Consider the following 259,876-nt stretch of genomic DNA (forward strand, 5'->3'; position numbering starts at 1 on the left):
AAAATACTTACTAAATGAATTTAGGTTCCAAACAATGATGTATTCTGTTACACCCTGTTTTCCCCAAAATAAGACATCGCCTGATAATAATCCCAATGGGGCTTTTGAGCACATGGCAATAAGGCCAAACACTTATTTCAGGGTTCAAAAAAAATATAAGACAGGGTCTTATTTTCAGGGAAACACAGTATTTGTTGACCGCTCAATGGCAGAATCTTTTAATGAAATGCCAGATCCTGAACATGGGATTGTGCACAGAAGCAGCACAAGATGGCAGCATCCATCTGGAAAAGCATCCTGGAACACTTCCCATAATGATTTCTGTTCTGAAGAACTGGTGTGTTACAGGAAGACAGAGCAATTATATATATAAAAGATAATCAGATAGAGGAATTTCAGTGAGATTATCAGATGTTCTTTTTCCAACTCTGAAGTATGCCTATTTCTCACAAATTCATTGAATAGGATAATTCTTCCAAATGGAAATGGTGAGAATGCTTATTCTACCAGCCATTTCTATCAACAATTATATATCTTCCAGGAGCATATTTCTGTCATACGTAATGCTCAACAATGCCGTCTATTTACAACACTCTTGCAATTTCGTGGGGATCATCATTATTCATTTCCATTGGGAAGAATTGACTAAAGCACTTCCAATATTGTATGAAAAACTTTTTAAAAGTCAGCTAAACGTGACAGAAATGAATGAAGAATGTGGAACTTCATCAGAAGCATCAAATATGCTAAACATGCTGCTAAGTAAATTGCAACAAGTTGATGAGGGTGTTTCTATTATTCCATTTGCTTTCAAGAACTATGATTTCCATGATTTTCCATGCATATTTATGATAATGAGAACTGTGACTAATCTCTGTGAAATACAGTATTTTTTTTAAAAAAAAATAGAGATAGGACATCCATTTCTTAGAGTTTACTATTGTCTCTTCTTTGATGACATCCCCCCAGCCTAGTGTATCTGTTCTTCAGATAAAAGGGAAATGGAAGAATGATTTTGCAACTCTGACTTCCTCTATGGTTCACACGTATGCCATTCTATTCCATTTTATTTATTTACTTCTTTGTATGCTACTCAGCCCTGAAGTCCCTGGGGATTAAAGTCTTATGAAGAATTATAACTTAATCAAAGCTTTTTTTCCCCTTGACAATGTTATTCAGTTGGATTTCAGTGCTTTCTTCAGTAAATGGAATATTATGGGGAGCTAGGGGAAAAAGAACAATCAGAAATTATGCCGCTGTCACTCTTTGTATGTTTGCTTCTTCAAAGTTGAGTTGGATGAAGCCATGAACTAGTTCATGTTGTGTTGATTGCTTGCAACTAAAAAATGTTTTATGGTACCTTAAAGCTTAACAGATTTATACAACTGAAAGACCACAGCCTACTTCATCAGCCTACTTCATCAAATGCAAACCACAATAGATGGGTCCATGCATTGTGCTAAACCAGAAATGAACCACATTGCAGTCTTACATTGCAATTATTTTGTAAAATGTATACTGTATTCTCTTTCAGGATATACAACATTATACAAAATACAGGGGGGGAAAGCCAAGAGGGATGTTTATTTTAGTCAGTGAGCAGTTAAAAAAAGAAGTAAGAAATAGTAAACCAAAGAAATGCGTAAGTTAAAAAACAAAAAGAAGTATAACTAAAACTAGCATTTTACACTCAAACTGTTTGCTGTCTCTCTCCATTTCAAACCATTTTTGATTTTTTTTAGCAATTAATCAACATGATACAGCCACAGGTGTCTTCCCTTTCATCTCCATTCTTTATATAAAACTTTTGCAGTTTAATCCTCATTTATTTCCTTTATATAACCGAGCCACCTCAAGGTACTTCTTTCATACTGACCATTCCCTTCTGTATTCAATCCACATTCATTCAAATACTTGTTCTTTGTGTCCTTAGTAGACACCACATGTATTCCTAACATATGCAACTTCCGCTTCCATATAATGAAAATGGTGGAAACCTACTCTTAAGACGCGGTCGCTTTCATTTCTTTGAATAAACATTCCTTGCAGGAGATCATGGTCTACTTCTGCGCATGCTTTCATATCTTAAAAATTCTCAACTTTCCAACTTTACTAAACATTCTACAAAGATACTCAAATTATTTTTCTCTGCTTTACTTATTTCCCGTGTAACTTACAATCATTTATGCTATTTCCCCATCATGGTGGCATGATAGCTCAGCAGTTAAGACACTGGACGTGTTGGCTGGAAAGCCAGCAACCCAGGTTCGAGACCCGAGTGCCACGTGACAAGGTAAACTCCCATCCTCATCCCAGCTCCTGCCAACCTAGCAGACCAAAAGCATGCAAATGTGAGTAGATAAATAGGTACAATTTTGGTGGGAAGGTAACAGCACCCCATGACATCATGCTGACCACATGAGTGTGGAAATATCTTCAGACTGCTGGTTCAATGGCCTTGAAATGGAGATGAGCATCGTCCGTCTAGTCAGCAACAACTAGAGGATTGAAATCTGCAGGGATTCCTTTACCTTTTTTTTTTTACTCCCATCACATAGAATTTCCTTGCTCTACTAGCTCAGTTTTCAGATCCATATTCCTTGTTGCATAATGCACTCTGACATTCCCTGCAAATCAATCAGGTCCTCAGCCATCAATTCATCATAATCTGCATATAAGAGTATGCATACATTCATGTCCCCAACCAACACACCTCTAATATCACACAAGCATTTCATATACATTAATCCATCAATAAAATGAACAGCTAAGAGGACATCATTTATTCTTATCTTACTCTCTGTTCAATGTTGACCTATTTACTAAGCATCCTATTTATTTTGAAGCATGATTTACTTCTACAGTATACTACCATTATTGCATTGGAAGTTTCAGAAATACAAAAGATTACATAGAACACCATATCCCTTTTTCTAAAGCAACATACAAAGAAAAAATCATCACATTCATGCTTTCTTAATTGCTAGTCTGAAAAGCAAAAATATGATTTTACATCTGCCCGGCATAAAGTTGATTTACACTTTCCAAATTGCAGTCACTTGTCACTTTTTTTGGTATGACACTCAATAATCATTGGGACTAACACAATTTTTATGTCATAATCTTTCAGTTTAGATTTTCAGATCTTGATTCTTTGTGATCCTCTCCAATTCTTTGTCCTCTATTCCTGCTAGAATTGCCACATCAATTAGCCACACTTCCTTCTTTTCAACCATATTCAGATCTGGTGTGTGATGAACCATGATTTTATCAGTTTGTATTTAGAAATCCCACAATACTTTTTAACTTGCTTACTTCTGGTTACTTTTCAACTCTATGTTCCCACTTTTTCATTACTGGAACATGGTAATTTTTACAGATGTTTCAGTGAATAATTTTGGCGACTGTGTTATGCCATTGTTTATAACCAGTTTGTGCATTCTTCCTGTACAAGTTGAATATACGATCTAGCTTCTTTGCACAATCTGCACTTTTGAGATATTTTGAGGAGTTTTCATTTCCGGCCTTCACTGCATAAATTCAGATAGCTTATTTTTGAACAGCCAAAATCAAACCTTTAGGGTTTTTTTTAACCTGTTCTAGTTGTAAGCCATTGTCAGGTTTTATCTCTCTTTATATTTTTAGATTTATATGTATCCCTTTTCCATATGAATGTATGAATTTATGTGTTAGCTATGTACTCCTCATACAGGTAGTCCTCAACTTACGAACTATTTGTTTAGTGATTCTTCAATGTCACAAAGGACTGGAAAAAGTGATTTATGACCAGTTTTCACATTTATGACTATTGCAGCACCTCCCCATGGTCATGTTTATTTTTTCATGTCATGTGATCAGAATTAGGGCAGTTGACAACTGGCATGTATTTATGAGAGTTGCACTGTCCCTAGGTCTTTCCCCCCTTCTGAAAATATTCAAAAGCAATCTCAGTGGATAAGATTAGTTTCATTTTTGTCACCTAGGACAAAGTTGGGATTGTTGTGCTAGGATCAGGGGCAATAGAGGCAAGATAGGATCGACAACAGGAACAATTAATTTAGTGTTAAATTTGTGTTATGTTGTCTGAAGGATGGGTGGAGATCATTTAAACTCAGCGGTGGAGAAAGGTCCTATGAATGTTACAATGCCACGAATCTATAGGAAGCTTTTAGGGTGGTTTTTTTTGAAGAACAACTAACAGACGGAGATAATTGAGAGCACTTTTTGCCATTGGACTTGCAGATTTTAGTTTGTGCGCTAATAGGGTCCTGGAAAAAACAGAAGCAGTCAGTTAATTAATCAGTTCATCAATCTTCTGCACTTAAAGATTGGAGGGTGCTGTGCTAGCAATTAAAGAAAAAACAAGCAAGCAAACAAAAGCAATTAAAACTCAAGGTCAAAAGGCAGCCCAAGACTCTAATCACACAGGTATGCCAGAAAAGAGACAATCATCACATTTTATTCCTGTTTCTGGATTAGTAGCCAAAGCTTGTTTTCTGTTCAGAGTTTACGTTTGCTCCTTGTATTACATAATGGCTGTGTTCACACCCAACATCAAAGCAATGCTCTTTTACAAGGTCATGGTTTGCTTGAATAAGCCACAAGGATCTGGGCTTACATATCACACTAAATCAAGGATCTCAAACCCAAATGGCTACAAGGTCTGCACAAGAAAGGACCACAACATTGAACCTACCCCTCCACCCAGAAAAGTCTCTAGTGAACTAAAATGAATATTAGGACATGCCACCCACTCTTATCAAATTAAAAATCAATCTACTACGCAGCAGAGCCACAAGTGATATCCTACTTCCCCCCACCTCCCCAGAGGCTCCGTAACTCAAGAAAAGCTCCACTCTACTAAATATACAGGTAATCCTTCAGGTACGAACACAATTGAGCACAAAATGTCTGTTGCTCAGTGAAACATTGATGAAATGCATTTTGCCCAATTTTACGACCTTTCTTGCCAAGTTCTTAAGTTGTTCACTTAGTAACATGGTTGTTAAGTGAATCTGGCTTCCCCATTGACTTTGCTTGTCAGAAGGTTGCAAAAGGTGATCGAATGACCCCAGGACATTGCAACCGTCATAAATATGAGTCAGTTGGCTAAGCAGCTGAATTTTGATCACATGACCATGGGAATGTGGCAAAGTTCGTAAGTCTGAAATATGGTCATACGTCACTTTTTTCAATGCCGTTGTAATTTTGAACAGTCACTAAATGAACTGTGTAAGGACTGCCTATATTTGATTTTTACAAGTATACAACAAGTTCACCCTTGCTGCAGCTACATCCCCACTAACAAACTTTGGCCCTGGCCACAATAGCATCCTGATTCAAGGCTAGGAAGCAGCTGGCTCTTAGCCAAACCCAGTAATGGTTAACCTTTTTGCTGTTGCATGCCAAAAGTGGGGGCAGCGCGGGGGGGGGGGTTGCACATGCATGTGCCCACCCATAATGCAATGCCTCCTGCGCCCCATCCCTTGGCATGCATGCACAAACCCCCCAGGTTCCCCCTGCGCACATGTGTATGCAATCCCCTATGGCCCGTTTTGGGCCTAGTAGGCCCCCCTGAAGCCTGGACCAAAAATGGGCTGTGGGGGGTGGGCACGCCGCCCTCGCGCATGCAACCCGCCCCCACACCAGAGACCTGAAAATTAGCTGGCCGGTGGGAGGCACGCGCACATGCATGGTGGAGCTGAGCTGGGCGATGGTTTGCGTACCTGCAGAGAGGGCTCTGCATGCCACCTGTGGCACGCATGCCATAGGTTCGCCATCACAGGCCTAACACATGGTGATGGCCCATCCCTCCCCAAGAACTAATTTTTTTAATTTTATTTCTATTTTGTGTTTTTACCGTTTGTAAGCTGCCTAGAGTCACTGTGAACAAGTAGGTGGTTATATAAATATTCTAAAATAACTAAATACAAGTTCACAATTAAACAACTAAAGGAGAACATTCAAGATATTGCTTAAACCTTTATAAGTTCCCTTATTGTATGTTGTTTTGAGCTCCCCAGTAGTGGAAGGTCACAACTTCAAAAATTGAGGAACCCGCTTCATAGTACAAGGAGTAGATTTCTATATCTTTTTGCTGCTTAATAAAAACATCTTAATAAAAACTGGGAATGTTACAAAAATCTGGTACTCTTCATGAAGGCTTTTTCTTTCTCTTCACACAGAATTTCAGAAGAATAATGCTCCTATGATAGAAAAGCAATATTGCACAACTTTGGGGGGGAATGAAGAACCACACTTAAGACAGGACCAAGAATAGACCTAGCCTAAAAATAAGATATACATTTATCTAATTTTAGTTCAACTTAATTCTCTCTAATTGATTAATTGCAATGTGTGTGTATGTGTTTATCAAATTTAGAAACCACCCATCTCCTTCAGTGGTGGGTTTCAATTTTTTTTACTACCGGTTCTGTGGGTGTGGCTTGGTGGGTGTAGCTTGGTGGGCATGACAGGGGAAGGATACTGTAAAATCTCCATTCCCTCCCCAATCCAGGGGAAGGTTACTACAAAATCCCCATTTCCTCCCAATCAGCTGGGACTTGAGAGGCAGAGAATAGATGGGGGCAGGCTCAGTCAGAATTTTAATACCGGTTCTCCCAACTACTCAAAATTTCTGCTACCGGTTCTCCAGAACTGGTCAGAACCTGCTGAAACCAACCTCTGATCTCCCTTGCAGAGGGACTCCGGGCAGCGTACAAATAAAATATCAAGACATAACAAAATACATAAAATTTTAAAGAGGCAAAGATGGCTAAAATTCGACATTAAAATTTAATTAAAATGTGTGCGTGTTTGTATGTGAGGAAGGGCCTTTAGGGCACTAACTAGTCCCACAGCTGCACCCTCCTCTGTGAGCCGCAATCAAGAGACCAGAGCTGTGCTTTTAGACCTTTCTGAAAGGCCAGGAGAGTGGGGGCCTGCCTCACCTCTGGGAGGAGAATGAGGGGCAGTGACAGAGCAGAAGGGCAGTAGCAGAGTCAGGCCCTCTTTCTGGATCGCACCAGTTGGAATTCTGATGATTGAATGAGAATCATATTAAAATATGATTATTCCCCACACTGAGAGCATACGCACTAAGACAAATTCCTTGTGTGTCCAACCACACTTGGCCAATAAATTCTATTCTATTATATTCGCATCTATTCTCCACCTTCTGGCATATTAAAATGACAAACATTTGCAAGAACTCTTGAAGTTGGAATGGAGGCATACAATCCTCAGGCTACAGGGGAGCACCCTTGCTGATGGTCCAAGTACTTATATGCATTTCATTGAAGAAAAGATTCAAGGAACAACTGCTAGATTCCAGGCAACTGCAGCTTTTATAGGCATTGTTTAAAGGTAAAGGTTCCCCTCGCACATATGTGCTAGTCGTTCCCGATTCTAGAAGGTGGTGCTCATCTCCATTTCAAAGCCGAAGAGCCAGTGCTGTCCGAAGATGTCTCTGTGGTCATGTGGCCGGCATGATTAAACACCAAAAGTGCACGGAATGCTGTTACCTTCCCACCAAATGTAGTCCCTATTTTTCTACTTGCATTTTTTACCTGCTTTCAAACTGCTAGGTTGGCAGAAGCTGGGACAAGTAATGGGAGCTCACCCCATTACGCAGCACTAGGGATTCAAACCGCCGAACTGCTGACCTTTCGATCGACAATCTCAGTGTCTTAGCCACTGAGCCACTGCATCCCTTTAGGCATTGTTTACAAGCATCTTATTGAAAGCACAACCATTTGACTCTTTGAAGTTACAACACCACTGAAACAAGTGACTTATGACCATTTATAAGTCACTTATTCCTGGCAGCTGGCATGTAGTTATGATGGCTGAAGTATCCCGGGGTCATGTGATCACCTTTTGCGACCTTCTGACAAGCAAAGTCAATGAGGAAGCCAGATTCACTTAACAGCTGTGTTACTAACTTAGCAACTGCAGTGATTCACCGAACAACTGTGGCAAGCAAGATCATAAAACAGGACAGAACTCACTTAAAAACTGTCTTGCTTAACAATGGAAATTTTGGGCTCAATTGCATTTGTAAGTCAAGGACTATCTGTATCCGTTTGTACAAGCTTTTTGGTTCTTATGCAATAGTTCCATCACCTCAAAATTCTTCCTTGGGCAGGAGGAGGCATTTTCTCACTTTTTCTGCCCGCCGAAAGGCTAAAACTTTCTTCAACTTTCTTCGACTTTAAAGTTTGTTAAAATGCAGTTTTAATTACATTGCTTTTGCCTCGCATTGAAGGCATTGTTTGTAAAAACTCAATCTCCGCTACTGCTCCGTACTCCACATTTTTTGTTTTCGTGACATGATTTATTCTTCAGTAACGTATTTTGTGCCGTAGAAAAAGGGAGAGGGTGGGGAGGAAAGCACCCAAACTCTAGCCACTGTACACAAAAAAATGCACTTGTCTTATCACAAATGATTTTAAACATGCAAGCACCCCAATTTGCAGCTAGGAGGCCCACTTGAGGGATCAGTTAAAATTTACTCCTTTATACACATGCCAACTCTGACTTCAAAAAGACTTTATTCCCAAGGATAAACAACCCAATATTTGTGTAATATAATTAAGTGAAGGCATCTTTTAAATGTCATACCAGTTTGTGCCATGCTTTAAATTGTTATGCATCAACAGAATTTAACGAGATGGCCAAGGATCCGGCATCCTGCGTGAATGTGATAAGCCACAAATACTGTATAGCTCTTTAATAGATTGCCAAAATAAAGCATTTTGTATGCAAATTATTCATGGAATAGCAGAGCTAATACAGTGCCAAAATTACGCCCACTGGTCCCCTGCAATTAGCTGTTAAGTTGAAGCTTCTTCAAACTGCAGAATTTCTTTCAGGGCCTCCCAATACTTCAAAACCCTTTTTTTGTTGATGGAAAAGGCAAAATTTCATTTTCTTTGCCTGCTTGAGTTTTATAGCAGAAAAGTAACAATTGGCAACTCATCTGAACTGTTACACAGAAGCTCTAACTGAATTCAACACCAGAGTTTAGAATTAGAAGTATGGGTAGGGCTAAGAGGAACGGAAAAGGCCCACCTGCAAACGGAAGAAGGGAAGGAGAATTTTGCTCAGAATGCATATAATCCCTACATTTTCATGGCAAAATAAATAAATAAATAAATAAAGCAGATAAATTGAAATTACCAAATGTTAAAGATTGTTTTCTCCCCCTTAGTTTTTATTGGTTCCTTCGTTGTCTCTTTTCTACTTTTTTTTCTTGTCCAGGAAACATCCATCCATAGAACCAGCATACAAACCAATAAGGAAGCAGTCCATCCAAATCACCAATCAACAACAGAACTGACCATCCCTTTACCAATTGAATTTTGTGCCTCACAACAACCAGTCAGACGTCCCAAGACTAGAATCAGTCTTGTGATTCAACCAATGTTGTGACTCACTTAGTCTTGTGATTCAACCAGTCATGAGACCAATTGACCACCCAAGACCTATATCAGTGTTGGCAAACCTATGGCACACGTGCCGGAAGTGGCACGCGAAACCGTCCCGCGCTGAATGCGTGGCCTCGCCGGCTCCTTGGTGCATTCCTGCGCTCAAACGTGCGCTGGCCAGCTGGCCGTCGCACGTGCAGTGCCAGCAGACCCCAGAAGTGCGGCGCTCCATCGCACATGCGTGAGCCGGCACCCAGCCTTCCGGATTGGCGTCACGTGCTTCCGGGGTCACTGGCACCACGCGTGTGATAGCTAGCTGGCTGGTGCACGTTTGAGCGCATGAACACAACAGGAGCCGGCGAGGCCGCGCATTCAGCATGGGACAGTTTCACGTACCACTTCCGGCACGTGGGCCGGCACGCGAGAATGTGAAAAGTTCACCAACACTGACCTATATAAATGAATAAGACACTTCACCCAAAACCCCCACTGAAGTTGTTATCTAGTTTGGTAACGAAATGTCCAGGAGCCAAGTAGCAAGCTTGGAGCACAAATCTCTGCTAAACATCCATCTGCTGATAATTTGTACAGAAGCCTATTGTGTGCCAGGACATAGAGTGGAAAGAACCATGTAGGAAATGCTGCTGAATCAGAAGTGCAGGTATCACAAATGATATCTAAGTCGGGGATCCTCGGTCCATGGACCGGCATCGGCCATAGCATGCCAGAAACTGGGCTGCCCAAAAAAGTGAAGCCCCACCTACAGGATGCAGGCAGCATGCAAACCCCCACCCCCCTCTGATCCATAGAAAAACCTGTCTCCACAGAACTGGTCCCTGGTGCCCAAAAGTTTAGGGGGCGCTGATCTAAGTATACGGTCCCTAAGAACTGCTTTGCTCTCAAAGTTCATTTAAAATATGAACATCCACTTCAGAAAGTGGAGATTCCAGCTGCATGCTAGCTTTAATATCTGGGGCCTGTCACCCACAAATTTGTTGAATTTGGCTTTACCGACCTTGTGACTTCCTGATCTTTTGGATTACAACATCTATTCCTCCTGATTGGCAGTTGTAGCAGGGCTAATGAAGTTTTAGTCTAGGATCTGAAAGACTTGTTTAATCCTCCTCATAGCCTATTATAGTAGATTACCTCTTATGGTGATGAATTCCATATATTAATACTATTCCCTTCATTTAATCTGTATGTGAATACAGTAGATGTTGGGAACTGCTCAGTCAGCCTTTGGATCCAATGGCAGTACAAGCACTTCTGTCTTTCAAAGTTTAGCCTGGAATCCCAAATCTACTTTGGCATATGGCATTCATTTTCATAATTTTGTTTTAAAATATCCATGCATATATCCTTGACTTTCATAGAGGAAAGAAACATTTGCAGCTCTTGAGGTTTTGTCTATTAAATGCCTAACATTGTTTATAAAGCAAAGTACTTCACTGATTATTTAATAGTTTTAAAAGCATTAAAACAGAGTACCTAGAATCATCATTATGAACTTAAACATTCCTCTGTACAATACGTGTGGCTCAGGCTGTAAGAAGCCTGTTATTAAACACAGCTGCCTGCAATTACTGCAGGTTCTAGTCTCACCAGGCCCAAGGTTGACTCAGCCTTCCATCCTTTATAAGGTAGGTAAAATGAGGACCCAGATTGTTGGGGGGGCAATAAGTTGACTTTGTATATAAATATACAAATAGAATGAGACTATTGCCTTACACAATGTAAGCCGCCCTGAGTCTTCGGAGAAGGGCGGGATATATATATATATATATTATTTTATTTTTCACATTTATTTACCGCCCTATCTCCCTAGGGACTCAGGGCGGTTCACAGGCAAGTAAAAAGTACATATAAATACAGACTAAAATAACAATTAAAAAACTTATTCTACATAGCCGAATTATTAAAAACTATATAAATAATAAAACCCATTTAAAACCAGTAAATTTAAAATCTAATCCAGTCCTGCGCAGATGAATAAGTGTGTTTTAAGCTCGCGACAGAAGGTTCGGAGGTCCGGAAGTTGACGAAGTCCTGGAGGGAGTTTGTTCCAGAGGGTGGGGGCCCCCACAGAGAAGGCCCTTCCCCTGGGTGTCGCCAGACGGCACTGCCTAGCTGACGGCACCCTGAGGAGTCCCTCTCTGTGAGAGCGCACAGGTCGGTGAGAGGTATTCGGTAGCAGTAGGCGGTCCCGTAAATAGCCCAGCCCTATGCCATGGAGCGCTTTAAAGATTGTTACCAAAACCTTGAAGCGCACCCGGAAGGCCACAGGTAGCCAGTGCAGTCTGCGCAGGATAGGTGTCACACGGGAGCCACGAGGGGCTCCCTCTATCACCCGCGCAGCCGCATTCTGGACTAACTGAAGCCTCCGGATGCCCCTCAAGGGGAGCCCCATGTAGAGAGCATTGCAGTAATCCAGATGAGACGTCACGAGGGCGTGAGTGACCGTGCATAAGGCATCCCGGTCTAGAAAGGGGCGCAACTGGCGCACCAGGCGAACCTGGTGGAAAGCTCTCCTGGAGACGGCCGTCAAATGATCTTCAAAAGACAGCCGTTCATCCAGGAGGACGCCCAAGTTGCGCACCCTCTCCATCGGGGCCAATGACTCGCCCCCAACAGTCAGCCGTGGACTCAGCTGACTGTACCGGGATGCCGGCATCCACAGCCACTCTGTCTTGGAGGGATTGAGCTTGAGCCTGTTTCTCCCCATCCAGACCCGTACGGCTTCCAAACACCGGGACAGCACTTCGATAGCTTCGTTGGGGTGGCCCGGTGTGGAAAAGTACAGCTGGGTGTCATCCGCGTACAGCTGGTACCTCACACCGAAGCCCCTGATGATCTCACCCAGCGGCTTCATATAGATGTTGAACAGAAGGGGCGAGAGAATCGACCCCTGCGGCACCCCACACAAGTGAGGCGCCTCGGGGTCGACCTCTGCCCCCCATATATATTATATATATATGATAACGAACTGAAATTAGACTTCGAAAAGGACTGAGGGGCTGGATGGTGAGTACTGCAGATTGTGTTCATTTTGGGTTGTGTTAATGCTGACTATATTTTTCATTTACAATCTAATCATCAAAAGAGTATATTACATGTCAGAAGGTTGTGACAATGATTTAAGGAGACAGTGTCAAACTGCTTGGACTTAAATGGCCTTCCTAAACTAACCTGCGGAATTTACTACCAACTAAATAAAAAACATCAATTTTGATCACAACTATTTTATAAAATTTTGTGAAACATCATAAACCATTGTGTACACTCCAGTGAACTTTAAAAAAAATGTAATAATAACCTTCAGATTTGTTTTTTTTTTACTCGTCACTTTGTTAGTTTTTTTTTTTAGGCAAGAAACAAGCTAAGAACATTATTATTTTCTGACGTATTAAAGTCATTTCACACATGGCATTTGTCTGTCTGTCTGTCTAATCTCTCTTCCATCCATGTACAGGAAGAAATCATGTCTATTAATTTATGATGAAAATGACACTTATCAAAAGTCGATTCCCAATATAACACAGCTTTAAAGAATAGCATATTGAGGAGACAATCTAGATTATTCTAGCTCATGGAAGCAGAATTCTTTGCTGTTTATAGTAATCCAAATAGCCATAATTTCATTTGATTTGGCCCGGCTATCATTAAAAAGCTCATAGAACTAGTGGATTGAAGGTTGTGGTTGTAATATTATGTGTTCAATAATATATATATTTATACTTAAATATTAACAAATATACTTGTTATAAATCAGAAGCATTGAAAATAAGAGATGTCTTACCAGAGATAATACACCAAGTATTACAAAGTATCTTTCATATAATAAATCTCCAATCAAATAAAATATGAATTGCCTGAGAAAATAATTAAATAATAAGATGTAAAAGGTAATTGCTAGTGGCACTCATAGATCTGGTATATACATTTATAGATATCATTTGAGTTCTTTATATCTGACATGTATAAAGTGGCAGCTGAATTATTGGCTCCATGAGAAATGATTTCATCTGAACATTATGAGAAAGTCTTTTGTGTGATGTCCTGTCAATGATGATCCAACTCATTTACAAAATACATTGGCATCTGAAATTCATATCTTGAACTTGTGGTCATTGAATAAATCCCTTCCTTCCTTCCTTCCTTCCTTCCTTCCTTCCTTCCTTCCTTCCTTCCTTCCTTCCTTCCTTCCTTCCTTCCCTCCCTCCCTTCTTTCCTTCCTTCTTTCCTTCCTCCCTTCCTCCCTTCCTTCCGCAGAAAAGTATGACAATTGCTAGTGCTATCATAAATGGGCTGCAAAAATCTAGTTGATAGCTACAGGACAGCATCAAGGTACCAAAACCAGTGACTCTTGGTTGCCAGGTAATAGTTATCTGGATTTCTTCAGCCAGATATGACAGTCCCAGCACATGTATAGAATCAGAACATCACCAACATATTGTTACTTTTTTAATTGTCCAGCTTCATACATGTTTTATGAATTTATGAATTTTAATTGACACGTAATATTTTGCATCAGTTGGTGCCAACTGTTTAAAATTACATTTGTAGGTTTCCTTATAGAGCCATAACCTTGTCCAACTATATTTTCTACTAATTCTGCATGATTTTGATGAGCGTAGAATGGAAGGAACCTATGATGCAAATGACTATGAACATGAATGAAACTCAACCTGGAAGCATAGATATTTGCAGGATCCACCATTCTCATCCAGATGACAAAGGGAACATCATGCTGCAGGACATAGACTTGACCCCTTTCTACAAAATATCATTGGACCAGTAGTGGGATTCAGATCCCATTACTACCGGTTTGCTTGTGGGCGTGCTTCTGCTCATGTGAAGAGATGTCCGGGCGGGTGGGCAGAGCCTCCCACTGCTGCCGCTACCGGTTCACCTGATCTGGGCGAACCAGTAGCAACCCATACACCACTGCACTGGACCCATACAAAAGGGGCAAAGCTTTTTTTTTTTGTTTTTGTTTACATTTATACCCCGCCCTTCTCCGAAGACTCAGGGCGGCTTACAGTGTATAAGGCAATAGTCTCATTCTATTTGTATATTTTTACAAAGTCAACTTATTGCCCCCCAACAATCTGGGTCCTCATTTTACCTACCTTATAAAGGATGGAAGGCTGAGTCAACCTTGGGCCGGGCTCGAACCTGCAGTAATTGCAGGCTACTGTGTTCTTAATAACAGGCTTTACCAGTGTGAGCTAAAGCTTGTGTTACATCAGTGCAATGTGGCTTTTGTCATTTGTCCCCTGCTAATGCACTGCTGGTGGCAAAACACGCTTCTTTTTTCCTGTTCCCAGATATTTGTGAATGATGTTTTCATGTTGTCAGTTCTTCCAGAGAAAGGCTTTCTTAGTTCACACAGCTTTCTTTTTTGGGGAACCAAGATAATGTCATTTTCATTTGGAATCCATCCATGTGATCCCACCACTCCCACAAGTGGAGCAGCGTGCGGACAAGTGCTTCCCTGCCATTTGCATGGCCCGGTTCCAAATGGGCTGCAGCCTGGTGGTGGGGCCTGGCTTGGGGGTTGGAAATGCCTGCCTTAGGTATTAACTCTGGAATTGTCATTCACTTTTGTGAAGTGAGGGGCATCTGAATCACATTATTCTTGAATTATTCTCTATTTTTCATCTGATGTTTCACCTGGAACTCATAAATCTCTTTTTTGAAAGGCCAGTTCTTTAAGCTACAATATGCACAAACAAAGAACAACTTGATGTTTCTTTTCTGTCTTTTTGTAACTCTTTTTGAGAAGAAATATGATTCAGATCAGGGGTGAAATCTAAAAATTTTCCCTACCGGTCCTGTGGGCGTGGCTTAATTGGTGGGCGTGGCTTGGTGGTCAGATGACTGGGTGGGTGTGGCCAATAACAATAAATAATAAAAATAATAAATAAGGTATACAAAACAATAACAGATACCAAAAACCAACTTTCACATTTTACACACACACAACAGAACACAACAGAACACAACACAACTGACTCACACACAATGTAAAAGCAGCTGCACTTCACCCAAAATGGCCCCTGCAACAAGCAGGAACCTCACACTTTCACACTTTACACACATACAACACAACTGACTCACCCACACCCACACCCACACCCACACAATGCCACATACAGCTTTGTGAGATTTTGTGTGTTTGCGTAGTTAGAGTGAAACACTACAGAAACACACCAAATCTCAGAAAGCTGCACAAATATTTTATTTTATTATTTTTATTTATTTTTTTAGATAAGGGGTCTCCAACCTTAGTAACTTAGATTGTGGACTTCAACTCCCAGAGTTCCTCATTCAGCAAAGCAGGAAGTCAAAGCAAGCTTTTTTCCCCCTTCAGTAGCTGAAGAAAAACACATGCCGTCCCCGAAAGGAGCCGTAATTATAGGTAAGTGAGGAGGGGGAATTGGGTGGGCATGGGTGGGGGCTCTTGTAAGTGGGGGCTGTTAAAAAGTGAGTTTAAAAGCCTGTGAGGATCAGGAAACTCCTCTAGGATCTCCAGAGGAGGCTTTTAAAACCTCTGTTTTTTTTCCCTTCGGCTGAAGAGGGTTTTTTTAAAAAAACTTTTAAAGAGTTTTGATGATCTCTGCTCAGCCCTGTGATCATCAGAGGTTTTTTTTTTTTACTTTTCAAGGCAAGTTTCGGCTGAAGAAAAACTGCTTTAAAAAGTAAAAAAAAAAACCCCTTTGCTGATGGTGCGGCTCAGCAGGGGCAGGGGGCGGGGCCAGGGATTTTTGCTACTGGTCCTCCGAACCAGCAGCTGCCATCGCTACTGGATCGCGCGAGCCGGTCCAAACCGGAAGCATTTCACCCCTGATTCAGAAGCTTTGAGTACTGAAAACTATTGACCTGACTCAGTGGTGGGTTGCCCCCGGTTCGGACTGGTTCGCAAGAACCAGTAGTAAAACCGGTGGGAGGCTTCGCCCACTGACCTGGATGTCATCAGGAAGCTTCTGCGCATGCGCAAAAGCTTCTGCGCACGTGCAGAATCGTGCGCGCATGTGTGGCCCCATTACAAACCAGTAGTAAAGGTAAGTAGAACCCACCCCTGACCTGACTCCATTTTGGCTCCCTAGCACTCTATTATATGTGTGTGTGTGTGTGTTTGCGTGTGTGTGAGTAGGTATGGTGAATGAATTTTAAAATATTTATGTCATTTTAGCAGCCTGTTTATTTCATTGTTCTTTTTTTATTTAAACTAAAGCTGATTTTTTCCCCACAGTTCCAATTAAATGAAAAAGTGTTTTAGAAGAAATGAATAACATTTTTTAAAAAAATCTCTCAACTGATCAAATGGCATGATTAAATATAGTGTTTCTATTTGCCTGTCTGTGCATCCATGCGATTATCATAAACATGGGTAGAACATAGAGATGCAGACATTTGGGGGGGGAAAGTGCTACAGTAATTTAAGTGCAGAAAGTCAATAGTAATTCTGCGTGTTGCTTACAATGAAATAACAATGCTTGGACAGTGCTAAAAGTTGCAAGTTGGATAACACTGTAAATACAATGGAGCAAAACAGCAGAAGCTGAAAGAGGTTAGAATACACTATGGTTGCAGTTTAGTGAAATATTCAGAAACGATGCTTCTTGTGTGTGTCTATTCCCAAAAGAGATTACTTTGTGTTGTTCCAGGAGAACTCTGAATGTGCTCTGTAAACATGAGCTCGGAAGCAAAACATCCTCCCCCATTACACACACACACACACACACACACACACACAGAGAGAGAGAGAGAGAGAGAGAGAGAGATACACACAAAAAGACACACACACACACATCAAAAGCTACAGAAGTCCAAAAGAAAAACAAGGTCATCTTTCCTGTAATTTTCCCTTAAAGTCAGAAGCAAAATGGATGCCATTGTTTTCCAAATGGGTCTTTAAATAAAGTTTGATTGTGCTGTGGGCAGAAGAGTGGCCCAATTCTGACCTACCAAAAGCCTCTTAGCTACACCTGAGCTGCTATGGGGCCTTAGATTGATTTGGTCGGCCAACATCAAGCCCTGACAGCTTGTCCCTGACTTTGTGGAGGAGAAAATAAAAATGGTGGCCAATCTAAATCAATCTTTCGGCTGCTTCGTCGCTTTAAATACCAGTAGAGCAAACAAACACCCCTAAACAATATAGCAGGAGCCATATATCAATTACGCTAAATGCTCAAGCATTTTTACTTCCCAGCCTGCAACATCCACATGTAGTATCCTCTGCACTGTGCTGAGATGATAATGGTCCTGTATTGTTCTAAGACATCTGGCAGCTAGATAAGGCCTGCCTGCTCTCAGATGATAATGCAACTGGGCAGACTTAACATTGCGATTTGAAAATTTCTTGGGTCTCACAAAAATGTTCTATTAAGCCCACTGACCCCAATTGAATATTAATTAGCTAATTAACGGATTTATTGTTCCACGCAATTTCTAGAGAGGCATTTTTTTGGGTGTGCATTATTTTTCTCTAAATTATTTTTTACATTGTGTATAATTGAATCTTTGCAGCTGCCAACATCTTCTGCATCATTTGGCAAAAAAAAGAAAGACGGAAAGAAAAAAAAAACACCTCCCCCAAACAACAAAACCCTGGAAAAAAACTCCACAAAACAAGAAACAGAAAAATAAAACAAGCAAACACAAAGCAGAAAGAAGGATTGTGTGCACAAATGGGGATACACCACAAAGGTTTCCAAATCTTTTTAGTTTGGGGAAAAAGAGAGCAAATGCAAGGACAGTATAATTCTTTTAATTTGAGAAAGGTAAACTTTGCACTAACTGCAATCTCAACTTTCTCCCATACCCCCATTCTGATTCACTGTATGAGAAAAGAGTTATTTTGTTCTAAAATATACTAGGAAAAATAGAATCATCACTGATTTTTTTCATTTAAATGTTTCCTTTTTCTTTTAACTTTACTTCCCCCCCCCCCATATTTGCCAAATTCAGACCTGGGATATTTTTATTTATGATGATTGTAGTATTGGTAATATTTGTATGATCTGCAAAGGTGCTATTTTGTGATGATAATAATTAAAAGGAGTATAATATGAGGAAATTATAAAAGTGATTTTTGCAGAATGTAGAAAAACATAACATCCAATGCCCAATATGCTAAATTATTCCTGAAATTGGTATCAAAGGAGATAAAACCAGAAAGGCTAAATGTTTATCATTTGAGGTGTATTCCGGCTACAGGACATACAAGTAGTTAAGATATAAAAAGCAATAACTTGAATCCACCCCAGTGGTGAGATTCAGCCAATTCGCACCACTTCGGGAGAACCAGTTGTTAACTTTCTGAGCAGTTTGGTGAACCGGTTGTTGGAAGAAATCATTAGGGCAGAGAACCGGTTGTTAAATTATTTGAATCCCACCACTGCTCCACCTTCTCCAACAGTAGAGTCATTCAAGTTTGGGGTTCTACAATCTCCCAGGATTTGAAATGGACACCCAACGTTAGAGCCATTATTAAAAAGGCACAACAAAGAATGTTCTTTCTGCGTCAACTCAGAAAGGTCAGATTGCCCCAGGTGCTGTTGATACCGTTCTACAGGGGGATTATTGAGTCTGTCGTGTGTACTTCTATAACTGTCTGGTTTGGTAAAACAACCAAACAGGACCGGTACAGACTTCTACAGGTAATTAGGACTGCAGAAAGAACAATTACAACCAGCCTGCCTTCCATTGAGGACTTGTATATTGCATGGGTCAAAAGGAGGGTGACCCTCACATCACATGGACATAAACTATTTCAGCTTCTCCCCTTGGGTGCTGCTACAGGGCATTGCATGCCAAAATAACTAGACACAGAGACAGTTCCCCCCTTCCCTTATATAAGACATAAGACAGTGCTGCGGGAATTTGATGTCCATCAATTTGCTGAACATGTAACTCCCACGGCACTGTCTTATGTCTTATATTTACCCATGTAGTATGGCTGAATTACTATTAATTCTTCTCATCTTTTCTTCTACTGTCTCTTATTGGTATCATTTTTATGATTATTACTGTTGTGTCTTGTCCGCTCTCACCGCAGCCGGGGTCTGCTTATCTGCTCCCGAACACGGAGGAATGTATGCCTCCCAGCCCCAGTCCTGGCTCCATGCCCAGACAAGCTGCAGAGGAGGGGGCACCTCCTGGTCCCAGCCCTGGCTCCATGCCCAAGCAGGCTGCAGAGGAGGGAGCATCCCCCGGCCCCAGCCCTGGCTCCATGCCCAGGCAAACGGAGCAGCTAGACCCCTCCCCCTCCTCCACAGCATGTGAGCCTGAGGAAAGTTTACTTCCAACAGCTGATTGGAATGACCCTCGCATCAGAAGATTGGATAGGCGGAGGCAACAGAAGGAAGGGAGGGGCAGGCCTTAATGAGTGCTGAGTCATGGAGCCACACCCCATGGCCTATATAAAGGATCTGCTTTCTGGCAGTCTCTGAGTCAGGCAAAGTCTAAACATATCTTGCTGAAGTCACTTACTGGTCTCCTGCCTGCTCTGAGGACTTTGCTAGGACTTTGGGCAGAGCTGCAGAGGCAAGCCTGATTCGGATTTCCCTGACCCGGCCGTCAGCGGAGGAGTGGGACACGACAATTACCCTGTTTCCCCGAAAATAAGACATCCCCTGATAATAAGCCCAATTGGGCTTTTGAGCACATGCGCTAAAATAAGCCCCTCCAAAAATTTAGACCTGCCCGAAAATAAATCCTGCCTGAAAATATTTAAATGCCTGCCATTTCCTCTGGTTAGGGTTACGGAGAAAGAGCTGGAAATCAGGTAAGACAGCAAGAGGATCCCCATCTTGCTCTACAAAGCCCAAAATAATAAGACCTCCCTGAAAATAAGGCCAAGCGCTTATTTCAGGGTTCAAAAAAATATAAGGCAGGGTCTTATTTTCGGGGAAACATGGTATTACTCTGTTGTTTTGCATGTACACTGAGATCTTATGCATCAGAGACAAATTCCTTGTGTGTCCAATCATACTTAGCCAAATAAAGTGTTCTGTTCTATTCTGTTCTGTTCTGTTTTGTTCTGTTCTAGTCTAGTCTAGTCTAGTCTAGTCTAGTCTAGTCTAGTCTAGTCTAGTCTAGTCTAGTCTATGCCATGCCATGCCATGCCTCTGGCATGAGGCATCATTGACATTTCTCACTTTATAGGTAGTGATTTTGAAACTGGAGACAGAACATAGTTTTTGCACACAAAAAGGCTCCAGGTTTAGCTTGTATCTTCTTTTTCTGGATTGGGAAAGGCTCTGTAGTCCCCGGAGAGCTGACAGGTTTTCAAGACACTATAGGAAGCCCTTTATTCTTTGAACTTTGTTTCAATGCATAAATCCCAATGGCTGGTTTCAAACACTGGGTTAAGCCATCATGCAGTTTTGTTTAGATTTTGGCTTTGTCATTGTGTGAACCCATCCAGTGTATGTTTGAATCAAAATTCATAGCTTCACCCAGAATGCAGAAGGTGAATTGGCTGTATTAAAGTTGATCAAAGGCTTTCTGGTCAAGAGAAACTAGAGGCAATTAACAAGATGCTAAAAGTGGGCACAGGCATGGCTTAAAAATGCATAATTGTTTACAATTATTGATTGATTGATTTTTCCAGAGAGCTGGGTCATTGCATACCGTAGCCAAAATAAGATAAGCTGTGGCTGGTCATTTGTGTCTCAAGTGAAAACTCTGGGTTGATTTTTTTTCCTCAATGATCCATCAGTTTGTGTTGTGACCCAGGTTCCTGGACCCGGACTCCTGGACTCGGATGATTCAGAAAGTGAGGGAGAAGACCTGGCAAGCCCTGCTTCTCTTGAGCCCTTTCCCTCCCTGGCACCCACTCAAAGGGAGGAGGAGGGGCCGACAAGGCCTGATTCTCTCGAGCCTTCTTCTGATTTGGCAACGCCCCAAGAACAGTTTTGGAGTGATGCAAGACTGCGCAGGCATGACTGGCGCGTGCAGCAGAAGCAGCGTTGGGATAAAGCCAAGTCATAATTGTCATGCAGTGACATCTGCAGAGACTATAAATAGGAGGCGGGACTTCCTGGTTTTTTGTCTTGGACAAAGCAATGAATTTGCGCGGGCAAACTGTATCAATGGAGGGAAGAATATATTCGTGAGTAATTCTGGCCTTATCTGTAATTTCCTTGTTATCTCCAGAAACTTGGCAGGCCCGTGGGTAGACGTGGCCAGGACATTTATATATATGTAAATAAATCAGAAAAGGAGGCCTCTGACTGACTCTTTGCTGGGAGTATTGGGGGAAGGGAAACAGAACAGTTTGTTTTTTTGCTTGTCCATAGTATTCTCAGGAGCTTTTTCTAACACCAAAGTTCAAAGCTCATCCAACTTCTTCAAAATCCAACTGTCGTGTCCCACTCCTCCGCTGACGGCCGGGTCGGGGAAGTCCGTATCAAGCGTGCCTCTGCAGCTCTGCCAAAGTCCTGTCAGAGTTCTCAAGGCAGGCAGGAGACCAGGAAGTGACTTCAGCAATCCAAGTTAGACTTTGCCTGACTCAGAGAATGCCAGAAAGCAGATCCATTATATAGGCCATGGGGTGTGGCTCCATGACTCAGCACTTATCCAAGTCTGCCCCTCCCTTCCTTTTGGTGACGTCGCCTCTCCATTCTCCGAAGCGTGGGTCTATCCATTGCATCGTTTCATCTCCAGCTGTTGGTAATCTCAGCTCGTGGCTGGCTTCAGGCGCACATGCTATCGGAGGGAGGTTTGTTTGTTCGGCCTGTCCGGGCATGGTGCCAGGGCTGGGGGCTGGAGGCATGCCAGGACATTCTTCAGCACTATCAGCGTCTGGCAGGAGATAAGAGGGGACCAACTTTTGCTTCCATAGGTAATTCCATAGCTTGCACAATTCTAATCTTTGCCTATATAGATACATCATGGCATTTGAATGTCTTTTCCAAGATCATTCATTCATTCATTCATTCATTTGTCAAGTACATATAAGATAACAGATATAAGTATAAACATGATTATGAATACATGAAATGGATACAAATAAATGGGGACAGTAGGACAGGGATGATAGGCATGTTGGTACGCTTATGCACGCTCCTTACAGACCTTAGGAATGTGGTGAGGTCAACAATAGACAGTCTAAGGTTAAAGTTGTGGGGGTTTGGGGAAGTAACCATAGAGTCAGGTAGTGCATTCCAGGCGTTGACCACTCCGTTACTGAAGTCGTATTTCTGCAATTGAGTTTGGAGCGGTTTACCTTGAGTTTGTATCTATTGTGTGCTCGTGTATTGTTGCAGTTGAAGCTGAAGTAGTCATTAACAGGTAGGACGTTGTAGCAGATAATTTCATGTACTATCAACCAGATGTTAGTCTGCAGTATATTTATTGGCTACTTATACCTTTACTGTTAATCCTAAAAGGCAGAAGCCAGCACCAGGTCAGAAATCAGGAGACTGTGAGTTCTACCCCTACCTTTGCTATGAAGCCAGGTGGTTGTTCTTGGCTCACTGACACTTTTTCAACCCTAGTAAGCAGGCAATGGCAAATCACTTCTGAAAAATTTTGCTAAGTAGTCTAGGCTGTCACCTGGACTCAAAAACTGACTCAAAGAAATAAAAAATAAACTAAATTACAATTATTGCTTGTCATTAATTGAATTATTTAATAGTTCATTCCCTTCAACACATACTGAACCCAATCCCCACAAACTGCAGTTACTTTCTAAATTTAAAACAAATTAAAAACCACTTCTGAAAAACCTTGCCAAGAAAACTTCAAGGACTTGTTCAGGCTGTCTCCAAGAATCAGATACAATTGAATAAAAGGGGGGGGGGAAAGAGTACATAGCTGGCACAATTTAATCAATATTCACCACCATGTTCTGAATTCACAGTGTGGGATTAGGGGACCACCAATGAACATTAAAATGGTAAATTGGCATTTCGGCCAATAAAAAATATTTGAGGAAAAACAAAAAGAGACCACCTTTCACATGCATTTTACTGTGGTGCTTTGAGCCAGCCTATTAAGAATGACTACCAGATACTTTCCATGAGAACTTTTATAGTTGCTTATGAAGAGCCAGTTTGGTCTAATGGTTAAGGCACCAGGCTAGAAAACAGAAGTGGAAGCCAGCTTTGTGACTTTGGGCCAGTCATTCTCTGTCAGCCCGACTTACCTAATAGGGTTGTTGTCGTGGGGAAAATAGCAGGAGGAAGGTGTGTTGGATATGGTCATCGCCTTGTGTAATTTGTAAATATAATAAGGGCAGGAAATAAATAAATGAAGTCCAAATTGAAACATTTAACGTCATTTGTGAATAACAGGCCCTGGCTGTACATTGCATTCGGTGCAGAAAGTATTTTGAAGCAGGGATGAAGTTTTGCTTGTGTTCCTAGGAGCAACTTCATCCAATCATCGAAGGACAGAAGTAACCTTTTACTATAATATAATAGCTGGGATCATTTTATAAAGAAACAATTTGAATAGCTTTCTTTGGGAGGGGGAAAGAAAAGCTTTCTCTTGCTGGAAACTGGAAAACAAAATGTTTGATTGAGGTCATCTTGACATCCATTAGTGTGATAAATGAAGTTGAATTCAAGGTTGTTCTATTATCAAGGTTCATTTTCGTGTGTTCAATTCTGGATTCCCCCCTCCCTCCATTTTTTAAACAACATTCCCTCAGACTCAAGGCTGATTATGGTAATTACGCTTTCTACTCATAATAATACAAATGATTCGAAGAGTTATTCACAATGTTTCAATGTCAGCACTTAGATAAATGCCCATTCTTTCCTGAGGATTTTCTTTTTTTTCTTTTTTTAATGCAGGTTAGTTAGTAGCTACAATAACAGTCTAGCTGTCAAAAAATCCAAAATTTACATGGCCAGTAACTCTCTTTGCAATTGTTTGGCCAATCTGCATGGCAACTAGAACAACTGGGTTACTAGATAATTTATAACTACTCCCTAATATAAGAAGAACAATTATATTGTGTGCTGTATAAAAAGGCCATTATTTAGCTCAATTTTTTAAAAAATGTATTCTGAACAAAATGCCCATCCTTTCCAGGCCTATTTTCTTGTTGGTTTCTAATTAGATGTCCTAGGAATATGGGAGGTATAAATTTTCAAGAGAAAATATACTTATGGAATTTTAATTTGCTTCCTGTATACCTTGCTCATAAAACTTCTTAATCTCTTTCCAAAGGTGTTTAATCAAAAAGAGAATACAGCATAAGAACACAATCGCTTGATACCATTGGGGATGTATCCAGCATTGCAGAGGTGGGTTTAAGCAGGTTCTGACCTGTTCTGGAGAACCGGTAGCAGAAATTTTGAGTAGTTTGGAGAAATGGTAATAAAACTTCTTCTTTTTTTTGAGAATTTTTTACACACAAACAACAACATATAATGTATCTTTTCTGAACAAAATATCAGCCAGGTACATGTTTACATCCAGTTCAGTTTTTTCCAACACCTCTTATATGCTTTTATCAATATATTTTTCTCCCCCCTCCCCTTTTTTTATTTCCCTATTTACATTTTTCTTAAAAATTCTAATCTAACCTTCCATCTCCAGTTTTAATCTTTAGCCAAATCTATCCCTTCCCCCCTTTTTCTTTTCCCATTTATATTGAAACCCTATATTCCCATTTACTAATTTATTTCTTTTCAATCTCCATAGCATCAGCATCATTAATCTCTTTACATTTCAATGACAGTTTTAAAATTATTATTCATAATCTTATAAAGAAAATAAAAAAGCAGGCATTTCCATCATTTCAAAGAGTCTAATATTTATAAATTCCCATCTCCTTAATATTTCAACCTTTAATTTATTTCAATTCCCTTCTTTTTTTTTCCCTTAAAATTCCTTGCTCTCTTTGCTTGTCCTATATTTCTATCCAATCTCCTTTTTCCTCTTCCCCCATTTTTTGATTCTCTCTATTAATCCCTATGTAGTCCTTTGACTTTGTATTTTTCCCTTCCCTTCTTTCTTCTCTTGTTCCTTCCTTCTCACATTGTTCTTTTTCCCCCCCCTTCTTGTTTTCAGTATTTTTCCATTTACTTTCATCAGCTTCTTTGTGCTATTTCCCTTTTCATTTTCCCCTTTTCTGGAGATTCTTTTACCTCTCCCCTTAAACTGTTTTAAAGTTACATAATCACTTAATAGTTCATCATCAGCAGGGGTGAAATGCTACCGGATCAGACCGGATTGGGCGAGTAGGTAGCGGAGTTTGGTTCTGGTTCGCTGATCCGGTAGCAATCGCTGGCTGGCTACGCCCCCGAACCAGTCCACAGCCCGCAGTCCAGACTTCGCAAGCTGGATACCGGAACATCACTGCAGCAATGGTCTGACTGTAATCTCTAACCCTGACTTCCATAGTGGGAAGAGGATGAAAAGATTCCAGACAAGGATATTTTAGTGCATAAATTGAACTTAGCTTTCTGAATTGTTTTCAGTTCTGTCTCAGAACCTCATGTATAAAGAAAGAATTATAGTGACTAACTTCCTATGCTTTGATCAAGAATTTTAAAGCAGGTTTAATAAAACCACATAAATGATATTTCCCCCCTCTTGTTTTTGTTATTCAGACTTGTGTAAGGAGGGATTTTGAATGGTTTAGTGGTTTAATTGAATTGTTGAATAATCCCACAGCGAGTTGATCATGGTTAGTTGACCATGGTGAGTTGTCCTGTAACAAGTTGGCTTCAGGAAGATGGCCGAGGCGAATTGTCCCGTTCCATTGTATGAATGCTAGACTAGATGTAGGGATCTCTTATGTTCCTCTGTCATCAACAAATCATCTTTAGAGGCTGATCAGAAGCTCTCTGGCTTAGATCCTGGCTTATGCCTCAGATGAGGCGAGCTTTCCTTTTGATTATGAAACTTTGTCCCATAAAACCCTGAAAGAGTATAGGTTAGTCAGGGGCCAGGAATGAAAGCATCTGTTTGATATAAGAAATTGGGACTCCTTGTGGGTAAAAGTACACTGCTGATGTCTAAAGTCCTACTACTCAGTTGGAAAACTGTATGTCCAGTATGTCTGGTGGAGCATTGACTGAGGATTCACACTCTTCAGTCTTCGGTTCTAGATTCCTAGCTGCTGCAAATAGGAATTTACAAACTGTGCTGAGGTAAGGTTTGATTCTCACTTAGTGTAAACCCAGCTATTGCAGCTTAATGAATAAACCAGGATCAAATTATGGCTTGTATGTTGTGTAAATTAAGCTTCTCAGTCAGGTTGTTCAGCCATTAAACACAGCACTGTCTACTTGCATCAGGAAAAGGCCTCTCAAAACTCATGTAAGAAACAGATGTGTTTTATTTTTTTCACCCAGTCTTTGCCTTGAAATTAATGCCAGGACTTGCAATACATAAAACATGTCCTCATCCACTGAGTTACGGCACCCGTGCCATGCCAGGAGACTTACACTGGCATCACTGAAATGATTGCATCTGCCTAACACAGATTGCCTTGTGGTCTTGTAGCCAACCTATTTTCAGTCTGTGGCAGCGTGGCATCAATTAACTGGGTCCAAGAAACTGAGTAAAATGGGAAGAGGGAGAATCAAATTGAGCAAGAGCCTATGATTTTTATGTTCTTTCTGAAAACACCAGTTCATAGGTAGAACTGCCATAACTCACACACCCTTTCCTTTGTATGCTTTTACATAAACTTATAGATGGATGGTATCTGAGTGGCTGAGATATTGTAGCTCCTGACAAACAATGCAAACTTTGGCAGTTGCTATAAATATCCCACCCAAATACTTGTAACCACAAAATCTAAAGCATCCAAAGTAGCCAACAGTTTGTAAGAAGTTGACAGGTTGCTGCATTTTGAGACTACATGGCTAAGAAATGCACACCACAGCACCAGGACAGTCCTTTCCTTTCCTTTCCTTTCCTTTCCTTTCCTTTCCTTTCCTTTCCTTTCCTTTCCTTTCCTTTCCTTTCCTTTCCTTTCCTTTCCTTTCCTTTCCTTTCCTTTCCTTTCCCTTCTCTTCCTTTCATCACTGTCTACCTCCAACTTTGCCCCCTCTTTCCCTGACAGAGTATTAATGAAAGAGACATTGTCAGAAACAAATACAACCCTCGAATTCTTGTTCTTGTACCACACATCTATCTCTGATACATAACCAGTCTACCTCTCTGTTTTTTTAAAAAAAACAAAATATTGAAATTAGCAAGCTTACGGTCCTCATCAGAACTCTGCAGATGAATTATATTGAACTGCCTCAAAATTAACTGCAGCTTAGCAAAGGTTTGTTCAAAGACTTGATAAAAGATAGGAAAGGTGACATTTCACAGCATTAGTGATGAAGCCATAAATCAACCCTCCCCCCACCTTTTTTTTTGGGAAAGTCAACTATTTTGCATAATCTATTTATCCCCAATCCATTCTACCTCATTAGGAATTTGTGTTGTCCTCATCACCATGGTAGCCAAACATCCACAATACTGAAATCTTGCCCAAGCATTGCTCTTCAAAGAAGAAGTTAATCCATAAAAGGAATGGCTACTGTTAATTCAGACGATTAATAATGGTGATAAATGGGATATATTTAGCTGGAAACAACCGATTGGCAAAGTTTCTTCAAAGCAACAGTTTATTTGGAATTTTTAGTGACAGTCCCTTTTATTTGTGTTTCTTTTATACCTTGGAAATGCCTTTTATAACCAAAACATCTGAGAAATCTGTTCTCTCTTCTTTTTTTCTTTCATTTTCAGGAGACGAGGTGGTGCAGTGGTTAGAGTGCAGCACTGCCGTCTACTTCAGCTGACTGCTAGCTGCAGTTCGGCAGTTCAAATCTCACCGGCTCAAGGTTGACTCAGCTGTTCATCCTTCTGAGTTAGGTAAAATGAGGACCCAGATTGCTGGGGGCAATATGCTGACTCTGTAAACCACTTAGAGAGGGCTGTAAAGCACTATGAAGTGGTTTATAAGTCTAAGTGCTATTACTATTGCTATCTTGGATTGGTATTTATCAAGGACCGTAATCCACACAAGTAACCATGATGGTGCTTTTGTACTTTATGACACTGAGATTTGAAGCTGAGGATGCCCCTCTCCAGAGCCAGATCTTGAAATTTCCCCTCAGCTCAGGTTCCTGGGGAATAAGCCATGTTTTATGTTAGAAAAGAATGTGGTGTGCTAAGGACATAAAATAACATTCTTTTGGAATTAGTTTTATTGTTTGCCTCCTGAGGAAGTAAAATAAGGTTCTTGGATCTGTCCCTTCCATATTTCCATGTTAGGTCATTCCAAATAAACAAAGAAACTATCATTGGCTTTTTGCAAGTGTTGGCCAATGTCCCGGATTCTATTCTCAGCAAAACTTGTGGAAGCTTTTTATCAGCTCATTTGTTAAACCAGGTGCATCATTGCCTAGAGGACAAAAATCTACATTTGGTTCATTTGCCAGAATGTTGGGATGTGTTCTTTGAAGATAGTCTGGAAATTATAGATGGCCAAAGGATCCAGCTGCACAGATGGAACATGAGGCTCCTTGAGGTTGCTCATTATCTGATCTTGAAACAACTTCCTTGGTGGTTGGTTGCTTTCTACGCTCAACTGAACATACTCACAATTGTGTGCAAAGGTTTACATGATGTAGGACAAAGCTACTTACTGCTTTCTCACATACAGTCTGCCCTGCAGTGTTAGCTCATTTAACAGATTCTTCAGAGATGATTGACACAAACTAGTCCAGCTTTTTCTGTGGATGGGCCCATAAATTGGAATAAATTATCACTAATATAGAAGTAATTTTTCTCTTACTATAATTTAGCCTTTATTTTCTGGATCTTTTTTACTCAGTTGTAATACTGGCCCTATGCTATTGGATGCTCTGGTCCGAAGCTCGTTTGGGCTTTGTAGGAGAAAAGTAAAATTTTGACCCTGGTTTAGCAGCCAAGCAAAACCAAATATGAAAGAAAATATGGATTGTTTACTGTCCACTTAGTAAGTCATATGGATCCAACTGCTGTGTTTTGTAAAATATAGTTTAAGGCTTAACATTGGGGAATTCAGCCAATTGTAGCTTATTCAGTAAATCAGGGTTAAATAAACTACTGTTTGAACCATATGTAAACCAATCAAGAACATGAGAAAAGAATAACTCCATTAATCAATCTTCTAATAGGGTAATAATCTACCCTATTAGATAAGAGCATCAAGAGGGGCCCCTTTGAAGATGTTTCCATTGCCATAAGCTTATTTTTCTGGCTCACAGAAGAAGCCTAAATTTATATATAAAATTTATATAATTTATATAATAATATAAGAGCGGAGGTTACATTATCCTGTGCATGTCATACTTTTGACATTATCTCAGTTTGCTGTGGATGGACTATAAGCAAACAAAGAGACAATTCAATGAGAATCAACATTTTTTTCTCCAAATAAAGAGCTTACTAAAACATTTTTTAAAAAATCTGAGAAAGGAATAATTTTTTTAACCAGTATTTCTTTTCTTCTTTGGAAAGTGAATGATAAAAAAAAAATCCTCTTTGCCAAATAGCGTATCTCTGCCTAATATTTATATATAGAATTTTATTCATGTTTCCTGTAATTTCAATATTAACATCATGCTCCTTTCTCTTTTTCAACAACATAGGAGTATCATTATTCAAACGAAGTCTCTCCTTTTTTACAATCTCTCTCCTCTTTTCACCATTTCAAGCAATAGATTCATTATACTCTGCCTGTAATGTTAGAGTAATTTCCATGGCATCAGATTTTAATGATACAAACACTGAGTGGGTGGGTAAAAGGGGAAACGAGGAACAAAGCCTCTGTTCAAATAGGAATTGTTTGCTAATTAGCATTAACGGAAAGAAGAAATGCAGCACATTACACTTAGGCGGTAACCAGGAAGCTCGCTTCTTTCTTTCTTTCTTTCTTTCTTTCTTTCTTTCTTTCTTTCTTTCTTTCTTTCTTTCTTTCTTTCTCTCTCTCTCTCCCTTCCTTCCTTCCTTCTTTCTCTCTCTCTTTTTATCCTCCCTCCCTCCCTCCCTCTTTCTTTCTTTCTTCTTTCTCTTTCCTTCCTTCCTTCCTTCCTTCCTTCCTTCCTTCCTTCCTTCCTTCCTTCCTTCCTTCCTTCCTTCTGCTGTTATTTGTGCACGGTATTTGCCATTGGGGAGTTTTCCCATTTGCAGAACAGTGACAACAGGGAATATGCCAATTTGCCAAAATGGCCCTGTTTTCCCGATTATCTTACCTTGCTGCAGAAATTCCCAACTATCCTTCTTTCTGGATGGAAGGTTCTATTTCCAAAATAAATAAATAAATAAATAAAATATTCTGCTCCAATCTCTAGTCATTTAGATCCCAGATGAAAGATTATGTTTGAGGTTAGTGCCTTGCTTTGCAGCATGTCAGCTTCATATACGCTTAATTAAAAAGGTTTTATAAAAATACGTTAAAAGCCAGTGAGCATTGTGGGTCACCAGGGAGGTTTCCATGGATGCAATGGTGCCTAAGGGGGCAACTTTATAGGCCCCATGGATATTAACCAGCCACTGTGGTTTAGTATTATATGTGAACTAGGCCATTAAAGTTCAATAAACCATAATTAAAATACTATGGTTTAGCATTGGGTTCAAATAACTTTGTTGAATGGTAGCAGTTCAGCCCAAACCATTCCTGGATATTTTTCCTTTCCTTTTTTGAAGAAAAATGCTGCTTCTCAGCCTACCTACCTTAACAAGACAAATTAGTTTATGGAAAGGCTTTAGTATAATGGGAGTCCTGTATACACTCAGGAATCATGTTTTATGTTCTTAGATTGGTGTTGAACTGGTCTTGCTGGATTGTTCCTCTCAACAGTCCAGAACGGTCAGTTTCATTATTAGAAACAGGGAAGCAGTTGCCTCCAAAGGCAGATGCTGGAACTTAACAGCAAGGAGTTGAAGCAAAACTACATGGCCTACTCTATCTCCCGCACTCTCTAAACCAGGGTTTCTCAACCTTGGTGGCTGTAAGATGTGTGGACTTCAAGTCCCAGAATTCTCCTGCCAGTAGGCTGTTCCATCACAATTATAATGGAGGTTCAACTGGTGGTTCCAAAAAACTTTTCCGTATGGAATGGGTGGGACATACCTTGTTTTTCAAAACAGTACAATCATCTTGAGCTGGCTGTGCATAATATTACTATTATTTTAAAACCAGTGTTGTATTAGAAGCAAGTTTCCTTTGCCCAGGAGACTAGAATTATTGTGTTTCAAGTAAGGCTTTGAAATCTTTGTAGACTTTCTCTTGCTCCTCTACCTCCATATGAATGCCCAGGTAGAGTGCATTCTGCCCTAGATAGACATGATGCAATAGACCTCTTTCTTAGCAAGGGCTTACAGTGCTATGGAACTCTATGGAAAAGCTAAAATTGAGGTATAAAGAACTCAAGAGCTCAAGGGTTATCCCAGAAAGCGGTTTAGTGTTTTCTACAGAGGAGCTGGAATACATGAGTCCAGTCTCTTTCAAGAACCAGACTTCAGGAGAGAAGGAAAAGGAGTCATAATAATATTTATATAGCCATCGTTTATCTCTGAAATCCTTCCCTGCACCTTCAGCCTTTCCTGTGTGAGTCTGCCAATAGATGTTTTGTACAAGCAAGGAAGTGTTTTGCAGGAGTATGAAATTAGGGATACCTTGTCCCTTCCTCCCGCAAACCAAAGAAATATATCTCCTGTAATTGACTCCTGTTCAAGAACCTGATAATTGTACATTTGTTCATTTTATGTAGGGGGTAAGATTTACAGGATAAAGATGGCGGAGAAACCAGCGTGCAGATTAAAGCAACTGGCTACTGCCAGATTTATATTCCATTTGGGATGATAATGAGCTGGTTAATATAGAGGTACAAGGCAGTAATAAACCATCGACTTTTGCAGATCTCTCTGTGAATCTGAATCATTATGTGGTGACCAGGCAATCAATGATATGCAAGAACCTGTCCAGTTTTTTTTCCCTGCTCACCAACTCCTAGGTAAAACAAGCTCAGCAATCTTGCCTCTTTTTTTTTTTTTGACTGTCACAAGAGATTGTATGAGCAATAAAAGCAATAAATCTACTTTTGACTCTCAGGGAATGCATATATTGAATTGAGCTTTATTAATGGTTCATGGATCAGGTAATCTCACTCTTCAGAAATATTCTTTTCAAATAGATAACAGTTTCTCTGGCATATAGATTGTGCTAATTTTTATAGAAAAACAGAAACCCTTTCAATCAACTTTAAAAATATATCTCTCTCTCTGCGTATGTGCGGCTCATGATAGCATTCAGCATTTTTAAGGACTAAAGGATCATTTAAAATTAGTTAACCCAGATTGCACAGTTTGAAAGATACAATTAAAGTATGAACCCAGTGATTCCAATAATCTTAAAATTGCTCTGTCAGAAAGATTATTACACAAAATACCCCACTAAACAAATCAGTTACATTTGGCAGGTGTGCATACGGGTGCGGCTTTCAGCCCTGAAACAAAACAATGCTGCAGTCAAGTAGTACAAATAGCACTATCAAAATAAGCTGCTCAGACTTGAATAAGCTGCTTAATTTCCTCAATTTAGTCAATTTTAAACTCTGGAATCTTATTTCTTACAGATAGGAAAGAAAAGGAGAAATGCTTTGGGTGGGCCCAGAATGTTTATTGTAACAATGATGAAGGGAATGTGAAACACAGAGAAGATCTGAAAAATGTTTACAGAGAGAGGTGGGGGGAGAAGGGGAAGAGAAAGAGACACACACATACACACAGAGAAAGACACACACACAGAGGGAGGGAGGAGAGAGAGGGGGAGGAGAGAGGGGGAGGAGAGAGGGAGGGAGAGGGAAGGGAAAGAGAGAGACACACAGAGAGAGAGAGGAGGGAGGAGAGAGAGAGGGAGAGGGAGGGCAAAGAGAGACAGAGAGACAGACATACAGAGAGACAGAGAGAGGGGGAGAGAGGAGAGAGAGAGGGAGAGGGAGGGGGGAAAGACACACACATACACACACACACAAAGAGAGGGAGAGAGGGAGAGAGAGAGAGAAGGAAAAGGAGAAGGAGACTAAGTCCAAGGAAGGCAATTGTTCTAGACCATTGCTTCTCATCCTTAGCAAGCTTTATGAAATGTGGAGTCCAAACCAGCATGGGATTTTGAGAGTTGAAATCCATACACTTAAAATTATGGAGGTTGTAAAACACGGTTCTAGACCAATTAATATATTTAGAATCAGAGAATACATTGTAGGCCCTCTTGCAAAATGATCACCACGGTAGGTGTGATCAGTCATAAAACACGTTGTTAACAGAAATCAAATTTCCAAAGTTTCATCTGACTTTAATTGTTTCTAGTCTTCCAAGATTCTTTTGTCGTGACAACTTTTTTTCCAAAGAAACTTCCAAACCAAATTCTTTTTTTAAAGAATGCCTATGACATCTTCAAGATTGGTGCTATCTTTTATTTAAGAATGCCTATGACATGTTTACAAGACAATGTCTGAAAAAACCCCCACTGCTGTTAAAAGGTGCTTTGCAGAATGCCAGTTTCTTGTATGTTTTTTTTAATTAAAAGAAACTATGTAAAATTATATCGGGTGAATCAGGAAGCCTGGCAGGAATTTTCTGGACATATGAATTCTTCTTGTGCATCATGTTGGCTAAGCGGAGATCAAAGGAGAACTTAACCGGTTCCCCATAACCCCGGGCTAGTTAGATCAGAATTTCTTTTTGTTCCAAAGGGAAAAAAATAGAATGGTTGGATCACCTGGTAGAGAAGCTGATTTTGTCCAAATTTATTTATTTATTTATTTATAATTAAATTTCTATACCGCCCTTCTCCCGAAGGACTCAGGGCAGTGTACAGCCTTATTTAAAACACATAAAAGACACAATATAAATCACAAATTTAAAATGCATTTAAAACAAAATATTTAACAGGCCTAATTAACTAAAACGGTCATAGACCGATATAAAACCCTTAAAATTTGAAATTATAAATAAATCAATACATTAATAAATTAAATTTAAATTAAAAACACTTAGGCTAGTCCCGCCCGCTTGAATAATAGGGTCTTCAGTTCCCGCTTGAAGGTTCAGAGGTCAGGGAGTTGGCGTAGCCCCGGAGGTAACTCGTTCCATAGGGTCGGTGCTGCCACAGAGAAGGCTCTCCCCCGGTGGCCACCAACCGACACTGTTTGGCTGATGGCACCCAGAGCAAGCCCACTCTGTGGGAGCACACAGGTCATTGGGAGGCTATCGGTGGCAGAAGGATATCCTAACGTATTTGTTCTTTTTATTTTATTTTATTATTTATTCATTTTTATCTGTTGGATTTACAACCTAACAAATCACATTTCTTCCAGGATCTAAAGAATCTGGACCATTGTCAGGGATGCATTACAGTAGTGGGTTTCTACTGGTTCTACCCAGTTCAGGTGAACTGGTAGCGGCCGCAGCTCTGCCCACCCACCCGGATGTCATCACGGATGCTATGCGCATGCACTCACATTTGCCAACCGGTAGTAAAGGTAAGTGAAACCCACTACTGATGCATTAGTGCTGTTAATGCCCTGCCATTCCTATCCACACCAATAAGTTGGGCACAAAATCTCCAAGATCCCTTCTGGAATGATAATTGTTCTAAAGGATACCCCATATATTTTGAAGCTTTGCTGTATCACGGCTGATAATCTTGACAAATACTGAAATGGATGCACTAATGCTGTTGAGCATCACTTTGCCTACTTCTGCTGTTAATTCGAGCCAATCATTTCCTTATCCCATTACTTCTGTATTTTATTTTCCAACTGGCATTCCAAGTTGTATAACTTTTTAGTAAACTGAATTCTCAAAAGGTTTGTGTTTTTCTTTGGTTTAGTTCTTGATCCTTAGAAATAGTCATACAGTGGAAGATGGGAATGTGATAGTCTTCTTCAAGTTCATGAAAGGATATCACACAGAAGAATCATCACAGTAGAGATCATGGAAATATAGTTTTAAGCTGTAGTGGAATCATATGGGCAGAGCTGTCAAACTTCTGGCCCATCGGCCGGATGCGTCACACACTGGCCACACCCACATCCAGTTTAGTGAAGGGGGGAAAAGTCCTGACACGTCATGTGACATTGCCGTGACGACGGGAGTTTGACACCCCAATGTAGGGTTTCCACTGTATATCTTCAAAGAGATTAAGCACCTTTCTCCCTGAAATATTTAAATCTGAAATGAGCCTATTTCTGGCAGAATATTTAAAGTTGAAATCCAGTATTGAGCAGTGGTCGGGCACAATTTTTTTTTAAAGCAATGTTTTCCAACACTATAATTCTATAGGAAATCACATAAATGCTATTTCTGGATCTTGTAATTTCTCATGGAAATGAAACACTCATAACAATGGCAAAGTTTTAAAATCTAGTCCATGTATATTCTTCCAATTATTCTTGGAATTTAAAGCAGCTAGTGAGGAATAACTCTTGAATATTTGATGATGATGAAATGTTGACTAAACCTGCCTGGAGATATATAGTTATGTAGTTACAAGTATTTTCAAATTATAGCAGCCCTACCGACTTACTAAAGTTTGAGTTGCCTACTTTGAGTTGCCTACTTTGGGACATCCCATGATGGCCGTTCTTGTTTGAAATTATTTAAGCATTTCCAAAATCTCAGCTGATTGTTCCAATAGTCAGCTTTCCAATATGTACAGGTAGTCCTTGACTTACAACAGTTCATTTAATGACTGTTCAAAGTTACAATGGTACTGAAAACAATGACGTACGACTGTTTTTCACATTTATGACCATTGCAGCATCCCCAGAATCACATGATCAAAATTCGGACACTTGGCAACTGACTCGACAGTTGCAGGGTCTCGTATGATCACTTTTTGTGACCTTCTGAGAAGCAAAGTCAATGGGGAAATCAGATTCTCTTAACAACTGTGTGACTTACCGTATTTTTTGGAGTATAAGACACTCTGGACTATAAAACCACCTACCCTTTTTTGGGAGGAAAACAAAAAAAAAGCCCCACCTGATTAGCACAAGAAAAAAAAATCTGCCTCCCAGCAATTTACCTCCTTGCCCCAAGCAGCGGAGGCCCATGCAGCAATAGGTAATGGCAATCCCTGCAGCCTGAAACAGCTGAGGGTCGGGAGGCTGATCCAACCGACAATCAACTGCTTGTGCTAATCAGGCTGTGCTGAAGCTGAAATCGGCTGTTTGCAGTTTGCTGATTGCTGCAAGGAGGCAAATTGCTGGGAAGCAGAGGCCAAAGGGTGGGGGCCAGTGGGTGGGTGGGGCTACATTCGGAGTATAAAACCCACCCTAACTTTCACCCTCTTTTAGGGGGGGAAAGTGCAACTTATACTCCAAAACATACAGTATTCAACAACTGCAGTGATCCACTTAACAACTGTAACCTTTTTACAAGGTCATAAAATGAGGCAAAACTAAACAAACACCTCACTTAGCGACAGAAATTTTGGGCTCAGTTGTGGTCATAAGTTGAAGTCTACCTCTAACCATGTCCCATTCTCACACCGATATATCGCAGCTTAGTCTCTTTCTGACAGTAGAAGGTCTTTCTTCCTAGGAACTGAGCTATATGAGGATTTATATGATGATGGGGAAAAGATAAAATATTAGAAGAAACGTTTCTGAATGCTGAACAGAAATGAATGTCTGAAGGAATCTATCAATACTTTATGCCGAGGCAAGAGATACAAAGAAGACTTGTTTTTATCGAGAGCTCTCTTTCTTTCCAAGAAAACTGTTAGTGCAAAATCTCTCCAGAAGCTTCATTTTTTATTCATATATCCATATATATGAGCGCTGGTAATTTGAACTCCTCCAAACAATCACCTGTAAATTATCATCTTCTCAGCGGGCAATATATACCCACAAATCATCCCGGGGCAGTGAAATTATATTGTGAAATGGTATATTTATATCACCCAAGATGTGGGAAGAAATTTGCACAGTTTTATAAGAAAGAAAAGGTCTTATTAACATGTAGAGCTAATTGGATAATAAAAAGAGAAAAGTCCTTTAAAAGACCTGAGATGACTGGAGAGTTAATCTATTGAACTTTTGAGCAGAGGAATTTACGGGACTCCCTTCTCAGCCGTTCACAATGTGGATTTATGAACTGTATAGTGCTGCAACCCCCCCCCCCCAAAAAAAACCCCTCTCTTATTACCATTTATCTCACTTTCTCACCTTTTCTCTCTGAACTACGCATAACTTGAAACATTGCTGCATGGCTTAGACCAGCTTACCTGCACTAAAAACCATTCGTTTGGGAGATTTATTCGGAAACCTTTAGAAGAGAAGTAACAGGATGTCTTTTGCTTCACATTGTTTTCATTCTTTTGCCAAGTTGCCGTGAACTGAATCTCGCTCCCCTCCCCACCCACCCCCACCCCCACCCCCGCAAGGATTTTTGAACACCAGGGAAATAGTTTCTTTATTGTCCATGTCAGTTATATCATCAGATGACTGTACTTTGAAGAGCATCAAGTTTCCAACTCTTTTCAAAGGTAGACGCAAGTACATTACATGGCAGCCATCAAGCAGAGATGACATCAATCTTTTTCTGGGCCATCTTTTTTTTTTTTAAAAGAGTTTCTGATTCGCTACTCAAAGTGATGGAAGACCCATTGTGAAACCAACGCTGTTTGGAAACAGAGCAGGATTTACAATCACTTCCAAGTTGCAAATCCAATCTTTCCCCAAACTTTAGAGGAGACTGTAACCTTGTTCATCGTAAAGAGGATGAAGAGCACTTTCATATTTTCTGGCATTTATTAGTCTTTCTGTCTAGTTTATAACTGGAGTCCAAATAATATGCGGTAATGTTCACAGCTACATCTGTTTTACATTAAGAAATTAAAGAAAGTTGACCTTTCTTTCTAAATGACCTTTCATGGAGATGATTGCTTTCAATAGATAACTCATAGTTTGGAAATCAAAAGAGAATCATGCACGACCTATAATTATAATAATTCAAAGTGTTATGGAATCATCTTTCCCTCATCAATGGAATTTTATTACACAATTTATTTCTAATATTTTAATAGCAATGACTTAAATTTAGAACAACTAGTTTAGAGGAAAAAAAGAAGGCAAAATAATTTTCTTAGAGATGCGGTTGCTAATATTTTTAATATATTAACTGTTCGTGAGGCTGTGTCCTCCAGTTGTTACAACTAGTTTAACTGTGTATGAGGTTGCAGTGATTAAAATGACTCCACTGCTACTTAGAACCTCTTGACCTTTCATTCAGGGACATTTTCTTAACACAAGCCTGGGAAAATTTGTGTCAGTTTTGGAAGACAATTTTCTTTTTTGCTTCTTAACTGCCACATATTTTAGCTGGGGAAGTTAGGAGGGGGTTGTTGTTGGAGTGGTAGAAAGTTAGTCATAACAAATTCCGTATTCAAGGACTTTTACCTGTGTCTGATGGAGACTACCTGAAGATTGTATCCAGTTGAGTGTGAAGAGTTGATTGGACAATGTGATGAATTTGTGGATATGAGGCAGGGCTGTGAACTGTCAGCTGGGTGTGGAAAACCTGGAAGCTTTCAGATTCGGTTTTCCCAGATGTGCCAATATGATATCTTTAATAAATTGAAACTTTGAGAAACCTCAAACCTCAGAGCTTTATTTCGTTGGGGGTGTTGCTTGGAACCCTGACAATTTGTATATGTTCATTCAAACTAGGATTGTTTCCTAGTATGATTTGATTGTTTATTTGTACTTTATGACTATCATTAAGTGTTGTACCTTATGATTCTTGACAAATGTATCTTTTCTTTTATGTATACTGAGAGCATATGCACCAAAGACAAATTCCTTGGGTGTCCAATCACACTTGGCAAATAAAAAATTCTATCATTCTTTCTTTCTTTCTACCTACCTACCTATCTACCTACCTATCTATCTATCTATCTATCTATCTATCTATCTATCTATCTATCTATCTATCTATCTATCTATCTAATCTATCTATCTTTCCTTTTGGATTTTCTAACCAGCTGGAGATGTGCTATCAAATAGTTCTTTTGAGGTACTGGGTATCTTTATGGATATTTCCCTTCAATATAATTTAGTATATTAATGAATATACTGAAATATTTACTATTTCAGTCAATAGTAAAGATACACAAATAATAGCAATAATAGCCTTTGTTCTAGCCATCATAAAATAATCTTGACTTGATTGTCTTTTCAAAGATCCAGATGGAAAATCTCCACCAAGTTGTTGGCTAATGCATTGTGACAGCACAAGACTTTGTCATATATTCTGTAATGTTATAGTATGATTGTGTCACACCGATCTTATATTACTTTCTCTGACCATCATTTTTCTGGTGGCTGTTCCAAGTACTGCTATTAACTAGCGAAAGCTCCTCAAAGCTTGAGCAACCGTAACTGAATCACTTCTTCTATTATTCATTCTTGACTCCTCATAATAAGAGAGATAGCTCTGAGTGCTGAGGAGTGGTCATTTCAGTAATAGGTCCCTCATCACAAAATGTTTTCCCCAGAAGAGGGAACACCTGCCATCAATTTCTCCTCGCAACCTCCAAAATTAGTCAAAGTCTAGTTTGGTCTCCCAGTTTGGTTAACTGTATGTTTCTCTCAGATTCTTTAAAAATGTGCTGGGATGCCTCTATTGTTTCATAGTACGCTGTTGTATTATATGTTTCCTTAGGGTCGATGTTTACAGACTTGGGAGTTTATTTGTGGTCTTAATTATAGGTTGCCTTGAGAATTAATAATTGCAAACAACTAGTATAAAAAAATAGGCAACATTATCTTGGGTAGCATATTCATTCCAAACTGCCTGGAAACACAAAATATGATTAACTTGGGATCCTTTCATAAGACATGGAATCCTTGACCCTTGTGGGTCTTGCATTTTGAAAAGAAGATTCCTTGCAATTTAGTCTCAGGGCAAGGTCCTAGAAAGAAAACACCTGACTCTTTCAAAAAGTTGATGGGCTAAAAGTTGATGGGCACCATTAGGAACCTGCTTATGGTTGTTCTTGAAAACGGATTTGTAGACCTTGAACTCACCTCCAGAAGGATCACTGTCCATTATAAAGTAGGAACTAGGCCTCCTTTATGCTCTCTCTGTGTGCTTTTGAATAACGTTGCATTGCATCTGTATATGACATTCTCTCATTTCTTCTCTCTGGTTGGCTTCAGAGTAAGGAGATGCAGAGATGAACAGTCAGTGCAGGAAGTGAAATTTCTTCAATAAAAGTTATTTTGTTTTCCTCTCTTTCCCTGAATGGTTGGAAAACTTTATTAGTTTTGGTTCTCTGTAATCTTTTCTATTAAAGTAAGAGATGCCTTCTCCAAGGTTTGAAAGTTGTTATAAGTCTATCGTGCCCTTTAGGGTTTCATTGTGTGTGCTTGTGTGTGTTTGTGTGTGTGTATGAAAATTCTTATTGGTGCTGTATTATTAGACAAAACATCAACTGCTTCAGTTTAATTTCCCTTGACTGTCTGCCCCTTTCCACAAATAAATAAATAAAATCCAAGGATCAGCAGGTCAAGTTTACTGCTGATAACTTTCATTTTTATAAAACCTAGTCAACAAGAACCATAAGGGATCAACGGTTATGTGGCAAATCAAGTCAATGAAATTGGGTGCCTTCTCAAAACGAGAACTGAAGGAATGGCTGTCAGTTAACTGCTTGGAGTGAGAGACAAAATGAGAATCCCTATGGACCTGCTTCCATTTTTTTTTTTTGCAGCAATCATTTTGTAATTTATTAACCTTCAAGCTCAAGAAAGGCCAAACACTTTTGGACAAAATTTCCTCACCTGTTTTTATTTATATGCTTTGCTGCCTGAAAAACACGAACCCCAGCATTGTCCTGGATGTGCCTAAAAAAAAAAAAAAAAAAAAGGACGTGCAATTAAGTCTTTCCAAGTCAAGGGAATCCTGTTGAGTTAAAAGAATGTCGAATGTGAAATAGTAGACTGAATATCTATTATTTAATCTAGCTTCAGCTATTCATTCAGCCACGATGAAATTTAATTAAGAGAAAGGCTGTGTGTCCTAGTTCCACAGTCGTCATCCTCAGGGGACTGAAAGGTAATAAAACCCCATTATGTTTCCATTTCAGCCTTTCCCTCAAAATGCTGGGTTTAGATATACTTGAGCAAAAGAAGATGGGAGACAGCAGCCTTTATAGAGTTATTTCCCCCACACACCAAAGCTTATATGGAAAAAGGCTTTAAAAAAACCAAGAACGGGCAAAAAGGGGACTCAACACATTGGAAGTTGCAAACATGATAGATGTCACTTTGATGATCTTATGTGGGTATATATATATATATATATATATATATATATATATGTATGTATGTATGTATGTATGTATGTATGTATGTATGTATGTATGTATGTATATATATATATATATGTCTTTGGTTATTCGGGTTTTCTCCCGTGTAAAATTGGAAGTGTCTTGGCGACGTTTCGACGAAGTCTCATTCGTCATCTTCAGGCTGGTGTTTACAGCTTCGTGCTTCTAGGAGCAATGTGTGATCACGATCATGACATATATATATATGTCAAAAAGTCAAGATGGTGGCTGTGAGTTCATGATCAAAACCCAATTACATGTTTATATATTTTGCATTCACAGTGCGCTGTATGTACTGTAGGAAAGGGACAAGATTGGTTCCTGCATCTTTCAATCTAACAAATCACTTTTCTGGTGAGTAACGTTTGATTTGGGTGAGATGGGAGAAAGATGACAGCATTAAATATAAAACAAGAAATATCAGGAAATAAAAGACAGGCCTCTCTCAGGTCCTTCTCTCTCTTTGCTTCATGACCTTCTGTTAATGTTGAATAACTTTATGTAATTCGGGGATGTCAAACTCGTGGTCCATGGGCCTCTTGCGTCATGTGCTGGCCCCTCCCCCGTTCAGTTTAGCGAAGGGGAAAAAATCCCAATACATGATGTGATGCTGCAGTGAGGACGCGAGTTTGACATCCCTGATGTAATTCATCCCTAAGAAAAGATGAACTTAAGAGGCAAAAATAAAAATAAAAAAATCAGTTATCAGTTATTTAGGCATACATTAGCAATAGTGTGTCTTTTATCTAAAGTTGATGTTTCCCATTCTTGTTTTCTTCTTGTGCATGTGTCTTTTTCCTTCCAGAAATTTCTGCTATTGTCACAATCTGCTTTCCACCATTCTTTTCACAAACTAAAGCAGATATGCTGGATGTGCATTGTTTTTGAAAGTGCTGGTTTTTAGGAAGTTCTTCACTCCAAATAAATATTCCCTCAAATATTGTCATTTTACTGAACTATGCCTTAATCTAAACCCCAAAGTCCAGAACTCCATTTGATTCCAGATGTAGCAAAAACAAACAGGTGCCATAATGTACTAAAGAGGCAATGAAACACTAACAAATCAGCATTGTACTCAAGAAGGAAAATGTCCCATAGACACAGGAACATATCTGCATTAATTGATCTGGAATATTTATTATCCAGCAGATTCTCTGAGTGTATATGAATCAGTGAAGGCGGAAGTCAAAACTATACTCACAACTTCTAATATCTCCTTTATGCGCTCAAAATCCCATTTTGTGTCTGCCTTTGAACAGCCATAGATACCTGTTCTTTTTGGTTTTGCCACATGCAGATTCCATTTAATAAGCCCACAAAGATTAAGATGTATGTCCTCAAATCCTAACGAGACTTACATCTCGAACAACCTATAAAGGATTGTATTTAAAGTCCCAACCTGCCACTTGATTTGATCGTGTTGGTGACATTCAGTATAGACTTATTCATTTCAATCTGTAAACAGGCATTGAAACAGATAGGAAAACTTACTCTTTCATCAGAGGGAAGAATGCAAAGACTAGAAGCAAGATATTGTTCATTAAGTGGAAGCCCATTAGAGCTGATTTCTTCCTGTTTGAAAGCAGCAAGCAGGAAAGAGCCCTTGGGAAGCACCCTTTCTTTGCATCATTGTTTAGAGGAACCTGGAACAGTCTGAAACAACCTTATATAGAAGTCATTGTGGCTTCTGAACTTCAGAAAGAGCCATTCTGTTGGTGCCCCTCTCATGAAAACATGGCTCCATCAACTTTAATTCTCTTTCAGTTTGCTTGTGTTCTGTAGGCACACAACCCGTCATGGAAGCACATTTTTCATGCAGATTTCTGCTTCTTCAAAATGTATAATTCTGCTTCTGCATGAATATCTTTTGTCCCTTGTTCTTTGATGTCACATTCAGAACAGTCATAATGTAATATATAGAAAGTGCTTTGCATCCACTGACCTTTGTTAAATAATTCCTGTTAATATGCTAAATTAAAAATATCTGCATCTTTTGGAAGAGCAGCATATACAGTCTCTGTTTTGGAAATGTGTTTTATAATGCGGTCTGAATAACTAGCTGCTAAAACCAGCTTTCCCCCTCCTATTTTGTACAGCCAAGGGCTAACAGCCAGCCAACTTTATTGTCCTTGAAATGTCATGATTTTGAGCATGCACAGAATTCTTAACTGCCCAAATTACTGCAAAGCAATCCCTTTTATTATACAGCAACAATGTGATGCCTGGCTCAAAGATTTACCAGTTAAGAAGATTAAGTATTTTTGTTTTCCTGTTTTATTAAAGTGCCAAGTCTTGTATTTTCAGTTGGTGAAGGTTGGTGGGGTATTTCTGGCATCTTCTAAAGAATAAAATGTCTTGTGAAATATTCCCTCAAAGCAAAGAAGTTATCTTAGAGGAGCTCAGAGATTTGGGATTTTTTTCAATCGTCTCTCTCCTTTTGTCAGAAGCGGAGACCGCGTTTTCTTTAATAGGTTTCCAAATATTATTTCTTTGTACTGACAGCAGACCTATACTCACACAATCTTTCATAAGTAGAGGTTGTTCTGCTTTTGTGCCATTAATTAATTAATTAATACTCCCCCCCCAGTCTTTTGTGAACAGTTACTGATGAGTCCAAGTTGGACCTTATAAAGGCAGGTGGCAAATAGCCTTCTCCACAGAATTCTGCCAAGAAAGTTAAATTCTGATGTTGGGCATCCATTCTAATCATCAGGCCAGGCTGCTTCAGAAGCAAGCAAAATCCCAGTGCCCATTCATGGTGTATTGTTGTAAAGCGAAGGAGCAGAGAGAGATTACTAAATTGTCTAAATGCTTACAAAACATCCCCTAACAACTACCATTTTGAATAAATGACAACCCAGGAAAGGAAAAGGGTATGTTAGGAGTTTGGGGCAATTCTTTTCCCCCTTGTAGAGAGCTTAGTAATTTTGCAGGAAAGCACCATACAAATACATTCTGTGTGGGTATTCTAAATAAAACACTACACACCAGAACAACTAGACACAAGGACAGTTTTTTCACTCTGCTTAACAACTAATTCCTACAATACTGTCAAATAATTTACTAAGACTGTATTAATATTATTCTTCTCTTCCTTACTAGTATCTATCACTTCCCACTTATTACTATAAGCATGTTGTTTGTATCTTTCAATTTATATTGTTTTTATTTATTTCCTAGTTCGATTTGACAGCTTATTAGTAGCCTTGACTATCACTAAGTGTTGTATCTTTTTATTCTTGATGAATGTATTTTATTCTGCTTATGCACACTGAGAGCATATACACCAAAGACAAATTCCTTGTGTGTCCAATCCCACTTGGCCAATAAAAATTCTGTTCTATTCTATTCTATTTATTTCATGAAGATGTTTTTAATTGAAGGAGAAATCCAGATAAGATAGACTACATCCAGTGATGAAATCCAAATTATTTTACTACCAGTTCTGTGGTCGTGGCTTGGTGGGCATGGCAGGGGAAGGATACTGTAAAATCTCCATTCCCACCACACTCTGAGGCCAGCCAGAGGTGGTATTTGCCGGTTCTCCAAACTATTCAAAATTTCCGCTACTGGTTCTCCAGAACCTGTCAGAACTTGCTGGATTTCACTCCTGACTATATCCTACCATGTTTTATTCTGAGGTAATTTCAGTTTAGTCTTTTCTGATTCTTTGAGGTTCCATCTTCTGTGAGTGAATGATAGAATTTGCAGTGCTGATAATAATAATAATAATAATAATAATAATAATAATAATAATAATAATAATAATAATAATAATAATTTAATTTAATTTTTATACCGCCCTTCTCCCGCAGGACTCAGGGCGGTACACAGCCAGATAAAATCAACAATCAATGAATACAATACAAATAAAAACAGTGCTAAAAAACTTATTAAATTTGGTCCCTAAATTAAAATACATAAACCATAAAGCCCCATTTAAAATTACAAATACAAATACTAATTCTATGCCAGTCCTGCGCGGAAGAATAAATACGTCTTCAGCTTGCGGCGAAAGGTCCGGAGATCAGGAAGTTGACGAAGTCCTGGGGGAAGCTCGTTCCAGAGGGTAGGGGTCCCCACAGAGAAGGCCCTCCCCCTGGGGGTCGCCAGCCGACATTGTTTGGCTGACGTCACCCTGAGGAGGCCCTCCCTATGGGAGCGCACAGGTCGGTGGGAGGCAAACGGTGGCAGAAGGTGATCCCGTAGATAACCCGGTCCTAAGCCATGGAGCGCTTTAAAGGTGGTAACCAACACCTTTAAATGTGAGAAACTTTGCAGTCTGGCGGAGTAATCGTACAATTTAGTTCCAGTCTGTATTACTTACTTGTATTTATCAATCTGTTCTATTGTTCTATATTGGTGTCAAATTGTGATTTTGACAAAACTTAACATTTTCACTGTTTCTGTACATTTCTTTTTCATAAAACAGCTGATATGTAATTGAACTTCAAATACAAGCATTCACATTGATACATTATTTTACCAGCAAAGTACACCTTAGTTTTTGTGGGAGGGATGCAAAAACCAGGCTAATTCTATTTTCATCCACACAATGAAGAACAAGTTGATTTGCTTAAATAGAATAGAATAGAATAGTTGTTTTTTTTAAAATTGGCCTTGTGATTGGACACACAAGGAATTTGTCTTGGTGCATATGCTCTCAGTGTACATAAAAGAAAAGATACCTTCATCAGGGTACAACATTTACAACGCTTAATGATAGTCATAGGGTACAAATTTAACACTTAATGATACAACACTTAACAATAGTCATAGGCTACAAATAAGCAATCAGGAAACAATCAGTATCAGTATAAATTGTAAGGATACAAGCAACAAAGTTACAGTCATAAGTGGAAGGAGATGGGTGATGGGAACGATGAGAAGATTCCTAGTAGTGCAGATTTAGTGAATAGTTTGACAGTGTTGATGGAATTATTTAGCAGAGTGATAACGTTTGGGGAAAAACTGTTCTTGTGTCTAGTTGTTCTGGTGTGCAGTGCTCTGTAGCGTCGTTTTGAGGGTAGGAGTCGAAACAGTTTATGTCCAGGATGTGAGGGGTCTGTAAATACTTTCACAGCCCTCTTTTTTGACTCGTGCAGTACAGGTCCTCAGTGGAAGGCAGGTTGGTAGCCATTTTTTTTTTTGCAGTTCTCGCAAGGTTGAAGTGAAAGGAGAACCTGGGAGGCCACCCCTCTCCCCCCCAATCAAAATTTTTGAACAAGTCTAGTTATTTCAATCTTTGAGTGGAAATTTATCCTGGTACAAAAATGATAAATACAGTATATTGTATCAGTTGTTGACCTTTTAGGATGCTCTAAACCAGTCACTCTCCATAATTCTTTAAAACATTTGTGTTTTTTTTTCAAATAAATGGGTTAGACCATGAAATCCCAGAATGATCTTGTTTATAGTGGTGGATCATGTAGCTTGTAGCTTAGGTAAGGTTGAAGTGAGCTATAAATAAGTTAAGGATCTTGATGAAAAGGTGCTAGGTTGCACCCTGGAGACCTTCTCTGTACTTTAATTCACTATAGGTGCAAGAAATGATGACTTAATTCAAATTCCTCACTTCTCCCACTTCTTTGTGCTCCATCTCCAGAGAGAAGTTAGATTAGAAGTAGGAAGACTCAGGCTATAACCCCCTCTTAGGTACAGATGATCCCCACCCCACCCCCCGTATATCTTAGAGCCAGTTCTTCTGTCTAAGCCCAATGTACTTACAAGATTGTTCTTAGGGATGCTATGCATTTTAACATGCGAATGGGATAGTGGAAAACGTGATAGGGCACCTAGGAACATGAACTAAAAGACAGATCACATTCTTTTCAGTCATACAGGAAAACTCAGATTTAATTCCTGGAATCTCATAACACATAATAATAATAATAATAATAATAATAATAATAATAATAATAATAATAATAATAATAATAATAATAATAATATCATCATCATCATCATCATAATCATCATCATAATTATCATCATAATCATCATCATCATTTGGCGGTTCAAATCCCTAGTGCTGCCGTTTAACGGGGTGAGCTCCCGTTATTTGTCCCAGCTTCTGCCAACCTAGCAGTTTCGAAAGCACCTAAAAATGCAAGTAGAAAAAATAGGGACCACCTTTGGTGGGGAGGTAACAGCATTCTGTGCGCCTTTGGCCTTGAGTCATGATGGCCACATGACCACGGAGATGTCTTCGGACAGCACTGGCTCTTTGGCTTTGAAATGGAGATGAGCACCATCCCCTAGAGTCGGCAACGACTAGGGGAACCTTTACCTTTACCTTAATATGACATAAAATTATATGTCCAAGTACAAATGGAAATATTTGCTTGATGAAAGCCAGTTTCCTTTATTCTGAAACTGAAGCAGAAGTAATGGCATGTTTAAGGCATTGAGTAGAAGCAAAACTTACAGTGGAGTGGCAATTTGTAGTGTCATTCAGAAGGGAAAATTATAAATATACTGATTACATATAAGTAAAATGCAATTGGATATGGTGGCTTATGCTGAGTCTTATGCTGGCCAGGAATAAGTGGGTGAATTCAACGTAAAAACTATACTTTGAGGATTGTGGTCTTTGCTTGGCCTGAAAAAAAAAAGTGCACTCCATGGTTAGACCTGGCACTAACATCCTAGTATATCTGTTACTTTCCAGAACTTTTGGACAAACATTATTTAATTTACTATTTAAATGGTAATACAATTCACTAAAACTGTGATTCTACTGTAGCTGTGCATGTAAATAGTTCAAATTCAATCCCCAAATAAAGTTGGGTAGCTGTCTCTTAATCATAAAATGTTGTTATTTAATCTTTCTTAATTTTTTACTGTTTCATATTGTCCTTAAACTTTTTTATTATGCTCTAAGCCTCCCCCCTCCGTATAAGTTTAATATATACATAGAAGAGAATAGAAGAGAATTTTGAATAGAATTTTTTATTGGCCAAGTCTGATTGGATCCACAAGGAATTTGTCTTGGTGCATATGTTCTCAGTGTACATAAAAGAAAAGATATCTTCATCAAGGTACAACACTTACAACACTTAATGATAGTCATAGGCTACAATTAAGCAATCAGGAAACAATCAATTACAGTATAAATCGTAAGGATATAAGCAACAAAGTTACAGTCATAAGTGGAAGGAGATGGGTGATGGGAACGATGAGAAGATTAATAGTAGTGCAGACTTAGTGAATAGTTTGACAGTGTTGGAATTATTCGTTCAGCAGAGTGATGGCGTTTGGGAAAAAACATCTTGTGTCTAGTTGTTCTGTTGTGCAGTGCTCTATAGCGTCATTTTGAGGATAGGAGTTGAAACAATTTGTGTCCAGGATATGAGGGGTCTGTAAATATTTTGACAGCCCTCTTTTTGACTCGTGCAGTATACAGGTCCTCAATGGAAGGTAGGTTGGTAGTAATTGTTTTTTCTGCAGTTCTAATTATCCTCTGAAGTCTGTGTCTGTCTTGTTGGGTTGCAGAACCAAACCAGACAGTTATAGAGGTGCAGATGACAGACTCAATAATTCCTCTGTAGAACTGTATCAGCAGCTCCTTGGGCAATTTGAGCTTTCTGAGTTGGCACAGAAAGAAAATTCTTTGTTGTGCTTTTTTGATGATGTTTTTGACGTTAGCTGTCCATTTTAGATTTTGCAATATGGTAGAACCTTGAAAATTGAAGGTCTCTACTGTTGATACTGTGTTGTCTAGTATTGTAAGAGATGGAAGTATGGAAGGGTTTCTCCTAAGGTCTACCACCATTTCTACGGTTTTGAGTGTGTTCAGTTCTGGATTGTTCCAATTGCACCACGAGGCTAGTCGTTCAACCTCCCATCTGTATGCAGATTCATCATTGTCTCGAATGAGACCGATCTCTATTGTGTCATCTGCGAACTTCAGACGTTTAACAGATGGATCGTTTGAGATGCAGTCATTGGTATACAGAGAGAAGAGAAATAGGGAGTACACACATATGTATGTATGTATGTATGTATGTATGTATGTATCATCAGATACAATTGTACAGGTATCTGATGATACATACATACATACATACATACATACATACATACATACATACATTCCAAGTGGGGTCTTTTCAAGTCATTTCAGTCAATCTTGTTCTGACCGAGTTCTGTTCCAATGTGTTGCAGTGATTTAGATATTAAACTGTGACATGGGAGATTCATCCTCTAGTTCTTCTTTAGCCACAAAAGGTCCTTGGATAAGTCTCTTGGCCAGTTATTCTTTTTAGACCCGATTTACCTTGCAGGATTGTTCTTGATTTCATATTGAATTTACATAAAAGTGTATACCAAATTAAAATACTGCTATAAATACTGCTAATAATGGTCCAGTGAAATGACTCAGTATAAAGCATTTTTTATGTTCCCATCATTACACAGACATAAACTGTGCCTAATCTATCACTTATCTAATATAGAGATGCATTATTATTGTATAAGGATCCATCTGTCTCCGTATTAGCTTAAGTTAGCTTAAGTGACGTAAAGTTGAAAATATTCAGAAATATTGATATCTTCCAAGACCTTGCAAATTAAGACAGCAGTATTATATTGCAATATATAATATTTCCAATCTCTATATTGAGTATTTATATCTTGTCAAACTTGACTGCACACTCGTGCATCGGCCAATGGTCTTTGCAGAAAAAAACAACAACCTTCCCCTCCTTCAAATTAAGTTAGATATGAAAAAGAATTCAAACATAATAATCTTAATCATATGTTTTTAATGGTCTTCACACAATACTTCAGAATTTAAATCTGAAATCTAACATGTTGATTTTTAGGGAGTGGGAGGAGAGGAAGTCTGGTCTTAATATTCTTTGTAAAACCTATTCAGTTGAAAGAAAGAAACATAAGCATTAAATGGAACATTACCTAGGAAAATCTCATTGTGAAAGTAAAAATGAGAGTATAGAAAGAAGTCACTTGTAGCATCATGCAATTACTGATTCCTTCTACAATTTCATTGTGGGTATCTGTTAAAATATATTATGAAGCAAATTACCAAAGACACTGTAGTGTAGAACAATTACATTACAATGTGTGTTACAGAGGGAAGCCATTTCAGTACCAGTAGTACGGTAAAACCAAACCAATTTGATGACAAATGAAGTTGTAAGATTGTCAAAAATGAGAGAAACAAAAGAAATTAAATATAAAACACCTTCCTCCAACATCAATTAAATTTCAGTGTCTTAAGGATTTATGTCAGACCCTGAATGCTAATTTGGAGGGATGTATTTTGTTAAATAATATACTTGTTGAAAAGGAAGTAAGAAATCTGGTTATAATAGGACATCCATTGTTCTGTCAATGCTATATTTATTTATGTATTATAAAACTAATCAAACTTTAACCTACATCACAGGTAACTGGAGATGATGTCCCAATCATGTTGTCATTAATAGAATCAACAGCTTTGTCTTCTTATTAATACTGCTAGAAACTTTATTTACTCCACATTTACACTTCTCACAACCTTGGAGAGTTGCTTGCTTGTCACAATTTTGGCTCAATACTTCTCAAAGCATGACATGAACTTCCTTGGAGAGCCAAAGGAATTTGCTGGTTAAATCGGACACTTCTGAGGACTTGTTGATCCAAGAGATGAAACATCACCTCTCTCTGTCCTAGCAATTGTGCTGTCCTCCTACCCCGCTAAGATTCAGTAGATAATAATTTATATTTCCATCACTTATTTGTTTTGATATCTTATATTTTGTAAATTCCAACTTCCCCTTCTGAAAATGTTCTTCAGCTGAAGAAAAAAAAACATACAACCAAATGGAAGTAATCTAATTTAGGATGTTATATGGTCCTATTCTTCTTCTCGTTTTAATTCATTTAAATATTTTCTTGAACTAGATGGAACTAGACGGAAACAAATCTTCCCCATTGCCTTTTTAAAGAAAATTCACATGCTGGGAGTGAACCCCTGGAATCATTCATGTAATCTATGTGGGAGTTAGTTGCATATAATGATGACTCTTTTGGAGTCTGAATGAGTTTCCAGAACAATTTTGTGAAGATACTGAATAGCATGGAAGATGAGAAGGAATCTTGCACCATATAAGGGTCTTGTCCATGAAGAAATAAATGTTTGTAATTCCATCTTCTTCTTTTCAAAAGTATGTGGTGTTGTGTAGGAACACAACACCAGGGCCTCTGGTGGCTCAACGGACTAAGTCTGTCTGTTATTAACACAGCTGCTTGCAATTACTGCAAGTTCAAGTCCCACCAGGCCCAAGGTTGACTCAGCCTTCCATCCTTTATGAGGTAGGTAAAATGAGGACCCAGATTGTTGGGGGCAATTAAGTTGACTTTGTATATAATATACAATTATTGTATATAATATACAATGGATGAAGACTATTGCTTAACACATTGTAAGCCGCCCTGAGTCTTCGGAGAAGGGCGGGATATAAATTCAAAAAAAACACAACTATTTAGCAAACATGCTAAAAATGTTTGACATTTCACTGTTATATTATTATATTGTTCTCATATAATCAGTCCCCTTTGAGAACTCTGATTACGATGCAATTTGAAAGCACCATACGTGCATACATATTTATTCAGAGTCTACTTGCAGCCATGCTAAGAGGAATTTTTTCCTAAGGATGATAGAGCTACTTTTGTGTATAGGATTTGATTGGCATAAACATAGCCACAATCTCCTTTCACAAATAAAGCATCAACATTTGAAAATGTGTTTTGTTGTACACGCTTTCCCCCTTCATAGCTGCGTGGGCCACGAAGAAATGATTTCTAGATCAGAAGAACGAGGTTTGCAGTTATGAATCTCATTAGATCTAGAAGTAGCAAATTTCTATGAGTTTCAAGTATTTTCTGTTCTTTGCAAGTGAAATGAATACCTGATACCTATCAGGAGACATTTGATAGAAAGGTGGTAATATTGACTCGAAGACAAATTGGCATAGAAATACCGGATGCCTTTCTGTCCTACAATACTATAATCTATTGTGCCACATCAGTGCTGTGATTTTGCATTAAAGTCTATTTTGCCTGGATTTTTTTTTTTTTTGCAATGTAAAAAATAAAAAAAAAGGTTTGAAAAATTCAATTCCAGTATAAAACACTTGGCATTCCACATGTAGGATCTGTCATGTACTTATTGCATTGGCCAGGTAAGCTGCCAACAGGCAGTTTGGAAGGGTTCTTTTTTTTATTATTATTTTGCTTGTGGGTGGGGAGAAGATTAATTGTGTCAGAGAATGTGATTGCCCTTAACTTGCATTATGAAGACAAGATGCAATTGCCCTGGCTGGTTTAGTCCAGTTTGGTGCAGAAGGCACAGATGTATCATTCAGGATCCTATCCAGATAAACTTCATAAACTGCTATCCTCAGGATTAAACTGGATGCTTTTTGTTTGCTGTGGAGCCATTAAATCCAGTCAATGTCATAAAGTGTATGTGAGAAATGGTGAGTGGTCAACTGTCCAGGTGTGGAGCAGCTGAGTTGAGTCTGGAAATTGATGGTTTTGCTGCTCACCCGCCCATCCCTTTGCCAAAACTGCTGCATCACTGACTCATAGTATTATTGACTCATCCTCTATATCTTTGGAGAGCTGAAAAATGACTCGGGTTGTGTACTTTTTTTGCCTAGCTTAAAGAAGACACTTTGACTTTTCTGAAATACTGAATTGCTTGTCATCAGGATAGGCATGGTCTTTCTACAGATTCCTCCCATTCTGGACATAAACTGTTTTAACTTGTCCCCTCAAGATGCTGTTATAGGGCATTGCATGCCAAAACATTTAGATACAAAGATAGCTTCTTCCCCCAGGCCATTGCTCTGCTAAATACTTAACTCCTATAGCACTTTCTCCTGACCATGTATACATGCTGTTTTGCTTTTATTCTTGTTACCTTCTCATCTTTCGCAATTTCTTATCTTTCTTACCTCTCATCTTTCCTACTGCCTTCTCCTATGGTATATTATGATTTCTCAATTGTTGTTGTATCTTATGATTTGTGATAGTATCTTATCATTTATGATTTATAATTTATTACTTTGTTGTTTGTAGGCACACTGAAAACTTATGTACCGGATACAGATTCCTTGTGTCCAATCACACTTGGCCAATAAAGAATTCTATTCTATTCTATTCTATTCTATTCTATTCTATTCTATTCTATTCTATTCTATTCTATTCTATTCTACTCTACTCTACTCTACTCTACTCTACTCTACTCTACTCTACTCTACTCTACTCTACTCCACTCCACTCCACTCCACTCCACTCCACTCCACTCCACTCTATTCTGATGATATTATATAAACTTTTCTTACTTTGCTTTTGGCTTGTTGCTTTGATAGTTTTACAGGAGGAAGAAGCTTCCTTTAAAATAAATCTGTCTTCAGAGATAGTAAGCATAGCTAGGCAAATCTCCAGAAGTTAAATGGGGATTGGAAAAAAAAATCTGTCTCTTATGTACATGGGTGTAAAGACCTGTAAAGAATTAACTTTATATTTAATTTGCTGCAAAGTAGGAGAGTCCTTTTACATTACTGGTTATACATTACAGGACGATGAAGTTTTTTGTCATGCTTCTTAAAATTAAAAACAGGTTAGCAACCAACCCACTAACAAAATTCCCTACCTGCTTTTTATATTTGCTGCAAGAAACTCACTCCGCTACCATTTATATGCTACTAAAAAACATTACCTCACTTTGAGCTATATAATATTAATGATGAGGAAAGGACATCCCCCTGTTGCACTTGTGCTGGGATTTAAACAGGTTGTGTTACTGTTGCAAATTAATTTCAGGTCTCACATTTCTACCTTGCACGTAGAAAGATAATTTTTATTACACATTTTATTTTTATTTTGTTACAGGAAATTATCTAAATAGGAAACCCTTTGATAAAATCCAAAGGATAATTACTTAGATGTTTCCCTCTTCATACAAATAACATCATGTGAGATCTGTCAAAGGAGTAGCCAGCATATAGTTAGCAGATTAGACCTGTTCCAGAATGATTTTGGAACCAATAAGATATGGTGAAGCAGCATAGCTATGGTGGTTTTAACAACAGACTAGAAATATTTACTGAAGAGGCAAGGTCTGTCAAAATAATCAGGAACATCTATTCTCAGAGACAGGAGGCCTCCAGCTGCCAAGTGAAGGAACAACAAGATGTCCTTTTTGAGACATCACTCAAAAACAAGAAACTTTGATTTATAAACTAGTCAAACAAGAAAGATTTTATTCCAGTATAATGAGACAAGCTAACGGTCTCCAGTTGCTTGGTTTTCCTGGCGTATTCCAGGGGTGAAATCCAGCAGGTTCTGACAGTTCTGGAGAACCGGTATTGGAAATTTTGAGTAGTTCAGAGAGCCGGCAAACACCACCTCTTGTTGGCCCCAGAGTGGGGTGAAGATTTTGCAATATCCTTGCCCCAGGAATGGGGAGTGAACGGGGAGTTTGCAGTATCCTTCCCCTGGAGTGGGGTGGAAATGGAGATTTTGCAATATCCTTCGCCCAGGAATGGGGAGGGAATGGGAATTTTGCAGTATCTTTCCCCTGGAGTGGGGTGGGAGTGGAGATTTTGCAGTATCCTTCCCCTGGAACAGGGTGGGAATGGAGATTTTGCAGTACACTTCCCCTGCCACGCCTACCAAGCCATACCATGCCCACCAAGCCACGCCCACAGAACTGGTAGTAAAAAATTTTGAATTCCACCACTGGCATATTCATATCTGCTACTCAAAGAAGCACTCTCAGTATTTGATCAAACAGACCCAAGTCCCAAAAATGCTAATATGAATATAAACTGAGGACAAGCCCAACTCCATATTAGCACTAATGATGTCACCTAGTTTATGAAACATCTTGCAAGAAAAACAACTAGAAAGTACCAAGGACTCCTTATTTCAACCCTGAGGTACAAATATTCTACTTTATTGGTAAAATGCTTATGCCATGATAATGAAATTGTCAATCACTGCAGAAAGAAGAATGAGTGACTGCAAGAGGAGAAAAAAAGAAGATCCACTATTAGGACAATGGTTACATAAAGGAGGAGTGAGTTCAGGGCAGCAATATAAGTGAATCTTTCAGACAAGATTTCCTTAGGTTTTTTTTATTTATTTATTATATTTATCACAACAGTATATATAAGCATAAGCATGAAAATAACTATATAATATATAAGCATATATATAAGCATAAGTAGGTAATAACTATATTAATTGGATATAATGAAAGGAAACAATAGGACAGGAACAGTAGGCACGTTTGTGCTCTTATGCACACCCCTTATAGACCTCTTAGGAATGGGGTGAGGTCAACAGTAGAGAGTTTTTGGTTAAAGCTTTGGGGATTTTGAGAAGAGACCACAGAGTCAGGTAATGTGTTCCAAGCAATAATAACTCTGTTACAGAAGTCATATTTTCTGCAATCAAGATTGAAGCAGTTAACATTAAGTTTAAATCTATTGTTTGTTCTTGTATTGTTGTGATTGAAGCTGAAGTAGTCTTCAACAGGAAGGACATTGCAATAGACGATTCTATGAGTTAAACACAGGTCCTGTCGAAGGTGGCGGAGTTCTAAGTTTTCTAAACCCAAGATTTCATGTCTGGTGGCATAAGGTATTTTGTTGTTTTCAGAGGAGTGGAGAACTCTTCTTGTAAAATATTTCTGGACACGTTCAATTGTATTGATGTCTGAAATGAGGTATGGGTTCCAGACAGGCGAGCTGTATTCAAGAATTGGTCTAGCAAATGTTTTATAAGCTCTGGTTAGTAGTGTAGTGTTTCTGGAGAAGAAGCTACGTAAGATTAGGTTTACAACTCTTAAAGCCTTTTTTGCGATGTAGTTGCAGTGGGCTTTGGCACTTAGATCATTGGATATGAAAACTCCAAGGTCTTTAACAGGGTGGGGGTCATCTGTAAGGTAATGTCCATCGGTTTGTATTTAGTGTTTAGATTCTTTTTTCCAATGTGTACTGGTTGAGATTTGGAGTTGTCAAGTTTTTGACCATTCTGACACAAAGTCAAGGTCTTTTTGAAGGGTAGCTGTATTGTTGGTAGTGTTAAATAGTTTGACATCGTCAGCGAAAAGAACACAATTACTTTTAATATGGTCACAGAGATCATTAATGTATAATATGAAGAGTGTTGGTCCAAGAACACTGCCCTGGGGAACGCCGCTATTGACAGGAACAGGATTTGATAGGGCATTGCCAATTTTGACCACTTGTTGTCTGTTTGACAGGAACGCTGTTATCCAATTGTGGAGGGGTCCGGAGATGCCGGAGTTCTCACAAAGATAAAGGTAACAGCGGTGGGTGGGTGGGTTGATGGGTGGGAACATATTCAGATTTGCAAGATACTCTTACTAGAGCTGGGACCGGCTGGGAGGTGGTGGCAGCCGCCTTCAGAGGCTTCATGGGCTGTAAGAGCCAAGACACAGAGCCGGATATGCCCCCTGTGGCCCAGTGGCACCTTCCTGGGCATCGGCCTGCCTCTGAGCCCCCCTCCCTCCCCTTCAGGAAAGACCGGAGCTCTTGGGGGACAGTGCAACAGGCCATTCAGCGCTTCCTGCTGAGTGGCACAACGGATGCCCCCTCCAGCCCCCAGCCCCATCGCCAGAAATGGCTCCGGCCATAAGGAACTGAGCAGAAGCTGGAAAAGCTCCCAAGCAGGAGAATTTCTCAGTATCTGCCCCGTGTTGTTACCCTTGGGGAGGGAGTCACTTGGTTGTTTCTGCCCAGGTCCATCTGCAGCTTAGCTGGAGAATAAACTCCCCCGCTGCCTCCCTCTCCCCCTCCCCTGGTGCCCTTACCAGCAGGAGAGCCTCAAGGTGACCCAAGTAGGTTTCCTCACTGGCCAGGATGCCCGACAGGACCCACTTCCTCATCTCCAGACCCTTTTCCAGGTCTGGCTCGCTCTGGAGAAAGGAAGAGAGGGGTAGAGTACTGGTACTAGAGTACTAGAGTAAAAGTTGTACTGACTTACATGAACCTGGATTCTTGGTCTGATCTACCTTGAAAGATTGACTAATCTTTGAATGCTGATTTTAGTGATGTTATATTGTCATCAGACAGTTTTGTCTGCTTTTTGTTCTAATTACTGTTAGTGTTTTAGAACATTATGAGTTGTGATTTTCCAACTGAATCTGGAATTTGTCTGAAAGAAGGGTAGTTTAAAAATATTTTAGAAAGTTAGAGAGGGAGGGAAATAGAAAGGTGAACAATTGCTATTAATACAAGGAAAGCCCCTCTTAAGAGTTTTTTTTTAAAAAATATAGCTCTAATGTTAATTGAGTTTCGAAGATCTGTCCTGCACATTTCAAACGGTTTTGAACCAATTAGATGCCTCTAAAAATGGGAATTATTTAATATTTAAAAAGCTCTTTTGTTTCTCTTTTGGAAAGTTTACTGCTGATGCATTGGGCTCTATTTGACTGTACTGTACCCCTCCAATTTTTTAGAATAGAATAGAATAGAATATTTTATTGGCCAAGTGTGATTGGACACACAAGGAATTTGTCTTGGTGCATATGATCTCAGTGTACATAAAAGAAAAGATACCTTCATCAAGGTACAACACTTACAACATTTAATGATAGTAATAGGGTACAAATTTAAAACTTAATGATACAACACTTAATGATATAGGTTACAACTAAGCAATCAGGAAGCAATCAATATCAGTATAAATCGTAAGGATACAAGCAACAAAGGTACAGTCATAAGTGGAAGGAGATGGGTGATGGGAACGATGAGAAGTTTAATAGTAGTCCAGATTTAGTAAATAGTTTGACAGTATTGAGGGAATTATTTGTTTAGTAGAGTGGTGGTGTTCAGGAAAAAACTGTTCTTGTGTCTAGTTGTTCTGGTGTGCAATGCTCTATAGTGTCATTTTTTTGTGTTCTTGAAACAGATGGTAGCTATCTATTTTCTGAGACCCACAAAGCATCCACAGAATACAACAAAGATTGCCCAAGGATGATAATACTCCCACAGTCAGCTGCAGCTCTCAGTTCATGTGAATGGTTTGCTGGAAAGCATCTGGAATGGCAGAAGCAGCCATTCTTAATGTCCTTACTGTGAATGTGCAGATGGTTCATTCACTGTATACAGGATTTCCACCGCCAAATTTCATGCTGTTTTGTTTGCCTTGGACCAGCCACACTTAGTCACTTTAGAATTGCTTCTCTTCTAACATACTTTTCTCTTTTTCTAGGGCAGTCTTTAACAGCAGTATTATTTTAAAATAATCATTGCGTCCAGAAGCAAAATGTAAAGCAAAGATAGAAAGAAACTATCTAGGCTAAACCTCATGTGAGTTTTACATTTAAAGTGAAGCATTTTTTATGGAGATTCTTCTTCCTTTTTTTTTTTTAAATTTTACCAACTCAAATTGGGGGGGGGGAAGGGAAAGCACTTAGAGGAGATTGGATGAAAGGATTAAAGGAGGGAGACAAAGTGCTCAGCTGAGAATAGTGGGATCAGTGGTCAAAGTTTTAAGATGCTGTTGTGATGCCAACTGTTTCTGAAACAATGCTATTTATAAACAGTGAGGTTAATTCTTGCAGAACAACAGAGCAACTGTTCAAAACTCATTACTGTGCATTGCAAAATATTCTTTCTTTTCGATGTTGTTGCTGAATTCATAGGGAATACCTAGCTGCAGGATTGAGTGGCACATTTCTGTCCTTACTCTCACAGGGTGATTTTAAGTGGATCCATTATATCAGGTCTAACTCTTAAGCTCTATCCCATCACTACCCCACCCCTGTTGCCAGTGATTAATTTTTTTTTACTACCGGTTCTGTGGGTGTGGCTTGGTGGGCGTGGCATGGCTTGGTGGGTGTGGCTTGGTGGGTATGACAGGGGAAAGTTACTGCAAAATCCCCATTTCCTCCCGATCAGCTGGGACTTGGGAGGCAGAGAATAGATGGGGGCTGAGCCAGACAGAATTTTTACTACTGGTTTTCTGAACTATTCAAAATTTCTGCTACCGGTTCTCCAGAACTGGTCAGAACCTGCTGAAACACACCTCTGCCTGTTACCAGATGTTGTATCCTATATGTTCACAGGATGTGCTCTATCACTGAATGATGTCTCTTATTCAATAAACAAGATCTTTATACACACCTCAGTGCCTCAATCATCTTGATCACAAACTCAGATGTTTATTTAACTTTCCTCATTCTGGTACCTCCAGAATGTTGCTGTACAAGTCTTATCATCCTCAGTCAGTATAGTAATGCTAATACAAACTGTAGTTTAATACTCTATAACCAGAACGGTGGGGAAGGCAAATGCATTACACAAAGCTTCTTTAACAGAAGATATGTGGTTGAGGAATGTGTATCTCTCTAACTGGTATAGAGCTTCAATCTGCGTACACTCACAACCCCACTAGCCTGAGAAGCATGACATTCTTCCGAACTATCAGCGTCCAGCAGGAGATAAGAGGGGCCCGGCTGCGGCAGGGGGAGCGGGCGAGACACAACAATAAGTCTAAGTGCTATTGCTGTTTATTATATTTATCCCACCTGAATCCAAATGATTCTGGGCAGATCAAAATATACTATTTTGTTAGTTGCGAAGTCGTGTCCAACCCATCGCGACCCCATGGACAATGTTCCTCCAGGCCTTCCTGTCCTCTACCATCCTCTGGAGTCCATTTGAGCTCATGCCTACTGCTTCAGTGACTCCATCCAGCCACCTCGTTCTCTGTCGTCCCGTTCTTCTTTTGCCCTCAATCTTTCCCAGCATTAAGTTCTTCTCCAGTGAGTCCTTCCTTCTCATTAGGTGGCCAAAGTATTTCAGTTTCATCTTCAGGATCTGGCCTTCTAAAGAGCACTCAGGGTTGATCTCCTCTAGGACTGACTTGTTTGTTCGCCTTGCAGTCCAAGGGACTCGCAGGAGTCTTCTCCAGCACCAGAGTTCAAAGGCCTCAATTCTTTGGCACTCAGCCTTTCTTATGGTCCAACTTTCACAGTCTTACATTGCAACTGGGAAAACCCAGTTCATAACTAAAACATTATGAAACTACATAATAGTAAATAGCAGACAACAAAACCAAACTAGAACAAAGAAAAAGAAGAATATGACCACAAATCTAGCAAACCATCCCACCAGCATCACGCATCAGCAAATGGGGTCCCAACCACCCTCACTCAAGACCTGGGAGAACAGTCATGTCTGTCGGCCCTCTGGAGTACCAGCAGGGTGGGAGCCATTTGTATCTCATAGAGAACCTCCTTCCAGAGGGCAAGTACTGTTATAGGTAATAGGATAGGTGGTATGAACAGCTCTAGGATGCATTCAGCGCCACAGACCTTGAGCAACAGGGGTGAAATCTAGCAGGTTCTAATAGGTTCTGGAGAACCGGTAGCGGAAATTTTGAGCAGTTTGGAGAACCGGCAAAGACCACCTCTGGCTGGCCCCAGGAGTGGGGTGGGAATGGGGATTTTGCAGTGTCCTTTCCCTGGAGTGGGATGGGAATGGGGATTTTGTAGTATCCTTCCCCTGCCATGCCACCAAGCTATGCCCACCAAGCCATACCATGCCCACCAAGCCACGCCCGCAGAACCGGTAGTAAAAAAAAATTGGATTTCACCACTGTTGGGCAGGTATGGCTGTATAGGATTTCAGAGACTGTTTCTAAAGTAGTTTTTAATGGTTGAAGGAGGAAAAGTTAAATCCATGATTGGAGGATAAATATATAAATAATATTTACTTTTAATTCAATGTGATGAAAGACATCATGTTCAGATTTTGTTCTCCTCCATCTCCCACTGTTTGTGGTCTAGCTCCCCCCTGATCAAGCCTAGACCAAATGTGGTTCTAGACTAGAATGGGCTCTGATGTAGATGATAAAAGGGAAAATTTTGCACCATTTAGAATTAGAATTAGAATAGAATTTATTGGCCAAGTGTGATTGGACACACAAGGAATTTGTCTTGGTGCATATGCTCTCAGTGTACGTAAAAGAAAAGATACCTTCATCAAGGTACAACATTTACAACCCAATTGATGATCAATATATCAATATTGGGATTGCCAGCAACAAGTTATAGTCATACAGTCATAAGTGGGAAGAGATGGGTGATGGGAACTTTTGCACCATTTATATTAAGGACATGAGATGATCCCATTAATTGGAAGGCTACAGGCAGGAATATGTGGAGCACTGGTAGAGTTTCGGGAAAGAAGAGGTGAACTTATCAGGTATACATAGTTTCAAAGTCAAATGTTCCCAAGCATGCAAATTTTTCTAAAAAAGCAGACCCTACTTTTAGCAAGATTTTATAGTTTGCTCCTCATGTAATCAAGATGTAGTGATAGATCAGTTTGTGCTGAATACTGAACTGTCTAAAGGGGGAAAAAAATACACACCTTCCGTTTGATTATAAATGTGATATGCGTCAATTTTATCACCTTTTAAATTCATTGCCACTATATAACACCTGAAGCCCATCTGACTTCCTAGCACTTAGAATAAGCATTTTAGATGGGCTTTAGATAGCAAACTGCAAAGGAATTGTGTTTACAGCCTTTGCCAAGATAGAAGTTGAAAAGTGATATTCCTATTTACTAGCACAAAAGGGCCTAAAAGTCTGGTGTCATTTAATTGTGGGTGTACAAGATTTCTTCTCTAGGATGAATACAACAATAATGGTTTTTAATAGTGATTGACAACTGGGAGCCCAAGCCTGATTTTGGCTACCAAGACCTTCTACATCATAAATCTAAGAAAGTACCAGATCCCAAGGTCTTCTTTTTCCCCTCTCTGTAGTCAGGCTTTTATCCAATTTCGCTATTTACCTCTCCTATCAATAGAAACAGAGTTTGTCCACATTGGACAGAATGCTGCACAATTTGGGGGTTCTTCTGGACTCTCAGCTATGACCAGGAGGGCTTTGCACAGATCCATCTCATGTGCCAATTGTGGCTGTTCCTGAACCAGGAGGCCTTGCTCACAATCACTCATGCCCTGGTTGTTTTGGATTACTGCAATGGAAGCTACAACTGGTGTGGAATGTCAGTGGAATGCATGCCTAGTTCTGGGTGCTTCATGTTTTGCCAATATGAAAGAAACCTCCCGTTTCTTTCCAGGTGTAATTCAAGATGCTGATTAAAACCCTAAATGGTATGAGACCAGGCTACTTGCAGGACAACCTCTCCTTCAGGTATCTCTCCATTCCACCAAGTCAGATCCACTCCAGGTCTCCTCCCCCAGAGGCCCTCACCTTTCTTGCTTCTGAAAGGCTTAAAGAACTGGGACAGGAGCTGTATGGGACAATATTGCCTTGGGCTGCTATGAGTTTTTATAGAGCTTTATAGGTTTTTATTTTATTGTTTGAGGCAGGGGTGCTATTCAGCAGGTTCTGACAGGTTCTGGAGAACCGGTAGCGGAAATTTTGAGTAGTTCAGAGAACCGGCAAATACCACCTCCGGCTGGCCCCAGAGTAGGGTGGGAATGGAGATTTTGCAGTATCCTTCCCCTGCCATGCCCACCAAGCCACACTTCACCTAACAAGCCATGCCTACAGAACCGGTAGTAAAAAAAAATTGAATTCAACCACTGGTTTGAGGATTTCTGTTATGCCTACTTTGTATTGGCCAGGATTGTTCTTACAATAAAGGTGGCTACATACGAAGGAAGGAAGGAAGGAAGGAAGGAAGGAAGGAAGGAAGGAAGGAAGGAAGGAAGGAATTTCAAAATGATATTGATAGGAAAAGAAAAAAAAACCTGAAAAAAACCTGAATGAAAAATTACTAAAGTTAATAAAGGGCAAAGTGCTTCCATTAGGAAAAAGAAACCAACAGCACAAATATGGAATGGATGATGCTTACTCAGTAATAGCACACGTGTAAAAGGTTTTGGACTTGTAGCTGATCAGCTGTGACATTGCTGTTACAAAGTCAAATGCAATTTTAAGCTGCATCAATAGGAAATAATAGATCTAATATACTGAGCACATCCAGTTCTAGACACCACATTTTAAGAGAGATTTAGAGAAACTGGAGGAAGGAGAACAAAACAAATCAAGGAAATGGAAGGCAAACCACAGGAGGAGATTGTCAGTGGTGTCCATAACAAGGCAGGAGAATATTGAAAAGACGTGCGCCTCATGATATCATTATGCAAATGAAGCAATGTAGTGCTTGTTGATCCAAATTTGCATTATATGACTTTTGCTTCATGACACCTGTGTCATCATTTGCTCTTTGGTCTTCCCCAGACCTTCATCAACTTGCCGTGTTGACCTTTGTGATGGGATGACTGAGCTTAACAGAAATGTGATGGCGTATTTCAGGGGTAGTCAACCTTTTTATACCTACTGCCCACTTTTGTATCTCTGTTAGTAGTAAAAAATTTTAACCGCCCACCGGTTCCACAGTAATGGTGATTTATAAAGTGTATCGTCTGCGCATGCCTCTAGTGCATCATGGATTGGGTTTGGGGGGGGGGTGCGCCGGCTACCAGTTCTGCTTGTCTGTTACAGCTGGGTGGTGTGGGGGGAGATGCGCAAGCTATTCTGGGACGAGGCTCTTTTGTTTGCGGTCGCACTATAGCGCCATTTAGTTTCACTTACATAACGTGAACTAAACTTATGCGCGGGTGACACAAATAGTATATTTTCAGAAATTTAAATTGTCACGGGGAATTTTATGAAAACCTAATGAAAATGTTTTTAAATAATGCTATGAATTTTTTTAAAAAAGTCAATTAAATTAAAAAAAAGGAGAGTGCTTCAGTATCAGACACAACCCCTACCGCCCACCATGAAAGCTGGAACGCCCACTAGTGGGCAGTAGGGACCAGGTTGACTACCACTGGCATATTTCAAGTACCTGAAGATGTGTCACACACAAGAAACAGTCCTCTGTTGTCCCAGTGTGGTCTTACATGGCTAGAAGATGGATTACAATTTAATATTATGAAATGCTTCCTAATGATAAAGATAGGTTGACAATGGAACAGTGGTGGGTTCCAATTTTTTTTACTGCTGGTTCTGTGGGCGTGGCTTGGTGGGTGTGGCATGGCATGGCTTGGTGGGTGTGGCTTGGTGGGCATGGCAAGGGAAGGATACTTTAAAATCTCCATTCCCACCCCACTCCAGGGGAATTTACTGCAAAATCCCCATTTCCTCCCGATCAGCTGGGACTTGGGAGGCAGAGGATAGATGGGGGCAGGGCCAGAACTACTGGTTCTCCGAACTACTCAAAATTTCCACTACTGGTTCTCCAGAACTGGTCAGAACCTGCTGAAACCCACCTCTGCAATGGAACCATTTACGAAAGAATAGGAAAAACTCCTTTTGGCTGAATGTGTAAAAGCAGAAGTTACACATCCGTTTGTCAATCTTTAATTTGGATTCTTGCACTGAACGGGGATTAGACTACATTTCAGTGGGCTTTCCAACTTTATGATTTAATGTTTTATCACTGTATTGAGCCTCGGTGGCACAGTGGTTAGAGTGCAGTACTGCAGGCTCCTTCTGCTGACTGCCGGCTGCCGGCAGTTTGGCAGATTGAATCTCACCAGGCTCAAGGTTGACTCAGCCTTCCATCCTTCCGAGGTCGGTAAAATGAGGACCCAGATTGTTGGGGGCAATATACTGACTCTATAAACCGCTTAGAGAGGGCTGTAAAGCACTGTGAAGCAGTATATAAGTCTGAGTGCTATTGCTATTGCTATTGCCATTTATTTTAAGATCTGCTAATAACATTGAGTATGCATATGTGAATGACTACCCTAAAGCCAGCAGTCAATTTCCATAGCCATATCTAAGCTTGTATGTATACATAAAGAACTAGGAATATTAAAGCTAATATACAGTTCCTTTATGTTTCCCTGGATTTTCCTTATGAGCTGCTCTATCTCTTAAGTTTTGAATCCAGAAGCAACTGGAATCTATGTAATGTAAATATCTTTGTAATCAGATTTGCTTTCCTCAATTCTACAAGGTTAGTCCCTCAAATACCTCTAAGTGTGTATAACTGCATAGATTTGCTCTTGAATAGCTGGCCATATTGAAATGTGCTCAATAATTGAGTGGAGGTGATTGTGGCACATCTCTGCCATTATTATTACTCTGTAGATGTAGAAAAAAGGAACTGTTTGTGCCAGAACTGTTTGAAGGTTAATGGCATCATGCTAGGGATAGCTCTTTCAGAAATAAGCCAATACAAATGGAATAGAGTTTCTTTCACTCTCCCAAATGACCATTAAATGTGGAATGTTTTCCCAGATGAAGGTTCTATTTGGTTTCTGCCATCCTTCGCAATTTGCTCAGTTTTGCTGCTACTGCCTGATAAAGTGGGTCACCTACTCATTAACTTTCATCTTTAAATGAAGGTAACAAAATTAATTAAAAACTTAAAAAAATGTGTTGATGGTTTTCATTTTTAGAATATTTAGTCAATATGACTTCAATTAGGACTGGCTTAAATAGGGTTTTTAAATGTGGATTTTATTGGGGTTTATTTTTTATTTTGTATGGTATTTTAAATTTAGGCTATTTTGAATAAGTTTTTTAAAATGTGTTTTATTGTAATATATTGTATTATTTTATTTGCCTGTTCACCGCCCTTAGTCCTTCGGGAGAAGGGCGGTATAAAAATTAAATAATAATAATAATAATTATTATTAATTTACTTTTGTGAATGGTGTTCCCCAATTTCCTTTGAATTGTAGAATGAGTTTGGTATTGAAGAACCCCAATTAGTTTGAAAAGGGATGGTTATTTCCTGCAAAAATGAAATATTAAACCCATCAAACATCACTGCCACAAATGATGATCTAATTCTCACCAAAATGGTAGATCGACACATAGTTTGTTCTATGGAAAGTGGCTTGTATGATTCCTGTTGTTCCATGAATGAAATTTGGCTGGATTTGAAATGTGCATTAGCATCTAGTTTTCTGATATGCTGTTCCCTGAATTCTAAAGTGACGTAGCCTGGGCAGCCTTACCACATCATTGAAATCCAGGCCCATAATATGCATAGAAGCACAACTCTCAGCAGCCTTGACAAAACTGATAAAGTCTCTGGCAACCTATGGAACTAGGCTTTGAAATCAGTGTCTAGCTAGGAGTCAGTAGCTAGCTGACCTTGACTGAATTGGAAAAGCTAAAGTAATTGGGTCTGATTAGCACTCAGATGGAGGAACCACCTGGAATAGCAGGGCTGGCAAGTCCAAGAAGAAGACCATGACCAATCACTTCCATATGTGGAAAGGAAACTACATGAATGTCACTAGAAGTAGAAGTTAACTTTTGTTTTTGGATCTATAATTTTTAATGGAGTAATAAATTTTATTTCTGGGTATGCAAATGAAATAGATTCCTAGGCAACATGAATGAATGAATGAATGAAGCAACAAGTTGTGGGCTTTTGTGGGACAGGGGACAAGAGGGATAAATGTGGGGTTCACTATGCAGATGCTGTGACTTACATTTTCACATCAGATGCCAGGATGCAAGACTGTAAGGAGATGGGGGTATGTATGATAATACTATTGTAGCCATGTGATTATTTTAGCATCTTGTGGTTTGTTTGGTGAAGCCCACTGAAACAAGGTGATCCAAGAAAAAGGAACCATGGGTTTCAAGCAATATCAACCTTAGCAGCGTCTGTAGATTATGCTAGCCTATGAGCTGATACTGGGACTAATTGCTCCTACTCCAATTATCTCACTGGGAAGTCCAGTCCAAATTATACAGGCTGCCTAATATATCTTGAAATCTGGAAAAATGAAGTTTATTCAAAAGTGTCACATACCAACATTGATTTCTTTGTCCTTTTGAGCAACACCGACAACAAGATTGCTTTGGTTCAATGAAAGACTGTTGTTAAAAGGACTTGGAAAGATTTTTGCTTTCACCCAAATTGACTTCCAGGAAAGTGAATTTCCATTCCTTTCATCACAGAACTCTTGTGAATCCATGGGTTTGGCTTTGCTTCTGAACTGGTTTGTTGTTTTACCTTAACATCTGTGGTCTTCTGAGGCTATGTTCACGATGCAGGGTTCTCATACCTATATTTAATAGAAAGAGAAAGCTTATATATGGGTTTTGATGAGAACAGAATTTTATTACATAGAACTAACTCTGGCCAGCAGGATCAGGTCAGGTTGTATGGCTATCCAGGGTCTAGCCATTTAAACTCAGTTCAGGTATGGCTCATTGGCATTAGATGTCAGCAATCTTTCTACCATGTAAATTCAGTGCAAAGATCTAAAAATGGACTGAAATTTCATTTAGGTGAAATTCTCTCTCTCCCTCTCCCTCCCTCCCTCCCTCTCTCTCACCCCACTCTGTTTCTGTCTCTCTCTCTGTCTCCCTCCCTCCCTCCCTCCCTCCCTCTCTTTCTGTCTCCCCGCTCTCTCTGTCTCTGTCTCTGTCTGTCTGTCTGTCTCTCTCTCTCTCTCTCTCTCTCTCTCTCTCTCTCTCTCACACACACACACACACACACACACATACACGCAGAGTATCTATGCTTAGAAACTTCAGTGAACCAGGATGGTGAGGATTTGGTATAAAAATATCAGCAAAGCACTCTTGTATTTCCATTTCAGATATTCATTTGGAAAGTATAAAGCTCATAATAAACAATTATCTCTGTGTATGTGTGTAGCTCTTGGAGGCAAGGTCTGTACAGCGATGCCCCCAAAACTATTTAGCACTGAATGATAGTAAACAAAATATTTGCATATGTTTTTGAGTCAAAGAGATGTTGAGACTGAATAAGCAGACAGCCTCATACACCAACTGTGCTTATCAGTAAAGTGGTCCACTCCATAGTCCATCAAAGCAATTTATCTTGAGACTCCTCTGAGGCTGATGATGATGAAAGTGAAAAAATATTGAGAGCTACAGTATGAAAAACAGAAAATGAACAAATCGGAACCAGCTGCTTATAAAAAACAGCTTTGGAGCAGAACAATTTTACTGCATTAAAACATTAGATATTATATTTAGATTATAAGTTGGCTCCCAAGTTTCAGTAAGTTTTCATTATGTAATTTTTAAAATGTTTTATTGGTGCATTGGCCCTATGAATGATGCATTTTAGTATTTCAGTGTTTTGTGATTATAAATACAGTTCGTGATAATGGAAACTGAATGTATTTCTTATGTTTAGATCATGGATGTCCAACCTTTGGCTTGTCTGGGCTGCACTGAGTGAAGAATTGTCTTGGGCCATGTATAAAATATATAATAGTGTGTGTGTGTGTTTGCATGTATCAAACTACTTTTTTTGGATTGTGGGCCCTCCCATTATTAGCTGTCCAGAGCCTTATACGGTCCATGGGCCACAGGTTGAAAACACCTGGTATAGATATTACATGCAAAATTTCCAAACATTACATTGCAAAACCTAGACCAACCATGTAGTTCCCCTAGATTTTCACTGCCCAGGTATGATGTGCTTAAGTTGTATCAATGTCTATGTCTCAAAAACACCAAATGAAGACCATGATGACTTGTGAAAGGACAGGTGATGAATTCCTTGTTTATTCAAAAACATTCAACTGAAAGGCTGAAGGGATTTATGTTTAAAGTGCTAATATATACTATCCTGCTTAGAACCCTGCCAGGACTGTCTTGAAATTTCACAATACACACAGGGTGTAATTTGTGTGTAGTGCCATCTGTGGATTAACTTCATAGTCAGCCCCTGATATCATCCTAAATGTATTTAAAACTAATTCCATGCACAAACCAGCCTCCCAACATTTTAAAAGTATTTCAAGAAAACTCTCATGCTTAATATAAGCATTTTAACTCAGCTCTGAGACTGTTCTACACTCTGACTGACGCCTAAAATTGTTCTTAGTGTAATGTATTTGAATCTTAGGAGGGAAAATTGGGTGGGAAAATGCACGTTGCTGATTGGCTGGTGCCGCAGCCAGAATACTATTTAAAGAGGGGGTTTGCCTGTTGGTTTGTGCTGGGACCACAATAAACCAAAGAGCTGTTGTCACTTGTATCGTCTCCTGCCTCTTCATTGCCCGAACTTAACATTGGCGACGAGGATGGGATTTTGAAGGCATTTGAGACTAGGAAAAGAGCTGAAGGAGCATCAAAAATTCAAACCCAGCCAGTATCAAGGGCGGATACATAGCAATGTCTAGCTATACGCCGCCAGCGCCATTCAACCCAACCAAGGAGAAATGAGGGTCGTACATGGCTCGTTTCAAGTGTTTCCTCGAAGCGAACGAACTGCAAGGAGTATCAGATAATCGGAAGCGTGCTTACTTCCTGAGCCACTGTGGACCAGAAGTCTTCGACACGCCGAATCGCTGTCGGAACCAACGCCGGTACAGTCGGTGCTATGACAAACGTTACAGACAACACTATGAGCGCACTACGCACCGGTACCATCCAGGTTCGTACAACGGTTCGAGCTGAGGCAAAGAGTTCAGTGAGAGGGCGAATCGATAAGCGTGTACATGGCCACATTGAGGAAAGCCGCAAACCACTGTGAGTATAGAGACTTGGAGGACTCATTATTAGAACAACTCATTTGTGGGGTCAGGGACATCCGACTACAGAGGCGGCTGCTGTTGAAAAGCAACCTAACCCTGTCGATAGCCCTGGATGAGGCCAGGGCGCACGAGATGTCCACCAAAGCGGCGGAAACCTTACAAAAGCCGAACGCGCCAAGTGCCACGGCGAAAGCAACGCCAGTCCACAGCGAAGAAATCCAGGCCGAATCGGACGGTGAAGAAGAGGAAGAGGTTTTCCACACCGGGCGGCTGGAGAGAGGCGACCGGGACGAGTGCGTGAGTTGTGGAGGCCAACACCAATGACAGAATTGCAGGTTCAAGGACGCAATTTGTCGGCGGTGTGAAAAGAAAGGACACATAGCTCAGGCCTGCCGAACCTCCCAACCTTCCCACCCAAAATTCAAACCGGCCAATCAACAGGGTGCTGGATCCGCGAAGCGGCCAGGGATTGGCCAGTTCAAAAAGGGCGCGAAATTGAATCAGACCATTGTGAGAGTGGGCCATGCAGTGACACGACTAGAAAATAAAATATTCACCAAGACATACATTGAAGGGGTTCAGTGTAAAATGGAGGTGGACACCGGCTCATCAATTACGATTATGTCTTGGGAGACAATTGCAAGGGACCTGCCAGATGTCGCGAAACGCCAACTGCAACCTCAGAAGCTGAGAGTGCAAGACTACCAGGGAAACCGAATCCCTGTTCGAGGAGTCACGACCGTCTGAGTGAGATATGGACGATTCAAGAAAAGCCTGCTGATCACCATAGTAGATGGAAAACTTCCCAGCTTGCTAGGTCTGGACTGGTTCAGAGCCTTGGGAATGGAAGTGATCCGGATTCACAGATGCGGAGTCAACTTGAAGGACGAATTATTGAAAGAATTCGAGGATGTTTTCCAAGACTGCCTGGGCAAGTACATGGGGACCCCTATTTCATTCAATTTGGACCCCCAGGTGGCTCCCATTAGATTAAAAGCTAGGAGGGTGCCATTCGCCCTCAAACCCAAGATTGACAGGGAACTAGATAAATTAGTAAGCCAGGGAATACTAGTCCCCGTCGACCATGCAAAATGGGAGACACCAATTGTGACCCTAATCAAATCGGACAGATCAGTCCGAATTTGCGCTGACTATAAGGCAACGCTTAACAAAGCATTGCAAAAGAGTGCTTACCCCGTTCCAGTAGTGCAACATTTGTTGCACTCGTTAGGACAGGGTCGGGTTTTTGCCAAACTCGATCTGGCTCAAGCCTACCAACAATTACCAGTTGACAGCGAAACAGCCGAAGCACAGACAATAGTCACACATTGGGGCGCTTTTAAATGCACTCGACTTCAGTTCGGAGTTAGTGTAGCCCCCGGGTTATTCCAAAACCTGATGGAATGACTCCTACATGATCTACTGGCAGTAGTTCCATATTTCGATGATGTACTGGTATCAGCAGAAAACTTGGAAGACTTAGGGGTCAAATTGAGGAAGGTTTTGGGCATTTTCAGGTCTGCGGGGCTTAAGGTTAAACTCAACAAATGCCAGATAGCAGTTGAATCTATAGAATTCTTGGGTTACCGGATAGATAAGGAAGGCATCCACCCAACTGAGAGCAAAGTGCGAGCCATAAAAAAGGCCCCAACCCCAAAAAACAAAATAGAATTACCAGCATTTTTGGGGCTTGTAAACTTCTATGCGGTATTTTTAAAAAATAAGGCTACGATAGCTGAACCGCTACATAAACTGCTAGCGAAAAAATCTGTTTGGTCTTGGGGCAGGGTTGAGGCTAAAGCATTCGAGGGCGTTAAGAATCTCTTATCCAGCGATAGCCTTTTAATTCAGTACAATGGGACGCTGCCATTAGTACTAGTTTGTGATGCATCACCCTACGGGGTAGGGGCTGTCCTCAGCCACAGGTTACCAAACGGTTCAGAAGCCCCTATTGCATATTTTTCCCGCACGATGTCCGCAGCGGAAAGGAACTATAGCCAACTAGACCGGGAAGCCCTGGCCATAGTTTCTGGAGTTAAAAAATTTCACGAGTACCTATTTGGGCGACATTTTGAAATAATCACAGACCATAGACCTTTATTGGGACTCTTGGCGGGGGACCGTCCAACACCGGTTGCATTATCACCCAGGCTGACCCGGTGGACTATTTTCCTGACGGCATACTCGTACAAACTGTCTCACCGACTGGGCAAGGACTTGGGACATGTGGACGCATTAAGTAGATGCCCGTTGCCTGAGACTATCGAAGACCTGACCCCAGGGACGCCCGTCTTGTTAATTGACTCTTTGGACTCTGGCCCAGTCACATCTACGGAAGTGACTAGGGCTTCTTACAAAGACATTGTCATAAGAACTGTGATCGGTTGGGTGCAGAGGGGATCGTTTCAATGAGTTTACCAAAAAACGTTCGGAACTGTCGGTACAAGGGGGTTGTCTGTTATGGGGGGATAGAGTTGTTATTCCGGAAAAATTACGAGGGCATGTGTTGGAACTATTGCATGTGGGCCACCCGGGGATTGTAAGGATGAAAAGCCTAGCGAGAAGTTGTGGTGGCCACAAATGGATAAAGACATTAGCGACCGGGTAGGGAAATGCCAAGCATGTCAAGAATCAAGGCCACTACCCCCAACAGCCCCCATAAGGGATTGGGAGAAACCCCAGGGTCCTTGGTCCAGGATCCATATAGATTTTGCCGGGCCGTTCCATGGGCAGACCTTCTTAATTGTGGTAGATGCCTACTCGAAGTGGTTAGAAATTCTACTCATGAAAACTACAACAGCGGAAGCTGTAATCACAGTATTGAGGCATCTATTTGTGACACACGGGTTGCCCGACACTCTAGTATCCGATAATGGCCCACAATTCACGGCCACCCAGTTTGAGGGATACTTGGCAGAAGAGGGCATCCGGCATGTCCTCTCGGCGCCTTTCCACCCGGCGACGAACGGTCTTGCAGAACGTTTCGTACGCAGTACCAAGGAAGCGCTATCTAGACTTAGCCTAGGAGATTGGCAATCAAAAATCGATACCTTCCTGGCAGTCCAACATAGAACTCCCTATGTGACCACTGGCCGCAGCCCATCGGAGTTATTAATGGGTAGAAGACTCCGGTGCCCCCTAGATCGGTTAAACCCAACATACTCCCCTGATGGGTACCAAAACACAAAGGGAAAAACCAGAACAATGTCAACAGGTGACCCGGTATGGGCACATAACTATAGCGAGGGCCCAGCGTGGCTACAGGGAACAATTGCAGGAGTGACGGGGCCAAAGTCATACATAGTAGACATGGGAGATGGCCGAGTGTGGAGACGCCACATAGATCAATTACGAAAAAGATTACAAAACAATCCAGAAACCAAACAGCCAGACCCTGACTACCCAATACTTGAACCAACAGCTAACTCAACCCCGAAGCGATCGGAGGACTTATCTGAGCCTGAAGAAGTCCAGCGACGCCAACCGGCTCCTCCGGAGGACAGCAGGGACAACTCTGCCAATAATCCAGGGCCAGACGGCCCAGAGGAGGAGCTGGGAGGAACAAACAGTCCCTCCGACCAGCTCGACTCACTCCCAGGGAATGAATTGCGCAGGTCAGAAAGAGTCAGGAGACGCCCTGTCTACCTGCGTGACTACGTGGAAAAATAACATGCAAAAATTATGTAAATATGTTCCAATGTGTTCTGGGAGGGAAGGAATGTAATGTATTTGAATCTTAGGAGGGAAAATTGGACGGAAAAATGCACATTGCTGATTGGCTGGTGCCACAGCCAGAATACTATTTAAAGAGGGGTTTTGCCTGTTGGTTTTTGCTGGGACCACAATAAACCAAAGAGCTGTTGTCACTTGTATTGTCTCCTGCCTTTTCATTGCCCGAACTTAACACTTAGGTTCTTTCATAATACTATATATGCTGTATTTTGCTATTTCTTTTTATGTGGCCAGAGTTCCTTGATCTATTCCTTGACTAATCTTCACTTAGTTTCCGTAAAGAGATGTGTGTCTTCTGTTACACAGGGAAGAAATTTCTCTGTTGGTTCCAATTGAATCTATAATCCAAATTCCATAACTGATGTCACCAACCCGTAAACCTCTTTCTTGTAATTTTAGAATTCTGGAGGAAGTCAGCTCTTATGGACTAGTTCCTAATTTTTGTGCTTATAGTTACAGTGATCAAACAAGGAATGAAGCACATTTAAGAAATGGTTGTCTAAGTGCCAACCCCGCCATTTCTTGGATTTGTTCATACAGTCACATCTACTTTTCAATAATAACTTAGCAGTATGTTAAGCATATTTTGAAAGTCCCATTTAAAGAGGATTATGCTAAAACTGGCATTAGATACAAAAGTTCTATTTCTAAGTCTTTGAAAGCTAAATGGCAGATAAAGGTCCCTCACTGCTTTATGATGCATTCATTCACAGATAAGCATTCTATGTACAGTGTATTCAGTTCTCAGAAGTCATCTCCATCACATCATGGATGAATAAATATGGAAGTACTTATGTGTTCTCAATATTTAAATTGCAATGCCAACAAAATAAATTAAGTTCTGGTGATGTCAATTTGACTAGCACTGATTAAGTCATTATTCATGTAATATAAAAAGAGCGGTATCTTTTTTTCGGTGCAGTTTCTACTGATTCTGCTAGTGAACACTGGACATCATTTGTAGGGCTGTGTAAAAGTTAAAGGGTAGTAAATCTGACTTGAAGACAATTTAATCAGATTAACTTTCTGAATTTGATTCATGAATATATATCAAATAATTCCATTGTATCATATTTCTTCAATCATTAAATTGATTTGAAAAAGCAAATTTGGGGGGGGGGATGGATTTAAAAAAAAATAAATCAATTAAATAAATTTCCCTGAATTGATTCAAGTAGTTGAATCAGGTCAAAATGACAATTCAAATGGAATCCCTGACTTGAAACTGATTGGCGTAATCTGCACATTCTTGATGCTTAATATGGGCTTGCTTTTCAAGTCTGAAAAGAAACAAGGATATTCAGTAGTGAATGAGAATACCACACAATATCTGAAATATTTATTTATTTATTTATTTATTTATTTATTTATTTATTTATTTATTTATTTATTTATTTATTTTGTCACAACAGTATATATAAGCATGACCATGAAAATAACTATATAATATATAAGCATATATATAAGCATAAGTATGTAATAACTATATTAATTGGATATAATGAAAGGAAACAATAGGACAGGAATGGTAGGCACGTTTGTGCTCTTATGCACGCCCCTTACAGACCTCTTAGGAATGGGGTGAGGTCAAGAGTAGACAGTTTTTGGTTAAAGTTTTGGGGATTTTGAGAAGAGACCACAGAGTCAGGTAGTATGTTCCAAGCATTAACAACTCTGTTACAGAAGTCATATTTTCTGCAATCAAGATTGAAGCGGTTAACATTAAGTTTAAATCTATTGTTTGTTCTTGTATTGTTGTGATTGAAGCTGAAGTAGTCTTCAACAGGAAGGACATTGCAATGGATGATTCTATGAGTTGAACACAGGTCCTGTCGAAGGCGGCGGAGTTCTAAGTTTTCTAAACCCAAGATTTCAAGTCTGGTGGCATAAGGTATTTTGTTGTATTCAGAGGAGTGGAGTATTGATTTTCTTTTTGATTAAAAAAAAGAAAGAAAAATAACAAAGTTTTCACACCATGAATCTAGTATGGTCAGCAACATAATAGCAAACTGGAGATGTATTGTTGCCTTATCTAAACCACAGTCAACATTTGAGAATCCTTGTTGAGCTTTTCTACATGCATGAAACTTCTCCATCCATTCCGTGCCTTCCTCTTACCTCCTACAGTTTTAAGAACAGAGAGCAGGATGAAATGTGGTGAGATTTGTGTGTATGTGTGTGTTTCAATCTCTATGAAGTTTTTCACATGTTGTCACTGGTATCCCTCTTTGTTTTCCCTTCCCAATCTTACAAGAGTTTGCTAGCGAAAAAGGCAGATACTTCTTTTGGCAGTAGATAAATCTCAGCCAGCCCTAATGCACATGTTGATGAGGAGCGTGGAAGTAGTATATAAATGCGTCGGGAATCTGTTTCGGTACTAGACATGCTTGATATTGTGCCCATATGTCTGCTTATTTCCATACTAAAGACATTTACTGTATACATTGGCCACCAGGGAAAAGGGCTGTCTACTATTCAGCAGTATTACTGGAAGAGCAGTATTGTATTTGTATTCGGTGGAGTCTTCCGTTTCCAGTAGATGCACAGATCTTCATTCTGTAGCCCGCATCCCTGAAAGAGTTCCTCAGACTATCTTTCACCACCCGGCCAATTAGTGAATCCTTCTCTGCAATACGTAACTTGCTACAGTCGGAGCAAAGAGACTGCGGATCGCTCTCAGCAAAGTGAGTGATCATTAACAGCACCGAGGCTGGATAAAGCTTACAAATGAACAGCTCTAAGTGGAGCTGCAAATGCAGCAGCTTTTTGTAATTCAAATGAAGCTAATAGCATGGGAACAAATTGCGGTTCATATAGATTAACTTCTTCGGAAAGATATAAATTGAGGACAGTTACGATTGCCTGGAGCTGGGCTGACCAATGAAGGGAATGCTTTGAAATTCGAGATATTCCAGGAGGTGGGACTAAGGGAATAGAAAAGCAGGCAGAACGATTTCTTCATTATTCAGGACAAGTCACCCAGCTTTGGTTTCCCGCAATTTCTCTAAATTAAGAAATGGCCAAACACCATCAATTATAACTATATCATCATTTTCCAAACCATCTCAGAGAGAAACTGCCTTTGGTCTGGCAGAGCTCTGCATTTGTTTTTCACAAAGAGGTGAGCAGATTGATGTATTCCTCTCTTTCATAGGCAACCAGTAATAGGATCCCTGTGGATTCTACCTTCCCAAACAAGAATGCCTAATTAGGGTCTCTTAATAGTGACAAAAGAAACAGATCCAGAACAGGTTTCCAACTTACCAAAGAGCTACAGGGTAGACAAAGAATCTGCAAAAATCCCAGTAAGCAGATAAGGGAAACAGCACATACTTTACATCCAATAGGATTTGATAAAATCCAGGGATTTTGGCAGATAGTCCCGAGAAAGAATTCTGGCTGAAACCTGATTACAGAGATCCATAACTGATCAGTGAACATATGATTGAATGGAATAATGCAATTTTTTATATTCAAACAAAAGATACTGTGAATGTGGCTTTTATGGGCCCTCCCAATCAAAACCAATTTCTATATGTTAAAGGTAAAGGTTCCCCTCGCATATATGTGCTAGCCATTCCCGACTATAGGGGGCGGTGCTCATCTCCGTTTCAAAGCTGAAGAGCCAGTGCTGTCCGAAGATGTCTCCGTGGTCATGTGACCTGCATGAGTAAACACCAAAGGCGCACGGAACACTGTTACCTTCCCACCAAAGGTGGTCCCTATTTTTCTATTTGCATTTTTTACGTGCTTTCAAACTGCCACATTGGCAGAAGCTGGGACAAGTAATGGGAGCTCACCCCGTTACACAGCACTAGGGATTCGAACCGCTGAACTGCCGACCTTTCAATCGACAAGCTCAGTGTCTTATCCACTGAGCCACTGCATTCTTTCTTCTATATATTAGGGCAGCTGAAAATCAGCTTGGTTCTTCATTATGGCCCTTCTACTGGTAGGGATGGAAAGAGACATTTCTTCAGATAGTTACTTGGTATTTAAACTGGGATGTCTACCAAGATGTTTCTGCATTTTATTAGGAAAGGATTGAGGTCTTCATAAAATAAAATTCCCACTTTTTTCCCTCAGAGCTGAATGTAGCATTTGAAGGACTCCTTACCTAATTTATCCCAGTAACAAACCTGTAAAGAAGGTTTGGATAAGAAAAACCGATTGGCTTGAAGTCATCCAATGGACTTCTGTAGCTAGCATAGATCCTGTTCCTAATTCACCTCACTAATTATACTGCATTGCCTGTGTTTTCAACTATATATTAGTTGTGTTTCAATACATTTAATAGAAGTAATGAAAATTGCATTATTTTGTATAACAACGTTTTGTTGCCTTTTGGGCATATTTGGTGAAAAAGCAAAATGTACACAGTACATTCAATATATTAAAACACAACTAGACCTTCAAATTTGCATTATGATCATTTCAAGAGTGTTTTTTTTTTTTTGTTTAAATCAGTTGCCGAAGTTGGATATCTTTCAGAGCTTCACGAAGTCTAGAAATCCTCTTTCACTTTCTCTGGAATACTTCATCCTCCAGTCCTTTGACCACTTGAATCTGCCCTGAGAAAGTTAGCCAGGTAGGGCTTTCCTTCGTTGGTTTTGCCTGCTGTTAGCAACATCTATAAATTGACTCTAAAGGAAGATTCATTAAAGCTCAAGCAGAAACCCCCATGGCAGGTTTCATTTGTTCTGAATGCAGGATCTGATTCAAAAGCTGAAAGACTACATTACATGCTAGTGGTCACTAAACTGATTAAGAGCTGGTTTATCTTTAGCACTAAAATGGGCTATCTGCTAATACTAAATACCATTTACCCAGCTCTGATTTGCCCGAATGAATATTTATGCCGAGTGATGAGTACAGCACTATCAAATAGGTTTCTGTTCTCTGTCTTCAGAGCTGCAGCGATTATTCAACCACATTATTCTGGGATTCAATTCTTGTTTCTATTAAGCAAATCTGCAGTGTTCACACAAAAATTCACGATTGCATTTTTATTCTGGATTCCTTTTTTTGGGAAAAAGATGTCATTATTTTGTACCTAAGAACGAGCAGGCAGCTTTAGTTGGTACTTTCTCATATATTTATGACCGTGTTTATATAAAGCCTGTTCTGATTTTTTAAATGTAAAATTCTGGGTGTTTTGTTGTAGCTTCTATAAAAACAGATCATAATTCTTTATGATCTCTCTCTCTCTCTCTCTCTCTCTCTCCCCCCTATGAAATTAAAAAAATCTTAAGCATTAAAATGATGTTTTAAAAAACCATTAGCACCAGTACAATAGAACTGAATTTGGTTCCAAATTGAAAGAGGCAAAGCACAATAGAATGGAAATGGCATTTGCATAGGAGCTTGCGTGGTACAGATGTTAACAAATGATTGCCTGGACTGTAAGAGAGCTAGAACATAGCTCCGAACTCCAAATGTTTAACTGTTCATGTGTGTGCTCCAAATCTTCTCTCTTTACTGCTGATGCTTGGGGTTGGAGTTGGGAAAAGAATCTAATAAAACAGTCTAGAGACAATATAAAAATTGCTTGGTGGCTTAAATCTATGATGTTTAGATTTTGGATATCCTATTGCTGGCATGACTTGGGATTAGCACCACTTGAGCAGCTGTTTCCAAGTCAAGAAGAAGATATAGAAGCCCAGACAAATACTAGGATTCCCCATCAGATTTTAACTGGCTCATGAATTTGTATGGCGAAGCAGAAGGCTCACACCTTTTTTCTGGGTAGCTGTCAGCTCCAGTGTGCTGGCCGGCCCAGAGCTGCCATTCGGTGGGGAACTGCCATCTTGAAGCCTCCGGCCAGCCGCCAGCCCAGATGGCTGTGCCAGAAGGGGAGTAAAACAAGGAGTAACAAACCAGGTTTGAGTTTGGAGTCTTTCCTTCTTTTTTTGGAACCTGACAGTAGCTCCATATAGGAAACAAATGCTGATTTCATGAATAACCGGTTCACACAATTCCTTAAAAAAAAAAAGCAATTGGGAACCAGGGAGAAAGTCATTACAGGACATTGGATTGGCAGTGTTACTATTACGGCCTTCAACATGGTCTTCTGTTGCTATCTCCCTTCTTGACTCGCCCAGCAGGGGTGAAATGCTCCCGGTTTGGACTGGATTGCCTGATCCGGTAGCAATGGTGGCAGGTGGTTCGGAGAACCGGTAGCAAAAATCCCTGCCCCCCCTCCCCGCCATGCCCAGCTGAGTCGCATGATCATCAGAGGTTTTTGTTTTTGTTTTTACTTTTAAAAGCATTTTTGCTTTGGCTGAAAAATGCTTTTAAAAGTAAAAAAAAAAGCGTCTGATGATCACGCGGCCAGCTGGGATCGCCAGAGGAGGCTTTTAAAAGCATTTTTTCTACAACCTCTTCAGCTGAAGAGGTTGTAAAAAATGCTTTTAAAAGCCTCTGATGATCCCAGCTGAGCCGCGCGATCATCAGAGGCTTTTTTTTTTTACTTTTGAAAGAATTTTTTTCGGCCGAAGAAAAAATGCTTTTAAAAGTAAAAAAAAAGTTGACCATGCCCACCCAGTCACATTACCCCTTCCCCCCACCAAGCCACAACCACAGAACCGGTAATAACAAATTTTACATTTCACCCATCCCCCAGGGTTAAAGCAGTGCCAACCCTTTCAGAATTTAGAAGGCCACTACAATCTGTTGTTCTGGATGTTTGGGAAGGAATAAAGTGGTTATTCTGCTCCTTCTGTAGGTAGAATCGAATAACAGAGCTGGAAGGGACCTTGGAAGTTTTATTTTCATTTTCTTTTGTTAATATCAGAGAGTGTTTCCTTACTGCAGTGGGATAAATTATTACTAATGCTGGCATTATGTGCTGTTTCAAAGCTTATGATGAAGCATATACTGCTTAAAGATTGAAGTGGTTTATTTGCCTGAGTAACAAAGAGAAGAAAATATAACCATTTAGAAATCAAAAATTCTGAACCCACAAAGGTATTCTGCATTCCACATCTGAATGAAGAAGACTATTCTTCTACTCTGAACTTTGCTTCTAATTGTTCCAAGGTTTTTGTTTTTTTTACATCAGCGGTATAATTTAAAAGGCAGTGTGTGTAATCATTGTTGCTCTTGTTAATCAGTTGCAAGTCACCAATTTTTGCAAGTTTGCTGAAAATTGCCTGAAGTCTTCCAGTTGTTCTGCCTCTACTGTCTGCCAGCTCTTATTCTAGATGGATAATTTAGGGTGAGCTGTGAGTGATTGCCGTCTTTCCATATAAACAAAAAAGAGTTTTAGGATGGCCAGGAAACATTCATAATTTTTAATTCACACCTGTAATAAAATTGCATTACATTTTTCATAAAATAAATGTTCCAGTTTATATACAGAAAAACAGACTGTACAGAGCTTTCCCCCAATTTCCCCCCTCCCAACTCACAAACATACAGGCAAATGCAGTGCTCAGCTAAGCAGGCACAACTGTACATCTAAAATTGTAACTGCTGTGTTATTTATGCGTGCGTGTGTGCGTGTGTGTGTGTGTGTGTGTGTGAAGAAATACTACAATGTAGATCGTCCTTTGGGGACCAAGGATTAAAAAAATATTGCAGGCAAGCTGAGAGGCGCCCTTCACTGCTAGATGTGGCTGAACGTCCATTCCACAGTGTTTCAGCCAAAGTGGATTTGCTATTGAACTTGGGGCTCAAAGCTTCCGTTCAGTTGCCCCTCCTCATAGTCCATCTGACACAAGATCATATTGTTCTTCAGGAAAAACTTGTCCCCCACGCAAAATCTAAAACACAATAAATAAACAAACCATTAGAAACTACTTTGATAAATCCCAGAGCAGAGGAATGAAAACATTCTGTGTATTTGCACAATGTTTGCTTCTCATTCCTCATGTGAAGAAAGAGAGAGCAAGAAAGAGAGCATTTACGTACATCGTGTGCACTTCCTTCTCCTAATTTTTTTTTTTGCTTAATGACAGATTCAAATGATTCTATTTCACCTTCAGTGGTTCAATTATTTTTTTTAATCATTTAAGAAGTCTGTAAAACATAACCCACATTTGATCTACCATTAAGCTGACTGAGGCAGTCTGGCTCAGTGGGAAAAAGTGTCAGTTATTTAATTAATTGATAAATATTTATCTCCACAGAAGTGCACGCTTGTTTGCACTGCACCATTTAGCATTTCTACCTTAGGCATCAAAGGGCCCTGCTTCTCGAGAAATAATAATCAGAGAAAGAACATTTACCCTGGAATTTTCACATCTCAAAGTCAGCTTTGTTTAATTTATTTTCCTCAAAAATGTCAGTGTTTTGGATCCTTTTGTCAAAGGATTTTGACAAAATATCTTGAACTTCCAATTTAAAACTATCTCACAAAATCATCTTAGTTCCAGCCTGAAATCCAATTAAGAGAAGGCAGCATGAGTTCTGCCAAAGAACAGGACCATGGACAGTTCATTATGGATCAGGAAAGATTCTTACTACAAAAGATTAAGGAGTCACCCAGACATTCAAGGAAAAGTGTGATATCCGCCAAGCTCAATTCCACTCAATTTCTTATTTTCCCAATGATAACTTCAATTCTGTCCTGCACTCACCTTAATTTGGGAGTTCATGAGAGAGAAAACATCATGTAAACTTTGTATTTACATATGTATTTATCAAAAGAAAGTATTCCTGTATTTCTTTTTATCAGTTGTACTGATCTGTCATTAGTTAATTTCCCTTTAACACTGTACATACTATTTATAGATAAATCTGTGCAATGTGAATACACACGTATTGGTGTATTCCAATACGTGAAAAGACCAGAGAGGTGCAGATTAGGTACATTCAGATCAGGTAGCAACTGGTCCTGCTGGCAGAGTTGATTTAGCTGGTTTTGTCTCATTTGAAAAACCTGCTGGTGCCTAAAAATGGATGAACACCTCTTAGAAGAGTTATTTTGCAATGTTGGGAGTTCAAAAGTTAGGAAATCAAAACAGGTAGGGCGATTTTCTTCAATTATGCAAAGCAAAGGCTACGCTGACATTTCTTTTCTCATGAGAGTCATTTTACAGGGTGGTATCTTCCGAAATGATTTAGAAATAGAATAACAGAGTTGGAAAGGACCTTGGAGGTCTTCTAGTCCAACTCCCTGCTTAGGCAGGAAACTCTACATCACTTCAGACAAATGGTTATCTGACATCTTCTTAAAAACTTCCAGTGTTGGAGCATTTACAACTTCTGGAGGCAAGTTGTTCCACTGATTAATTGTTCTAACCATCAGGAAATTTCTCCTTAGTTCCAAGTTGCTTCTCTCCTTGATTAGTTTCCACCCATTGGTTCTTGTTCTATCCTCAGGTGCTTTGGAGAATAGCTTGACTCCCACTTCTTTGTGGCAGCCCCTGAGATATTGGAACACCACTATCATGTCTCCCCTAGCCCTTCTTTTCATTAAACTAGACATACAATTCCTGCTGTAGTTCCTGCAACCATTCTTCATATGTTTTAGCCTCCAGTCCCCTAATCTTCTTTGTTGCTCTTCTCTGCACTCTTTCTAGAGTCTCAACATCTGTTTTACATCGTGGCAACAAAAACTGAATCCAAGTGTGGCTTTACCAAGGCATTATAAAGTGGTATTAACCTTTATAAACCTGATTCCTGCCCCTTGCATTGTCTGAGTAGTATTCTGCAATCGCACACTTGGAAAAGGACATGTATGGCACGGAGTTCAAATCTATGCTCATTGAAGGAATCCAAATTAACATTTTATATTTCTTCATAACACCCCTCAGATATCTTTTATCATGGCTAAGCAGAGTCAGATTTTTTTAAAAAAATTATACTTCTAAATCTCATTTATCTGTCTCACGATCACCTCATTGCTTTGTGTTGTTTATATTTCAGCTTCTCCAAATCTTTCCTAAAACAAAGTTCCCAAAACTGTGCCCAGCTTTTGGGAACTTGATATGGCATGACAAATACAAAATAAAATGCAAAATTTGTTTCCTACTATTTGAACGCTACACTTCTACTTATGCATATGCTCTTTTTAGCAGCTCTAATTCAGAGTTGCTCATATTCATCTCTTTATTCTTTATTCTTAATTGTTTACTCTTTTATACTACTGCAGTATCATGCCTGATATTTCCTCATTCTATTTCTGTACATTTGATTTCTTTCTTTTTAAGTGAAGAACTTTGGGGCTGTCTCTATTGAAATTCTATTCTTTTAGTTTTACCCCAATTCATTAACCTATCAAGCATATTTTGAATTTTATTTTTGTTTTTCTATAGTATCATTTGGTTTATGCTGTGATCTGCCATGTGCAAATCTAATAAAGCCCTGATTAATAGACAATGACATGCTCTCTCAGTAAATAAATAAGAACCTGTAAATCTATCTTACGTCATCAAGTTTTGCTAGTGGTAGAACTGTTGTTTAAAACTAAAAATTCTTCCCAATACCCCATCCAATTTGACCTAAAAAGCATGATATAGTATTACTGAGGCACTGTGAGATATTTTGTTCAAAGCTTCTGCTGTCTTGGCTCACTCCTTCTTTAAATTTTAATCTATGTCTACATAAATTCTTATGAATAGAGGCTGTTTCACATTATATATTCATTGAACGCTGCACAAACATAAGCACCCTGTCTTGGTTGCCTTCTCTAATTACTTCCTCTGACATCCAGATGTCCATTTAAATGAATGATGGGTTGGAATTAGAGTCCTCTACACTGACTTCCTCCATTCTGGCACTTCTAGATGCATTGAAATGGCAGCTTCTAAATCTGGAAGGCACCAGATGAGGGAAGAATGCTGGATATATTGTCTCTCAATACTTTAAATAAAGACATGGGGCGGCTGTGTGTGTGGATGGATTAAAAGGGCCAGTCTTGCTCATCCCATCCCCAAATTTGGTGCATCTCAAGCTAATGATTATATATTTGAGATGATACTCAGAAAGGGGATGGCTAGGTGTGCATTCCATGGGACCTGAACCTTAATTGTTTACTCTTTTAATTTTTTTCCAGCATAAGAAGGGTGATGGATGAATGAGTGAATGCATGGATGATACCAAAACTATAGTTATTTAAGGAGCTGCTAATGAGTCATGCAATGGCATTTAAGTATCCCATAAATATAAGGGCAAATTTTAGAAGCCCAAACAATGTGTGTGTGTATGTGTGTATACACACACAAACACACACACACACACACACACATCCCAAAGTATATAGACAAATTTAGCAACATAGTACTACTTCTGCTTTATATCTCATTATGCATGAGGGATGCGGTGGCTCAGGGGCTAGGATGTTGAGCTTGTCGATCGAAAGGTTGGCAGCTCAGCGGTTCGAATCCCTAGTGCTGCCGTGTAATGGGATGAGCTCCCGTTACTTGTCCCAGCTTCTGCCAATCTAGCAGTTTCGAAAGCACGTAAAAATGTAAGTAGAAAAAATAAGGACCACCTTTGGTGGGAAGGTAACAGCATTCCGTGCGCCTTTGGCATTGATTCATGCCGGCCACATGACCACGGAGACATCTTTGGACAGCGCTGGCTCTTCGGCTTTGAAACGGAGATGAACACAGCCCCCTCGAGTCGGCAATGACTAGCATGTATGTGCGAGGGGAACCTTTACCTTTACCTTTATGCATGATTTGAATGCCTACGTTTGTCAGCGGACACGAACCCTCTGCCATCAAGCCATACATGTCATTCAAACTAGGTTATTTGTCCTAAACTCAAAAGACAATGGGCCAGGACTCTCTTAACATCGCTGACCTTTTCTTTCAAAATGTATTTCAAATGTTACTGGATCTAAATGGAATTCAGATAAATTAGTTGAGTAATATGATCTTCCATTCAGTTTATGCAAAAGTGCCACACATTTATTGCTTACCCAATAGCCTGGTCCTTCCACAACTCTTGTGACTCACTGGGTTTATGTCCTTTTGTTAGCAATGAAGTCCATTTTTGCTACTTTATATGTAATTTTGAAAGATACACGGGCCTTTCTTTGGAACTGTGTCAGCCTTTGACAAAAGTGTAAAATGTTTGATACACAATGTAAACTGAATGGAAGATCATATTATTCAATTAATTTTATTTGAATTTCATTTAGATCCAGTAACATTTGAAATGTAATTGGGGGAGGAGGGAAAGTCACCAATGTCAAGGTAGTCCTGGCCCATTGTATTTTGAATTTAGGACAAATAATACTTTGTGGAGAAAAAATGTGTGTCTATAGAGAGGGAGTTAGGGATCCTAATTCCCTTCAAAATAGCTCAAACTGTGCAAGAATACATAATGCATGTCAACTGTATGGATTGAATGCCTACATTTTTGCGGGTTAATAGATAAGTAATGCATTTCTTCTCAGTAAGAGATCAGGAACAACCATATAACCATGAGGAAATATGTTTGCTGGCAGCAGGAAACAGTAACCAAAGAATCTGAGACCTAACAAAATGCTTTAGAAAATGCATTACATTTCCCTATCCAATCTAGTTTGCACATGGAAAGGGATTATATGTTATTTCCATCTAAAAAATATTGATAAGGATTAAATGTTCCTATACTAGCAAGTATATGAACTATTTATAAAATAACTACAGGAAACCTATTTTCTTTTCTCTCTTAATCCCAGTTTATATATTCTGCTGCTAACTGGAAGCTACAGTCCCCACAATTTTGAGTTGACTAAAGAACCGTTATAAAGAAAATAGGAGATATGGTTTCTTTTCACCTGAATTTTTACTGTTACACAATTTTCTAAATGGAGAAATGGGAAAAATACTGACAGTAACAGGTTTTTGTTTATTTGTTTTTTAAAAAAACAATTACACTTGTCAATGATGCATTATTTAGAATGAAGGAGAGTAAAGATTCAAGGAAAGAGATAGGAAGGGTAGAAATATTAATTCCAAGGCCAAGAAAATATCTGTTGGCTTGGAAAGGCAAGAAGAAAAAGCACAGAATTTAAACTCTGAAATAGTGACCTAGTATAGAAACTTTGCTTATATATTGCAGTAAGAAAACCTTCCTTGTTATATGGCTTCATTATTATACACAATTATGTATTATTAATGTTTTGTGCCCTTGGGACAGGTTTTTTCCCCCCCTCCTGCTGTTGACTAGTCTCTGTTGTTTTCTTGGAAAGATTTTTTGGAAATATTTTGCTCTTGCCTGTTTCCTAGGGCTGAGAGAGAATGACTGTCCCAAGGTTACCCAGTTGGCTTTGTGCCTAAGGCATGGCTAGAACTCATGGGCTTCCAGTTTCGAGCCTGGTGCTCTAAGTACTACACCAAACTCTCCCTCTTTATGCACAATACAAATATTAATTTAGACAAGTTGTGTCTCTCACTTTCTTCAGGGTAAATCAATATTTGGCTAAAGGGATACATGTTGAAAGCACTAAAATGTGATGGAATGTGCAACTGGGAGAGCTTTGGAAACACAGGGCTTTCCCACAGATTAAGATTAAGATTTCTACCCAGATAAGAGACGTCACAGTCCCAAGCTGTGTGTGTATGTGAGTGTGGGGACGAGAAAGTGAAGGCTGGTCACATCCTAGAATCTCTCAGGGTATATTTGGCAGATTAAAAGCCTATATAGCTTTAGTTGGGCAAGATTCCATCCATTAGGTGTAAGCAAATAAAGGATTGGACCCAGTGGTGGAATTCAGTTTTTTTTTACTACTGGTTCTGTGGGTGTGGCTGGATGGGCATGACAGGGGAAGGATACTGCAAAATCTCCATTCCCACCCCACTCCAGGGGAAGGATACTACAAAATCCCCCTCCCCACTCCTGGGAAAAGGATATTGCAAAATCTCCATTCCCACCCCACTCGGGGCCTTTGGTGGCTCAACAGACTAATGCAGTCTGTTATTAACAGCAGCTGCTTGCAATTACTGCAGGTTCAAGCCCCACCAGGCCCAAGGTTGACTCAGCCTTTCATCCTTTATAAGGTAGGTAAAATGAGGACCCAGATTGTTGGGGGCAATAAGTTGACTTTGTATATAATATACAAATGGATGAAGACTATTGCTTGACATAGTGTAAGCTGCCCTGAGTCTTCGGAGAAGGGTGGGATATAAATGCAAATAATAATAATAATAATAAAAAAAACTCTGGGGCCAGCCAGAGGTGGTATTTGCTAGTTCTCTGAACTACTCAAAATTTCCACTGCCGGTTCTCCAGATTGTCAGAATCTGCTGAATAGCACCCCTGATTGGACCTGACTGGACTTTGCTATGTTGTCTCAAGGCTTAGGCCCGATACAAAATGTACAACTGCACTTGATGTGAAAACTGACAAAAGAATTCCTAAAGTTGAGGCAATCTATCAAGTTGCCCCTTCTCCATTGCTAAGAGCAGTGGGGAAATAACAGCCTGTTCTTTGTCTGTCAACTAATAGCTCCTAAGCAATAAAAGTGGATAGGCTCCCCAAAACTCCACAGGTTCCAGCTGATCAACATTGCTCTCAGAAACAATTGGAAAGATTAAGAGCATCTTATGCTACTGTTCCGATGCACCTGCTGTCCTTTACACCAAATTGGCAGAATAGGCCTATTATGTAACATGTGAAGGTCACACAAGGCAATAAAAAATATTGCAGAAAAAAGCACAAACATCACAGAATAAGCAAGGAAACCTGCCCCACCAACTTGTAACATGAAGAATTATCAAGATATCATGATTCTGCCATATATCCTCTAGCTATGCTCTTGATGAGGGTTGGATTTACATTGGAGAGACCTCCACAATAATGATATAACTCCAGTTTAAATCTGCACCTTGAAATTTAACTTGCAAGGCTTCCCCAAGCATTCTGCTGGTAGAGAAAGGTTTCCCTTTCTGATTGAAAAATAGACATATGCTGACTCACTACTTATTTTTGCTTTAAACCAAGACCCTCTGAAGGAGTAGTAATGCAAAATGAAGATCAAAGTTTTGCTACTGACACAAAGGCAGTGTGCATGACACCTGCCTCTAGCCAAATCAGCTGGCTAGAGGCTTTAGAGTAGCAGATTTGTCAAGCTTTGTAATGCATTATGAAGAAATCTTTTATGTATTAGTAATGACATTTTGGATAGTTGCAAGGTACAGTTTTCACATGGATTCAAGGCCATGTTGCACATTATTGAAAACAAACCTACGTTTGCCACCAAATGTAAATAACCTGTCCAAGCCAGTGGTGAAATCCAATTTTTTTAACTACTGGTTCTGTGGGTGTGGCTTGGTGGGCGTGGCAGGGGAAGGATACTGCAAATCCCCATTCCCTCCCCACTCCTGGGGGAAGGATATTGCAAAATCTCCATTCCCACCCCACTCTGGGGCCAGCCAGAGGTGGTATTTGCCAGTTCTCTGAACTAGTCAAAATTTCCGCTACTGGTTCTCCGAATTGCTCAAAATTTCTGTTACTGGTTCTCCAGAACCTGTCAGAACCTGCTGGATTTCACCCCTGGTCCAAGCTCTGATATTTTTCCTGAGCAATATAAAGATTGTAAAACATTGATATATTAGATTTCTAAGGACAAAGAGCTGTGGTGGCACAGTGGTTAGAATGCAGTATTGCAGGCTAATTCTGCCAACTTCCAGCAGTTGAATTCTCACTGGCTCAAGGTTGACTCAGCCTTCCATCTTTCTGAGTTGGTAAAATGAGGAACTAGATTGTTGGGGGCAATATTCTGACTCTGTAAACCATTTAGAGAAACTGCAAAGCACTGTGAAGAAGTATATAAGTCTAAGTACTATTACTATTGCTATTGCTATTTTGATTAAGTCATGAAACACCAAACTTGAATAAAATTTCCTACTTGAATAAAAATAAACTCATGGTCATTTATTCCCTACCTCAGAACAGTTGGGTTACACTGAGAAGTGTTTTATAATTATAGATGGCAATCCATGGGCTGATTAAGAGTAATAATCTCACTTTCAACCATGTTTAAAGTATTTTCTAGGCATTTTAAAATAGGAATTAAAGAAAACTAAAATCACATTTGAACTCTATTACCAAAGAAGAGCCAAATAACCTCAATGACTTTCAGTGCTAGAAAAGCAACCAAATTCCTACTGTAGTCAAAACTAAAAACTTGTGATGTGCTTAAAGGTGTCTTGTTGTCAAAATTAAACAACATGAATGAATGAATGATCTTCTTGAAACCATTTATTATAGAATGGCTCTTTGAATTCTGCTCCTTAATTGGAGCCTCCAAAAATATACTTAACATATATTTGAAAATATGTAATAGGCTTTGTTTTATCAAAGCTCATGATGCTACTCTGCACATTGTTAAAGCATGAGGTCTTCGTGATGAACAGCAACACAGATTAAGCCATACCCAGAAGACCAGATCCACCTCTTCGGTGCATCTCCTCCATCCACTCGTTCCTCTAATGATATTACATTATGGCTATCATCATCCTTAGCAAGCAAGGCCATGCTCGTAGCAGGGAATCTGGGCAATCACAGTTCATCACATTAAGCTAAGAGAAATTGCTGAATAGAAGGAAAGTTAGTCAGCTCTGCAGCATGAATATGAGACGAGAGACTGGATGGGAGCACAGGAGAGGAGTAAAAAGTAGAGCTTCATTTCACAGAACAGACCATTACTCAGTCTGAGCTTGGTTTGTGGAGACAACTCAACTGCTGGCATTCAGCAAGTCTGAACTTCATCAGCTGTGGAGGGAGGAATATAGCTGAGAGGTAGAGCACAGACAGCGTTTTATAAACAAAAAGTCCAGTTGAAGAACTGAACATCAGAGGAAAAGAAAGGTCTCCACTTGAGTTCCAAAAGAGCTACCAACTCACAGTGCTGGGCTAGATGAACAATTAATCTGACCGGATAGCCACTGTGAAGATAAAACATTCATAAATATTATTGCCATCATCATTATCACCATTATTATTATCCTCCACCATCCCTGGAATGGATCTCATAGCAAGAAGTTTTCCTTGGCCATCGTTGGAGTTGCTTTACTTACATGGTACTTAACAAGCAAACAATCCAAAGCCAGGTATCTTTAAGAACTCCTAAAACAGGATTAAATTACAACATGCAGAGACCTGTAACTAAACATACATTTTACATGTCGCCCAGTGGTGGGTTGCCCCCGGTTTGGACCGATTCGCAAGACCGGTAGTAAAACCAGCGGGAGGCTCCGCCCACTGACTCAGATGTCATCAGGAAGCTTCTGCGCATGCATGGCCCCATTGCGAACCAGTAGAAAAGGTAAGTAGAACCCACCCCTGATGTCGCCCACTAGCAGAGAAGGAAGAAGAAAGCTATCCACTGGGTTTAACCCTCCGGGACAGATGCTCAGGGAGCAGAAGGGGGACAGAAGTGGCAAAAATAATGTATTTTCCCTTTAACAAACAACAGCATAACTCTAGCTGGAGTTATGTTCATGGGCACTTACAATCTAAGCCCATATGTTTCAATGAGTAACACTTCATGTGTATTTAAAAAAAAAACACCAGCAGGTAAATTGCCTTTAAGATTCTTTTAAATGCTACCTATAAATCTTGAAATGAGGTTGAGCATTTAAAAGAAAAAAAAAAGGGAGGGGGAGAGAGAGCAGAGCCCAAATCCAGTTCTCCTTTAACAAATTGCAAAAGAATTATTGCCAGGAAATATTTTAGAAGTAACAGTTAACGCTGACAGTAACACTAACAGCGAACTGCAGCAGATAATTAATGGAAACAGAGTGCTGAAGTAGTTTTGAATTTGTGCGTGCGCATGTGTTTTTTAAAAAGCAGTGTGCTAACAGCTCAGACAAGTATCTGAAATGGGTTTAATTTCTGACTGCACATCTGTGTGACATATTAGAGGAAACAAACCATTCAAAAAAGCACCTTTGGACAGAGGTGGGTGAATGGTGAAATGTCAAAGTCTAAAGATTTAAAAATTTGTAAATTAACTTTAGCTCTGGGTAAAGAGTAATTGAGTTTGGTTTTTTTCACCGTTCCTCCTTCCAGATACAAGAAACATTTATAATGTAAATGTAAACATATTTTTAGCTAATGCTATATAACACGTATATACTGAAAATGTCAGTTCATTGTTTTTCCATTTCGGAAAATCAAATTCTAGAGATAAATCCAGCTATTGTTCATTTAGTATATGAAGATTCCTTTTGTACTTGAATTCAGGAGACTACTGTTCAAACCTATACAACGTGCAAGTGAAATGAAATATCATTATAATTTGAAAAATGGTAAAAATAAATAAATATCTGGCTTTATTTTGTTCCGCTTGGTATCTACTCTATTCAACATACCCAGAGACAATTTTGTCTTTATTGCCAGTTCTTAGAAACTTGAGATCTCATAGGCAAAGTGCAAGGACAAGGAGAGAAGAAAAATATTTTCTCCTATACACCCAACAACTATCATTGAGTCATTTTTTTCCAGATGACAAAGGCACTACAAATATATTTAAAATCAAATTTACTAAGACCATAAAATATTTCTAGAATTTTCCAAGAAAGGTACTTATTGTACCAACTCCCTTCCCCCCCCCTCCAAAAAAACCCAAAAAATACCAACCCAACACCCTCTGTTCGAACCCACTAGATGTCACTATAGCCTTAACAGAATAGCCTATCAAATTGGACAACTTGATTGATTGTACCTGCCTCTTTCAAACAGAAAGGCAGCCTACTCTAAACAAATAATGCCAGCTTTGTGCTTATTACAAACCCTTCAATAAAGCCACCCAAAATGACAGCATATTCTCACTCATGCTGTAACTTCTGATGGTCAGAAGAAATGACTCTGATAACATTAAAAAGCTAAATCACTCCACAAGAGGGGGCCAGAAGAGACAGAAACAGAAGATCCATGGCTTCTTAATGGCAGATATGTAATTCTAATGTGCCTTTTGATCATATACTACTGTCTGTGGATTTAGCAGTAAACATCTTTCCTAGAACGCTTACATAATAGAGTTATCTAAACAAGAAGAAAAGAGTTCTCGTTGGCTCCAGACTTGATGTATCCCACAGATATTAGGACTGTCCATGTCTAAAAGGTAAAGGTAAAGGTTCCCCTCGCACATACGTGCTAGTCATTGCCGACTCTAGGGGGCGGTGCTCATTTCCGTTTCAAAGGCGAAGAGCCAGCGCTGTCCGAAGACATCTCCTTGATTATGTGGCCGGCATGACTCAATGTCAAAGGCGCACGGAATGCTGTTACCTTCCCACCATAGGGGGTCCCTATTTTTTCTACTTGCATTTTTACGTGCTTTCAAAACTGCTAGGTTGGCAGAAGCTGGGACAAGTAACGGGAGCTCACCCTGTTACACGGCAGCACTAGGGATTCGAACCGCTGAGCTGCTGACCTTTCGATCGACAAGATCAACGTCCTAGCCCCTGAGCCACCGCGTCCCTTTTTGTTTACAGATGTCCGTGTTTACAGATCATTTCCAAATTTTTAAATTTCCATGTAATACAAAACATCCCAGTTGGGTGGAGGGATGAGTATAAGCGGTAACTTGGACAGAGGAGTTGTCTTAGCCAATGTGACAGGGAGGCATAGGACCAGCAATATGCACCTATTTCTAATGATTACACAAAGACCGTTCAGTTGTCTAATGTGCAAAGTAGTCAAGACGTTTAATTATTTAGTCTGCTCACAACTTGTTTTAATTTATTAAATTCTACTTCTCCTGCTGTAAGCAAGCAACAGCGCTCCAAAACACTGGCCATGTTTGAGATGCTATAAGCATAAACTTGATTATCTGGATTTAAATAGTAATTTAAATAAACAACTCCTCAGAATTATGGTATTTCAACAGAAGATTTCGGGAATCCCAAAAGGATGACATACTCCTGTTGGATTTCCCTGAAGTGCTAATTGAGAAGCTGACTGCATGTTGTCCTCCATTAATGATGATAACTGGGATTGGGAACTCTGTTGCTAAGCAACACATTTGCAAAGGTCATGTGACCATGCCAACTTAATGATGGCAGCACTGGAAGTTCCAGTTGTGGTCATTAGGCAAATCCCACAGGTTCATTAGGCACGATATGTGAGTGCCATTTGTGATTGGCTTCCCAATGGACTTTGACACTTGCAGGGAAGGTTCCAAATAGTGATAATGTGACCGCGGGTTTCTGCATGCAACCATCAACTATGAGCTAGTTGCAAAGCACCTGAATTATGACCATGTGACTACAGGGCCATTACAGTGGCTGCAACTTCAAGGATTGGCCACAAGTCTCTTTCTTCAGTCCATAACTTGAATGGTAAAGATTAAATGGTCGTTAACTAAGGACTATTTGTAATCCCTTATTCATCTTGATTCTAGGCTGAAAAGCACCCAAAATTGTAATGTTTACTCTTAGGTGAGCTGTTTCAGATTAATTATAACTTTTGCCTTTTTGTTTTGTTATTGTTATTGTTAATCCTTCCCAAGGCTATTTTTATTTTTATTGATTAAATTTATCTGCCCACATTTCACTGACCAGCGACTTTGGGTCTTTTTAAGGCAGGATGATCAGAACCATATTTAATATTCATGTATGGTTACACCACAGATTTGTGTAATGATATGACATTATTAGAAGTTTCCTCTTCCTTGCCCCCTTTCTTGTTCTGCCTATCCCACATGTATAATTTGCCTTTTGGAATTTTATATTATAATTACTTAGTGCTCCGTTGTTTCTTCAGGAGGTTGAGATGCGGAAGGATAAAAAAAAAAAGTCAAGATAGTGGCTGTGACTGCCTGCCCTTTTGAAAGGGCTTGCAATACTCACCCATGTACAAAAGGACAAAACTTCAATTACATTTTTGCAATCCCCATCTTCACATTCTTTACTCTCCCCTGCAGATGTCCCTATAGATGTTCCTTATTTGGGAGGCTCACACAGCGTCAAATGCTACGGGCACTCATTAATATCTACAGCAAAGTCTTGTTGCCTTCTATACAAGCTAGAATTCTGCTAGTTCTGGGTCCAGACTCCTATGGAAGACATCCTTTTATACGAATGGTTTACTGTGGCAGGCTGTTGTGGCTCCAGCCCACCCACCCCGGGCCTGGCCCCCTGCCAGAGAGTGACTCAGAGAGTGAGGGGGAAGGGCCATCAGGGCTCCCCTCTGCAGGGCCGGCCTCTCTGGCTCAGCTCCAGGAGGCAGAGGGAGGCCAGGTGGAGGAAGTAATGAGGCCTCTGTCTCCTGTATCTCCCCCCGCCCAGGCAATGCTTCCAGACCCAGCTGTGGACAATCAGTCCTTGTTAGATCCCAGGTTTCATAGACAAGAGAGGCGGGAACAACAGAAAAAGGGGTGGAGCAGGCCTAGAAAGTGCTGAGTCATGGAGCCACACCCCAAAAGGTATAAAAGCAGGAGGGGCTGCTCTACTACTTCGTGATGGACAAATCAAACTGACTGGAGAAAACTTGAGCTGAACTATTTGACTGAGCATTTGGCTTGGATTGCTGTTTGTTCCTGACTTCCTGGTTGACACGCCGGCATCAAGGAAGATAAAAGAAAACCTTGGCAGACGCTCGCTGGTTTGCTGCCAGAGCTGATAGCTGCCGTAGACTAAATTGCTGGCTAATTGAGTCATTTCACGTGCCTCCCGGACTGAGGTGGGGAGACAGAACACAGGCTCTGGCATTTAATGCACAGGAGGACCCAACAGTTAATCTTCTTAAATGCTATTGGTGAGAAGGGGTGGAACAACCCAGAAGGCTCACAAGTTGAGGGTTCCAGATGAGAAATGCATAAAGGAGGGTTGTTGTCATCCTTTAGGATTAGAATAGAATGTATTTTTTTAAATTTATTATTATTTTTTTTTGGCCAGATGTGATTGGGCCCCCAAGGAATTTTTCTTGGTGCATATACTCTCAGTGTACATAAAAGAAAAGATACCTTCATCAAGATTAACTCTGAGGTCATCTCCCTTTTGCTTTGTTCCAGAAAGATGGCCTATCTCTACATTTTATCAATTTGTTCTAATCTAGGTGGGGATTTATCCATTTTATTTACCACTAGCTGGACGCCAGTGCTTCACTACGAAACTATGTGATCAGGCGTGATAAACTGACACTTAAAGCCTGAAACTTAATGTAGAATGTGTAACTCCGTAACATCAGAGCGTGTTAATATAAGGCAACTGGCAGTTTGAACAGAGGGGGAGGGGGAGTAGAATGTCCCAGTCCGCAGGCCAGATGAGTCATGCACTGACCACGCCCAGTTTAGCGAAGGGGTAGCATCAGAACGTGTTAATATAAGGCAACTGGCAGTTGGGACAGAGTTCTTTTCAGGTTGGGAGGGGGAGTAAAATATCTAGCTCCTTAGCATCAGACCATGTTAATAAAATACTGTATATGGAATACTAATGATCTGATGGTCATTTCGAAAAATTCTTTCTTAGTGAGCACCTAGAAGCCAAATGGAACATACATGGCAAATTTCAAGTTTGTAGGCTTTACGGTTCTGGACATTTCGTGATTACGGCATGAGTGGTTATCGCTTTTATATATAGAGAGATTCCAATATCCCTTCAAACTTTTTGGCTGAATGGCCAATAGTATGCCATGTGCCCCAATTTCCCTTTGAAAGCAAATATACATGAAAATGCCAGAATCTTAATCAAGTCATTCTTGCCGGCTTTTCCACAGAGCGCAGTTTAAAAACTGCTCTCCCATCTTTTTTTTTTTTTTTTGCTCTTAAATGATCCTTGAGGAAAATGCATCAATGAAAAAGGGAAAATATGGTGTAAGGCAATTCAGAGTTCTAGGAAATCCGCATATGCAATGTATAGCTTCAAATTTAATTAACACAATTTATAGCTACTCCCCATAGATGGAAAGTACATGCCCAGGTGACCATTTGATCTCCTATAATCTCTTGTCTTAGGGTTAAGTGTTGACAGACAATTCCAAGGTTCTCGAGAGTTGGACTGTGCAGTCCTTTCAATAAAATACACATTCAAAGAGAGGATTGTCCAGTGTTCAATCTGAAATGTGCAACTCCTTCCTTTGAAACAGGCCTGCTTCACCCAACAACTTTCCTTACTGCATAAATAGCTCCCAACTTTCCATTTCTGTGTCCACATATTCAGATCCCTCAACTATAACTGCCTCTACCCAAGAAAGAAATGTCTGATTTAAAAAAAAATGTCCTCCAAATTGCCTTGAAAATTATAATTAGGGATATATTCTCTGAAGTGTCAAAATCCAAATGATCCCTGGATGAGGATAAAGATCTCTCTTTGCTACCATCTAGTTGTTATCTGGAGTTTTGAACTCTACTATAAGGAAGGCCATAGGGAGTGGTTTTACAAAAAGTATGAAGCAAGAAGCTCAAGAGTTGGTACTTCTTTTATTTCTTCTTTCAGTTGCCTCGAAACTCAACTATATTTTTCTTAGTGAAATGTTTGGAAATTAAGAGCACCATGCCCCAAATTAGTTTTATTTTCAACTCTATTTACCAATCAAAGACGCAAAAGTCATTTTTGATTTTATATATACATAAAGATGAAAAAATGTAGATTTTCTTTTTTCTTCCCCCATTGTGTTAAACCTTTGAGTAGAGGGCTGCCATTCTGACAGTACAATTCTGCATTTCTCTTCAAAGATACCTTGCAGTCTTTATCTGGCCCTCAATCCACTATGCATTTATACAAATTAGGTTTGGTCCTGTTTCCAAACATTGTTTTGGACTGTGGCCCCTGGTATGACCTTCAAAGGCCAACAATCATGCTTGCCAGGAAGGAAGTTCGCAACTCTGGTCTACAGAAATAATATCTTCCTCAGGGGTGAAATCTAAAAATTTTCCCTACCGGTTCTGTGGGCGTGGCTATGGCTTGGTGGTCAGATGACTGGGTGGGCGTGGCCAATAACAATAATAATAAAAATAATAAATAAGGTATACAAAACAATAAGAGGTACCAAAAACCAACTTTCACACTTTACACACATACAATACAACACAACTGACTCACACACAATGTAAAAGCAGCTGCACTTCACCCAAAATGGCCCCTGCAACAAGCAGGAACCTCACACTTTCACACTTTACACACATACAACACAACTGACTCACCCACACTCACACCCACCCACCCACACACACAATGCCACATACAGCTTTGTGAGATTTTGTGTGTTTGCGTAGTTAGAGTGAAACACTACAGAAACACACCAAATCTCAGAAAGCTGCACAAATATTTTATTTTATTATTTTTATTTATTTTTTTAGATAAGGGGTCTCCAACCTTAGTAACTTAGATTGTGGACTTCAACTCCCAGAGTTCCTCATTCAGCAAAGCAGGAAGTCAAAGCAAGCTGTAATCAGTAGCTAAAGAAAAACGCATGCTGTGCCCGAAAGGAGCCGTAATTATAGGTAAGTGAGGAGGGGGAATTGGGTGGGCATGAGTGGGGGCTCTTGTAAGTGGGGGTTGTTAAAAAGTGAGTTTAAAAGCCTGTGAGGATCAGGAAACTCCTCTGGGATCGCCAGAGGAGGCTTTTAAAACCTCTTTTTTTTCCCCCTTCGGCTGAAGAGGATTTTTTAAAAAAAAACAACTGTTAAAGGGTTTTGATGATCTCTGCTCAGCCCCGCGATCATCAGAAGGTTTTTTTTTTACTTTTCAAGGCATGTTTCAGCTGAAGAAAAACTTCTTTAAAAAGTAAAAAAAAAAAAATATCTCTGCTGATGGTGCGGCTCAGCAGAGGCAGGGGGGGCGGGGACAGGGATTTTTGCTACCGGTCCTCCAAACCAGCAGCTGTCATCGCTACCGGATCACGCAATCCGGTCCAAACCGGGAACATTTCACCCCTGATCTTCCTCCTCTTTAGACTGTGAGTGCCAGGAAATTCTACCCAGGCTGGAAAAAAAACAGATGAAACATAATTTCAATCTCAGTGTGTAGTCAGGTTTAAGATCCTTTATTAGGGATTGCCTTGTGTTGATTAGCATGGTGAAATATACTTATTTTTCCTCTTCTTATTGCCTTCACAGATAGTTGGCTGGGGAACTATATTTTGGAGAACCTGATCTCTTCTGGACAAAGGGAGGGCAGGGGAATCTCTGCAGAATTGCTGTTGTAAGTAATATTTGAGGAATTTGTCGAACAAATTTGCTTGGGTTGTGGCTGGGGCATGATCTCGTTCAGTTTTCTGGGGAAATTTTGATTCTATCAGTTCTGAGGAAGTGAATAGGTCCCTAGGACTTTGATTATTGCTACCTGTATTTCAAATGTCCCTCCTCGTTAGTTAGAAAGTTAGGCACTCCTGGGAAGTACTGGTAGCTGGATCCAGATGATGGTGAATATTTCTTTTGAGAGGGGATCGGGGTGAAATTCAGCTGGTTCTATCCAGGGAGGGCGAATTGGTAGCGCTGGCAGGGGAGGCTCTGCCCATCCCACACGGATGTAATGATGTCGGGTTTTGGTAACATTTTAAGCCTCTGCGCACATGGAGACAACATGGCATGGCAGACGCAATGCAGCAGATGCGGCGCATGCACATTTGCGAACCGGTAGGAAAGGTCAGTGAATTTCACCCCTGGAGGGGATGATTTTGTTCATCCTTACACTCTACACTGAGATTCTATATGGATTTTATATGGTTCCAGGTGTGATTCAAGATGCTTGTTGTCACCTTTATAGGACTGCATAACACAGGGACCACCTCTCTTCGATAGTGTCTACCCATTCCATCAAACCTGACACAGTGGGCATGCTTGGGTCTCTTTACAACAATGCCACTTAGTAGGATCCAGAGATTTGCCTCTTCTCTCATAGCACCTATCTATGGAATAGCCTCCTTGCTGATGGCTCTTTGGCTCTGCTGGCCTTCCAGAAGTCCTTAAGACCCTGGCTGAAGAGCAGAGTATTAGTGGAGCTTGGTATGTGATTTCTGCTCTGTGAGATGGTTTTGTGAAAAACCTTGGTTATTGATTTATTTATAGATTTATATTGCCTTATGATTTTCATCCACATGCTTGGCCAGCCCCGAGTTACTTGTTTAAGCATGGGCATGTACATTTTCTATATAAACATTAACAGAAATACTTCTGAATTTTTGAGTCTGAAAGCTGAGCAAAGGATTTTGATATGGGTTGGGCTCTGGCAACTATTTGACACGTGAGGTTCTATGATTCCTACACTATATTTAGATGCAGTGTTTTTATAGATATAAGAGGTACAGAAGTCAAAATATCGCTATTTTTCAGTCTACACATTAGGCTCTGAAATCTTCTGCTACTAGTATCTGTACAAAACAGAGAAACCAAGCAGATACATGAAAATATGTGAGGCACCAGCACCAATATTATGGTGATAGAACCTTATCAGAATATCTACTTCATTTTGTCCACAATATCTGCCATTTAGACGCATATTATATGTTCTGTGGTGAGCAGACATTACTGGGGGCAGCCCGCAGGTTGATGGGTGAAGGTTCCCTTCTGAAGGTTTGTCAGGCCTTATTTCGAAAAGGGCATGTCCTTTGCTTCTTCTGGATCTCACATCTGTGCCTGCCCAGTTGTGTGACTTCAGGAACTCTGATTTTAAAAGTATTTCTGCCAATGATCTTTCTATCAATGGATGTTCAGTAGACCGGCGAGAAGTTTGGCTTTGAAGCTGCTCATTCAGTTGCCTCGGCTCGACTCAATACCGCCTGCTGGCCTATTTCACAGCAACCCCAATTTTGACGATGGTGGTGGTGGTGGGGGAGTCCCTTCAACAGTCCAGCCTACCATCAATTCCACACATGAGTCAGAGAGCTGCAGGAAAAAGGGCTCCAGCATTCAATTAGCAGGTAAAATCATTTTGCCCAGCAGTAACAATCTGAGAGCCTGGGAGAAGGTGATGGAGATCAAACGGTGAAACAGACTTTACTGTTTCACAGAAAAGAAAATAACTTGCATGGAGAAAAAAAACCCCACCAATCCATGTAAACCCCCCATGTTCTCACCTCTGGTTGCAAAGCTGGCAGGCAAAGCAGTCCAAATGGTAAACGTTATCTCGGGCCCTCATCACCATCTCAAAGGCAGGGATCAGCTTACTGCAGGCAGCACAATTCCCAGTGGTCCCAAAGAGCCTGCCAAGGAAGCACAATCATTAGAAGCCAGTTTAATTAAATGGTGGAAGGACTAATTAAGTGTAATTAGTAGTATCAAATACTGTATTGCACCAATCAAGAGAAGTTGCCGTCCCCATTTCTCTGACCAGCCAGCATGTGGGAAACGGGGGCTGATCCTGCATGGGGAGAGAACTTCTCAGTCCTTTGAAGTTTTGGAGCTGCCAGCTAATTGACTGTCTAATGAAGAAATCCATTCCACATGCAGACAAAGTGCTATTTTGAGGCTCACAATGCTTCCATCAAAAACAATACCATCTTTTCAATGCAAATTAACAGTGTCTTAGCAGTACATTTTTAGAGGAGTCTAGCAGCCCCTCTGTTTTCTAATTTGCTATTCCTTCATTTTCTACTGATTAGTTAGTGCTCTGGAGAAAATATGCAAGGTTCATCTTGGGGTATATGTATGACTCCTTCAAATCACTTTCCATACATGTTGATTAGATTAGATTAGATTAACAGAGTTGGAAGGGACCTTGTAGGTCATCTAGTCCAACCTCCTGCCCAAGCAGGAGACCCTAAATCACTTCTGACAAATGGCAGTCCAATCTCTTCTTTATTTATTTATTTATTTATTATTTAAACTTATATACCGCCCTATCTCCCAAAGGACTCAGGGCGGTTTACAGGCATATAAAAACATCAATATACAAATTAAAATAATCATTAAAAGACTTATTCTAATGCCAATAATTAATAATACCAATTATTAAAAATAGAAATATAAATATTAAAATCAATTTAAAACCCCTCTAAATTTAAAAATCTAAGCCAGTCCTGCACAGATGAATAAATGAGTCTTGAGCTCATGACGGAAGGTTCAAGATCTGGAAGTTGACGGAGTCCTGGGGAGTTCGTTCCAGAGGGTGGGAGCCCCACAGAGAAGGCCCTTCCTGGGCGCCGCCAGACGACACTGCCTAGCTGACGGCACCCTGAGGAGTCCCTCTGTGAGAGCGCACGGGTCGGTGAGAGGTATCTGGTCGCAGTAGGCGGTCCCAGATAACCCGGCCCTATGCCATGGAGCGCTTTAAAGGTGGTCACCAAAACCTTGAAGCGCACCCGGAAGGCCACAGGTAGCCAGTGCAGCCTGCGCAGGATGGGTGTTATACGGGAGCCACGAGGGGCTCCATCTATCACCCGCGCAGCCGCATTCTGGACTAACTGTAGCCTCCGGATGCCCTTCAAGGAAGCCCCATGTAGAGAGCGCAGTAATCCAGGCGAGACGTCACGAGGCGTGAGTGACCGTGCATAGGGCCTCCCGGTCCAGAAAGGCGCAACTGGCGCACCAGGCGAACCTGGTAGAACGCTCTCCTGGAGACGGCCGTCAAATGATCTTCTAGAGACAGCCGTTCATCCAGGAGGACGCCTAAGTTGCGCACCCTCTCCATCGGGGCCAATGACTCGCCACCGATGGTCAGCCGCGGATTTAGCTGACTGTACCGGGATGCCGCATCCACAGCCACTCTGTCTTGGAGGGATTGAGCTTGAGCCTGTTTCTCCCCATCCAGACCCGTACGGCCTCCAGACACCGGGACAGCACTTCGATAGCTTCGTTGGGGTGGTCCAGTGTGGAAAAGTACAGCTGGGTGTCATCCGCATACAGCTGGTACCTCACACGAACCCACTGATGATCTCACCCAGCGGCTTCATGTAGATGTTGAACAGAAGGCGAGAGGATCGATCCCCGCGGCACCCCACAAGTGAGGCGCCCGGGCCGACCTCTGCCCCTGTCAACACCGACTGCGACCGGTCGGAGAGATAGGAGGAGAACCACCGTAAACGGTGCCTCCCACTCCCAATCCCTCCAACCGCGCAGCAGGATACCATGGTCGATGGTATCAAAAGCCGCTGAGAGGTCTAATAGGACCAGGGCAGAGGAACAACCTCATCCCTGGCCCTCCAGAGATCATCCACCAACGCGACCAAAGCCGTCTCCGTGCTGTAACCGGGCCGGAAACCGGACTGGAACGGGTCTAGATAGACAGTTTCATCCAGGTGCAAGGAAACTGATATGCCACCATACTCTCTACAACCTTCGCCGCGAAGGTTGAGACCGACGATAATTACCTAAAACAGCCGGGTCCAGGAAGGCTTCTTGAGGAGGGCCTCACCACCGCCTCTTTCAAGGCGGCCGGAAAGACACCTCCACCAAGGAAGCGCCAGAATCACCTGAGCCAGCCTCGTGTCACCTCCTGCGTGGCCAGCACCAACCAGGAGGCACGGGTCCAGTAAACACGTGGTGGCATTCAGCCTCCCAACAACCTGTCCATGTCCTCGGAGCGACAGGGTCAAACTCATCCCATAAAATGTCACCAAGACCACCCTCAGCCGCCTCACCAGATCACCGCAATCTTGGTCCAAACCATCCCGAAGCTGAACGATTTTATCGTATAGATAACCGTTAAACTCTCAGCACGCCCCTGCATCGGGTCATCCCGCCCCTGGTGTAGGAGGGAGCGGTCACCCAAACAGGGCGGCTGGGCGGTTATCTGCCGATGCAATGAGGGAGGAGGCGTAGCTACGCCTCGCTTCCCTCAATGCCACTAGGTAAGCCCTAGTATAGGACTTCACTAGTGTCCGATCAGCTTCTGAACGGCTGGACCTCCAGGAACTCTCTAGGCGTCTTCTCCGGCGCTTCATCCCTCTCAGCTCCTCGGAGAACCAAGGAGCCGGTTGGGACCTGCGCCGGGTCAGAGGCCGCAAAGGCACGACACGGTCTAAGGCCCCCGCCGCGGCCCGTTCCCAGGCCGCAACAAGTTCCTCAGCCTCCAGCGATAAAGCTTCCACAACTTCGGAAGGTAAACTGTTCCATTGGTTAATTGTTCTCACTGTCAGAAAATTTCTCCTTATTTCTAGGTTGAATTTCTCCTTGGTCAATTTCCATCCATTATTCCTTGTCTGGCCTTCAGGTGCCTTGGAAAATAGCTTGACCCCTTCCTCTCTGTGGCAGCCCCTCAAATATTGGAACACTGCTATCATGTTTCCCCTGGTCCTTCTCTTCACTAAACTAGCCATGCCCAGTTCCTGTAATGGTTCTTCATGTTTTAGTCTCCAGTCCCCTAATCATTTTGGTTGCTCTTCTCATCCAGTAAAGCTGGTTGAGGAATCCTGGGAGTTGAAGTCCACAAGTCTTAAAATTGCCAAGGTTGGAGACCCCTGGTTAAACTGTTCCGCAGACACTAGAGTTCCATAAGAACTTGATTGGTTCCACAAGGAACTAAGGGCAAAAGATCAGAAAACTTCATTCAGATGCAGATGATTTTCTCTCAAGATAGCTTTTCCTCTTGATCATTCTAACAATGATCTTCTATCACAGTTTTCACTGCAGAGCCTTATAAAATTTGAAAACTTCTGCTCTACTGCATCTTAATGCAGACATTCCTTACCTCCAGTTAAAAGAAGCATAAATAATTAGATCCATTAAAATTTCTGCAGCTGTCAATCAAGGTAGCCAATATTGACCACGTAGTAAGATTAATTTTAAGTTTTACATCAACAATGCAGTGCATTCATATGACACATTGCTTTACTGAAAAGATAATGGACAGATTGGGGCCAAGATAATTATTTGAACTTAGTTTCTAGTGCAGTTAATCAGAATTTATGTTTTCCTTTCATGGTATATCAGTTGGATCTAAGTATAACTAACTTAGATCTAATCCAGTATGAACCAATGTATTATTTTCACAAGTGTGTGAAAGCAGTAGTTTGCTACTGTGGGCCACATACATATAATCTCTTCTCCATCCATTACAATTCTAACCTTTTTGAGAGCTTGCTGTTACTTTTACAGCAAGGTATGGAGTCAGAATTATTCTAAACACAATTTGATGATGCAGTAAAGATTGCAATAATTACCCTGTGACAAGATTAGACTAAGCTGTTCATTCAAAGTACCCAGCAAACAAAGTTAGCTGGCAGCAAGTAGGGTTTTCATGCCATGCATCTTTTATTTTTTTAAAAAAATCTACTATACTTTATCAGAAACACTGCCCAGTTTAAATCATGTTTAGAAAAAAAGAGCTCTAGAGAGGAGAAGTCAGATCTTGAAGTTGCCTTTGAATGGGCACAGTCTTCTTCATTAGAGAGAGAGAGATGTTGGACTATCTAAATCAGAGGACTTCAAACTTGGCAGCTTTAAAACTTGTGGACTTCATCTCCCAGAATTCTCCAGCCAGCTATGGTGGCTGGAGAACTCTGGGAGTTGAAGTCCACAAGTCTTAAAGCTGCCAAGTTTGAAGACCTCTGATCTAAATTATAGTAATTATAATACAAATAATATTGTATTACAAATTATAATAACAAATGATTATAGTAATTATTATACAAATATAATACAGTATAATCTCAGACTTGAAGTCATGATATAGGATTTTCCTTTCTTCTCTCAGGCAAGCCCTCAGGACTGCCATCTCCGGCGTCTGGAACAAATTTTAAGACTGGATAGGAAGCTACCAAGTAGAGGGGGGATCCATTCTTTGGTGAGAAGAATTACCCCCACCCCCAAATGTGAAGAAGGTATACAGATCTTACCCTTTTTATCATTGTGTTCTATTTTCTCTTTTGTAGTGCCTTTGCTTTTGAGTTGATGCTTATCTGACCCTTTTTGTAAACCAGGATATTTTTAAGAACTTCTAAAAATGTCAAATTGTTTGCCAGGTACACTTATACATTGCTATCTTCTGATTGGTAAAGTATCTCTGAAATACTTGACATTTCTTTCTGCCCTTGTGAAAATGAATGCAACCGATTGTGAAAACAAACAGAGGGATCTTAAGGCTGCGATCTTAAACCCACTAAACTGGAAAAGAAATCTCTTCATCTGTATCAATTAAATATCCCTGACTCTAGATTGAATATCAACAGATATCTAAGTATTCTTGGACAGACAGAGAATTAGATCTAAAGACCTATAGGCTCCTTTGAATTAAATCCTGGTGACATCAAGGATATCCATCTTATTTTCTTTCCCACCAAATAGAAATGGTTTCTCTTACCTCTTACTTCCAGGACCTCCAAGTCTAGCCTAGGCCCCTGATATTCTAATTGTTGTCATCCAAGTACTAACCAGGCCTGATCCTACTTATCTTCCAAGTCCAGACCAGATTATCCTATTGAAACCACCAACTGAGATCTAATTCTGATAGAAACCTCTGTTGGCGTAAGTTGGTTGAAATTGTTCTACATATTCTTACAAGAATGATTTTTACTGAGGTGTGTCCCAAACTATATTTTCCTGACACAGGAAACTATGTGCAAAGCATACAAGTGCCATTTCACACCATATTTTCTCATCTGTATGGCATGGGCAACTCGGCATGGCCAATTCACCATGGCCAACTCAGCGCAGTCAACTTGCTGTGATTAGCTCATTTGCCGATCTACTACGACTGCGAGGTTCCCCCGCCTCGCAGGAATGGCCCTCCAAGCTATCGAGGGCTTACCTTAACGAAGGGTCTTGGGACCCAGAGAGGTGGCATGCGGCTAAGAAGAATTTGTGGGGTTTTTTAAATAGTTTTTTAAATAAGGGTTTTTTAAGGGGTGGGAGGGATTCGACGGGTGGGGGGGAGGACCCGTCGGGGAGGGATCCAGCCCTGTGCTAGTTCGACATTACGCCATCTTGTCTGAAGGCAGGGGAGGACGTTCCAGGTTTAGAGGGCTGTTCGATCTGTACGGTAAGTGGGAGAGGCAGATATGGCGGGGAGGGCCGTGTCGAGTTATGGGGGCACGTGCTCGAAGTTTGAGAGCGATCACGTGCTCGGCCCTCAGTCCTACCTGCCTCGGTGGCCATGATCTCAGAGTTGGACCTTCGCTGATGTTATGTAATGCCCGGTCCGTGGTTAATAAGGCCCCTGATTTGTGACCTTATTCAGGGAGGTCCATGGACCTCATGGGCATTACGGAGACCTGGTTGGGCCCTGAGGGGGTCCCCTTGTTGAGATGTGCCTCCAGGCTTCCGAGCATTTCATCAGCCGAGAGTCCAAGGTAGGGGTGGGGGTGGCGGTTGTTATTAAGGAAGATCTAGAGCCGAGGAGACCACTGTTCCTCAGATTGCTGGCTGCGAATCCTCTGTGTGCGCTGGGGCTATAGGAATCAGTTGGGCTTGGTGATCGCGTACCTGGCTCCTTGCTGCGTGACCACAGCCCTGCCCGAGCTGTTGAGGTACTGGCTGCCGTGGCGGTTGAGACCCCCAAACTTATAGTTATGGGGGATTTCAACTTGCCATCGGCTGGCCTGTCATCAACGGCAGCTCGGGAGTTCCAGGCTTCCATGACGGCCTTGGACCTGATTCGAGTAAATGATGGCCCTACGCACACAGGGGGAGGCATGCTAGATATGATTTTTATCTCTGGACAGTGGTTAAATGATCTAGTATTAGATGATTTAGTAACAGAACCAATGTCATGGTCGGATCATTTTCTCCTTCGCCTAGACTTCCGAACCGCTATTCACCATCGCAGGGAGACGGAACCTATACGGTGGTTCCGCCCCAGGCGCCTGATGGACCCTGAGAGGTTCCAGACGGAGCTTGGGCCATTCCTGAGGATCTGGCCCACGGCACGACTGAGGAACTGGTCGTGGCCTGGGAGCAGGCCGCGCCGGGCCCTGGACCGTGTCGCGCCTTTGCGGCCTCTGACCCGGCGAGATCTCGTCCGCCCTTGGTTCTCCGAGGGGCTGAGGGAGATGAAACGCCGGAGAAGACGCCTAGAGAGCACCTGGAGGTCCAGTCGCCCGGTTGATCGGACACTAGTTAGGACCTATACTAGGACCTACCTAGTGGCAATGAGGGAAGCGAGGCGCCACGCCTACCCTCATTGCGCCGGCAGATAACCGCCCGGCCGCCCCAGCTGGGTGACCCGCCTCCTACATCAGGAGGTGCGGGATGACCCTTGCAGGACGAGCCGAGGAGTTTAGTGGTTATCTATACGATAAAATCGCTCAGCTGAGGGACGGTCTGGACCGAATTTGGGATGATCCAAGCGAGGGAGAGGAGGCACGCCTTGTTGAGCACATTTGGGATGAGTTTGACCCTGTGGCTCCCGAGGACGTGGACAGGTTGTTGGGGAGGCTTCACGGCACGACATGTTTACTGGACCCGTGCCCTTCCTGGCTGGTACTGGCCACACAGGCGGTGACACGAGGCTGGCTCCAGAGGATTATCAACGCTTTGTTGGATGGGGTTTTCCTGCCGCCTTGAAAGAGGCGGTGGTGAGACCCTCCTTAAGAAGCCCTCTTTGGACCCAGCTATTTTGGCTAATTATCGTCAGTCTCCAACCTTCGCTTTGTTGCGAAGGTTGTAGAGAGTGCCGTGGCGCGACAGCTGCCCCAACACCTGGATGAAGATGTCTATCTAGACCTGCTCCAGTCCGCTTCCGACCCGGATACAGCACGGAGACAGCTTTGGTCGCATTGGTGGATGATCTCTGGAGGGCCAGGGACAAGGGATATTCCTCTGCCCTGGTCCTATTAGACCTCTCAGCGGCGCTCGATACCATCGATCATGGTATCCTGCTGCGCCGGTTGGAGGATTGGGAGTGGAGGCACCGATATCGGTGGTTCTCCTCCTATCTCTCCGACCGGTCGCAGACGGTGTTGACAGGGGGCAGAGGTCGACCGCGAGGGGCCTCACTTGTGGGGTCCTCAGGGTCGATTCTCTCGCCTGCTGTTCAACATCTACATGAAGCCGCTGGGTGAGATCATCAGTGGTTTCGGGTGAGATACCAGCAGTACGCTGATGACACTCAGCTGTACTTTTCCACCCCGGACCACCCCAATGAAGCTGTTGAAGTGCTGTCCCGTGTTTGGAGGCTGTACGGGTCTGGATGGGGAGAAACAGGCTCAAGCTTAATCCTCCAAGACGGAGTGGCTGTGGATGCCGGCACCCGATTCAGTCAGCTGCAGCCGCTGGCTGTTGGTGGCAGTTACTGGCCCCAAAGGATAGGGTGCGCAACTTGGGTGTCCTTCTGATGATCGGCTGTCGTTTGACGATCATTTGACGGCCGCTCCAGGAGGGCCTTCCACCAGGTTCGCCTGGTTCGGCAGTTGCGCCTTCCTTGATCGGGATGCCTTATGCACGGTCACTCATGCGCTCGTTACCTCTCGCTTGGATTACTGTAATGCTCTCTACATGGGGCTCCCCTGAAGTGCGCCGGAGGCTTCAGTTAGTCCAGAATGCAGCTGCGCTGGTGATAGAGGAGCTACACGAGCTCCCATGTAACACCGCCTCCTGCGCAGACTGCACTGGCTGCCTGTGGCCTTCCGGTGCACTTTAAGGTGTTGGTTACGACCTTTAAAGCGCCCATGGCTTAGGACCTGGGTACTTACGGGACCGCCTGCTGTTACCATCGCCTCCCACCGACCCGCACGCTCCCACAGAGAGGGACTTCTCAGGGTGCCGTCCGCCAAACAATGTCGGCTGGCGGCCCCAGGAAGGGCCTTCTCTGTGGGGCTCCCACTCTGGAGCAGGCTTCCCGGGCTTCGCCAAATTCCTGACCTTCGGACATTTCGTCGCGAACTCAAGACTCACCTTTTTATCCGCGCGGGGCTGGCTTAAATTGGGATTTTAAATTTTAAATTTATTAATTTTAAATGGGGTTTTAGTAGAGTAAATTTTAATTATTGGGCTAATTTAAATAAGTTTTTTAAATTGGATTTTAAATTTGTATATTGTATTGTTGGTTTTTATTATGCCTGTACACCGCCCTGAGTCCTTCGGGAGAAGGGCGGTATAAAAATTAAATAAAATAAATAAATAAAATAAATAAATAAGTGAATTTTGTCCCATTTTACAATCTTTCTCGCCACAAGTGAATCATATCAAGTGAATCACTGCACTTGATAAATTAGTAACATGGTTGTTAAGTGGATCTGGCTTCCCCATTGACTTTGCTTGTCAGAAGGCCTCAAAGAGTGATCACATGACCCCAAGATACCACAACCATCATAAATATGAACCTGTTCCCAAGCATCCACATTTTGATCACATGACCATGGGGATGCTACAATAGTTGTAAGTATGAAAAATAGTCAGAAGTTACTTTTTTCAGTGCCATTGTAACTTTGAACCATCATTAGATGAACTGTTGTAATTTGAGGACTGCCTGTACTAGGTGAGATGGCTTAGTACTGATTCCAATTTATGATTGGGGAGCCAACGAAGCTCTGAAAATATGACATGTGTCATGTGCAGGCCATGCCCACCCCCAGCTCTGCAAAGGCAAAAATGTCACAATGCGTTGCAATATGTTACGCGACGCGATCGAGTTTGAAACCCATGATCAAGCTTATAGCCCTGGGATTTCTTTGGTGATCTTCCCTCCAAATAATAAGCAGATGCAACCCTGATTTCAAGGTCAGCCAATTGCTACCACCTGTCAGATTGTGTGAGAGAAGTCAGACTTGGTTTTACTTATCTCCTTCTACCCAGCGACAATTTATATTTGGAGGAAAATGTCACATCTCCAAATATCACTCTAAATCATGAAAAACAAAATCTAGAACATTTTGAGTGAGCTGATCTCAGTTGTACAAAAATTGTTTATCTTCCAATTATGAGTCAGTGAATATCTCCCTTGTATTTTTATTAATACAGATGGTGTAACATTATTATTAGGATAATCTTAATGTTTGGTTCTTGATTAAGCACATGCTTATAAAAATCTCCTCTTTTCTTCTATTGTTTAAGTGTAATTCACTCCTTTATCTTAAAATGGAACATTTTTGTATCGTATAAATTACATTATTGATATACTACTATGGAAACAAAGGAAGAAAGCACACATGGCATTTATCTTGTCAGTTGCAAAATTTGTACTTTTTTTCATGTAGCTGTCCTGCTCAATAAGACATTGTTGAGGGACAAATCATCTTAAAAGGTATTAAAAAAAGTTTGCCAACGTGCCATCACTCTATTTCCTGGCAAACTTGAAAAAGAGTTTCATGTTCAAAATCAAAATGTTACCCTTTTGATCTTTAGAGCATCCATGTCAGTTAGATTACCATTAAAAACTGCTGCCCTGTATCCAAATGGGAAAATTAGAAGCAAGCTAATCCCAGATTTGTTCAGACTGCAGTGCCGCGCCGTGTGTGAACATTAAAAAAAAAATCCATTATTCATTAGCATCACAGTTGTGTGGAGCTCAATCTAGATTAAACAAAATAAAGAGACCCCAGACAGCACCATCTGCATTGTTAAGCAGGCATTTTTCGTCACCCTGTGAATTAGCGGCTTTTCTAAATGGAAATGAGAAGTTTGGACAGATGTTCACTTAACTATTTAAACAGTTCATCTTAAGAAACATGAAAATGTATTTGATCCTGGATTCACCTGCCTCCTTCCAGGGGCTTTGGAGGTGGGGAGAGAGACAGCATTAAACAGCTTTGAGTGTTTGTGTAAGATTTAAGCCTTCTATTCTGTCCAGCTGAAATCATGTTACTTTTTTTCTTGTTTGTAACAAACGGAGCTCCAAGCTAGTCGGAGTCAGCTAATCTTGGCCTTCGGTTTGAACACAGCTTTCCACCTTTTCACATATAAACATTTGACAGTTGTTCTTGCACTACTAAGTTCAATGCCTCTTTTCAAAGGAAGCCATAAATGGTCCAGTTCCTGGTATTTAAGGAAGCAGCAACAATATGCAAAGAGAACTGGAGCTGTCAGCTAGAGGACTTTTGACTTCTTTGTGTCCCCCCCCCAACAATTCTGATCAGCTAAATGCCTATTAACTAAACTAGATAGAATAATTCCTCTGGAAGAAGTGGATTGTGTTCTTTGTTAAATATTCTTGATCCCTCCATCTTTATAGATAATAAATTAAGGACCATACGTGCCTTCTCCTCACAGAGTCTGTATTCACACGGTGCATTCAACCACGTTATATTTTAACCACAATGGGTGGCTAAGCCATACATCATGGTTTTTAATCCAAACTGGCTAAGGTCAGACAAAGCAACCGCATTATAGTTTAGCGTGACTTGATCTTCAGTCATGCTATCTAATGGGAGTTCATGGAAGAAAATTTGGCCTCCTTTTTTAATTTTCCTGTAAGCCGTTGCAACCTAAGAAAAGCCATCCTGGAAATATCTCTAGGCTACAGTAGGGCTACTAAAAGGAAGAAAACTCAGGAAGGTATCTTTCAGTAGAGTTTGATGATTAGCTTTCTCCTGGGATTATCCAAACCATGATTAATTATCTTAGAAGATGAGATAAAATTAGATTTTGTGCTCCAAATGTCCATGATGAAGCTCTTGGATAAAAAATAAATAAATCATACGTTTGCACATTCTGGCCAAGATATTTTAGTAACACGAATGCTAGAAATAAAATGGGAGAAAAATGGGTTAAAATAGGCATTTAAAGGCATGCATAATGAATTTTCATGTTTTAAAAAACCCATTAATGAGTAAAGAGAGCAGAAAAGATTAATGAATTTGGTGTGCACAATGGACTTAGACTGAAAACAAACTTAGCTCTACCAATGGCTATGATTATTTGACTGGAACTCCATTTAATAGAAGTGTTCTTTCCACAGAATTCTAATAGACTTTCAGAATAAGGCTGTCTGCAGGTGGAGGGTCAAAAAAGAAAATGGTCGCCATGCCATGACAGTGCAACCAAACCTCTGCTCGTCTGTGGAGATTCTCAACCAACAGGATCATGGTTGTCCCAAAGGTTGTTTTCAAAAGAGGACTTTCTTGTTTTCCCCCCCTTGTAAACATTCTGCTTCTCATCCAAGAACTGAAGAAACATCTTGGATGAAAAGTGAAACGTTTTCAAGAGGGAAAAAAAAGTCCAGTTGCCTTTTAAAATGCACCTCTGGGCTCAACCTCTGCTTGATTTTATGTGAGCTGCATATATACAGAGCTCCAATTGCACTGTTGTAGCTAGCATCCTGACTCTTTTTGCCCATACCTTACGGACACCACTATTTCAGAGTATATGCAAAAAAGGAGTAACCATCATTCATATACTCTATGACTCTCTATAGGGAATTAGTGGACCACAGCTGGAGCCAGAGCGTTATAGTAGTTTCATCTCAGATGAAAAGAGGCAGATAGAGACTTGCTAGCCTTGAATCCTTCCTCTGCTTCTGCTTTTTAGATTTCCCTGCTGTGCTTTAACATTTAGTCTATGGAACTATCTAGAACAGAGACCTCTTTATATTTTTAAAATTGATTGAGGACTCCAAAGAACTTTAGTTTATATCAGTGGTGGGTTTCAAATTTTTTTACTATCGGTTCGGTGGGTGTGGCTTGGCTTGGTGGACATGGAAGGGGAAGGATACCCTAAAATCTCCATTCCCTCCCCAATCCAGGAAAAGGATACTTCAAAATCCCCGGGAGGCAAAGAATAGATGGGGGGGGGCAGTGAGAATTTTTACTACTGGTTCTCCAAACTACTCAAAATTCCCGTTACCGGTTCTCCAAAACTGATCAGAACCTGTTGAAACCCACCTCTGGTTTATATGAGTTATATCTATTGTATTTACCAAATTAAATTAAAGCTAAAAAAAACCCTAAATAAAACTAAATAAAAACTAAAAAAAAATCAGTGTGTGGATGCCCCTGAAAGGAACTTGGGGGCACCTACAGGACTCCATACTACACTTTTTTTTTGGAGAACCATTGATCTAAAAGATAGACATCTCTTTACAACTTTATGGTGTTAAAAATACCCATAAACCCAAATTAAAAGAACTCACTCTGTGGCAAGGTACAGCTTCTACCACCAAATATTTCTACCTCTGATTCACCGTCAGCCAGGTCCCTTCCTGTAAAGATTTCTAATGGACTATTGGTAAAGAAAAGCTTGGAACTTTTTTTAAAAAAAATATTAAAATGCTATTAAATTTATGCCATTCCCAAATCAAACTAGAGGAGGGAACAGAGGGAAGAAATCCTTAATTTCCGTGAGTCATATTTCAATAGGACATTCATCTTGTCGTTTTTAGGGCCAAAACATTTTCCTTCAAACTACCATCAAATCCTCAATTTTTAGTGTGGTCCCAATAGGAAGGAAATGAGTTGGAGATACGACTGGCTTTTATCAGCATTTTAAAAAGTTTTTTTGTTTTGTAAAATAAAAGTTGGCAAGCAGCGATTTTTTAAGTACAGATTTATTTTCTCTTATGTAACACGAAGGCCTAGCCAGCTTGTAAATAAGCTTAGGCTATGCAGATTTAAAATTTAACACAATTAAACTTTTACCCTGTGGTAGTAATTACGCTTAATGGCTCTTACCCTGAACTTAACCATGTCTATTGTCGACAGCCAATCTGAAAGCAGGAGTTTAGCCAAGGACAATTTTCTGTAGTTTATAGGCACACTAAAATCCTGCAAGACCAGAATCTCATTGGCTGCTGATGTCATTGTGTATAGTAGAAATTAAAGCTAATTGGCATAAGGACTGGCAGTGAATACGAATGAATTGATGGGAGAAAATGGAATAAAAGCAAGCACACTTAGTGGCGTGTGACTGTCGAAGGCAGCTTCTCATTTAAAGACTTCTTTGTTGGTAATTATAGCCGCCATCTTCTGTTCAGTGTCTTTTGCAGGCCAGGGGTACTTTCCAATAGCAGGCATGCATCTTTGTTCAACGTTTTATACTTTGTCTAAAATGATAGGCCTGTGAGAGCATTTAAAGGAGCTGCTCCTTTATTCCAAAGAAGATGGGTTTCTTACTGAGGACAAGCAAATTTTCAAACTCTGATCAACAGGAAAGCTGCCTTGCCTTTCTTCTCAGTTTCTTACTTCTATGCAAATTCCCCTTGAGATTATTAAGGGGTAAGGGGGAGAAGCATGGGCAGGGCCAAAGAATCAAGATGGCATTGCAGCCACCAAATTTAATCTCCAACCCTTCTGTCTGTATGCTGCATGTGGAATCTATATGAAGAAGAGGTGGGGCTTTCAATATTGTACATGGTTGCAGCTTGATTTTTTTTGATCCCCTCTGTGGACTCCCTCTGTTTCCCATTTTTCTTTAATTGAACAGTTTTTAAATTGAATACATGCATACCTCCAACCTTGCTCTATATAAATAATTCTCTCTTTCTCTCACACATCTACAAGACATATGATGAAATAATAAAAGAATATAATATTTAAAAAACCTAGGCGTTTGAATTCTCATGGATAGTACAGCTTTCTAGTGTACTATTAAGTAGTTGTAAATAGTTAGCTATGCTGTACATATTATATCACATGAAAGATTAAGAACCACTAATAAACCTGAACTAAACACGAATCTCAAGAATCTTATTTAAGATAGTATAAATCACTGAATAAATGCAGTCCATCCAATTCATATTATTAAGAATCTGTTGGAGTTGGTCAGCATCCAAACTGAATGAATAAATAAGTGACTTTTAAATAACTCACTAAATCAAAGTATACATTCTATGCATCGATAACACTAAATTTGGGGTTATCCACGTATTAGATTATGGCTAAAGAATGTTCTCCAGTTTGAGCTGCAACCTGCGTCAGATTTACTTTTTAAATTATGCAGTTATTCTGAACGTTAAAGTGTATTTCTACCAGTTGGTTAGCTGCTTTCCATTAAGGGATCAAATGAGCTTTCAGGTCAGAACTCCTTACCAGGAAATTATTTTTCAATGGAAAATAATGTTTACTGTGGCTGTCATGTATAGGTATATAATTGCAACTGGAATAGCTGTCAGTAGCTCATAAATCTCTGAACTTCTTCCAATGACGGCTGGGAGTTTGTATACATGAATCATGGGAATTGATGTTGGGATCTATGTGAAGATGATCCTTGCAAAACAAGGCAGGGATAATGGTCACAAGAAATAGATACCCCCCAAAAGGAATTTATTTGTTTGTTTGTTTGTTTGTTTATTTATTTGTCAAACACAACAATATATATAAGCATGAAATAACCATACGAATTGGATACAACCAAAGGGAACATTAGGACAGGAACGGTAGGCACGCTGGTGCTCTTATGCACGCCCCTTACAGACCTCTTAGGAATGGGGTGAGGTCAACAGTAGATAGTCTGGTTAAAGCTTTGAGGATTTTGGGAAGAGACCACAGAGTCAGGTAGTGCATTCCAGGCATTAACAACTCTGTTACTGAAGTCATAACAACTCTGTTACTGAAATGAGTACCTAGCAATAGCAGACTTATATACCGCTTCACAGTGCTTTACAGCCCTCTCTATGCCGTTCACAGAGTTAACATATTGCCCCCAACAATCTGGGTTCTCATTTTATCCACCTCAGAAGGATGGAAGGCTGAGTCAACTTTGAGCCTGGTGAGATTCGATCTGTCAAACTGCCGGCAGCCGGTGATCAGCAGAAGTGATCAGTAGCACTCTAACCACTGCGCCACCGTGGCTCTGCGACATGTACCTCAATGTGCAGACAATGCAATTTATTAGATCTAACTCAAGCACTAAGTGGGATACTTTGCATAATGATTTCACCACACATGCTATTTGCACTTCAACAGGGCATTTGTAGGAAGCAATTTTTGGAATATCACCGATTCCAGTTCTCACCTTTCAATTTCTATCAAATCCAAAGCTGCATTGTAAGAAGAGACCACATGCTCTGCTTTATTCCATAGCATCCTTCCACTTGAAAGTTTTCCACTGAGCTAAGAACCATAGTAGAGAAATCCTGACCCTGGAAAATTGCTGCCAGTTATACCACTGGATACCTGATTCAATTCAAATATTCATTATCATGGTCACTGAGCAGCCTTACAAAAATTAATAATTATAAACAGAGACATATTAACACAACAGGCAAGGTAACAGGAGATAAGCGACAAGTCGATTTGCCTTCTCAAACTTCTAATAACCTGCTACAGCCAAATATAGAACTGCCAGCTAAACAGTATGTGGGAGAGAGTGAGAAAAGAAATGAAATGGGTGTGTGTGTGTAGGGAGGGGGGAATCATTTGGCAAATTCTGCTTGCTGTCATGGAGAATTTGGCTACAGTGACAATCTTAGAGACTCCGTTGGAGAAAAGATGCTGTACATAAAATTCATCCAAACAATTTTTTAAAAAAATAAGAGGCATTTTAAACTGTTGCATAAGCTTTTATATGAAGCACCATGTAATAAAACTTTTGATAATCCCCAGAAGGATATAACACTAGTTTTCTTAAACTAACTTTTGAGATTTGCTGAGAGTAAAAGAGAAGGGCAATGCAAGTTCTGTGATGTATAGGTTAGTGGTTTCCTAACTCAGCATAGGGGAATGTCTATGGAGATGCTCAGTCATCCAGGTCATGGTTGTCCCAAAGGTGCTTTTTTCAAGAGGCAACTGGATTTTCTGGTTTTTCTTTGAAGACGTTTCACTTCTCAACCCTAAAAGGATGCAAATGACCAGCTGTCTGCAAGGAGTATAAATCCTTCCATTCCCCACCGGTCAGAGCTGAAGAAGCTTCTTGGATGAAAAGCGAAATGTCTTCAAAGAAAAACCAGAAAGTCCAGTTGCCTCCTGGAAAAAGCACCTTTGGGTCAGCATAGGGGAGAAATTTGCAATATTCAAAATGAGATTTCATATGCTCCAATCTTAATCGGAGCATTTGAGACCATCTTATCCATTTTTATACTTGAAAATCAGCAGCATAATCATTTTTCATCAACTCTCCATATGGAAGAAATCTGATAGTTTTCCATCATGGTTAGCAAGATTAATCCTTATGGGTGAAAAATTATCTTTGTCCCACCCTTGATTTGCATGTATTAATAGAAGCAAATCCGATTTGGTAAACAATGAGCCCCCCTCCCAAAGATTCTTCAGTTATGTACACTAAATAGCCTCTTACATAGTAACATTCATGCAGAGGCTTCCATTTAGAAGCTGGATTAGTACCCTTGACCTTAAATAATTTTATGATGAAAAACAATAATTTTTTTTTCTCTTCTGAAATTAATACCCTTACTTATTTGGGAATTCTGAAAAGTGTAAGATATATGGCTGCTCAGTAGTATAATCATCAATTCTCTAAGCCCATTCTTGATATTCCATGAGTGGTCATGATCTACGTCTTGTCACAGTTAATCTTCACTGACTGAGTACTCTTTTCAGAGGAAGACCAATGCTCTTAAGCACTCTTCTTATCTCTGTTAGTAATGTGGATTCTTCTCCTCTTGGTAGACTCCTTGGTTGGAGAGCTATTTAAACAGAGGCTGGATGACTATCTGTTGAGGATGGTCTAGTAGTGGATTTCTGCACTGGTTTCCAAGATGGCTTTCACTTTTCACATTCAATTACTGTAAGAATTGGAGAGAGGAACCATATCCACCTTCAATAGGATGATTCCACCCCCCTAAAAAAAAGGAAGAAAAAATAAGCCTCCCACATGCCTTGGAAGATGGCATTCAGCTAGAAAGGGCTCAGGATTGAACTGTACTATAACTAGTTTCCAAGATAATGTATTTGTTGCCTGCCATTATTAAGTTCTGTCAAGTAGCTTGAACTATTCCCTTATTACAATTTTTTTATTGGTAGAATTTAAACATCTCTTTTTATAGATGTGTTCCCTTTTGTTCAAGGATCATCGAGTCAGCATATGGCAGCCAATGCCCTTGTTATGTTGGCACATTTGTGATCAATCCATCATTTTGGTCCATAGAAACAGAATGACTTTGCTTATTTGGTCATGTTAATAATTGCTACATAATCTAAATCAGGCCTTCGTATCAGAATACAGAATAACAGAGTTGGAAGGGACTTTGTAGGTCTTCTAGTCCAACCCCTGCAGAATGAAAGGTAAAAGGCAAAAATTACAATAATGGGTTTTAAAAAATCTTTAATAATTAAATAGAATTGTTATATTGTCCCGCAGAGAGTTGTCCCATGGTGAGTTGGCTGTGGTGAGTTTTCCTGCAGAATGTTGGCCATGACAAATTGGCCATGGCAAGTTGACCATTGTGAGTTGGCCATGGCAAGTTGATCATGGTGAGGTGGCCATGGCAAATTGGCCATGGTAAGTTGGCTGCAGTGAATTGACCGTGGCAAGTTGTCCCATTCCATTTGTGGAAGGCCAAGAGATTTGAGGCTCATCTTAAGTCTGAGGGTAAGATGTTCCATAAAGCAGGGAGAGCTGCTCTGTGGAACATCTATGTCCTGTATGATTTTTGAAAAATGTTTGTAATCATCCAAAGTATATATTATAATAAAGAGAGTACTGTCATCTTTCTGTTACAGATTTAATTCAGTTATGTCAGAAAATAAAAGACATAGTGCTCATTCTGTAATAATACAACCAGAAATTCTAAAGAACTCAATATTTTCATATCCCCCTCCCTTTTCCTTATGTGGTGCCTTGATGTAGGACTAGCCCTGCATGGAGATTCTTCTAGACCTTGGTCTGTGTGGAAGAACCTGAAAGGCAGCTCTTACAATGGCAGTTTCAGCCCTCCCAGAGAGCAGGAAAGGGAGAGCATGGTAGAGAACCACAGAAATGATCTTGGAAAAGGAATGTTTAGCACAACATGATTTAAACACAGCACAAAAGGGAACATTAGAAAGAAGCTTTACTTGGCTTTGCCTTAACTCCCTTTGATATAAGAGGGGAGGAAGAAAAATGCTGGCAGGCTTTCGAGATTGTGTTGCAATTGCCATTATTAAAAAATACAGTTCCAGTCATTCTTGCAGTATCTGTTTCCTGGATGGCCTACTTCAAATGGCTGACAGGTATCCCTATTTGTTTCCCAAATTGTCTATTTCCAGTCATGGTCGACTGGGTGGAATTAATTCAAATCCCATGCAGGTGTTGAGTCTGTTTATGAGGTAAATCTAAATCTGTGGGATAAGTAATGGGTCAACTTTTTAATGCTTCCAACCATATAACAGCTCCCAACCAATTCCCAGCTAATCCCAAAAAAGCTAAACAGAGTTGGACTTCATAGATACTTGGAAAGGGCCCATCAGAAAATACCAGAGCTAAAGGCTGGATTGGGAAGTTTAAAAAATAGCACCCCAGAAGAAGGAAATGCATTCTACTACCATACAGTTATCTATCTATCTATCTATCTATCTATCTATCTATCTATCTATCTATCTATCTATCTATCTATCTATACATACACATATACATATATTGTTGTTGTTGTTAGTTGTGAAGTCTTGTGAAGTCTGACCCATTGCGACCCCATGGACAACATTACTCCAGGCCTTCCTGTCCTCTACCATCCTCTGGAGTCCATTTAAGCTCATGCCTACTGCTTCAGTGACTCCATCCAGCCACCTCATTCTCTGTCGATATACATATATATACATATATATGTGTGTATGTATATGTATGTGTGTACACACACACACACACACAACCTATACACACACACATACATACATACACACACACATGTGTGTTTGTGTGTGTTTATGAATATGTATATGTGTGTTTATCCTAACCAGGAGCCAATCTTAATTCAAGGGAGACTTTATTCTTTTTAAAAATAAATATAACATTATAACACCTGGTCTCCCACCTACCCCCCTCCCGCATTCCACTGAACCAGTTAACGTTTGGTGGGAATATAGCCTAAACACCCAATCAATGGAAACCTGGCACAATTATCATGAAATGAAGAAAAAGCACACGCACTGTCCATATAATGTAAACTTGTTTGCTTCAAAATGCAAATAGGAGGAGCATATTTTTGAAGTAGTTTTAAAAGTGTATGTAGAAATCCCCCCCCCAAACAAAATAAAATCAAAACTCTTAAAATGTGAGATTTATCTAGTTTAACTGCAGGGAGATTTTAATATATTTAATATAGGAATAATGTTAAAATGTCTCCCTTCTTTGGCATATTCTAGGCATGATACTTAGAACGCAATAAAGGATCCTGAATACATCCATATTCTTTTTTTAAAGGGTAGAATGTGAGGTGACCAAAATGCAAAATGAAAGAAATGTATTAATAATTTTAGACAAATGCCTTAATATTTCAAGACAATAGAGTTTTGGATAAATGGGGATCAAATTTAGCATCTAATTATGGAGTACGGAAGAAAATGTTACTCTGGGCGTGCTCTTTCCTCTACACTCCAGAGTTTTATTTCTGTTTCTTTTGAATAACTGAAGAATATACACATTTCCAAGAGGGATTAAATAAATTTGTATAAAATATGAACGTTTCATTTCAATCCAAAAATTTGCTTTTCTTGCCAGAGTAGTTTTGGTGCCCGATTCCAGACATCTGCGGATGCGACTGCTCCAACTAACATTAAAACACAACTTGAATTTTGCAGATGCTATGCAAAAGCACATGAGCAGAGCAGAGGTCTCTTTGGAAGGTTTCACAATTATCAGTAGCAAAACAGCCAATATGAAAATGCCAGAGGCAGGTTAAAACATCAAACGGCTGAAAGATATAATCCACACAAGCTTTTCACTTAAACAGAAGGCTTTAGGAAATAATTAAAAAAAAGTCAACTAACAAGCCAAGTGCAATCTATTTTTGCCTTCAGATCGTAGAAATCCTCTGAATAGTTAGCCTCAGTTAAGGTATCATATTTTAGGATATGATGTAGATAAAAGCAAGAGCAAGAGCACTTAGACTTATATACCCCTTCACAGTGCTTTACAGCCCTCTTTAAGCCATTTACAGAGTCAGCCTATTGCCCTCAACAATCTGGGTCCCCATTTTACCCACCTTGGAAGGATGGAAGGCTGAGTCAACCTTGAGTCGGTGAGACTCGAACTGCCGCCAGGCGGTGATCAGCAGAAATAGCCTCCAGTACTGCACTCTAACCACTACACCACCACAGCTCTTAATGTGCTACAACTTTTCTATCTGAAGTATTAAGCAAAAACCAGTGCATTCTAATGGGATGACTATTATACTTGGGCAAAACAGAATCACTCTTGATTTCTGTTCAGCGTGTTCAAAAAGAGTGAAGATAAAATAGGAAGGAAGGCATTTGTGTGTACATCAGACCGTGCTAGCAACATCCTGCTCAAGCTCCTATATTATTGCTGTTATGTCACTGCAATCCTGACATGGCAAAGCTATATTTGATCCAAGCCTTGCTTATATTGCACGATTCTAGTACTATTGATAATGTCAGAAACCCATAAAGTAGGTGGCTGGGTAGGAGAAAATATTTATTCCATCCAGATTTTAGAAGTGGTCTTAGTTGCAACTTTGTGGTTGTACAAAGTAAAAACTGAGATTAAATTATATGGTATCCTAGAAAGTATTCAACAGAACATAGGCCCTCAAGATCTTATCAAGTCCTTGAAAATTAACAGAGAAAAGGCCATATTGATGTAGGAGATGACCGGACTGAGTGTGAGGGGTCAAATGTGTCATTAATCTCGAGTCCCTTTGTGCCCACAAGAGATGTAAGTCCAGGTCATCTTGAATTCCATTGACCGTTAGTAGTTCAGATTCTTGTAGAGAGCATAAGCTTATAATAAACCTTTATATTTATTTGAACTGTCTGGACTTTCTGATTTTCCCTGCACTTGACAATCCAGCTTTATGGAAATATGTCTGGTCTTGGGGACTGTGATTCTAGAAATGAACTCTCTGCTTCGTTTTCATCTTCAAGAACTCTGACATTTGGGACATATTTGCTTCCTTTGCAGATCTAAGGACTTCAACTAGTCATACCTCCAGTTTATGTGTGAAAGATGAAAAGGATGGTGATATAGGGAGAAGGAACTGGTTTCATGCTTCATTACTGACTTAGACCTTTTCTCTATCCAGTAAGTAACCCAGAATAGTATTTTTCCTGTGTGCAATTAATTACTGATAGTTTGATCCCTGATTCTTGCCACATTCACTCTGATCAACTTGTGTCCTTACTTTCTTCCAATTCCAAATGTGATCAAGCTGTGTCCTAAGTTTGCGTTTTTCTTAAAAACATCCTCTTAATCTTCATTGAAAAAGCAGTGTCATGCGTATATTAAAATTTTATTTCATTTTCTGTGTTATCATCAATATAAAATTTTAAAAAATGTGAATTTTGAACAAAGGTCATATGGCACCTATCACTTTGTAGTTTTTTTATTTGATTCTACTATTAGCCATACTTCTTTTTTTAATTATTAGGTATTGTTAGAGTTATGGATCCTAAGAAGTATTAATATGTGTATATATAATTTTAATATATTTTAATATTAATGTGTGTGTGTGTGGTGTGTGTGTGTATATGTATGTGTGTGTGTGTGTGTGTGGTGTGTGTGTGTAAGGCCAGTCTTCTCCTGTTTGGTGCTTCTCTCCAGGTGTGTTATTTTGCAATACTCATCTTTCTCTGCCATCATGGCCCGCATTATGGATTAAGGCAGCACTTTTCAAATCATAATGTGTATAGCCTGAGGACAGCTGTGAGCAAGGCAAAAGGAAAGAGATATTTTGCAATCATTTTTGGATGACTGGACCAATAAATATTAATTGACATACAGTAGACTGAAAGTTCTACAAGAGTCTGGATGATGGAGAAGATTTGCCAAGGGGAGAACAATGAAAGGTACTATATAGCTAAAAAGATTCTTAGCCAAGAGATACACGGACGTTGTAGATTTCAAATGTGAACATCAGTCCAAACTTGAAAAATGTTATACCTATTTACACATTTTCAGTTTCATCATTTGTAAACATGGTTTGAGGCAGGAACACAGCCATGATCCTAATTTTGACATGTTTCTGGACTAACCCTGCTCTCTGTCTATTTAATAGACAGTATGTAAGGTGTGCAGCTTTTTCAAATGCTTGCAATATAAACTTTTTGAGGTCAAGAAACAAGAATGCCCTTTATTGTTGTAGAGTTGAATAACCAAATATTGAAAGCATGTGTCATGCCCCTGTTGGAGCCTGAATCTGCAGAGGATTAGCCAGAGCTAGAGCCGATGGAGATTGAGAGGGCAGCTTCATTGGCTTCTGAGGAATGTGAGGAGGGCAGGCTGAGGCACTCCAGGGCCCCTCAGGATTGGGACAGCTTGTCAGCAGGGAGGACCAGGGACAGGATGACCAAGAGAGGGCAAGCAGTGGACATGAGGAGTGACAGAGCTCAGGCAATGAGGTGCTACGATCATTATCCAGAAGTATATTGTAGGCAATTCCTGGGTGTATTGCGTCACTTTGGCACTTGTGAGCCCCACACTTCTGACCACTGCTGAAAGGAGCCACTATAGGTCAGTACATTTGTTCAGAAAGCTTTCCTCATCCTGTGAACATGAGGGATTTAAAGGGAGTGGTAGAATAGCAGAAGTGTCCCATTCCTGCTTAAAGCATAAGAGTACAAACATGCCTACTGTTCCTGTCCTATTGTTTCCTTTCGTTATATCCAATTAATATAGTTATTACATACTTATACTTATATATATGCTTTTATATTGTATAGTTATTTCATGCTTATGCTTATATATACTGTGTGACAAAATAAATAAATAAATAAAAATAAATAAATATGATCTACACAGAAGATCATAAAGCTAACAGAATAAGGAAAAAGTAGCAATTTGTTTTTACATTAAACAGCAATGCATTTGCCACTGACATGCAAACTTCTGTGGTCACAGGGGCCTGGCATGTTTATGTCCTGCATTTGTTTTTGCTTAAATTTAAAACAGCCTAAGTGTAACTTAAAATACTGTGAAAAGTGGTCATATTGGCAGTTTGGGAAATGTGAATTTCACTGCCATTTCTATGAACATGTTATTGTTGCTTTTTATCATGAAGCTGATATTTTCTCTTTAGAAGTTCCGTGAACTTGCCGAGGCTCTTTTCTGCAGCAATTGCATAAACGTTAATGATTTGTTGAACTCCTCCCCTCTCTATCATCTGCCCTAAAGAAATCTCTCAGCTGGACCTGAACCCAGACACTACAGTCATTTAATTAATCATTCCGACAGATGTTTTACAAATGTTGGCACCTACTTTTGATGATGTAGAGTCGATACATAGAACCGTGGTTGAGAACCGTTTAATTTCATTCACCAAGCTTCCTTAGAAATGGTAGTTGAAAGAAGAGCTATTACTGAACGTACTTCCTTTGCAGATTGAAATGATACACTTCAAGAATCAAGGTCTTACTTTGAACAGAAAGTAATCAAAGTGGACGTAGGGGCTACTGTAAATACTTTTCACCCATAGGAAATGTGAAACTCTCTACAAATTGAAATAGAATGTTGACAGATCTATTAAAGTCAGATGAAGAAAGAAGAAACTATGCAACCATTGAGGGTAAGATAGATAGAATAGGTGCTATTTAACTGAACCATGATACAACATCTGTAGTTGGGGCAATGGCATGTGTTCCTCAAGGCATCTGGCCAATAACTACAGTTGCTCTTTCCATGAAACACAGAATCTATGAAAATGAATGATTATTTGTAGCAACTGACTTATCTAGCATTGTCCAAAAGTGACCTACCATAAGTTGTTGGGTTGCCAATGCAACACAACCGCTGAAAGTATGATGGTTGTTTAGAAGATGTAAATTATGCCATTTGGCACCAAAGAGCATTTTTTTCTACTAAGAAAGGATTTAGAAAAAGCTATTGGGGAACTATCTACGTGGTCACCAGGAGTCAAAATAACTTGGTTGGTCAATCAGCTGGGTAGCTATACCTTGACAATATACCTTGACATGAGGAATGTTGGCCCTGTCAGATGGAAAGGAAATGAAACCACCTGAAATCATATCTGAATTCAGTATCTTCACTGAACATCTATGTCAATGATGGCAAACTTGTGCTGGCCTGCGTGCCGAAAGTGACACGTGAAACCATCCCACGAGGTATTCCTGGCTCTGCTGGCCTTCATGCGCGTGGGAGCGCCGATACCCGTAAGAGCGGCTGTCCATCATGCATGCGCAAACTGGCACCCGAACACCCGGATACTGGCATGGAAGCACGCCTGCTGAACAGCTGGTCATCGCACATGCGCGTGACGTCAGCATGGAAGATCGGGTGCCGGCCTGTGCATGTGTGATGGAACACTGCTCTTCCGGGTTCTGCCACTCCTGCATGCGCGATGGCCAGCTGACTGGTGCGTGTGTGATCACAGGAATGCAGAATAGGAGCCAGTAAGGCCACACATTCTTCATGGGATGGTTTTGCGTGCCATTTCCAGCACGCGTGCCATAGGTTCACCGACACTGACCTATGTGATGTCAGGTCCAGATATTGGTTTAAGATCAGGGACAGCAAGGCTGTAGCCCATTTGCAGCTCTGGAAGCTCCCTAGGTGATTTGGGGCCAGTCACTCCCTTTCAACCCAACTCGTAAGTCTATTGTGAAGAAGAAAAAACATGTCTATTGACTTGAGTTCCTCAATGAAAGAGGAGATATAGATTTAACAATAGTAATCTAAATTCAATGAATAAGCAAACTCATCATCTTAAAACAGGATAGGAGAAAAGCAACTTCCCAAGGATGCCAGAAAAAGATCTGTCCCAAAAGTGCTTTTTCCAAAAGGCAACTGGACTTCCTTGGAAAAAGAGGCTGGGAGAATCCTACCTGAAAACTTCAATTCATCTGTCAGACATATGATAAACTGCATATTTATAAAGGAATACTGCAGGTAACTATACATAGAAAATTCCTGAAAGATTCCTAACTCCCACAAAAAATTCCGAGGTGGCACAACAGTTAGGAGGGACACTTCCTCTATTTTGTCTTGGCTACACTGATTATCCTGCACCTTCATTAAACCTTGATCCAACCTCACCATAAATATAGTATACAACAAGTGTTCTCATCAGCATCAACAACTGTTGTATCAAATGTTTTCTTCGTGCAGATAACTCAGGTTAGCATCCCTGAGTACCAAATGACCATCGTCACCACCATTTGTTTCACAACATTCTGTCTCAAGCTGCTTGATATTTTGTAAGTGTTACACCACATTTGCAGTCTTCACATCGATAACAGTTTTATGCTAACATCTTGTAACTTAAAATCAGTATATGTGCCTGCTTGTGTGAATCTTTTACAGTTTGAGAAAACAGACTTGGATTTCATAGGGGACTCTTTCATTCTCATACTGAGTGAGGCAAATAAAATGATGCTCTAGTAATGTGACAGTGAAATATTAAAGCAGGCATGCACATGACCTTTGAGTGGTACAGGAAAGAGCCCCTTCCAATATAATTGAGGGCAGGGGCATCATGAAAGGGCAAAAAAGTCAAGATAGCGGCTACAGCTGTTTGCTCAAACCATGTGTGATGCACATTAAAAACAAGTGGGTCATCAGTTGAGCAGTTGCTGTGTGATCCTGCCTTTTTTTGGTCTTTCTGAGAATGCCCCTGTGTGGGATGAAAAACAAAGATTAAGTTTAATTTGCTTTAACTTATTTTAAAATATTGAATGGTTATCATATATTTTAATAATATCATCTTCTGCAATATGAAAGAAATATCTTTTGCTGGCGACTGCCGGAGTTTATGATGACTACTTCCTATTGCAGGGGTCCCCAAACTTGGCAGCTTTCAGACTTGTGGACTTCAACTCCCAGAATTCTCCAGACAGCATAGCGAGAATTCTGAGAGTTGGAGTCCACAAGTCTTAAAGCTGCCAAGTTTGAAGACTTCTGTCCTATTGTAAGGGGAGGATGCATGGAACTCTGAAACAATGGATGTGGAACTCATCCGCCCCCTTCAAAAACCAGAGCTTTCCCTCTGGTTTTCTTAACTGCCCTGTCATTGCTGTCAGCTCCCTAAACAAGGAACATGAAACATAAAATCAAGTTGAAGTGTGAAAAATCTATGCAGGTGGGTGGGAGAAACGATGAGTGAAGTGGGATTTTACTTGCTGAAAAAGCATCTAAGTACTCAAATAAAAATTTTGGTGGCATTCATGATAACTGTTTACATCCTTAAGGTCAAGAACCATTTCAAAAGCATTTATTGGGGGGGGGCAGTGCCTGTGCCAATTTATGCTAATGTAGCAGATCTGAAAGGCTGGCTTTTGATGGCCCCTGTAAGAAATAGCAAAAAAAATATTCATAACATTCATAAAGGCACTAGACAGAGTCCAGAAAATGTTTCTTGTGACTAGTGGAATGGGACTAGGTTGTGATTAACATTTGATGTCAGAGAGTCTCAACTGTGACAAACATTGCTGGATTAGGCAACCATAGCTAATAATCAACTAACCATTATTCCATTTAATAGCTAAAACGCTTTGCAAATGATGCACCAATGAAGGGAAAGGAATTGTGAATATTCTGGGTAACAATGGAGTCAGAACTTACGCATCTCTCACTTTTTAGAAAATCTAAAATTTTTCCCTACCGGTTCTGTGGGCGTGGCTTAATTGGTGGGAGTGGCTTGGTGGCTTGGAAACATACCGGTCTACCAGGCTTGCTTTAGTCTAGCAGAGCCATACCGGTCTACTTGCCATTTTTGGAAGCACACCGATCTACCTTCTTTAAAAATAGAGGCACCGGTCTACTAGCCACCTACAGCGCTGATCAGCTGTAGTGCGGCCCTTTGAAGCGCCATGGCAGTCATTTAAAGCTGTCTGCAGCTATATCACCACCGAGAGCTTCAGGGACAGAGAAGAGGAACAGCAAGGCATGGGCGGTGGGGGGGGTAGGGATTTTTGCTACCGGTTCTCCGAACTACCTGCCCCCATCGCTACTGGATCGCATGATCCGATCCAAACCGGCAGCATTTACCCCTGCTCTCACCCAAGGGTGTCTTGGGGCATCCTCCTCATAAAGAACGTATCAAGGAAAGTTTGCTCTTCCTTATTACTCCTTTGTAATAGTTAAATCTGAGAACCAGCATAATTTAAGATGGCTGTGTGACACTTTGAAGAAATACTTTGCTTTGCACAAAGATCTAATGAAACAGTGCAATCCGTGACATTTCTGTGGAAGAAGTTAGGCCTGGGGGGCATAAAACGGACATCTAAAATATCAAGCAGTAGACCAGGAAGTGGGGATGTATGTCTCTTGAGAAAAAGTGGATACTGGAAGGATGAGATTTTTTTCTTCTTCTTCCAGTCCAAGGAGAAGGATCAGAAATGGTGGCAATGTGTTTCTCTACCATGCTGTGATGCAGAAGATAAGGCTTGGGGGATTTTTTAATATTATGTTTAAAATGAAATGAAAAGTCAGAGCTGAAGAAGCTTCTTGAGAGGGATCTTAGAGTCCTACTGGACAATCATTTAAATATGAGCCAGTTGTGTGCTGCAGCTGCCAAAAAAGCCAACACAGTTCTAGGCTGCATAAACAGAGGGATAGAATCAAGATCATAATGCCTTGGTAAGGCCACACTTGGAATACTGCATTCATTTTTGGTCGCCATGATGTAAAAAAGATTGTTGAGACTCTAGAAAAGAGTGCAGAGAAGAGCAACAAAGATGATTAGGGGGACTGGAGGCTAAAACATATGAAGAACAGTTGCTGAATTGGGTATGTCTAGTTTAATGAAAAGAAGGACTAGGGTGACATGATAGCAGTGTTCCAATATCTCAGAGGCTGCGACAAAGAAGATTGTTCTATTCTCCAAAGCACCGAAGGGCAGGACAAGAAGCAATGGGTAGAAACTAAACTAGGAGAGAAGCAACCTAGAACTAAGGAGACATTTCCTGACCATTAGAACAATTAAACAGTAGAACAACTTGCCTCCAGAAGTTGTAAATGCTCCCACACTGGAAGTTTTAAAGAAGAGATTGGACTACCATTTGTCTGAAATGGTATAGGGGTTTCCTGCCTAAGCAGGGGGTTGGACTAGAAGACCTCCAAGGTCCTTTCCAACTCTGTTTTTCTATTTTTATTTCTATTTTTGTACACTGTCCCTGTCCCTATTCCTGGACAATCCCAAAGGTGCTTTTTAAAGAGGCAACTAGATTTTCGGGTTTTTCTTTGAAGATGTTTCGCTTCTCATCCATGAAACATCTTCAGCTCTGGCTGGATGATGGAGAATGGAAAGATTTATACTCCTTACAGACTGCTAGGCATTTGCGTTCTTTTAGCAAGTTGTTGAGGCCACCTGGTGGTTTATCTATGTCGTCAGGGTCCCCTGACTAGTGCAAATGGGGTGTGAAGCCTTATTGGAACTGTTGAATACTTCCATTCCTTACTATCCAGTCAGAGCTGAAGAAGCTTCTTGTATGAGAAGTGAAACATCTTTAAATAAAAACCAGAAAGTCCAGTTGCCTCTTGAAAAAAGCACCTTTGGGACAACCATGATCTGCCTGACTGAGAATCTCCCTAGAAATGAAAAACAATTTAATATGTCAAAGCTGTGCTATTAACAGCCTCATCCTGTATTGACAGCTGAATTGGTAAAACCAATATTCCAAGGAAAGAATGTCCAGGTAATGAAACAAAGGAACTGCTGTTTTGATAATCTAGAACAGGGATCTCCAACCTTGGTCCCTTTAAGACTTGTGGACTTCAACTCCCATTGTTCCTCAGCCAGCTTTGTTGGCCGAGGGACTCTGGGAGTTGAAGTCCACAAGTCTTAAAGGGACCAAGGTTGGAGACCCCTGATCTAGAACACTTGCCTCCTCCCAGGTCCCCACATTGAAAAACAGCTAATAAGAGAGTGACATGCTTGTGCACCATCCAAATAGACAGGGTGATTTGACTTCTGGTGAGGTCATGGTAAGTTAGAAATCTCTGAAGGAGTGAGGACAGCATTGTTACCAAAATTAGCAACCAAAACACAGATCCTGGCCAGTGAAATATCTCTGGAGGAAGAAGAGATCATGGGATTGCCTACATATACTCTGGATGACTGCTATTCATGAATAGGCTACAGAAATCATTTTGAAGTTGGCTGGTGAGTGGAGCAACTGGAAATCAAGGGCTACCAACTACACCACATTCATAATGTAGACTTTATGGACATAAAGCTCAGCCAGGCATAATTTCTTAATCACCTCTCAAGTTATCTTGCTATTTTTTCAAATATTAAGAACCGTCAGAATGGCAAGTTTGAGGCTTTCATTGGGAAAGTTTTCTTCAATCCTCAACAAAATAAGTTTTCAAGTACAAGTTTAAGGATTTAGCAGTTCTAGGGAATAAACAGCAAAAGGGTGATTTGAATGTTGTTTTTGGAAAGTTATAAATGGATTAAAGGTTTAGATGGGCTTGAAATGGGATTTTGAAATTAATTGAAAGAATCTTTCCTGTGGGAAATAGCTGATGTTTTGAAAAGTGGGGGAATGATAGAATGGGATTTTGAAAATTGGACACTAGAGGGAGCCAGAACAAAGTAAAGATTATAATTAAAAGAAAGAACACCTATTTGACCTGTTAACACAAAATGGAGCAAAGTATTTTTGGATATACTGAGGATATTTAAGAACAATGGACCTAGAAGATAATTTTAAGAATGTCTTTCATCATAAATAGACTGTGTGAGTATGTCATGGAAGAGAAACAAGTTAACTGCATAAGATGAAAATAGATTTAAAAAATGACTGGATACAAGAATGATCCAAAAATAAGATGAATTATTGGATATACAAAGAAAAACAGCTGATGTTTTAATAATTAAAAGGGACATACAATAAAAACTAGGACAGTGGCTTGAATATTTTGCCTATACTGGATTTACAAAGAAAACCTGTTAAACTGTTTTGGTGAGATTTGGTGAGATTTGGTGAGATGAGACAAGGGGGGGAAAAGAAATAAAGTTTTAGGACTTTATTTGAAGGCTTTAAAGACTAGGTTTGTTAAAAGTAAAGGGAAGTAATATAAAGTTGGAATAACTGATCAACTTTGAAATGTATTTTTATTTATTAGCTTTAATTTTGTACCCAGATCATTTAAACCTTCTTGCTGTTATGTTTGTTATATGGGTGACAAAAGTTCCAGGGTAAAAATTTAATAAATAAATAAATAGCTAAACATTAAACAGGCAATTCCTCAAGCAGCATATTTCAGGCAGTGAGAACCTAAACAGGAATGCAATAATTAACAAGAGCCGGCATGCCTTTATCACTCTCAAGCCATGCCAGGGTAATCTGTCTCTCTGGCTCTCTCCCTTTCTTTCCCTCTCTCTCCCTCTCCCTCCCTCCTTCCCTCTCTCTCTCTTTCCCTCCCTCCCTCCCTCCCTCTCTCTGACAGATTTGTTGTTTAAATCAGGATTTGGTTAGATGTTGGTTTAAGTAATTACTGTGTTATCTGTGAGTTGTGTTAGTGCAGGATTTTATTTTGGGACACAGCATTTTTATAGTGGAGAAGAATGTGTGGGTGAAAGTTAGAAGCCTGAGAAAAGTGAAAGGGAGCATTCCATGTAACTGTGAAGAGAATGGCTTGAGACTGTTGAGTGGGGGAGTGACGTTAGAGAAGCTTTGGACTGGCAGACCTAGAGAACATCAAACTGAAAGGAACTCCAGATCAGCTGGAAAACTGAAGCAGACCGTCTATCCTTAGAAGGTGATAAACTTGGCAGTAGGCACCATGGATAACTGCAAAATGATGAAAAGAACCATCATAGCTGCCATTAAGACCTGAGATGGAAGGCAGTGGTTGAGAATGTGTTGTGTTGTGTTGTGTTGTGTTGTGTTGTGTTGTGCTGTGCTGTGCTGTAGTGTAATGTAGTGTAGTGTAGTGTAGTGTAGTGTACTGGAATACCCGACACTGCTTCTGGACCACTTGTCCTTGCTTTAAATGTTAAGAGGAATAATGCACATTCTGTAAACCACAGACACCAGCTAGAGTGGCTGTTAAATTTACTGTCTGCCTAGCTGATCTTGAACCCCTGGGTCATTTCAATGCTGATACTTGAGTTTTCATAGCTTCTGGTTTTATGTGACTTTCATCTCTATGTTCTGAAGGAGAGTCCACTGTAGTTAATAAGTTCATGGCCTCCATGGGTTTGTACAAATCAGATAGCCCAACACAGAGGTACATACCTGATCTGGTTTTACTGCGGTATTGACATCCCTCCTTTGGCATGGTCAGATTACTTTCTGATCAAACTGAGGAACTCAGATCGAGTTTAATTAAGCCGGTATCCTGCTTGAGGAGTCAAAGCACATAAGTGGAAGACTAAAAGTGGACACGACTGAGCATTAATAATGTCTATGGAGATTCTCAGTCATCCAAGCCATGGTTGTCCCAAAGGTGCTTTTCCAAGAGGCAACTGGACTTTCTGAGTTTTTTTTTTAAAGATGTTTAGCTTCTCATCCAAGAAGCTCCAGTTGTCTCTTGTCTCTTGAAAAAGCACCTTTGGAATAACAGCAACATTAGTTCAAACATATATGGGCAGCGTAGTTTCAATTCCTCGCCACATTTATTGTGTCTCGTTGTTTGTCCCTGTTCAGAATCGTTCAGACCTTTCTAAAGAAGGATGGCTGGGATAAAATGTTTAATATTAAACTTTTAAAGAGGCAGTGGTGTGCCCTCTTTCTGGATGCAGTTCATAGCCAGTCTCCCCCACTTCTGAACTTAGGAAATAGTCATTCTGGTAGACAAATTTCACCGGGGCAAAAATGCAGCAAGTGTACTCCTCTTCATCCTAATAAACCTCTTAACAGCATTTGATATATCATCATTAAAAGATACCATTTTGGATTTGTCGTTGGTGCAGGTCATGCAGATGGTACAAAATGTGACAGACAAACTACTTCTAAACTACTAATAGATCAGATCTACTATTTGATAAGAACAATAAAACTATACTCACTACATTAATTATCAGTAAGCTTCAGGGTTCAATTTTGTTGCTGTGAAGTCATGTCTGACCCATCGCAACCCCATGGACAACGTTCCTCCACGCCTTCCTGTCCTCCACCATCCTCTGGAGTCCATTTAAGCTCATGCCTACTGCTTCAGTGACTCCATCCAGCCACCTCGTTCTCTGTCATCCCATTCTTCTTTTGCTCTCAATCTTTCCCAGCATTAGGCTCTTCTCCAGTGAGTCCTTCCTTCTCATTAGGTGGCCAAAGTATTTCAGTTTCATCTTCAGGATCTGGCCTTCCAAAGAGCAGTCAGGGTTGATCTCCTCTAGGACTGACTTGTTTGTTCGCCTTGCAGTCCAAGGGACGCTCAGGAGTCTTCTCCAGCACCAGAGTTCAAAGGCCTCAATTCTTTGGCGATCAGCCTTTCTTATGGTCCAACTTTCAAAGCTATACATTGCAACTGGGAAAACCATAGCCTTGACTATACACACTTTTGTTGGCAGGGTGATGTCTCTGTTTTTTATCACCTGAATGTAGGAAGGCAGTGGGAAGAGCTACAGCAAGGGCAACAGTCAGGTAACAGAATAGAATAGAATAGAATAGAATTTTTTTATTGGCCAAGTGTGATTGGACACACAACAGGCCGCCTTAGCTTGCAAAAGTAATTTGGCAAATGTCCCAGAAGGGATCTTCCCTCATTTCATGCATTATAAAATGATAAGGAACAAATATACTTTTAGACTTGCAAGATTCTGTTAATGTAACTAATAAAATCTAATTTCATTCCTTTCTGTCTGGACTACCTTGTAAGGCTGACACCTATTAAAGGGATCAGAGGGTGAGGGCTTAATTTAGCAGACTGTCATCCTCCAGTTTCCATACGCAGTCAATCACCTGAGACTGTTCAACTAGCCATCAGCTGGAGCAGGTGAGAGAGGAGTGAACTCATCAGGATCTGACCATCCTGGAAGAAGATGGAGCCCAAGGACATTCTAAGAAACCTGGAGAGCCAAGCAGCCACCAACAGTTCCCCACTTATAACTGCATCCTGAGAGCCGAGGTGGCGCAGTGGATAGAGTACAGTACTGCAGGCTACTTCAGCTGACAGCTAGCTACAGTTTGGCAGTTTAAATCTTTTTTATATATATTTTGTCACAACAGTATACACAAGCATCAACATAAATCAACAAAATATCATATAAGTATATATATGAGCAAAAGTATCTAATAATTGTATTAATTTGATATAATGAAAGGAAACATTAGGACAAGAATGGTAGGCACTTTTGTGCTCTTATGCACGCCCCTTATAGTCCTCTTAGGAATGGGGTGAGGTCAATGGTAGACAGTTTTTGGTTAAAGCTTTTGGGAGTTTGAGAAGAGACCACAGAGTCAGGCAGTGTGTTCCAAGCATTAACAACTCTGTTACAGTTATATTTTCTGCAATCAAGATTGAAGTGGTTAACATTAAGTTTGAATCTATTGTTTGCTCTTGTATTATTGCGATTGAAGCTGAAGTAGTCTTTAACAGGAAGGACATTGCAATAGATGATTTTGTGTGTTAAACACAGGTCATGTCGGAGTCGGCGGAGTTCTAAATTTTCTAATCCCAGGATTTCAAGTCTGGTGGTGTAAGGTATTTTGTTGTTTTCAGAGGAGCGGAGAACTCTTCTTGTAAAATATTGTAAAATCTCACTGGCTCAAGGTTGACTCAGCCTTCCATCCTTCTGAGGTGGGTAAAATGAGGACCCAGATTGTTGGGGGCAATATGCTGACTCTGTAAACGGCTTAGAGAGGGCTGTAAAAGCGCTATGAATATAAGTAAGTGTTATTGCTATTGCATCAACGTTAGATTCATATTCCTGTGTCTTTGATCTATGCTTATATCCTTAACCTTGGCTCTTCAACCCTGACTGGTTAACCAACTTCTTGGTGACTGGACTACTGTATGCTTCTATCTCGGAACCCAGGTTCTATTGTGGACTGAGGTTTCTATTTATTTAGCTTTCAGACAAGTCCTTGTTTCTGCAATGCGTGCGCATTCTCTCAAGCTAGCTCTCTTCTTGCCTTGTGTGTGACTGGTTGTTACTCAGTAGATGAACATGTGTACATTATGATGTAGCTGTTAAAAAGGCAAATACTACTTTGAGATGTATTAGCGGGACACAGAGTTTAGATTACAGAACAAAATATCCTATTCTAGTCTAGCTTGTCAGGGCTTGTTGGAACAATGGCTACAGCTATGGGTACCATCTGCAAAGGATATTGATAAACTAAAATAAGTTCAGAAGACTGCCACCAAGATGATGAAGAAACTAGAAATCATGTCCTGTGAGGAAAAAACAATTGCTACCAACCTGCCTTCCATTGAAGACTTGAATACTGCACGAGTCAAAAAGAGGGCTGTGAAAATATTTACAGACCCCTCACATTCTGGACATAAATTGTTTCAACTCCTACCCTCAAAACAACGCTATTGAGCACTGCACACCAGAACAACTAGACACAAGAACAGTTTTTTCCCAAATGTCATCACTCTGCTAAACAAATAATTCCCTCAACACTCTCAAACTATTTAATAAGTCTGCACTACTATTAATCTTGTAATCGTTCTTATTACCCATCTCCTTCCACTAATGACTGTATGACTGTAACTTTTTTGCTTATATCCTTATGATTTATATTGACTGTTTCCTAATATGATTTGATTGCTTATTTGTGCCCTATGACTTATCATTAAGTGTTGTACCTTATGATTCTTGACAAATGTATCTTTCATGTACACTGAGAGCATATGCACCAAAGACAAATTCCTTGTGTGTCCAATCAAACTTGTCCAATAAAATTCTATTCTATTCTATTCTATTCTATTCTATTCTGTTCTGTTCTGTTCTATTCTATTCTATTCTATTCTATTCTATTCTATTCTATTCTATTCTATTCTATTCTATTCTATTCTATTCTATTCTATTCTTAAAGAAACTTAATAGAGTTGGTTTCCAGAAAAGAAGACCAAGAAAAGATACGATGAAATCTTCAAATATCTGAAGGCTGTCAAAAACAAGAGAGAGTAAATATAAATGTTGATGCCCCAGAAAGTGGACCAGAACCGATGGATTGGAAATATAGCAAAGAAAATTTGGGTTGGATATCAGGCAGAATTTCCTGAGGGCAAGAGCTGTCAAGGGGATGGTTGCCTCATAAAATGGTGTGTTCCCCTTCACTGGATGTCTTCAGAGTCTGAGTAGCCAGCTGTTGAAAATGCTTTGGCAGATTCTACACTGAGAAAAGATTGTTTTATGAACTCTGAGGTCACTTCCAACTATGTAGTGGTGAAATGGATTTTATGGTGCTATTTTAAAAGGTCATTTTATTATCTGGCAAATCTACTCTGTTCCCCCTAATGCTTTCACAATTTAATTTTACGTAATTCTAATCAACAAGGCTGAAAAGAATTCCATTATAAATTCCACCGGTAGCCAGCAGATCCATCTGTCCATCTGCATTACTGTCAGCAGATCCATGGTAGGAAAATCTGATAGGAAAAAGAGCTTCTACTTCTCAAAGTACACGTAGCCATCAGACGTGCACAGATCTTTTTGAAGCAATAAAGGACAAGACTTTTATCAACTTTCTAATTTTTAAAAAATATTACAAATCTCATCAGATCCTGGGTCAATCTGATTTATTCTTCAATGGATTGAAATAATAAATACATATAAAATTGTCACCCTAAGCAGATTGTTAAATGTTCCCTGATCTGTTATCATCTTACTGAGTTCAGTGCGACTTATTCTAAGTAAAAATGTTTAGGAACACAATCTTCGTATATACCATCAAACTGTATGGATATTTTATACATGTTTTTCCTTATTATTTGCAATTATTGTTTGCATTTCTATCCTGTTTGTCTTAATGTAGAAGGAAATTCAGTATTATTTCATGGCTGAGTTATGGCATTTCCACTGAGGTGTACCTTGATGTACTTTTTTATTATAACATTTATATATTTGTTTACTGAATCAGTTGAATTATTTTTGCTGAAATGAAATAGAAATTCTACTAATGAATCAAAGGAGGGGAAATTGCTATGTTCTACTGGCATCCCCCACATGCACATATACATAATCCCAGTAAATGGATAAATTTTCCAAAGCTCTATTAACAAAGCCATTTTTACCGATTTCACAATATTAATTTAAATAAGAGCTTCGGGAAGCCATTGAAGATAGCATTTCTAGGAAAATGCAAGCTACAGTTTAATTAAGAAAGGGATATATTGATTGCTATATAAAAGAGACATTTCTGCACAGAACATGTGCATAATTCAATCTTGTTTCAAGATGTTGAGTTTTGTATTATACTGAAAATAATTTTGTTAACAAACCAATTATTTCAGGAAGACTGCTTCAAGAGCTGATGCTATTGCTCTTTTGCAGAAAAATCTTTTTGATTACATCCTATAAAGAAATAACAAACCTTGACTCTCGCCCACATAGGGACAGATTAATTACATATTGGCAAGTCTGCACAACACGTACATTAGGTTAAAATGGGGCTAGGTAGATTGTGGTTCAGGGTATTGTACAAATCCGGCTATTATCATATCATATAGTTGAACCAGGCCATCCTCTTGAGCAGTGGTGGGTTCTACTTACCTTTACTACTGGTTCGCATGTGCAGATCACTTTTGATGATGTTCAGGTCAGTGGGAAGAGCCTCCTGCCAGTTTTACAACCGGTTCTATAGAACTGATCCAAACTGGAGGCAACCCACCATTGATCTTAAGCCATAATATGGTGAATTTCGAGGGGATGATGGTGAAGAAGCAGAGGTACAGCATATTAGGTCAACAAAGAAATTGTGTTTTATTAAGCCAGCTTTAGGATTTAGGAGTTGTGCAAAGGCCCTTTTTGTCCATTCACGAGATGAATATCCAAATAATTTCTCCCCATGGCCCTATCTGTCCTTTCCATTTCAGCAGGCATTCTGGGACTTGGCAAAAGCTAACAAGCTACATACCTTCAATCATTTACGTACCTTCCAGCTTGGCTTTGAGAAGATTAAGAACCCACACTGGACATCCTTTTGCTAACCTCCAAGTGGAAGTCTTATTCATACAGCTATATCTACTTTATGCAGCCAGAGCAAGGAAGCTAAGCTGAGTAAGATAATCATAGCCCAACCATATGCACACATGTACATTTACCTCAGGTAATCTCTGCGGCAGAGAATGAGATTGGCTTTTGTGTAAAGTGTTGATCCAACCTCTCCCAGGCGGCAGTCGCAGCAGGCACACTTTAAGCAATCCTCATGCCAGTACTTATCCAAGGCCTTCAGAAGGTAGCGGTCCTTGATCTTACGATTACAGCCGGCGCAGCCCTTCTGCTTTCCTTTTGGTTGCACCGATAACATTGGCACACCTAGGAATCAGAAAAAAGAGAGGGCCTATCAAATGAGGACGTTGCTGGGAAATTCTCCAAGCTGAAATTGGTGTCCTAAGCCAGGGGTCTCCAATCTTGATCCCTTTAAGACTTGTGGACTTCAACTCCCAGAGTCCCTCAGCCAGCAAAGCTGGCTGAGGAACTCTGGGAGTTGAAGTCCACAAGTCTTAAAGGGACCAAGGTTGGAGACCCCTGTCCTAAGCGGTCTTTCTAGGCAGTTTTGTTTAACTTTGGCTTTGTTTGCAAAGTGAGCAGAGAACCTGATCCTGGCAGCATGATCAATATTAGTTACAAAGGCATTCATATTTTCCCATCATAAAAAACTGGCTTATTACATCCAGATATTAAGGAATCTGTCTGTGCTACTAAACAAAGGAATTCTTATAGTACTTCCTATGAAACATTGTTGTCTTATTTTTATTTTATTTATTGTATTTATTTATTTTGTCAAGCATATATAAGATAACAGATATAAGTATAAACATGATTATGAATAGATGAAATGGATAGGAATAAAAGGGGACATTAGGACAGGGACGGTAGTGCGCTTATGCACACCCCTTACAAAGTGGTGAAATCCAAATTTTTTTACTACCGGTTCTGTGGGCGTGGCATGTCGGGCATGGTATTGCTTGGTGGGTGTGGTTTGGTGGGCGTGGCAGGGGAAGGATACTGCAAAATCTCCATTCCCACCCCACTCCAGGGGAAGGATATTGCAAAATCCCCATTCCCTCCCCACTCCTGGGGCCAGCCAGAGGTGGTATTTTCTGGTTCTCTGAACTACTCAAAATTTCCGCTACCAGTTCACCGAACTGCTCAAAATTTCCACAACCAGTTCTCCAGAACCTGTCAGAACCTGCTGGATTTCACCCCTGCCCTTACAGACCTCTTTGGAATGGGATAGGCTCAGCAGTAGACAATCTAAGGTTAAAGTTGTGAGGGTTTGGGGAAATAACCACAGAGTCAGGTAGTGCATTCCAGGCATTGACGACTCTGTTGCTGAAGTCGTATTTTCTGCAATTGAGTTTGGAGCGGTTTACCTTGAATTTGTATCTATTGTGTGCTCGTGTATGTTGCGGTTGAAGCTGAAGTAGTCATTGACAGGTAGGACATTGTATCAGATAATTTTATGTACTATGCTTAGGTCAGACCGAAGGCAGCATAGTTCTAACTTGTAACTTTTTTTGTAACTTGGTAATTTTGTAACTTGGTAATAATTCCATCTCTTCCTACTTATCAAAAATGTTATTTTACACACACACATACACACACAGATAGAGAGGCTTTGTATATACTAGATCCTGGTGTATGCTGATTGGACTGATCAGTTTACAGAGTCTGCAAATTGTGCCTGCAATGATTCTTCCTGATTGAAAACGATGGAAATACAAGTTCATAGTAGTCAAGAAAAAGCTAAAGTATTGGAGCAGCAAATGGCCACATTTCAGCTGAGGAGAATTTATTAGTTGAAAGAAAGTTAGTTCAGCAACAGAAACTGACAGCGAAAGCAACTTTCCATAAGAAAGACAATAAAACAGTGGAGTAAGGCCAGTGGGTAAGAGTGACAAGTTGAAAGACCAGACATAGAAGATAATTCTGGCATGCTAAAATTCAGAAACAATCTTCATGACCTTGTGAAAAGGAGATGGAAGATAGAACATGGAGGACAGGACAATGCTTCCTTAAATGGCAGAGAGGGAAAGCTAAAACATGGAAAAATAGGACAATGGTTTTCTAAAGAGCAGAGACAATGAAAATTTGCCCTGTAAGAAGACAATGAGAGTAGTTAATGATTCAGTGTTGTGAAGAATTGAAGCAAATATATGCCAACCATGGGTCTTCATGGGTCTCTGAAGTCTCTTTCCAAGAGCTACCAAGTCCATGGAGAATTGTCCTTTTCTACTAATATATAGGAGGTCACCAATACTGCAAAATAACAGTTACAACTATTTATCAGTTTGAAAATTTTAGAAAGAACCACAAGATACTCAGGTAATAATTCCCATTCATCCTTCCAAACTCTGGAACAGAACTGGAAAGAGAAAGAATAATGCAAGACAGCAACTCTTGACAAAAAATGATACTGATGGGATATATTTGGTTTCTGAGACCATGGGTTGTCTAGATCAGGGGTCTCCAACCTTCACAACTTTAAGCCTGGAGGACTTCAACTCCCAGAATTCTGGGAGTTGAAGTCCACCAGGCTTAAAGTGGCCAAGGTTGGGGACCCCTGATCTAGATGGATTGCACCTCATAAGAACTGGTAGGGATGTGCTTGATCAATGTATAGCAAGCTTGAGTAGAAAGTCCAGCAGAAGATGGAAACCAAAACTTAAAGTCTGAAATGAGGACTTAAGACAAAAACTACTGCACTGTAGAAATTGAGACCACTGATGAAATTAGGTCTCTTTAAACCGCTCAGTGAAACATGAGAAAGAACCTTGGTTCGTAAAGCTCACAGCCTTCATTTTTTATACACTAATACTCAAGAGTATGGGAAATGAGATTAGATTGACCTCTTAATACAGAAAAGGACATATGATTTAATAGTATAATGGAGACCTGATAGGATGACTCCCATGGCTGGAAATGAAGGATACAATTCATTTAAAAATGAGTGAAAGCAATAGAACAGAAGAAGGAAGAGTGTTGTATGCAAAAGTTTCTACTCGGAAATCCAAATGAATGAACTTGGTTGCAGGGAGGGTTAAATATGTGAAGGAACAAATGAAATTTATTTATTTATTTATAATTTAATTTCTATACCGCCCTTCTCCCGAAGGACTCAGGGCGGTTTACAGCCATATTTAAAAACACAAAATATAAACATCAAGTTTAAAACAGAATTAAGAACAAATATTTAATAGGCCGAATCAAGACTAAAACGGTCATAGACCAACTTAAAACCCATTTAAAATTTCAATTTAAAATTACGCTTAGGCCAATCCCACTCGATGAAATAATAAAGTCTTAAGTTCACGTTTGAAGGTCCAGAGGTCAGGGAGTTTGCGCAACCCCGGAGGCAGCTCATTCCAAAGGGCCGGTGCCGCCACAGAGAAGGCTCTCCCCCTGGGGGCCGCCAACCGACATTGTTTGGTCGACGGCACCCTGAGAAGGCCCACCCTGTGGGAGCACACAGGTCGTTGGGAGGCTATCAGTGGCAGAAGGCAGTCTCATAAATAGCCCAGTCCTAAGCCATGGAGTGCTTTAAAGGTGATAACCAGCACCTTGAATTGCACCCAGAAGGCTACCGGCAGCCAGTGCAGGCCGCGCACTGCCATTATTGGTGTCATCCAGCCAAAAGGATGTGGACGACGTCTTTCAAAAGCAAACTGCAGATCTGTGAAGGAGGCATAAAATCATAATGGTGAGATATTTTAATTACCCTTACATCTGTTGGGAGACAAACTCTACCTAGCATGGGTTTTTCGAAAAAAATTCCAGACAACTTTCTTCTCTAAAAGATGGAGGATGGCACAAGAGGATGAACTCCCCTTGATTTGTTTGTTTATTTTTTATTTTATTTATTTACTTGTCAAGAATGTATTAGGTAATAAATATAAATATGGATTGGATACATAAAATAGATACAAATAGAGGAAACATTAGGACAGGCACGGTAGGTACGCTGGTGCTCTTATGCGTGCCCCTTAAATTAAATTCATATTAAAATTATATTAAATTTATAGGGAGACTCCAAGCACACCCAAACTGCACTCTTAAACAGTTCCTCTCTCTATTCATACTGACCTGACTGTATGACTCTGTGGCTATTCTCGCTGTTAGGAAAATTCTATCAGAACCAGTGGTGAGAACTGGTTCTCTGCCCTAATGATTTCTTCCAACAACCAGTTTGCCAAACTGCTCAGAAAGTTAACAACTGGTTCTCCTGGAGTGGTGCGAACTGGCTGAATCCACCACTGATCAGGACCAAAATGTTCTGGCCATAACTTAAAAGGCATTTGGTCTGAATATCCATAATTGGTATAACATATATTGGTCTGTTATCCATAATTGGATAACAGCGTTCCTGTCAAACAGACAACAAGTGGTCAAAATAGGCAGTGCCCTATCAAATCCTGCTCCTGTCAATAGCGGTGTCCCCCAAGGCAGCGTTCTAGGACCAACACTCTTCATATTATACATTAACGATCTCTGTGACCATATTATAAGTAATTGTGTTCTCTTCACCGATGATGTTAAACTATTTAACACTACCAACAATATGGCTACCCTTCAAAAAGACCTTGACTTTGTGTCAGAATGGTCAAAAATTTGGCAACTCCAAATCTCAACCAGCAAATGCTCTGTCTTACACATTGAAAAAAAGAATCAGAACACTAAATACAAGCTCGATGGACATTACCTTGAAGATGACCCTCATCCCGTTAAAGACCTTGGAGTTTTCATGTCAAATGATTTAAGTGCCAAAGCCCACTGCAACTACATTGCAAAAAAAGGCTTTAAGAATTGTAAACTTAATCTTGCGCAGCTTCTTCTCCAGAAATATTACACTGCTAACCAGACCGTACAAAACATTTGCAAGACCAATTCTGGAATACAGCTCGCCTGTCTGGAACCCACACCTTATTTCTGACATTAATACAATTGAGTGTGTCCAGAAATATTTTACAAGAAGAGTTCTCCACTCCTCTGAATATAACAAAATACCTTATGCCACCAGACTTGAAATCCTGGGTTTAGAAAATTTAGAACTCCGCCGCCTTCGGCATGACCTGAGTTTAACTCATAGAATAATCTGTTCCAATGTCCTTCCTGCTGAAGACTACTTCAGCTACAATCGCAACAATACATGAGCACACAACAGATTTAAGCTTAATGTGAACCGCTCCAATCTTGATTGCAGAAAATATGACTTCAGAAACACAGTTGTTAATGCCTGGAATGCACTACCTGACTCTGTGGTCTCTTCCCAAAATCCCCAAAGCTTTAACCAAAGACTATCTTCTATTGACCACACCCTATTCCTAAGAGGTCTGTAAGGGGCGTGCATAAGAGCACCAGCGTGCCTACCGTTCCTGTCCTAATGTTCCACTCAATCGTATCCAACTCGTATAATTATTTCATGCTTATATATATGCTTATATGTCGTATAGTTATTTCATGCTTATGCTTATATATACTGTTGTGACAAAATAAAGAAATAAAAAATAAAATAAATAGAAGGCTATCCTCCCACTGGACAATTCACCTACTTCAATGTCTTTTCAACTTTCCATTCCAAGAAATTACTGCCAATCTCTTTCCTTCCTGTGGGTAGATCCTACTGGACATGCATATGTTTGTGAGTGTGTATGCAGGTAGATGTGGATATAAAGATGCAGAAATATATTATAAGTACATACACACCAAGCTGAATTGAATGTACATGTGCAAAATCAAAACACACATACCTGCAAATACAGCAACCAACTTTAATATAAAACTTCATTCCTGCCCTGCTGTTCTCTAATGTCTCCTAAAGCTACCTTCATCAGCAATGTACAATATTGCAGCGATTGTAAGTTTCCAAGAGCTATGCTTCATAAATTGGGTGGCAATATAAATCTAATAAATTAATACATAAATAAAATTTGCCTTGAGATCCAAGAGTTATAATTAATATTATTTTTCCATGTCTTACCTACCTTTTCTAATTGTTAATTTTTTTCATGAGAGATGGAGGTGAAAGTATTCTACCTCAAATGACTGGAAAAAATGATAAAATAGTCTACCACTGGATTTACTTAGAGATAATTAACAAACGAGAATGAACAATGGACCAAGAATGAATTTATGTACACATTAAGGCATCCCACTTGCACAGAGACATACATATAATCAAATGTGTATGCCACATGACTTCCAGTGACTCTGCTTGCTATTTTTTGCAATTATTTTAAGCTTTTAATCAGATTTATTAGGCTGCTTTTTCTGTTATGTGTTCACAGCCAAATCAGCAATGACTTTGGTTTACTTAGAGTGTAAATTGAAGTTTGCACTGCAAAAGCACCTCAGTAAAGGCAGACAAAATGGGAAAGTTATTTCCCAATAAGCAGGCACAGAAACGCAGATAAATTTTCCTTTCTCTATCCCCAGTCACTCAACAGCTTCTTCTTAGACAATCTATTTCCCAGGATTTTTTTTCCTGTGGGTTTTTGGGCAAAGAGATAGAGATATCAGTAAAAGCCTAAGAAGTCTAAAAGTTTAATAGGTAGGAGACCTTGAACTAGCTGAATGTCCAGAAGGATAGCTGAGGAAATGAAAGTGGGATCGCTCCAAAATCTGAATTTTCATTCTGTCTTGGGCCAGTTTGTGAATGAGGTGAAATGGTAGATTATAAGTCCACAGAACCTTTCATTGGAGTGTCATCAATGATCTGAATGGAATGTCTACAGCTGCATTAAAAGGGTTTCATAACATTTGTCTCAAATTCCATTGCAGGTGCTCATTTGCCATTAAGTCCAAGGGTTTGGGGTAAGTAGCGTCATATTCTTCAAGATTTATTTGAAGACCTCTTCAGCATCCTAGCAGCCAGCTCTAAAAGATAAATCTACTTGCTGCTGGGAATCAAGGAAGAAATTACTTGGATTTCTCCTCAATCGTCACTGGTTTTCCTTCTGCACTTTTAAAAAGGGAAAGAGTAAACGGGGACTTTCTTTGAGAGGCACATCAGTCTATACGTGGTCCGAATCTTCCATGAGAATCCCATACAATAAATTAATGAGAAAACATATGACTCAAACTTTCATCAAATGATCACACTACAGATGCTGTATTAGTGCTTTTGGGTGAATATCTAGAGTAGGAATTATTTGTTTTGTACTTGAATGGCTCAGGATGGGAGATATGCTAAATTTGTGCAAATTATTTTAAAATCCCATAATGATTCTTCCTCCAGTTTCACCTTTTTCCCTTTCAGTCATGACTGATTCTTGGACAAGTCCCTGGATTTTTCTTGGCAAGATTGTTTCAGCGATGGTTTGCCATTTTCTCTTTTCTAGGTTTGAGAGTTAAGTTAACAGTAACAGGGTGGAAGGGACCTTGGATGTCACCTAGTCCAGCTCCCTGCTCAGGCAGGAGAACTGTACTAGGGATACAAACCACCAGACCTTTCTGATCGACAAGCTCAGTGTCTTAGCCACTGAGCCACCTAGTCAGAGAGTGGTCCCAGGCTGCCCAGTTGACTTCATGTTCAAGACAGAATTAGAACTCTGGGGGAAGTGAATGCCCACCCTTGGGGAAGGGGAGTGAAATCTTATCCAGAGTATTAGCTATAAATGATTCACAACTGGTTTTTTTTAAGTATGTTTGATTGGAGCTTTAAAGAAATTTTAGACAGTAATGCTAAATGTTGACATTTTAGCCTCAGTCCTACACCTCTTAACTTGGAGATGTCTAAGGAAACATCAGGATGTTAACAAATTACCCTTTGCAAAAAAGCTGGTTAGTCTATGGGTATGAAGCTTATGAACCAAAGTAATACTAAACTGACTTGATAGAATATAGAGCTTCAAACTTTCCATGGAGGAAGCAATACATGCTATCTAGTTTTGCCTACATGCTGCAAACAGATGACCCAGCATAAATGCCAATCATTCCAGTTGTATTTTTGTCTGAGAATACCTGTCTCTTGATCTTTCATATCTTTCAGGAGATTGATGTTCCCATGGCTTAAACTTTAAAAAAGAATGTTACTTTGAAAGGTTGCATATTCATATGTGATTACTGCACTTTGGAAAGGTCTTAACAAAACTGTTCAGGGAATTTTGCTTTATGAGACAGGATGGGGATTGAAATGGCAATATCAATCTCCAAGGAAATCAGCAGACTTATAAAAACACACACACAATGAAGCAGGAAGGACCATCTTGGGTGCCCCAATCCTGAACAGCCATAGGTTTTGGTGATTGTAGAAAGGATAGGTGGAAAGTAGAAGGTAGGAAAGCACATTAAAATTGCTGTTAGGAAAACCCTAAAGCTGAGTGGAGTCAAAAATGTTTTGAAGTCTTGGACTTCAAAAAAAACAACAACGGTGTGTGTGTGTTAATGTATGAATGTTGAGTGTAATCTTTTGGCAGGAGAAGCTACTGGAAGAAAGGATGAAAGTTTCTAAGAAGGAAATATTAAAACAAAACTGCAAACGATTCATTTCGGGGGGGAAATGTAGACAAACTATTGTGACTATGCCAAAAAATAGTAAATATCTAAAAACAAAAAAGAAGGTAAATGGGAAATAGAAAAAAGAACCAGGAAAGACAAATAAAAAGTATAGAAACATAGCTTGGCACTGTACAACTGGTGTTAGGCAAGCAAAGATTCAGAATGTACAATTCTCTGAAAATATTTTTTAAAGTACATTTAGAACAAAAGGGAAAATGGAAAATAGTATACCATCTGCCCAGTGAAGAAGGCAAAATGCTCACAGTTAAGCAGATCTATTCAACTCCTAGCCTGGTTCAATCTCCTCCAACAAAAAGTCTGGGATCCACTCAAAAACTGCAAAGAGGCAGGGTGGAAGCCTGAGACTGAGAGAAAATGGGCTGTGGGTATTTATTTCCCTTGAATGAGTTTAAATCTTCAGAGTTAAATAAGTTAAATCCTAGAACACTGCAGAAATGGAGAATTCATCTGACCAGATCCTTATGAATTATTCTTGAGAAATCCTGGAGATTACAGGTGGATCTGCATCTGCCCCATCTTCAGAAAAAGAAGGGAAGAAGATCCAGCTAGCTACAAAGCAGTCATTCTAGAGCAGATAATAAAGAGATCCATCTGTAAGCCCTTGGAAAATAATGCAGTAATCACTAGAGGTCAGCAGTATTTATTGAGAACAAATCTTGCTTCACTAACCTTATCTCATTTTTGGATTGGGTAAACTTCCTTAACAGATTGCAAAATTGGCTTCTTTCAAGACTGTTGCCTTGGCACTAGTTCTTGGTTACAATTTCTCTCAGCTGAAACAGACATACTTTTACATAAAAATTTGGACAAAACCTGAGATAGGAAAGCATCCCTAAAAGTTCTCGTAGAATGTAGTGAACATGGAAAACCACAAGTCTCTGATGTTTAAAACTTAAAGGTTTTAGTAGAAATATCTGACTCGGCTTTAGAGTTTAACTACATTATTTCTATGATTTTTTCCTACTGTTTAAACCTTACCTTTTAAAATGTAGTCATGAAAATAAATAGTTCTATGGACTGCATACGTAGGAATAAATATATTTTCACCCCTCCTTTCTTCAAGAACCCACCAGGTATATGGCAATATATCACTATTTTCATATACCGTATAAAGTCACTTGATTTGGTTTTATACTTGGCACCAATTAATAAGGAACATTTAATTAATTAAGGAAGAATAAGAGGCAGAAATGTTTTATTTCATTCCCGTCACCCATCTCCTTCCACTTATGACTGTAACTTTGTTGCTTGTATCCTTACAATTTATACTGATATTGATTGTTTCCTGATTGTTTAATTGTAGCCTATGACTATCATTAAGTGTTGTATCATTAAGTGTTAAATTTGTACCCTATGACTATCATTAAGTGTTGTACCTTGATGAAGGTATCTTTTCTTTTATGTACACTGAGAGCATAGGCACCAAGACAAATTCCTTGTATGTCCAATCACACTTGGCCAATAAAAAATTCTATTCTATTCTATTCTATTCTATTCTATTCTATTCTAATTCATTCAATGCTTTATTTGATAAAGCATTTTGGTGCTTCCAATACAAAAACAGCAACATTTAAATGATATATAGAACCATTAGGGAAAAGTGATCATAAAATGCTGGAGTTTGGGCGTTGAGGCAAACTGGAGGAAATTAGATATTTTAGATTTCATAAAACTCAGATCAATGACCCATAGGGTACCTTGATAGGAATGGGGAAGGAATGGGGAAAAGCATCTAAAGAATGAGATGCTGAAAGCACCACTGCAAGTATCTCTGATGAAGAGAGGAGGAAAGGAGAATATCAAAAGAAATCATTGTGACTACATAAACATCTTAGGAAGAATATGGGGATGCTGTAGAGCAGCATACCTTGCATTTAGAAGAGCATTGGACTAAATACCCAATTACATGCTGATTTACAATCTATTTAATTTGCTCTATGGCATGACAATTAAATGGGATGTGTAGCTGGTTTGAAAATCATATTCTTTATATTCATTGAAAGTACCTCATCAGATTGGGGACAGGTATCACACTGGGTGTCATAAGGATCATTGCTGGACCCTTTTACCTCATATCATTTTTATTAATGATTTTCATGAAGAGATGAAGAGAATGCATATCAGATTCCCAAATAATTCAAAACTGGATGGGATAGCTAATCTCCTGCCATATGTAAATAAAGTTCAAAACTGTCTTGGTAGATTAGAGAAATTGGCTGACAGTAACAAATGAGGGTTAACAGTGACAAATGAGTCATCTTCAGTCAGAAAGCAAAAATTCAATGGAAAACTCTTTTGCAAGTAAAAACACATTACTTTCAGACTAAAGTAGATACTACACATGTGCACCCTCCCTCCCAAAATTATTAACAGATCTTTAACCACAGTGACTTGACTTAATGTTGCTATAGCAAGTGACATTTTCAGCTTTCCTTAAAAGCAACAGTGACCTGAGGGTAGCAAATGTTCAACACATAAAACCCACCACTCTTACAGTAATAATTGCTTTGTCAGAACTGCAAGGGAACAACAACAGCACTTAAGACACTTCAAGACAAACAGGGAGGTATTGATCTATCCCTTATCAAAATAGTCTTTGTACTATAGAGACAGGTTAAACAACATTATAAAAACCTGGAGGCTTAAACAACACTCCTCACGGAATCTGCCAGAGACTCAAGAACTACTTTTAGTGTTAATGACAGCTACTTTGGGATCTCTTGAAGGAAGAAAAAAAGTGAACTAAACCCAAACTCACACTAGCAACTAAAGATGAAATCCTGTCCTCAAAAAAATGGACACAATCAAGAGTGCCACTCCATATACATCAGCAATTCAAGATAATGGGATATCATAACATAACATAACATAACATAACGTAACGTAACGTAACGTAACGTAACGTAACGTAACGTAACGTAACGTAACGTAACGTAACATAGCATAGCATAGCATAGCACAGCACAGCACAGCACAGCACAGCACAGCACAGCACAGCATAGCATAAAAGTTTCCCTCTTGAAAATTGGTTGTGTTGATTACAATTAACTCTCCACCTAATGGATGATCAGTATAATGTGCATAAACTACAGCAGCATCAAAAACAGAACAATTCTGTTGACTTAAAAAAAAATTCTGTTCTTATCTCTGAGATTAGCAAAGAGAAAATTTAAGATTTTTTTTCTTAAAAAAAATATCCTGAAATAGTATAGTACTCACAGTCTGAGAGAAGATCAAAAGTTGAAGGCAATCTAGATTTCATAAGGAACAAGTTGCATTACTGAGGTGCTGCTCTACAAAAAGGATCACCCTTATGGACTCAGCCATCTAACCTCTAAATGACGGACATGGTTTTTGAACTAGAAAATGGACTTTGAAATGTCTTTATTTGTGTTCTAACAAATTCCCGACTTTGCATGCAGCAGTTTTGGTGGTAATGAAATGTAACCTTGTGACCAATACTAACATTTACGGCCTTTGCAGTTTTGTAAAGCAAATGAAAGTTGCAATACGATTATAAACATGGTCGACATTTCTCTTAGTGATCGCTTCATCTAATAACAGAGTTGCTGAACCCAACTGTGGTCACTAAAAGGGGAAAAAATTCTTTATCTAACCTCACATTCTCTATTGACATTGCATTTCACTGCTGCACTTCCCATTTTATTGTTGCTCTCATGAAAAGATGCTTTGTGATGGAACCCACTCAGTAGAGCATCTAAGTGAGTAACATGCTACTTATATTGCTTATAAATTCCAGCAGTTTCAAGTACACAGAAATATTATTATATTATTACTTTATACACTTGGGTTTCCAAGCAAGTAAGGTAGGAATTTTATAAACAAGAACCATCAGAAACTGGATTTTGGCTCTGAAACAAACTGTAAACTGATGGACATAGTTTAGGATAGAGATTATAAGACTTAGCTAATATTTTTTGCATTAGCTCTGATTTCTGAATGCTTTTAGAAGACAAATCCACATATAGTACATAATAATAATAATGCAAATGAGATAAGAAAGCATGGATCACAGAAGCCAAATCTCCCAGAGTGATTCGTTTCACTTCTATTGTATATTTCTTCCCCTCTAAGATTATCTCTAGTCTGGTGTTTGATTCTGTGAAACTGACCAGACTGAATTACATTTGATTTGCTCCAAGACCATCAACTACACAATATGGGGAGCTAAAACCAGCTTTCCCACAACTGAAGTCATTATTCTGTTCTTCCATCTTACTGTCTTTGTCTGCTTATGGATGACTTTGTCCTTGTATATTTAGGTGTTATCTCAAATAAATTAGTTTAAAAATCCCACTGAAATCAATAGGAGTTATTTTCAATTAAAATTACTTGGAAAGGACTCAAGAGTCCATTTGCATTGCAGCATTTACTGTGATATTGAATTATTTTAGTTGGCCTAATAGAACAAGAGCCTATTTTCTATAGAGGATGGTCTTCAATTACACATCCTGTTGGGTGTCTTCCAACTCTAAAACGTTCACTTGATAACAACTGTGAAGTAGAAAGTGCTGATAGAATGCTTGGGATTAAATTTAAAATAAACATCCATTGTTGGATAAAAGAAGGGAGTGAGAGAGTTCAAAGTTTGTCTGTTGGCACCAGCAATGCCCATATAAAGGGATAACTACCATCTTCCTGGTCAGAGATGAATCCAAAGTCAGGGAAAAGACTTTGATCAGACCAATTCAAATTCAGTCCAGCAGTTATGCACAGCTAGCCTAGACCTGAATATTCACTAGCTTTGTTTCTGTATCAGGGTGATATTATCCAAAATGGAAGGGCAAACCTTTCATTGCTGCTCCATAGTTATATTCAGATGTTATCATCTAGAACTACTACAGTAAGAAATCATTGTTTCCTCCAATGACATCCAAAGCTCTAAAGGAGGAGCAAGAAAATATTTAGCATGTCTCTGCTGCATGAGTTTCCTTTTTGAGCTACACTTCTATCCCATCCTTCTTCCAGGCAACTCCATGCAATGTGTAGTGCATGCTTCGATAATTCAGAAAAAATGCTTCAGGATTTGTACTAGAGTGGGAACAGAGCCTCCCTGTTATTCCTTAAAGCACTCTGAGTTTTTTTAGGCTTCCTTGCAAATTTACCTTTTTCAAATTTTTCAAGCCTTTGAGACTGCACAGAAATATAAATACACCCAAGTTGCAAATAAATAGGGGAGAGGTCCTCTACTCGCATATTTAAAGCACATCTTCTGAAATATTTTGGAAGTCCACACAGGGCCCCCCAGTTCATGAGGTCTTTCTATATACCAACTTTTATCATCTTTCATTAAGGTAAAGGTAAAGGTTCCCCTCACATGTACGTGCTAGTCGTTGCCGACTCTAGGGGGCGGTGCTCATCTCCGTTTCAAAGCCAAAGAGCCAGTGCTGTCCGAAGATGTCTCCGTGGTCATGTGGCCGGCATGACTCAACGCCAAAGGCGCATGGAATGCTGTTACCTTCCCACCAAAGGTGGTCCCTATTTTTTCTACTTGCATTTTTACATGCTTTCGAAACTGCTAGGTTGGCAGAAGCTGAGACAAGTAACGGGAGCTCACCCCATTACACGGCAGCCCTAGGGATTCGAACCGCTGAGCTGCCGACCTTTCAATCAACAAGCTCAACGCCCTAGCCCCTGAGCCACCGCGTCCCCTTTTCATTAAGGTAGTTAGATAAAAAGAAAATTGGTTGGAGATTGGAACCCTCTTCAACCCAGTCCATTCTAACCATTACAACATTGCCCTGGCAAATGTGGTACCAGGCTAAGAAACCCGCATCATTTCTTGAGCTTTTAGCTAAAATCACAGATTCATATATTTTTCAGTTTAGATTGGATTTTCTGAGTTGATTTGCCATTCATTGCTTTTCTCAAAATAGACCCTCTTTAGAGGAATGCATATTTTGATCCATTTTCTACCTGGGGAAGGAAAAATAAAGTTAGAACTTGCATGATGAAGTGTTTAATTTTTCTACCACGGACTTATTCTCCTGTAGAAATGATTCCTCCATTCTATCTGAAAATACCTTTATGGGATTATTATTTTTTTGCCATTCCTGTGAAATCAGCATTTTTGTACTTTGTTCCAGTCTCAAATGAAATCTAATTTTAAAATGGCCACAAATTTAATGTAAAAGGACCCCCCCCTCTCTTTTTTTTACAAAAGTAGTTCCTGCAGTAGAAATGCTTCCTATAATTAGCAAGGTCTGGAAAGGAAAAGAGAAAATAGTCACCATAATGGCAATTCAGCATCCACCTACATATATCCTAATAGAAGTTACAAATTCTGTCTTGAGAGGCTGATGGAGTTCTTAAGGCAGAATGATCCCAAATGATCCTTGAAAAGAGGAAAAAGAGGTCTCTCCTCCCAAAAAATAAAATGGCTTTTTAAAAACCTGACATGGTTATACTAAAGAAAAAGATAGATAGTGAGATGTAGTAACTGATAGGAAGAGGAATCCGAAGAGCCTCACCAGGACTCGGAAGTAGAAAAGGTATCCTCCAATTCCATTTCCACCTTTTCTGAGATATAGTTGTCTTGGGCACCGTAGGTTCATATTTTATATGTTTTCGTATTAAAACCTTCTTAATTGAGACTAGAAGAACACAAGCAATCAAAATCAACACAGCATCATAATTAAATCTGAAGAGGATCATCTGCAAAAATTAGAAGTTGCCATGGAAAATTCTTGGCAAGTTACTTGAAGAAGGGAATTCCATTTTTGTGCCAGGTTTCTCTTTAGGAAGCCTGGCTATCAGTGTCAGCAATCTGCCTCCTGCAAATAATGGAATGCAGAAATGTCATCACCTCCAGATCATAGGGACAATGGCAGGTTATATCAGAAACCGAGCAATATGAGAACCAGAGCAATTTCCCCCAAACTGTGGATTGAACTATCAGACTCCTTGCCAAGAGCAATGCTACCTGGGGAATTCTGGAACCTGAAACCCAGATATCTGGAAACCACACAGGCATAGGAGTCTAGTACAAATGGCGATGATGACAAATTTGTAACATGCATTGCAATTTCATGATACAAACGTTGGGCTTCTCTATAGGAGATTTGGCATTAGATGCAAGTATGTAAGTCACCTACTTCATTATCTACTTCTGTGTTTGCCATGCAATGCAGGTTGAAATAGATGGATCCAAAAAATGCAGACATATAGAAATGGAGTGGTTTTGATCCCTTTCCCCTCTCTTTCTCTTCCTCCAACATACATCTGCCTTCACATTAGATCAGGAGTGGGGAACAGTGGACCTTTTATGACTTGTGAACTTCAACTCCCAGAATTTCTGAGTCAGCCAAAGTCATTGACTCAGGAATTCTGGGAGTTGAAGTTCACAAGTCATAAAAGGGTCATTTTTCCCCATCTCTGATGTAATGTGAAGGCAGATGCATGTTGGAGGGGAGAATGGGGAGGAGGAAGAGGTTCCCCACCCTTGTATTACATGGACCATTCCCAAGTAGAGCCACATTGGTGAAAGATGATGGAGGTTTTTGGGGTGAAAGATATAAAGGCCTATAGTAGGAAATGGACAATTTTCAATAGCATAGATTTGAGTAAAGGTAGTAATAGATTTTCCCATCCTGGTTTAATTGTGACTTTTAGATGAAGTGCGACTGCTACAAAGTTAAGGCATTACTTTTCGTGTTCTTCTTTTCCCACTCAAAAGTAATAAAGACATTAATCTATAAAGACGACCGTTTTTTTTTGGATACAAAGCAATTATGAATTTGAACAATCTAAAGAATAGCTTTAAGAATTTGAGAATGGGCCATAGCCAAGTTTCCTGTCTCAGCTACACTGGAAGGACAAAAACAATTTGGATTCTTTATCATTTATTTTAGAGGCACAATAGACTTCAGAGAGGCTTATGAGACAGGTAAAAGAGGAACGTTTTCTGTTTCTTCTAGTTATTCGTAGAAAAGGATCTTTTTGCAGTTATCTTTGCAAGATTAAAAACACGCACACGCACTCACTTTTGGTCAGTTTTCAGCAGGGGGTTTTCTAATGAAAAAACGCTCCTGCTTCAGACATCATACGATGTTCAAAGCCGCTATTCCCACTCAGATAATAACGAGCAGGGTCAACCCGTGGCAGTCAGGTTCAGTTTTTTGAAATTACATTTTGGTCTGGAAGGCTTTCCTCCCTGGCACCCTAACCAATCTGGATCTGGAACAAATAGAAGCGCAGAAAAATTGAGGCTGTAATTAGCCGACCAGTTGATATGGGAAGGGAGGTGTGGAGCAAATTTCAGCCCTGCCAGAATTAAATCGATCACCATGGATTTGTGCTGAAAATAATGAACAAAGACAGCTGCAATGGCATTGTAACTCCATAGTCCTAGCATTTTGGTAAGATGACTTAAAAAAAAACAACCCAAAAAATACAGAGTTGGTAAAATCAGTACTTAACTCTTTTCCAGGGCTGTTTTTAGTGCCATAAAATTTTAACAGGGAAAGCACTTTGGTGTTGGAAATGCGAGTGCAAACTGCCAGCCATACGCAACAAAAGGCAGTCATTACTACATCTAAGTATAGTGGGATGTACCAGACTCATTCCTACATGAAATGGCTTTTACGTTAAGATGCTTTTAACATTTAAAGTGCCCTGAGCAAGAAGCAGGAGGAAAGTATTCTGCATGGAAATACAAAGGTCCTAATCTCCTTTCATTTTCAGCAATACCTGGGCTTCATTGTTACCTGTGTAAACTAGATACATAGTGATGGTCAGTTTGGTGGGATCTGCCTTGCTTTCTCCCAAAACCTGGCACTCAACCAACTCTAGACACTGACAATTGGAGACTATCCACTGAGAAAAAAAGGAACATGCTAACTGGGCAGTAATGGCCCTTCCATGTGTCTGCCCTTCATCTCCCGCCATTGCTGGCAATCTAATGAATTTTTCACAGAAAAAGTAAAGGAGATTTCTCTATTTTTGGTTCCCATTGAGTTTCTAAACAGGTCGTTATTGTATAGGATAAGTCCAGCATCCAAAGAAGACCAACTGGAAACCTTTAAATTCCAGTCCTTCCACAACAGGTTTCTTTTAGTTATTGGTGAAGAACCACTAGGGCTAATCTAATACAATTGAATGCCTTGAAGCCTTGCAAACATTTTGATGGTTATCAATGATGTAACCTTAAAATGATGGGTAATTTTTGCAAACCCTTTTCCTTTAAAGAGGCCTGCGGCTCTCAAGAATGGGGCTGATGCGGGCAGGACAATTTTTGTTGTTCATCAATGAGCCATTAAACTGTGTTTGGTTACAGACTGTATTTAAAAACATGGAAATTTTTGATGCCTAATTTTTTTAATGAAAAGTCCAAAGGTTAATTGGTCCAAAGAGTAACATAGGAATGCTAAGTAATAAAATGCACAGCCAGGTTTCTCTGCTTTTTCCTATGCTTTTGTAGAAGCAGCAACAGAGATGAGCACACAGCTAAAATAGCTGCACTCCCTTTGTTCTCCAGGACATGGCCCATTTATGTAGCTTAAAACAAGGAGGGGGAAAGAAGAGTTCTTCCCATTAAAGCAACAGTTTATTCCTTTTTATATCAGGTAAGCAGGGAGTCTGTAAAGTTCGGGAAATAGCATTCCTCGTTGTTGTGCTTAAGATGCAAAAGAAACCTAACAAAGAAAGAAAAAGGATGGCCAAGAGGGAAAGAGGAAGATCCTCCCACATCTCATAAGGAATCTGTCCAAAAGCTTCAGTTTGCCAGTTATGACAGCTAATTAGTGAGTCTATTCAAAATTGTTGCTTTAAATAAAAGAACTAATTATACACAAAGGTCAGTCCCCACTCTTCTTATGAAGCACACATAATTGGCTTACTTCCCCAATACACTGTGCGTGTTTTACACAATGCTTTGGGGCAGATGGTTTGAACACTTTTGGCTGAAACTTCCTTTGAAACACTTGCACACAAAATAGTCATTGGAACCTGAAGAACATTTTTATTATTATTATTCAGATCATTTTCAGGATATTTCCTCCTCCTCCCTAAATCAGGGAGCAAATGATTATCCACTGAGAGAGAAGGAATCATTACTTCTTAGACTTTCTATAGCACTGCCGTTGTATGTTGCCCCAAAGCTTGTGTCTTCTAAGTAACTCTACAGAATATCATCTAGAACTATCCCCTTTAATAGCAAAAATATGCTAAAGATCTCATGGCATGCAGCTAGCAGTACTGCTGAAACTGTAAAAGTTGGGCTACACAAATTTCAAAATTCCCAATAATTAGGTACTTGAAATTCTAGTGCAGTGGAATTCTTTCTGGTCAAGTACACATCCAGTTTTGGTGCTTGAGTTTTTGGATTTTAAATCTCCTATGAAACCTGAAATCTCAACTTTCAGCACTATGGAGGACAATCGTCTCATGCATGGATCTTAAGTCCAAATTTTACAACAAAACTTGGGAATCATGGAAAAAGGGAAATGCTTAAAAGGGAGAAGAGAAGAGAAGAATAAAATGGAATGGAGGATAGGATAGGATAAGATAAGATATGGTAGGGTAGGATAGGGTAGGGTAGGGTAGGGTAGGATTCATGTTTTTCAATGCTCTACACCAGAGTTTAAAGCTGCATAATATCTGAAAGAACAGAAATAAACAACTGGCTTTCAGAGACGGCATTCCCACCCCCAGTTCCATTCAAAACTAATCTCCAATATACTAAACACTTAATGCAATTCAAAAGAACACTTAATTTTTATACGCTTATTACAGACCGCCATAGAAATAGTTTTCAACATCTTAGCTTTGAGCCTACATACACATATTTTGCTAAATTGTGGGACCTGGTTTTTGGTGTTTTTTTTGCCACCAGTTGAATAAAGCCACAATTGACTAGATTTACAAACAATGCTAGATAAAGCTAAAATTGTGGTTATTACAATTTACAAAACAGTCTTAATTTTAAGAAAAAAAAGCAAGCAAAATGCTGAACAGTTTAAGGTGTATCTAAAACTTAGTGTAAGTGATTGTGGGTTTGAGGCTGGAGACAGGATAGAGACAGCATGGGATGGAAAAGCCCATGCTTTAGAAAGTTTTAATTCTAGCATTTATAGCTGTACTACCTCATTCCAGTAAAAGAATGGCATCCAGGAGACTGGCAAAATTAAATGAGTGGCTAAGCAATCTTATTAACTTTGGTCAACATGGTAAACAAATCACATTTCAAAGTTGTCTCCAATTTTGCAAAATGTCAGGCCACCCTCGCTGCCCGAACAGAAGGCAGGCAATTACAGAAAATGCTATTTTTGCCTATCCTTAAGCAACATTATTGCAATCTTCCTGTGTTTGGGGAATTTTTTAATGAACATCTTTTTCTTGTACAGAAACTTACCGAACAGTAAATAATCAAAGTTTGTGATTTTTAGGCTATCTATCAATCAGGCTGTAGAACAGATCTTATGAATCACACTGGACTCGAGCAGGCATGTGGCTTGACACTAATGTCAAGGAAGATGCATAATTGTGTATGGCATCAATGTTATTGTGAACATCCACTCAGGAGATCAGTATTACCTTCAAGGTTTAGCTCACTATAAGCATGCTAAAGGCTTAGCTCAAGGTCTGTCTCTATTGCTGCCTATTACAAAAGCTTCCGGTCACTAAGCAATGAAAAACTCCAGTTTGTGACTAGTAGCATGTGATGGTAAAGTGACAGATGGACTGACTCACATTCAGCATGAGAACCCTCATATGAAAGAATTATTACTAACTTCAGTGTCCTATTAATTGCTATGATGGGGTCATTTTCCCCTTTACCAAACAAGGTCATGCAAACTGTTATTTGAATTACTTATACAACTAAGTAGGCCAAATAAATAAAATCCAATTATCTAAAATCTAAATAAAATGTAATCAACCTAAATAAAATAATCTCCACTTGTAATGCATAAAGACAGGTGAGGCTATATTATAGCTAGGCTTGTTGCAATATAGTTTATTTGGTTTACGCCAGCTTGTTGGGCAAACCCAACTGTGATTTACTCAATAAACCATGATAAAATAGACTCTGCTTAGCATGAAGTGAAGTGATTTTGCTAAATCTGATATTGGGTACATTTATATTATGTGATTTTATCTTTAGACTAACTCACTATTTGAATAATAAATCTATTAGATAATGTACAGAACTAAATTTTTGTCAGTTATGGCATCCTTCTCAACAAGATCCTTTCTTCAGTCATCCAGAAAGTTAATACATAGTTCTTTAGATGAAATTGTTTCTGTAAGCTAGCTGGTAAAATAGGCATCTCTTTAAAAAACAAGAAGCTTTTCACAACTGATAATTACTTTGGCTTTAGACAACTAATGTCAATATTCTTTATAGGAGTTTGAGCATCAGTTGAAACTCTTTGTTGGGAGTTATAAACTTCCAAACTCATTGTTATTATTTTATAAGAGACTACCAATATTTTTCATTGTCTTTTTCCTTTATAATGTTTGTACTTTTGATCTTTCAGATTCTTTTGGATAATCTTCAGCTGACCCTAAAGGGGCTTGCCTCCACTTTTTTCTGTCTTACTTTCCAGGTTCTGGGTTTTATTTTCATCTTTAATACATGTAACAATATTCTGAAGTGAAAAGAGATCTGTCACTGCAAGATGGTCATTTTTTTAATCTTTCCAGCCTATGCCATATACAGACACAAACATAGAGTATCCGTTTGTTCCTTAAAGGAATTTCAATATCCACTGCCAAACGGCCATTTGATATTCTCTTTCTGTACCTAGATTGAGACAGTTGCTCACAGGAGTTCTATTGCAACATACGACAACTTTCCACTGTAAAGCTTTTACAGACGAAGAGCCATTTTGTAAGACGTTTAGACCCCAGAATAATTAAGGTACACAAATGAGGCGAGTATTCTTCTCTTAGTTCTATGTAAGACAATGGAATCTACATTCCTTCAACTTCTCCTTATGTCACTACCAAAAATTGGCACATCTGAGGAACTGTCTTCACTCAATGGGATCAACCCAACCCACTTGTTATGGCAGAAGAAGTCTACTGTGGATCCCATCAGCCAAGGGATTTCTGCCTAGGCCCCTGCCCTTGGAACATCTTGTGATTTTGGTGGTTGGGGCAATAACCCTGAAGGCATGAATCTGCTCTGTCCCAAACCCATAATTTTGCAGATTGCTCTTAATCCTCTGAATTTAAATCTTTTTATATATTAATAATTGATTTTTTTTATTTATATGCTTTTATTGCATTGTAAGATGTCCAGAATTGCTTTGAGCTGCGAGATGAGTGGCATATAAATTTAATAAATAAATATTTTCTTCAAATCAATATTTTAAAAATCAGTACGTGGCTTCCAATGTCATCAGTGGCAAGATAGGTGTGGATACAAGTGCAAGGCAGATTTAGATACAAAAAGCTCATGATATTTTGAACAGATTTGCCCTGTTCCATGGTTTTCCACATTATCATCATTTCACTGCTTTGTATTTGCAGGATGGAAGAGAGACTTACAAGGATCAGGAAATCTTTTTAGCCAGCTCTTCAACCTTTGTCCACGAGCATGTTAAAATTTGTCCCTGGGAATTTCACTTACACTTTCTCTGCATCAGAGAAGGCAAATGACATTTTTAAGACTGTGCTAATGATTCTATTCCTGAAACTAACAATTGCTATTGACTTTCTAGAGGTCATGAAATGTAGACTTCCAGCGATTCAAAATATACAGTTACCTTCCAAACCTATAGCCTTTTTGTCTCTTTCCAAATAATAATAAAACTAAAGGATAGTCTATTAAAGAGTTGGAAGATATATATATATATATTTTACAGAAGTCTTTTCCTCAACAATAATAATGCCCCCCTCCAAGTTCTTTGCAGGAATAACTGCAGACCATTTACATGCTGAGCTGTCAGACCATGCACTTTCCATTCAAGAGATAACATCCCTTTTCATAAGTCCATTTGCGATCCATTTTAGTGTTATCTAAAAATCAAATCTACACAGTAATCCTTTTAATGTACTCTTGACTTTTAAAAAAACAGCTTTATGTTCCTTCAGGAAATGTTTTAAGCCATTACTTGGTAATTACTATTCACCCATGAAAAACACTGATCTTTTACAATATATAATCAGTCTGCAGACTAAAATAAAATAAAATAATAAAATAAAATAGGCTAGAATTTTGACAAACAAAGCAGGAGAGGGGGAAAAAAATCCCAAAGGTTATGGGAGTGAAATCATTTTCCATCCAGTAGTTTTAAATTTTTATTATTATTATTTTTTTAAATAGCAAAAGTGGTATGTTTCAGCACTATGTAAGTAAACAGTGTCTCCTTGCCTAGAAGCGAGGAGAACTTGATGGAGCAAATACAATGGTAATCATTTTGTTTCTACAATCAAAATATGCTAAGAAAAACAGTGACAAATTCTTCACTTTAGAGACATGAAGTGAATTATTCCCAAACATTGTTCTGAAATATACCACAGCCATACTATAAATGCAAGAATGACTGACAAAGTGAAAAAACCAACAACAGTTGGACAATTCTCTTTTTCAGTACTAGAACCTTTATAATTTCAGAGCTCAGCAGACCTAATAGAAATCCTATCTTGTTAAAGTTCAGGTAGATATCATTAACAATGTGTAAGTTTTCAAGTTCACAGAACTGGTCATCAAGCAAGATAAGAAAAAACAGGGGATGAGAAAGTCCAAAAATTTAGGCCAAATGCTTTGGGTGAGAAATCCACACTACAAAACTCATTTTTATGCTAGTTTGGCTAATTCTACTAAAAATATGAAAGGCACTGAGGTATACTGGTTAAGGCATACCCAGGCCTGCCTTAGGCCCAAAGACCTTGGACCAGTCACTTTCTCTCAGCCCTAGGAAAGAGGCAAACCACTTCTGCAAAACCTTGCCAGGAAAACTGCACGGACTTGTCGAGATAGTCTCCAAGAATCAGACATGATTGAAGGGAAGAAAACAAAAAGAGATTAGTCATTTGAATTCTTTTTCCTCAATAGACCAATACAGATACATTTGCTTTCTAAATAAGTTATATGGCCATTGATTTACTTCACAAGAAACTATTCATAAACTCTGTATTATTCTTCCTTCAGTAAACGAAGATTTACTGTACTACACTGTTGCTACTGACTATATAGATTCTGTTCCAAGGCTGAAAAGCAATGGTGAATGTCCGTTTCTCCCTTATTTTAATGCCATGGTGCTAGATTGAAAGCACAAATTTAACTAAGATGTAAGTATCAGAAGAAGAGTTTATATAGATGCTTAATGCAGATCAAGCTAAAATGCACTGGGACTTTAGAATTCAAATAGACAAGCAACCTACCACATACAGACCCCAGGATTAGCAATTGCTGATCCGAAAGACAAAAAAAATTGGGTAGTGGATGTTGCTGTACCTGGAGACATTATAACAGAAGAGAAAGAACTGAAGGAAATCACAAAATACAAAGACCTGCAGATAGGATTGAACAACTGTGGTGAAAGAAAACAAAAGATAGTATCAATAGTAATAGGTGCCATGGGTTCAATCACAGAACAACTGAAGCATCATTACAATACTATTGGAATTGACAAAAATCACCATCAATCAATTGCAAAAGGCAACTTTACTTGGAACAGATTACATTGTATAATGATACCTTTAACACCAACAACATCTGCCTATCCCAAGTCCTTGGGAAGGACTCAATAGATAAAATGCCAAATCCAGTAAAAATATGTGGCTGACTGTGTAAAGAACCATAATAATAATGTTGCTTGTGGATAGGAGCACTCCATCAAAAACAAGACCATAGGACTAAATGGTCCTTCGGGTCCTGAGTCCTTCGGGAGAAGGGCGGTATATAAATTAAATAAATAAATAAATAAAATAAATAAATAAATCCGAATTGCAAAAATCGAAATAATGGCTAGATGGCAGCAAAGAAAAGTGGAAAATTCTTTTTGCTGCCACTTGGTGGCCTGTCTTCAGCCCGGTTCTAGTAGCTGTACCCAAAGATATTCACTTTATTGGAATTTAAGCTCTTGACCCAGATCCCACAACCATAACTATCACATAGTTTGCTGTGTGCTTGTGATAGCCAGTTGGATCTGGTGTTTAAAGCACCAGGCTAGAAATCAGGAAAATATGAGTTCTAGTCCCAACTTAGACATGAAAATTGGCTGGGTGACCTTTGGGTTAGTCACTGTCTCTCAGCCACAACCACCTGACACTGTTTTGGGGAAATAGGAGAAGGAAGGAATATAAGGCATGTTTGCTGCCTTGAGTTATTTATAAAGATAATAAAAGTGGGATCAATACATAAACAAAATATTAACCATGATTTGGTCTAAAAAGGAGTGGGCTTTCTATCTCATATAACACTGAAAACCAAGAGATGTAAGGATGCCAACTATCTTCTCTCAGCTCTCCTCAAGCCAGTATCTTCCAGACATATTGGACTACAATTCCCAGAAACACACACACACACCCCAAACAAAATCTGACACATCTATGTGGTACCAGGTAGGGGGAGATGGAATTAGAAACTGAGAATTGGCCGATGAATTATTGATCTACGATTGCATGCCTGATTCATCCAAATCTCTGAAGCAGTTCCATAGTAAATGCTTCAAAGGCAGCTTGTCCCCAAAATTTTCCATCAGAAAGCAAGTCGGCTTTTCCCCTCCACTGCCAAGAATAGGAAAAAAAATGGCTATCAAAGTGTATGCTTAAGTGCTAGCCCTGAGGGCTCTCCCCCCATTAAACACAGTCCTCAGACAAAATGCTTTAAGCAACTTATTCAGCCTATCCTGAAGTCAAAGACGAAAACAGAGCAACATATCATCATTAAAGCAGGTTTTGGCACATTTGGTTCTGAAAAGCCCATTAACTTAGAGACCTTTGAAACTTCTAGTTACTTAATGTGTGCCTCAAAGGAATGAGAAAAGACTGTGTTTGCAAGAGCAGCCTTAAGCACAGGAAGGAACCCATAGCTTGGGGGACGGTTCATTATAACTTAATAATGAGAGCCTTCCCTGAGTTAGCTGTCCAAGCATCACTACAACATTTCACCTCCAAAGAAGAATTTCCTTAATGCTTCCATTGAAGTAACTCATCTCTCTGCAGACTGTGGTCAGTCTGGGTGGGGATTCTGGGAGATGCAATTCTTCCACCTGTTCCCTCCTTCCTTCAATGATACTTGGCGTTCCGCTACAAAGCATTTCTCCTTTTTAACAGATTAACAGAATTGGAAGGGACCTTATAGGTCATCTAGTCCAATCCTCTGCTCAAGCAGGAGACCCTACCCATTTCTGACAAATGGCAGTCCAATCTTTCCTCATGCCACTGGGTGAGTTTTCTGCTCATCTTGTGGCCTGAATGGATCGAAGCCTCTCTCTCTTTTTATTTTGCAGACAAATTAACTGACTTAAATAACTGCATTTAACATTTAGTATTTTTTAAATGTAAACTTCAGCCATTGGGATCAGTGCAGGCCTGGAATGGGATTTTACATTTTTCTTTTGATTTAAGATGATCAAAGGCCTGGAGACTAAAACATTTGAAGAATGGCTGCAGAATTTGGGTTTGGCTAGTCTAAAGAAAAGAAAAATTGGGGTGACATGATAGCAATATTCCAGTGTTCGAGAGGCTGCCACAAAGAAGAAGTCAAATTATTCTTCAAAGCACCAGAGGGCAGGCTAAGAAATGATGGTTGGAAACTAATCAAAGAGAGAAACAACTTGGAATTAAGGAGAAAATTCCTAACAGTGTGGACAAATAACCAGTGGAACAGCTTGCCTTTAGAAATCGTGGACACTCCAATACTGGAGGTTTTAACAGTCCCTTGTCTGAAATATATAAGTTCTCCAGCTTGAGCAGGGGGTTGGACTACAAGACCTCCAAGATACGATCCCATCCTATTCCATCCCATCCCATCCCATCCTATCCTAGATTTTAATTGTTCTTTGTAGGTAGGTTTAAAAAAGGACATGTGCCTGGTCCCTAAATTTGTGGATTTCTACAGAGCTAGATGACGTTTTTCAATTTCTACATGAAATATTGGTGGAGATGATCCAGAAATAGGTTGCAATGGACACACTTCTTTTTTGAGAGAGACTGCTGAGTTGCTTGAAGGTGAACAAATGGTAATGAAAACTGGACAAAATGGAATTGCTACTGGCTTAGGAGCCTTAATAGTTCGGAGATAATGAACCTCCCTAATCTGGATGGAATTGCACTTTTCTTAAATGATCTAATTTATACTTCTGAAGGTTTTTTTTAGCAGATGCTCATGTATCTAATAACCTTTTTAAAAAAAAAAAAACACTCATGTAAAAGTTATAGCCCGGAATGTTTTAATTCTGCTTTGACATGTACCAGCTGATTCTATTTTTGTATATACTCAGATTTCACTATGATTCTACATGCATTAATTACTATCTGTTCTGAAAATGGCAGCCATGGTAGGTCATTCACAAATCTCGCCCATTTCACCCAAAGGCAAAATAGCCAGTTATGTGATTACTCTCTAAGATGAGGTAAGAGGTCTGGCAGGAATCAAAGGAGATCTCCATGGTTGTTGTCCACCTTTGTTTCTATTTTAAATGAGGAAAGAATAAAACTAAATATATAACTTCTGATTATTTGCTTTCACAAATAAATGGCCAAATATCATTGCAAAAAAAGTGCAAACAGTAGGCTAAGGAGAAAGACCAAACGTGCGATTGTATTGCAGAAACTAAAACTTGTTTTTTGAATTGCCTGGGTGAAAACGGAAAATTTATCAGACCTGGAAAGCTATGAAAGAACTTGATAGTTCTTCGCAAAAATAAATAAATAAATACAGCAATGGAAAGCTTCTGACTCCACCTGTACAGAATATACAATCTAGCTGTTTAAGGTGAGCCTCTTTGTGTATCATGTGTTTTGGCTTCCACATCTGGCCTGCAAAACTTCAGATGCACCCACCTGGATATCTGCAGATCAAATATTATAGTCCTACATTTTGCATGACTTTAGATTGTCCCTGTTGATTTTACAGAACACTACTTATGCTACCTTGGTGCCACTTGGGCTCCATAAGAATTGATGTATGAAGAACTAAGCATACCATTCAGCATGTAAGGCTAAAGTAGATGAGTGAATAGCATGTGGTTATGTGTGGTGGGTTTTTTTTTTTTTTTTGCAAGTGCCTTCAAGTCTTTCTTGTCTCCTGCCAAACTACCTGGACAAGCCCCTGCGGTTTTCTTGGCAAGGTTTCTTCAGAAGTGGTTTGCCACTGCCTTCTCCCTAGGGCTGAAAGGGAGAGACTGGCCCAATGGTGGGATTCAAATAATTTAACAACTGGTTCTCTGCCCTAATGATCAGCTGGGTAGGTCATGTGACTGTGTGGGCGTGACCAACTCAAGGTGACTCACGTCGATGGGCGCTTCGCCTTAGCTGTTACAATGTAATAAGGGTTAACCAGAGAGGCAGTTTCTGTAAGCAGGGCAATAAAGATGAGGCTAGAAACACCACCAGAATGTTTCCTTCCTGCCTTCCTTACAGGATTAGCCCTGTAAAGTGGGAAAAAAACAAAATAAGATTTCTTCCAACAACGGGCTCTCTGTACTGCTTAGAAAATTGACAACCGGTTCTCCCAAATAGGTGCAAACTGGCTGAATCCCACCACTGGACTGGCCCAAGGTCACCCAGCTGGCTTGATGCTTACGGCAGCATTAGAAACCCTAAAAGCACTATTCCAAACTGGCTCTCGCTGTGTTATGACTATTCAGTAACAAATCCCACTGAGTTCAATGAAGCTTACTCTATTGCCAATGAGTATCTTAAGGAAGGGTAAATCTGTCAGTGGCTATTAGTTAAATCAGACCTCATTAATCCTCCTTGATTAGAGAAAAATCTATTGCTAAATAGAGGGTTTATCCAAAAAGAACGACACACCCTGAAAGCAAACTTTCCATGGTATGCATCTGTATATAGTTGGAGGTAAAATACGTTATTGGAAGGAGCCTAATCTTGCCAGGCAAATATCTCTATATATCCATTTCTCCTTTAGTCTTGCCTCATGCCTTTTAAATAATTACTGATTCTTCAAAAGGCCTATCCCCTTATTCCATGGCTGGTAACTTCTTTTAGCATTTCTTGGATTCTTGACTGCTAAAGGAACCTGGATTTACTGAACTAATAAAATAAGGCATTCGCAGCACCTTGCAATCTTTTTAAAACAGTCCGATTCTCTTGGCAAGCCTCAATTTTATTGCCTCGGGTAACTGTGTGCCAAGGCACTGAACCAGAAAGCTGGAGTTGAGCAGGACTTAGAGACACTTTGCTAACATCAGGGTTATTTTAAATTAGGATACTTCAAAATCAATTTCAGATTCAAAGTTTTAAATGCAGTCACTCTCCAGAACACTGAAAATGAACTTGAAGTAAGTGGATATTTCAAGACTAATTTGCTGCAGTTTTTGGTGAGGCTCAAAACTTTTTCTCAAAAAGAAAAGCAGCATCTTGGATTTCCTGGTACTCCAAGGCCTTGTCCAAGCAGGAGAAATTAAACCGCAACTTCTGCAGTAAATTTCTGGCTTCCTCATACAATGTTAGAATTACAGTTCAGATACTTTGGGAAAAACATGGTTTGAATTTTTCATTCTAGGGTACCTTTGGAGCAGTGGTGGGTTTCAAAATTTTTTACTACTGGTTCTGTGGGTGTGGCTTGGTGGGCGTGGCAGGGGAAGGATACTGTAAAATCTCCATTCCCTCCCCACTCCAGGGGAAGGATATTGTAACATCTCCATTCCCTCCTCACTCCAGGGGGAGATTACTGCAAAATACCCATTTCCTCCCAATCAGCTGGGACTTGGGAGGCAGGGAATAGATGGGGGCGAGGCCAGTCAGAATTTTTACTACCGGTTCTCCAAACTACTCAAAATTTCCGCTGGTAGAATTTTTACTATCGGTTCTCCAGAAATGGTCAGAACCTGCTGAAATGGTGTTTTGGAGCCACCATGTTATTTCACCTTTTGCTCAGTAATCAGTTACCATCCTGCTATTGGAAAGGATTAAGGATTCTGATGGCTCAACTTGGAGGATGATCGCAAGACTTAAAATAACTGCATGGCAGCTATAAGAAATACTAGCATAGAGGTAGGTTTTAGATCAGGCAGTAGTTGCACGCATCGGCACAAGACAGGATACAATCTACCGTCATTCTACCCAGTATTCTTCTGGGGTGAAACTAAAGAACAAATAATGTGAAACCCTGACTAGTTTCAGAGCAGGTGTCCTGGATGAGCTTCACAGTACTTTGCCCTCTCTGTATTCTTAAGCTAGATGCACCACCCGGCAACTGTTATTTAATGAACAAATCCCCAACGTAGGAGCAGCCTGTCATGAGTTTCAGGTCAGAATTAACTACACCTTGAGAAAGGGAGAGGGCATGTTTATACACCTGAGCTTACTGCCAAGGTGATATCAGTTGGGTGATTCAGAAAATACTGCAAGGTAGATATAGGGTGGGTGCAAACGATTCATAGCTCCTGTTGACCTGCTAAAATTGATGCCTAGACTAACCACAACCATATCTGCTTCAATCTTATGGCTGTGAGTCAGCCATAAGTCAAGTCTGCCTGGACTTTAAACTATTTTTAATCAATGAATTCCTCACAATCCTCTGTAGTTCCATGGAAGGCTTCACAAGGGGCAGAGGCTGGGGTCAGACATGGAAATCATTCCTGATGTACATGCATTCAACCAGATGATCTAAATATCTACAAGAAATATCTAAAAGATGTCAGGTGCGAAGAATCAAGATCACACATAAGCTCCAGTTCAGAAGATTTATTGCTCAAGCCTACACAGAAGAATCTGATCAACTAATGGTCGGCATACAATTGGCACTGGATAAGAATTAATAGTATTCAAGAGGAATTCAATTTTGAGTGTTTGTGGACATGTAATGATTCTAGGCTAAGTTGTCTCTTGACTCCACCCCTAGGCTCTGCCTGCATTTCTATGTGTATTCATTTATAGTTGAATGGAACTACAGCTTCCCCCACTCAGCCTGGAGGATGAATTCAAGTAAGAGCAAAGGCAGCTTTTATTCAGAACCTCAGCTGAATGTGTGGGAATCATGGAAAGACCAGGAAACACACTATATTCCTTATCCCTTTGAAGAGGGTCTTAGAATGTAAAGGTAAATATTGCTGACCCTAGTGTATGTACACTAAGTGTACATATGAAGAACAATGAAATATTTCTCCCTAGACTACTCAACACTACTCAAGATGTGAACAAGTTGAAGCCTTGTTCAAGGATCTCAAACTATCAGAAGAAGCAACATTTCCTCACTTCTCTTATTTTCTCCCATTCCATGAAATCTAAATCTATTAGACTTGCTTCCAAAATTCCAGAAATTATGGAATATAAGAATAAGTAAGGATGTAACATGTTCTAGAAATGCAGAAAGGAGTAGAAGAAATCTTGGCCATCCAAATTGCTAGCTGATATAGTCTACCCAACTGGTTTATTAATTTCCTGATCTTTTTCACCCCTTTGGTTTCTGTCTGACTTATTGTAATGGGTTTCACATTCGTTTGTTTGTTTGTTTTTTACTGTAAATACATTTTAACTAAATAATTAAAGCTGTTCAATTAATACCTAGGACAAATGGAGAGGTAATCCTTAGAGTGCTTGTGAGATGATTACATAGTGCAATGCATTTCAGATACCGTATCTGAAGGGCACAGAAATGTTTCCATATTTTCTGTTTATGTACAGTTTGTTTATCTGTAGTTTTAACTTATGAATTGTGTACAGACAGAAATAAGAGATTTTTCTGTACTTTTGATAAAGGGTATCGGGTCCAAAATGCAAGATTAACTGCATCATAGGCAATTTGATGATTATCTCCCATTTGTCTACTTATTTGGGTCTGCAGGATCCAATCAGGGTCAGTCACTGGGACCAGAGGTTTTGTCCCCTGAGCTTTCGGACTCATGCTGGAGCCCATCTTCAGATAACTTCTCTGTATAATTAGGGTATTGATGGCTGGCTATTAGGTTGTTTGTTTGTGCTGCCCAGCCCTTGTGCCCTAAGTACTTGATAAGCTGGGAGTAAATCAGCACTTTCATTGATTGACAAAGGGCCCATTTTCCAGGCTTCAATTACTTCCCTGGCTGTTTTTGTGCCTGCTCATCCAACAATCTTAGTAGCTACAAAATTGAATGTATGTCCTTGTTCATTACAATGTGAGGCTACCAATGAGTTTGGGTCTCCTCGTCTGACTGGTCACTTATGTTCTTGCTATCTGGTGATTAGCTTCCTTCCATCTGTCCTACATAATCACAGGGACAATCAATGCAAGGGATCTGGTAAATTACATTGGAACATTGGAAATATCTCCCACCTCCAACCGATCTTTACAGTGCATAATTTGTCCTGGTATAGTAAGATACCACTTCTAGGTGGTGTGTGATGCAGGTATCTGTGCATACCTGCTAGCTCTAAGTTAGAGCTTAGTCATTGTGGGCCTCTGTCCTCTGCTAATCTTTGATCCATACAAACTATCTAAAGCTTAATGGAACTTTTTGCACAGAATAAAACCCACATTTTATTTATATAATTCTAAAATTGAAACAAAGCCTTCCTTTTAACAAAATTTTCCCCCTAAAGAAAATTGTGAAATACTTGGATAACTTTACACGAATGTATATGAATAGACAGATGTACAGTGTATATGTTGTTATATATGATTATGCACAGAGACTTTCTTTAAACAGGAAAGGAAATTTGCAAGACATATATGTGAGTGCAGTGGGTCAAAGTTCAATCCAAGAGCAATTAAGATGGCTAATGCTCAGCAACTTGACACAGGTTTGCTTTGTATTCTGAACTAGCAAGAAGCATCTCAAGAGATTGTAATTAAAACCTGTCAGGCTCAAATTAAGTTGTTTAGAAAGACTCAAGAAAGCTTTTAAAGCACTAAGCGCCTCCGTTAATATGGAAAAAGTCAGGAGATAGGCAGAGATTAGATGGTTTAAAGTTCTGTGGGCACACATTTTAAGAAGGCAAAATGTGGCAATTAGAAGGAGGACATCAATCAAGAGACTTTAGCTTATAAAGAAATAAAGTGAATGGACCTGAAAATCACAACAACAATCTAGAGGTGGTTATTTCCTGTCTGAATTTCATTTTTCAAAAACAAACCTATTTAGTATTTATGAATTGATTCAGTATCAGTTATAATCACAAAGAAGATGCACTCCTTGTTTCATAAAAAGCAAAAACAAATGAGAACACTAAAAGATTCTGGCAAAATCTAATGTCACAACTATTGTTATCTGCTTCTCAATTGCTCCAACAGCAATCCATTCATATACAGCAGCCCCTCCAACTTGCTGCCTTTCAATTACATCTTCCAGCATTCATATTGGTTTAGGATTCTAGGAACTGTAGTCCCAACACATCAGATGGTCACCAGGTTAGGAATCTATGCAGAAGTGGAATTCAACTGGTTCGGACCAGTTCGGGTGAACCGACAATCAGTTGGCCCCCACCACCCACCCCTGCTCTATCCTGTCTTTTATTTCCTGCTTTACAGGTCATCTCAATCGCATGGCATAGCTGATTTCCTCCCCCCTCGCTATTCTACTTACCATTGCTGACTTGGAAGGTAAGCAGCTGAGCTTCTAAATGCTCCATTTTCAGTGCTGTGTGCAAGCGCCTTAGGCACACAAACGCGTAAAGCATGCACTCATCGAACCGGTTGTTAAACCAGCAGCATTCCACCACTGAATCTATGCCCTAGAATAGTCTACCCTCTGAAACTTTCTGAAACGTTTAGTTTCAACAGCAGATGCTCTGAGAAGTTTCAGGGAAAAAGAATTGATTTAAAAATTTTACTTACAAAAATGTGAAAAATAGTGCTATAAAGGAGTGGTTTGAACCTGTTTGTACATCCTGCATAAAGAAAGAGAATTCCTGTTCAGAGTCACAACACCCTAGAGCAGGGGTCTCCAACCTTGGTCCCATTAAGACTTGTGGACTTCAACTCCCAGAGTCCCTCAGCCAGCAAAGCTGGCTAAGGAACTCTGGGAGTTGAAGTCCACAAGTCTTAAAGGGACCAAGGTTGGAGACCCCTGCCCTAGAGCACATCATCTCTTGGTTTAGACCAGGAGACAGCAAAGAAAATTTCTGGGACAGTCGGATTCCATGTTTTCCTTTTTTAATACAAACATTTGCGAAGAACTAATGAACCTGGAAGAAATGACCTTGCTCTTTACTGAACAAAAAAGGGAATTATCCACAAAATGTCAAATGGCATCATGAACTAATCAGGCAATATATTAACCCACACAAAAAAAGATCAGCTACAGTTATTTTGAGAGATTTTGAGAAAAGTTCATGGATTATAAGTATCTGGAAGCCAGATCTGAAAGAACAAAATGATCTCAAGGGAAGAGAAGGTTGCATAGTCCATGTTATTACTTTTGAATTAGGTTGAATTATTTTTTTTACTCCACCCTCCCCTCCCTGCACTTTATTAAAGTGAACTTAGTGCTGAGAGAATAGGTTTTAATGGATTCCAAAGAAGGAAAGCAGAAATAGACTTAACCAAATCCAACCTTGGCATTTTTTGGGGGGATAGGAGGAGGGAGAAGGTCAATTCAAGTTCAAATGGAGAAGATCACACACAAACTGTTGTACAAATGTTACACCAAGCCAAGCCATAGAAACCTGGATACACATGCACTGCCCAAAGAAAATAAACCACATTGTGGGTTAGGGTTATATGCAGTGGTGAAATTCAATTTTTTTTACTACCAGTTCTGTGGGGATGGCTTGGGGGGCTTGGCTTGGTGGGCATGGCAGGGGAAGGATACTGCAAAATCTCCATTCCCACCTCATTCTGGGCCCAGCCAGAGGTGGTATTTTCCGGTTCTCCGAACTACTCAAAATTTCTGCTACCAGTTCTCCAGAACCTGTTAGAACCTGCTGGATTTCACCCCTGGTTACATGTCAGCATCTAAGTAAGGGGGCAGCTATTACCTCAGCCTGAAATGTTAAGCAGCATTAGGTTTAGTACTTGTATCAGAGACTGGCAGGAAATATCAGGATATGGACTAGATGTAAAAACATCCTTGAGAAAGTCAACCACAACTATTACACCATGAAAATAGTGTGGTTCCACTATTTGGACACACATCACGAGGCACATCTCTTTTGGATGCACACTTCATGATGCACATAGAAAATGGGTATAGCTTGTGCGGTGACAAAAATGTTGGATCCTGAATATGTTTCTGGGCAATTAGTTCCCAAGATAAATCCCCCAAATGGGGGAAATATTTGAGGAAATGGTTTCCAAGGAAAATCCAAACAAAACCACATACCTTACATTTTATCAGTTCACCAATTCATCCAAAGGAAGAAGAAGGCGGGCACTAAAAACAAATGAACCAACAAAAGATGGGAAAATACCTTGAGTGCCAGAATGGAACATTTTAGTGCATAGAAGCTCAATGTACTTCAGAAAAACTTTTTTTTTCAAGTCCCTGGGTTTACTAGTCAAAAAATTGATAAAGCTTCAATAAAATACTGTATTTCTTCTGAGTGCATATTTCCCCTTTTTAAACCAGTTAATCCAAGTATTTTTAATTAGAAAAGTACCTACTTTTGTTAAGAACAATTTTATGATTAAGCTAAAGTGCCCAGTGTTGTGTTCAGAAATTATTCAAACACAACTAATCATCATTCTGTACTCTATAATGACTGCAATGGAACAAGAAAAGGACACGAGGCAGTAGACCAATACAACAAACTTCTCTAGAAATCCAGAATGTGAATGTGGTATGAAAATTTCCAAATGAACAGTTTAGGGCATATTTGTGTGTACCTGAAAGGAACAAAAGGAAAGATGAAAACAGTCCTGTGGAACTGATAACAATATTTCCAATTTGGGGGTAAAGGATATTTGTAATAACTGACAGAAGATTCTTCTTTTTCTTTCTTCAAAATGCTATTTGCTACTCCTACTGAAATTTTTGAACCTTTTGCCCCTTGGTGTTTCTCTCTTCCCTCTTCTCTTGATATCTGTTTTTTGCTTTCTTTATATTAGAAATAAAGTAACCACAGTAATTGGTTCATGAGGTTTTTACACTTGTGTAAAAAAAAAAAGACTAATTCAAATATTGGCAAGTTATTCATACTAGTAACCCACTGTTAAAATTCACTTTTAATTTTATCTTTCTGATACTATATAAGTCTTCTGACTATCTTTCTTCTTCCCCTAGGCATAGTGGCCCTAATTGGTAGACTCCTTGATAAATTCCCAACATTGAATATCTCTAAATAAAATATATGTATTTTTGACACTGATTCATTTTATATCTAGAAATAACAATTAGTAAGGCATGTGGAAATGAATTAATATTCCACTTTCCAAACTGCATCTGCAATAGTAGAGTGAGTATAATCAAGCATTATTGGACACTGTCAGAGATGAAGGCAAATATACGTGTCCCAGGATAGTGTTCCAGGATCTTATCTGAGTTGGCCTTTGCCCCAGTATCCCAGATTGGATACTGTCAGAGATGTCCAGTATGACTAAAACATATGAAGAACAGTTACAGGAACTGGGCATGACTAGTCTAGTGAAGAGAAGGACCAGGGGAGACATGATAGCAGTGTTCCAAGATCTGAGGGGCTGCCATAGAGAGGAAGGGGTCAAGCTATTTTCCAAAGCACCTGAAGGCCAGAAAAGGAATAATGGATGGAAACTGGCCAAGATTCAACCTAGAAATGAGGAGGAACTTTCTGACAGCTTCACACTTGAGACTTTCAAGGAAAGATCAGACTGCCATTTGTCAGAAATGGTGTAGGGTTTCCTGTTTGAGTGGGGGTTGGACTAAATGACCTATAAGGTCCTTTCCAACTCTGTTAATCTGTTATAATGCACAAAACCATATTTTCTATTGCTTTAACAAGGAGGTGGGACTTCTCTGCCATGGCACTTGCCTATGGAACATTTCTCCCCACTGAGGTGAGATTAGCCCAATCTAGATTAATGTCCCTGAAATCCCTCAAGACTTGACTGTATCATCAGGGGATTGGTGAAACCTTGAGATGGCTTCATGGTTAGCAATCACCTTTCTCTTGTATTTTAAGTATATTTTATCTCATAACTGTTTTTAATATATTTATTGTTTCAATTGTAACAGAGTCACCATCCCAAAATAAATCCTTCACGGGTTATAGAACATAAAAAACATGTTCTTTAACTGCCCTACAGAAAATAATGTAGCATTTGCCCAAGGCACCACTGGGGAACCCCTACAGTTTTCACCACATATTGTTCGTATCCATGTCTCTGCAAAGACACAGTGAGACAAAGTGATAGTGGATTAAAAATAACAAAAAGCTGCTTCTAAAAAATGAGGCACACGAACATGCTTTCCAGCTGTTTGCCCAAAACAGAAAGTTATGAAACATAATCTGCATGCTTGCTTCCATGGAATGGAACTATCAAGGTAAGGTTACACTTTAGCTACGTATGTCCAGACATATTAAGTCTTCCAAGAAAAGCCCCCAAGAACACATAGCTAAATAAAGCCAGTAATTTATGCTTATAGTCCAATGGGTTATAGAGTAAGCAAAAGAGTTCAAAACTTCTGGATCCTCAACATAAATAGGAACAGAGTATACTTTTTAAGGAAAAACACCAGAACCAAGCAGTTTTACAATTAGTGTAATTAGTTGGGGGACCGGTGTCAGCAACCTTCTCATGCACCCAGAATAAATCTGCAGATTTGGGGGATGTTGCAAGGAGGAGCAGAAAAAACAAAAAAACAAAAATTTAAATGGAATGGTCCAAATCTCATGAGCTCTTGAGAAATCTGGCCATCTCACAAGAGACAGAGAGAAGAAGTGAAGGGGAGAAAGAGAGAGAGGGTGGGGTGAAATTTATGGGAGTCATCCATGAGAATCATTATTATTCTGACCCAACGATCCACAGCATGGAAGATTATCCATAGAGCACACTTGCCAGAAATCTGCCAATTAAAATTTTCTGTGATACAAATAATTCCATGAAAAGTTGAAAACATCCCAAAGAATGTATCTATTATTCTAAACCACTGAAGTAAATACTTTAAATTGCAGCCAGTAGGGAAGCAAGAAACAAGCTTTAACTTGAAGAAAAGTAGTCCTACCCTTTAGGCTACTGGAAAGATCAAGATCATGGATTTGATCATCATGGATTTGAGAAGAACATTTATACCTGCCTTCTCTCATTGTAAAAGAACCTTGTACAATTCAGAAATGCAAAGCAGATCTCAAGAAAGGACAGATGTTCCTGGGGTCATGTTGAGCTTGGTGATGTTTAGAAATTCGGAGGGGTAACACAGTTGCCACATGCCTCCAAAACTCAGCACAAGATAACAGGCAAAACTCATAGGATGAAAAGTTATTATTTTCCTATCACATTTTGTTGAAGGCAAGCTTGGCTACCTACTAATATATACAGTACCCCTGGAATTGATTCCTATTCTGTAAGGTGTGCTCCCGGCATCTATATGTTAAATCCTATCTTGGAAAGTCTTGTTAAAAACAGTCATTTCAAATCAAAAAGATGAGACAGTAGGATGAGAAGGCAGTCTTCCTACCCAATAAAAGTAACATTGCAGCCACACGGAAAATTAGTCTCTTGAGGCTCAGTCCATGAGTAATTTTTCTTTTCTTCCTGTCCATCATCATGCACAAGCAATATAGCTCTGAACAGAAGGAGCCCAATGCAAGTCTGAAGGCCACTGGGGTAAAAATGTCACTTGGAAAGGTCTAAAGATTAATCCAATATATGAAGAAAAAAAAATACTGAAGAATTTCATATCCCAAGATAACAATAGGACGAGAGATGAACACATTTATTAAAAAATATATAGATTTAATACTTAACTCTAGCTTAAAAAATAATTGAAAGAAACCAAGCTGTTGGAGATAATGGTACAAAGCCTATAGACGCGTAAAAGGAAGGGCCAGTCCCATATAATTCCTGAATCACAAAATGAAGGATGAAAACTAACACAGAAAGATCACCTTTTTCATTATGAATCTCTTCACTTGCTGAGGTCCTCTGGCAAGTCCTAAACTTAACAATGACTGAGATGCAGGCTCTTAAGCGGGTCGTTTTAGTGACTGTACTTAAGCTGCAGCTCTCGTCAAAGGAAGAGCCATCTTACTTTCCCTTTAATAACATTCCAGAAGTTGTCAAAAACTTTTCTTTTTCAGGTAGGGCATACCTTAATCCCATCCTCCTGTTTGAATCAGTCCCTTTTTTAAAAATTATATATATATTTTTGCATTACATTATATTGTCAATAGGGCGGATGTTTTCAATTGCTAATTTATTGACCATCTTGCAAGCTGCCTGGAACTCCTTGGAGATAGGGCAGGGTACACATGTTTTTCAAATAAATAAACAAACATGAAATAAAATGGTTGTAACAACTAATCAATAAGCAAAAACCTCAAGAGGACAATAAAACATGGTTAAGTAAAGATCCTCTTGATTAAATTTACCTGTGTCACTCAATCAAAAAGCTCAATGGTGGGGAGAATAATATCATGGTATCAAAAAATGAGGCTGAAAAACCTATGTAAAATCCACAAAGGTGAAAAAACAAGTATTCAATAACTGATCGAGACATTATTTTGGCCAAAATGTAAAGCAATCCAAATAAGCCAGTTCTGAAATAAACAGGACCTGTCAGGGTTGTTGTTCTTTAACCATTTATTCATTCATCCACTTTGCTATCAAGCTCCCTAGATCTAGTGATTCACCCACTCTCCTTATCCTGGTTCTGAATCAGACAGCTTATGGTTTGTAGAATGCCCATCCTCACAATGGAACCTCCATCACAGGGCCAGCCTGACATGAATCTGGCAAGAAATTGGTGTTTTCCACTGGTAAAATGGAAAAGCTCTCCTCTAGGCAAAACTCTACAGTGGGGGAGAGTGACCTGCAGAGTTCCAATTGTCCCATTGCCTCCATCTCTCTTTGGCCTCAGTGGCTGTTTCTCCTACTACTGCTGAAGAGACCAGAGATTCCTCAGCAATTGGCTTTCTTCTAAGATCAGAGGAGTACTGACCTCAGGGAAAACCTTCCATGATCTGACTATTCTTAGTGGCATTTCCCCTTCCCCTTGTGAAGTATTCCCCCAATTCACCACAGCCCCTTGTAACAATTGGTAACGCTTCCCATACGTGCTGGATACTGCTGATGTTTCAAGGGGTGGAGTGGAGCAGTGACAGGCAATAAGGAAGGAAAGGAATCCCCTCCTTCTTCTTTGTCCCATCAACAGGAGCCACTGCAAACCGTTATTCTTTTGCTGGCCTTGGTTTGGACTTGCAGGTGTCTTAAGAGAAAGGGCTATTTGAGGGCAACAGTTTCTCAAGTCACATAGTTTTCTCTCATATCAAGTGCAAGAGGAAAGCACTTTGCCAGGATGGTGAATAAGAGCCTGAAGTTTCCTCTATTTATGACAGCAACCATGATGATTTTACAACACTATAAATCACTCTGTGTCTGGGTGTCTGTGCATGTCCATATGCCTGTCTGTGGCTGAGGTAAATTTCTTTTTTTATATATATAATTTTTTTAATTTTTTTTTCTTATACACATGTTGTAAATGTACATTCCCTTGTTTATAGATAAGGGAAGCATACATATTTTCTCTGAAGAAAGCACAAAGATAAAACATTTTAATTACATTTGGAGTTGCTCTTCTACCCTTTCTTTCCCTTCATTTCACAACAAACCTTCTTCTCCTCTTTTCCTTCCCTCTCTCCTCACCTTTCCTACCTTCTTCCTCCTCCTTCCTCCTTCCTCCTTCCTCCTTCCCCTTCCTCTCCCCCCTCCTCTTCTCTTTCCCTCCTTTCTCACCTTCTCACCTTCTCACCTTCTCCCCTACTCTTATCTCTATCCTATCTTCCTCTCCTTCCCCTTCCCTCCATCCCTCTATCTCCTTCACCTTCTCTATCTTACCCTCTATTCCTCTCTTCTTTCTTTCTTCTTTGTTGTGTAATATTTCCCTTGTTTGGTAACTGAGCAACTCCAATTTTCTAGTATTATATACTTTCTTTTCAGTTTCTTTTCTATTTTACCCAATCTATCATTTCATAATTGTACATTTATATTTATAGTCTTCTTTTCTTCTCCCTCCATCCCCCTTTTCCATTTACTCTGGCGATATCTGGATTTCTATTTCTTATTCGTTGTTTCCCTCATTTAATTTTCCATTATTAACATTGTTTATCTTATCTATCATCTTTTGTTCATATTTATTTTCTAACCATACATAGAAACTTTTCCATGTCTTGAAAGGCTGAAGTAAATTTCTGTTGCTCTGACACAAGGCAATAGACAAGGAAAATACAGACTCAGATTTGTAAGTGATAAATTATAAGGTAAAAGAACCCATCCTTTCACTGAAAGTCCTCTTTGTGTAGTCAACTGAAACAAGCAACAAGTTGTGGAGAAGACATCTACAACCATTATAAGACAGCGACAATAACTCAAGGAGTTATTGAGCACTAGTGACATGGAATGCATTCTGAGAACATCACAATGGATGGAGGTAGAGACTCGAGATATCCTTTCTGGATCTTTCTGCCTGAGACAAATGCACAGCAGAGAGAAAAACCAGAAACACAGATTTTTCCATCAGAGCATCTCTGTGGACCACAGGGCATTTATAGATAACAAGACAAAATTCATTTTCCAGTGATTGAGAATCTCCCTCCCCCCGCCTGATGGCTCCATTTCACTGCCTGGGTTTCTATCCTGCAAGGAAAAAAATATAACTCATCAATGCTCAGCCCAAGGTGCCCATTTGGTTGAGAAGATGGGTAGAGGAAGTTCAAAAGCCTCTCGTGCTTTGTTCAGCTGTGTGGTGTGCGCCATATTCAGACTGAAAAATACCAAGATGGACAGCTGCTTGCATATGGAGGCTTTGTTGCCATGGAGCGGTACTGTACAAGAGTACTTTTTATTATTTGTCCTTTCTCTCATGTCCCAAAGTCCCAGCTATATGAATAAAGTGATCTTTTGTGGAAAACTCTCCCAAGTAAGCCCTCCGCTTTCGTGGTGGGATGCAAGTCAGTCTTTGTTAAACACTCAGAGAGCAATAAGACAACTCACAAAATATCTGGCCTCCCTTCTCCTCACCTTGCTTGCAGATAAAACTGTGCTTAATAACTTTAGTTATTTACCAAATCATTCTCTACCCCTTCCATCTCAACGTCTTTAATGGAATATTTTAAAAAGGAGAAAAAAATACTGCTACTTCATAAAATATTTTTGGCTCTGTTAACCAAAGGATAACAAAATTTTACCTAGTTTACTGGAATAAACCCAAAACTTGATTTTTTTATATACAACAAAAAATAATGAATTTTTGACTCGGGAGATATTCTTCCTAAGGAATTCTACTGTGATTTTTCCATTCCACTGTCCTAATATCAATGAGACTAAACAGAGAGCATGTTTGATAATGTGTAATGCATAATATCATATTAGACTGTCACTGGGAAAGAACTGAACCTAAATATTAAACACAGCTTCATTTTTTAAAACCTTAAAGAGCTTCTATAATGCATTTGTGTTATATGTAGATCCATCCTATCCTGTTTAAAAAGATAGCGTCTTTCTTCTTGGCCAAAGCTGAGATTCCATTTTATTTTATTTTTTGTCAGAGGCTGATGCAGTGCAAATAAGTTTGACTTGATAGGGGTATTTGCCTAAAACGCTTTCACAGGATGATGTAGAACAGTGCTGGCCAAATTGTCAATGAGAGTAGCAAGAGGCAATACCTAGCAAGAAATGCATCATCAGTTTTAAAACCATTGGCTGCTGAGTCAGTTTGGTGTAATAGTTAAGGCATTAGGTTAGAAACTGGGAGGTTATGATTCCTAATCTTGCCTTAGGCTGGATGATTTTTTTGGCCCACTTAACTCACTGTCAGCCCTAGGAAGGACACAATGGTAAACTACTTCTGAAAAAAAAAACCTGTAGGAATTCATCCAGGCAAATCACCAGAAGTCAAAAACTGACTCAAATGATGATCCAACCGAGATGACAGAGACATGTCTTGTTGAGGTTATTTGGGATGAGTTTGATTCTGTGGCTCTCGAGGACGTGGACAGGTTGCTGGGGAGGTTGCATGCAACTACATGTTTACTGGACCCGTGTCCTTCCTGGTTAGTGCTGGCTGCTTAGGAAGTGACACGAGGCTGGCTCCAGGGGATTATAAATGCTTCTTTGGTGGAAGGGGTTTTCCCTGCCGCCTTGAAAGAGGCGGTGGTGAGACCCCTCCTCAAGAAGCCTTCCCTGGACCCAGCTATTTTGGGAAATTATCGTCCAGTCTCCAACCTTCGCTTTGTGGCGAAGGTTGTAGAGAGTGTGGTTGCATGGCAGCTCCCCCGGCACCTGGAGAAAACTGTCTATTTAGACCCGTTCCAGTCCGGCTTCCGACCCGGTTATAGCACGGAGACGGCTTTGGTCGCGTTGGTGGATGACCTCTGGAGGGCCAGGGACAGGGGTTGCTCCTCTGCCTTGGTCCTATTAGATCTCTCAGCGGCTTTTGATACCATCGACCATGGTATCCTACTGCGCCAGTTGGAGGGATTGGGAGTGGGGGGCACCGTTTATCTCCTCCTATCTCTCTGACCGGTCGCAGACGGTGTTGACAGGGGGGCAGAGGTCGTCCTCTAGGCGCCTCATTTGTGGGGTGCCTCAGGGGTCGATTCTCTCGCCTACCCTGTTCAACATCTATATGAAGCTGCTGGGTGAGGTCATCAGTGGTTTCGGGGTGAGTTATCATCTGTACACTGATGATACTCAGCTGTACTTTTCCAACCCGGACCACCCCAACGAAGCGGTTGAAGTGCTGTCCCGGTGCCTGGAAGCTGTACGGGTCTGGATGGGGAGAAACAGACTCAAGCTCAATCCCTCCAAGATGGAGTGGCTGTGGATGCCGGCACCCCGGTACAGTCAGCTGCAGCCGCAGCTGACTGTTGGGGGCGAGTTAGTGGCCCCAAAGGAGGTGGTTCGCAACTTGGGCGTCCTCCTGGATGGACAGCTGTCCTTTGATAAACATCTGGCGGCCGTCTCCAGGAGGGCCTTTTACCAAGTTTGCTTGGTCCGCCAGTTGCGTCCCTTCCTTGATCGGGATGCCTTATGCACGGTCACTCACGCTCTGGTTACATCTAGGTTGGATTACTGCAATGCTCTCTACATGGGGCTGCCCTTGAGGTGCACCTGGAGGCTACAGTTAGTCCAGAATGCGGCTGCGCGAGTAGTAACAGGAGCCGCTCATGGCTCCCACGTAACACCACTACTCCGTAGCCTGCACTGGCTTCCTGTGGTTTTTCGGGTGCGCTTCAAGATTTTGGTTACCACCTTCAAAGCGCTCCATGGCTTAGGACCCGGGTACTTACGAGACCGCCTGCTGTTACCCTATGCCTCCCACCGACCCGTACGCTCTCACAGAGAGGGTCTCCTCAGGGTGCCGTCCACCAAACAGGGTCGGCTGGGGCCCCCCAGGAGTAGGGCCTTCTCTGTGGGGGCATCGACGCTCTGGAACGAACTTCCCCCTGGCTTACGTCAAGTGCCTGATCTTCGGACCTTCTGTCGTGAGCTAAAAACACACTTATTCATTCAAGCGGGACTGGCATAATAGTGTTAAATTTTAATTCAGGGTTTTATTAATATTTCTAAAATTTTAAAACTAAATTTTTTAATTATCAGCCTTTTTGTAATTTGCTATGTTTTAAATGTTTTAATTGTATATATTTCGTGTTTTATCTTTGGTTGTACACCGCTCTGAGTCCTTCGGGAGAAGGGCGGTATAAAAATTTAATAAAATAAATAAATAAATAAATAAATAAATGCACATGTGTGCATACATACAGTCTGATAAGAAAGGCAGCACTTTGTATCTCACCACACTAGGAAAGTGAGGGCCAAATAGGACTGAAACACAGACTGTCAGTGTAGGAACTCTTAATGGACACCTTCTTTATTTTAAAATTTAACATGGACCAGAAGCAAGATGAGAGACCTTCAAAAAAAGAGAACCAGCCACTGGAAAACATGAACATTGTCATGTAGAGGAGAAAAGGCTTTAGAATTATGGAAAGTTCTGAGGCACAAACTTCTGATTCATCTACCATTCACACAGCTCCTTCCTTCACCTTCTCAAGCACAGTGAAAGTTCTTCATACTAAAGATGCCACTTTTGTGCGAAGTTGCACATGCATTCATCCTTGGCAAAGCATTCTGGAAAGCTATTTGGGAAGCAGTGTTTCACTCTAAGATCTTTCTCTACTAGAACCTGAAATGACACAGCTCAGAATTCCCCCAAACAAACTGGTGTGCCAAGTCTTCACTTCATTTCTGTTTTTAAAAAAAGAAAGAAAGAAAAAAGGAAGAAATGAAAAGCCTTGGGCAATTAGGTTATGCATGGATGTTATGCATTTCCAGTGGGGGAAATGCGTAAATGTCCATTTTAAGCATTAAGAAAAACTGTGCGGTTTGTTTGTTTTTTTGTTCCAGTGAGGTTGAAGGGGAAAAATGAGAGGAAGGCAAAGCCCTCAGAAATTACTACTTCGAAGTGCTGTCAGTGTTCAGAGGTAGTGACTCTTTGTAAGATGATGGAAGAGACAAAGTGTGAGTTATGGGGCACAGTCTTGTAGGAGGCTCTGTGAGCCAGATGAAAAAGCCTGATGGCATGGGTACAATCAAGGGGTTCTGTATCCCTGCTCTCTTTTATAATGTAAATCTCTCATGTCATTAGATTTTTGGAACACCTCAAGCTTTTATGCTCTCCACTGGATCAAACTCATTGGAAGTACAATTTGCATTTCCACAAATTACTGTGACTTAACCATTGAGATATGTAGATCTTTAATTTCATGATGGCGATTGCCGAGAATAGTGCTATTTACCATCATGGCAATCACTGTAGCCATACACTAGTCACATAAAACAACAGTTCAATCAAACAGCATCATTTGTGCTTGGCTAAGAAGACAGCCAAATGGGCAGCCTTATCATCTCTAAACAAGATCCCATGTGATCAATTGTGTGCTGTGCTTAGATTCAAGCTAGAACATCTGTTGTCAAATGTTGGTTATTTTTCACCTGCAAGATATTTTTTTTTCACGTAAAGTTATTGTAAAAGAAATAGATTCATATAGGATTTATTCTCAGCTGCTATGTATTTAAATTTTTATATTATTGTAAATGTTTACATTTTCTTTCAAATTTCATTCATTGCCCAGAGTCATTTTTTGAAAAGGGGAACCATTCAAATTGAATTAATAGTATTAAGGGAATGATTTGGATTTCCATTTGTTATGCTTATATCACCAATCACTTTCTTTTTTGGTGTTCATTACTTGGAAAAAAAGTAAAGTTTCTGAGTTTTGAGTTTCCCTTCATTTACAATTGTTCATGGATGCCGCTCTTAACAATCAGATTTTGACAGGGTGCTATGTAAGATATGCTTGTTATGGATAGGCATTGCTTATAGAACCAAAATTACTTAAGTTGCAACAGAACAGCAAACTCCACCCTCTGCGGCTGTCCCCCTTCTCATTTTGCAGTGATCTTCCTAGCATGGTCAACTTCCTGTCCACCTTCTGTAGCCATCCACCTCTTCCTTTTGCAGCATGCCGAATACCAAACAAACTACGAGTACTGGGACAACATTTTCACATCAAAATGTGTCACATATCAAATTCACCGAGTTTTGAAGCAGTTGAATACCAAGATACCACGGTACTATACCAAGATACACTGTATTGTTCTGTATTGTTTCTGCATGTTAAACAAAAGAAAAATAGACAAAACAAAATAAACAACAAAACGGTTTTTTGGTTATTTGGTTTCTAACTTCTCCTTTTTTATGCCTCTACTAATTTGTGATGTTTATAAATATTTAGTCCAACTGTCTTTATATTTTCTACCCAGCATAACATATTGTATGTATGGCAACCATTCCTGTTTAAATTTGGTTAAATTTCTGTTGTGATTATATATTGTTAATTCTGCCATATCCTCCAAGTTTAAGTTCTCAATGAGAAGTCAGAATTCTATTCTTTTTCCAGTGTTAGAAAAATTTATTCCCACTGCTGTGAGCATGTATCTTAGTAAATTATGACAGTTCTTGTTGGTATTTTCTGGGATTGTACCTAGTAAGAAAAAATATGATTCAATTTCAAATTTAATTTCCAAATATTTCTGCATTGTATTATGTACCTCTTTCTAGTAATTTTGAGGGTTTTTACATGTTTACCACATGTGGTAAAATAGACTTTCTGTTTTATGGCATTTCCAACATTTATTCCTCTATGATTTATCTTTCTTGGAGACTGTTAATGGAATTGTGGTGTCTTTTATAAAAAAAAGTTCACACAATTATATATATCTGAATCTTTGGTTCCATAGCAACTAATTATATTCTAGACATGTTCTTCAGAAGACGAAACTACTTTTTCTTGATTATTTTTAAATGGGGTTATCAAAATGCAGCTTAAAGTATCTCAACCACAGCAGAACTTTGATAAAATTTAGTGATGATCACAGTCTACATATCAGGAAGCAGTAATACATCTTTATAATATTCTCCTATGGATTATTAGGAACACCTAATGTAGTGGAACACAGTGCAATACTATCTCTATTTTGGAAAAAAGAAGAAGCTTGCACATACAGTTCTTTGAACATTCCCATCAAATCTAACAGGACACAATTCTAACTGGACCACTTACCACCATGGTACTATATCTTCACCACCCACCCCACTAAAAAGGCTAATTAAAGAGGCTAAAAAGGGTTACAAGCATCACAGGTTTGCAAGGCAGCAGCCCACTAATGGAAAAGGAGCATCTCCCCTAGGCATTACCAGAAAGAAATCTAGAAAACAAGAAGATGTTTTGAAAATAGAGTGAGAAAAAAGTAGACTGCGCTAAAAGGAAGAATCTCAAAGATATGAGGTTTTCAACTTTATTAATTTTTTAATGGTGAAGGAGAAACAAATACAGTGCCAAGTAAGGGAATCAATGGTGAGCTAAGCAAATTAAAAACTGTGAAGGACAATCAGTTGTATATGAAAAGTGTTGTCTTTTTGGACTAAAGACAAGTTTAAAAATGGAAATAGAGCTACTCCTTGTTTGTTAATTAGGGTTACAATATGAATAATGTTTTACAAAGCTTTAGTGGTTTGGCTAGATTCTTGGAGGCTAATGACCTCTTCCCTTCGCTTAATAAAAAGCAAGAGAGATGTGCGTCTAGCTTTGATTCAGAATACAGATAGTCCTCGACTTACAACCACAATTGAGTCCAAAATTTAAGACATTTGTTAAGTGAGTTTTGCTCCATTTTATGACCTTTCTTGCCCAGTGTTAAGTAAATCACTGCAGTTGATAAGTTAGTAACAGGGTTGCTAAATTAATCTGGCTTTCCCGTTGACTTTGTCAGATGGTCGCAAAAAAGGTCACATGACTTTAGGAAAAAGCAACTGTCATAAATAGGAATCAGTTGCCAAGTGTCTGAATTTTGATTACACGACTATGGGGATGCTGCCAAGATCATAACTGTGAAAAATTATCATAAGACACATTTTTCAGGGCTGCTGTAACTTTGAATGCTCACTAAACGAACTTTTAAATAGAGGACTACCTGTAAACATTGCTGTGGCTGTTACAAAATTGGGAAATCCTACAGGAGCCGTGGTGGCACAATGGTTCAAATGCAGTACTGCAAGCTAGTTCTGCTGACTCCTGGCTGCTGGCACTTCAGCAGTTCAGTTCTGACCAATTCAGGGTTGACTCAGTCTTCCATCCTGAGATCAGTAAAATAAGAACCCAGAATGTTGGGGGTAATAGGCTGACTCTATAAAGCACTTAGAGAGGGCTGTAAAGTGGTATATAAGTCTAAGTACTATTGCTATTGCTATCTTCAAACTAAAACGTGACTGATCCTGACCCACAGAAGGTATAAGTTGCTTTGGTGAGGTAGCTGGACATAGAGGCAAGTTACTCTTCCTCGACACAGCAAAGCACTTGATGGGGATGACTCACTTGCCCCCCTCCCCCTCCCCGTAAAAGTTTGGTCACTCTGGAGCCCCACCCTGAAAGGGAACAGCTGAGGTCCCTGTGTTCTGGTCCACCAGCAGCCTGTGGACCTAGCAGCGGAGTTGGACAGTAAGGAGGCTGGGGAGGACAATGGGCCAGTCAGGGGAAGGCCCAGACGAGGGCTCTGCATCGAAGGCAGAGATGGGGCCAAGGCCATCCAGGAGCGATGCGCGGATTCCGGAGCCTCCAGAGGCAGACAGCAGAGAGGCAGAGGAACAGGAGGAGCCTGTTCCTAGTGCATGCATGCAAAGAGCTGCCAGAAGGCAAGAGCAGCTGAAGAAAAAAGGACAACTCAGGAGTAAGGCCAGAAGATGATTAACCACTCCCATAAGGCTTAAAAGACCAGCTGTTGGATTCTTTGTAGGAAAGCAATGTTGATTTCCGTGCTTCTTGTCAGTGTCTCTTGAACTTTGTGGGGGTTTTGCCAAGAAAAGCCTTTGGCAAGTTGCCAAAGACATCAAAGGCTGGTGATAAGGCCAGTGGACTGGTTATTAAGAATTTTGTTTTGGACAAAGCTGAGAATGAATTAATTTTCAGCCATTTTAATAAAATAAGTTTGTCGAGGACTGAATTGTGTTTAATAATCACTACTTGGGCCTTGGTCACAACACAGCAACTTTACGACATGTGGACTCAATTCCCAGAATTCCTCAGCCAGCATGTGCTGGCTGAGGAATTCTGGGGGTTGAAGTCCACACGTCGTAAAGTTGCCAAGGTTGGAGACCCCTGCAATAAATGTTCTCTCTTACTATTACTATTAACATTACTATTTCCCTACACATTCACACACTTTTAGTTGCTGCAATATTACTAGAGAACCATTTTGGTCAATATTAATTTACCTTAGAAGTTACATCATTTTCTGATCTGTGGGGGGAAGTGTTCTTCCACCACTCCCTCCCTGCCAATATACAACTTCTTCACTTTTAAGTGATGGAAACTCAATTTGCATCATAATTACAACCAAGACTGCGTAGTGTTACATTTAGTTAAAGCAGTAAACTACTATAATAAAAATGCACCTGGGGAATATTTAGAGAAAGCACTAATGATTTCTTCCCTTGTGGTTAATAAATTCACTTCCAGATCAATTTGTTCATGATAGAAACTTGAGAACATAAACAGTTACACAGACACATTAGAGTGTGTCTTTTTCAGTATAAATGATTTATTACAATGATTAGCAGCACATAAACAATTTTAAAAAACAACTCTAATTAATTTTTTGGAAGAAAAGGACAACTCAGGAGTAAGGCCAGAAGATGATTAACCACTCCCATAAGGCTTAAAAGACCAGCTGTTGGATTCTTTGTAGGAAAGCAATGTTGATTTCCGTGCTTCTTGTCAGTGTCTCTTGAACTTTGTGGGGGTTTTGCCAAGAAAAGCCTTTGGCAAGTTGCCAAAGACATCAAAGGCTGGTGATAAGGCCAACGGACTGGTTATTAAGAATTTTGTTTTGGACAAAGCTGAGAATGAATTAATTCTCAGCCATTTTAATAAAATAAGTTTGTCGAGGACTGAATTGTGTTTAATAATCACTACTTGGGCCTTGGTCACAACACCCTGATGCAATAAATCAGGGGTCTCCAACCTTGGCAACTTTACGACGTGTGGACTCAACTCCCAGAATTCCTCAGCCAGCATGTGCTGGCTGAGGAATTCTGGGGGTTGAAGTCCACACGTCGTAAAGTTGCCAAGGTTGGAGACCCCTGCAATAAATGTTCTCTCTTACACACACATTACTATTTCCCTACACATTCACACACTTTTAGTTGCTGCAATATTACTAGAGAACCATTTTGGTCAATATTAATTTACCTTAGAAGTTACATCATTTTCTGATCTGGGGGGGGAAGTGTTCTTCCACCACTCCCTCCCTGCCAATATACAACTTCTTCACTTTTAAGTGATGGAAACTCAATTTGCATCATAATTACAACCAAGACTGCGTAGTGTTACATTTAGTTAAAGCAGTAAACTACTATAATAAAAATGCACCTGGGGAATATTTAGAGAAAGCACTAATGATTTCTTCCCTTGTGGTTAATAAATTCACTTCCAGATCAATTTGTTCATGATAGAAACTTGAGAACATAAACAGTTACACAGACACATTAGAGTGTGTCTTTTTCAGTATAAATGATTTATTACAATGATTAGCAGCACATAAACAATTTTAAAAAACAACTCTAATTAATTTTTTGGAAGAAAAGGAGAGGAATAAAAACCTTCCTAACTCTCTCTTTGCATTATGTTTTACTTTTCTAAGTGTGTACTTTTTAATTAAATCCAAATGTCACAATAAATTTTAAAATGTTTTATTACCACTCTGCCTAACTAAGCTATCCATGCAAAAACCCTTTCTATTAAGCCAGATGTAGGCTTGAAAGTGGCTGGGGAGGAAAAAGGGGGAAAGGAAAAGAAATGATCCATTTCAGTATTTGACAAGAGACTTGAAACAGGGCTTAAATACCACAAGATTTTTGGCAAGCATTTTCCGTTTTACCAGGGAAGCTGGTCAGCTAATTGATGCTTAATATCACTTCCAAGTTTGAAAGCATCAGACTCCATTAAATTGTCCCTTTTGGGGTTGAAGATGTCAAAGGGAAAAAAAAGGAAAGACACTGGAAGAAGTACATTTTTTTCTTTAGCCTGGAGTTTTATCTTAAATGTTTTAGAATTCTTAATTGCAAAAAAGTAGTTTATAGCACACATTAAATTTGATGTTTTGGATAAAAGGTCTCATGTTTCAGTAGTGGCTGGATGTTGATGTTTATAGAAGCATCAAAAAGATTAACTTACATACTCTTCTTTTACATGTCCATTATTACATTCAAATAATTCACATAGTTCACTTAGCCAGAGATCTGAAGAGCTGGAAACCCCATTACTAGAGAAACATCAGGTCATTGTTTCAGATACAATCATGAGCATGTAAGGAATATTTCCCAATGATTGAATGAAAGCAGTAAGTTCTAGGGCAGATGGAGAAGTTTTTAGGCCCCATTTGACCTGAAGACTGAAAGTTTAGGCTAGAAAATAATCCCCAACTCATTCAATCCCAACTGATTGGTAAAGTGAAAGAGTGATTGCCCTAAACAAGCAAGTCAACTTTTAATAGATGATATCTTCGGGCTGGGAAGTGGCTCAACAGGCTAATGCAGTCTGTTATTAACACATAGCTGCCTGCAATTACAATTACTGCAGGCTCGAGTCCCACCAGGCCCAAGGTTGACTCAGCCTTCCATCCTTTATAAGGTAGGTAAAATGAGGACCCAGATTGTTGGGGGGGGGCAATACAAGTTGACTTTGTATATAATATACAAATGGATGAGACTATTGCCTTACACAATGTAAGCCGCCCTGAGTCTTCGGAGAAGGGCGGGATATAAATTCAAATTTAAAAAAATCATAACTTCCTATTTGTATGAAGACCAAAAAAAAACCCGATTAGGAATTTTTTTAGTAACCGTTTTTCATTACCTTCAGGACAACATAAGAGGTCTTCTCCATGACTTTCTAACATAGTTCATCTATATTACGAACTATTTTAGGAACTGTCCACTAAAGTTAGACAGTTGGTTCCTCACAACTTTAGACCTTCCTCTACTTCACCTTAATTCTATGTTTCTTAAAATAGTTTTTCATGATGTTAAGAATGGGATGCATTATTTTCAAGCAATGCTTATAAGGCGTAACATTATCAAACACCATTTTGACTTCATGATGCAAGCTTCAGATATCACAAGAAATGGTAATTAAATAAACTAGACAGTCTTCCGTTAAGGTGTATTTGAGAGAGGGAGAGGAGCGGTAGGATTTTGATTACTACATCATTTAATTATGCTAAAGAAATTACTTTCTCTTTTTTTGTAAAAGAAAAAAATGTTGACACCCATATGCAAGGAGTTTGGCTTTTGAAATTACATATTGTTTTTTTATGACACAATCATCTTTTAAGCAGTTTTAGGTTCCTGGGTTTGTCACACTTCATTTAATTTCAAGAGTAAGATATCTATTAAGAAATCCTTTCCTCTGGTAGCGGTGGAGGAGGGGGGTATTGTTCTAGGTGCTTTCCAATATACATACATGCATGCATGCATACATACATACATACATACATACATACATACACAGTGGATATGAATGAGCTGGCTCTTTATCAATCAGAAGTAGAGCCTGACTAATATTACTCAGAGTGGTCAGGGGTTAATGCAGCATTTTAAAACGAGCTGTTTGCTATATGATTAATATGTTTTCCTCTTTATTATTTATTGCACTTGTATATAAAATAAAGGAGAGAGAATATTATACCGACTATACAGTACATAAGCCAACTTTAATAGTCTAACTTTAAAAGAAAAAAAAAACACATGCATTTCTAATTTTTTTTTTATTTGATCATTGAAGCTTAGTAGAGAAAACTCTCATACTGGCCCATAATTGCCTCTACATATTAATATAACTGAAATCCAAAAATCAGAAAGTGGAGGAAAATCAAATGATGATTCAAGCTAGAACTAAATTTCAGATAGAATGGTATAAAGTGAGATTTTTGCTCTGCTATGTCTGTTTCTTTCACATATATGTACAAAAATGGTTTGAATATTGGTAATAGCTATATATTTTTTTCTAAAAGCATATTTTTGGACCAAAAATGCCTTGAGATGCTATGCGTTCTTGGTCTTTTGGATCTGCCAGGACAGCTACGGAGTATGAATATATGAACCACAATGAACCACAACTAGACTCCTGATGTGGAAAAGAGGAGCTGATCCACTAAATATCTAGAAGATATTTCTAGTCACCCTACTTCTTCTTTTCTCCCTAAGCAAATCTTTTCAGTCTTCCTTTGCTGAAGGCAAGAGGTGTTTTTTTTTTCAGAGCACAACATTAAAATAAAAGAAGGAAAAGGCCAACTTCGGAACATATATGTACCGAGCAGAGGTCATTTGCCAAAAATACCACCTGCTAGCATCTATACTGTTTGACTAAAAAAGCCTATTGAAAATTGCAAAGGACATACTCTAAAGCATTTCTAACAGAGATTATTTAATGATGGAGGGAGGCAGAAATGCTCTGTATGCAAGCGACTTCTTTCAGATGGAATTCTCTTCTGTGGGAATTTTATTTGGGGGGGGGACTCCTTCCTCCATCTTCCAAAAATCAAGCAATTAAAACTTTGTTCCTTCTTTGTTTGTTTTCAAACTACTTTTATGGACTTCCATAGAATACCTCTGATAAAGTACAGTGGACAAAACTAGCTTCTGAAGAGTAAAAGACGGATGGTTCCTCTGTTTGCCATTTGGAAATATCCGCTCTTCCACTTACTGATAGAAATTCAATGTTGAAATGCTCAGCTCATTTCAATGAACTCCGAACTAGGTCAGAAGCTACTTTGGAGCTCTTTAATTTCCAAAACATTACTTGAATGGCATTTTCTGCTCTACACTCACACGTAGACTTTTCCCCTCTAGTCCTTTGTTGATGGACCTGAGGGGAAAAAAGGGATCCATTCCTTCCTTGAAATCATAAAGAAGAGAACTTGAACGCAGGACTTCTAATAGAATAATGCCTTGATACAAAGTTATGGTAAATAAGACTTCATCCTTATCAACATACATTTAAAAAGGTATTCTAGAAAAGGGGCAAAAAAGCTCAACCCAAACAGGTATATAAAGGTGCATAAAATCACACATGGCATAGATCAGGGGTCTCCAACCTTGGCAACTTCAAGACTTGTGGACTTCTACTCCCAGAGTTCCTCAGCCACCAAAGCAAAGCTGGCTGAGGAACTCTGGGAGTTGAAGTCCACAAGTCTTAAAGTTGCCAAGGTTGGACACCACTGGCATAGATGATCTAGAGAATAGAATAGAATAGAATTTTATTGGCCAAGTGTGATTGGACACACAAGGAATTTGTCTTGGTGCATATGCTCTCAGTGTACATAAAAGAAAAGATACGTTCATCAAGGTACAACATTTACAACACAATTGATGATCAATATATCAATATAAATCATAAGGATTGCCAGCAACAAGTTATAGTCATACAGTCATAAGTGGAAAGAGAGCTGATCCACTAAATATCTAGAAGATATTTCTAGTCACCCTACTTCTTCTTTTCTCCCTAAGCAAATCTTTTCAGTCTTCCTTTGCTGAAGGCAAGAGGTTTTTTTTTTTTCAGAGCACAACATTAAAATAAAAGAAGGAAAAGGCCAACTTCGGAACATATATGTATCGAGCAGAGGTCATTTGCCAAAAATACCACCTGCTAGCATCTATACTGTTTGACTAAAAAAGCCTATTGAAAATTGCAAAGGACATACTCTAAAGCATTTCTAACAGAGATTATTTAATGATGGAGTGAGGCAGAAATGCTCTGTATGCAAGCGACTTCTTTCAGATGGAATTCTCTTCTGTGGGAATTTTATTTGGGGGGGGGACTCCTTCCTCCATCTTCCAAAAATCAAGCAATTAAAACTTTGTTCCTTCTTTGTTTGTTTTCAAACTACTTTTATGGACTTTCATAGAATACCTCTGATAAAGTACAGTGGACAAAACTAGCTTCTGAAGAGTAAAAGACGGATGGTTCCTCTGTTTGCCATTTGGAAATATCCGCTCTTCCACTTACTGATAGAAATTCAATGTTGAAATGCTCAGCTCATTTCAATGAACTCCGAACTAGGTCAGAAGCTACTTTGGAGCTCTTTAATTTCCAAAACATTACTTGAATGGCATTTTCTGCTCCACACTCACGTAGACTTTTCCCTCTAGTCCTTTGTTGATGGACCTGAGGGGAAAAAAGGGATCCATTCCTTCCTTGAAATCATAAAGAAGAGAACTTGAACGCAGGACTTCTAATAGAATAATGCCTTGATACAAAGTTATGGTAAATAAGACTTCATCCTTATCAACATACATTTAAAAAGGTATTCTAGAAAAGGGGCAAAAAAGCTCAACCCAAACAGGTATATAAAGGTGCATAAAATCACACATGGCATAGATCAGGGGTCTCCAACCTTGGCAACTTCAAGACTTGTGGACTTCTACTCCCAGAGTTCCTCAGCCACCAAAGCAAAGCTGGCTGAGGAACTCTGGGAGTTGAAGTCCACAAGTCTTAAAGTTGCCAAGGTTGGACACCACTGGCATAGATGATCTAGAGAGAAAACTACATGTGGATTGGAACTAAAAACAGGAAACTGGGGCCTACGAGAGAACTATTTTCTCACACCGAGGATAATTAAGCTTGAAATTTGTTGCTTGCAATCATGATAATGGCAGCCAATTTGAATAATTTTTAAAAAGGGTTGGATGGGTTTAACACATTCAGTTGTCCCTTTGTGACTAGAATCTTGAATTCAGAGGACCTATGGCTAAGTGCAGCAGCAATATTCTGCTCCTATGGCCATTTTGATGCCTCCTTCCTCCCACATCTTCATCCATGCAGAATATTAGAGCCATGTATCTTCCCAGGAATTTTGCTGTCTTTTGGCATGGTTGGGAGCAGCAATTCTTATACTTTTATTATACTTTTTAGCCTTGGAATTGTATGGGAAAGGGGAGGAGATATTTTTGTCCTTTGTTTTCCTAAGAAGTCCATCATACATGCCTTTCTTCAAAAAGTATTCTGTACTTATCAAGCACCACACATTGATCAATCATCCAATCTGAACTTTTCACTATTTCCATCTTTCATAGCCACTTATCTCATAGCATCACTGCTCACTATAAAAGAGAGAGAGAGACAGAGGGAGGGAGGGAGGGAGAGAGAGAGAGCGCTATCTATCTATGTTGAAATACTTAGGGCAAGGATGTTGATGCAATACTGGAATGTATCATAGAACCTATCATTCTATGAAGAACTTTGGTTTTCATAGAGAGATTAACTTTATATAAATGGAAACTTACCTTCTTCATGACTAAGGAAGGAATTAGATATAAATGTCTTTATATTCTATAAATGAAAATAAATAATATATGATCAATATGGGCTAAATGTCATGATAGATTAAAGGATTTAATTAATCTTATATTGATATGAATTTTATACTTTATGGATTACAATTTTTATTAATAGATTTTATGTTAGCTTATTTTAATCAATGGATATAGCTTTCCTTACATTGTAGAATTACTAGAGTATTTAATAAAAACTAAAAAGGGGGAAATCTATAGTTCAGCTGTATGAACATCTGGAGAACATTGCTAAAATAAGTATGCATATTTTGCAAGAACTTTGAAATAAAACATTGGAGTACATATATTAACAAATCAACAGCTAGTGTTTTAAAATGTCAAACCTTTCTTACAATCTTAAAATGAGATTCATTTGTCAAAAATACTTTTCATCTTTACTGAACAATCCCCTGAATGTTCAAAGAAGATGGGTTGTTCAATTGTTTTGTTGGGAATGTTATAAATTTAAAGCAATGTTAACAGCTATCATTTGGGTTTTTCTTTACTCATGCCTTAGATTTCTTTCTCTTCCTCTTACTATTTCTTGGTTTTTTCGGGCACACTGGGTTTGATTGCTTAACTTGCAATCATATTTGTGGTAAATGTGTGTGGAAGAGCATTCAATGGCCCTCCCATAAATATTTCCCATAAATATGTATAAGAAAACAATTGGCATCATGTTTGAATAGCAATAAGAATAAAAAAAATCAGTGTTTTTTAATCCCATTCTCAATATCAAATCAATAGTATTTTGCCAGACTATGCAAGAGAATATGACAATTCAACAAGGGCCGTAATAGCTCAGGCTGTTAGAAGCCTGTTATTAGAACACAGCAGCCTGCAATTACTGCAGGTTCAAGCCCGGCCCGAGGTTGACTCAGCCTTCCATCCTTTATAAGGTAGGTAAAATGAGGACCCAGATTGTTGGGGGGGCAATAAGTTGACTTTGTAAATATACAAATAGAATGAGACTATTGCCTTATACACTGTAAGCCGCCCTGAGTCTTCGGAGAAGGGTGGGATATAAATGTAAATAAAAATAAATAATTTTTTTTTTCAATTTTAGTACAAGTCAGAAAAATCAAATTTTTAAGAACACTAATGAAGAAGGAATCACAAGTTTTCCATGCAACAACATGAGTGAAGAAAAGATGCTGAAAAACCAGGCAGGAAGTAAAGAAACACAAGGGGAAAACTTGAAAGCTAAAAACAGATAAACAAAGAAGAAATGGTGTGGAACATATGTCAAAAGGAAGATTAGAAAGTAAGGGCACATGTCAAAGAAGAAGCAAGATGTAGTTGTGTTCTCTTGTTACTTATAAACCATTCACATTGTTGAGCTGAAAGAAAGGCCAAGGGGTGTCACATTGCTGGGGGGAAAAATAGTGTATAAGAGGAACAAAGAATATTACCTTAATCAAGCCTAACTTAGTACATAGATGTTGATGTTTTGTCTATCTACTACCCTTCCCAACCCAACTGGGAGCTCCTACTCCTCACAGATCATCTGCATATAAGTACTGAAGATTCTTATTGAGTTCTGGAGAGCTACATGTCCTGTCTGCAGATTGCTCTCTTGTGAAAGTTAAGATGTACTTCTTAGCTCAAACTATCCAACAGATGTGTCTTTTAATCATAATTGAATGAATTGTCATAGACAGATTGAAGAGATACTCTAAAATAGAGTGTGAAAGTTTCAGCAAAAGAACTGATCAAGCAGCATTATTTTATAGAAGGTCACACTTCAGAAAAAAATGTTCTTCCAAATAAGAACTGTAAGAAATTGTGCTGCAAACTTTTCCCTAATCTTGCTATATCTTGGATTCGACTAAAATTGTAACCAATACAAACATCTTTAAATCTTAATTAATATCTCCAAATAATTCTTAATCAAATAATAAATACAAACAATTTTAGATAAACAAAAAGCTCCTTCTCCTCAACTTAAATAATTTCATGAAACAATCCTAAATAGAATAGGGATAGAAAGTGAAGTGGAAAATTCCTGATGCTTACAAGCCACAGTGTCAGCTGAGATATATGTATTTTTTCTTTAATTACCTTCCCATTCCTATTGTAAAAGCAGCTACTCCAATTTCTGTCATTGCAGACAAGGGATGGCATCTGCCTAATTCTAACTCCTTCATAGAGGTCATCTAAAAAGTTTAAGAATGATATAAAACAACATATTATTATTGGTTGCACAGTCAGCCACATATTTATACTGGATTTGGCATTTTTATCTACATATCAAATCCTTTCCATGAACCTGAGATAGATGTTTATAGGGTAGCACTGCGCTTTTAATCTGTCGTGAACCACCTAGAGCTTTGGTCATGCTATAAAAATGGAATTTCTTAATATTAACAAATATATACAGAGTAAATGAAACAGCTGCCACTGATGAGGGGTATAGCATTTGAGGTGGTCAAAAATACTATTTTTAACCATTATAGATTGAGCACTGTAAACATTAATCAATAAATATGAATAAATTGATTTATATTTAATCAACCAGGTTGACACAAAGTTACTTCCCCAAATCTGTTTCACATTGTTTGACTTAGGACAGATAATACTTTTAACCTAGTTTAACCTAGAGTAGGTAAAGGTAGTTAAGTCATTTAATACCTGGAAGAATGCATTCAAATATAGATATAATGTTGCTACCGTGTCAATGAACACCGTGTGATTCAAATTGTAATTCCAACTTATGGTGATTTAGCAAACCTTTTTTTAATTCGTGGCATCTATTCTGTATACTATAATACAGATTATGAGGTTCTGTCCTATTTTCATAATGTCTGTTATTCAAGAATTATTCCCTTCAATTCAACACTTTTAAGAAAAATACCCAAACTTTAGAAATGAGACAACTTTTCAAATGAGAATGGTTCTAATATTCAGTTACTGCAACCTGTTGCAACAATTAAAAAAATGAGAGACAGGATGATTCTTGTCTTAAACTCAGGGAAACTGTGAGCAGCCAAAGAGTTCAGAAAGTAAGAAAAAAAAGTAGACTAGGATCTGAGAATTGTAGCAGTTGGCTGAAACAAATACTCCAGATATTTTTCAATCATCTCACTTTGAAAAGTAGGTAATTAAGAGCAAATAAATTCTCTTTTTGGGCCAGGTTAAGCTTTCAGTAGTTCAGCATGCTGTCTCGATTTATGCGTGGCCTTCTGTTCCGGTACTTCACAGCAGCTGTGATAGAAGATCATTAGACCAATGGTCAAATGCATATGTTTTGAATGTAGTAGAGCTTGGTCTAATTCTTATCCAACCCATATGTAATAAACTGACTTGATTTAGAGAAACTTAATGTTTAGCTTCTCACCCTACTCCTTTTATTGGAGGGGGAGTTATATGGAAACCAAATAATTTCCATATAACTCCATGATTTAAGTAGTTTTCTATGTTTTTATATGCAACGTTTGAATAATTGTTGATGGATTTATCCCCTGTGGAACTTAGGACTCTGAATATTATTGAAAAATTAATTTAAAAGTATGAAAAGACATGTTAAATATTACTACATAGATTCTTAACAATTTAAAAAAACCCTGATTGATTTCTAAAATGTTGCAAGGGTTTATGAACTCTGGGGAAAAAAAAAAAACCCCCGCAACCTAAGTTCCCAAACTCCATTCTGAAAACTTTATAGTGTACTCCACAAGTACTTTGGAAGAAAAAAAAGTAAACACTGAGGGAATTTATGAAGTTCAGCATGTTGCATGCTAAATTAGATAAACCATATAGACTGTTTCATCTAGTTTAAACCTCAATGCTCATTATGCCATAGCATAGTCACTAATAGCTATTAAATAAAGATTATTGTTAAAACTGTTGACTTCAATCTGGATGTTTAGCTTCTTATTGGAAGAGTGAGTGGCCCTAAACCAAATAGTTTCCATATAACTTCATTCCAAATCCGAAAAAGTATAATCAAGCCTCTGAACATGACGTACTTGTCATTTTCAGAAACCAATTGGTTAAGTACTGATTCCATAATTTAAGACAACAGCATAAGTACTGTGGTACTTCAGCTAGCTAACAACAGTCAAAAGGATCGTATTAAGCTTGAAAGCAAAACATCAGTAGCTATACTTCAACAATCAACAACTCTCTAAACAAGAGCTAGGGAAGCTCTATAATTTCCCATCATTATCTATATTGGTTAAAATGCTTGGAGTTGTGCTTTTATAATAGTTAGATGGTTACACTTTAAACTGATGTCATCTTCGTAATGGTCAGTTTGAATATGTGTGTGTGTTTGTGTGTGTGTGTGTGTGAGAGAGAGAGAGACAAAGAGAGAGAGAGAGAGACAAAGAGAGAGAGACCGACCGACCAACCGACCTTAGGTTGACTTGCTATGAATGACATGAAAAACAGCAATCCGGTAATATTATGTATGAGGATCATTCAAATGAGAACCATTCATAGATAAATAGATAGATAGCATTTCTTTCTGCCTTAATGATTTGAGGCACTGTTCTAGATTCCGTTTGCCAACCATGCATATTTGCCGTGAAAGGTGACATAGCGCAAGCTTCCAGAACTCTCATTAGGTTCCAGAATAATAGTTGTTTAGGCATTCAAGGTATGCTGTTCCTTCTGTTTTTTGTCTTCAGAAATCAAACAAAGCAAAAAAATATAGAGTGAAATGATTTCACGATTAAAATATCTTCAGGCTGTAAGGCGATGTATTGGGTTTTCACACTAAATGGATTTTTGAGTTTTAAAATAGGAGGGGACTAAATAATATAGCTAGAATAATAGCTTTCAGATTGAAGCTTAGGGCTATGAGACACAGATTTCTTAACCACACACACACTGGCGTTTAAACTGTGACCATCTGACATCAAATAGAGGATCCTCAGCTTAAATGATCTGTAAAATATGTTTAATGTTTGTTATTCTTGGATTTTCACATTAAACATCTGGACAGTAGCTGCATTTAAAAAATACAAAACAAAAACGATGTGGCCTTCCTACTGCAGCCATGTATCAAATGAAAAACTAGACTTTTCAGATTCTGGCAGAGCATTCACACATATAACCACATTGAATTCAAGTGTTATTTTCTTTCTGAAATAATTTTTGGGCTGTTCTCTCTGTAAAGATGCAAAAGAATTAATATGATATACATTTGTATAAATATATATAAATGAAGATATTTCCATCTTGGCCAATATTTTCACATTCAACTAGTTCTTTTTTTAAAAAAAAATCTCAGAACTTCAGATAAAATAAAATGTAATAAGTTATAACGCAACACATAGATAATTTTATATCTTAATTATTAAAACTTGCTTATTAATAATTGCTTACCAGGTTTTTAAAGCAACTCTTGACAAGACTGAGACATCATTAGTCAGTATTAAAATGTTAGAGGTGTATGTTCTCTGTTAATTTAATCATGTTACTCAACAACCACTGAAGACAGTCATAAAGTTCCCCTTGAATTATTAAGCATAAAACACTAGATTGTAATATTTTGCTAAACCAAAGTACAGACACAGACAAAGATGTCATTTCAATATTTGAAACCAGCAAGTTTAATTTTAAAAAAGAGCAAACCAATAAGCTCAGAAAATAGCACTCTGTGAGAGGAAAATTACACTGCTAGAGAAAAAAAAGCAGAAGGACTTAAGAAATTTATAAAAGTAATCTCCAAGTGGAAATTAGAAATCAACCCCTAGAAACAGAGTAACACAAAAGAAATATTACTGTCCACTTTCTAAATCAATATAACACTGCTACACGACAGAATTACCATGGTAACTCAAGTAAAAAGAATAAAGCAATTCTTATTATTTCAAAATAAAATCACAGCCTGAAGCCCAGCTTTTATTATAGCTGCTGATAGATCGCTGGCTTGTATTTATCTGAAATATTGCTTTTCAATCAGCTATTTTATGAATGTACATATTTCGCTGAGCAGCCCACTTAAGGAGTGCACTTTGAAAAAATGTCTCCAGAAGACTAACCAAAGAGTCATGTGTGTACCTGCATCTATCTATGAATCTCATATATATATATTTTAATAAGAATGTGAAGGGGGAAAATATGTGAAGTTTAGAAATTTACTTTAAAAAGGAGCAAGCCAGACCCATCTTTCTTATGTGGAAAGTCACATAGCTGCACTCTTAGTTCAGGATGACAATCAGATGTACTTGGAGTCATTTGCATCTTTACATCCTGTCTCAAATCCCCTCCCAAAATATTGTTCAACTGAATGTTTAATATCACACACACAAATACGCAGACACACATAGCATGGGGAATTCTGTTAAAATTGTAGCCTCTGTATTTTCATTTCATTATAAAATTTGTCTGTGTTTCATTATTTGCCACAATGAAGAAATTTAACACATTTAGATGAGATCAAATTTAACTTATATCTAATTATTTGTTTGGAGCAATGTCCTCAGCAAGCCTCAAAAAAATTAACAGTATTTAGCCTGAAAAAAGGAAGCAATCTTGATATAAATAATACTGATTAAAGATTAATCTCGAGATTCACATTTGATCAATTAAAAGTTTTTATTTGTTGAGTAATTAAGCATGTGTTAGAAATTTTTAAATATGTAATTGGTGACCTTGAGTTCTCCCAGTCATTTCAAAAGCTGCCAAATTATTACCGTATGTCCTTACTCTTTTACTACATGTCTTCTGAACATTTGGGCACTAACTCTGCACATAAAAGATGGCAGACTAGCAAAGAACTTCCTTCATACAGGTTCATAATATTCCAGCTTTGTTCTCACATTTAATAATTCTGAGAACACTGAAATATCTCATGATATGGCTGCTTTGTGACAATCATTTGGCCTTGGAGAAATGATCACATAAAGTGATTTGTCATATCACAGTGGAAAACGTAAAAGGTCCGTTCAGTGCCTTTCATGTTTTGGTCATGATGGATCAGCCACCAATTTTAGCATTTCTCATTCTCATTACAAGTGGAAAAGAAACTATTTCCTCAATCTTTAGATCCAAGGCACTTCGTGGTATAAAACTTTTATTCTGCAGTGTAGATTCAACTCGGTCCTCAACAATAGAACACCTTTGGTTTTCTATCATTCTTAAATTTGATTATGCTTAATACTGCAAATTGGCTATTACAAGATTATTCAAATTTGTCCTCCTTTTGAGAGGAACCATCATAAAGGAAAGGAGTAGTTAAAATCTGTTGTTCTATTTGGTGGTTGACAAATATTTTATTTATTTATTTGTATCCTGCTTTTATTATTTTTATAAACAATTCAAGGTGACGAACATATCCAACTCATCTTCCTCCTCCTATGAGGTGTGTTGGACTGAGAGTGTGTGACTGGCCCAAAATCATCCAGGTGGAATTTATGGTCTCCGGATTTCTAGCCTGTTGCCTTAACCACTATACCAAATCAGCTCTTATACTGTATCAATGTCCACATATACCAAGAGGTGGTGTTGAAATTTTCCTAACAAGAGATTAGAATAAGAATTTAACTAAATATAGATAGACCACTATTAGTCAGAACAGTATTAAACTGTATTTTTCAAGGATGATTTTAAGAGTGCAGATAATGGTACTTCTAAATTAACATAGGCTACTAAAGAAGAACCAGTGTTGCATTGACCTTCAAACTAATGGAGTTCAATCACATTTTTTAAGTTTGGTTGCTTCTTTGAACCAAGAATTTATACCTTATTTCTGCTCTACACAACATAACCACAAAACAAAAGCAAAATATTACATGTGAGACCCAAAAATTTGTTTTATTCATGCTTTTCTTTTGCACACCCTAGAGTCTATCATATTAAAAACAAAACCTATCTCAAGGCATCTTAATAGTTGGTTTGGTAGGGTAAACGATTATTTCACAGAACAAATCTGACATTTTGGGAATACACTGTATGTTGTATATTAGTCCAAATGAAACACTTGCTATGTACAAAAGAGAGAGGGGGGATTTCTCTTTCTGACATGACTCCAGTAATCCTACTATGTAATGTGAGAAATCAGGACACATTTAGTGCAAGAACATTATAGGCATTTCACCTAGAGCTCTCACAGGATAGAGAGAATATAAATTAAATAAATAAATAGATCTACCCAAAATTATCTTCCTCTTATCCCATATAATATACACAGATAACCCCATTCATACATCCTCTTTTGGCAACTATTAATATTCACCCACCTTGAGTTATTTATAAAAATAATAAAAGTGGGATGCAAATAAATAAATCTCTGAAATCTACTCCAACTGGCTGCACAAATCCATGCAACCATCATTCTGCCAAATGCTGCCTGTATTTTACCCTATTTTATCAAATTAATTATAAAAGAAAAAGTATACAAGCATGCAACGGTACAATGCAACTTCAAAATAAATGATGGTAATAAAAGGAAGAAAAAAGACGACAAGATGAATGTCATCAGGATTGTGTGAATTGTCCCGGCAGTATCTACAACAAATGGTTTTTCTTTTCTTTTTTAAGCCAACAGACATGATTCTCGTAAAGGTTGGCTTCATGCAAGACAAAACAACAGTAGAAGAAACCTTACAAATCCAAAAGCCAAAAAAGTCAATGGTCTTGTCGCCTTTGTTGCAATTTGCAAGCCTGACATGCAGGCTTTACAAAGAGGATAACATGATAAAATTTAAAAAAGGTTTAGTTTAAGTATAGGCAATACTTCAGCCCTTTTGCTCAGCATGGCATTAGTTCTCTCCAACACTGAAAAATCTTGTCATCTGGGCTTAAGAGTTGAAGCAGGAAATCCACATGAATATTTTACAATACAGATGTTACAGCTGTTCAAGTTTCAACCATTCCATTCTGCCTTCCATCACCCTCGCATTGTATTTCTTTCAACAGCCAATCAGTAATCTGTAGTCCGTACATGTGTTTAATCTTCATTGGATAATTTTCAAGGTTCACTTCATCCCTTAAAGTTTTTTTGTGTTTGTTTTTTTAATGAAAGGCTCTTAATGACTCTTTCCAAGATAAGAGTCCTTGATCCACCTCAGCCAAGTGAAGTGAGGAGGTGACCAAACAAAGGTAGGACTTCTCAGTGGCTGGGCACCATTTACAACCTTCAAATTTCTAGGTTCTATCATATCGCAAGATCTAAAATGGACAGCTAACATCAAAAACATCATTAAAAAAAGGACAACAAAGAATGTTCTTTCTGCGCCAACTCAGTAAGCTCAAACTGCCCAAGGAGCTGCTGCTTCAGTTCTACAGAGGAATTATTGAGTCTGTCATTTGCACCTCTATAACTGTCTGGTTCGGTTCTGCAACCCAACAAGAAAAACACACACTTCAGAGGATAATTAAAACTGCAGAAAAAATAATTGCTACCAACCTGCCTTCCATTGAGGACCTGTATACTGCACGAATCAAGAAGAGGGCCGTGAAAATATTTACAGACCCCTCGCATCCTGGACATAAACTGTTTCAACTCCTACCCTCAAAACGACGCTATAGAGCACTGCACACCCGAATAACTAGACACAAGAACAGTTTTTCCCCGAAGGCCATCACTTTGCTAAACAAATAATTCCATCAACACTGTCAGACTATTTACTGAATCTGCACTACTATTAATCGTCTCATAGTTCCCATCACCAATCTCTTTCCACTTATGACTGTATGACTATAACTTGTTGCTGGCAATCCTTATGATTTATATTGATATATTGACCATCAATTGTGTTGTAAATGTTGTACCTTGATGAACGTATCTTTTCTTATATCCATATACTGAGAGCATATGCACCAAGACAAATTCCTTGTGTGTCCAATCACACTTGGCCAATAAAAAAAAATTTCTATTCTATTCTATTCTATTCAATATGTATGCCCTCCAGAAGGATGTCAGCAGAAGGCCCACTGTGGGGTCTCTCTGGAACTGCCAGCTTATTTCTCTTTTCTCGAGCATTTTACAGTCCGATATTTTAAACATATAATATGAAGAGTATGGTTTTCATATCTAAGTTTTAGCCTTTTGTTATTTCCTGCACTACATAAAATTCCTATCATTGTTTTCAAGTGCAGATTTGAATTCTTTTACTTAACTCTGTTATCTGCAGAGAGACTCCTAGTGGCTGGGGGGATGGCAAGCATAATAACAACTTTTCAGCCAACGCACTGCAGCAACTAGTGTTGTTTGGCTCAATACGCTACAGCACTCATATCATATATATATCTCATATCATATAGGGATATATATATATATATATTTGTTTTCTGAGGTTTTCACGGGTGTTTGTATATAGGTCTTTGGTTGTTCGGGTTTTCTCCCGTGTAAAATTGGAAGTGTCTTGGCGACGTTTCGACGAAGTCTCATTCGTCATCTTCAGGCTTCAACCGTGCTTCTGGGAGCAATGTGTGATCGCAGCTGTTTCTTCCTTTTAACTGCTAGTGGGGTTTGAACTGATTGGGTGGGAGCTTGGCTGTGCTCTGATTGGATGGGGTTTTCTGTGCTCTGATTGGCTGGGGTGTGTCCTGTGTTGGTGGGGGCTTGGTTGTGCTCAGTCTAGTCTGTGCTGCAGGGGATTTGAGCTGGTGAGCTGCATAGCTGTTGTTTGGCTTTGTGGTCGTGCTACATCTTCATAGTGGGTGTCAGTCTGCTGCATGAATGGATTGGAGGGTTTGAAATGGCTAATGTTGCAGCTGCGGTCTGGCTTCTGGTCCTTGGTCGTGCTTCATGATCAGTGTGGGTTTGGGTCTGCTTTCTGGGTGGATGTGCGGTGGTGACATCCTGTGTGGACCTTGTGAGTGTGGGTCTGGTGTCATTCCTCGTGTTAGGGACTCGTTTGTCAATAAGGCGGGTTTCCAAATGGCTGGTAGGCGGAGGTGTCATCTCGTTTGTTCATGCTGTGTGGGCGTTTTCTATCTCAATGGCTTCTCTGATTATTCTGTTGTTAAAGTGTTCAGTTTTGGCGATAGTTCTGGTCTTTTAAAGTCAATATCATGTCCTGTGACTTTAAAGTGTTGGACCAGGAAGAAGTTGGTTCCTCTTTTTGAATGAGTTCTTGTGTTCTTCAATCGTGCACTTATTCTTCTGTTGGTTTGTCCAATGTATGTGGTGGGGCAGGCGGTGCATGGGATTTCATATACTCCTTGATTTTCTAACTCAATTTTGTCTTTGGGGTTTCTTAGGATGGTGGATATTTTTCTGTTTGTGCAGAATGCTGTCTTGATGTTGTGTTTGTGGAGGATCTTGCTGATTCTGTCTGTGGTGCCTTTTATATATGGGAGGAGGGCTGTGCCGTTTTCTTGTTCTCTGTCTTGGATTTTAGTGGGGGGTTCTTTTTGGATTAGCTTGGTAATCTTATTTCTTTGGAATCCATTGGATGTTAGTACGTTAGTGAGAGTGTCTAGTTCGGGTTTTAGGTGTTGTTCATCAGCTAAGCATTTTGTTCTGGAGATCTCCAGAATCCCAGCATTGCTCCCAGAAGCACGAAGCTGAAGCCTGAAGATGACGAATGAGACTTCGTCGAAACGTCGCCAAGACACTTCCAATTTTACACGGGAGAAAACCCGAACAACCAAAGACCTATATACAAACACCCGTGAAAACCTCAGAAAACAAATATATATATATATATATTTAAATATATATATATATATATATATATATATATATATATATATATATATATATATATATATATATATATATATATATATATATATATATATATTTCTTGAAAAAGCCTACCTTAGAGAAAATGAATAATCCTTGGTCTGTAGCTTACCTTTCTCCTTGATTACGTGTGTGTGTGTGTATGTGTGTGTGTGTGTGTATGTATGTATGTGTGTGCTGATGGATACTGAGATAAAAAAGAAAGGCACAATCATTCATGTACTCTTCCTCCCAGAACAAAATAGAATAATTAAAACAGGTTCACCACTGCAGTAAGGACTGTAATCTTAGTTTCTATTTAAATCGCCTTCTCTAAACTTGGGTCTCAGGCAAGCAAATTAATTCTAGGGGAAAGGTAAAGAAGAATAAAATAGGTGGCTGGAAGAAAGAACCTACTCCATCTAACTCACTGAGATGAAGTCTGGGCAAAATATATATATATATATATATATATATATATATATGATAGACTCCAACTTTAAATGGAAAAAGGAATAGAGCAAGTGAAGTATTACCACACACAGGGGTGGTTAAAGTCTTTATTCAAGCCTTTTCCCCCAGGAGACCCTGCAAATCTTGAAATATGGAGATTTGCATTTACATGCATTAGAAGCATTAATGTGACATTTCTTTTTAGGGAAGAGGGGGAAAGAAAGAGAAAAGCCTGGCTCCCTCTCCCCACATCCCCTTTGTTGCTGTACATGACAAAATAGCAAGTGAATGTTTGCTTTGATCCCAGCGCATAAAGGGTGAAGCTTTTAGGCAAGGAGCGGCAGGTGATCTCAGCTCTTCTACAAGTCCTAATGCTCCTAAAAGCCACTCTTCCAGTTTCTGTAATTGGGCATCAGTAGTTAATGTAGTATTGACTGCATTACATGCTCCTGTGCATCCTCTCTCTCACTAATGCCAATTGCATCACCTTGTACATTTACCATATTGCTTAGCCAATAGCTGTTAAAAGCAACTCAAATCATGAATCATATAGGAAACTTTCAGCAAGACACGACATCCAAAGGAGACAATTTACAGTTGAGTTAATCTGGGTACATTAGCGAGACATGGATTCAGGAAGACAGACCAATTTATGTTACTTTAGTTTTACCCTTTATTGCTTTGTATAGTCAAATGAATGGAAGGGCACAGCGTAAAAAAGAAGTGGGGGGGAAGGAGAGAAAAGGCAGAAAGGATTCTTTTTCAAAAAGGGTCTCTAGGCTGCACAAATAAGCCAAAAGGTGTAAAGTTGATGCCAAGGTCTCCTGCAAGATTCATTTCCAGAGATGTGTATTTATGAAAAGCTTTTTTCGCCATAGAAGTTGATTTTAAAAAAAAGGTTAAAAAATTAGATTCCTCTTAAGAACGGTCAACTATAAATATATTATGTAATTAAATCAAAGGCTAGTGATTAAGCAAGATCTTTTCTTAGGTGAGTTTTGGCAGCCATCTCTCTGCTCGTTCAAAGCCCTTCAACCCATATATACATCAAAATACATAATTCAGACTATCAGTTCCCCTACAAAATTAAGGAAGCAAAGCAAAATACCTGTTGTTGTCCTTAAAAATAGGCAACCTGGTTGAACTTTCTGCTTATTTGAAGACCAGAAAACTACAGCCAAGAACAATAAGCATTGAGAAGAACCCATTTTTTACTTCAGCAATAACTCATGGTAACTAATAACAACCAGAGCAACTATTAGAACCCAAATGTTCTGGAAGACCTACCGGCAAATGTAATTTCACTTCCTCATCTGTTCACTATTTCTTACCTAAAGGCTTAACTGGTGATGGTGGGTGGATCTGAAAAATTACTTGCTGTTTTAAGTGTCTCCATGGTGTCTCCATGGTGCTCCAAAGCTGGTTAGGACTATGGGGCTTTTTCCTATCATCAGTAAATCTGCCAGATCAGAAAAGCAATGGGTTTAGAAAAGACCAACCAATACACCTTGGCTAAGATATCTTTGCCTCTAAGACCCAACTCTGAGATTAGTTTGGCCTGTTCCCATTGACGTTTTGCAAAGCCTTTGTGTTTAAGCCCAGGGCCCTAGGGATAGGTTAGAGCCAGTTTCCTGGTTGACTAGGTAATAGATTAGATCATGCCCAGCTGCAGTATGCTTTTATTTTTGTTTTCAATTGCACTTTTAAACCACTTGGAGTCACATAAAAGTAGGACGGACAGCTGCCTAAGTCAAGCAAATAAGTAAACTCTGCCCATTGACATTTAATAATAATAATAATAATAATCTGAATTTAATAGATCCATTTTGATATAGTGGTTAAGTCACCAGGCTATGAACCAGGAAACTGTGAGTCCTTGTCCCACTATAGGCACCAAACCAGATCTTGGGCAAGAGACACTGTCAGCCCTAAGAAGGAAGCAATGAAAACTGCTTATAAAATAAATCTTGCCAAGAAAATTGCAAGAACTTATCAAGAGAGTTGCCAGGTGTCAACACTGACTTGAAGGCACCTAAAAAATCTGAATTTGGCCTCTCAAAGATGTGGTCAGATTTCCAATACAATAACGTAAATAAATTGAAACAATATAGAAATAACTAATTGCTAAGTTTTATAGGTCATTCCAAGGAATGGTGCATCCGTACAATGGAAACAAGAATTCTGACCAGCACTTTTTCCAATAAGAGGACAGCTTGACACTAGACTCCTGCCCGGAGTTCATGATATAGTGGCAGAATATTTCTTGGTGTATTCAATTCCGTTATTTAGATTGAATACCATTAGTTAAAAATTAACAAGTGAAACATTTGGGCTGCAGTCTGGAATCCACTCGCAGACAATCCCAATAGCTTTAATTGTTAAGCGACTCCAAGATTATGGTTTATTGGACATGCAAGGCTTAGAGGAGTTACCCAGAAGGTGCTTCTCTCACAATCATGACAATAGAAAGCAAATGGGCCCTTAAAAATAATCCACAATGCTGGTGCTTCAGCTCTGCGAAAGGGCCATTTAATAAGATCCCAATTTGTCTTTAGAAATATCTTGGAACTCCCTTGAAATGACTGAATGCAGGACTATGGCCTAAACAAAATTGATCAATTTAAACAGCTGTGGTAGAGCTGCAACCATTGGCACCGTCATTAACAATTTAAAGCATGGCTGCCTTTATCTTCCTTCCCAGTTACACACTCATTATACTTGCTTTTATTTATTAGAAATCAAGTCTGCTACAATATGTTTCCTTTTTTTTTAATCCAAATTGAACCTAGCTTTTCAAGATCACCATCCTTGATTGTTTCGTGAAAAAGGGCACAGCAGTTGTTCTTGCATATTTGTGATTCAGTTCTCTTTTCTAAGCATATAGTGAAATTTTTTTTATTGATATAATACAACATTAAACACGAGTCCATCAAGTGACTTCCTTTTTAGGATTTGATCTTTCAATACCGTGCAGAGGTTTTGGGTCTTTAAAAAAATACTGTATATCTTAGAATAATTGACTAGATCTTTATTTGACACTACATTAACCCACTTGCATATAAGATATTCACAAGCCATAATGGGAGAGGGACAGCAGGCAAGGAAGAATATTAACATTAACCACTAAAAATCTTAAGAGATATTTGCAAATTGGAACATCAAATGGTAAGTAAGGCTATGCATATATTCACATTTCAGCAAGCTGTTCTCAGGATATCTGGCCAAAATACATTTACATGCTTTACATATTGAACTATTTTTATTAGCAATTGCACCGATTAACCCCAAATTTTAAATGTACTTGGAACTAAGAGCAGTTTCTTTCATTTACATCCTTTGTTCAATTTATACGCCATCTGATCAAGTATCCCACTTGAAGCAGTCTTCAAAATCGATTATCAGCTGAATGCATTAGCTTTGATACCTACAAATCTCGCTTTCCTATACAATATTTTAAACTGTTATTTAAGTGTATAATATAATATTAAGTTTTAGATCTGGACTGAAGATCCCAACTTCAGAATCCCACTCTGGAAGAAAAGTTTACGAGTAGAATTAAAAAAGTTATGTCTTCTTAAGCAAAGTTGCTTTACAGGGTTGGTGGGAGGCCAAAAAACTTCCTGACTTCTTCAAGAGAAAACCAGACAACAAAATCATGAAGAAACGAGTATCCCAAGCCTGATCTTATTTATGTGGCAAAGTATCAACTGGATGTTATAAAAAACAGTCCAGGAGTGATCACATTTACAAAGCATTGCTACCTCTGAACCTGAGACGTGAAGAACTAAAATGCTTCCCAAATGAAATCAATTAATCCTCCAACCGTGATAAATTCCTTAACCATTTGAGAGACAGATATTTCAGACTCTCTGACCCTTTATCACCAGACCTAATGGACTACTTTATTAATAATGTACTGCTCTTAAAAGGAACATTTTTTTGAAGATTGTGTCGTTCCAGTGTTTTGCAAGAGCTGCTACAGTGGAGAGATTGATATTTTATCATCTCTCATGAGTACAGCATGAAAATTGAATGTCAGTCTGTAGAAAGATAAAATCTGTATTCCCATGTATTGGGGATTCTTCTCAATAAGTAATGCAATCTTTATATATATATATATATATGTCTTTGGTTGTTCGGGTTTTCTCCCGTGTAAAATTGGAAGTGTCTTGGCGACGTTTCGACGACGTCTCATTCGTCATCTTCAGGCTTCAGCTTCGTGCTTCTGGGAGCTCCCAGAAGCACGAAGCTGAAGCCTGAAGATGACGAATGAGACTTCGTCGAAACGTCGCCAAGACACTTCCAATTTTACACGGGAGAAAACCCGAACAACCAAAGACCTATATACAAACACCCGTGAAAACCTCAGAAAACATATATATATATATAAAATATACTTCCCAGTTAGTTCCATCAGGTTTCAGTAACCCTTTTTCCCAACAAATACATGTCCAAACTGGGTAGTTTTTATACAGACGCACGCAAAACAGCAAAATATTAAGAAGGAATACGGATGTTTATTTCCCAGAAAAGGTCTAGGCATTGATTGTATTTGCCAACATTGCCATACATAAGGTTTCTGCCATTCTGAAACAGCAATTCCTCTCAAATTCCTGCTAATATCAATTAAATCTAACCACAGTCAATTACAGCCTCAAAGTTACCATCTTAAAGTAAAGAGAAGCTGTCTTCCAAGTATCTTTGTAACAGCAGCTTTTTGTATGTGTCAAGCACATTTCAAGCTTTGTGTATCCTAAATTATCATAGAAGTATTCCCATATTTAAAGAAGGTGGGAAATGAGAAATACTAACTTGCTTAAGTATACAGATACTAAATATGGATTTTGGGATCCAAATTCTGGAGAATAAATAATGAACTAATCAATGGAAAGAGGAGAATTTTTGCAGTCACAAAATATCCCATCATAGTTGTAAGGATGCCTTACTTCCTTTTTTAAAAAAAAAAAAGATGGATAAAATGGATTGCCAAAAGTAGCAATTGGATTTGATATCAATCATATCCTTTAGGTATGAATTTGTTTATTACATGTTTTTTTATTTACAAACTTTCTGTTCACCAAGAGAGAAACAATTCCCAGAACTTTAGTCTAACGAAATAGCTTTTTATGGGAACCATTAAGACAGATATGTTCTTAATTATAAAGAACCAATATATGTTCAGATATTGAATCTCCATCATCTTTATTCTTTCAGCTTAACAAGTTTTTAACCAAGAATGTGACAGCTAATATCAATTTGATATGCTGTTTTTCCAAATGTCACAATGCTTGTCTAAGCGCTACCTATGAAGATTTTTATTGAATTTTCATCGTGTTTTGCTAGATCTTCCAACTATCTGTTCCTATTTACCTTTACTATATTTCAACTGCTATCATCAATAATCAATCTAGTTAATAAACTTTCCAATAAAGTACCTTTATTCTTCCTCCTGGACTGTATAGTTTTCTAGAACAGCTGCATTATACAGTCCCTTGGCAGCAATAGCTTCCTCATTCAATTTATATTTTGCCACATGTAATTAAAGATTAGTTTTCATCTGTTATCTCATGGAAGCATGTCCATTTCAAAGCAAGGGGGTTTATCATGGGAAGATTGAAAGCACTGCAAAATATATAATTATTTGTTCAATCTTTTTATTGTATGCATGCTATGCTACACGTGCATTTTTAAGATGGGGAGTACTTAAAATGACATTTTAGAACAATTCCCTTGTTCATCTTCATGCCTTCACCATTAAGATGATAGGTTCTACCTCTTTGTCCTACCTCGCCTCTTGTCTATTAAGTGCTTTCTTAAATAAGCTAATGGTGTCTCCCATCAAGTGGATTATACCTTCTTGATCAATTTACCAACAAAATTTTGACTTGTGATATTATTACAGAAATCTATGCAACACTGAGTGCCTAAAGCTCTTTAAAAGATTCAGATTGTCCCCACCACTGTAATGGAATTATCTTTCTTCTCTTCAGAATCTGTAGTATAAATAAACTTTGATAATTAATCTGTTACATATATTCAAAATCTTTTTCAAAAAGCTTTAATTTCTGTAACCACCTTTCTTTTTTACATAATTACCTCTGCTTCTCTATTTTTCAGTGTTCCCATTGTATAGCACTCTTTCTCTCAAAATAATGTTGAAATAAATGCAAGAAAGAATCCAATTTCCCCCTAAACCACTTCCATTTTCTTGCAGAATTGTATGTACCATTTATGCATGATAGTTGTACTCATTTTTATGTGAATACATTCGACTGGGTTGAATAAATAAATGTTGAATAGACATTACAACAACTCATTTTTATTTAAGAAGTACAGTACTTTTACCAGGATGCCCAAATAACATGTTTTTTTTTCTAAATTCTCAAAATGAAATAAATCAGAAGCATCAACATGATAACAATACACAGGTTGAGAATTCTGCTGAATGAACTTTAAAATGTAATATAAGATTTGTGTACTCAGCATGTACTGATATTTTGCACATAGTTTTTATTTTAATTAGTTATATTTCAGCTGTAGATATTCTCCATAACTTTCAAAATTGAGTCCCTATTTTTTACTAGTTAAATTTTGATATACCGTATACTCATTTTTCAGTATTACTTATCAGGATGATCATTTGTACTTTGTTTTCATTTTGATCTACTACATTTGATCTACTAGCTTCATTTGTGATCTACTAGCTGATTTCCTCCTTTCTATATGCTTCCATTTAAGCCTGAATCAGCCAAATTTAAGATTTCATTCCACGAATTTTAGTATCTACTTCCCCCCCTCACTCATTATTCAGCACTAAATACAATAGAGATTATCTACTTACTGTACATCTTGCCAATGCAGGTAATTTACTAGAAATGGTTTTCCCAACCAGAATGCCCATGTTTGTTATTCTAACCTCTCTCTCTGTCTCACCAGATCTGCTTAAAAAATGAAAGTTTGTCAATTGTTAATATGCTGGGGATGGGGATGGAAAAAAAGAGATTCATTTATTCAGACTTTTCCTGTTTGCTGAAAATGTTTAATATAAACTCATTTCCCTAAATCTCTCCATGCAGTCCATTTTGTTTCGCTTTATGTAATAAATCTAGCAGACAATTCCTATTGATTTCTGTGAATTCTACATGAACATAACAACTCTCTCTTTGATCTTTCCATGAAGCATCTTCTTACTTTAGCACCAAGCTCTGCCTCAAATGTGCAACACTTTCAACTAAGTGTGAACTAAAAAGGACAAGTAACCACTAGCATCAAATGTTTCTTTTCCTTTGAGTTCTGAAGGGGGTCAAAAAAGCGGAAGCCAGCAGTTAGTGTATGCCAACAAAATAAGTGAGGGCACCCTGCCATATATTTTTTATCCATTCTGTACGTACACTATTTCTGGTCATAAACAAGCTTTCTTGTAAAGTTCTCGAGGAAACTTTCTTCCCACTTTAGGATAGCAAAGAGCACAATGCCGCCCAGTGTTAATAACCATCAGTTCAAGACTCAGCTAAGGCACAACTTTACAATTACTTTGTGCAATGATTTTTTTTAATTTGTTTGCCACCCTTTCTAAATAGCTTTTTTGCCACAAACTATTTGATTCAGCAACCTTAAAATTCCTCTGAGAATTATGGCCGCTGTTATGTTATTATCCATTAGAGCCCCTCATCTAATGTAACCTCCAGGCAAAAGGATGTGGAGGGTTTCAGTAGCACTTTGAAAACCTGCAACACCTTTTTGACAAAATGTGATTTTAAAAAAATGTACACCATTTTATTCTTCAGCATGCTTAGTGTGAGACACTATTTGCAAAGCCGTTAGATACAGCTCCAACCTGAACTGTGCCAAAGTCTTTTTTGTCCCCAAACAATTCTTTGCCACTTTTATATATAGCCTAATAATCTACTGATGACTCAGAAGAGGCTACTAGAATAGTTAATTCTGCACAATTTATTTTTTAATCTCTGGTACTTGATTGGAATATTTTTTAAAAAAACCCCGAATATTTGGATGTGGTGTAGAACCAGAGTTAATTCAGAATTCTACATTGTAACTTTCACTCACCTATTGGATTATCTGTCCAAATTAAGGTCTTTTGAAATAATAACATTACTAGAGACCTTAAACATTTTAAAATAGAGTCAGAATGGTAAACTAAGGTAGATTCAATGCAAACTGTGCTATAAGGTCACAAAACCTAATGCAACATTCTGTTTCAGTTTGTTGCAGGCAAACTGGGCTGTTGTTATAATGTTTAGTAAATTATATTTTTAACTTACCCAATAGCAGATTTTTATGGATTACATATTGACACCTGCATATAAAATTTAAAAATCTCTGCCACCTTTGAACAAACATGGAAGAATACATTTTTGGGTGGAATATCTGGGTATTATTCTAGCTAAGCGGCACCCTATGTTAACTAAGCATTTTGGAAAAAGATATTAACTAAAACATCTGATTGGTGTTGTGAGCAATATATTATTTTAGTTACACACAGCTTAAACAATACAGAAAGAGTCTGATAGCACCTTTCCTGACTAACGATTATTATTAAAAGGCGTTTTCATGAACTGCAGCCTACCTCAAGAGATGTAAATTTTTAACAAAATTTATTGGTCAGAAAAGATGGTATCTGACTCCTCCTTATTTTGGCTACCATAAGCAAACTGTGTTCTGCTCCTACAGTATCTCAAATATCTCAATCTCAACCACATAAAAAGTTCCACTGAGCACTTTCTTGAACAGCAGATTTTTTTAAAAAACAGTATTCTAAGTAAGCTGGAAGGGAGAAGAGAACAATGTTGATTTTCACCCTGAACACCTCAGAATTTCTCATACTTTTTCCCTTGGTCCACTTCTCTCCCTCACCCTCAAAGCCTTGCCTAAACTAGGCATTTTGGCTTATGCATTCCAGCTATGATTTTTTTTAAAAACAGGAAAGACAACATGTTTAAATGGCATCACTATGTATAGACCTGGCACCTGACTACAGTGCACAGTATGTCCCACCAGCCATGGATTTTGAGAAAGAAAAAGGGATGAGGGGGAGGGGAGGTACTTTTGAAGTCCCATGTTATAGTACAAAAGTTTCACTTGGTGACCCACTCTGTACATATTTTTGTATTTTAGCCTGAAACTTGACAGATGTTCTGCTTTCTCTAAACCCTTCACTTTCCTCTAGCAGCTGAAGAAGAAACAGTATACAAAACTTGAGTAGCAAGTCACTGTGTTTTTCCTAGACACCCCCCCCCCCATCTCTAGTTGTGTGTGGGGAGGAACTGTCAATCTATTTCATCAGCAACGCTAATCTTCCAACCTTCCCTCTGTTAAGTCTACATACGCTCATTCTTGATACCCAGTCTGAATTTATTCTCTACAAATAAATCTGAAAATATTTTTAGATTTCTGTTGTTGTTGTTTTCAAACAGCAGAAACTTCCCAAACTTACATCATTCACTAAAGGAGAGAGAGAGAGAGAGAGAGAGAAGAGAAAAGCAATAAGTCCATCAAGCATCTTCCCTCCCTCCAGCGATCATACCGACACTTTATTTTCAAGAAGCATTTAACAAGTAACGCCGTTCATTGTCGTGGTGTTTATAACTACGAATAAAGAGAGAGAAAGACGAGTGTGGCAGAATGGCTGGACACTCTGTTCTCTCCTCTGGCATTGGGAAAGGAAAGGACGATCTGTTTTTTTAACCCTACCTTTGGCGGCGGCGGCGGCAATAGCAAGGGGGGGGGGATCCTGTTACTAAGGAAATCCCCCTCCCGCCCCCGCTTTTAGAATTAAGCCGTTCCTAACTTACGGGCTCCCCACCGCTAGAATCTAAAGTAAAACGGCTGGTTTGCTTTGCCTTGCCTCACCCCAAAAAGCAGACGTGGAAACCCTGGTGTTACATCCAACAGAGAAACAAAAATGAATGGAAGGGGAGAAAACCGCTGCACCCTTCAGGTCCTTTCCACCAACGGCACCGAAGTGGAGGCGCCGAAGCAGCGCTCCCGGAATCTCAGCTCACCTACCGTCCTCCTTGTCCAGCACCATCATCTCAGGATTCCCAGGAAGCCTGGGTGCAGATGCGCCGTCTCCAATAGCCTCCGCTCAGGGGAGAAAAGATTGGGACTAGTAGCCTGCGTGGGAGCCTAGAGCAGACACTGGGGCTCAGCTGATTGTCCTTTAGCAGCGAGAGCGCTCTAATTATCCAGTTGTCCAGCTTTTAACCTAGATTGCACTCGCTTAGAATTACCTTCAGAAATGAAGCACTTTGCAGATACAAAAGCAGTCTCACCTACTTTTGTACCTCGGAATTGCAAGGAACTAAAACTGCAATTTAGGAGAAAGAGAGAGGTGTGGAGGTGGGGGGGAACAGGGAGGGAAGATCAGAGCGGTTTCTTTGGTTCCCACCTTCTAAATGGCTCAATTTGCACAGTATAATCTGTTTTAATGTAATTGCATTTGATAGCCCATAACCTTGGCTGTTGCAGCTATACAGCTTTTCAGCCTGACAAAGTGTTTTCCCCCAGAATTTAAGCTGAATCTCAATCTAAAATTACACTCAAAGCGAGGGGAGGAGGGGAGAAAGGAAATATCGGAGCGCGGCTTGCTACGGCTGCCTCTGCCTCTCCATTTGTGTGAGCGTTGCACCTTTGCTTCTGAATAAATGCCCTCCTCTCCCAGGGACCCCCCGCTTATTCTTCTGCCAGGTTTTAATGGAGAATGGAGAGCTTTTCCAGCTCAGCAGCGCCATCTGCTGATCCGGTTTCGCTATGACTAGAAGCCGGTCGCCCCCCCCCCTCCAAATAGAGAATTTATGATTAACTTTAGTCTTTTTAGGTCGGCTCTCCTTTCCTTACATTGGACTTACCAGCAATTTTATTGACTGCATCTTGAACAGTTCACAGTTCACAGTTCACTGTTAGGACAAGAGAAACACACAGGCACACAAAGAGAGACGCAACTGAATATTTGCAAGTTTCAATCTGCATTATGCATATTGTTTTATAAGCATTTTCTCTCCATCTCGGACTTTTAAACAGCTGCCAACGTTCACCAAATCACTGCTGCCAAATAAACTTTTTTACATCAGGCAAAGATCCATGTGTGATTTGAGTCTCATCCTTTTTTCCCAAAAGTTGACCAAACTTGAACGAGGCTCAGATTGGTTTAGAATAGAAAATAATTTTCTGAACTTATATATATATATAAATATATATAAAACGGGCTTAGGTTACAGAAATTAATTTCAGCCAAACAAAACTCCAGGAACAACAGCAATAAGAAAGTCAAAAGGAAAATCACTGTGAAAAGATGTTATTGCCTTAGCTATAGAGGTGAATCTTTTATTGTGTGTTTACTGTACAGTCACAACCTGACTCATTTCTATTTCTTTCACCTTTCTAAAATATACTCCAGTCCTGATATTTTGACAGTGCAGTATATATGAAAAGCATTTTCACACATGCTTGCTTTAATCAAATGCTTGACCTTTTGGATGAAGAGATAATAAGGCAGACTGAGATTCAGGATACTCAGAACTTTTGTTGCAATATCCCTTGATATTAAGAGGCTGGGGGTATCTCTTCTGTAATTGAATTACTCCACCAGTCCAAGCTATGTCAGCTAGTCCTGCAGAGGACATCAATGTTGAGAGTGAAATACTTGCTTGTCCACAAAAATTTATATAGATAGAGAGATAGAGAGCGAGCGGGAGAGAGATTTGGATTTCTATTTCCAAAATTAAGGATTACACTTACAGATTGAGATAATTAAATACTCAGAACAAGTTTCTGCTGCTTGCTTAATCCAGGAAAACACCTCGTCCCAGTTTTCAGCATACTTTTTTCTCTACTTTACAACGGATACAAGACTAGTCTTTCAAAAGCATGATAGCAAGCTCAAGTCGGATACGCTTAATACCTATTTTAATTAGATTCCTTATCCTTAACTCAAATGGCTTTGCCTTCCTCTTTCATTTTTGAACGCTTAATCCTAACAGTCCTTGAACATATTTGATGTCAAATGTATCACTTTGCATAGAGAAAGGTTTCATTCAATACTTAAAAACAGGCATTCTCATTTGATCACTGCTATTTGCAAAAGGAGAATTGTGATATGCAGGGAGCAGGATTTTAATACTGTGATCCCTAAAGGATCTTATTTTGGAAGACTTCATCAAAGCTGCTATCATTAATTGTGAACTGGGGTCTTGGATAACCACATTTTAGAGTATCACATCCTCTAAACAAACATTTACGGCAACTATTTTAACTGGTTTCAGTCTCCTAAGTACAGTTCAAGAAATTATTAACGCAAACACAATACATTTCTAATACAATGTTAAACTTCAATTGCCATCAAATAATAAGAATTTGCTGAAAATAAGACCCAACACACTTATTTTAGTTGGATAATTTAAAAGATATTTTAGTTTTTAATATTTCGTTGAAGCAAAGCTTGATGTTTTCTAAGTTTCTCCCATTAGTTTAAAGACTACTAGAAAGAGCAGTACAACTATATTATCCATATAATATTTATATTTACATTTGGGGATATATGAAATTATCTTCCCCATTAATGTACAATTGCATCAGCAGAAGTTATTCCTGACATAACTAAGAACTGCGTAAAACTGCACTTTCCAAAAGTTCCACTGATTTTAAAGGCGAAGGTAATGCATGCTTAACATCTTCATGCATGTAATCAGCAGCAATCAAAAATGTGCTATTTTGATAGGGTGGCGACTCAAATTATTAACCAAAGTACTTGAGTTAAACCAAGCTTTAACATGGATTACTACTATGCTGTTCAGAAGTGAAGGGTGGAACAAGGAGTCAGTCTTTTTTTTTTTTTATAAATACAGCCAAAGCTCCAACATGAGGTGTCAGGATCTCAGCTTTGGATTTGGCTTGCTCTTTATGCTAGTCAAGAGGAATACAATTCAAAGTCTATCTGAGTTTCTCTACACTTTCAATTCTTAGGATTTGCTTACCCTTTATCTACATGTATCATTAGAACTCTAACATCACCTCCTATTTTGTCAGTCTCCTTACACTGGATGAATTTGGGCAGAGAAAAAGCAATGCTCCCTCACCGATGTAGCTCAACTCTGTTGTTGAACATGTCAAATCAGAGAAGTTGAATTTCTCTCTGCTTCACTTTTCATATAGTTACAACAATTCTCCTGGCCTATCCTGTACCCTTTGGCTTTAATCTGGATGCTAACACATAAGCTTTTACTTGAACTAGAAGAAAGAGTTGCCAAGACTAAATGGTAAAGTATCCCATGCGTATCAGGTTTGCCGGTAATGGTAAGCAGACTTTTATTCATTCATTAGATTTATATTCTGCTTTTCTGTAGGCGCTCAAGTGAACGTAATAGGTGTTCTCCTATTTTTCCCTGTCCTGTGAGTTTAGGCTAAAAGAGTCAGAGCTTCTGAGGGTGGACTAGAACCTGGTTCTTCCCAATGTAGAGTCCAACACTTTAATGACTATGCCACACTGATTCTACCTTTCTACAAGTCAGAAATATAACTGGGCTATGATAACAAAATAAACTTTTCTAGGAAATTAAGATTCTACAAGTATTATTTGTTTGCCTGCCTGTCTGTCTGCCTGCTTGTTTGTTTGTTTGTTTCGTTAATCTATCATATTTGTAAGGCTACCCAGATCCATTGGTGATTCCAATATTTTACTGTAGAAAAATATTCAAGATTTCCTAAGGCAGATTGTCCAAGAAAACTGTAGTCAAATGACCATTTGTGAGGAATGACATTCATACCAATATCAGGAGAACCAACTTTTATTGCAGAATCATTTGAACCCCTTTCTGGTTCTCAAATGCATGGGGCATAACAACATATAGGTAGTCCTCATTTGTTCAGCGACTGTTCAAAATTATGGTGATGGTGCTGAATGGTGGCTATGACTGGTCTTCAGAGGTCCAGTCATCTCAGCACTCCTACAGTCAGAGTTACAACCTGGGCACTTGGCAACCCATTCATACTTATGACTGGTTGCAGGGCCTTGCAATCACATGATTGCCATTTACAACTTTCTCCACCAACTTCCCGAAATAATGGGGCGAAACATTTTCCCCGCCCAATGCACCTACCTACAGGCTCTCTCTACCCATGCAGCAATGGTCACTCATTTTCTCCTGAAAACCCTCCCTGTCCCATGCACCGTTGTGTATCCTAACAGCACCTCCTGTACCCTCTCATCCTCTCATGCACCCAACCTATACTGAGCCTCTTTCTTGTGCATCCCCTCACAGAGTCCTCACCCACCTGCCAGCTTTGGATTTACAACTTCCTGATGGCTTCCCCACTGACTTTGGTTGTGGGAAGCCAGCAGGAAGTTGCCTCTCCTAAGAACCATAGGATTCAATCAATGACAGCAAGTCAGTGGAACTGCAGGGATTGCCATTGCTGTCATACTTTACAACTGCACTGGAAATTCTGGTCCCAACTGTCATCATAAATTGAGGACTACCTGTAATTAATGTATCAGGAGGTAGAAGGAAACTCCTAAAAGAACTTTGAGAGGCCATATATGTTCAATGACCACAGAACACTGGCTGCCGAAAGGAAACTTAAGAGAAGGGAAGAGAACATTAAAGGAAAGCACAAGTGAACTTAAATTGGAAAGGCTCAGGATCAAGTCCCCGCTTTGCTATGAAGCTCAGTGGATGATTTTGGGCTGGCGGCCAGCCTATCAGGTGGAATTCCTGTTAAGGAGATAAAATGTGGCAGGACACATGTTATCAGTGCTGCCTTGAGCTACTAAAGAAAAGGTAGGTATCCTTGCAATAATTAGCAGGTGACAATTTTATATTTTGCAACACCATAATTTGTTAAAATCATTATTTACCAAAATCTCTTCACTATCCTTTAGACCTGTATTTCAACAATCAATAAAAATGTTTATATTTCTTATTCTGGAAATAGATAGCCACGCCTTTATTTCCAGTGCCTCTAATTTAGTAACACCCAGTGCTGGATCAGGTAGAAAGAGTTGAGAGTGAAGAGGAGGCAGCGCAAAGGTAAAAATGGGAAAGCATCCCTACTGCTGCCCTTCATTTAAAACAGGCACAAATTCCGTCTTGCCAGAATAACTTCCTTACAAACAATTTTAAAAAATTTCCTAGGTACCACTTCAGTTTGTTACGGTAATCTCCATATCCTTCTCATCAGGGGTTTTCCCTTAACATTTTTTTTCTTTGTGAAGTGCATCCCATTCTAATTTCCTCTTTTCCTTCGCCACTATCACCATTATTTCCTTTTATACAGCCATTCGTGAGAGCTCCTGGAATGAGGGCTATTGAGAACTGTCTGGATAATCAATGTTTCTAGTTTCACTTCCTTACACCACCATCTTTCTAGCCCCTGAGCTCCTTATGTTTAATGAGTATGTCTGCAGTACTTGAAAGAACCCAAATACCCCTATTAGGAAACTCTTTAGAGCTCAGCCTTTCCTCGTTGCTCACCTGCTTCCCTTACTACCTCCATGGAGGCAATATCCTGCTGTTTGACCCGTCAATCAGATTTAAACAGATATAAGCTGGTAGGAACCTTTGGCAAAAAAGAAAGAAAAGTAAAACTTAAGACTTGAGGACAGAACATTACCTAGTTTATTATTGAACAGAGTAAAGTGAGAGAAACTTTTCCCCCCCATCTAGTCCAATAAATTTTGTAACATCTTTAACACTACCACAATAATTCGGTGCAGTTCCCACATCAAAATCAAAGCAGATGGAAAGGCAAGTCAAACCCCAGAGGAGCAAAGCAGTAATGAATTAACCTTACTTAATTATACTGACATTACTTAACCTCTTACATCTTTGTCTTTGGGGGAACATACAAAGGGGAGACTTTTTAAAAATTCATACTGGAGTTACTCTGGGGATCCCAGACTTTGTCTTCAATAAGATTATATAGACATCATTCCTGATGGTGGAGGCCAAAGTTCTGATGACACAAAGCTGGGGAGCATATTTCCATTACTAGGGTTTTCAAATCCAACATTTAATTTGTTTTGAAACTGAAAGAGGGGAGAGAACATAGCAACAAATGTACCAGGTTTGTGTCAGCTGAGCTTTTCTCCATAAATGAAAATTCTTTGGGAGAATATATATATATATATAAAAACCATGGAAGCTAACTGATGAAAAGCTACTCAAGTTTCTTGGCTGTAGTAACACATACTATCAAAACCAGTTTTGTTTGAAGCTGTGCTTTATCACAGTTATGTACAGCCAAACAAAACTGAATTAGTATCCTGTTTCCTAAATATAAAGATCAAATCTATAGATCACTATATTTGAGCCTTGCTCAAAGCTGCATATTTTAAATATAAAACACCACTATGTGTGAACATGAAAAAGGAGACCAATGTGCTTTTTTAATGAGTCCTGAAGAGTTCTCACTGCAAATGTAATAATGTGCAAATTAACGAATGGATGAGTGAAAAAGTCCACTAGCTACCTGCACTGAAGAAAAATATTCACTGTGTTGCAGGAGAAGCATGGAAACAGATAACTCTGTTCCTGCATTCCTTCCATGTACCAAAACAAAACAGAACATTTATGGAGTCCAAAAGCCCTTTTACATACTATATAACAACCTTTACAAGTTTGCTACGAAGCAACTGAGAGCCAATTCAGTTCTCTGAGAAACAAATATATACATATACATACATATACATATACACACATATGTATGTATGTATGTATGTATGTTTTATCCGTGTTTTCAAACACCTGTTGTGCTTTGCAGTTTAGGGGTGTGTGTGTGTGTTGTCGGGAGGATATCTCAGCTGTTCCCTGTCACGGAACAAAACAAAGAGACACCCAACACAGATTGTCATCAGATGCCTTGAGACAGCATTCTGAAAACTTGGGAGCCCTTCAGACACTTCCTTTTCTATTCATAAACCTGATAATTCCAAAGACACAGTCAAAATACACTTTCTACCAGGGCTCATTCAACTAGGTAACTCACTCAGCTAGTTTTGAGCACTTATTTCAAGTCCTCCCAAGGGCAACCCTCAAAACAAAAACTGTTTTGGACCTCATTAACTACAGGTTCAGAAAACTGCTGGGTATCCCTGGGAGGAAAGCAGGCAGGCAGGAATCGCGGAGAACCCAGATCCCGTCCCACAGCCCACCCTACCGATTTTAGTTGCCGAAGGGGGTTTTCAATTAAAACCTTCACTTTCTCAGTCTCCAACAAAGGCTGCCTCTTGCCTCCAAAGCCATTACCCCAGATTGCCAGAGCCGGGAAGACTGACAGCTGAAACGATCGTTTAAGTGGATCCCGCCGTTCTTAAGTTATCTTTCCCACTCTAACCGCCGCCGCCACCCCCGCCCTCCGCAGTTCTTCCAGAAGCCCGATCTTATTCCTCCGCGCCTTCTGAAGGCTGCTCTCGGCGGAGCTCCCTCCCCAAGCCCATTTCCTTCCCTCCCCAGTAATTGCCCTTTTAATTAGCTCAGTCTTTTAACCCTCGCCTAAAGTCCTGCCTCTACGCCATCCAAACCCCCCACCCCAGTGAGACCCGGTCTCAGTTTCGAGCAAGTCTTGATAATTTACGGTTCTTTAAAACTTACAGGCAGCTCTTGTCTCCCCCCACCGAGTCCTTTACCCCACTCCCTTCATTTACACATCCAGGGAGGACAGCACCTTCTCCCTCATTCCGGCAGAAGAACTTCCTTTTTTGAGGGGGGTGGGGGAGTAAATCCTTTTCCCTTCGGACAGCCAAGCTGTCTTTTGTGAAGGAGTTTTTAGTCAAGCTGGCAGCTCTTGTGTGTCCGATCACACTTGGCCAGTAAAAAATTCTATCTATCCTATCTATCTATCTACCTACCTACCTATTTATTTTTCCCTCCCTCAATAATAACGCTATTGCTATAATAGCCTTGTCTCCCTCTTTGCTTGGAAGAAATTGGTGGTGGGGAGAGGAGGGAGACCACAGAGGGGAAAATACATGCACACACTCCCGGAAGAGAGAAGAGGCTGGCGGGGACCGAACCGGACAACCCCGGAGCAGAGCGATCTTAAACAAGAAAGTCGTCAAAGCGGGTCCGCGCGCGCATTCACACGGACATTTTGGGTCCGGCAGGCAAGAGGGCGGCGGGAGTCGCGAGTAAATAAGCCGGTCCTTGGGAAGCTTTGTTGACTTCCGGAGCCGTCCCTTGCAGAGCGAGCGGAGCGGCGCATGTGCCCGTCTCCGCAGAGCAGGCAGGGATCGCGCTCGGTCTCGCCGCTCACCACCCGGCTGGAGGGGGGCTCTTTCCTTTGCGGCTGCCCGACAGAGAGGACGCGCCGGCCGGTGTGTCGGCCAGTCGGCCGCCCGAGCATCGCGGCAGCCCGGCCCTTTTTTTTTTCCTATACCCCCCTCCCACCTCCCCGCCGCCGCATCGCGACCCGCCACCTACCGTCCTCCTTGTCCAGCACCATTGTGGCGGGGATCGGCTGCCTCCGCCGCTCCGTCGCTGGCTCGCCCTCCAAGCCGCCGGTTGCTGATTCCTTCGCTCCGTTTGGAAAGGAAGGCTCGGAGCGCGGTGGAGGGGGGTGGGGGTGGGATGGGGGGACGGGGGACGGGAGGGTTGACGAAGTGGGCCTCGGTTACCGCCGCCTGGCTTCTCCTCCCGGTTCTCTGTCTTCTTAGCTTCCCCCCCGCCCGCCCCCTCTCGCACAGGCAGCCCTCCACCTCCGGCCGAGCCGGTTACACTTGCCCGACTTTTAACCTAGATCGCGCTCAGTTCGAATTACCCGAGGAGGCAAATCCGGACGGGGAGTTGGCTTGGCCGGCGTCTTTCCACCCCCCCTCCCCGGACACCCCTTTCCCCTAAAGCGGCAGAGACAGCAGCGACCACCTCCTCGGAGACTCCTAGCCTTCTGGTGGGTTGCAAATGAATGCCAGTTTGGAGATGGCACGCACGGAGGGGTGGGTAGCGCGGAGTGGGGGGGGGGAGAAAGGCAGGAAGGTAAGGTACGAAGTGGGGGCTCAGCTTCTCCAGTTCTTGCCTTTCCCTTAACCTCCGAACAATAGCAACAACGGTGCCCCTTGATCTTAATGCGCGCCCACAGGATCCTTCCCTAAACCCTCTTTTGCTGTTGCTACTGCGGAGGTAGCATAAGCTTCTAAAGTGCTTTTCTCTGGATTGGAGTCTAAATCTGAAATTATATATATAATTGTTGTTGTTTTTTTAAAAAATGAAGGCAAGAACGGGATGGGAAGATGCGAAGCTATCACTGAAGCAAATGTGCTCGCCTGCTGCCCTCTCTCTCAATTTATGTGCTTGCACTCTCTCCTGCTGCTGAATAAATGCACACATTTCCCAGGGACCCTCAGATTCCCCTGTTAATTAAATCAATTCATTATGCTCAGATCTGATTAGCAGCCCCCTTCCCCCTCTCTTTGAATCAATTATTCAATACACAAACATAATTGCCTGTGCCAGAGGTGTCTAAGTATTAGCTTATTTAACTCCAAGGACACTAATTACCCCTAGGGCAAGGGAACTTTTCTCATTAATTCTGACAAAACACAAAAGCACAGTTAAAGTGGGTGTGTGAGAGAGAGGGGGGGGAAGGGGGGGAGGGAGAGGGGGAAGAGAAAATCAGGAGGGGGAGCATTTATTGCTGAAACACGTGCTACTGTGTAAACTATTGTCATTCTGTCTGTGGCATTCACTGACTCCCTAACTCCCTCCCCTCTACCTTAACTTTCCAGAACTACAGAGGAAAAAAGTCGAGGTGGAGTGAATTTAGAGGGCATGGTGGGCTTAAGGGCTCACAAGGAATTCTTCTGGTTCTTTGGAGGGAGATCAAATTCAAACCACCTCTGTGCTTTGCCTCCTAAAATGTGAAGGGAGAGACCCTGAGAAAATGGCATACTCACCAGACCCAGGAGTAACAGGAATTGAAAGTTTACAGTCTGAAATTCCTGAGGCATTGGTTTCGTACGATTTACCATATAATGGGTTGGATTTTCCATTGGTAGAAACCAGATGCTAGTTCTGTTCATTTGAAAGGAAGACTAGATACAGCTGACATCAAAAATCATAATCAGCATGTGTATACTATTCTTCCCACCCCCCCCTTCCTCTTTCTTTGTCAGACTATTTATAAAAAAGGGTTGGCTTGCTGCTTTCCAGGTCCTTTCATGGGTTTTCTTCTGTGGACTTTTTAAATAGAGCTTGTAATTTATTCTTGCACTCCCCACCCCTTTTTGTGCCAGATTAGGAGTTTTTACTTGCTATTGTCAGAGTCCTCAATATGAGCCGAAGTACAGAAGATACTTTTGTTTGTTTGTTTGTTTTGTTTCCTTAGGCAATGCATGAGCTGATCCATTAATCCATCTGGCTTTCTGTATCAACAAGCTAATATTAACTGTATTCATCCTGGATTTTAGTTTATCCACCAGCACTTCCCACATCTGGCTAGGTTTTCATCTCACTGGTTCAGGATGGTTCCTCTTGATGAAGCACACTCAAATTATCAACAACTTTGAAAGAGGGGGAGATCACTAACTAAAGCCCTTGTATTTTGGTTGGAGGGTTGGTTTTGTTTTTGGCCTGGTGTCCACAATCCCACATCATTGTATTATTCACCCATGGCAGGACTTCCGTAATTAAATGGGTTCATTTGGCCATGCTTTCCATTATCTTTAAAGCACACCTTGTCCGTATCACTTATAAGCCAAGGAGAGGAGGAAAAAATCCCAGCAAGATAGTTGCCAAGTGAGCTTAACAGAAGTACACTCATTGCTTTTTGCAAGTATAAATATGACTTGGAATACAGCACTGTGTTCCATTAGCTCAGGATGTGTTTCTATGAGCATGAGGATAAAATGTCTTCAGCTTGGTAACACAACAAACCCTGTTAATTTTCTGGTCTTTAATTTTCACTGGATGACATATACTGTATCCACAGGGACCTGACCTGCTTAACTCAACGAATCACATTTTGAAAGAATACAACTGAGCTGGAGAAATACCAAGGCGTGGAGAAATCATTTTGCATTGAGCTCTTTCCCAAGGGGATAACACTTGTAGAGTTGATCCTACATAGCGAACTTTTCTTTCAACTGCTATAATGATTGATCGATATCTAAAGTGGGGGAAAACCTGATTGGATTAAATGTAAATGTATACTATATGAAACCATCCTATGCAAAACCGAATCAATAAGCTCTCTTCCTCAAAATTCCCTGTTCTGAATAACAGCAGTTCCCTCTCCCCCAAGTTTCTGGAAAAGACCATTCTGAACTTTGCTATAAGTGAAGATAGTAAGGATTATATCGGAAAGTAGTGGGGGGAAAAAGAGTGTAAGTGACCATGGAGTTATGTCTTATTTTCAGTGCCTCATGGATGAGAAAATTTATGAGAACTATATAGTCTCAATTGAATAGGATGCAGTTAGATTGGTGACAAGTATGATTTTTTTTTACTCAATAAGTAGATAATCACAGCTAAATTTAGAAGTTACCAAACAGAGGATGGACTATGAATAACAAAACGATGGGAGAAAGTGATTTGTTCTAACAGGTGCAATTACATATTTTGAAAAGAAGCAGATTACAGTGTGATATGCATAGGGTTTAACTGGGCAAATCAAACTTTTTTAGACTAATGGCTGTAGAAAGCATCTAGGTGACCCACCAGATTGGGATCACCAGTAAAAAAATACAATAGGCCAAATCAAGAATAGTAAACAAAAAATAAGTTTAAATTAGCAATAGCAATAACATTTAGATTTATATAACGCTTCCCGGTGCTTTACAGTTCTTTCTATGTGGTTTACAATCTAGGTCATCATTTTACCAACCTCTGAAGGATGGAACACTGAGTCAACCTTGAGCCGGTCAGCATTGAACTGCTGGCAGTGAGCAGAATCAGCCTGCAATAATGTATTCCAACCGTTGCACTACCACCGCTCTAATTAATCCAATTAAACATAGTATGGATTATTCCATATTAAAATGTAAATGTCCTATGGTATAGGTGTTATTTGGGGAGTGGATTTGATGAATGACATATAAATATAAAGGGCCGCGGTGTGGCTCAGGCTGTAAGAAGCCTGTTATTAAAACACAGCTGCCTGCAATTACTGCAGGTTCAAGTCCCACCAGGTCCAAGGTTGACTCAGCCTTCCATCCTTTATAAGGTAGGTAAAATGAGGACCCAGATTGTTGGGGGGGGCAATAAGTTGACTTTGTAAATATACAAATAGAATGAGACTATTGCCTTACACACTGTAAGCCGCCCTGAGTCTTCGGAGAAGGGCGGGGTATAAATATAAATAAATAAATAAATGCTACTTTTTGGCAACTGGTTCATATTTATGACAGCTGCAATATGCTGGGGCCATGTGATTTCCTTTTGTGACTTTCTGACAAGCAAAGTCAATGGGGAAGCCATATTCACTTAACAACCATGTTAACATGGTTAACTACAGCAGTGGTTCACTTAACAACTGTGGCAAGAATGGTTGTAAAATGGGACAAAACTCACTTAGCAACTGTCTTGCTTCACAACAAAAATTCTGGATTCAGTTGCAACCATTTGTTTAGTGACCATTCAAAGTTACAACGACACTGAAAATAGTGACTTATATTGATTGGTTGATTCTCACCCTTCCCCACTACATGATTAAGGAAAAAGAATGCTATTTGGATCCAACTATAAAAGCAAGTTGCTTTCTTCTTTATTATTACTGGTATGACTCCCAGTTTCATGAATAAGTTAGGTTGCATTTATTTCAAATCTAGTAGAATAGAATAGAATAGAATTTTTATTGGCCAAGTGTGATTGGACACACAAGGAATTTGTCTTGGTGCATATGCTCTCAGTGTACATAAAAGAAAAGATACGTTCATCAAAGTACAACATTTACAACACAATTGATGGTCAATATATCAATTTAAATCATAAGGATTGCCAGCAACAAGTTATAGTCATACAGTCATAAGTGGAAAGAGATTGGTGATGGGAACTATGAGAAGATTAATAGTAGTGCAGATTCAGTAAATAGTCTGACAGTGTTGAGGGAATTATTTGTTTAGCAGAGTGATGGCCTTCGGGAAAAAACTGTTCTTGTGTCTAGTTCTGGTGTGCAGTGCTCTATAGCGTCGTTTTGAGGGTAGGAGTTGAAACAGTTTATGTCCAGGATGTGAGGGATCTGTAAATATTTTCACGGCCCTCTTCTTGATTCGTGCAGTATACAGGTCCTCAATGGAAGGCAGGTTGGTAGCAATTATTTTTTCTGCAGTTCTAATTATCCTCTGAAGTCTGTGTTTTTCTTGTTGGGTTGCAGAACCGAACCAGACAGTTATAGAGGTGCAAATGACAGACTCAATAATTCCTCTGTATGAGGAATGATCTCTACATATGATCTATGTACATATATATACATATATATATATGTACATATATACATATATGTACATATGTAGAGATATGTACATATCTCCAAATATGATCTCTACATATGCGTTGAAGATTCACAAATAAGCATGGAGTTTAAATGCAGAATTTTGCTGAGTAAAAAAAGTGAATTCATATTGAATACCACTCCCTAACCAGGAATTAAATGGCACGTGAATCCAGCCTCATAAATTAAGGTTTCGTCAGTTATAGTTTTATATACATTTCTAATTCTATAACCTGGTGGTTAATGTTGGTTCATTGTCAATGAACTTGAGGAGGTTCTGCATTAATTATGAATAAAGCATCAAAACATTCATTTAGGTTGCAGGAGATGTTAAAGCCTTTATTCTGAAGTTTTGTTTTATTCAAATAAACCACTGACAAAAGCAAACACGATTTCATTCTTTCAATATGTTAAAGCAGAGAGAAAGATTTCACAAAATTGCACACCAACTCACTTCAGCCATGACTTGGGGGTTTTAGATTATTTTTCCATGTTATGAATTACTTTGATGTTTTATTTGTTTGATGAATTTATTCATCATTTTCTTACTTAGAATATTTGTTTGTATTCAGCATACCAACTTTTATTTATTTATTGGAGTTTTAGCCTGTTGCACTAATGCACATCTCAGGGGTTTGCGAGAAATAAAAACATCCATAGTACAAGTAACATAGTAATAAAAGTGACCACAAAAACAAGACTGATAATTAATGTAAAGCAGTATCCAAACAATTCCTTCAGTGCATCTCTAACTAAATCGTTAAAAATTCTTGGGAGAGACACCTACTTTTAGCTTGCTTCTGGAAGGCCACCAAATTCAGGACAAGTCTGACCTCCAGTGGACATCTATAACATGGAGGCCATAATGGAGAAGTATTTCCTCCAAGCATTGACATCTGCATCCCTCTGATTTCATGGTAGTGAGGAACTGTCAACAATTTTCCAGGTTGTTCATATTGGATGAAGAAAAGTATCTCAGCACCAAGCCATATAGAGTTGTATAGGTTAAAACAAGGATCTTAAACTGCACTCAGAAGCCTATTGGTAGCTATCTTGGCACCTGTGGACAGGTGTCATATGTTAATAATATCTCAAATAGAAAGCTAGACATATCACATTTTCAACCAAGTATAATTTCCAAGTATTTTTAAAGGTAGCCCTATGTCGATCACATTACAATAGTCCAACTGAGTGATGATGAGAACATGAATTACTTTGCAAGGTCCTTCTACCAAGGTAGGGCTAGAACTATCAGACCAGGTGGACATATGATCTCCTCTCTAGTGCTACCTCCTCATCAGCAGTAGCATAAATCCAGGATGACTACTAAGGCATGGAGCTGTTCACTCAATGACGGTACAATCCTTTCAAGTATAGTGGCCTGCCAGCGGCCAGCAGAACTGGCAGCAGATTTGGACAGTGAGGAGGTTGGGGAACATGGACCAGTCCTGGAGTCTAGGGAAGGCTCTGATGAGGGCTCTGCATTGGAGGCAGAGAGAGGGCCAGGGCCGGATGCCGGTTATAAGCTACCTTCAGAGTCAGACATCAGTGAGGCAGATGAACAGCTGGAACCTGTTCCCAGTGTGCACATACACAGAGTTGCCAGATGAAGGGAACAGCTAAAGAACAAGTGTCGACTTGGGAGTAAGGCCACAAGTGGACGATGAATGGCCCCTCCCAGAGGGAATAAAAGAGGAGTGAAAGAGGAGTGGAGTTTGCAGGAGACAATTAGTTCGCCTAATTGGTTTTGTGACTCTCTGAGACTCTTTGCCAAGTTTTGAAGATATGGGCCTGGCAGCTTTCCAAGCCAGATAAGGTCTGTGTCTGTAAATTCTCCCTTGAAAGACTTTGCTGAAGGTGAATGCGAGGAATTCACTGTTTGTTTAATACAAGGGGTTTTGTCAGGGACCAGGATTCTGCTTTGTGCTTTTTGGGGAAGCCTAGGTCAAAATATCAAGAGACAGCACTGAAGGTGGCAGAGAACCTTGATAAACAAAGCAGCAACTTTGTTTTGCTTAGACTCAACTACAACTGGTTTATTCCCATTCAGACCTTGACACCTCTAAATAGTGGGACATGTCTTTGACTACCCTGCCACTGTAGTCCAGGTGGTGGTATATAATTGGGTGTCAGATTGATGCTACCATCCTCTGAGCAGACAGGTGATCTTTCTTGGTAGTTTCACGTAGATGCTAAAAGTAAGAAGCTGGGATCAAAATCTAGATCACTCCACATATAAGAGGCCACTGAGCTGACCTCAGATTAAAATTAACATTAAATATCATAGATCTTTTAGATGCTGATTCAAACCAAAGCAGGGGTTAAATCCAGAAAGTTCTGACAGGTTCTGGAGAACTGGTAGCAGAAATTTTGAGCAGTTCGGAGAACAAATACCACCTCTGGCTGGCCCCAGAGTAGGGTGGGAATGGAAATTTTGGCAATATCCTTCCCCCAGGAGTGGGGTGAAATGGAGATTTTGCAGAATCCTTCCTCTGTCACGCCTACCAAGCCACACCCACCAAGCCACACCCACAGAACCGGTAGTAAAAAAAATTGAATTTCACCACTGGACCAAAGAGAAGGTTTGAAAAGAATATTCCAAAACCTGGGAACAAATCAGATGAAGACCCTTTGGTGTTCTCCCATTTGGTGGAAAGATAGGTTTCCAAGAAAGGACAAATTGGGCTTTAATGGTTCATAGTGATACTTGGGTCAAGTAAGCAAATGACAATCAGTGCAGATCTTTCAGGAAAGGCATCAGAAGCTCCTATATCTTGCACAATTAACAGTCTGGTTGCCACCTTTGGGGTGTTTATTATTACATTTATTCTCCATTCTAAATAGTTCATTGAAAGTGTTGACACAGTATGCATCCACCATAAAAAAAAAAGGCCAATAACATTTTAGGAATGATCGTAAAGCTGCTTCTGAAGTTTATCTGCTGATAAACTTCCTTGGGCAGTTGGTTGGTCACTGTGAGAACAGGCTGCTGAGCTAGATAGACAGGGTTCCAATTCAGCAGGCACTGCTTATGTTCTTATGGCCTTTTTGTACTTAACATTGGCTTATAACAATTAAAGAAGGTACAAAGAATTAAACACAATAGTAAAATCACTGCAGTAAAAATCAGCGTTAAAATTAAGATCATTTAAATGAATTAAAATGTAGAAGCTAGATGAACACATATGGTTTTGCTGTTTTTCCAGTACAATTTTTGCACCATTTACTATTTCTGAATATTTTTCTCAAGGGCAGCCCCACAGCAGTGCAACCAAGGTGGGATGCAATGAAAGGGTAGAAAAGTTTGACCAAATTCAACCAGTTTGGGAAGTTTCACATCTGCTCTAGACTGGGGGTCTCCAACCTTAGTAACTTTAAGGTTTGTGGACTTCAACTCCCAGAGTTCCTCAGCCAATGGCTGAGGAACTCTGGGAGTTGAAGTCCACAAACCTTAAAGTTACTAAGGTTGGAGACCCCCAGTCTAGACAAAATTCTCTATTTGGCATTATTAAAGAAAACGTTTGGGGGAAGGAAAAGATGTATCCAACATCTTCTAATGCATATCTTAGTCCAATATTTCTCAACTTTATCTTAACTTTAAGATATATGGACTTCAACTGTCAGAATTCCCCACTTAATATGCTGGCTGGGGAATTCTGGGACTTGAAGTTCACAGGCCTTAAAGTTTTCTCAGTTGAGAAACCAAGTTAATCTCTTAACCACTCTGCTGCATTGGCTCTCTTGTAGTTATATAGTAGCATCAATTAGGCCAAACTGTTGCATTTTTTTAATTTACCTGTAAAGAAAATGAAAACAATACCACAAAATTCAGCCTCAGCTGAGAAAGAACCAAAGTATGGTTATAAGTCTCATGGGATTTATGTGAACACTGAAATATTGTCTTGGATAGCAGCCCTTGTGATCTGGGGCTGAACATGCCCCCAAATTGACCACATTTAATTGCATGTGACAGTTAGCCTTGTTTATGAAAATTGACTCCATGGCTTGAAGTAAAGGCAGTTTGAAATGTTAAGTTTAGAATAGTTTTGGTAAAATTGCCCATGTTTTAGCAACAGCTTTCCTTCTGATATTCTGAAAAATACAAGATGAAAGACAACTCATAACACTAACTCTCTAGAGGATATGTTTGCAATGTCTTTCTAACATAAGACTGGTACTTCTGTTTTTAAGCTGTGAAATCTTGTGAGTTTACTGGGAATTCACCGGTATTAAAGGAACTAAAGAAAGTAGCATTGGTATACCTCCCTGAACGGGGTTGTGTTAGTACATTGGATATTGGATTGAATTAAAGTCTCTTTAGGGATATTGTAAAAAGAATAAAGGCAAATGAGCATCAGTGACTTACACAAGGGATGCCTCCAGGGCCACATGCACTGTGAGAGAGAGAGGATTGGCCTCCAGAGTAACTTCTGATAATGTTGCTGAAGGTGTTGCTAAAAATGGTACCATAGTTCCTTGTTGTTTAGTGGTGGGAAACACCCCCACTAATTTTAAATGCAGCTCATCCCTCAAAAATGAAGAGTTGTCCCCATTCAATGGAAGGCTACCTACCCTAAGGGAAGTATTATATAATCATTACTTATGCTTAATAGGTTTCCTTTTCAAAACCAATTTAGGCCAAGACATTAAAATAGTATCCCCTACATAGTCTAATAATGCAGTTCTAGGAACAAACACAACTACCAGGATAACAAAACTAGTGTCAGATCAGTGGCATTTTGTGGGCGATATTTGTGGCCTTACATATTAATAGTGGAAAGCAACTTGGCTAGGGAATTGTAAAATCTTCTGATGTACACAATTGGAATGAACTTTGGAAATCATCTAATCTAAACACACACCCAGTACAGGAATCCAGGACTAATGCATCACTGACTGATGTCCATGTAGGAAAATGTCCATCTAGGAAAATGTCTATGGAGATTCTCAGTCATCCAGGTCATGGTTGTCCCAAAGGTGCTTTTTTCAAGAGGCAACTGGACTTTCTGGTTTTTCTTTGAAGATGTTTCGCTTCTCATTCAAGAAGTTTCTTCAGCTCATCTTGGATGAGAAGCGAAACATCTTCAATGAAAAACCAGAAAGTCCAGTTGCCTCTTGAAAAAAGCACCTTTGGGACGCCATCTAGGAAAGGAGAGTCCACCAGCTTCCAAGGGAGTGTGTTACACTATAACAGTTCTTAGACGTTAAGATTTTTGATGTTTATCAATATTACCTCACCATTTATAGGTAGTCCCTGGTTAACAACTACTGGTTCAGCGACCATTTGAAGTTATGACAGCACTGAACAAATGGTATTTACAATCAATCCTCAAAGTTCTGGCTGACTGAGAACTCCCATGGCTATGTGATCACAATACTGCTGGTTGACAATTGGCTCATACTTGATGGTTGCAGTGTCACATGTCATGTGATAAGCATTTGCAAATTTTCTTGCCAGCTTCCCAAAAGCAACGTTAATGGGAAAGCTGGCAGGATCAGTTACAAGTCACTCTGGTAAGATGCTTGCCTTCTAGTGACTTCTTACCCTGAGGAGCCAAACCCGCTCATCCTCTGCCACCTGGCAGCAGCCACTTACCTGCCTGCTGACATGTTTTGCAAACCACCTGGAACTTCTGATTTCCTGTTGGCATCCTCATTGACTTTGCTTGTTGGAAGCCAGCAAGAAATTGTGAGGAGAGCTCTATTAATGACAGCAATGGAGAGCACCAAGATTACTGTCGCTAAATGATACAGTCACATGGCGTTGTGCTTGTTGACTGCATCACTTAATAATGGAAATTCCAGTCTCAATTGCCATGATAACCTTAGTACTAGCTGTAAGTAATGTTTTGTCTTTTGGAACAAGTTCACCACATCTTCTACATGATAGACCTTAAGTTTTTTGAAGGCAGCACTCATGACTTCCCACCATCTCCAGGCTAAGCTTTTAACTTTACTTCACATGTTTTTCTTCTATTATCTTAATTGTCCTCCTCTGAACAGTCTCTAATTTGTCAGCTCTTCCCTATATTGTGGTGCCTAAAACTGATTATCCTGATCTTGACATTTAGGATTGTGCTGTTGTTGTTGTTTTACATGGCTGCATTTCAGACAGTCTTTGATTTACAGCCATTTGTTTAGTGATCATGCAAAGTTACAACAGCACTAAAAAAATTGAATTATGACTATTTAACCCACCTATGACTGTTGCAGCATCCCCATGGTCATGAGATCAAATTTCAGACAACTGGCATGCATTTATGACAGTTGTAGTGTCCCATGGCCATGTGATCAATTTAACAACTGCAGTGATTCACTTAACAACAATAGCAAGAAAAGTCATGAAACAGGGCAAAACTCACTTAACAATTGTGTTGCTTAGCAATGAAAATTTTGGGCTCAATTCTGATCGTATGTTGAGGACTTCCCTGTGTACCGTAGACTCATATCCAGCTTATCCAGCACATTCAGATGCATTTTTTTGTACATAATTTTAATACAGCTTTTAAACAAGAAGATAACACTATTACAAACTAATCTAAAGGATATAGGAAAAAAGAAAAAGAAATAACTAAAAGCAAAAGCAAAAGTGCAAGAAAGGATTTTTTAAAAAAGAAAAATAGAAAAGAAAGAAAAAAGATAAAGTGGCTACTGATAGTCTTCACAGCAATTATAACAGAGGTGGGTTTCAGCAGGTTCTGACCAGTTCTGGAGAACCGGTAGTGGAAATTTTGAGTAGTTTGGAGAACTGGTAGTAAAAATTCTGACTGACCCCACCCCCATCTATTCTCTGCCTCCCAAGTCCCAGCTGATTGGGAAGAAATGGGGATTTTGCAGTAACCTTCCCCTGCCATGCCCACCAAGCCACGCCCACAGAACCGGTAGTAAAAAAAATTGAAACCCACCACTGAATTATAAGTACAAATAGACCCCCCTCTCTCTCTAAAGAGAGAGATCCAACTTTGGCAACTTTAAGATCTGTGGACTTCAACTCCCAGAATTTCCCAGCCAGCCATGTTTGCTATTCTCCCTAGTTTTGTTTCATCTGCAAATTTATTAATGGTATTTTCTAACCCCCTTATTCAAATCATTTCTATTGATCAGTACAGAGTGTAGAATGGAGCCACATGTTATGCTATCTGACCCTTTCGAGCTGACATGGGAACATGCACGCTTGTTTGGTACAATTCTTCAACATATTTTGCACCTAATAGTAGCACAACCCAATCCACATTTTGCCATCTTCTGTTTTAGAATCTCATAGGGACTTTGTCAAATGCTTTGCTGAAATCAAGGTACCATCATAGTTCCCATGGATGGCTAAGCTGCTCACTCAATCATAATAGAACATAGTGCTTTGACATGATTTATTCTTGATAAACTTATGCTGGCTCCTGCCAAGTAATATGTTTTCTCCTAAGTGCTCACAAATTGAAGGCTTATTAAGAACAAAGAGTTATATTAATTGCAGAGGGATACAAATGTAATGACTGATTAATCCATCCTAGGGTTTACTTGATATTAATTTCAAGCTGATTGGCCTGTAGTTACCTGAGTCTTTTCCTCCACTCACCTCTTTGAGGATAGGAACAATGCAGGTACTCCTTGTCTTACAACCACAATTGAGTCCAAAATTTCTGTTATTGAGATGGTCGTTTTTTGTTTTTGTTTTTGTTTACATTTATATCCCGCCCTTCTCCGAAGACTCAGGGTGGCTTACAGTGTATAAGGCAATAGTCTCATTCTATTTGTATATTTTTTTACAAAGTCAACTTATTGCCCCCCCAACAATCTGGGTCCTCATTTTACCTACCTTATAAAGGATGGAAGGCTGAGTCAACCTTGGGCCGGGCTTGAACCTGCAGTAATTGCAGGCTACTGTGTTCTAATAACAGGCTCTTAACAGCCTGAGCTATCCCGTTAAGTGAGTTTTGCCCCATTTACGACCTTTCTTGCTACAGTTGTTGGGTGAAGCGCTGCATTTGTTAAGTTAGTAACATGGTGGTTAAGTAACTCTGGCTTCCCCATTGATTTTGCTTATTAGAAGGTCCCAAAAGGTGATCTCATGACCCCAGGACAATGAAACTGACATAAAAGACTTGCCAGTTGCCAAGCATCCAAATTTTGATCACGTGACCAATCGGAATGCAGCAATGGCCGTGTGAAAAATAGTCATAAGTCACTTTTTTCAGTCCCATGGTAACTTTGAACAGTCACTAAATTAATGATTATAAGTCAAGGACTACCTGTATTTCCTTTTCTTGGACCCTCTGACATTAGGTCCGTCTTCATGATTTCTTAAAGATCACAGAAATGGGCTCTGAGATAACACCAGCTAGTATCTTTAAGAACTGCCCAGAGTCCCAATTGGGCAGCATGAAAATGTAATAGATTATTATATATAATTGGTTTGGCTCTACAGCCTTAAGCTCATTTATTAATTTGAATGATTTATATAGCCGCCTATCTCATAACAGTGACTCTAATTACCATTTTATTCACCTTGGATTGCCACTCCCTTCTTTTGTTAATTTCAATTAGATCCATTTCAATAGGGTTCCCACTTTTGGAAAACACAAGCAGAATAGCAGTTGCAGAGTCCTGCACTCTGAATTACTCTTGCAATGGGTCCACTTTGTGCTTTCTCTTCTTTTTATTGCTGACATAATCCCAAAATGCTATTTTTGTTGCTTTTAGCTACTGTTGAGTAAAGCTCTTATGCTTTAACCTTTCCAATTTAATTTCTGCAGGTATTAACTACTTGATGGTACACCTGCTTGGTGATTCCACCCACCTCCTATTTTCTATGCATGAATTCTGCACATGTATTTTCTATACATGCAATTCATAGTGTGTCAAAAGTTCCCTATACAACCATAACACTTTCCTAAACTGCCCTTGTTCCCCCCCTCCCACCCCATTCACTGGAATAATGTGCACTTGTAGTTTGAGTATCTTCTTTCTGAAAAGATCCCAGCTTTCCTTGGTTTTAAACTGAGGATTTCTGTCCATGGGAACCCACCTAATTCTTTTCTAAGCCTGTTGAAATTGATTCTCCTGCAAAGTCTTAAGAACTTGTTTTGTACTTTCTTGAATCCCAAGATGACATGGTCATTTTTCTAAAGGTCTCATTGGCTCATATATTACTTCTTTCATGTACCTGGGATGGGCATAGAGCCTGGGCTATCATATTAAATAAGCAAACCTCTCAGCCCAGACTCATGTGATGAAGTGGATGTCTTTACATCGCTTTTGAGTCCTGATGGAATTAGAATGAAGCCAGGACCAAGAAATCTATTCTATCTTCAAATGTTCCAGCAGAAAAATACGTGGAACAGAAATTTATAAGTAAGGAACTATATTCGTATAATGATACCTTTCAATATTAAAGTGCACAGTATGTATAAAGAAGGAAAGAGGTATACTTCATCTAGCTTGTTATTTTTCACAAATGCATTTGTTGCATGAGTTTCTTGCTCACTGTAATCATGCTGTAAGTAATGGTCCTATTATAGCTGGAGGTCGGGAGATCAAGATTCATGTCAAAGCAAAGGGATCTGGAATCATGAGAAGGGTCATGCTGAGGGACATTTTATCAGATTTGGTGGGCATGTAAAAATTCATTTGGGATATAAATACATGCATTCATTCAGAAGATTTTAAAGGCTGAGGTACAACTGAGACCAGATAATTTTCTTTTGGGATTAATGGAGAAGGAACTAGGAAAAAAAGTCACAATTAGTTTTTATATAGGACAATTGCTGGGAGGCTATTATATACTGAAAAAAAGAAAGGCTTGACACTACCTACAACAGGAGAATAGTTGTTGAAGATGATGGAAACCATGGAGAGGGCTAAATCTCTTTGAGTACAGTAAAAACAATAACTATATTTATGGTCAACTGGAAAACTCTTATAGACTTTTTGCATGAAACAGGAAAAAATGTAGTTATGATGTGGTTCTGAAGATTAGAAAAAATGGATAGTAGAAAAAAGAGAAGGGTTTTTTTTGTAATTATAGAATAAGGAATAATTTTATAAATGTACTTATATTTGCTGCAAAGGAAATCAGAAGCTTCTTTCCATTTTTCCTTTTCAGTTCTTTTCTGTACTTTTGCTTTTCTTCTTGCTTCCTTTATTGCTTCTGTGCTGTATTCATTTGTGTTAGTTTTTATGTGCTTTGTAAAACTTTTAATAATATAACTGTAAAGGACCATGCTGAAATGGGTTCATCTTATCTTGCATACTGTGGCACACAGTGGTCAACCAAAGGTATTCAGATATGATAAATTTAACCAGCATGGAGAGGAAGATGATAGATTTCTTTCCATTGTTGCTCCTTAGCAACTAGTTATCTAAGACTTGTGATCTAGAAGGTAGTGATTCAGGAGATATCACTGATAGCCCACTTGTCTTTGCATTGGTCCAGTTCCCCTTTTAAAATAAATCAAATAGTCACCATCCTTTCCTTGAGAGCAAATTCTATATTTTAAGAATGGGATGTCTAAGAGCCCAGCAGAAACAAGAATCCATTTATTTTCCTAGTCAATACACCCATCCATGTGCTTAATTATGATTATTATGAAGTAGTCCCAAGGCACCTTTTGAAATGTTGGAACCCAGATATGGTTAGTAAGTCACCTGACACATCTGTTTTCCAGTTTCAGGTTAATATGTGTGTGTGTGTGTTGGCTTTTGATGTTCACTTGAGTATTACAGTGCCTTTATTCCCACTTAGCTTAAATTTTAAGACTGTGGATCTTTTTGATCCAGAAACAGCACGAGGTGGGGAGGGAAAGAACACCATTGCAAGTTGCTGAGAGGAAACATCGTTACTTTAGCTGGGCAAAGTACAGATTTCCTCCCACACCTAAAATTCAAAAACTAAGTCTCGAATGTAGCGTTTGAAAAGATAACCAGCATTTGACAGGTGGAAGCTCAGCAGTTTGTCAACATTCCATTGGAAGGCTTAGAGAAAGCTGTATAGTGTGCATATTGTCAATGATTCATAACAGACAATAGTTGTGCTGAGATGGGGATAATATTGATTGAAGACTGTGGGAGAAGCTTTTTAGAATTTCTTAAAAGAACAAACAAACAAACAAACAAAAAACAATAGCCACAAGCAGAAATAGTGGGATGCATTTGCCTTAATTGTTCTTAAAAGTTGTTTCTCTCCTCTCTTTTCAGTTGAGAGCCTGCCCTGAAATGTTTGCTGTACTTTTGATATTGGAGAAGCTTCTATTATATAGGTATAATAAATATATTTGTATTGGAAACCAGAATGGCAACATTGGCAGAGTGTTTGTGGAATGCTTGCAGTCCATCATCTAAACCTTTACTCATCAGGGAAACTCCATGTTGAATTGTTAGGTTAAGATACCATTTCCCAGTGCTGTAGCTCTATGAAGGCTTTAGTGCAGGGGTCTCCAACCTTGGTCCCTTTAAGACTTGTGGACTTCAACTCCCAGAGTTCCTCAGCCAGCTTTGCTGGCTGAGGGACTCTGGGAGTTGAAGTCCACAAGTCTTAAAGGGACCAAGGTTGGAGACCCTGCTTTAGTGGGTAACATAATCTTCTCCATAAAAAGTTTGTAACATTATTAAAATATGGAACCAGAGTAGTGTATTCACAAATCAGCTGAACGTAACCTATTACTGGATAAACCTTTTGCAAGACATGCTCATCCTGCACTAAAATTTGGCTTTGAATTGCAAAAAAATCTGCCTGGATGCTTATTATTGCTTCAGAGAGAGAGAGAGACATTTCAGGAATAAGCATCTCTTCCTTTCACCTGGATACAAGTAGTGGTGGGATTCAGCCGGTTTGGGCCGGTTCGGGCAAACCGGTAGTTAAATTGCTGGCTGGCCCCACCCCTATCCTCCCCACCCCTTCCAGGAGTCTCTATGTACCCCATTTTGGCTCCCAGGTAAGTGCAGGAAGGCCTACTAGGCCCAAAATGGGGCATGGGGTTGTGTGGTGCGCCCCCCACGCAGCCCATTTTTGCTCCCAGGAGTCTGCAGAGAGGCCTTCTAGGCCCAAAATAGATGCTGGAGGAGCGGCACATCCCCTCCGCAGCCCATTTGTGATCCGGGGGGGTGCAGTAGGCTGAGTGCTGCCTGCCATACCCCTGGTCATGCCCACCATGGCCACGTCTACCCAGCTGGTCATTAGGGCAGAGAACCGGTTGTTAAATTATTTGAATCACACCACTGGATACAAGCTGTTTCAACAATGTGACACAAATATCTTGGAAGTGAAAAACAAACAAATTCATACTGAGGCAAAACTTGTTTCAAGCCAACGTTAGTTTTAAGAAAAAGTACGCTAGTTTTCAAGTTTCCATCAGTGTTAAACACCTTTAATATGTATACACATATACATACTCAATTACAAAGACGCATACACAAACAAAAAGGGGGAAGGAAGGTGAGAAGAAAGAAAATAGAACATTTTCTTTTCCTCTGCCCTTTATTATTTTTAAATTAATATAGTCCAGTTTAGGTGAAGAGTTCTTGAATGCTGCTGATCTGAGGTCTAAACTGACCTCAGCAACTTAATCCCAGAAGGACAGCTTTCATTGGAACATTAGAAGAAATATCATGACAGCAGGAATAACCCTTGTTCAGTGACTGAATGTCCTGTTCTGGAAATCCTGAAGCAAAACCTAAAGGAACAGTTATGAATATTCTTTATTTTAGCAAGGAATCAGACAAGAAACCTTATATGTTTACAGTTCTGTGCTTTTATTTCAAATATTTATATGCCACTTATTAACCTTTTAAAACAGTTCCCAGGTAGAGTCAATTAACAACCATGAAAAGTCAATTTAAAAAAAAATGTTTGCCGAGGCAGAGGTTAAACTAAGGCGGTAAGCTCAAGGACTGAAACTATTGGCCCAAGGAAAGTATCTGGAATTCCTCAGCCTTGCTTAACCATGCAGCAAATTGCATTTCTGAAGCAAGTGTTTCAGGGAACATGAAAGTGATGCAAGCGATCTAAAGTCACTGTGGTTTCCTCCTCTTAATGCTTTTACAGCTCTTCTTTTTCTTCTTGCCACTCATCTTTTGCCGGACTGCTCTTCAGTTGTCTGGAAGGGTCTTTTGCTCCTTCTGATTCATTCTCCCTTTGAAAACATTTTCTTCTAATAACTTAACTTTTATTTTTTACATTTAGTAAAACTATTGTTCTCTTTTCTTCCCCTATAATTGAATGCTTCCTTAGGATCATATGTCTTCAGTTTTATGCAGGGATGGGATTCAGCCAGTTTGAACCGGTTTGGGAGAACCGGATGTTAATTTTAATCTGGTTCGCTGAACCAGTAGTTGCAAGGACCGACTGACCCCGCCCCACCCCTCCCACCTCTCCCAGGACCCTCTACGTGGCCTGTTTCGGATGCCAGGCAAGTGCAGTGCCCAGATAGAGGCTCTGGGAGGGTGAAAAATGGGCCTCCCGGACCCATTTTTTGGCCTCCAGCAGGCCTTTTCCCAGAGGCTCACGGAAAGCCGCCAGAGCCTGGGGAGGACAAAAAAAGGGCCTCCCGGAAGTACTGGAAGTCTGGAAATAGGCCTGTTTCTGGCCTCTGGAGAGCCTCCAGAGCCCAGGGGAGGCTGTTTTCACCCTCCTGGAGGCTTGAGGAAAGCCTCTGGAATCTGGGGAGGGCAAAAATGCCCCTCCCCTGCCACGGTGCAGGAGGCCGAGTAGACCATGTCTACCATGGCCATGCCCACCCATGCAGAAAATCAGTTGCTAAAATTTTTGAATCCCACCCCTGGTTTTATGCCAGTATTGTTTGACCTCAACAAGATTTGGCAAGTGTCACTGCCCCCCTCCTCTGTGTCCTCATTCCTTCCCAGGTTCTGCAATCTATCACTGAATTATACAGCAATAGCAATAGCACTCAAACTTATAAACTTATAGAGTTACTTCACAGTGCTTTACAGCCTTCTCTAAGCAGTTTACAGAGTCAGGGTATTGCACCCAACAATCTGGGTCCTCATTTTACTGACCTCAGAGGGATGGAATGATGAGTCAACTTTGAGCCAATAAGAATCAAACTGCTGGCAGTTAGCAGAATTAGCCTGCAATACTGCATTCTAACCATTGTGCCATCACAACTCTATACATATCGACTTTCCATTTGTTGTAATTTTTAAAAAGATAATGGAGGTGAGAGAGTCACATTGGCAATGGAGGTGAGAGAGTCAGAAGGAAAGAATATATGTACTGAAGGAGAACTGAAAGCTAACACAAGCAACATGTACTGCATTATCATCACCAGTGCTGGAAAGGCATTTGATCAAAGCAGAATTCAAAAACCAAGAGAAGATTCAGAACACAGAATAATAGAGTTGGAAGGGACCTTGGAGGTCTCCTAGTTCAATCCTCTGCATAAGCAGGAGACTCTATTCCATTTTAGATAAATGGTGGTCCAGTCCCTTCTTAAAAGCCTCCAGTGTTGGAGCACCCACTGATTGATTGTTCTTATTGTCAGGAATTTTCTCCTTAGTTCTAGGTTGCTTCTCTCTTTGTTCAGTTTCCATCCATTGCTTCTTGTCTTGCCTTCTGGTGCTTTGGTGCTTCTTTGTGGTAGCCCCTCAAACGTTGGAACACTGCTAACTTGTCAGCCCTAGTTCTTCTTTTCACTAGAGTAGACATACCCTGTTCCTGCAACTGCTCTTCATATGTTTCAACTCCCCAATCATCTTTGCTGTTCTTCTCTGTACTCTTTCCATAGTCCTCAACATCTTTTTTATATTTTATAACATAAATAATATATATTATCTTTATATAATATTGTGACCAAAATTGGATGCAGTATTCCAAGTGTGGTCTTACCAAGGCCTTCAAAATGCCCCCAGGAGATGGGGAATCTCCAATCCACCAGCCTATCAAATTACAATTTATAAACATTGTTGAATGATAAGAATTGATAGGATGTAGAATTAATCAACAGCTAAAAGAGACAGGATCTTGGCATTGCATTTTGCATTGGCATCCTTCAGTCTCAAAAGACTATGGTATCGTGCTCTGGAAAGAGATCCTAAAACAGCATCTAGCGTGGCTAAAAAGGCCAATTCAAGAGTGGCAATCCCTTCTACACTGAGGGCAGATACATTCTGTCCCCTGCCCAGCCCCCAGATTTTGCTGGTTCCGGGACTGCCTCTTTGCCTCAGCCTGCTGAACAAATGTCTCTTTGAATTGGAGAAGGCCTCCAAGCTGAACGATGGGAGGTCAAGGTTTCCCAGTTGTTAATGTCCATTCCCAGGGCCTTTAGGTCCCTCTTGCAGATATCCTTATATTGCAGCTGTGGTCTCCCTCTGAGGCGCTTTCCCTGCACTAATTCTCCATAAAGGAGATCTTTTGGAATCCGACCATCAGCCATTCTCATGACAGGATCTGTTGTGTCTCGCCCGCTCCCCCTGCCGCAGCCGGGCCCCTCTTATCTCCTGCCAGACGCTGATAGTGCTGAAGAATGTCCTGGCATGCCTCCAGCCCCCAGCCCTGGCACCATGCCCAGACAGGCCGAACAAACAAACCTCCCTCCGATAGCATGTGCGCCTGAAGCCAGCCACGAGCTAAGATTACCAATAGCTGGAGACGAAACGATGCAATGGATAGACCCACGCTTCCGGAGAATGGAGAGGCGACGTCACCAAAAGGAAGGGAGGGGCAGGCCTGGATAAGTGCTGAGTCATGGAGCCACACCCCATGGCCTATATAAGGGATCTGCTTTCTGGCATTCTCTGAGTCAGGCAAAGTCTAACTTGGATTGCTGAAGTCACTTCCTGGTCTCCTGCCTGCCTTGAGAACTCTGATAGGACTTTGGCAGAGCTCCAGAGGCACGCTTGATACGGACTTCCCCGACCCGGCCGTCAGCGGAGGAGTGGGACACGACAGGATCACTGCCCCTGAAATAAAGAAATGGGATGTTAAAGGCTCTCATTTCTGATTTTGTTTGTCTCATAGACTAATCACAGGTTCTAGTAACAGATTCTGGCCTTGATAGGAAGCACATCTGAACTTATTAGTAAAGGTTAGGAGGAATTCTAAAGGTAGTTCCAACAGCATTCTAAATATAATAATTATTTTCAAGTGAGCAGCCTGATAGTTACTGAAATAAAATTCTCAGTCATAAGAAGTTATGATAAAACAAAACATCCCTTAATTCTAAACATTATAAAAATAAGGTAAAACTAGGGTGAACTACATTGCATAGTGCACTTATTGTGAATTTGTGCTATAAATACCCTTGCAAACTATCTGTAGCACTTTGAAGGTATCTCTAATTTGCATAAATATAATTAAATATTTATAGATCAGTAGATATAAAGGTGCATTTAAAAATAATTACTAAAATGCCTTAAAATACAAACCTCTTTCATATCTTCTAATTAATTCAAATTATTGGGCATTGGCTCTTACAATTTAAATATTAGATAAAAAGTTGCTAACTGTCAATTGCAAATACTAATATAACTTGTAGAGAGAGAAGATGGAGTTGAAATGCTGCTTTAAACTCAAAGTCTATGGAATTAGATTAGAATGAATATTATTCATCTGTGCAACCACCCACCCACCCACCCACAAACACAAAAACCCTTTTATTTAATTTTTGGGCTGCTCATGGATTTTTTAAATCAAATGTTACAAGCACAAGACATCTGTAATGTGATTTTGAGAAGAGGAACTAGATTCACCAGCTTATTTCATAAGATAATCAGCTGGTATGATGTGCAGAAGCTTTTGGCATACTCTTCTGTATAATTCCTCCCCATTTTAATAAACGTGGAATATTTTTGTATATCTGTTTTCTCATAATAATTTCATTTCCCAAATGCGATATGCTAGAAATCTCAATCTGTCTACCTATCGTGATTTCTTTAATCAAATTAAAATTAAAAGTATTTTTGTAAAGTATTTCTCATTGTTCAAACATAATTTTGGATTGATGGATAGGAAACTTGCTTTGGCTATTGGGATGACTCCCATGTATCAGATAAATGGGTTGCCCTTTAAAGATGGTTAAATTATCAGATGCATGTTGGCTATTTATTCCAAACCCCCCTCCCCTCTTAAAGACATATCATACTGTATTCATTTTTTTCACTTGGTTAGAAGAATATTTGGGGCACCTGGACAAGGACATAAGCTGTGTGGGTATTATTTCAGAGAAATAATCAACCAACTGTTCATACATTCACCTTCTACCTCAAAATTGCTTGTATGTGTTTTAAGTGCTTATTGGAACATCAGCACACCCAATCTGTTTACACAGTAATAACACCATCTTTGCCATTCATGGTTTATGCAGCCTGAAGCCACAATCCAAAATACACTTTGGAAATTTATAGCATCTTCTAGAGTCACCCAACCATTGCTATGCCCAAATAACATAATCCAGACAGGCTTTATATCATTCTTCAATGGCTGGGTGATGCAATAAAGCATTAAAAGTCACTAGTGTGGAAATGACCTAAGGCTACAATCTCATACCTGCTTACTTCAGAGTAAACAATCATTGAGATATATTTCTGAGTAAACATATGTAAAATTGTACTGTTAATGTTTGGGGTTGAATCCAGTGTTTGTGCAGGAATGGAAGCATACATTCCATTAGGAGAAAGAATTTGAGTCTATTGGAAACTCCTTCACTGATGAAAATGACAGGGACATTCAGTTTTGTCGGTTCCTTTTTCTTTTACTCCTCACAAATTTTACTATGCTGCTCAACTGCGGCAGGAATTTCCTGAGAGGAATGAGTGAAGAACAACACCACAATGTACCTCACAAGTATATGCTCTCAGCAAGATCACCCAAATCATGAAGCCAGCAAGAACCTACTGTATAGTGGTCAGCAGCAATATAAGTAAATGCTGAAGTGACAATGATAAAGGCATTGTTTTATATAATACCGCATAAGAGAAGGCTTTATGAGGAAAAAAATGAATAAATATAAAGTGATCGGTGCCCCCCCCCACAGGTTAGGTAGCACTCAACGTGCTACTGAGGGACAGCAGAAGATCTTTTACAGTATTAATGATATTTACGATGCGGCTGCATTAATGCCTTCCAAGTGTCCAGTTACTTATGTTATCATGCAAGAAAAGAAACTCCAGAGCTGCAAAGATAGAATTACAGTAAGAATCTGGCACATAAGTAACAGAAACATGGGAAAACTCAACACAGTGAAAGAAGAAATTAATTGACAATGCATTGATATCTTTAGTAGACACACTTTGAAACAGACTGGAAGTAGACACATTCAGTCAGACTATCATACAATTTACTACTTAGGACACGAACAACAAAAAAGGAATGGCATTGCTTTCATAGTCAGGAAGGATTTAGCAAGGACAGTACTTGCGTACCATATAGTCAGTGACCCAATAATATCAATTAAACTTTGTGGACAAGCTTTTAATATGACGGATATCCAAGATTATGCTGCAACCACTGATGCAGAAGAAAAGGATGTTGATGTGTTTTATGGTCAAGTTCAATCTGAAATCAACAGATCATGAAAGCAAGATGTGCTGCTTGTGGTTGGAAAACTGGAATGCTAAATTTGGAAATTAGAAAGAAGACAATGTAGATGGGCTGTAGGGCCTAGGAAATTGAAACAAAGCTGGAGAACGAGTCATTGGTTTCTGCCAATCCAAGGGCATCTTCACTGCTAAGAGTTTTCAAACAATCAAAAAGATACTAAATACATGAATGTCACTGGATGGAGGGCACAGGAGTTGAATCAACTATATTATTGATACAAGGAGGAGGAAGATGCTCAATTATAAAAGCAAAACTATGGCCAGGGACTGACTGTGGAACAAATCACAAACTGCCCATGGGCAAGTATGAAACCAAGCTAAAGGATATGCCAAGAAAACAAACAAGTGTATCATAGATAAACCCATCAGAGTTGGATTTGGACACATTATGTGAAGACCTAGCTCAGTTGAAAATTCTATAATGCTGGGAAAAGTGGAAAGAAGTGAACAACCAACAACTAGGTAGATGGGCTTGATTACAGCAATGATAGTACACCACTGAAAGGACTGAAGGGCCAGATTGGGAATAGATCATCCTGGGACAGGTGTTTTCCCTGTGACCACTAAGTGTCAAGACCAATGTGAAAGCACATGATTAATTATAACCAATTTCCCACTACAGTTCTCATCTCCACCTCTCACATTTTAAGGATTCCCTAACCCTCCAAAGAAATTTCTATGGTCATAATGAATTGTAGAGGAAGGATGGAGTCAGCAAAAATACATTCTCCCTTTGAGTCATGAGAGTGTCCTTATTTTAGGTTCTCACTACTTGGGACTCAAAACAAGACTGTATTCTTTATTTTTTTATCTTTTTTCATTTTTCTACTAACTAGAAACAGGCAAGTCTACAAAACACCCAAAGCAATTAGAATTCACTTTTGTTCTGGAACAAAATAATGAATCAGTAATAAATTACTCTAAAATAGAATCAGGAGAACACCATCTCAAGACTGGTAAGCTAAGACTTTTTAGACATCTGTTTTACCCGAGTGGCAGTTTCCAGATGTGTAGAGATTGGAAATTCCAGAATTCAAAAAAGATTTGCAATGCCAATACATCTGAAAGACAGCAAGCTGAAGAAGGCTCAAATATCTTTCCATATTTTGCTATCTCATGCAAGAACTAACACTTTATTTCTTTGGCTATTTGTTCATATGGTTAGAAATAACACACCCCTAGGCCAAATCCTCCCTTGCATTTAAACATAGCACCATTACTCCTTGATCATGCAATTTTCTCTTCCTGTTTCCATGGTGTTACCTTCATCTCATATCTAGATCATGAGTGAGAAAGGCTTAAATCAGCCTTAACTGAATAAATGCTAAACTAGCATTCCCTTTACTCCTTTTCTGACACCATCCAACAGCAGCATCAAGATGGGTAAAATCTGTTAAGTGTTGTCACCCATTTCTCTTGGAGGGAAGTCAAGAGACTACAGTGACTGGTGACAGAGATAATAAAGAAAAGGGAGCATCACATTCTTTCTGGTATAGTTTTCTGTGGTCCTAAGAATGAATGTTCAGTATGTTCTGTAACTCAGTAGTAGAGAAAGGCCCATTCTCTCACACACATCTATTTTGTTCCTTGTTTCTATAGAACTTATAGAAAATTTGTGAGAGAAGCAATGTATTCCTTTCCTTTGGGTGGGTACCACTTTAAAGCTTTTATATGCCCGAGATGGAGAGTAAATCTACCCTTGCTTGAAAAACAGTGATTAGAGTTTTTAAGCAGCACAAAGATTTTATACAGAGTGGTATCATATTTGAGACCAATTAAATGTCATCTTAAGTACTTAACTGAAGCATTTTTATGTGTTTGGAATCAGCTAAGTGGAAGGTGCCAAATTAAACTTGCATTTAAATTTTGTCACAGAGTTAATCTCTGGAGATTATACACCATATTTCAGGAATGATTTCAGAAAGCTTTCAGTAAGTCTTTGTTAAGTTTGCTCAAGTAGACACAGAAGCTTTGATAAAGAAAGAAAACAGACGGACAATTCTCTGGGTCTTTCCTTTTCCCAAGGGTGAATGAAGGGGTGATAACTAACTAGACAATTGCTATAATTACACTCAAAGCAGTGTTGGTGACATCACATATTGGATATTTTAGCCAAGTGACACATTAGCAAGGGCATTTGCATTAATAACACTTGCAAAAATATTAAGACAGAAGTTGAAAGAGAGATTTATGTGGGGTTATTTCATCTGCATTTAGTTTGCAAGTTACAGTATTATCCTGACAATGAATCCTTCCCTTCCCTTCCCTTCCCTCCTCTCCCCTCCCTCCCTTCCCTCCCTTCCTCTCCTCTCCTCTCCTCTCCCCTCCCCTCCCTTCCCTTCCTTTCCCTTCCCTTCCCTTCTCCTTATTTCAATTTCCCATGGAAAAATCATATTTGTATATGTTCAAATATGGAGGTTGAATCTGTATCCTAGATTTTATCAAAGAATGGCTTATAAATCTTAAACTGTATTATCTCTTATTATTACAAGGTTCAGTCTTCCTGATGATGGGGCGATCACTGCTTTTCTTTTAACTCACCAATTTCTAAATGTGTCAAGGGCAGTGGCAAAATATTTATGGCTTTGGCTTATAGGGATCGGCTGATCCTTTCTCAGAGCTTTGATTGTTTTTGGCGTTTATGGAATTTATATACAGTATATGAAATGTTTGATTACTGTATATGCTTTGATGTTTGCCAGTTTGGTCTTGCACTGTAAATTAATATGTAATAATGAGTTTAAAAAACCCTAGAATATAGGTATATTGGTATCCCATAATATTCTCTCCAGTTTTGAGAGAAAAAAGAATAAAGAAAAGAAAGGGATAATTGAAATGAACTATTGCATAGATTTATCCTTGATTACAGATGAATCCTGGTAATAGGACCAAATTGATACATAAGCATTGTCAGATGCATTTATCTTTAGTTTGCATAGTACATATGAACATATATATATATATATATATATATATATATATATATATATATATATATATATATGTATATGTATATGTATATGTATATATGTATATATATATATGTGTGTGTATATTGCTCCCAGAAGCACATATGTGTGTACATTGCTCCCAGAAGCACGAAGCTGAAGCCTGAAGATGACGAATGAGACTTCGTCGAAACGTTACCAAGACACTTCCAATTTTACACGGGAGAAAACCCGAACAACCAAAGACCTATATACAAACACCCGTGAAAACCTCAGAAAACAAATATATATATGTTCATATACATATGAACATATCTTTTCTTTTATGTACACTGAGAGCATATGCACCAAGACAAATTCCTTGTGTGTCCAATCACAGTTGGCCTATAAAATTCTATTCTATTCTATTCTATTCTATTCTATTCTATTCTATTCTATTCTATTCTATTCTATTCTATTCTATTCTATTCTATTCTATTCTATTCTACATTGTCCATTCACATATTAATTTTCTTTTGCTATACATTGTACAATATGATAGGAAACTGCAATATGAAATTATAACATTATAGAATTGGGGTGGGTCATTAAGTTACTCCCTCTTTATTCAGTGTAGGAGTCCATGTCCCCACAAGATGATTGAATAGGCACCATAGTGAAAGGGAGCCATATTGTACCTCATGGCTCCATTCTCAAACATCTTCTTGCTGCCAGGAAGATATTTCTGACATTCAATTGAAATCTGCCTCACTGTAACTTAAATCTGTTGTTCCATGTCCTGCCTTCTGGAATGATACAGAAAAGTTGTTGAACCGCTTCTGTGTGACATCCATTCAGGTATTGTAAGTTGCGATCGTATCGATCCTCGGTCTTCATGGTTAAGCATGTTTAGCTCCTTCACTCTCTCTTCAAGTGGCCTGAGGTATACAACTGTTAGTTCCACAATTGTGGACAGTATTTCTCTGATAAGGAAAAGGTCAGGGAGAATTAAGTATTTCCTAGTGAACAGTATACTAATATGGTATTCACTACTATATTCACTATATTCACTATAGCCTATAGAAACAATAGTTTGTAATGTGATAGCCCTGGACAAGCAGAGAAGAGGCAACAAGGCTATGTGATTTAGAAATAGCCAGCACCATAACCAATACATACATACATACACACATACCATGTTTCCCTGAAAATAAGACCGGGTCTTATATTAATTTTTGCTCCAAAAGATGCATTAAGGCTTATTTTCTGGTTAGGTCTTATTTTGGGTGAAATACAGTACTAAATGCACCCATCTGGTTGACAATTTTAACTGGAGCTTATTTTGGGGTAGGGCTGATATTACAAGCATCCTGAAAAATCATGCTAGGACTTATTTTCCAGTTGGGTCTTATTTTTGGGGAAACAGGGTTCATATATACATACAAATAGATAGATAGATAGATAGATAGATAGATAGATAGATAGATAGATAGATAGATAGATAGATAGATAGATAGATATAGATATAGATATAGATATAGATATAGATATGGTTTGCATTAGCCAAACAGCAATTGACAGTACTTTTTCCTGGAAAATTAAATGTGCACTAAATAGGTATATGCATCTTTGAGGGTAGCTTCTGAGATGATAGTTACATGAACTCAGATCATGTGATTTTCATCTATAATTAAACATCCTAGTGACCACTAAATGACAAATCTGTTGTAGTATAATGTAGAAATATCTCGAATGAGGGTACATAATAAAGTCCAGCCAACAGGCTATTGAGGATGGGGAGTGGTTGTGGCAAAAAGCCTCAGATATTGATCTATTAATTGAAATGTCCACTGATTTAAAAAACAACAACAACCAAGGCCTATTCCTGAAAGCCTTGAAGGTAGTCAAAACCATTTCAATTCCTAAAATTGATCCAGAAGTTTCCAGAAAAAAAAAATCTCTCCCATCAACCTAATTACTCTCTCAAATAATGGTGAAAAGTGAACAAACATTGCTGATAAGAAACAACCAACATAGCTTCTTCAAAGAACATTATTACTACCAGTATTATGTATATTTTTAATTCTTCTGGAGCAACCAATATCATGATTAGCCACTGTTATGATTTGAGAATTTCAGAGCCCCTAGGATAGAGGTGTCAAACTCAATTTCACTGAGGGCTGCATCAGGATTGTATTTGACCTCGGGGAGCTGGCGGGGCGGGGGGGAGGAGCATTGTCAGGATATGTGTGGCCAGCTTGACATGACTCATGTTGGGGCCATCTGTAGTGGCCTGGGTGGGGCTGGAGGGATCCTCCTGCAGCCCTCTGCCAGTGAAAACAGTGCTCGAGAAGGCCGTGTGTGGCCCCCTTGAGCTCTGTTTTCACTGGCAGAGGGCTGTAGGAAGCTGTTTCAGCCAAAAATGGAGCCCAGGGGAGCCGTGCACGGCCCTCCCAAGCTTTATTTTTGCTGGCAGAGGCCAGGGGCCAGATTTAAGTACCCCATGGGCTGAATCCGGCCCGCAGGGCTTGAGTTTGACACCCATGCCTTAGGATAATGCTTTGTTTTACTGGTACTCCAGTAAAAATGATCTAAGGCTATGCCTCGGATGTGGCATGGTTAAGACTGAATAAAAGCATATTCTTTTCAATGCAACATCAATGCAACATCATATGGGAAACTCATATTTTTCTGGAAGGCTGTCTCATCCTTTTCATCCATGCAGGGAAGGAAAGCCTTGCTAGCTGACTCTTATATGGACTGGGCTACCAGTGCCTGCCTTTTTCCCCTCACCAATCTCCATGCCTTTCTTTTGCTTTCCCAGATGTTTGCAAACCTCATGGGTGCCTCCACCTCCCCATCCCAAATAATATCTTTTGAACTAACACAGACCTTTTTGAAAATTCTTTTCCTCTTATGGTACCATCATAATCAAAACAACAGGCAGCTGATTGTTCTTTCATTCCTTGTTCATTATGGATCCGTAGAAACCCTGCAGCAAAAAAAGAACTGGTGGATTCAACTTCATAGAAACCAAGGAGCAATGCTTCTTTATGCAACTTAAAAAAAACGAAAGAAACAAAAAAGTGAGTTTTGATATTCTAAAGGCGGGATGGAGGGAAACAAAGTGGACAGAAATTTAAAAGGTGCCAATTGTAAATGCAAGAATTGAATGGAAAAGGGACGTCCGTTGTGGATTTGGACGGCGTCGGAGCCTTTCCGGTGGTGGAAACGGCAGTAGACTCTTTCCTCCTCGTTCCCCTTTCCTTGGACACTTTCTGGATTGGATGGACTCGGGTCGTTTCTGCTGTGATTCGGCGATGGACTATTTATCTCTCCGTGGATTTTCCTTTGTTTTCCCCCCCCCACAGACTCAGGACTCTGACTTGGGGAGTTTAGATTCTGGAGCTAGTCTCCCCCCCCCTTTGGAATTCTGGAGTGTGGATGGGGGTAGCTGGGGCTACCTATTAGGATCGCTATAAGATCATGCATAGGCTTTGGGTTAGCTTTTTGGCTAGTCCAGGTTATGATCAGCCCTATCCTTGGTTCCTCCCCCTCCTCTCCTGCATACCCTTTTGGGTGTGTGGTGTTTATAGGGGGAGGATGCTGGCACCGACTATTTTAACATCTGGAAAGAGGATTCCATGTGAGAATGTCCATCGTTTTTACCATCTGTGGGTCTTATGTCATCGACCCAAATATGACTGCTTTACCATCTTCTACGGATGAGAGACACATTTCATCTATGCACCATTTATGCCTGATTCGAGATATGATTTATTCTTCGACTGAACTCCATCATCTACAAGGGTCCTCCGCTTCGCAGAAATGGCCCTCCACATTATCAAGGGCCTATCTCAATGACGGGTTTTGGGACCCAGAGAGATGGCATGCGTTGAAAAAGAACCTATGGGTGGGCCAGATCGCCAGGGAACGGCCCAAGCTCCATCAGGAACCTCTCCTAGATCTCTCAGCGGCTTTTGATACCATCGACCATGGTATCCTGCTGCGAAGGTTGGGGAGTTTAGGAGTGGGAGGCACCGTGTTTTGGTGGTTCTCGTCCTATCTCTCAGACCGATCGCAGACGGTGTTGGCAGGGGGGCAGAGATCGACCTCGAGGCGCCTCTTTGTGGGGTGCCACAGGGGTCGGTTCTCTCGCCTCTCCTGTTTAACATCTATATGAAACCGCTGGGTGAGGTCATCAGTGGTTTTGGGGTGAGTTATCAACTGTATGCGGATGACATCCCGCTGTACATTTCCACCCCTGACCACCCCAATGAAGCTGTCGAAGTGTTGTCTCGGTGTTTGGAGGCCGTGCGGGTCTGGATGGGGAGAAACAGGCTCAAGCTCAACCCCTCCAAGACTGAGTGGCTGCGGATGCCGGCATCCTGGTACAGCCAGCTGCAACCGCGGCTGACTGTACCGGGATGCCGGCATCCGCAGCCACTCTGTCTCCTGGGTGTTCTCCTGGATGGACGGTTGTCTTTTGAAGATCATTTGGCGACCGTCTCCAGGAGAGCTTTTTACCAGGTTCGCCTGGTCCGCCAGTTGCGCCCCTTTCTAGACCGGGATGCCTTATGCACGGTCACTCACGCCCTCGTCACCTCTTGCCTGGACTACTGCAATGCTCTCTACATGGGGCTCCCCTTGAGGAGCACCCGGAGGCTTCAGTTGGTCCAGAATGCAGCTGCGCGGGTGATAGAGGGAGCCACTCGTGGCTCCCATATAACACCAATCCTGCGCAGGCTGCTCCATGGCATAGGACCGGGATATCTTCGGGACCGCCTTCTGCTACCACATTCCTCCCACTGACCGGTACGCTCCCATAGAGAGGGTCTCCTCAGGGTGCCGTCAGCCAAACAGTGTCGGCTGGTGACCCCCAGGGGGAGAGCCTTCTCGGTGGGGGCACCTACCCTCTGGAACGAGCTTCCCCCAGGACTTCGACAACTACCTGACCTCCGGACTTTTCGCTGCGAGCTGAAGACGTACCTATTCTTCCGAGCAGGACTGGCTTAATAGGGGTTTTTAATTCGTTTTTAAATGGTGTTTATTTTTATATTATGTATTTTACATTTAAATTTAGGCCATATGGAATAAGTTTTTTTAAATAGTTTTTATTGTAATATATTGTATTGTTTTACTTGGCTGTTCACCGCCTTGAGTCCTTCAGGAGAAGGGCAGTATAAAAATTAAAATATTATTATTATTATTATTATTATTATTATTATTATTATTATTATTATTATTATTATTATTATTATTATTATTATTATTATTATTATTATTATTATTAAAATAACCTTCTAGAATTGAGGATAGTTCATTGACTGAACAGATCATCCTTGGATCATTCACAAGTTCATAAAAAACAAGAACCAGCGGAGAACATAGATTCCCAGCAGCTGAGAACAAAAAAGGCTGCCAGGACAGTAATCAGCTGCTGGAGATGGTGAGGACATGCCAGGTACCACAGACAATCATTGAACAGTACACTAGCAAGTCTGAAAGTTGCTATCCAACACGGTTACACTGCAGTACTATGTAGAGAAAAGCTATTGAGTGTATATGCAAACAAACAAAAACAAACACAAACAAAAATTGCAAATCTTCTTCACTTCTCCAAACTGCTGCACTATGTGGAAGCTGAGTTAGTCATCTTGAATGAAAATAACTATTAAACATGTGAATTCACCAAAGTGAATTAATACTTAGTTTGCATCTTCTTGGGATAGCCCTTAGCCAAACACTATTCCACTGTATGAAATCACTTTTGATGAATTGAGGCCAACACATTCACTAGCTGTCAAAAGTCTTACTGTTGATTGAAATGTTGAATGCCTTGTTTCCCCTTCCTGTCTATGGCTCTTTGTCTTGAAACTTGACTTCAAATGGGCTGTTTCAAATGGAGGAATGTCCTCTGTTACTTAAGCTATGTAGTCATCCTAAACTGATCTCAGGTCTAGCTGAGCAGGAGAATAAAATTCCAGGCAGTGGTAAAACAAATAATGCAAAATTGAGATAGAGAATGGGAAGAATTCACAGTTCATATACCCCAAATGTTAAAACATTTATGCATTGCATGTTTGTAATGTGAGAATTCATCCTTAGTTATGTACTTAATGACATATCTCAATGTATAGCTTTAGTTGTACCTTCCATTGAGAATTATGAGGATGCATCAAGGAGTAAATTACCCTATTTAGCTCCATAAACCACCATTCTTCTCCTCTGCTATCCTGCAATGGAGGGGAGAAGGAGGTTCCCAAGCCAATAGTTACTACTGACTTGTTTGGGACTTCTTAATGTCAATTCCATTAAGTAGTTACTAAAGGAGTAACTAATTAATGGAATTAAGTATTATCCTTAAGTATTATTAATTAAGTATTTATTAATTAAGTATTAAGTATTAATTAAGTATTATCCTAATTATCCTAGTAAAGTAGTTACTAAAGGAAACATTTTAACAAGGAAAGGCAGAAAGAAGTCACTTCAGGATCTTATTTGACCTTGAAAATGTGGCATTTCAGAAAATATACTTTTTTAAACTTCTTTTTGTAGTGAAAAGCATGCAGTAAAACCATCCCTACTCAACAATATTCTGTATCCATCCTCATGTTAGGGGTCTTCCTGGAAACCTTCTCATGTATTGTCATTCCAAGGATTGCCCAAGTGGTTACATCTGTATCATCAAAATCTACCACCAGAAATGTTATCTAAATTAGGCAATAATAGGTTCTGACAAGAATTCATTACATTAGTCCTTCAAAATGGGAAATATCAAAGTTAATTCATCATCGGGCAGTACCAGTGTGCCTTCAAAAAAAGCTGTATCATTCCAGTGAAGACAAAAAAACATGGTGAGTCCCAGCCATATGAGATTCTCAAACTTTGTGGCGCCATGAACCACCAACAATTCAAATAGAGTTAACCTTTCTCATCACCTTGACATCATCAGTTAAGGAATTTACTTTAAGCAACCCAAATTGATTAAACCTAAATGGAAAGCCTTGATAACTGCAGTGGATTTGGAATGTAAGATTGACAGAAAAAACGTTCTATCTGAAGTATATTTTTGGAGATGGATACCATTCCTTAATAACAAAAGGTTAGAAAAGTGTTGCTTTAGTTAGAGGACTGATGTCATAAGAAGAACTAGCTTGAGTGTGCATGGAGGAAGTATGAGTGCTTAGATAATTTTTTTCATATTTAATTTTGCCCTGCTTTTTAATATTGCTGATACGGTACAGAGATTATTCAAAGAATGGTAAAGACTTTACTAGTTAAGAAATATGAGCTGTGATCCTAAACTCACTGGCTACATTTCTGCTTAGAACTATGTTGACTTAAGTTTTAGGTTCAGATCCCTACTGATCTGATGAAGCACATCGACATTTAAAACTATAAGAA

At 39.5% G+C, this 259,876-nt stretch overlaps 1 protein-coding gene across 2 annotated transcripts; it reads right to left on the reverse strand.

The window, feature by feature from the left end:
- Window positions 1-81,420: 81,420 nt before the first annotated feature.
- On the reverse strand, window positions 81,421-226,121 carry LMO1 (LIM domain only 1). Of its 2 annotated transcripts, none has more exons than XM_058165933.1 (4): window positions 225,995-226,121; window positions 138,908-139,121; window positions 100,954-101,079; window positions 81,421-81,818 (listed from the first exon to the last, which is right to left on the reverse strand). In XM_058165933.1, the coding sequence occupies exons 1-4, from the start codon at window positions 226,014-226,016 to the stop codon at window positions 81,713-81,715; spliced, it is 468 nt and encodes a 155-aa protein (XP_058021916.1). In that variant the 5' UTR covers window positions 226,017-226,121; the 3' UTR covers window positions 81,421-81,712. The 2 variants fall into 2 exon arrangements, with proteins under 2 accessions (XP_058021916.1, XP_058021990.1); XM_058166007.1 differs by lacking the exon at window positions 225,995-226,121 and adding an exon at window positions 217,587-217,594.
- Between the last annotated feature and the right edge of the window lie 33,755 nt (window positions 226,122-259,876).

Source organism: Ahaetulla prasina, chromosome 1 (genome assembly GCF_028640845.1).
Source record: "Ahaetulla prasina isolate Xishuangbanna chromosome 1, ASM2864084v1, whole genome shotgun sequence".
Taxonomy (NCBI): Eukaryota; Metazoa; Chordata; class Lepidosauria; order Squamata; family Colubridae; genus Ahaetulla; species Ahaetulla prasina.

Coding starts and splice junctions, on each gene's coding strand:
- LMO1 (XM_058165933.1), bottom strand. CDS start 226,016: ATGGTGCTGGACAAGGAGGACG. Junction 139,122..225,994: donor GGTGCTGGACAAGGAGGACG/GTAGGTGGCGGG, acceptor TCTGATTCCTAG/GTGTGCCAATGTTATCGGTG. Junction 81,819..100,953: donor TGCCAGCTTTGCAACCAGAG/GTGAGAACATGG, acceptor ATTGTGTTTTAG/ATTTTGCGTGGGGGACAAGT.